This window comes from Ochotona princeps, chromosome 27 (genome assembly GCF_030435755.1).
Source record: "Ochotona princeps isolate mOchPri1 chromosome 27, mOchPri1.hap1, whole genome shotgun sequence".
Lineage (NCBI taxonomy): Eukaryota > Metazoa > Chordata > Mammalia > Lagomorpha > Ochotonidae > Ochotona > Ochotona princeps.
Genome location: NC_080858.1, coordinates 24,173,392 through 24,451,682, shown reverse-complemented (window position 1 = coordinate 24,451,682; position 278,291 = coordinate 24,173,392). Strand labels below are relative to the sequence as shown.

At 45.9% G+C, this 278,291-nt stretch overlaps 3 protein-coding genes across 3 annotated transcripts; 2 read left to right on the top strand and 1 right to left on the bottom strand.

The window, feature by feature from the left end:
- The first annotated feature begins 37,185 nt into the window (after nucleotides 1–37,185).
- Nucleotides 37,186–175,276, top strand: SLC2A13 (solute carrier family 2 member 13). The gene is made up of 10 exons (XM_058655832.1): nucleotides 37,186–37,845; nucleotides 74,743–74,902; nucleotides 87,283–87,491; nucleotides 111,584–111,692; nucleotides 138,037–138,200; nucleotides 142,682–142,802; nucleotides 158,648–158,773; nucleotides 170,926–171,047; nucleotides 171,143–171,295; nucleotides 174,655–175,276. The coding sequence occupies exons 1-10, from the start codon at nucleotides 37,293–37,295 to the stop codon at nucleotides 174,879–174,881; spliced, it is 1,944 nt and encodes a 647-aa protein (XP_058511815.1). The 5' UTR covers nucleotides 37,186–37,292; the 3' UTR covers nucleotides 174,882–175,276.
- A 13,016-nt stretch (nucleotides 175,277–188,292) lies between these two features.
- On the bottom strand, nucleotides 188,293–225,907 carry C27H12orf40 (chromosome 27 C12orf40 homolog). The gene is made up of 13 exons (XM_058655701.1): nucleotides 225,801–225,907; nucleotides 218,584–218,623; nucleotides 215,423–215,558; nucleotides 213,169–213,301; nucleotides 212,753–212,801; nucleotides 211,747–211,938; nucleotides 208,337–208,422; nucleotides 203,976–204,505; nucleotides 203,670–203,739; nucleotides 201,100–201,160; nucleotides 196,319–196,355; nucleotides 194,721–194,797; nucleotides 188,293–188,664 (listed from the first exon to the last, which is right to left on the bottom strand). The coding sequence occupies exons 1-13, from the start codon at nucleotides 225,821–225,823 to the stop codon at nucleotides 188,293–188,295; spliced, it is 1,806 nt and encodes a 601-aa protein (XP_058511684.1). The 5' UTR covers nucleotides 225,824–225,907.
- Nucleotides 225,908–229,270: 3,363 nt separating this feature from the next.
- ABCD2 (ATP binding cassette subfamily D member 2) lies at nucleotides 229,271–266,434 on the top strand. The gene is made up of 10 exons (XM_058655848.1): nucleotides 229,271–230,246; nucleotides 231,881–232,061; nucleotides 237,854–237,975; nucleotides 240,746–240,914; nucleotides 241,681–241,775; nucleotides 243,767–243,912; nucleotides 252,625–252,770; nucleotides 256,658–256,742; nucleotides 261,600–261,725; nucleotides 266,041–266,434. The coding sequence occupies exons 1-10, from the start codon at nucleotides 229,329–229,331 to the stop codon at nucleotides 266,258–266,260; spliced, it is 2,208 nt and encodes a 735-aa protein (XP_058511831.1). The 5' UTR covers nucleotides 229,271–229,328; the 3' UTR covers nucleotides 266,261–266,434.
- Nucleotides 266,435–278,291: the final 11,857 nt, after the last annotated feature.

The following is a 278,291-nucleotide window of genomic DNA, read 5'->3' as shown; positions in this document are numbered from 1 at the left end:
AATGAAGCTGGTATATAAGGTGACATGTCTTGCTATCATTTCCCCTGACAATGTAGCCAATCCTTTGCCATTTCTGTTTGTGAGGATTTTACTTTGAAATCCAGGATACAGATCCCTACAGTGCTCAGAAATCCAGCTTCCTCCTGCTCTGCAGCATCTGGAACTGTAGGCACCAGGGCCCCATAACAGAGCTGAGGCTCTACACTGATGTGCCACAGCGACTGCCACATAGTGTGGTACTCTGAGAGCGAGCTAGGTGGCCTGTCCAAGAGGCTTTCACGGCAAGAGTCCTCCCAGGACAGGATGTCCAAAGTTTGTCCGGGGTTGCTACATAACATGGCAAGTCTTTTATTACAATTATATCAAGGAAGTAGGAGCCATCACACATACTGCCATCTGCTGGGATCCCAGATCAGAATGACGTGGACAAGGTGGCTTCTTGTGTACACACACGGAGCAGGGCTTGGTGCACAGTCACTCGGGCCCTTATTGTGAGGACCAAAGGGAAAAGGGTCTAAAATCCAAACGCTGGAGGACAGTATGTCTCCCATCTTCTTAAGCAGAGAAAAAATATCTTTCATTCTGACAAAGCCCTGAGCTTTTGAACCTCTGGGCAAAGCCAAGGTTTTACAGAAAAGTAAGAGAAAGGGAGACATAGAAATGAACCTTGCTATAGAAATAATCTTGGTTGGGCCCGGCGGCGTGGCCTAGCGGCTAAAGTCCTCGCCTTGAAAGCCCCGGGATCCCATATGGGCGCCGGTTCTAATCCCGGCAGCTCCACTTCCCATCCAGCTCCCTGCTTGTGGCCTGGGAAAGCAGTTGAGGACGGCCCAATGCATTGGGACCCTGCACCCGCGTGGGAGACCCGGAAGAGGTTCCAGGTTCCAGGCTTCGGATCGGCGCGCATCGGCCCGTTGCGGCTCACTTGGGGAGTGAATCATCGGACGGAAGATCTTCCTCTCTGTCTCTCCTCTGTATATATCTGGCTGTAATAAAATGAATAAATCTTTAAAAAAAAAAAAAAAAGAAATAATCTTGGTAGAACATCATTTGCATTTGACTTTTACTGAAAAAGAACTTTTTCCGTGTGCGTGTGTGGCTAGTTCAAATGCGGAACATGCGATTAAACCAAACCTAGGAACATCGCCCGCGGCCTCCACTGTCCTCAGCCCCACCTCAGCTGTCTGAGCAGACAGATGCACCGATGGCCCTGGGACCAGAGAGAGCAGATCCCGGTATGCACACAGATCTAACAGCAGCTTTACAAAACCAGCAAGTCTTAGGACAGAGCCATCAGTCTGTACAGGAAAGTAATAGCAAAAATAAACAGTGAGGCAAGGTGTTAAACCTATATTACTTGACTGAGACATGGAACTTTTTATACCATATTAATGTAAATTATATTTTAGAAGGCCGGCCACGTCAAAAATACATCATATTTGTGGGTGTATGCACTGAAGAGATTTCCTTTTGCTGATTTAGGGTGCTTCTATATGGTTTATCCTAAAAGAAAGTATGTATTGGTTAACTTTGCTTTAGTGGGAATAATGCTTAGGAAACATGGGCATTAAATAAGGTATAATAATTCCCAATCTTGTTATAGGACCCCCTTTAGAAAATATGATCTTAAAAACAAATGTATATAGGGCCCGGCGGCGTGGCCTAGTGGCTAAGGTCCTCGCCTTCAACGCCCTGGGATCCCACATGGGCGCCGGTTCTAATCCCGGCAGCTCCACTTCCCATCCAGCTCCCTGCCTGTGGCCTGGGAAAGCAGTCGAGGACGGCCCAATGCTTTGGGACACTGCACCCACGTGGGAGATCTGGAGGAGGTTCCTGGTTCCTGGCATCAGATCGGCGCGCACTGGCCCGTTGTGGCTCACTTGGGGAGTGAAACATCGGACGGAGGATCTTCCTCTCTGTCTCTCCTCTCTGTATATCTGACTTTGTAATAAAATAAATAAACCTTTAAAAACAAACAAACAAATGTATAACCATGTAAAAATATATGGCTTTTTTAGCAAGGACTGTAATAAAATGATGGAAGCTTACAGAACTTCCCATGCATTTAAAATGTTTGTCGATGGCATGCTCTTGTACATGCACATGTACCTCTCTTTTCTTAGATATTGTGATAGATTCTGCACGCCCAGAAGCAAAATAACAAAACCTCAGAGTCCTGCCCTAAAGGGCTTCGGAATCTGCTGAGTCACATTTGGGGCTGACTTCACTGGTTACTGAAGCTGGCATCTTGCCATGCTCTGGGAAAACCTGGGTAGGGGATAAGACAGATACTCTTAATAACACATTCTAAAAATTTGAAAGAGGTTTCTTACTTGCAACTGAGTTTGTATGAGTCTAGAAAATTTGAGATTTATTACAAAAATACTAGAAAAATACTAGAAATATGAAGATTTTAGCAAAGTGGTGGCCTACAAGCTTTCTGTTTAAAAACTTTGAAATACACAGCTTTGAAGCACAACATTAACAAATACATATGTAGCACATAAATTTAAAGAGCAAAAGGAAAAAATTTTAACCATAAAACCCTGAGGATTTTTCTAGAAGTGTGTATTCTATTAATTGCACATATTTTCATCCACACACATATAAAACCGCATAAATTAATTCATCCCCGAATCACTTTCAAGTTTAATATTCTAATTGCAATACTTTGATTTCTATCTAAAAGTTCACTCACAGGTGCTAGCTTTTGCTAAAACAGGAAAAACGCTAGACAAAAAGGAAATTAAGAGAGATATGTCCTGTAGATACTAACATTTATCTGAAAGCAGAAACAACTGAGTTGATAAGTGTTACAATTTTTTCAGACAATGAAACTGCATTGATAGGTCTAAAGCAGAGCATAAAGGTACTATGTATGAAAATTGGATGATCAGGGAAACATGAATCCATGGGAAGAAATACAGTATATAAACAATTTGAAGAAATTCACCAGATATTGGAGTTTCTAGTTTATTTTTCACGAGACTGAACACACCAATGCATTTCAGGTGAGTTATACAAAAGATAATAAAATGCAGAAGTGCTCCAGGAGCATAAGTTTGTAAAATTTAGCCAATGAAAGAGATTTTTACACTGAATTGAGTAACAAAGTTTAATGCTGTACCTAAAACTACATTAAAAATGTCTTTAGCAATGAACAGAGAGCATTCTTGCGAAACATCGGTGAGTAAAACGTCGGTGTGTTTCTTCACTCTGTTTCTTCCACAAACAGGCACTGTCTGGGCTGACACAGGAAGGGAAGATTCTGTGGTGAAAAGCACAGATTCTTCGCTCCAGGAAAATACCAGCACCTGCTGTCTTAAAAAGTTACCCACGGGAATGTGGAGAAAACAGTGCCTCCCACTGACTGCTGATTTTAAGATTAAAAAGGGTGTGGGTTGAGGGCTCCACTGGCGAGAAAGGTGTCATCCCTGTGTGGGGACAGTCCTCAGCTCGTGGGTCAGTCCAACAGGCCATGGTGTGGGTGAAACAACAACTGTGTAACAATGGGAAGTCAAGCAGAGTAGAGGAAAAGAAACCAGCCTGAGGAGGCCAGGGAGGAAGTGGACTATGAGCAAGATTCGCTAAAGGAGAGGTCTTTGCCAAGGTGATGCCTCATCTGGAGAGAGCTTTTGAAGATGAGAAAAAAGAGAAACAGCCATCACACAATAAAATTAGGCGAAATTCACAGAATACTCACCAAAAATGATAACTTTTTTTTTAAAAAGTGCTTGTTCTTGCAAATAGCCAGAGAATTACAAACTGAACTTGTCCTTTATAAAATTGAAGATACTTGATCACTGGTGTTAATAAACTCAACCCTCGTTAAACTGAATTCACTTTAAACTCCAACATCAAATCATAACAGGAAGAGGAATGCAAAGTTATGCACCAAGGGGCATCCATGATGAATAGAAAACACAAGGTTGTGTGTCCACACAACAGGACATTATTTGTTCAAGAAGGTAAAGCTCCCATCTGTGCTACACTAATGGTGTGTCTTGAAATACCACTCAGAATGTGGAGAGCCAGATGCAAATGACCGTGTGGAGAAGCAGTGGCTTAGGGGTGGAGGGTCAGGGGAGAACAGAACAGATGGGGGAAGGATGGTGACCAAAGGCAACCCAGCTCTTGAATGTATTCTAATACAAACTATGGTGATGGTTGCACGCAGCTGTCACTATGTTCCCAAATGCGCAGATTGTACGGTATGTAACTTTACATGGTAAATCTATTTTAAAAAACGTATGAGTAATACTCTGAGCAAAAAAGACAGAAGGAAGGAAGGAAGGGAGGGAGGGAAGAAAAGAAAAACTCTAGATCCAGAAAGCACAAAATTATTAGCCATTAGCATGATGCTAACCCAAGTAGGGATGGCACATGTGAGGCATGTCCAGCTGTGACTCCAAGGCAGACAGCAGTGTGGGTCCTCTCTATGAGGGTGACACTGATGTGGATGGTCTACTTTTGTATGTTTTATCACTTCTTTATGCTTATTTCTTAAAACTCTTTGCTAACATGGGCATCTAATTGCTACAATGAAAGGAAGTAACACATAGCAAAAACATACTAAAAGAAATTTGTAAAATTATCACAATGCCTAAAACTAAACTTTTAGGAGAAAAGACCTAGAACTTAAACCACACATTGGAACTCAATAATTTGTTGGGCTTCTTTTCTTTTGTTCTAGTGTTCCTATTTATACAGTTAATTTCATGCCCTGCATTTCACATTGTGAGCCACAGGTCATTTCAAACTTGTTATTTTCTCATGTTAGTCATACAGAAAGAAGAGCAAGCAGTCCACAACTGCTGGGCACCTCCAGTAATCCTACTGCCTGCATGCGACTCGAATGTGAAAGCAAGAATGGCAGATGTGGTGTGGACTGGTTGGTGGGTGTGCGCAGGGAAGCGTGGGGAGCTGATTTGCAGGGAAGGAAACCCAAGAATGGCATGTCCTGGGCTGTCCTGGGGCTTTCTGAACGTTTGCAGCTGAATTCCCACTCACTCAAGTCTAAAGTCATTGCAGCTTAGAAGCAGTCTCTCCCCAAATCATCTTTCTTTTCAAAATGGAAAGAACGCATACTAGGCACTCATATGTTAGGGTGCCATTACGTGTCTATTTGGTTTAAGATATTTCAGCAACAGGAAAGAAAAAAGCATGGATCATGTTTTTGATAGTCATTAATTTTGGTTCTTGATATATTTAGTCTTATTGTGTTTTGACAGTTTTAATACAAAGTATTTTTTCAGTAAAAGGATCATCTTAAATTCCTTTCAAATAGCATAAATAAGGGGTATAGAAGTAGCTTACAATCTTAACAACAACAAAAAAAAACCAAGTTGAAGATGTTTCAGTTGTGTGTTGTGACTCCCAATATTGCTGTACTTGCAAAGCTGAGTCGATATTTCATTTGTAAAGTTTGAAAGGGAAAGTTGCAGATGTGGGGTTTAGGGGAAATCAAATTAGAGCTCTTCCATTGTCTGGATCATTGCCCAAACGGCCAGAACAGCTGGAGCTGGGACAGTCAGGAGCCAGGAGCTTCTTCAGGTCTCGCAAGTGCACATATTCGGCCCGTGCTCAGCTGCTTCCCCAGGCCTTTAGCAAGGAGCTGTGTTAGCAGTGGAACAGCCAGAAGTGGAACTGGCGACCGTGTAGGATGCTGGGGTACTGCAGATGGTTGCTTTACCTCGTCTGCCACAATACAGGCCCCTTGAATGGATCTTAAAGTATCCCATGGGCCCAGCATGGTAGCCTAGTGGCTAAAGTCCTCACCTTGCATGTGCCAGGATCCCAGAGGCCCCACTTCCCATCCAGCTCCCTGCTTGTGGGCTGGGAAAGTAGTTGAGGACAGCCCAAAGCCCTGGGACTCTGTACCGGCATGGGAGACCTGGAAGAACCTCCTGGCTCCTGGCTTCTGACCAGCTCAGCTCTGACCATTGCCTCCACTTGGGGAGTGAATCAGTGGACAGAAGATCTTCCTCTCTGTCTCTCCTTGTCTTTGTATATATCTGACTTACCAATAAAAGTAAAATAAATTTTTTTAAAAGTATTCCCAAAGCAATGCAAATAGTAGTCTTTGTCTCTGTCTAGTGTGTGATATTAGAGGAAAACCCTCAGCCGTTTTCTCTGGACTTGAGACTAAGTCCCTGTGTTGTGTTACAGTATATTCCTTTCCAGGGCTTTCTCTGCTTTCCCTGAGATAATTACACAATGTTTATGTTTCATTCTGTTAATGTTCACACCTTGCATCACCTTTGCCATCCACAGACACATCCCACACATTGTATCACCTCTACGTCCTATAGACACATCCTACTTAATCCTGGTGGCTGCTCTTAACATGCTGTTGAATTTGGTGTACAGCTACGTTACCGAGGGCTTTTGCATTTTTGCCCATCAGAGATACTGGTTTGTGACTTGTACCTTATCTTTGAGATCAAGAGAAGGTTGGCCCTGTAAAAGCAGTTTGGGACCTGATGCAAGTTCAGTGCTGGACAGCACTCTTGCTTTGAAGTGACCGGTGAGCACCAATGACCACAAGGAGTGGCAACCTGCACAGGGGAGAGGTTGAATGTGGCCAGGGGGATACTGACAGGTGGTCTGTCAGTCACAGCCTCTTCGTGTTCTCATGTGGAACCTGACATCTCACAGAACCTTAACTTCAGACGAGCCACTCCACAACTGCACAAAGATAGAAACAAGGATGTGCTGTCACCATGCATGAACAAAGACAAAAACGTTATGCAATCCACCCAACACACCAACAGTGCTCTATATTGGCAAATAGAAGTGATCACTGCTTCTTCACCAAGTACACCGTTGGCTGAGTCGACCTTTCTCCTGGATACAGAACAGTTAAACCCAACACAGGAGCACCGCTGCTTCCCGCAAGACATGAGCCACAGCCAGAAGCCTTTGCTCAGGCCCTCCTCCCAGTTGCCCAGCAGAAGGAAAGCTGCTCTGAGTGTTTGCCGACGTCCTTAGTGAAACGCTCCTGGGCTTCCCGGTGCACGCTCTCCCGCTCTGCCGGAAGTGTGGGTCTGAAGAGTCCCATCACGTGCTGGTTCACACCTTCTCTTCCACCCCGATCCGTACACGATTCTGATACACTCCTCCCCCACACAGGGAAACTGTATGCTGCATTTTAACTTGAGGTCACAACTCTTTCTGGATTTCTGCACGCAGAGCGTGGTCTTCTTCTAGGGTATGCATCAAAGCACATTTTAACACCCTAGGTCACAAGTGCAGAGGGAATGACAACAGTGTTTCCTGAGTCCACGTGGTCTGTGTCAACCACCACAAGAAGTCTGAGAAGCACTGGCACACCCTGGCACATCCCGGAACGTTACGCTTTCAAGCAGGGGCAAACTGTGACTGAGACTGCAATCAGATTTTCAAGAAAATGCCTACAAGGAGTGCTGAAAGCTTAGAGTGTTCAACAAATATTTGTTGACTCGATGACTAAGGCCTTGCTTTACGGGAAGATTCTACAACTTCCCGACATGCAGAAAATGTCAGGGACCAGAAGAGAAGGGGAAAAGAGACACTTGATGTTCCCTCTTGCTTACGACAAGCCCACCAAACAAGACAAGGAAACTGTATCGAAAAGTTTTTGGAGAGGTGGTTTTTGATGGATTTATTTTTATAACTTTGCTATATACACAGAAAGCAGCTGAGCTAGATTTCATTTGGCTCCTTTGGCCTGAAGCCCTAGCCTGCCTATCATCAAACAGAATTTCTCAGCCTGGGGAGCAACAATACAAGGAAAGGGACAAATATTCTGGATTCAAACACCCTTGGCCACAAGCTTCCAGTTGCATCAGCCGCCGACGATAAACTGTCTCCCTACCAGAAAACTGCGGCTAATAAGATCCACCGCTTAGGACCGTCGTGAGGATTACCAACAACACATGCAAACTTCCTAATGAGAGAGACGTTAAATAAATGACAGCTACCACCCAAGACCATCTCAAAATGTGAACCTTTTAAATAAACTATGAAATAATCGCTGATTTAAAACAGACTCTGAAAATTAAAATTCTGGATATAAAGCACAACCACAATCTAAAGTGGCCTTAATAACTCCCAACACTATTTTTTCTTTATATTTTAAAAAAATATGTACTGGGGCCAGCATGGCTGCATTACAAGCTAATCTTGTGCCTGCAGTGCCAGCATACCATATGGGTGCTGGTTCTAATCCTGTTTGCTCCACGTATAATCCAGCCCTGTGTCTATGACCTGGAAAAGCAGAGGGGATGGCCCAAAGCCCTGGGTCCTGGTACACATGTGAGCGACCTGGAAGAAGCTCCTGGATTCACACGGGCTCAGCTCTGTCCTTTGTGGTCATTTGAGGAGTGAACTAGTGGGTATCAGACATCTCCCTTGTGCCAGTAACTCTGACTTTCAAGTAAAACAAATATGCCCTTTTCTATTTATATTTTAAATCAACCTTTGGGGCCTGGCGTGGTAGCCTAGAGTCTTACTCGCTTTGCACGTGCCAGGATCCCATAGGCACTGGCTCTAATCCCGGTGGTCCTGCTTCCCATCCAGCTCCCTGTTTGTGGCCTGGGAAAGCAGTTGAGGACAGTCCAACGCCTTGGGACCCTGCACCCACATGGGAGACCCAGAAGAGGATCCTGGCTCCTGGCTCTAGATTGGCTTAGCTCCAGCCGTTGTGGCTTCCTGTGGAGTGAATCGGATGGAAGATCTTCCTCTCTGTCTCTTCTTCTATATATGTATCTGCCTTTCCAATGAAAATAAGTAAATCTTTAAAAAAAAATTAAGCTTTGGTGCTTGCATGTAACCCGGCAATGACTATGTCCATGTCCCTGGGTTGAATCTTGACCCCAGCTTCTTGCTAATGCGCACCCAGGAGGCAACAGTGTTCCATGTAGGTGACCCGCCTTGAGTTCTGGTTCCCTGGGCTGTTGCCCTCAACCCATTGTGATGGATGTGTGAAAATACATTAGTGGTTGGGAGTTCTGCCTCCTCTCAAATGAATAAATACATTTTTATTGAATTTAATTTTATAGGAAAACTGAAGAGTAGTATCATGAAAACTTGTATACCCTTCACCTAGATTCAATAACTGATAACATTCTGTCACATTTGGAATCTTTTTTAAAATATATATATATATATATTTATATATATATATATATATATATGTCTATAGAGACAGATATAAACAATGCATTTCAATAGACTATGGATGAGATGTTTGGGAACGAGTTGAAAATATCGTAACAATTCGTATCTCTCCACTTCACTGTGGCTTCCCCAAGAGACAGCCAGCAAGCTGCCTCAGGTTGACCCACCCACTAGGAATGTCCGATACTGAGTTAATTCTGAGCTGAAAATCTTTGCACTTCTCTCTCTGTCATTCTGTAACTATGTACTTGGGGACCCTGCACTCTGACAGAGGCGTAGGCAAGGCTGATAAAGTACACTTCTTGATACAATGAGCAATTTAAAAATTTTCTATTGGCATAAATTAAAATTTAATCATCAGCAACATTATGAGAATGTGAATTTTAAAAATGTATTTATTGATATTTACTTGAAAGTCAGAGTTACAAGGAGAGGAGACACACACACTGAGATCCTGCAGCCTCTGGTTGACTCCATAAATAGCCACGGTAGCCAGAGCTGGGCTGATCTGAAGCTGGGTGTCAGAAGCTTCTTCCAAGTCTCTCACGTTGGTACAGGGACCTGAGGACTTGGAGCATCCTCCACTGCTTTCCCAGGCCATGAGCAGGGAGCTGCATCAGGAGTTGAGCACCCAGAATTCAGACTGGCACCCATATGGGTTGCTGGTGCTGCAGTTGGAGGATTAGCGTGCTATGCCAACATGCTGGCTCCAAGGACATGTTCTTTAATAGAGGTATGTAATCAGGTCATTGGAGGCACAAATGACAGCTCAGACACATCCGAGATCTGCAGCCTGGCTTTCCATGTAAGCAACGGCCCCTCTTCCCTGCTCTGCAGCACCCGTGGGTCTAACACGCCTGTGTTGGGTGAGGATGGCCACTCAGAACCCTTCTGAATCAAGAAGTGTCTTGCAGGAAGAAGTTTTAACAATGTTCTCCTTCTTCTCAGCCTTATCTCTGCAACCAACCTTTCTTCTACCTTCGTGATGCATGCTCTACTTCATTCCACCTGCAGCAACTTTCTAATAAGTGAAGTCACCTTTAACCACAGTGGCCCATCCCCTGGCCTTCCTCTCTGGCAGCTTTTACCCAACTTACACACACACACACACACACACACACACACACACACATACACACCCCTCAAGCCTTCTATTCAGACTTACATTTCTTTTGCACCTGCTTTTATTTGTGACTAAGAAAATAGTCCCAGTTACATCTGGAAAGCCAGTTGTCTCTGGACAAGGAGCCTAAAGTCTCCGGCGCTCAATTTTCCCTCCTCGTGAGCTGCAACAGAGGAGCACTGTTTCTAGACAGCCCTGAGAATCAGCTGTGCTTTCGGGGACTGCGCAGGCGGGTGCTGGCCTCAGCCCGGGGCACTGCCTGCTTCTCCTTCTCAGCTGGTCGCTCGATGGGTGTGAGTGACTGAGCTGCTCACAACCCGGCTGAAGCTGGTCCATCTGTATGCGTTCTGCCTCATAATGCTGAGTCACACTCGCATCTCACGACACTGCCTATGATTGGAAACTGTAGAAGAACATCTGGCAATGCAGCCACATTCAGAAAATAGACATCCGAAGCTCCGAGGCTGATGTGCACAAGTACCCCTGGATGAACCTCTACGAGCCCTGGGAATGTGGAGGTATCTTCTCAGGTCCACGCCTATCAGTCCACGTTTCCTACTTCCTCCTCATCCTCATAGGAGCAGGCCAACTTTCTTCTACCTGAGCCCTTTGGATGTTTGCAACATCACTTGTGAACCATCCAAAAATTATTCCACTGAAAGATTAGCCTTCTGTAGATGCACTCCAACAACCCACATGACCACCACTTTGTGACCTGGCTGCTCTACTTCTGTTGCGGCTTCCTGCTAATGGCCTGCGAGAGCAGTGTAGGATGGCCCATGTGCCGGGGTCCCCGAACTCATGCGGGAAGTACAGAAAACGCCCCAGGCTTCAGACTGGCCCAGCTCTGGCCATTACAGCCATTCTGAGCGTTAACTAGCGGATGGACATCTCTTTCTGTGTCTGTGTCTCTCTCACTCTGTAACTCTGACTTTCAAGTAAAATCAATTTCTAAAAAAGAACCTACTTGTTATGAAAATGTCTGTTCAGATAAATTTGCTTAATGGGTTTTAAATCTGCCATCCCTGCAACTACCTAATCTTTAATTTTTGTGTGGGCTAAGTGCATGTTGGGGTGTGGTTGGGAATTTACCGCAGCGTGTATTGTTTCTGTCAGATGACACATGGACAGTAACGTGAAGCTCGCGTCAGCTTTCTTTTGGATGTTAGCACCAAGCAACTCCTCATTTCAGAATATGAGCTAAGCAGAGTCGTTCAGCTAACGAAAGCAAAGGCTAAAGAAAACAAAATTTTTACAAAATTTGTAAAAAGTAAAAGAAAATTAGTTATTTTAAAGTTATTTTCTGATAAGGCAGGGACAGGCAGCCAGCACAGAGGAAAGGCAACTCCTTGGTTAAGGGAACATTATCTCAGGTTACCGCTTTGTGTAGGAATTAAGGCCATGAGGTTTTCATCAAGAGGCCAATCAAAACCGGCCACTTCAGGAACTCTGCTGTTACCTTTCTGACACTGATCACTGACCTGGTCAGGTCAGCCTGCGTTGCAGCTTGGTGACTGGGGCAGAAGTGTAAGGGACCTTGTCTGTTGAGGTCTGGTGCCAGGCATTGATACAAAGCAATGTCTTCTCATAGTTATGTAATAGAAGGCTCTGGATTTCATCAAAGCATTGATTTCTAGAAGTTCAAATTAAGACTGTCATACATGTATATTCAGTGAGCACATGTCAAAGACGTGTCTGAAGAATCAAGGCTATTCAATGAGTAGAAGGGAGACTCCCATTCCAGCAATGGGAGAAGGAAGGCTAAAGTCTACTACCATAGCATTTTACAATGGCGGTCAATCACCATCTAAGAAGAGAAATTAACATAAACCAAAGAATAAGATTCTGGGGAGATAGTAAGAAAGTATACAATCTAGTTCTACTTAGCACCTAAAAGAAGGCTGCTTTCTTTTTAAAAACAAAAGTGTAGGGCCCGGCACCGTAGCCTAGCGGCTAAAGTCCTCACCTTGAATGCACCGGGATCCCATATGGGCGCCAGTTGTAATCCCGGTGGCCCTGCTTCCCATCCAGCTCCCTGCTTGTGGCCTAGAAAGGCAGTCAAGGAAGGCTCAAAGCCTTGGGACCCTGCACCCGTTTGGGAGACCCAGAAGAGCTCCTGGCTCCTGGCTTTGGATTGGCACAGCTCCAGCCGTTGCAGTCACTTGGGGAATGAATCATCAGAAAGAAGATCTTCCTCTCTGCCTCTCCTCCTCTCTATATATCTGACTTTGCAATAAAAATAAATAGTTTTAAAAAGTGAATTTTTCCCCTTAAGAATTGAGTTGGATTTTCCATAACCACTTTTTCCAGAAAAAAAAACTGTTTTATGATATAAAATGATAAATTGTACCTCAAGCTCTTTAGAATTTATTGTGTGGGTACTAGATTTGATTTTTATTTCTCCCATTTAACTCCTAACAATAAAACTCAATTTACAGACGCTTGTCTGTTGCAGTGTCACAAATTAACCTCAAACTTAGCATGTCAACATAAGCAATGTTTGCGATTTTCACAGTTTCTTAGGGTCAGTAAATTCGGGAACAGACTGGACAGGCAGGTCCGCCCTGGAATTGCTCATGAGTCTGCAGTCGACTGTGAGGCCGGCACCCACCCTGGGGCGCCCGCTCCGTGCCTTGCTTAGGTTACAGACCCCAGCGTCCCACTAACGCTGATCCTGGGGTGCCACCAACGGTGTTTCTTGAAGGGGCTTGACTGACTGGCTCCTGGCATCAGCCCAGCTTAGTCCGGACACTTACAGGGACAGAAGATGGCGCTCTGTCTCTTTCTCTCTACCTCCCTCTCTTTCTCTCAAATTAATATATCTTAAAAAAAAAAAAAAAAAAGAACTTAATAAAAAGGAAAAAAGAAACAAAAGACGACAGGACATCATCATCTGAACGTCCCCTCTCCAGGGAGCTCTCTCCCGCGGCTGCCAGGGTATTGCTAGACTTGGCTCAGTTTCCTCCTGGCTAAGCTCCTCCCCAAGCTGCTCCAGGCTGCTCCAGGCCCCTGGTGACATGGGAGTGGCAGACTTTCCCAAAGCAGGCAGCGCGGTTACTGACGACCAAGGCTAGGGAGCCACTTGCACCACGTTAGGCCTGGACTCCAAGGAAGCAAACTTGGGTTCCATCATTTGCAGGGAGAGTGTTAAAATGAGTGGACATGGTTTTACACCACCAGAGTAGGCACACTTTACCGCCTACTTGTGATAGAGGGAGCTTAATATAAATCCAAACATCAACTAATGCAAAGAAACTTCAAGACAGTTTGTGAAAAAAAGAATTAAGATACAAGTTAATTTTGGTGCAAAACATTTTGAAATCCTTGCATTAAAGGGGTTTCCCCAAAGTTCATGGAAATTAGTTTTAAAATTAGTTTTGCACCAAAGTAAATTTGTCTTTTAATTCCACTTTCTATAAACTTTTTGAAGTGTGTTCATAAACAATTAATCCTGCTGTTAAATACAATCCTACACTCTTTCAACACACTTACTCAACAACACTGTATCGCCTTAAAATCTTTCTTATAATTGTATTGCTTTTTCATCATACAGTATACAACCGTTTCTTGGCAACACCACACAATAATAGGTAAATATTTGTGTGCCAATATACCAGACTGAGTACAGGCTTTGAGACTTCAGATTTGTTATTCTTGGTAATTTATCTCCATACCCTCACGTTGTGCACTGTAACTGTCCCTCAGCATTCAGCAACTTCAATAAGTAAATGAAACATCTTTACTTCCCTCCTTTATTTGGGATCTTATCCCTAGCATTTGCCATCATACCAATATACTAAAATAAGGAGTTTTACCAAAAAAAAGTTGCATTTTGTGTCCTGATGTTTATAAACAGATGTCAGATAATTTTATAAGAAGATATCCAATATGTGAGAATGCGACAATATGAATATTGAGTAGAAGACACTGATGTATCCATTTGTTGCTACTTATAACACTCAGGAAATTTAAAACCTGAACCAACCCACACACTTGCCTACAGGCCTAACCACACCCAGGCCGGAGCCACATGCACACCAGCGGGAGCTACATTCCAGCAAGGGAGCTCCCAAGTTCCCCCACCAGATCCAGATCTTACATGTGCCAGCAGATGGTAGGCCGTTCCCCAGCATGATCTATCCCTCTGACTCAGCCTTTGTATAAGCTGTGGATGTCACAGCCCGGCCTGTACCGGAGTCTTGGTGTGCCTGGCTTGTGCTGCAGTCTGGACCAGCCAGGCCTGTTCCCAACTCCAGTACCCATAAATGTCAGAGGGTTCCATGGTCATGCCTAGCTCAGCCTGTCACTACCCCCAGCTCTTCAGCAAACCAGCAGAAATTGCAGTTCAATGGAAGTGGGTCCACATTTCCCACCACAGAATCTAACCCCAGACCTGATTCTCTCATCTGCTGGTCAGTGTCACAGCCCTGCCTAACTGCACCTCTCTGACTCTCACTGGCGGGAACTGTGATCTAGCCCTGCCAAGCAGCCCCTGAGCTCTAGTTTTAGTGTGTGCCAGTGAGTGGTGGTCAGTGGTGGTTGATGCTAACTAGCCCAGCTCAGGTCTCATGTGCGCTGGTGCATCAATCTGACCCTTAAAGGACCTCCAACCTCTCCCCTACAAAATGCTTGGTCTCATGCCCTCTCTTACCCACAAGCACAGTGGCCCTGTCAATAGAAGTCCCTCAGAAGTCATTCCTCACCTGCAATATACCCCCTCAGCAGTCTTCCCTCTGACACATTCTCTTACCCCCTTCCCTGGGCAATCCATAGTCCCTGAGTGCCAGCCCAGTCTTCCAATGTTGTAGTGTGCTGACCTAGAGCTCTGCCTACCCACTAGAGTCCCAAGCTCTTTGCCTGTGTGCTGGCCTTGGAAATTATCTCTCTGCCCATTCAAAATCCCCCAAGCCTGATCCATAAGCCTAATGGCCAGCACCTTAACCTAGGAGTCTTCCCCATAGCCCCTTACCCCTCTCAGGACCAAACAAGTGGGGAAATCCCCAGGCTCACTCCAGCAGCCTTACTTGAGTTCCCAGGTCTCCACATGCCCTCCACACTGTTCCCTAAGCCCCATGAAAGCCTGCATCCTGAGGCCCCCACGAGCCTGTGCACCTGCAGTGGGCCCAATAGCCAAAATAAATAAAATATTTTTAAAAGTCTTCAGTATAACTCTTGACAATATCAAATAATTATGCAACTAAGCAATCAAAGCAGAGCTCTAGTAAGGTATATGCACTAAGTGGTGGTTGGGATTGCATAATCAATATAAATAGAGAAATCAAAGATTTTGCTTTAGGAGGCCAGTGCTGTGACACAGCCTGCAACATTGGCATCCAACATGAGTGCTCAGTTCAAGTCCTGCTTGCTCTACTTCCAACCCAACTCCGTCCTAAGACACCAACAGAAAACTGGTGCCAGATGGCCCAGGCCTTTGCCACCCATGTGGGAGACCTGGATAGAGTGCCAGGCTCCCACTTCAGCCTGGTACAGCCTCTGAAGCAGTGGTCAGTTGGGAAGTGGACCAGCAGATAGAAGATCCTCATGCTCTCTCTACTTCTCTCTAACTGCCTTCCAAGTTAGTAAAGAAATCTAAGAAAACTGCTTTTTTTTTTTAGAAAAAAGTATTTATGTGGAGCAGAAGTAGCAATGATGTTATAAGTAATTATTTATAAAGTAGAAATTCAAGTGAGCTAAATTCTCCATATTCGCCATACTTGCAGTGGTATATGCAGTGACAAATTGAAGTAAATGTTTATCGTCAATAGTTCCAATCATGTCCTCTAATAGAAGAAAACAGACTGGGGAGCAGATGCCTATGAGAAATGAGGCAGCCTCAGAGCTGGAAGATGAATGATTAGTATTTATCTTCTGCCCTTTGATGAACTAAAAAAACTAAATTTAAAAAGCTACTATTTCAGGCCCGGCGGCGTGGCCTAGCGGCTAAAAGTCCTCGCCTTGAAAGCCCAGGGATCCCATATGGGCGCCGGTTCTAATCCCGGCAGCTCCACTTCCCATCCAGCTCCCTGCTTGTGGCCTGGGAAAGCAATGGAGGACGGCCCAAAGCTTTGGGACCCTGCACCCGCGTGGGAGACCTGGAAGAGGTTCCTGGTTCCCGGCATTGGATCGGCGCGCACCTGTCCGTTGCGGCTCACTTGGGGAGTGAAACATTGGATGGAAGATCTTCCTCTCTGTCTCTCCTCCTCTCTGTATATCCGGCTTTCTAATAATAATAAAAAAATCTTTAAAAAAAAAAAGCTACTATTTCTGGTTTTTACAAGTGAATTCTAAAGAAGTCTGGAGAGTGGGAGGTCTGGGATGGAGAGGAAGCCACACGATGGATTTCTAATCTGCTTCTCTGTATGTCATTGGATGTAGGTCCTTGTCGGTTCACTTAGATTTATCTGATGTAACATATTTCATCTTACTGAGATAATAATGAGCACACATCAGTATTAGCTTTAAAAAACTAACTAGTGGGCTCCGTGCTGTGGGGCAGCAAACAAAGCCACTGCCCGGGACACCAGCATCCCAAATGGGCACCGGTTCAGGTCCCATTTGCTGCACTTCCAATGCAGCTCCCTGTTAGCGTGCCCAGAAGATGGTCCAAGTTGTTGGGCCCCTGCACCCACTTGGGAGCCACAGAAGAAGCCCCTGGCTGCTGGTTTGGGATCCATTCAGCATTAGTTCATCTGGTGTGTGTGTGTGTGTGTGTGTGTGTGTGTGTGTGTGTGTGCCTTTCCTCCCCTCTCTCTGTAACTCTTTCAAATACATAAATAAATTTTTTTGATTATTCCACAAATGAAGAATTAGAAAAGTTTAAAAAAATTCCGTACTGACCTCAATGTTACTTCTCTTTTCCATAATTACTCTTAGTAGTAGCATGCTAGTTTTCTGAAATAGGGAAGAGAGGAGATAGAGAATGTGAAACGCAGAGGTCAAGGAGAGGTCAGGGGCAGTGAACCTGAGAGTCAAGGGCAAGGTGAGTCAGTGGCCGCGCCCCAGCCACAGAGGGGAAGCATGGAGTCACAGTCCTTTATATCCACCTGAGAGTTACCACTCTCTCAGCATGCACCCATGACAGATCCTGCCGATTAGATGATCCTTCGTTGTGGAAATGAGAAAATAAAGATGCAATGCATGTTTAGAAAACAAAAAGATAAACTAGAATAAAACAGGAAGGTACCGGGGATTTTGAAGAAAGTATCTTAAACTATTTGGTTGACGCATTGGATTTTCCAAAGGAAAGGTTTACCTTTTCAACGAGTGAAGTTTATAAAGTCAGGAAAAAGCAATCAGAATTACTGGTTCAAATTAAACAACTCCAATAAAACTTTGGCTCAATCTTCCTTCAAAACCTGCAAAACATAGAAAAGCAGACAAAACTCACAATACTAAAACCTAAGCCTCCTGCACTGCTTTGTGACAGGATCTTGGAGAAAATACTGCAGGAGAGAAGGGTGAGAGCCAAGGCCTGGGAGCAAATCACACAAGTTTTGCCTCTTATCCAGGATGTAGCTTGTTTAGACACAGAGAACTTCGGCCAAGTTGAATGGCTTCCTACCTGCCCCTCCCTACCTCAGCTCACTTCCCTGCGCTGGGAGAGGGCAAGCTGGCGGGCTCCCCTGCCTCCTTCCCAAGACACAGGGCTGGTGATGGTTCTTCGCCATGACTACAGGAAGAAATGATGCTCAGAGATGGGGAGAGCCCAGAGCTAGAACTTCCTCATTCACCCCATTGGTTCAAAATCTCAGAGGACTAGTGGGCGGAGGGAAGAAAACTGTCTCAGAAGAGTGTGGAAACATTTGGAGAACACTGATGAAAAACTGAAATGAAACAGACAAGGGCATATCGGGGGAGATTCCAACGGTTTACCAAGCATGGCAGCTTACATGCATTCTCCATTCTGTTGACACCAGGGAGATTTATGACTAAATATCTTTGTATGGAAGTCTGCAGAATGCAAAGTTAATGTTAGATCTGGGGAGATAGGTTAAATGTATTCCAAAACAAGATCCTGCAGAGAATTCCAGTGAGCTGGTGTGATCCACAAGTCATGGATTCCATAAGGAGCAGGTCACGGAAAAACGGCACAGACCAAGAAAATGGTACAGCATTAAAGAGAAAAAGTGATAGACATAACCTTGAATGGATTTAAAGGGAGAAATAGACCCCAATGCAATAACACTGGGGGAACACCCCCAGTAACTTAACAGAGCTCTGAGACAGGCACTCAACAAGGAAACAACACAGCTGTCCTAGACAGAACACATGGGCTTGATTGAGAGCTACAGAATCTTTCCTCCGACAGATTCAGATCACACTTTTTTTTCCCATCAGTACATGGAAGCTTCTCCATGAGAAGCCTCAACAAAGTTAAACGTAGAAAAATCATACTGTGCATCTTCTCATGTGGTGAAACTGAAGACCAATAAGTCAAAATACCTAAAAAGATAAGTAATACTTGGAGGCTGAATAATATGTTGCTAAGTGAACAATAGGATATAGAAGAAATCAAAGAGGGGAAAAACTTTTAAATTGCTTGAAATCAATGAAGGCATCAACACAACATATCAAAATTTATGGGACATTATCAGGGCAGTGTTAAGAGGAAAATTCATTTCAACAAATGCTTATGTCAAGAAATTACGAAGCTATCAAGTAAATGTGCTAAACCAAACAACTGAAGGAGCTGGAAAAACAACAGTACATGGTGGGAACTGGGGGAAGCATGCCCTGTGTGCCTGTCTCCTTCTCCCCAGGGTCTTCAGAACTTGGACATCTCCATCTACCACGAGGCTGGCTTGTGGCAGGTGATTGACCAGTGCAGTGGGAGGTTACACGATGGCATCCAGAAACAACCTGTGTGAATTCCCACCCTCTGCCATGGGAGCCCTGCACAGCAGCCAAACGGAGAAGCTCCAGCAAGCCGCATCATCTCACTGCATTAGATGACAACCAGGCAACACCTGGCATCACAACAGGCCCGAGGAGGTCGGCACCACCAAGGAGCTGACTGTCCAAAACACATGTGCACAACGCATAGCACGTTGTGTTGTGTACCACCAAGGGACGAAGGTGACTTGTTACCCACTTCTAGGTCAGTTACAGGTACCTGACACAGCCACCACATCTGCACTGTGAGGCATTCCTCCAAGCAAGCTGATGGGGCAATCACGATGCAACAGTGAGAATGCCAGAAATGACAATGACGAACCTTGAGCAAGAGCTAGGAAGGGACCTGACCGGTGCTCACTGACACACGGCAAAGCCCCCTGAGAAGTCTCAGATACCAGGGGAGCAGTTTGCCGTCACCCAATGCAGCTTGGGGACTCACAAGATCAAACGTGGTTATTGAAAAGAGGAAGGAAGCAGGTGACTGACAAAGCCAAAGGATTCGGAGACTCTGTTAGTGAATTTGTTATTGTGAATCTCTTCATGTTTTAATCCAAAGGGGGAAGAAATACACAAAGTTGAGAGTGTGTCTCTTGTTTCCACACCGATCAGCCGCCAAAGGGCAGGGAAAACTTGTTTTCTCTTCCACAAGCACTGAGTCTGTGGCTTGATGAAATGAATCAGACAAACATGAAATGATGTAGTTGTAATTTCTTTGAGTCTTATCTGAGAAATCTCACCCACAATTCAAAGTCACTTGAAACTGACACAAAAACTCATGTGGATTTGCATACCACACTTTTAACAAGTGCACCTTCATAATCTAATTTCAAGTTGTCTCAAACTTGGTTTCATTGTCTCAGATTCCTGACTGTAAGTACCTGAAAGAGATAAAGAGGAGAAGAGAGGCAAAGGAAGGTGGGCAGCAATGCCACCTTGATGCTAGCAGCAAAGAGGCACAGAGGCACCAGCAGACCTTCAGCCAGAAGTCGAGCTGAGCCTGGCTGTCCCTCTTGTACTGATAGACCTGAGGCAAGTCACTAAATGTCCCTTGATGACTTCATTCAACTACAAAATGGGATCAGTGACTACCCTCCATTGACCTCACTGATAACGGGAAGAAAGGTCTGAGGGGGGCTGAGTGGAAGCTGTGGGCAGAGACTACCTAGCGGTGGGCAGAGGGCTACCCCAGTGTGCCAAACCTCCTCCTTACTGTGGTGGCATCAGATTAGGAACACTCTACCTTCTGCAACCTCGCATTTATCTAGTGCCAACTTAACACTGTTGCATCATTTTGTCCTAATCGAGATAGCATAACACAACCCCTTCCCTGCCCTCTGACCAGCCTCCCAATACATCTATAAGCATCCCCGGGGGACCATGTGACCACATGATCCTTGCATCAGTATACTCTGGCTAAATGACAAGAACTACTTTGAGTAACTTGCATTTGTCTCTGTTCCTTGGATTGCAAAGTAAGTGCCCTATTTAAGTCATCATGAGCATCTAAGCACACAGTAGATGCTGTGAGATACATCGTGCGCCAAGCCACCAGCATGGATCCTCTTGTGAAATCCAGCAACCCCACCAGGAAGGGTCTGCAACTAATCCTGGAATGCTGAAGGACAGGCGTGACGACAGAGCAGCCTTTCTTGGTGTCCACATGGCAAACTTGCTCCTACCCAGAGGTGAAGGTATTGAGTAGCCCACAAGGCTGCGCTTTCTCATTTATGTAACAAGAAGAGTGTTGTGGACTTGACAGAAGTGCAGCAACAATTGGAATAAGCAAGGCTTATTAAATCAGGCTCAAGCATGCGATGCTGTCCTTCCTGAATAGTGTTAGAGCAAGTCCTGGTTCTCGGGGGTAGAGGGGGTTATATGTTCTCTTTCCTTATAGGACAGCTTCTGCCCATCTTACTCCATGATAGCTCCCCTGGGGGCCTTTGTAACTGGTGGTGTCTCTCGTTGATATATGCTCCTATAACACCAGACATTTGACTTTGGACCTGTAGCATAGAAAACACCTGCTGGTGTTCTCTGCACCCACATGTCATTGCCTCCACTACAGCACCTGTTTCCGTACGAGCTTACGCAACTACAGAGGGGTTGCTTAGCAACTGGTGATCAAACATCTTCATCCCACCTTTTAGCCTCCCAATGACTAGTGCAGAAACCTTAGCCAGTAACTGTCTATTATCAGACGGAAGATGAAATTCCAGCTTGCTGACTCAGTTATTTTTTATTCTCTATTTTTATGTGCACCAGGTTGGTGTGAAAAACAGAATCTGAAGTGCTCACAGATGATGTGGCAATCAGCATCTAAACACCATACGCTGAGGTGAGCTGGCGCTGCTGTTCTCCAGAGTTATGCATCTGAGCCCTGACAAGAGCTTCCACCAGAAGCCGAGAAATCCGCAGCCACCTGCTCCTTCTGGGCTGGTGCACTGGTCTACTAGCTCAGCTAAATTGTCAGCTAAAGGTGAATCAGAGCAATCTGTCCACCCCAATGGGAAAACACTGTCACTCAGCAAGAGGATGAACCATTGCCATGAGAAAGGAAGAACACTGGGGAAACAGCATGATCCAAACCCTCACTGTGTAGATCCAGCAATTTTCCCAAAGTCATAAAATAATTACAGAGCACAAAATATTGGGGGGAGGAATCAATCCTTCCCAGGTCGATGAAGGACCCCTCCCGGGGGAAAGGGGACTGACACAGTTTAAGGGCACAGGGCTCGAGTGAGCCTGTCTTGGTTTGTAGCTGAGTCTTCACCTTGCTCACAGTCATTTTAAAGTGGACACTTAGGGTGGTTGTTGTGGTGCAGCACATGATCCATGTCTGTATCCCACGGCAGAGAAACAGGACTCAAGTCCTGATCCGCTTCCCATGGAGCTCCCCGCTCATACATACCCTAGCAGGGAGCGGATGGCTCCCTTCCCTGGTTCCCACAGAAAACTGCACGGAGATCTAGGCTCCCTTCCCTGTCCCCACAGAGAACTGCACGGAGATCCAGGCTCCTGGCTTTAGTCTAGCCCAGCCTTGCCTCTTGCATGCATTTGGGGAATGAAGAAATGGGTGTAAGATTTCTTTCCTCTGTAACTCTGCCTTCCAATTAAATAAACATTAGAAGAAAATAAGAAGTACATGATAAAACCCACATGACCTTCATGTAAGTACGCCTTCTAAAAATTAAAAACAGGGGTAAAATGTCATTAACTGTCTAGAAAACATAAATCTGCTAAGTCCAACTAATTTCTTTATATTTCAATAGGATGAACATTCTGTGTTCAATAATATCATTATGTCAAATAAAGGCAAATTCAAAGCTCCTCTCTGGATCCCCAGTCGTTTGAGTGGCTCGCGAAGATCTCAGTATACTGAGCCGTTTCGGAACAGTAACCGTCACAACACAGTTAAGACCCAAGAGCTTTGACTTCCACCTAAAGCTCTCAGTAGAGCCTTTAAATCCAGATTCTAGCATTTTAGGAGTAAAAAAAACCGGAAACACAGCAAAACAAGAATTTGCCAAGTGTAAAGAAGAAACTCAACCTATGTGGAACCCTGAGCCATGGTTAATCACCACTGATAAGCGAATTTTTCTTCTCTAACAAATCAACAGTGCCCTGGTAACACTTGGAAAGGCTTATTTTTGGGTGGTCTAGTCAACGTAACCAGAATGCAGAAGTGGAAGTATGGCGAAGTTTTAAGTACCTATGTAGCAAAGCCTCCAGAATTATTTTAAATAAAACAAAACAAAACAAACAAGCAGAAATCTAAGGCTGGATTTGTTATTTTTCCCAAATCAACAAACAAAACCATGGCTTCATCTGGGCTTACATCTGGTAGGGATGGTGGTTGGTGGAATTTGGCTCACAAACAATGGTGAGTCAGGAAGTTGAGGGATGGGGATAAACAATTGATAAAGCTAAATCCAAAGGGAGAAACTGATTCAAATGATACAATTGAAATTTGCGCACACACACCCCAAACTCTACAACTTGGTTTTGGCAGCAAAGCAGTGCCCCCTTGTGGTCCTTCTGGATGTGGCAAATACATAACCATGGTGGCTATCCCTGGAAAGCCTTCAGCTCTGATGCACCCTGTGTTTGGTTCTTAAATTCCTTGACATCCTCGTCCGCAAACATGTCCCAAAACACCTCCGAGATCAAAGTCCAAGGGAAGGATTTGTTGCTGTATGTTGGAGAGATTGTTTTCTCTTGATTTCTTGGTTGAAAGAGTCAAAAATGTTCATTTTCTGACAATTTTTACAAGTTGAATTTCAGTGAGTCTTAAGCTGGCTGTTACCTAGAAAATGCATCAGCTGCACCCTGCCCATCCATGACCCTTTTCAACAGGGGAGAAGTAAGCTCCAAGCTAACAGCATCTGATACGTGATGCTCTACAGTCTTAGGTGATATAACCCATAAGGAAGGACTAGAATGGTCTTTTCTTCCCAAGCTAGATGGTCTATGATGGTGATTGTTTGTGATAGTGCTGGTGCAGTGTGTTTATCTTTAGGTGTTGCAAAGCATAGCTCAGTTCCAAGAACTGGTGTACAAAGAGATCAGTGACAGTCTGATTGCCAGGTCTCGGCTAGGACGTGTCAAGATTAGCCCAAAGTTCATCTACACGTACCAAAGAAAGGACTCTTCATGTAGGCCCTATTGTCATGTATAAATGTCACAGGAGACTGATTTTCAGGATGTGACTCAATATCCCAAGAATATAGTCCAAAGATTCTTTTTTTATAAAGATTTGTTTATTTTATTACAAAATCAGATATACATAGAGGAGGAGAGACAGAGAGGAAGATCCTCCGTCCGATGATTCACTCCCCAAGTGAGTCGCAACGGCCGGTACTGTGCCGAGCTGAAGCCAGGAACCAGGAACCTCTTCCGGGTCTCCCACGCGGGTGCAGGGTCCCAAAGCTTTGGGCCGTCCTCGACTGCCTTCCCAGGCCACAAGCAGGGAGCTGGATGGGAAGTGGAGCTGCCGGGATTAGAACCGGCGCCCATATGGGATCCCTGGGCCCCTGGGCATTCAAGGCGAGGACTTTGGCTGCTAGGCCACGCCGCCGGGTCCCAAAGATTCTTAAAGTAACAGGAGCTATGGAGTAAGGAGTGAGCTCAGACCAAGAGAGAATGCATTTTGGAAAACATGTCAAGATTATAAAGTCTTCTGCTTAGTACATTTAATTTTCCAAGTTAATAGTTGATGTGTTCTATGTTGTAGACAATATCCTAGGCATGCAAAAGAATCACATTATCTTGTGACTTTGTGAATAGCAAGTCTTGATATCATAATTTAAAGACGAGGAAATTCCAGTGTACAAGGGCAGGAGTCGTGTGTCTGGGAAGTCCCATCCAACCACAGAATGTCTGACTCCATGATCGAAGCCACCTCCCCCATGACTGAGCTTTTCTCTTGTTGAAAACATGACCTCCTTTCTTACAAAATGGCACTATATGAAGGGATTCCAAAAGCTGGGTAACAATGTCATATTCTTGGGGAAAAACTAAAATATTTTTCTCGCCAGTGGTAGAACTAAATGTCATGAAATTGAAAATTAATAGATTGGTCTAGATTGATACATAGTTTGCATGAATGTATGGCCTTGGGTCATTAAAGATCTTCCAGTTTTTTAATGAAAGCCTAAAATACGGGGCCAGTGTTGTGGTACAATGAGTAAAGCCATTGCTTGTGATGCCAGCATCTCATACAAGTTCCAGTTCAAGTCTGTCTGCTCTACTTTCAACCCAGCTCCTTGCGCCTGAAAAGCAGTGGGAGATGGCCCAAGTGCTTAGATGCCAGCCTCCCATGTGAGAGGCCAGGATGGAGGTCCTGGATCCTGGCACCTGTCCCAAACGCGGATGTTGTGACCATCTGGGAAGTGAGTCAGCAGATGGAAGACTCATCTCTCTCTCCTTGTCTCCTTATACCTCCACCTTCAAATAAATATGTCTTCTTAAAAATAAAAAACTTTTTAAACAAACCATAAAATATGAGACATATTTACTTTGCACAAATTATATACAAGGGTAGTCTTACTACAGGGCTCCTAATTCATTTTTATATGAGAAACATTGCTGTCAAACTGGAAATGGGAGGCCTCTACTACTGTTCTAGCAGGAAAGGAGTCTCAGAGAAGCAAGAATGAGGTCAAAAGCGAAGTGACACAAGGAAGAAAGAAAAGAAAATATGGGTGGTGACTTATTGACCTGCTCCACTTCTAATACAGCTCCAGACTGAGGTGCCATGAGAAGACAGCAGTTGATGGCTCCCATCCAGCAGGAAACTCAGATGGAGTTCCTGAGTTTTGGCCTCTGCCTGGGCACAGCCTCATCTGTTGTGGTCATTTGGGAAGTGACCCAGTGTATGGAAGATATTTCTCTCTGTCTTCTCTCTCTGCTACTCTGGCTTTCAAATAAGTGAATGTTTAGTAAAAACACCACCTACTTAGGTATTCTGTCTTCCTTCAGGAGGGCTCCCTCAGCAAGAAGAAATCCCAATGTCTCCAGCACCTACCTCGATTTGCCACCAGTAGATTCACACAAGATCTAACAAAGAACTTGTGAATGGATACAAAATGATGTCATAGCAACCCATCTCTCCCTTTCCCATGACTCGCTTTCCTTCTTTGTAACCTTTTGCCTGTAGGATTGAAATGTGCTCTGTACAGTCACCTCAACTTACCCACCATCACTAAAACCACTAAAACATTTCACGTGTAATTATAAGACCTTTCTGCTGCTGGTGGGGTTTCCTTTTGTTCGTTACTTAGATCAGCCTCTTACGCAATGGAAAATGCAGCCAAGAAAGTGTTTACAAGCCATGTTAGTCCCTCTAAGGACACCACAGTCACTGCTAATCCTACTTTGTAGGACATTTCTAAATATTCACAAATATTCAGCCCCAAACATCCCATTTCATTAATATTTTAAAACAGTATCTTAAGTACTTCAGCAATTTAGTGAGGTTTGCACTGATTTTCAAAATCTGAGGACAAAATAATTTGTTGGGATTGGGCCAACAGTATATATTTCTCCTGTGGATAAGTAACATTTGCTAAAAATGGAAATGGTTCACACAGATGTTCATCATATAACTGCTAGGAAAAGCACTGGTAGTCACAGAAATGAAATTCAACCCAGGGTTTAGAAATCTCTCCACCACACCCAGGCAGCTTTTGAAGTAGGTGGCTGATTGCTTTCAAGTGATTTTAAAGAGCTTCCTCCATTTCATGTAAAAAACATGATGAAAATCTTGCTTAAACTATTCCCAGAAACACACCTTGGATAAACTTAGAGCAGAATAAAGAAGCAGATGTCAGCTCACTCACCGGTGTGTGCACAGACAGTGCCCTCTGGAGTGCAGTTACGGCTTGCCTCTTGCCCCAGGCAGCCATCGAGTCCTCCTGTAACCTGGGAAAACTCCAGCAGCTCCTGAAATGTGGGATGTTACTCCGCCCCTCCGTGACTTCCCATGTTAGAAGGGTTAATAGGTAATTAACCCTTAGGAAGAGATCCATGGGAATAAGGAACCAAGCCTTCATGATTGTGGTACAGCCTATCATGCGCTGATTAGACAAAAGGCATTACCCCCAAAAATATGAAAAGATGATTAGTTAAGGAATGCAATAGACCCTTACCCATAGGTAACCACATGAGATGCTACTCCTGCCTCATACCAGGACACACCACAGCATGTCTCAAGTGCTTAGCAACTAATTGGGGAGGCATCACCTGCCTTCATTGGTCAGTTCAGCAATATTTCTCAATTATCCCATGCCCAAAATGATTGACATAGTAACTTGTATTAACTGGCCAGGAACAATACACAAAAGACATTAAAAAACACAGACCAGACACTTGATGAATGGAAACTATATAGAAGAGTTGAGCAACTGATATGCAGTCCTCATAGAAGCTTCCAGTACCCAGCTCTTGACATATTCCTTCCTTGGGGATCCCTCGTGGCAAGTAGATGTCTCTATTTCTCAATAAAAACTACTTTCACTTGTTTGGTTCACTCTCCTTTGTTGTCCCAGATATAATTTTTCTTCATCATGAGATGAAGAACCAACTCCGAACACCTGTAACCCCCTCATATCATTCTCTCTTGTGGATGTGTCTCCCCCAAACCTCACTGCGTTATTAACTAGGCAAACACCCAATGGCCCCTTCCAAGGTGACACTCTCTTACTGTTGGCTCTCTCTTGCTCTCCCTGCCCTAGGACATCCTATCATAGTACCCACATACTGTATTTTCTTACGTGCATTTCCTATCAAACATAAGAAATTACAGACAAAATTTTATCCTCACATTTGCATTACTGGAACTTTACAAGATTTATTTTCCCTTCTTTTGTTTCCTGTTTATTTGAGAGAGAGAGAAAGAGATCACCCATCTACTTGCTCACTCTTCAAATGGCTGCAACAATGGAGTTGGACCAGCCCAAAGCCAGAATCCAAGAACTCCATCCTGGTCTCCTATAGTGGTGACAAGAAGCAAAAGCCAATGGGTATCATTCATTACCTGCATTACAAGATGATGGTTTAGTAGCAGGGCAGTCAGCATGTGAGCTGGTGATTGATATAAGACATGGACACTGCAAGTGGAAGCTTAAACTCCTATACAACAACACCTGCCCACATTAGATTTTTGAAGGTGAACTTACTAGGTGTACACTCTGATTGATGTAACTTGATCCTAACAAACAAAATAATCAAAGAATGAACATGTATCTCTCTCTTACTGACTTACTACTTCATTAGAAAAAATACAGACTTCATTCCCTCTATTGTACATGGGATGCATAATCTCTATAAAGTCTAAGGAAATACATTATCATTGATCACAGCACAGTAAAGGCATAACCCAGAACAGCACAGATGGAACTCAAGCAAGATGCTCCAAGCAGTGAACTCCCCACTGAGACCCTAATTTGAAGAACACCAGATCACCTTCACAAGAGCCAAGGGGGCCAGCTGAGAGGCCACAGCACCTGGTTTTAGAATAACATGCGCAGTTCTCCTCTCTCTAAGCCCAGCGACGAGACACAGTAGGCTACAAATGAATGTGAGAGACAAAGCTCATAATGAAAACACGAAGGACGGTCTCATGAAGACAAGATTTATATTCCTAAGAATAGCCTTGTCTGGCAAAGGAGATCATGTCCTTTGATGTTAAAATTCAACGCTCAATGTATTAAAGCTCTCTTCTAAGGTTCAATATTCAAATTCATTCTACTTTAAATTTAGCAGTTTCTGAACAATAGATAGTAAATTTCCAATTATCATTTAAAACAAGATTTAAAAATCTATCCCATTTCCTTAAATAGATGAACCTTATGACTTAAAATCCCTTCAAGTATAAAATTAGTTCTCATAAAAATGAGTTAAACTTTAGAATTATTTGGTTCTGAAGTCCTAGCAAATATTTCAATATCTTCACTTAATATGAGTTTGATTAAAGTTAAAAGTTTAAATAAATCAATTACTTGTTTTAAATTAGAATGAAATGCCTGGCAGCTGGCGGTACAGGCACGGGGCCAGCTTTCTGCTAACGCGCCTGGAAAGGCAGCAGAGTAGGGCCCAGGTTGCTGGGCTTCTGCTCCAGGCTCCTGGCTGTGGACGTTCCAGCTCTGGCCATTGTGGCCATTTGAGGAGTGCATCAGCAGATAAAAGATCCGTCCCTCTCCCTTTTACTGTTTCTGTATTTCCCCTCTCTCTATAACTCTGCCTTTCAACAAACTCAGTAAATCCGTAAAAAAAAAAAATTAAATGCCTGAAGTGTTGTTCCAGAAATTCCATTTTTTCCGTTACCAGGGTTTCCCAACTATGCTCAGATTCCCAGCATAGAAATACTATTGTAATTTGGATATTTTAAAAACATTTCTGTTCACAATTTTAAATTCTCTGGTAGTGCTTACTTAATAAGAAGATAACTATGCCCCTCCCCAGCAAATGTTACCAAGACTTTGGCAACACTTGGGGTTTCACAGCTGGAACTTTTGCTTCAGAGGCTGATCGGAGTCTTTAGGGACTGATGGGACAGGCACAAATCACTGTCTTCCTATTTCAAAGTGCGGGTCACACCGCTGGACTCAGCTTCACACACCTGATTCTTAGTTCTAGGAGGCCCGTAGCGCTACCCTGGGCTCACACAGTTTGGTTTTGTACTTTGTGAAGCATATTGTCTGTACCTTTGATCTGCAAGAAGGCTTAAATTGTTTATTTATTTATTTATTTTAAAGATTTATTTATCTTTATTGGAAAGGCAGATATACAGAAAGGAGGAGAGACAGAGAGGAAGATCTTCCCTCTGCTGGTTCACACCTGAAGTAGCCGCAACAGCTGGAGCTAAGCTGTTCAGAAGCCAGGAGTCAGGAACTTCTTCCGGGTCTCCCATGTGGGTACAGGGTCCCAGAGCTTTGGACCGTCCTCAACTGCTTTCCCAGGCCACAAGCAGGGAGCTAGATGGGAAGCGGGGCCGCTGGGATTAGAACCGGCGCCCATATGGGATCCCAGTGTGTGCAAGACAGGACTTTAGCATCTAAGCTACCGCATTAGGCCCCTGACGTAGTTTTAATACCAAAAAAAAAAAAATTGCACAATGTCATGTCCACAGCTTGGCCAGTTCTGCTGTGTTTATATATTTGTGAAACCACATGCGCTCACCTCTTAGGCCAGGGTTTCCTTCAAATTTCTTTGAGGGTCAATCAAGGCAACCAGTATCTACCTTCTTCTTCTTTTTTTTTTTAAAATCAGATTAAATCAGATTAGTTTTCCTAATCTAAGATAAATGTGTGTTTGCAATATGTGCTGTCTGGCTTGTCTCAATGAGCGTAATTATTCTGAGATCCATCTATGTTGTAACCTGTGGCACTGGCTTGTTACGTTACAGAACTGATTAATTTTCCATGAATGGGTAGGCAGCAGCTCATCTGTCATCTGTTGATGGACACTGGAGTTGTCTTTGTTTTTTTCCCTGCATGTAATAGGTATGCTTTTGACCTTGTAAAGAAAATGCTAAGCTATCTGCAAAATGTTCATGTACTTTTGCATTCACACCTGCAGATGAATGTTCCAGTGCCACCGCATCCTCCCCAACACTTGCTATGATCAATAGGTTTCATTTCAGCTACTGTATTAAGTATGTAGTTATTGCTAGGCATGTTCTCAATTCACATTTCCCTAATGACTAGTGGTGTCAGGCAATAGCTCATAGGAATATTTGTTGCTCAAATAGTCTTTGGTAAAATGTTTTCTCAAGCATATTGCCCAGTTTTTAATTAAGTTGCTTGGTTTTTTTTTTTTTTTGGATTACTGTGTGCCAAGAATTCTTTATACAGTTTGTATATGAGTTCTCCATCCCATACATGATTTGCAAATATCTCCTGCCAGTCTCTGACTTCTCTTTTCATTTTCTAAAAAGTTTCTTTGGATAAAAAAAAATCTACAATGAGTCCTCACATTATATAAGATGCAACAATAAAAATTATGTATACATCTGTACCATGAAAATGTGGATACCAAACTTAAAAGTAGACATTAATACAACTGCTTAGTCAAGATGCAGATACAATAAAACACATACAGAATTCATGGGTCCCAAACTCCAAACTGCAGATGAAAAAATTGCAGGACCCAAATAAAAGGAAAGCTACACATGATCATAGACTTTAACACTCAACATAATTACACAGTAAAGGTGTCAATTCTCCCCAGAGGGACATCTCGAATTAACCAAATTCCTATCACAAATCCCAGGGAGGCTTATGGCAAGTACATATAAGACTGCCCTAAAAACATTTATCAAACTATAAAGAAAATAGAAAAGATATAAAATGGATTTTAAAATCATGAAAAAAAAATAAGATTAAATGGGAAAAAAATCAGTCTATTCCACTTTAAGATCTATTAGCTAATTGCAGTAAATAAGATTATTTGACATTGTCGGGGGGGAATCTATGCAGAAATCAATGAAGGGTAACAGAGAGCTCACAAATAAACCCAACATATTTATATTACGACACATAGGAAACGACAGAATTTTTTGAGTTATTTGAAAGGCAGCATTGCAGAGACAGCGAGAGAGACAGAGATCTTCCATCTGCTGGTTTACTCCTCAAATAGCAACAGCAGCTGGATCTGGACCAGGTGGAAGTGAGGAGTCAGGACTCCATCTGGCGCTCACATGGGGGACAACCACAAATTCTACTGTCACATCAGTGCATGCAAGCCCTCACTGGGACTACTTCTGCCACATGTTCAGCAAGTCGGCCATTCTCAGTAGGACACACTTCATGGAGAGCCTCCCTCTGCTTATGATCCTGTCCCAATCAAAATCTTGAGCAGATAAGTGTGATTGGCTGAGTCTGTATCACGTTCCTGCCCCAACTCCAATGTATCTTGGGAAAGTGAGTTTCTGGCTTCTGCTTTGGTGACACTCATAAATCAGGCCACGCTCCAAACAGAGGAAGCGTGTGCAAGTGTGTGAGGTGATCACAGTGTGATCACTAAGAGGAGTAAAGTTTTAGAAATGCAGTCCTCATGGGGAGCTAAGTGAAGATAAGCTTAAATGGAGAATAAGGGCTTTTTTAAAAAGATTGATTTGTTTGAAAGGCAGAGTGACAGAAAGAGAAAGCGGTGACTCCCATCCAGTTGGCCCTCTCCAGATGGCCACAACGGCCAGGGTTGAGCCAGGCTGAAGCCATAGGAGCCTGGAACTCCATTGGAGTCTTCCAAATAGGTGGCAGGGGACCAAGCACTTGGACCATCTTTCAGGGCTTTCCCAGGCCATGGGCAAGGAGCTGGGTTGGAAGTGAAGCAGTGCCATATGGCATATCTCAAGCAGTGGCTTAGTTTGCTATGATACAGCACCAACTCCAAGATTAAAGTTTTACTTTAAAAGGCTACAAAATCATGACAGAGACACCGAAAGCATCATTTTTCATCTCAGCAAGGGCCTTGAAAAGAAAAGCAGGCTATTTAGTAGTCGACTGTTCTTCCTCTGCCATTCACACTGCCAGGCTCCCAGTTATCAGGATGATGACAGAGCTGGGTCAACTCCCAGCCTGCGGCTCCATGAGAAACAGCTGCGAGTCCCAAGGGCTCCCACATAGGGAAATAGCAGGACAATCCTACAAAGCAAACATCATGCAAAAGACACCGACTTTGAGGCAGGCAGTGTGGTGCAATAGACAGGAATGCAAGTTCAAGTCCTGGGTACACTGCTCCCCATACAGCTTCCTGTGAGTGTGCCCAGACAGGTAGAAGATGATGGGTTAAGTATTCATGGGATGAGTGTTCAAAGTCCCTGGTTCCGGCCTGGCCGGCTCTGGCTATTGCAGTTAAGCGGGGAGTAAATTAGCCATGGGAAGATTTGTCTCTCCCTTTGTTTTTTTTTTTTTTTCTAATAAATATTTTAAAAATTAAATTGACATTGCTTTCCCGCTGGGGCCCTGTGATATATAATTTTTCCCTACCACATCGTTCCCTCATCAGTATGTGAAGTCATCTGCTAGCTCATCCATTGAATTTTCTCTGCTTTGTTCACACATCCTTATAGCAAGTTAATGATTCAGAGGAAACAGTGAAATCAGTTCTTCAGGCCAAATACCATTTTTGCAATGCATTTTGAGGAAACCTCCATACGGAGCTGCCTTTAGCCGCTGATCCTTTTTTTTTTTTTTTTTTTTTTTTTTCTGGTGGGGAGAGGGAGCAGGAAGAGCAATTCAAACAGGTCATCACTTCCTGGCTCCGTTGAGAGTTTAGAGTCATTTTGCAAGATGGCATACCATGGATCGATAAGTATATTGATATAGCATGTGATCCAAAATAGTGAAGATTTTCTTTCCAAAGACTTTCAAGTATTTATTCTTATGTTTCAGGAGTTAAGAGGTTTTTCACTTAGTAGACCATTCTTCTTTGGAAGAACATGTATTGAGTGGGAAGCAGACTGATTACTTGTCTGGTTCACAGTACAAATCTGCAGCTCCTTTGGGTCTTCCATGTCAGTGCAAGCAAGGACACCCCATGGCACTGGCCCCTATATTGTGTGTGTTTTTTTAAAGTTTGTTTATTAGAAAGTCACTGTTACAGAGAGATACAGAAGGAGAAGTCTTCCATCCCCTGGCTTACTCCCCAAACAGCCACAAAGGCCACGGCTGGGCCTGGTGGAAGTTAGAGACCGTGAGCTTCTTCTAGGTCTCCCACATGGGTGCAATGCCCCAGACATCTTCTACTGCTTTTTGGGGCACATTAGAAGGGAAGTAGATCAGAAGTGGTGTAGTCAGGAAACCACTTCTGAGATGCCAGCATCTCCGGTGTGGCTTAACTCACTATGGTACAACACAGGCACCTATATCGTATGCTTCTTACGCAAAAAAAAAAAAAAAAATTATCCCATCTCAATATAAAAAGGTAAATTGTGATTAGTGCCATTACTGTTCTTAAAACAAGTCCTTCACTCTGCTAATCCTAGATTGCTGGAGTCTGCTGAATTAAAGGACTCTGTGAACTGCAAGTTGTGTTTGTTTGCTGAGCTTTTACCATTTGCAAGCATTCCTCTGGGTCCAGACTGAATATTTTGACACTGTACAACCGAAGTTGGAATTGGCTGATGTTGGAATCTCTGTGATCTGGAGATGCTCTCCTTGTATTATTGGGTGCCTTTCACTGTGCTCATGTGAATCACTACCTTGGAACATGTGCCTTTGAGGACGGAAACAATAGATGCACATGAGACCAGAACTACATGTAAGTTTGGCCTAACTCCCACCCTATGTCTTGGTCCTGGTAACTCCTTATGCTCCTTTTTCCTTTAGCATGTTTACCAAGAAACCTTTAGAAAAATGCAGCCTGTGAGGGCAATTTTCACTAATTCACTTTTAATTAAAATTGCTGTCTTAAAAGTCACTGTGAGATAAGAGGTGTCCCAGCACGTGCTTCCCAAGAGGCTGTGACGTGTTGCAGGTTCTGTCAGGTCAGTGTGGGTTGATCTACAACCGCTGCCTCGAGCTTTGCCAGCAGGAGTAGATCTGGACAGGGCACAGTCTGTTGGCACGTGCTGCTCGTCTTCTTTCCCTTCATTTCCACCTCCCTTCTTCCATCTCTTTCCTCCTTCTCTTTATTGTAAGTCAAAGCAGGCAAGACTGCGGACAGTACTACACAACTGAGCACCTGCCATCACATCTCAGAACAGTCATTCTACCCATGTGTTCCCTTTGCAAGTATTCCCATGTTGATTTACTGTCCAGGAGATGGTAAGAGGAGGAGGGGCCAGGTTGTTGGACTGCAACATGACGAGCTTTCCTGATTCCAACATCCTCAAACAGTGGTTGATCCTCACCTATTGCCATTCACTGACATTCTGGGACACAGATTTCATGGTCTCTTGTAAGCTTTCATTTTCTTTAATCTCTGCATCATAGGTTGTCTTAACCAGCCACTTCTTGGAGTGCTTTGCTTGGTCTTTAGACCAGGCTACTTTACTAGTTACTCACAGTAACTCCAGTCTGTTTCTTTGTCACATCAGATTTCTCCTGGGGACAGCCCCTACAATCTCAGTCCCTGTGACTCACTTCCAGTCTCAGCTCAGGATGTGGGTGTTGATTGGCCCTAACCCCATCAGCAACCTGAAGCTCTCAGCCGCAGTAGTTGGGTCAGGATCAAATTAGACACAAGTCTGCCAGGGTTTCAGAGGGAGGCCCTTGTCCACATCTCTTCAGACTAGAGCAGAGTTTGAGAAAGAAGAGGGGCAGCAAGAAGTAGAGAGGCAGGAGGCATGTCTTGGTGTTTCTTCACTTCCAGACAGCTTATTATGGACTTTGCAGATGGCAGCTAACAAATGTTCCCTTTGACCTACTATTTTGGCTCAAACCAGTTCAATTTTGCCTTTTTATTTCTTGCAACCTAACTAACATAGGAACAGACCAAATAACCTCTATATCTTACTGTAAACAACACAAATATGACAGTGCTTTAAAAATTCTCAGGAAAAGTAGTATACAGAGATAAGTTAAATTGCATTGCAATGTAATTTTGAAATCTGCTTTGTTTCATAACATACATTCCTAAGAACTTTTTGAAGGTGCCTTGCAAGCATATAAATACATAGAGAAAGTTCTAGAAAGATACATTTGAATGTGGTAGAGTGATTATCTCTTTATATAGAGACATTTGTTAAGAAAGCTGGCTGGGAGTGGTGACTTGCGTGGTGTGTAAAGCGGCTGCCTGTGATGTTGGCATCCTATATGAGCGCCAGTTGGAGTCCCGGCTGCTCCAGTTCTACTCCAGCTCCCTGCTAATGCTCCTGGAAAAGCAGCAGAAGACGGCCCAGTGCTTAGGCTCCTGATATCCACATGGGAGATCTGGTTCCTGGCTTGAGCCTGACCCAGCCCTGCCTTTTGTGGCCATTTGAGGAATGAACCAGCAGATGGCAGATCCCGGTCTCTGTGTGTTTCAACGCATAAATATCCCTGCCCTCTTAAAATATAAGAGAGGTAACCAGGAGGGGACTTCTGTGTTCTCTTGGTGCCTGCTGCTCACAAGGGTGCATCTGTCATGCAATTGGAAAGAAAGCCTCTTACTCTCCGTTCTGTGGTGAGTACCAAGTGTCTCAGGGGTTGCTAAGGTCTTTGAAAATGGGGCATCTGAAGGCAGCTGGAGAAACAGCCTGACGCTTATTCCCATGCAATAGCAAAGATTTCAAAGGTGACTTATCACGCTTGCAGGGGTGGGAAATTTCCCATCGTCCTGCGACCACCACCACCCCCGCCGCAGCCAGGCATTTCATTCAGTCGACAGCTGGTTAACATTTCAGGCGATCACTCCGTGGGCTCCGCCAGCTTCCACCCGTGCCCCATCAGCTCTGAGGAGGCCCACCCGAGACCCCCGGGGCATGTTCCGCTGAAGCTGAGGGGCTGCGGGGCTCGGCCCCAGCGCGGCCATTTCCCATCACCTGCAGCTGGGGGCCACTGGGGAGACCCAGCACGACACGGCTTTCCAGAGGTGACGCGACCTGTCCTGCAGCCAAGGCACCGGGGGCGCCGGGGGCGCTGCCCTGCCCGGGGGCCAGCCAAGGGCGCCCAAGGCACCGGGGGCACCGGGGGCACTGCCCTGCGCGGGGGCCAGCACGCAGCCTGCCCGGGGGCCAGCCAAGGGCGCCCAAGGCACCGGGGGCACCGGGGGCGCTGCCCTGCCCGGGGGCCAGCCAAGGGCGCCCAAGGCACCGGGGGCACCGGGGGCGCTGCCCTGCCCGGGGGCCAGCACGCAGCCTGCGCGGGGCGAGCGGGGCTGCCCCCAGCAGAGGGTGCAGGGTGCCCGCGGCCAGCGCGGCCCCGGTCTCCGGGCAGTCAGGCCCCCGGAGCTCCTCGGGCCATTGCTCCCCAAGGCTGCGAAGCGAGCGACGGCAGCGCGACGCACGGCGCGACGCACAGCGCACTCGACCGGGGCTTTTCTGATCGGTTCTTACTTTGTTGACTGACAAGGTCAAGTCCTGGACGCTGTCCGGAGCAAAGCTGAGGCAGCAGAGTCGCCGCGGAACGACGATCGTCCAGGAAACGTGTCAGCCCGGGAGAGGAAAAGCCCCGACCACCCAGCGGCCGGCAGGGTCCTGAGGAGACTGACCCTCGGCCGTGAGGCAGGATTCCCGGGGGCACCACGCGGGGACACCACGGCCCTGCTGCAGGGCGCTGACTGGAGGCGCCGAGCGGGCGGACCTGAGCCGCCAAGGACCGCGTGGGGCCGGTGTCCGTGCGGCCCACGCCGGGGGTGCGGCGCCCTCAGGTCGCGCAGGGGCTGCCGCCTCACCCGCGGCCGCCCTCGGCCCCTCAGCCCCTCAGCTCCTCAGGAGTCGACCGCGGCGGCCCCGCCCAGAGGGGCGGGGCGCCCGCACGCCCCACCCACGGAGGGCGGGCACCGCGACGGCCACGCCCCCGAGGGGCGGAGCGCCCTGCCGCACGTGACCGCGGCCCGCCCCCGCCGCTCCGCAGCGCCAGCTCGGCAGAGCGTGGACGCCGCCGCCGCCGCCGCCGGCTGCGAGTTGGTCCCCGGGGCGCGGCGGGCCAGGGACTCGGGGAGCGGGCGCGGCGGCGGCCCCGGCGCGTGCCCCATGTCCCGCGCGGCGAGCCAGAATGTGGAGTACACGCTGCGCAGCCTGAGCAGCCTGATGGGCGAGCGGCGCCGGCGGCAGCCCGAGCCCGGCGCCGCGAGCCCGGCCGGCGAGCGCAGCCTCCTGGCGGCCGCCGAGTCGAGCGCCAGCCTGCAGAGCGCGGGCACCGGCACGGGCGCGGCGGAGCTGGAGCGCGCGGCGCGGCGCCAGTTCCAGCAGGGCGAGACCCCCGCCTTCGTGTACGTGGTGGCCGCCTTCTCGGCGCTCGGCGGCTTCCTGTTCGGCTACGACACGGGCGTGGTGTCCGGGGCCATGCTGCTGCTCAAGCGGCGGCTGCGCCTGGACGCGCTGTGGCAGGAGCTGCTGGTGTCCAGCACGGTCGGGGCGGCCGCCGTCGCGGCGCTGGCCGGCGGGGCGCTCAACGGCGCCTGCGGACGCCGCGCCGCCATCCTGCTGGCCAGCGCGCTCTTCGCCGCGGGCTCGGCCGTGCTGGCCGCCGCCAACAACAAGGAGACGCTGCTGGCCGGCCGCCTGGTCGTGGGCTTCGGCATCGGTGAGTGACGCGCGCCGCCCGGGCCCCGTGCGCCCTGCCCGCCCGCGGGGCGGCCGCGCCCCACACTTGGGGGGTGCAGAGGGACTTCGTAGCCCTGGGGAGTTGCTGGGGGTTCCTCTGCGTTCCTCCCCTCTCCTGGTTCCCCGTCCTGGGCTGGAGCCGTGGGCGCTGGGTGCTACACAGGGTGGCAACTTTCCTCTGTGCCCGGAGAACTCCCGGCTTCCTCCTTTGGACCGCCCGCCCCCGGTTCTGCTCTGCTTTGATGCTTTCGGGGCGGGAACCCGCTTTAGCCTGGAGAGCTGGCCTTTCGCTTCCCTTGGTGCCTTCGGGAGCGGATCCCGCCGTGGACGGGTGTTTGCGCGTTTGCCTGCGTGGCCTTGGCCCCAGACCCAGCGCAGGGCCCGCTGGCGAGGACCCGGCCGACGGAAGATGGCTGGAATGGTGTTAATAGAAAGCAGGGTCGCGGCTGAGAGAGACACGCCGCTGACGCGTCCCGGATGTCTGGTCATCCACTGTTTGGTGCCCCGGAGTTGGCCGCGCTGCGCGGGGTCCGGGAGAGGCTTGGCGCCTTTTCCCGGTGGTTTCCTAGGGGAAGCGCTTGCCGCAGGTGAGAACCCCCGCCCTTCCCACTCAGCTCCCGCAGGGCGCTCCGCTTCACAGCTGAGTTTGCTTGAGTTGTTCTGCTGTGGTGGGAATGAGGCGCTCCAGGGAATGTGAGCTCGGTCCCCACGCTCCAGAAGCAGTCAGGAAGTCAAGCTAAACTTAACCTGCCAACCGCCTGCGTGCCACGGCGCTGGCGTTGGTACCCCGCCTTGAGCTGGGCCAGCTGGTAGCCCTGCCCTGAGCCAGCCAGTTGAGCAGGATCCCTAGCCTTTTCTGGGATATCAGGTTCACTTGTGTAGATTCGAATGTAGGAATAACAACTGAGTAAAGTGGGCTTTTGCTGGTGATTTCGTAATTGATGATGCGCTCTGGAGGTCTCTGAAGGAAGCGTTCTAGCAGTGGATAAAGGTTGGGGAAGGGCTGCATGTTGCTGCGTGTCCCCTTCCAGGTGCTGTGAGCAGGTGGGAGAGGAGGAAGGTGTCTGTTCTCCAGGCAGCGTGCGATGGTGGGGTTTGATGAGGGAGCCGCTGAGGACGCTGGTGTGTGCAAAGGTAGCGGGATCATCCAAGCAGAGGCGAGGCGTTCACCTTGGCTGGAGATGGGGCGTGGACACTCGAGTGGTTGACTTGGAGAGATGACCAAGGGAAGGAATGCAAGCCAGGGGTGAAAGCAGAAAGGGACGCTTAGAATATCTGGAGGAGGGGTGGGCGTGGGGGTGGTTTAGGGTATCTGGAGTTGGCGCAGGGCGTGGGGGTGGCCTAGGGTATCTGGAGTTGGCGCAGGGCGTGGGGGTGGTTTAGGGTATCTGGAGATGGCACAGGGCGTGGGGGTGGTCTAGGGTATCTGGAGTTGGCGCAGGGCGTGGGGGTGGTTTAGGGTATCTGGAGTTGGCGCAGGGCCTGGGGGTGGCCTAGGGTATCTGGAGTTGGCGCAGGGCGTGGGGGTGGTTTAGGGTATCTGGAGAGCAGTGGGGTGTTGGGGGGTGGCGGAACCACAGCCCAGATCAGAAGCAGGAAGGAGCAGTTTCAGGGTGGTGGGCCCCTTCTGTGGGCTCTGGGCTCAGTGGTTTGACATGGTGCCTGGTTTGGGGCATTGCCCTGACTTGGCCTTGGATGGCCCATCTCACCTCTCCTGGAAGAAACACACTGGAAAGAGAAGTTGGGGACAAGTTTCCCAGCAGTTGGCCTTGTTGTAAGGCATTGGGGGCCGCATGGGAAGCGGAGTGTCTGGGGTTCTAGCCATTATAGCCAGATGCAGGATGGGTGCAAGTATTCCAGACGGCTGCTATAGCTGCTGTGCCAGTGCCCACTCCACAGCACCGAGGTGCCCCTCTCTTCCCCGTGACTTTGCTGGGAGATTCTCTTCCGCGGGCATACCTGTGGAAAATGGGAACCCTCGAAGGTTACAGGTTTTTGTTTGTTTACTGATGTAGTCCTGGCACATAGGACAGGCAAGCTGGGTACATGTGTGGGTTGGTGCTGAACAAATACAGTAAAGAAATCCGGATGCTGAAGAGAAATATAAAACATTTTTCTTAAGTTTGAGTTGTTCTTTTAATGGCACCAATATGGTGCATTATCAGAATATGTGAAAGTTTTGGTTGTAATGGTTTAGTGAAATTACCCAATTACCTCTGCAACATGGCTAGTTAAGCTTCTGGGATAAGATAAAAATCCCATCCTGGGGCTGTTCCTTGCCTATTGGGGCAGAAAGACTCAGAGTGGTTGAGTTTGGATGGAGGTTGCATTCCAGTGCCCAGAGAGGACAGTGAGCAGCTGGTGGGGGGCGGGGTGGGGAGTCATTAGGATCCCAGGTGAAGGAAGACGTCACAGGGCCCATATTGAAGCTGAGTTGAGTTCATTGATGTTAGGAGGGGTGGTGTGTGTGTGTGTGTGTTGCCATGAAGTTGGGGGTTGAAGAGTGAGTGAGTACATATTCATTGATGTTAGGAGGGTGTGTGTGTATAGTGGGCATTGAGACTGAGTGGGGCTGCTGTCCCCTTTTGCTGGTTGGAGAGACCATTGATAGTGGTTGATGTCGTTAATACAATGTCGGGTTTGGCCAAAGGCTCTTTGGCCAGTTTGGGAAATTAAGGTGGCATTGTCACAGGAGTGAAGGCATTGGAAATTCAGGGAGAGCAGTGGGTAGGGGTGAGAGCTGAGAAGACTGTGCGCCAGGGGCTTGGCTGAGCAAGGCTTGGTTGGTCTGGTGTGTTCTGGGACAGCTTGTGGGGGATTTTGTTTCTGTTTTTACTTAAGAGGTGCAGAAGCAGAAATGGATAGCCTGACGCAGGTGTCAGTGACTCGCGTGTAGAGCCCCCCAGGGTGCTCCTTGGCAGGGAGCTGGAGTGAGGAGTGGGGCTGGTACACAGGCCGAGCACTCTGCTAAGGGAGGCACGTCTTCACCACCACCCTGTTGGTGGCTTTTAAGGTTCTGGGGTAACAAAGCCTGATGCTTGGCTACCATTATTGAGTCGTTATTTTAGGTATTTTCTTTCGCTGGGAGTTCCTTGGGCTCCTCTTGTTGAGTTTGCTCTTGTACTAAATTCCAGCCTTAAGACCTGACCTGCCATTCTTCCAGCCAGGGCCCTTCCTAACCTTGTAGGGGCAGATTTGTAACAGGTTCAGACTATCTCAGAAGTTACTTACTGTAACAGGGTAACAGGTGTCTTTGTATCACCAGGTTTTAAAGTAGAGTTACAGTTACAGCCGAATGAGGGGATGTAATTTTCTCCAGATTAGCTTGGAGTGCTTTTCTGTGACTGTGTGTATCTCTCCTGCATAGTATACACAAAAACTGTGTGGGAAGGACAGGTTCCAAGAGCATAATACTGCGGATTACTGTTGACATATACACAGTCAGCCAAAAGGTGTGCAGAAATGTTGACATTTGTTTGCTGTCTGTGGTCTCTGCGTTCTGATCCTCGCCAGTATTGACAGGATTGAGCAAGACTCATTGTGCTCACCAACCTGCTGCAGGGCTCCCTCTACTGGAACAAGATCGTAGCTGCTCATTGCAAAACAGTGTTTCCAAGTAACACTTTTAAGACTTTGAATTCCTTGATACAAAGCAAATGTAAACTCTCATTGGGTTAAAAAAAAAACAACACCCTACCCATGTTGTAGATTAACATCAATAAAGACCTCCAAGCAAGGGAAGCAGACAGATGTTTAAACAGCCAGCAAGACCGTGTCATTGTTTGAGTGGGGAATGATCACATTTCTGCCTACAACCTTAACTCCTCCTCTTCATTTCAGATTTTCACATTTTCTAAAATAGGACTGCTTCCTGCTGTAAGAATGGACATGGCATAACACCTGCTTCTTTCCCTTGGTTTAGGGAAGGTTCCTCCCTTTTCTCTCTGGTGACACAGGGCTGTTTGACCTAAGTATGTTTGCTTAGTAACATTGTAACACCCTCTTCAGGAACCTGTTAACTAATGTTAGACATGAGTGAGGTGGAGTTGATCATGTGGCTTCTATAGAAAACACTGCTTTCCCCTGCTCCACATTTCCTTGTCTTTTACAAACTTGGAATAGGAGCATTGATATCTATGGACACCTCTGACAACGGAGCATTTATGACTAAAACTCAGATAGCAAATGGTCTTTCCTCTCTCTTCTTTAGCCGCTAGGCCACGGCACCGGGCCCAGCTCTTTTTTCTTTAAAAAAAAAAAAAAAGTGTTTATTTCATTTGAAAGTCAGAGTGTCAGAGGCAGAGACCTTCCGCCCGCTGCTTCTCTCCCCTCCTTCCTGGAGTGGGCCAAAGCTGTGAGCTCCTCAGAACTCAGCCAGGTCTCAGTGGGAAGTGGGAGCACGCCCTGCACCTGCTGCCTCCTGGGGTGTGCAGAACCAGGGCTCGCACCCAGGCGCTGTAGGATAACAGGTGGGCGTGTCAAGCAGCTATTTGGCCTCTAGGCTGAATGGCTGCCCCAGTGTTTGTCTTCTTTGCCCAAGAATACAAGAGTCAGTTTATTACTTTAGTAAGTGTTAGCACCACAGGCCAGAATGGCCGGATCTGCAGTGTTTCCACAGTATGTGTCCCATGGCACTGCTGGACTGAGCAGCGTGACAGTGGTCGCCCGTGAATGGCGACATCTGTTGGCCCTGGCCATCAGCTGGTTTCGGCATCTCCCCGCCCTACGCTGGCAGCATTCCAGGCAGTCAGTCTTGGCAGAATGTGGACCGCGGGCAGGTTGGCTGCCGACGGACAGCCTGGCTCTGGCAAAGCTGAGAATTTGTTGAATGCTTGCACTTGGAGACACTTTGCAGGTACAGTCTTCGTGATCACTTAGTGGGATAATAAATCATCTTTATTTTCAGGTGAGGACATTTGGGCAGAAAGCATTGCAGGTAGTCTCACACTGCTCACGTGTGCTTGGGGAGGCAGCGTTGGCTCTGCAGGTCTGTGTGGCTGCAGGGGTCTGTCTTGCCAGCTGCCAGGCGATGCTCCCTTCTGCCTGAATGGGGTGCCCGTGATCTTGACAGTGAGAGTCATGGAAGCGTGGCGTTCACTGGTTCCTGGAAAGATGTGTTCTTACTGTGGTGAAATAAGTAGCAAGAACTTCCCGCGGTGAGAACTGTTCAGTCTCAGTTCAGGAGTGTTGTCAGGTCGCTTCATTGTGCACAACATGATTTCTTCTTGGCAAGCCTCAGCTCCGTCCTTGAGACGGTAATATCCACCCATTCCAGCCCTTGGGAACTGCCTGGCTCTACTCTCTCTTTCTCTTCTTTTCCTTCCTTTTACTGTGGAAGCACGCATAGCTCTTTCAGATCCTGTTTTGAATTACTTTGGATATATACCCGAACTAGGTTTGCTTGGCTATATGGTAACTGTGTTTTTAATTTTTGAAAAGATTTATTTATTTTTATTGGAAAGTCAGGTTTACAGAGAGAAGGAGAGACAAAGAAAAAGATCTTCTGTCCACTGACCCACTCCCCAGGTGGTTGTGATGGGTGCAGCTGAGGTGATCCCGAGCCAGGAGCTTCTGTTGGTCTCTCGTGCAGGTGCACGGTCCTAAGGCTTTGGGCCATCCTGCTTTCCCAGCTCACAGGCAGGGAGCTGGATGGGGGGTGGAACAGCAGGACATGAACCAGTGCCCATGTGGGATCGTGGCACGTGCTAGGCAAGGACTTTAGCCACTAGGCTTTTATGCCATTACTCATTTTTTGAGGAAACCTCATACTTTCTTCCCATGATTGTGCCATTTTGTATCTGTATCAACAGCGCCCAAAGGTTCCAGGTTCTTTACACCTTCACATCTTTATCTGCATCTCGCTTGCCGTTTCGTTGTCCCTTGGGGGTTGGCCACCGTGACGGATGCAGAATGACTTCTGTGGTTTTGGTTTACCTTTTTTAAAAATACTTATTGGCTATTGCTATATCTTCTTCGGAAAATTGTCCACTTAAGTTACTCACCTACTTTTTTCTAAGTATTGCTTGTTTATTCAAGTGCCCAGAGCTCCCACTTAGTTTTCTCTTCTAGTGCATGGGAGCTGGGAACTCAGGCTGGGCGGCAGGGCTCAGCGACTGGGGCCATCACTGGTGTTTGCTCGGCTGTGCACTTGCAGATGGCTGGAGTCTGGAATGGAGCCAGGGCAGGGACGTGGGCAGGTTGCCGAGAGCTGCAGCCTCTGAACTGTTACGGCGCACACACTGCCTCTGCTTCTGTTGTGTGCTTGAGTTGTGTGCTGCGTCTGTCTTCCTAACATCAAGCCTCACCAGGTGTGTGACTTGTGGATGTCCACTCTTGGGCAGCTTGGGTTTTGGTTCAGTGTGTCCTGTGCTGTGTACAAGTCCTTAACTTGGTGCCATTCCCCTTGTCCCTCACTCTTGTGTTGCCAAATCATAGGTCTGGAAGCCTTTGCCTTCTGTTTCCTTCCAGGAGTGCTAATGATTGGAGGTCGTGGCTTTAGCTGTTGAATGTGTTCTGAGCTACCTTTAGTGTGTAGTCTGCACAAGACTCTGCTTCGTCCTCTTGTGCGTGGATGTCCGTGTTCCCACACCACTCATCAGACCCTCTTTCCCTGATCATCGTGTCTAAAATGCACACTTTTAAATGTGACAGGTTTCTGGGGGGCATACCCATGGCATTTATCAAGAAATGACAATGGGCACACAATCCTGAGTGGTGCTTTTCCCCCTGGGGCTAGGGAGGATCCCTGTGGTCATGGCTTCTGTCTGCTCAGCCATGGGCCACCTGTCCCCAGGGGATTGTATCTTCAATGTGGCAGGTGACAGATGGCAGACTCTGGACACCACACAGGTCCTGTTGGGGGTGGAGCAGCTAAAATGCAAAATACGCTTTTCCTGCGTGCCCCTGAAGCCCTGTGTTTCCCTGGTTAGACCATGCTCCAGCCCCACCTCATCGTCCGTGTCCTGACTGTCAGATGCCGCAGACACAGAGATGGATAGTCTGCCTGTTCTTGGAAGCCGTGGGCTGGGAGGGAGGAGAGGGCAAGCAGGAGAGCACAGTAAGGCGCTGTGGTCTGTGCTGGAAGTACCTTCTTTGCCACAGCTTTCTTTGCCACATCTGCCCAGTGTGGGACTCTGTCTGGACAATTCACGGGGCATTGGACTACTTGGTCTTTTTGGGCACAGCTCATCTACTATTGGCCAGGTAGGGTGGGGCTATGGGAAAGTGGCTGAGTGTTGACAGTGACACTCTCATTGAATTTTCACCTATACAGTCACATGTGAATAGCAAACTGAAGACTGTACAAGGGAATACCCAGGAGAACATTACTGCACTGGGGTTGAACACCAGAGACTCAGACAGTTGTGGCACAGTTAATTAGGAAAGCAGATTAGCTGTGGGTAAGCCTGCCGGCTTCACCTCTGTGAGGTAAGCTGGGACGCTGTGAACTCTGTGCTCTGGTTCTCTCACCTGCAGGGTGGGCATAGCCGCTGCCTCCTGGGATGGTTACCAGGCATCAGCGAGTTCATCCTGGGGAGAGGGTGGCAGGTGCGTGGGCCAGTGGTCACTCACAGGTGGTCACCCTTGGCCAGGAGCCTTTGCGTGTGAGTCTTCAACCAGGGCATTCACACTGCACTGAAAAGTTGGAATTGTGTGATCATCCCATGGGCTCCATGATTACTGCTCCTGGTTTCTCAGCGTATCCATCCCTGTCATGGCCCCACACCTCTGTGTGATTGACAGCGAGGAAGCTCCTGTTGGGCTTAGTGTGTGTCCCAACAGGAGTCTAGATTCGGTTGCGCAGATGGGGCCCATGTGGGAGGCATGCAGCACCACTTTGCCTGTGTGTGTCACTCTGTCCTCCCACCCTCTGGGCTTACTTCACAGTCAATGACGTGGTGTTAGCCACACCCACTGTGTAGAAGGTTGAAAGCATTGTGGGTCTGAAAACAGCAGTTCGGGTGGTGGTGGAGGGACAGAGAACTGGCCTTCGAAAGCAGTACTTGGCCACAATTGTTGGAGCAGGGGTGGGCCACGTCAGGCTGCAGGACCTACGAGAATATGAGATAACTCTTTCTGCGGGCAGATTGTGTGGGTCCCTTTAGACTCACCTCTGTGGGACTGCAGTGCCCCTTGGTTTAGGAAGACAGCTTGAGTTGGTGATGGGCCAGCCCAGGCTGGACCATAGAACTAGGCTGACAGGAACCCACCTGACACTCATGGGGGCTGGGCCTGGAAGGAGGCTGGGACTGATGGCAGACTGTGCAAGCAGGGCTGTGGCATCTGCTGGTACGTGTGGGATGCAGAGCTGGGAGCAGGCCTGGTAGAGGATCTTGGGGAGCTACCCACTGGGGAGCACAAGAGGCAGGGCTGGGGGTGGGCCAGGCAAGGCAAGGCGGCAGCACTCGTCATTGTTTGCGCGCTGGGTCTGGGGCCAGGCTGGGCTGGACCGGGCTACAGCATCCACTGTACAAATGAGATCCAGGACAGGGTGTGGGCCGCATCTGGCTGGGCTAAGCTGCGGCAAGAGCCGAGACTGCGGGCAGGCTCTGCCAGGCTGGGTGAAGCACCCATCTGCACGTGCAAGACCAGGGCTGAGAAAGGGCCGAGTAGTAGAACCCTGGGAACTTTCCTGCCGGGCTGCAGCCCTCACTGGTGAGTATGAGATAGAGAGAGAAATGGAGCGAGCCAGGGCGGTGGGAGAACTATGCTGGGCAAAGCTGCAACACCCATTGGCATGCATGTGGACTGGTCTGGGGATGAGCCAAACTAGGCTAGGATCCAGCTCCTGCTGGTGCTTGCAAAAACCAGAATGGGTATGAGGCTAGGCTCAGCTGTGGCATCTGCTGGGTCACATGAGAGCTGGGTCAAGGGATGGGCCAGGCGGGGCTAGGCTGTAACACTCATAGGTGAGAGCTGGAATGCGTGCAGGTCTGTCAGGCTAGGCTGCAACATCCGGTGGTGAGTGCCAGGACTGGAGGCTGGCCAGGTCAGCCTGGGCAGCAGCATCCTCCGGCACATGTGAGATCTGTCACTGGGAGTGACTAAAATTACTGAATAAGCAAAAGAAATGTCAGTGAAATGAAGTTTCTTTTCAAAATATAATTGATAAACCACTGTCCAAGTAACAACCCCAAAACACACACATGAAAAAGGCTCCAACTAATTAATAGCCAAATTAATAAAATCAGAGATGAAAAATGAGATGTTGCCATTGGTAACACAGAAATAACCTAATCAGGAGGTACTACAATCAGCTACATTCCATTTTAGTGTTTAAATTACTGACTCATAGAGAGGAAACACTTCATGCATTCCTTATGCAGTTCAGAGCGTAGGGATACTTACTGCCCTACTCTGGGTTTTGTAGCCCTCACCCCCAACACTTCTCCTTGGTTCTTAATCGTAGGGTTCCCATAAACCCTTCCTACCTGGGCATCTATCCTTGCTACCTCCCACAGGATTCATTATGCATTTTGTTTAAGCCATGTGTATCACTGCCCACAGGTGATACCTGTCTGCTGTTGATCAGTACAGTCATGGGCAAACACAGAGGCCCAGGAGGGCAGGGGAGGCTGGTGAGCTGCACCGGGGCTGGCCTGACAGCTGACTTGCACCTGGTCACGGTTCTCACGAGGGCTCGTTGATGAAATACTTCCGTTAAGAGCTTAGTGTAGTTGCTGGTGCATAAGAAGTACTTGATCGCTGCATTTGTGTTTTTGCTTAACCCTGCTCTGTACCACACTGGATAAGCGCAGAAACTAAGTCTTAGGTCCACTGTACTCTTCTTTCAAATCCCCAAGGTCTCGCCCAGTGCCTGATAGTTTGGTTGTGTGAAGTTTATTTCCTGTTTTATCTCCTGTTGGAGATGTCAACACCCATTGAGCTGGTGAACAAAACCAGACCATGCTGAATGAAGTTTTCCTGGCCTGTTAGTAACAGCATCCGGATGTATGACAAAACGTTCTGGTCATGGACTTTGATTTTTAGATTAGATTTTTTCCTTATCTTGTTGAATTGAGTATTTCACAGTAGTGTCAGCGTAATAATTGATAATGGATGTAGTACTGCTCAAGTACGCGCATGTGCCCTGTCCGTTCCCAGCTCCCTGCAGAGGGATTCCTGTGGGAGGTGAACTGGGGGCGCTCATCCAGCACAGTGTCCTTAGGTGCCTTCTAGGGAGATGACCCCCACCAGCTTCCAACACACAAACTTCCTGTGCTTTTTTTTTGGGAGGGGTAAGAAGATAGAAGATATAAGTAGAATGCAGTTTATTGTAATGAATACTTAGGGAAACTGGGAGAATAAGCTGTTTTCTCTTTTCCTAAACAAGCAAACAAAAAGCCTTTATGGGTTGAGTGTTTGGCCTTATCAGAATGAGTTGCTTCCCCCCAGCTGTGCCTCCTGGTTCTGGCTTCCTGCTGAGGCATACCTTGAGAGGTGGTAGGTGAGGATGGCTCAAGGAGTAGAGGTCTGGCCACCCATGTGGGAGAGCCGTGTTGAGTTCGGGCCTCTAGCTTGGACATGGTGCGAGCCTGGCCATCGCGGAGAGAAGCAGTAGGGGAAAAGGCATGCTTGCATTTGATCTCATTCTTCTTAAATTCTTCCAACATGAATTTGATAGTTTATTTAGTACCATCTGTGCAAGAGATCCATATGGTCTAGGTCACTTTATACTAGTTGTACAGTGGCAGAATGGTATTTTTCTAAATATCAAAGCTGTTTTCAACTGTAAATTTGAATTTTTCTGGAGCATCAGAAGCATTAGAACTTGCTGTACAGTGGCTGGTGTTCATTCTCATTTACGTTATCATCTGTCTGACTTAATCCAGCTCTGATTAAAAGAACCCATAGGTGAGTTGAGAACCGCGTCAGTTAAATATTTGTTTTTTTAATTGTGAAGCAGTCACGAAGGTGCAGTCGCTAGAGATGAGCTCTGTGAATGAACAGGGCGTTAGCCTTCCATAGGGAGGGCGTCTTGGCAGTTGCAAGTCAGACAACCTGATGCTGGTTTCCATCGTGATGATGACATGTTGAAGTGAAGGTGGCCAGGCTTGGAGGAAAGGGTAGTGATTCCTGGGAGGTTCTGTAGACTCGCTGGGTGTACACCTGCCTAGTGCCTCCCTCTCGTCTTCCTGGTCTGCAGCGCCTCCCTGGGTAATCACAAATCCCACTGATGATGCATCTGGCGCATTCCCTTCTCCTAAAAGATTGACAGGTTATTTGCTCTGTGCTGGTGAGCAAGATGAGTATCAGCCTTGCGAGGGCCAAGGATCACAAGGAACCTCAAAGCTGGGCAAATCGGAATGATGCAGGTTTAGCTGAACTGAAAGGCAGGCCAGGAGCCAGCCAAGTGGCTGTGAGGCTTGATGACAGATTTAAACGTCGTGGGGTGCTGTGAACAATCTGCAAAGGTGGGAACTTGTGGGAGCTTGCTGGATCAGCTGAGGACGGGTGTGTGGAGTTCTCTGCCTGTGCCATGAGAGCTGGCTAAGACAAGGGCTGTTCTGGTGGAGTTAGTTCTAGGAATCTCTATCTGGACACAATGCTGCCTCTCTGGCAGGTGGAAGGAAGAGCATGCTTCTGGGACTCACCCAGTTTGTTGTTGACCATTAGCAAGGTGGGTTGGTCAGACTCCATTCCTGCTTGGAGCTATTTCCAGACACTCATGTGGTGTTAGGTCAAGGGCCCACCCTGGAATCTGTGCTTGGCTGCAGAGGCAGTACCTAAGCGTGTTACCTCAGTGGGGCGCTGGCACCTGGGAGTGCCTTCATCTTGTTTCTGCTCTTCCTGCTTGCAGGTCACAGACAACAGCGCATCCGCTGTTTCTTTGTACTTTTACCTGATTAGCTCCCAATACTGCAGTGTCTGGAATGCCTTCTGCTCTTGATACAATAAGGGAAAGATGTGGTGTGCTACTTAATAGGGGAATAACAAGTGAAACCCAAGAGTGGGCATGTGTGGCTTCTTGTTTACCGGCCTGCTTTCTTTCTCAACATAGGTTCAGTTCATCCTGGTGTTTGTAACAGCAGGTTGAGACAGAAAGTGACACCAGAGGGAAAGGTGCCATTTTCTTTTATTATGGCCATGAGTGTTTACTTTGTTATGAGATAAAAGAAAAAAAAAAAACCTTCAGATTCACCTGTTGTCCAGAAGGGGAGATTAGGGAGCTGCCGCTGTGGCAGAGCAGGTGAGTCGTCTGTGGCACTGGCATCCTGCATATGGACAGGTTTGTGTCCTGGTTGATCCACTTCTGAACTAACTCCCTGCTAGTGGCCTGGGCAGAACAGTGGAAGATGGCTCAAGTGTGTGGGTCCCGACCCAGTTTGTTGTTGACCTAGAAGAAACTTCTGGTTCCTGGATACAACCTGGCCCAGCCCTGGCCAGTGTTGGTCATCTGAGGAATGAATCAGTGCTTGGAAAATCTCTCTGTAACTCTGGCTTTTAGGGGTGGGGCTTCTCCCTCAATATCCCCCTTTACCTCAGATACATGATGGAAACAATATTGACATAATAGCATTACCCACTTCCCTATCCCCCTGAACCTTTTTTTTCTTTTCTTTTTTTCTTCTTTTTCCTTTAACTGTAATTAACTATGTAAAGATTGTCAACAACAATACAATAAAATAGATTAAAAAAAAAAAACTCTGGCTTTTAGGAATGATTATCACTAGGGCTGATCACCCTGCAAGGCCCCCTGCAGCACAGCTGCCTTTTTCAGCTTCTGCCCTGGCCTGGAAGACAGCGTGGCGAGGCAGGAACGTGTTATGAGAATGATTTTGAGCAGCCACGTAGTGCTTGCTTTCTCTTTGTGAAGTAAGGAAGTGTAATTAAGTTGTGGGAAGCTTTTTCTGATACAAGTGCCTCAGGACCAGGTGCGCGGAAAGAAGAAAAAGCACAGTTGTGTGCCTTGATTTCTGCAGGAGTTATTCCTGGGTTCCCTTGCAAAAGCCAAGGTCCTGCTTACTGAAGTAAAATGATGTATTTGCATACAACCTGCACATGGTCCCAGCCCTCCCTAAGTTACCTTACTCTCTAATGCCAGGCCAGTGCTTTCCTGCAATGGTCAGACAGTAAGAGTGAGGGACACGCAACCTGTGCATGTTTATGCTGAATGTTTTCAATCTTAAGGTAAGCTGTATCTGTGGGGGCAGAAATCATGTTTACTGAGGGGTGGCTGAGCTGTAGTTATGTGTCATCTCTCCAGGCCCCTTCCTCAGTGTGGGCACGGGTGGGCTCAGTAGCCCCCTGACCCATGGAGCTACCCTGCACTGAGCGGATGACGCCCCTTCATCCGTGCACTGCCCCCCCCGGGGATGATTGTGAGTCCCACTTATCCTGACATGCCCTGTGTTTGGACCGATGCCTCAGGTACCTGGTTTAGGGTTAGCATTCCCTTTGTGATGCCCAGAGGAGCCTGGAGGTTCTTACCTGTGCCAGCCTGGTGAGCTGAGTGCCCAGCTGGCCACTCATGTGTTTCTGGTTGTTGAGGATCTCTTGCTGAAGCTCAAGACTGTGCTCTTTGAAACAGCCCCTTTAAGAGAAAACTGATGCATTATAAAGTGGCCGTGTGTTTCCCTGACCACACAGCTCTAAGCCAGAGGACATTGTTTTTCAGTTGTTGCCAGTGGGCAGAACATACAGGGAGAAGTGTTTGTGAACCTCGGATGAGTCATTGGAAGTATTTGTGGCAAGAAGACACTGAAAGCCAGGTCTGGAGCACTGTGATTGCTGTTGGAACCTTAGAGTGGCAGTGCACTTTACTTGGACTTCAGTTGGATGCATTTAGGTACATCAGTGAAGGAGTGTTTGGGCTGTCATGCAAAATCGCCAGCACTTGCTGTTTCACTGATGTTGGCGGAAGGCCTATTACTGCCTCCTGCATCCACGTTTGTGTGTAGCAGTTGGAGGCAGGAGCATTTACGGTGTGGTGAGTGATGGCTGGTGCTGGGCATCTCTGTACTGTGACAGCTCAGATCCCCGCAGTCATGCACAAAGCAGCCGGGCTCTCTGGGAAAGAATCCACAGGGGCTGATTGGGGCAGGGGAGTGAGCATTTGAAGGCCAGCTGGTGTGGCCACTCATTTACAGTCTCTGCTATCTTCCTTCATCTCCTGGCTTTTTCCTGTGGGCTGCTTGAGTCCCAGCACTGCTTGCTGAATTCTGAAAGCAAGAAAGAATAAGAAAAATTAGAACTTGCAGCCAGAGGCCTGCATAAATGGAGCTCAGGATCCCTGGCATGGAGGTGGTCGTCATCTCCCTGTTTCTGTTTGTCCGTTTTGGTCCAGCCTGGAGGCTAACCCAGTTCCCAGCCTGTGTGGCTGCAGTGACACAGCCCCTCTTGAGGCCCCAAAGCCGATACGTGGGTCCCTGTGTCTGGAGCTGGTGTGGGGGTCCCTTCTGGCTGATGTGCTCCAAGGTTGGTTCCAGCATTGCAGGAGAGTTGAGCTCTGAATCAAATGAAAATACAGCTAACATACCAAAATTTTTGGGAGACACAAAAGCAGTGCTTAGAGGAAAGTTTATGGTGTTGAAGCTTATGTTAGAAAAAAGCAACATCTAAATCAATTGTCCAGCCTGTCACCCTGGGAAACTAGGGAGGGGAGAGGAAATTAAGTCCAACGCAAGCAGAAGATAAGAAATAATAAAAACTGAAACTGAAACCAGTAGACTTGCAAATAGCAATCAGAAAAAATTAAGTAAGCAAAAAACTAGTTCTTGCAAAAGGAAAAAATCAGTAGACCTCTAGCAAAGCTAAAATAGAAGCAGAAAGAGGGAACGCAAATTAGTATCAAACATGAAAAAGCTGACAGCTCAACATACCTTTTGGGGATTGACAAAGAGACGTTGTAAAGAAATACCGTGAGCAGCTCCGGGCCTGCAGAGCTGGTAGCTTAAATGACAAAGTGTATCAAAACTCACGCAAGAAACAGGTAGTATGCATAACCCAGTGTATGAGTATGTTAAATAAGCTTCCCAAGTGGAAAACACCAGGCTCAGATGGGCTTACAGGTGAACTGTGGCAATATTTGAGGGAGAGATTGTGTCACGTAGTTTATAATCTGTCTAAAAAGATAGAAGTAGGGGCCAGATTTGTGAAGTTGTGGGTAAAGCCCCTGGCTGTGACCTTGGCATTCCACGTAGGTGCTGGTTAATGGCCCAGCTGCTGCACTTGGCTGCAGCCCCCGCTCAAGGCCAGTGGAAGATGACCTTCACCTTGCTGCACGTCCCCTCGTGTGGAAACCGGGAAGGAGCTGCTGTCTAAGTCTGGCTCAGCTCTGCCTGTTGCAGCCACTTGGGGAGTGAGCCAGTGGTGAGAAGATTAATTTATCTCACCTTCATCTTTGCAGCTCTGAGTTTAAAATAGATAAATAAAATCTTCAAAAAAAAAATAGCAGAGGTAATTTTACCATAGAACTAAACGTAGACAAAGACGAGAAGAGAACTGTGGACCAGTGCTTGGCATGTGCATAGATTAAAAAGATTAGCAACAAAGTATTATCAAAAACTCAGCAGTATACAAACGATTTTATTGCATGACCAAGTAGGATTTATCCCTGGTGTCCAAGGCTGGCCTAGTGCTTGGGAATCACTGTCGTTTGTCTTGGCTGCAGGCTGGAAGTGAGAAATCGCACGGCCATAATAGAGTTGGGGAAAAGAACATTGTTTAGAAGTCCATCTGTTCATGATCACAGCAAAACTGTGGCTTGGTACGGCTCTCTCAGAGAAAACCCATGAAAACAACACAGTAGTCAATTGTGATGAGCTAGTAGCTTTCTTTTACTAAGAGCAGGAAGATAGCAAAGTTATTTCTAGTGACCACTGCTTTTCACAGTTTTAACGTAGTACTGGAACTCTGCCTGCTGTTTTAGGATAGAATAGGAATGACATACTGATGCAGAAGGAAAAGTAAAATTTCATTTTCAGATGACGTGCATGTCTGTATATAGAAATAAAAAACCTGAAATGACAAGGAATTAGAGTGGATACAAGTGATTCACTTTCTAAATTTATTAGCAGTGAATAAGTGGACTTTCAAAGTAAAAATTTTTTTAGTAAAAAAATGCATAATTTCACTTGGTTTGAGAGAGCTGCTGTGTAGCATGTTACCTATACCTAAGGCATAGTGAAAAGTCATTGAGTGGATCTTATATGTTCTTAGGCAGATTAAAAAAAACATAATTATGTGAGGTAATGTGTACATTGCTTAGCTTGGTTTAGCTGCCCTACAGTGTTCTACAATGTCTTGATCATTATACACTGAAAATACATATGATTTTGTCAGTTGAAAAAAATCTGATGTTTACATTAGCATTCCTCCCTAAATGAAATACTTAAATCTAAAAACATGTACAAGTTCTATATGAGGAAAGCCATGAAACTAGTGAAAGTAAGCAAAGAAGAACTACAAGTGGGTGATTCTACCATGTTCATGGGTAGGAAGCCTCAGCATTGCCGTGGTGTCAGTTTGTCACAAGTTGGTCTATAGATTTAGCATAATTCTTTTTAAGATCTCCATCCGCTGCCATGGAGGTGCTGGAAGTCCTTACGAGCTCCAACAGTGCCAGGTGGACATCAGGACTTGGCATCACACCTCAGTAATTGAGGCGGAGTATTACTGCCCAGAAAACAGATACATAGACAGGTGGACCAAACCAGAGAGCCATAAAGTAGAACTTGATGGGATGTTCAGCAGCGCCCCTGGCCGGTTTCACGAAATGCCAGGGGCGAGGTTCCTGCCCCTAGTGGTGACCAGCAGGTAGATGTCTAGGCATTTCCAGCTGTTCCAAGGATGCAGGGAAGATAAAAAGGGTAAAGTGTAAAATCCACTCCTGTTACCCATACCTTGAGTTACCACATGTAACTGTTGGGTCAGCAGTTTCCTTTTATGAAAAGGTCAGTTGTATTGCCTGTGTCCCACTGCCATCCTAGGCATTGCATGAGAAAATGACGCGGAACTGCTTTAGCAAATAGGAGACGTCAAATATGGTTTATTGTTTTATGTTATTTCAAGCAATGAAACTCAGCAGTAAAAAGGTTAGGAAAAATATGTCCAGAGGTGAAGTGGCTCTGATGGTCACAACAGAAGAAAATATGTTTTGAGTAGAGCTGAAAAGAGGGACGTGTATGGAAGGTGGAGAATGCAGTTTGCACGGGATGTTGTTGGGTCACCAGAGTCTCCATTCTGCCTTCAAGTTGTCATGGTTTGGTTTTGTTTCCCCCTGAATTGTGACAGGTTAGGATTGGTTGCCAGTGGCTTAGCCAAAGCAGCAGAAGGAACGTGAGAATGCTGTGAGTTTGGGGTGCTGCTCCCTAGAGCTAGGCTGTGAATTTGCTGTTCACTGCGTTTGCAACAGGGGTCTTGTCCCCCTTGGGGAGTGGTGTTTGTTGAACTCAGAACAAAGAATACAACTGGTGATACGTAACCACCCCTCTGTGTGTTTCCAGGATTACGAGAAATCCACCTCATCAAGTAGATTTTCTCTCTGGTTTGTGGTGGTACTGTAATTTTCCCAAGTCAGACTTTCAACAAACTTTGTTTCAGCTCATGTTCCTACTCTAGGTTTCATACAGACAAATTGGCTTCCTGAAAACAATCTCTTTGCTCAGGCTAATAACAGTTGACTGGTTTGCTACATTATATTCCGCTTGTTCCTTCCTGAGGGAAGGTCATTACTTTTTCATAACTTTGATGTTTGGAAACTCCATTGAACTGTTTGTTTATAAATGACCCCCTAGGGAAAAAACAGCGGCTTTCTTCTAATGATTACAAGTAGCTCTCTCTTAACTGATCAGACACAGGAAGCAATGAGCAGTAAAACAAGTGTAACGCACAGTAGTAATTTCATGGGAAACCTGTTGATGAAGGAGAAATTTTAAGTCACAGTAAATAACCTGTGACTAGTGCGTTATCCGAAAAAGAATTTAAATGAGAGATAATTAGATTTAAAATGTGGGCTTCCACTGGGTAGTCGGACAAGCTGCTGAAAGCAGCCGCTTGCTATCGAAGTCAGGCGCCCGCTGTCCTTTTCTACCCGCATTCCTAGTAAATTCATATATTCTGCATTTCCATGGTAGCGAGCGAGCAGCGTTGGACTGTGGTGTGGGACTTGCTAATGGATTGAAAGACAGGATTGTTTTAGAGAAATGTCAGTTATTACCCTGGAGACCATGGTTAACCGAAACTTTCCTCTTTTTATTTTGTTGTATTGCATGAATATATGCAAGATGAATGTAATTCTTAAGTAATTTTTTTCTAGTAAATGGATATAAAGATAGAACATTATAGAATATCAACAGAAGTTTGTTCAGACACCTGTCTCTCTTCAATGATCTGTGTGAGAGCTGTTCCCTGGCTGGTGTTATTCTGTCCTCACGTTCTGTGTAAGGAATAATTCCATGGCAATGTTTAATTCATGCCCCAAATTCACAAGTTTCAAATACTTTGTTGATTACTGTAAGAATTAGCACTCTTCACCTCTTGTCTGTGGGACTGGAGTGTGAATAAGGAGGAAGAAGAAATGTCAGTAGCAAGATTGTCCCTTGGAATGCATGTTCTTTGAGCAAATAGCGTCAAGAAGAGAGAAGCAGCACACAGCTTTCTGTGCTCTGATGTCATTGTGTTCCCAGCAGTCTGTGGGTGACCTGAGTAGGCACAGGCATCATTAACCCACTATGTATTAGTTGGACGAGGTGGGAAAAACATGAATGAAAACGACTATGTTTTGGGAGGTGGTAGAACAGTGATAAAAATCACCACTGTTTCCAAACTACTGGGGATTTTTTATGTTACTAATACTAGCTGGTTAAGATGTTATTTTGTTATATTTACAGAATTATTGAGGGAGTTACACACAGAGAAGGAGGTGTGTGCACACATGCTGGTTTCCGTCTGGAGCCAGGAGCGTCATCTGGGTCTCACACGTCGTGGCAGGGACCTAAGCTCTGTGACATCTTGTGCCACTTTTCCAGGTGCGTTAGTAGGGACCTGGGTTAGCAGTGGAGCAGCCAGGATTTGAATGGGCACCTATGCCTTGGAGGTCAGCATTTCAGACGGCAGCCTCATCTGTCACAGTGCTGGCTCCATCATTATTAATTTGCTTATGACTAACATTTTTGGAAAGTTAAATCATGTTTATTATATTCAAGTCATGCCTAATTTATTACTAAAGAATAAAATTCTTTCAAAGAATTACTGTTGATTGATATAAAATAATGCAAAGGATCTTTGATTTGGATTCAGTATTTGACTACAGGTAATTTAGATAGGTAGCACTTAATGCTTTCCCCCATACATTATCTAGTTAGTGATATTGCCCTAGCTCACAGATTAGTAACGTGGGACGTGCATACATTTAATAATCTGCCTGTGGTTGTGTGCAGAGTCCTGTGGCAGAACTGCAGCCTGAGTGTTGTCTGTCACTGAAGTCCAAATGGCCTCTCCACGGGCCAGGTGGTACAGGCAGCTGGACTCATTAGTTATCTTAGAGTAATTTTCGTAGGGATTTTAAAACTTTTAAGTCTTATGATTGTAGAAGTAAGCATCTTTTTGTTTCTCAGCTCTCTCAAGTTTCATTCCTGACAGTGGTGTAGCTGTGAAGGCTGTGTAGTGAAGTGTGCCAGTGACCCTCTCGTTGACTTAGCTCCTGTGCAAGCCCACTCTGCCATGAACCTGCCTGGGCAACCCCAGAGCCTGTGCCCATTGCCGAGAGCTCAGGGTGTGTCTTCTGGCCGCGTGGTCAGACCTCGCTCCAGTGCCTTTCCATGGTTGGTGATGTGTCTGACTGCTGCAGGTTTCTTCCATATGTACTTAGAGGTAAAATATGGCCAATATTTCTTGAATGAGTGATGGATTATTATTGCCTGATATGGTTGCACTTGATGGAAAAATACCTACCATGACAAAATAAAAAGGCACAAGAATTTCAAAACTTTTCTTCCCAAGTCTCTTTTTTAGTTCAGCAGGCCTAAAAATGATGTTTGTGGGTTTGGTTTATGGTTGGTTTGGGGGCCACTAAAGTTAGACTAAGCACAGCTTGTCCTTCACCGTGTTGCCATCGCAAGGTGAAAGCCAGAAGTTTTCTGGCCAGACCTTTGCTTGGATGCACTGGTAGATTGTAGGGAATGCAGGTTTTTTTTTTTAATAACTGGCCTCAGATACCTCGATGTAGCTGCATTCAGTGGCAAGCTCCATTTGATACGTGTGCACACACCACCATTCTTTTCAATGAATAAATTTTCTTTTTTTTTTTCTTTTTTGAAATTTTTTTTCTTTCTTTTTTGTAATTCAGATTTACAGAGAGAAAGATCTTCCATCCATTGGTTCACTCCCCTGATGTCTACAACTGCTAGAGCTGGACTGATCTGAATCCAGAAGTTTCTTCTTGTTCTTCCTGCACATGGGTGCAGGGTCCCAAGGCATTGGGCCGTCCTCCACTGCTTTCCCAGTCCACATGCAAGGAGCTGGATGGGAAGCGGAGCAGCTGGGACAGGAATCGATACCTGTATGGGATGCAGTGCTTGGAGGTGGAGGATTAACTAGTTGAGCCATTGTACCAGTCTCTAATGTGTAAATTTCTTAAAAGCCTTTAAAAATGTGCGGATTGTAAATTTTTTCAGAAAACATGAATATTTATTTAAGTTAAACAGTATTGCTTGTTGCCTGCATGACCCTGGATATTGTGCTTAACTCAGCTTTTTAATTTTTCTTTAAAAATTTTAAAAAGTTACTTCAAAGTCAGCAGCCAGAGTCATCTTCTGGGCCACCCATGTGGGTGACAGGGACCCAGGTGCCTAAGCTGTTTTCTGTTGCCTTCCTGGGCTGAAGCAGGGAGCTGGATTGGAAGCAGAGCCAGAACACCACCTGGCACCCATGCGCAGCATGGCTCCAGCTGCTGCTTTCTGATTCTTCGGCTAGTTGTGCGGTGTGTAATTCAAAGTGCTATTGGGAAAACTGGAGACATGTACACCAATTCTAGCTCCATAGTAGACGTTCTAGAAATGATTGTCTCCATTGTGGTTAAGGTTTTGGCAAACGTCACATTAAAAATTCCTGTCCTCTAAAAATAATTCAGGCATGGGTCATTTCAGGTTGCAGTAGAGATGTTGGTATAGAGCCCTTGTAGACAGTGCATTTTAAGGGGAGCAGAGAGAGTTTGGATAAGTTCATGGCCCAGCTGGAACACAAGCATGGTTTATATGAATTTATATGAATGTATCCATCAATCTAGGAAATACTAATCCTGAATTTTGTATAATACTGAATCTTGTATCCCACGTACATGTTGGATATCCCACGAACATATCTATCAGTATTTAAGCATTCTTTGATGTCACAAAACAAAGTTTGATGATTTTTCTTTCAGTCTTTTTAACATTCATTGTGGGAACCTTGTTTTGAGGCATTTTTAAAGTAATGGCTTGTTTAAACTTTGCTTTCTACTTGTTGCTGGTGTATGAATAATAAGCTTTTCCTGTGTTTTTTTTAATTGAGTGACATTGCTCAGTTCTTTTATTGAATTCCAATGTTTTGTGTTTTTGAGGCTTCAAACATGTGGTTATGCTCTCTGGGAAGAACGGTGGTTTCTGTAGCTTACACTCACTGTGCTGCCGTAGCGTGCTAAGGATCAGTACTGTTGAAGGCAGCGAGTGACTCTGTCCTGTTTCCGGGGCTAGAGTTGTTTTCTGTTCGGTATTGTATTACCTTTGTTTCTTTTTATGGTAAGCTCTCTTGGAACAGAGCTATCTTCTGCTTTTTTTTTTTTTTCCTTTTTTAGAAATCATGAACCAATCTTAAATTTATTTGCTATATTTTTTTTATCCTTTGTGCTTATGTAGTATTTCCTCTTGGCTCTCTGAAAAATTCTTTTAATTGATATTGAGAATCTAACATGATGCTAGGACGGCAAACATTTTTGTGTGGAGTGGGTCGATTGATTGATTGTATTTTTCTGGAATTAGTTTCTGCTGCTCATTACTGGGATGGTCTTTGTGCTGGCCTTTTAGGTTTGGACGTGTCAGAAACTGGGAGCCCTCAAACTTCATCTTGTGTGTAAGTTAGCAATCTAACCCGTGGCCGTTTCATGGATTCTGGCAGAAGACAAAGAATCTGGGGTGAGAGATGGACAGATGGTTGTGGAAAGCTGTAGCACTGTGCAGGGTGTATGCCTCTGATCCCGTATGGAGAGAGCTGTGTCAGCCCTCACCCAGTGCTGGCACGCACAAGTGAACTGTGTCACAGCGGGAGCTCACTGGACACCCGTGGGCAGGGAGCGCACCTGTGTCCTGTGCCCAGAGGAGGTGCTGCTCCCTGCTGGGGAGGCTGTGTTTAAGGCTGTGCTTCCCCCCCGGAGTGAGGGAAGCCTTGAGGGTCTCTCAAGGCTGTTCTCTCTCCTTGCATCTTGAGAAGACTGTGGAAGCGATCTCAGCAGCTGCCTGTGTGTCCGACCTGGGCGTGGGGCAGGTGGACCTTGAGGCCGTGTCTCCCAGCTGGGCTCTCAGAGGCTGATGGGAGATGCTGCCTTGTTCTGATGGTGCAGGAGTCTGTGTAAGAATGGAATTACTAGCATCTAGAGTGTTTTGTGAAACTAAGTTAATAATACCATCTAGATTTGAAATTTTCCTTGTGAAAAGCACTTCAAAAATCACTGATCCAGTTCCTTAATGATGGTAGGACGACCCACGTGCTGCTTCTCACATTTCCTTCTCTGTTTTCACACTTTTCACAGTGGAATTGTGCAGGGGGTCCTCTTGCTGCTGCCTCCCGTTTTTGCAGTTAGGCCCTGCAGCATCGCTCTTGATGCTGGTTGTCTGCCGTTGCTTTTTCTTGACCAGCCTCTCCAGGTACTTGGGAGCTTTAACAGCTCTTTTCAAAGAATCCACGAGCGGCTTTTGAATCCTTCTCGTATATGCCTGCCTTCTGTTTCACTAACATCTGCCCTTTCGGCTCTATTTTTATCTGCTTTTAGGGTAACGTTTTCCCCCTTACATTCTCCCAGTGAACATAGCTGATTTATTTTTAGTGCCTCTTCCTTGATAAAATTAAAGACTGAAATTTCTTACAGAAATTCTTTCATTGAATCTCACAATGATTTATGTGTAGTATTCATTATTTTTATTCCTTTCAAAAATGTAAATAATCGCTGTGTTTTCCTTTTTCTGTAGGTTATAGTAATAGATTAGATAGATAGCCAGGTATATATACCTGGCTAAAATACTTGCCTGTTGGTTTGGGTTGATAAACATTTGTTCTCAAAGATAGATTTGTTTACTTGAAAGGCGTAATTACAAGGAGAGAGGTTTCCACCTTCCGGTTCACTCCCTGACGGCTGAGCAGCCAGAGCTGGACAGTCTGAAGCCAGAGCCCAGGGCTTGATCTGAGGCTTGCACGTGGTTGCAGGGGCCCAGGCACATGTATTATTCTCTGCTGCTTTCCCAGACTCATAAGCAAGGAGCTGAGCTAGAGGTGGAGCAGCTGAGACTTGAGATAGCTCCCTTATGGGATGTTGGCGCCACAGGAAGCTGCTTTTATCTGCTACACCACAGTGGCAGATGGAGAATAACATTTGTAAAATTAGGTGTTTTTTGTGTGTGATTGTGTAGAGATGGGAAATCATGATTCATTTTTATCTTAGCCCTTTGCATGTCAGTAGACTTGCAAAAGTTTGTGAAAAAAAGATAGGAATTAAGAGATACTCATTTTGGTGCAACTTTTCCATGAACTGTTTGATGTCTCCTGTCTGGTGAGAACAGCTTTATGGGCCAGTGAATGCTCTATTTTTATAAATGTTACTTTTGTGCTTGAAGAGAAGGCATGTTCGTCGTTTGTTGAATTGTCAGATTGCATAAATTATTTACTGCGCGTTTCTTGAGTGTGTCCATTACTGGCTCCTGCTGTGGTTCTTGCTTCCTCTCTTTCTCCTTGGACTCCCATCACGCTTGTTTCGTGTATTTTGAAACTATGGTGTGTGGCTCTGTGCTGTGTGACTTCTCTGGGTGAACTGTGTGCTCTGTGATGACCGCTGACCCTCTTGGCATGCAGGTAGTAATGGTGTGTGCTTCGAAAGGTGGTCTGGATTCATGTGGCTGTCTTGCTTTTCCTTTATTAGCCTTTATCTTTTTCTGTCCCTTTGCTCTTGGTCTCGTCACTGTCCTGTTAGCCGGTGTCTCCTGAAGAACAGAAAAACATAAACTTCAAATCCAGGCTAATGGTTCTCCTTCTGCTCGGCATGATTCAGTCATCTGTTGAGAATGGCAGCCCAGAAACCTGGCGCTCATAGGGCACTGAGCAGGTTGATCTGTAGGCTCTAAAAGCTGACTCATGGGCTCGTTCACTCTGGCTTCCTCTTGTCTGTGTGAGGGTTGGCCTGCAGAAGGAATGAAATTGCCTTCCGTCCCCACCCTCACGTCTCCTGTGCCAGAAAGGAAGACGCGGAATAGAACCATAGGACTGAAGGGAGTTTCTCCACAGGCTGCGGCTGGCCCCGGGCTCGCTCCCATGGGCCCTGGGACAATCCAAGCACCCCTCATTCCTCCAGTCATCACTTAGAACCCCTCGAATCACATGTGCGCCCCACTCCCCTTTGGGAAAGGGTCTATTGGAGCTGAGCCTTGCAATGCCAGTGAGGAGTTACACTGTGTGACGTGGTGTATGGGTTAGATTTGTGTATCTTTACTCCAGTTCCCCTGGCTCAGAGAACCTTCGGAGGCTGTGGGTGGGCGAAGTCACCTTGGATGGTACGACATGCTAGCTATTGATACAACTGAGTTTGTATCTACCATCTATGTTGCCTTTTCTTTCCCAACTTATATTGCCTTTTCTCTCCATTTTGTGTTTTTGAATTGCCCATTTTTTCTTTTTCCTATTCTTTTTCTAAGATTTTGTATAAGTTTCAGTTATCTTGCACACTGTGTTTTGGTGTACATTTTAAAACATTCATATTATATACGTGGAGATATAAATGTATATCTAGTATTGTGTATATCATGCATATAATGTATATGTGTGTATATAATATTGTGGTCTGAATCTTCATCTTTTACTAAAAACACATGATCTCCTTTTAACTTTCTCCCAGCTTTAGTTCTGTTTTCATTTATCTTGATCTTTTTTCTTGAAATTGCATTTATAAGATACTGCCAATGAATTTTCAATTTATTTTACAAGGTTTTCCTGTGTATTTATCACTTTTTATGCTTTTCTTTTTTGTTATTATCCTCAAAAGTTTATTTTGTGACTTTGTGATGATTCAGTTCCATAGGCTGTGGGGTTTTCCTTCTCCCCTCTCCAAGTCCTCCCTCCCGCTGATTTCCCCTGTATCATTGTAATGGCATAGTCTTTCTTGACGAGTTGTAAGTCCATCATTCTCCTCTTGACGTGTATCTGACTTGTAAGTATGGACAGTGGCAGGGAGTCTTATTTTTGCAGTGTATTTATGATAACTGTCTGGTGAAATACACGTTGAGGATATACTGACTTAGCAGTTTTCCCCATGTGCTTAGAAGAGGTGTTTGGGATTGGACAGGAGACTCAGGCTAGAATTTACTTTTTTCAGTGCACAAAGGTGGCCTGCTCATGTTTTCTGGCTTCGTCGTTGCTGATGAGAGATCAGGTATGACTTTTTTTTTGTCAGTTGTGGTTTAAAACAGAAAATAGCGGTTAGGAGATTAGGAATGGCCCCTTTAGTGGTTGTGTCTTGATTCCTACTTTTGTGTGTGTTTGGTTTTTTTTTTTTTTTTAAAGAAATGTGGAAATTTCCCCTTCTTTTCTGATCTCCGATGCCTGCCTTTGAGTGAGTGTGCCTGTGAGTTTGGGGCATACCTGGAAAATGCAAGTCTGTTAGGGTTTTGCAATCCTTTCCAGGTTTCACAGACAGGTGGAACAACAGGAAGTTTTAAATGCTTTTCCTTTCAAACCCTACTCACTTAGACAGCTGCGTCCAGATGAAGTGGCAGAGGCTCTTTCAGGGTGTAGCTGTCACCTGTCACTCATCGGTTGCTCTTCATCTTCCTTCGAAGTCTGTATGTAGTTTTTCTTTCATGGAAAAACTATTGAAACATCTCATTCCCCTTTCCCCAGTGGTTGGAGATTCATCCAGTAGGGTAAGGCAGTGAGTAGGCATTTTTACAGTTGTATCATTAGGGAAAAGTGTGAGTGGGAGCAGGTGTTGAGATCGCTTCATTCACCCCATCCTTTGTCGAAGGAAATCACAGCTTCTCTTTTGGCCGAATCTGCGTCTCAGGCTGCTGGAGCAGAAGTAAGCGCTAATGCCAGCGTCGACACCTGCTATTTCCAGCTAGAGTTAGATTCTGCCAGCAGAGTCAGAGCTGCCACTAGCTGTGAGAAAGATGCTGGTAAGCCAGGGAGGAGAATGCACTGATTCGTTATAGTCAGCCACCAGAAGAGAGCCTATCCTGGCTCTTCACAGTTGTCTGGCTGGTGCCTCAAGTGTTGGTCCTGTTACTTGGAGTCTTTTTCTAACAAAATTGTGACATCTTGCTTATCACCCTTCACGGCTGTTAGGCCACTGTGTACTCTGTGCCAGCCCTCTGGGCCAAGCTGGAGATAAGTCAGGTGTCTACTGCTGGAGACTCCAGGAAATAGCTGTGAGCTTCAGAGTCCTTGCCTGGGGCTGTGCATCCCATTGGAGGACTTGAACTTGGTTAGGTCTATTAAAGTTTTTCTGCATGGGAGAGAGAACCTAAAGACTCATCTTCTTTCTTTGGGATCAGGCTGCAGACCAGAATTATTCCAAGCTGACTTGTCTCATTTTGGGATCAGCGTTTGCCTGTGTCTTGGGAAGGCAGCAGGTGATGGCCTCGCTTTGGGGTCCCTCCACCCAGCTCTCAGATCCAGGTAGAGTTCCTGGCTCTCGGTTTTGACCTTGACCACTCCCAGTTGTTGTGGCCATTTTGGCAGTGAACTAGCAGATGGATAAGCTCCCTGTCTGTCATTCTGCTTTAGAAGTAACAATGTTTTTTTTAAGTGTCTTAGAAAATTTTCTTTGGAATAAGGTTCATTTGCCTGTGCTCCCACCAAGCACTTCAGAATTTGCTGTAGTGAGGGGTTGGCATTGTGGTGTAGAAGTTAGATAACTACCTGTAATATGGCATCACTGTGGGCATCAGTTCCAGTCCTGGTAGCTCTGCTTGATTCAGCTCCCTGCTAACAGTCTGGAAAAATAAGCAAAGATGGCCCGAGGGCTCGGGCTTCCTGTCCCTGCGTTAGTGCTGCAGATGAAACTCCTGGCTCCTGCCTCTTCTGGCCATTGCACTAGTGAACCAGCAGTGGAAGACCTTGGTCTGTTTCTCCATCTCTAACTCTACCTTTCAGATATATAAATAAGCCTTAAAATATTCACTGTAGTTAGATTCCCACAGTTGCTTGGATTGTCTGATAAGAATATGGGGAAGTCAGTTTCATGTTGTTGACTGAATACCCTAAAACTATTACTTCTCCTCCATGTTTCTTTGGTTAAGATTTTCCTCTGTGTGACTCTAAGGTGTAAGTTTAGGTGCATTTGTCTCCCGCAGATGGAAAGGCAGCATTAGAAAAGGCTGAACCAGATAGCATCTGTTGGTGGGCGGCCCAGACAGTTTTTACTGCTTTACACAGCTCAGACACACAGGAAACCACGGATAGAGATCTTTGGTAATTAAGATGAACGTTATGATGTTCTGTGAACCTGTTTACATAATTATCCATAGTGTTTGAAGCAAGTAAAATGTTTGGCCATTGCTACCACATGCTGGAAGAGAAAACGTAAAGTTGGTTAGATGAAGGAGTAGTTGGATAAGCCAAGAAGTTCTGTCTGCCTAGTTCCGGCATTGATGCTGAGGACTGAGAGAAGAGAGGATCCCTGGCGCGGTGGTGAGGGAGCACTCTGTGGCTTAGTGGTTCAGCTGGATTTCCAAAGTCCAGTGTGAAGGACAGATGCTCCAGACCTTGAGACAAAGTTGTCTGTTGTCAATCTTGCTGGTTGGCGCAGAGGTTGCTCTGAGGATCGTTTATAGCCTGTTGCGGGGGAGTCTTAAATCCACCTGCCAGTGCCTTCCATGTCATCACACCTGAAGGACACCTGGCAGGATACAAGACACATGGATTATCAGCTTCTGAGTTCTGCCTGCTTGTTTGTGACACTGTGGATAAGCTGGCTTTTTTCTTCCTGTCCCAGCCATGAAATATTTTTAAAACCAGTTTTTATTTTCCTCACAAACTGCAGAGTCTTCCAGGACCTTTCTCATGCCTAGCACCTATACTTGGGCCTTTTTATTCCTCTTGTATTGCTTGCTTTTTTCACAGTATCTTTAATTATTTCAATTTCCCCCTTTTTCTTGGCCAGCATCTTGGATTAATGTTCAACACATATGACTCAGATCTCACATGGAAAAATTTCTATTCTCTACATATTCCAGAAAGTTTTTACTCCTTTTACTGTTTATAATTTCTGCTGTTGAATTTTTAGTATTCTGGGGCCCAGCATGGTAGCCTAGTGGCTAAAATCCTCGCTTTGTGCCGGGATCCCATATGTGCACTGGTTCTAATCCCGGCAACCCCGTTTCCCATCCAGTTCCCTGCTTGTGGCCTGGGAAAGCAGTCAAGGATGTCCCAAAGCTTTGGGACCCTGTACCTGTGTGGGAGATCTGGAAGAGGCCCCAGGCTTCTGGCTTCAAATCAGCTCAGCTCTGACCATTGCAGCCACTTGGGGAGTGAATCAGTGGAGGGAAGATGTTTCTGTCTCTCCTCCTCTCTGTATATCTGACTTTGCAATAAAAATAAATCAGTCTTTAAAAAAAGCATAATTGCTTAGTGTTCCTGCACTCCTCCCTTAGCCCTTTTCCTTCTTCAGTGTCATTTGGTTGTCTCTTTATTGAAGCCTCTTGGCTCCCTGATCAGCCTTTTAGAAGAGGTCAGATGTTCTCCTGAAGAACAGCTTAAAGCATCGGAGGGGTTCATCTGGCGTTGATTGAGCAGTGAAGGTGCTGCTGAAGTCTTAGTTTGGAGTGCCTGCACTCAGGTTCCCGCTTCACCACTTCTTCTTCTTTTTTTTTTTAAGATTTATTTATTTTTATTGGAAAGGTGGATATACAGAGAGGAGGAGAGGCAGAGAGGAAGATCTTCCATCTGATGATTCACTCCCCAAGTGACCACAATGGCTGGAGCTAGCTGAGCCAATCCGAAGCCAGGAGCCAGGAATCTCTTCCGGGTCTCCCACGCGGGTGCAGGGTCCCAAGGCTTTGGGCCGTCCTCGACTGCTTTCCCAGGCCACAGGCAGGGAGCTGGATGGGAAGTGGAGCTGCCGGGATTAGAAAACCGGCGCCCATATGGGATCCTGGAGTGTTCAAGGCGAGGACTTTAACTGCTATGTTATTGCGCCAGACCCCCCCCCCCCCACTTCACTTCTGATCCAGTTCTGAAAATGTGCGCTCTAAGAGGCAGGTGATGGGTACATTTATGAGTTCCTGCCACTCATGTGAGAGATGTGCATTGATTTGGCAGCTGCCAGCTTCTGCCTGGCCCAGTCTTGGTTGTTGCAAGTATTTCTGGAATGGCTTGTGCTTGGGAATTCTCTCCCTTCTTCTCTCCCTCCCCCTTCCCTCCCCTCTCTTCCCTCTCCCTCCCAATTTGTGTTTCTCTATTTGTTTCTCAAATAAGTGGAGCAATTTGTTTTCAAATGGGAGCTATGTTCATTTATTATTTTGATACTCTAATATTTCTTTTCATGATGTCCCCTCTGTTTATGTTCACAGCTCTTTGTATCTTTTGCATATGTATTTCTGCAGCTGAATTTGGTTCTGGGGTGCACCTCACTCTCCTTGTGTTCCTGGGGTGTTTCATCTGCACACTGGGATCAGAGTCTGTGTTTAGGAGATTCACAGCCCCCTGGCTTCCCTCGGGTGCACAGGGTAGCTTGTCGTCAGCATCTGCCTCTGCATGTCCCATGGAGTTAAATGTGACAGAGCACCACTTAGCCTCCCACTTGCTGAGTCGGCCGATGCGGAGGAAGCGTATTGATTTCTTACTCACCTTGGGGCCTCACGAAGTCGGCTTAATGGCTTCTGCTGGCTGGCCTCCCACTCTGGCATCTCTAAGGCAGCTTTGGATGGTTCCTGGGTAGGTATTTGCCATCACTTCCATCCTGAGATGCTTTTTCCTTCTTGGTTTGTTCCAGGAACATTCCTTCTCTTTATGGTGCTTTTATTTTTGGGGATGAAGCTCCAAGTTAGTTTTAGTTCCTGCATGTTTTCCCAGAGAGCCCAGGCTTTCTCTGGTTATTTGATAGCTGCAGGCTCCGTGTTTCAATATGTGTGACATATGGTGTGGAGAAGTAAGGCTAGGGTTAGCAATCTGAATATTTGAATGTTCTATTTAAATGATTTTGTATTACAAAGGTTCCAAATAGGTGTCCTGGTGGTTGCATGGGACTGTGTTCGAAGATGTTTTGTTGGGTTCTGTTCCTTGATCTCTGCAGTTGCATTCTAGTTGTTACCAGAAGCAATGTAATACTAATACCATTTTTAAAAAAGATTTGTTTATTTTATTGGAAAGTCAGATATATAGAGGAGGAGAGACAGAGAGGAAGATTGTCCATCCACTGATTCACTCCCCAAGTGGCAGCAGTGGCCGGAGCTGAGCCGAACTGAAGCCAGGAGCCAGGAGCTTGGAACTTCTTCCGGGTATCCCATGCGGGTAAAGGGCGCCAAGGCTTTGGGCCGTCCTTGACTGTGTTCCCAGGCCACAAGCAGGGAGCTGGATGGGAAGTGGGACCACCAGGACATGAACTGGCACCTGTATGGGATCCTGGCACATGCAAGGCAAGGACTTTAGCCACTAGGCTATCACGCCAGATCCTGTAATACTAATATCTTACACTCATTTCCCCTCCTGTGGTTATGGTTTTCCATCCAACTTACAAAACTTGGAGACTGTTTTTTGGAAAAGACTCTGAAAGAAAGGAAGAAATCTTTTGTATTATCACAAAGGAAAGTAATGAGCTTGTGGAATAGAATTGAAAATTGCAAGCAGATCTAAATTGGTTATCTGTAGGTGATCAAAGGTGTACCTCACCTATGTACCTTACTTCTTACCTGTGGTTTACACATTTTCCTAATGAGTACTTATTTTTAGTTGAAGATCCATCAGCTAATCCTGTGTTTTAAAGAATGTACAATTTCAGGCCCGGCGCAGTGGCCTAGCGGCTAGAGTCCTCGCCTTGAAAGCCCCGGGATCCCTTATGGACGCTGGTTCTAATCCTGGCAGCTCCACTTCCCATCCAGCTCCCTGCTTGTGGCCTGGGAAAGCAGTTGAGGACGGCCCAATGCATTGGGACCCTGCACCCGCGTGGGAGACCTGGAAGAGGTTCCTGGTTCCCGGCATCGGATCGGCGCGCACCGGCCCGTTGCCGCTCACTTGGAGTGAATCATCGGATGGAAGATCTTCCTCTCTGTCTCTCCTCCTCTCAGTATATCTGGCTGTAATAAAATGAATAAATCTTTAAAAAAAAAGAATGTACGATTTCTTGGTATATACCACGCAGTACTAGTTGTCCATTGTTGAGTGCTTACAGCATGCCCAGGTGTGGGCTCGACACTTGGGCACCTGGAAGAAGTGAGCTGCAACTGTCGCAGTAACAAGCATGTAGACCCACTTGGAGAAACAAACGCAGTACAGACTTGATGGACAGAAGACACAGCCTGGTGCGCGAATGTCAGTCCCTGGGGGTTGAGAGAGAGGGCTTAGAGCTGCAGCCCTGCCACGCAGGTGCAGGCTGTGTTGGGAGCTCCTGAAGACTGGTGTGTTGCGAGCTGTTCTTGAACTGCCGTCACGTGAAGTGCCCTTATTGGACACTTCAGTGCAGTCTTCTGTGTGTGTTTGGAGCCTGACACTCTTTGAGGTTCCCTGGCATAGTCTATGAGCCGCTTCAGCCATGCTAGACAGAAGGGAAAGCTGAAGTTTACCCTGTCAACAGCTTCATAACTGGCAGCTTGGCTCTATAAAAGAATACCAACATCCACCATGGTCCAGAGAGCCGAACTGAAGCGGCTCCAGCAAGGGACACTGTTTCCTTGGGCTGGTTTTGCTCTTTCTTTTTATTATCATTATTATTATTAAAATTCCTCCTTTAGAGATGATGGAGCATTAATTTACAAAATGAAATTAGGATGTCCTAATCCTTGTTGTTCAAGAAGCATTCTTATTAAAGGGCAGCTCCTTGTGCCTCCAAGAAGCTAATTAGTGGCTGCCTGGCTCATCCTGCAGGGAGGCAGCTGTGACTCACGGTTCTTTATCCATCGCAACAGGGTTTTCTGATGCTGTTTGGTTATGAAATTACTTAGATGTGTGACTCAGGCCTTTAAAACAGCTTCCAGCAGATTTGAAAGCCAGCTTGTGCCCATGGCTCGTTTCCCACTGCTGGACAGTGAGTCAGCTTAGCCACGTGGCAAGATGAGGTATCTGGCTGCTCTGCTCTGGGCTGGTCCTCCTACCGAGTGCGATAATGGGTTCTCATTGATGTAGGTCTTGTTGCTTTGCAAGGAATCAAACTTTTAAACCGTATCAGAGGTCGATGCAACACAGATTGGAAGCCTAGGTGTGCTTCAGTTGTGATCAAGAAGTTGTATCCCTGCTTTCTTCATGTGAATTTCTGGTCATGAGTGTAGGATGGACTATTGAGTGTTTTTCTTTAATAGACATCTGTTTAGTTAATGACAGGAAATCATCAACTCGTTGCTGACTTTGCTAAATCTTGTCTGTCGTCTGTTATCTCCATGTAGTACTTCTGGGAGAATCTCACATCGTCTTCAGGTTACATCATTATAAATGGCAGCCTTGGTGTGTTCCATTTCTTTTCAACAGACATCATGAAAAACAGAATTTCTTGCTTATTTATTTATTTCTGTGGTTGAAAACTAGGGTGGAGTTTTACACGAATGCAGGAATGACCTCGACTTCAGGGTTGAGAGTTTTCGTGTGACTATCCTGTCTAGACACAAAACTGTATTTATTGTTGTGAGCGTTGGACAGAATGGGTTAGCTGCTACTTGCAACACTGGTATTCCACTGGTCGCTGGTTCAAGTCCTCTCTAAGCCAAGAACCAAGAATTTCATCCAGGTCACCATATGGGTGGTGAGTACATGAATCATCTTCCGCTGCCTTCCTAGGCAAACAAGCAGGTGCTGGATTGGAACTAGAGCAGCCAAGGGTCAAACTGGTACATCATTGTAGCATGCGGCATTATAACTGCTAGCTTAACCTACTGTGCCATAGTGCTAATGAAGAACCTAGATGTTTTCTGCTTTTGTAATTCCTGCCTTAATTGCTTGGCTGGGGGCTCTGTGAACTCCAGGCCTGATAGTCTACGTGACACCTGGTAGGACACCTGGCAGGACCCCACACTGGCTGGCACACACTCCTCAGGAAGGAGGTACCTGGTGTTTGATAAGATCTACCATCCTATAGCTCATCAACTTGTACCTTTTAGAAGTTGCTTGCTTCAAACCCACCAATAGAAGCCTGCCAACTTGCTCTTTTTGAAAGTTAACAGTTAAAACTGACCAATCATGACAGTATAATTATATAGAATTGTCCTGAAATGTAGAAGAACCCTGTGCTGTTCAGCCTGGGGGGCTTGCTCTTTCTGCTTCTCTTTTGCCCTCCCTGCTGATCCTGCAGCAGCCTAGGCTGCGGCTGCCCCTCCCCTGCCCAGCCCTGCAGATGTTTCACTTGTTTTGTTCTGTACCTTTTGTGCCCAACGTGAATGATTAGAACTTAGAGAGTAGGCTGCTAAGGTCCAGACTGTCCCTGGGGAGTTAGGGACATTGGTGGTTCTGGCACGGAGTCTTTGGGTAGGGGTAAAGGAAAGTGATTAGGAGCATGTCTGTGTGAGTAGTCTGTGTTCCCAGCAAGCTGAGGAAATAGCTGACTTGTGTCTATATCACCTGTGACTCAATGTTGCTGTGGTTTAACCTGGTTAAAGGTGACCTGTTATCTTCTACCCAAAGTTTATTCTCTTCCAGAACTCCTTATTTCTGCACAAAGCATCCAGCATGCTCCTGGCTGCATATTGCTGATGTCTGATCCCCATCCAAACTTATCTCTTCATTCCTCACATCCAACCCAGATCTGGAACTGCATGCTTCAGCATTGAATCCTGGAGTGCCCCTACCTGGTCCTTACACCTAGTAATCCTGTCATCTGGGGCTGCACCCTGCTCTGAAAGCAGGGCAAATGCCTGTCTCTTCCACGTGTGTCCTGAGGGTTAAATGAAGTGAGGGCCCTGTGTAAAGTATCTAACAGAGTGCAGGCAGTTGTTGCAACAGAGTAGCAGAGCTGGGATTCTTTCCAACTGTGAATCAGGTGGTTTTGTCCACATCTAGTTCTTCCTGTTCCTGTTTCTATTACTTGTCATATACTCTGGTGCTACTTTTAAGTGATGAAGCTTTACAATGGCCTGCAGGCATGTCTGCATTTACTGTTTACTTTGTGGCAAGCGTGCAGTGCTTGAAAGCACCCTCCTGATTTCCCAGTTTGGTCCCACGGGCGAGGTGTTTGCTTTTTGAAAGTTAATTGACCTGTTTTAAAAGTAAAATAGGGAAGAGTATACAATTAAGTTGTCAACATTTGCAACAAATGTCTCTGGAAATTAAATGCGGGACATTTTGTAGTGGTCTGTGCTATTAAATGGCTCAGCAGTCGTATAAAAGTTTTCAGCTATTTAGAGTGATTTAATCGTAAAGAATACATCTAACCTGTCTGTTCTACAAAACTCACACACTTGTAAGCATGTTTTTAGCCTCTGTATATTGACAGGTGCTATCTAACAGTAACGTTGTGTAGCTCTAAACATTTTTTTAGGAGTTTTTATTTAATTGAAAAGCAGAGTGATAGAGCAAGCTTTCATGCACAGTTCACCCCCCAAAGAGTTACTATGAACAAGGCTGGGCTCGCCCAACCAAGACAAGGAATCTGGAACTCCTTTCTGATTTTCCACAGAGGTGGAGGAGCTTGCCACTTGAGGCATCTTCCACTGCTTTTCCAGGTGTGTTAGCAAGGAGACGGACTGAAGTGGAACTGCCAGAACCTGAGCCAGGAGCCACCGTGTGACCCCAGCATAAACTGCCTGCAGTTCCGGGGCTTGATAGTCTGCTTCAAGTGCACATTATGATGCAGTACTACAGCACTTTGTCCTGAAGTAAATATGTTCTCCTTTGATCTGTCTTGTGCAAATACAGAATAAATCAAATAGAGCAAAATACGTATTTCTGAAAGAGAAGGTGTAGATCTTAGGTTGTTGGGAGCAGTTTGGCTAACGAAACAAATGTGAAGTCCCAGACCCTGGGTGGAGAGGCAAGTGTCACCCAGTTAACTGATGTTCTGAGCTTATTGAGGGGTCAACGTCTGATATCTGCAGAGGAAAGACTAAATTCTCCAAGTTACCTGCTAAATAGTTTTTGTTCTGCCGAGATTTCTGGCAAGTATGGATTAGATGCTGACTAACCAGATTTGCCTGGAAGTTGGAAAATCCACAGGGGTGTGAGGAAGTTATGACTAGCAAGGTGGAGTTGAGTAAGGAATCATTGAGTTGGAGAACAGTTCTGTACTGTAGGAAATCAGCTTTTTTTTTTTGTTTAACCATAGTGAGCATCAAGATGTGTGATGAGCACCTGGAGTGTGTTCAGAGGCAGATGCTGAAGACGATTTGGACAAAACCACCTGATAAAGAATTCCTACCCTGTTGTAACAACTGCCTGCACTCTGTCAGATAATGTACGTAGAGTAGTTGCCTCACTTTTGCAGGTTACGGTTTCGTAAATAAAGTGAGGTGAAGGTGTCTTTATTTTTAAGAAGTCACATCAGTGATGGAGGTTGTTGAGCTTGGAGGTGCTGTCATAGGTTGTGCAGCCTTGATTTTAGATGCACAAAAATGGTAAAGCGGTTACAATCAAATATACCATAGTCATGAAGCTGTTGGATGGATAGATCATTTATTTTTAAGACTATAGATTGCCAACTATAGATTGTAACAATGGATTGTAACTTGTTTGTGAAATGTACCCCTAGGTGGTTGAGTGACGTAGTATGTGGATTTTTTAGTAAAGCTTTGCTATAGCTACTGTCTTTGATGAATTCCAATAGTTAATTCTAGGATGATTTTTACCCACCATTGTCTGATTACATGTTCTTATATGCCAAAATATTTCAGTAATTGTGTTCTGTCTGGCACTGGGTACTGGATCGACATGTCACATTGCAGGTGGCAGCTTAATCTGATGTACCACAGGCCAGCTGCACTTTTGTATTTTTCATCCAGAAAAAGTGATCATTCACATTTGAATGCACTCCAGGATCGTGTGTCATCAGAGACATTTGTGTGTCAGGCTTCCGCATGACGATACGGAAAGTGACACCCACAACTCGCTGAGCCCTGTGCGCCTCCACTCGTCTGCAGTAGCCCCAGAGGAGCTCCACGCAAATCTTTAAGTAGGAGTGATCTGTGTTCAGAATACAAAATCAGGCCTGTTTATCTGTGCTTGTGTCTTAATGTAGAAAGTTTTTGTTTTTGTTTTCTTTTGAAAGGCAGAGAGACACAGACCAACCTCCCATCTCCTGCTTTATCTCAAATGCCTGTGGCAGGCTCAGGCTGAAGCCAGGCACTCGGAACTCGGTTTGTCTCCCACATGGATGGCAGGCCTCCACTGCTATCTCCCGGGGTCTGCGCCAAGCAGGAAGCTGCCCGGGAGCAGCAGTGGGCACGCTGGCATGGGGCTCAGGGGTGCACGCAGCATCGTAGCTGCACTCTCAAGCACCTCGGCTGCTGCTAGCAAGAACGGCCGTGGCCTTGAGTAGATGCCTCACTGTTGCTTCTCTGCTTGTTGGCAGGTATTGCGTCGATGACCGTGCCTGTGTACATTGCTGAGGTCTCGCCGCCGCACCTGCGAGGCCGCTTGGTCACCATCAACACGCTCTTCATCACTGGGGGCCAGTTCTTCGCAAGTGTCGTCGATGGAGCCTTCAGCTACCTCCAGAAGGATGGATGGAGGTTTGTGAATAGTCCCTAGGCTTTGTTTCCCAAGTATATCGGAATTTACGAGAATCCCACAGCAAGCTGTGCCTGGGGTATTTTGAATCATAGGTGATTTATAAGTGGGTGACATTCAGCATTCAATATTATTGAAAGTGAATAAAAACTGGTATTTCTTTTAATGATACACAAGGAATCTACCCTTAAGAATTGATATTTATAAGGCATTTTAGCATTTAGATGACATTTCTCACACTGTGTAATCTTTTGCAGTTTGGTTTAAAAATGAATTCAGTAAATACAGAGTTCTTGAATTGTAGCAGTGGCTGGCAAACTGCATATGAATGACAGATGTTGATTGGCACCCTTTGATTCGGGGCGCTCTGAAAGGAGCTTTCTTTGAGGATACAAATTTACTTTCACAAAAAGGTGTTGAATGTGTGTGTTTAATATACACAGATTATCCCTTGATCCTTGTTTTGCTTGTTTTGAATCGAAAGAAATGAGAAAATTAGTACTAAAATTGCTTTAAAATGAATTGAAAGTGGACATTGTTGAGGGCACCTTCATTCTAGGATTCGGGCTAAGGATGAAGAGCGAGGCCTCCTTGCTTGACTGCCGTCTGTGCTGGTGCCCGCTCACATCTGCACCAAGAGCTTTGGTAAAGCCGCCCCGGTGCCCCCACCCTCACTGTAGCTGTGGTTTATTACAACAAATACGGGTTCAGCACCAACTTCTGTATTTGTGTCAGTGACAGAGTATTGAGAGAATATTGAACAAATAAAAAAAAATATCCAGAGTCATAGGAACTAGTTTTATAAAAGAAAATCCCTGACTTTTACATGGAAAAGTTGCTGTCTGCCATCATACTCATCTAGAAATGTGAAGCCTGTGTCAGTGAGATGCCCTTGGAAGTTATGTTTAAAGAGGGGCGTTCTTTCTTTTTTTAAGATTTTAAAATTTTTTATTGGAAAATCAGATATACAGAGAGGAAGAGAGACAAAGAGAAAGATCCTCTGTCTGCTGATTCACTCCCCAAGTGGCCGCAACAGCTGGAGCTGCACAGAACCAAAGCCCAGAGCCAGGAGCTTCTTCCAGGGTCTCCCACACAGGTGCAGGGTCCCAAGGCTTTGGGCCGTCCTCGACTGCTTTCCCAGGCCACAAGCAGGAAGCTGGATGGGAAGTGGGATCACCGGAATACAAATCAGTGCCCACATGGGATCCTGGCATGTGAAAGGTGCGGACTTTAGCCACTGCCATGCCAGGCCCTAGGGGAGTTGTTTCTAAGCAGATTTATGCTGGATAAAGGTTTCTGTAATATAATGCTGATAGATCACTGCTTGAGCTGTGGAATGAGAGGCATTATCTGTCTCCGAAATTGAGCTATGCCATAGCAGTTTGTAGGAAAATGGGTTTAGTTAATACATAAATTAACTGAAGGCTAACAGACACATCATGAACTAATGCTGGAGATAGATGTAGTTATGATGCAGACAGAATTCAAGACCCAGCACTGTTCATCACAAGGATGGTACTGTGCCAGGGGAAGGGTGTGCTCCAGACTTTGACAACATGGGGATTAGTTAGGTAGCCTCACCTGGTTTACCTTCCAGCAATCCTGCTGTAGTATTGTAAGGAGCAAATGACCAATGGCTGTGGCCAGCTCTAAAAACCCTTAAATACTGGTACATATTATTTCTTGTTATTTTTGAAAAGCCTTAGTTCAGTCTCTATATTCCCACATCTATACTAATGGTAAAAAACTGACCTCATCTTACCTGTTTTTTTTCGGCTTCAAGCAAAAATGCTTTGGATATGATGGAATAATTGACCTAAACTAAACTCCCTTGAAAATAACCATTGAAAATTGTTAACAAAATGCAAGAAAACAAGCAAACCTGTTAATGTCCATAACACTGAGGGGCTTTGGGTGGTGAGCCCCTCTGTATGGGGCGTGAGCCCCCTTGGATGGTAGGTGAATACTTCGTTTATGGTACTGTGATTGTAGATCTGCCATTCATCATGCAAGCAAGTGGGCTGCATAGCACTGAATGGGACCCAGATGCTGGGCTGGACTCTGAATGATGGTGACTGTGTTCCCAACAAGGCCCCACTCTGGAGGGGATATTGATGGGGGATGAAGGAGAGTACATGGATGGTGATGAGAGGCAAATGGTATCTCTCTCAGACAGCTTCTCAATTTTAGAATATAGTAGCACAAAAAAGCTGGGGAGGATAAACGAATTTGTGCATTTGTGGAATACTATATTTAGGTGTGCTATAAAGTGAAAGATACATATTTCTTTTAGCCTAGGAATATTGTTGGACTGTCTTACAAAAAATATAGCTAGGAAGTTATTTGGAGAATCAAAATGAGATATTTAGAATATTTGGGTAAGCTGAATAAAGAAGCAATAACCCAGGAGATAAGCGAAGGGACAGTTAGAAAGCTAATGGGCAGGTAGCCCTGTGATAGTAACAGTTCAATAATTATTGCGCACCGAAAATGTGATGCAAATCTGCACTGTATAAAGGTGATATTGTAGTGCTGGAGAGTAGTTGAAAGTGGAAAAATGGGTAAAAACTTACTATGCAGAAAGTGGGATGTTAAGGTAATGTGGCTGGATTAACAATAATCACACAAAGTAGACATGGAGACGAGCAGCATCATTAGATACATAGGGATGATTCATAATGGCAGTCGGTGTATCAGATAGAAGCATGCCAAATGTTTATAGTTTGCCTAGCGAGAGCTCCCAGGGGAACATAGCACGAGTCGGCAGAGTGCGTATCCATCTCAGTACAGTTCGTGCTGCAGGGCTATACCCTTCAAACCAGGGTATTTTGTATTTGTATTTTATCTCAGATTGAAAATCCAGCTGAACTAATGGTTGAAAAACAAGCCATGCCTCACTTTTGAGCATTTTAAGCTGCTCTTTATGGATGACAGAACACCTGGATGAGAAGTAAGCGTGGAGAGACAACGGTGCGCCACTGGCAGGTGCCTTGCCAGAGTCTAGCCAGCCAACACACCACTGCCACAGCACTGCATTCCTTCCAGATCCACAGCAGATGTCCTCCAGCATTTAGAACAATGAAATCCTGTGCTGTGTGTAACCCTTGGTCGTGGCAGGATTGACTTAGAACTTATTAATAGTAAGATAGCCAGAAAACTCTCCATGTTTGAACATAACCGTGCATTTTAGTGACTGATGGGCTTAAGGAGAAACCAGAAAGGAAATCAGAAAATAGTTTTCAACTTGAAGACAAAGTGATGCGTGAAAGTTTTTTGAAATGTGGGACTAGCACTTCTAAAAATACAGTTTAAAAAAGGTTATTATGGAGAAGAGAAGATTTAAAGTCCATGTTGAAGGTTCATGGTAAGCTAGAAAACATAGGCAAATTAAATGCAAAGAAATAAGAACAAATTATCAAGAGCAGGAGTCAGTGCAATAGAAACACAATCAACAAAGTTGGTTATTTGTAAAAGTTAATGCAAGAAGTTACGTATTTAGTAAACTAAGAAAGAAGCACACTTTAGTGCTATCAGGAATGAAAGTGATCATGTCATTCCTGTGGATATTATAAATATGAGGGACACTATGTGTGCCCAGAGATCAACAACCTGAGGTGGACGTGTCACTTGACTGTCAGTTTTTGAAAAACATTACATAGGTTGAAATGTGCAACCTGAAAATCCCTACATTATTAAATAAACCAAATCTTTCTGACTCATCACTGATAAGCTGGGAATAAGCAGCAACAGCTTTGTGAAGACAGAACAGGAAATAACATTACCCAACTGTGTTGGTCCAATATATAATGAATTAGATAAGTGTATGTATTTGAGAGGGAGTAAGCTCTTACCTGTTGATCCACGCTCCAGATGCTAGGTGTGGCTAGAGCGGAAACAGGGTCAAGGTTGGGAGCCAGATCTAGGTTCTGCCACCTAAGGGATGGGCACTAAATTCCATGAGCCCTCACCACTGCCTCCTGCCTAGAGCCTGTGTTGGCAGGCAGCTGGGATCAGGAGTGGGAGCTGGGCAAGGAACCTGGCCCCATGCTGTGGGACATGTGCGTTAACCGCTCAGCCAAACACCTGCCTGCCAGCTGGGTTTCTGAAGCTGGCCAAAGTTCAGCAGCATGGCTTGTGTGATTGCAAGAACAGAGAATTCCACAGCCATATCGTGAATACAGACCGAGGTATACCTAACCAGACATTGGACTGTGCTAATGCAGTGTATGAAGAACATGTCACGACCGGATTCGTTTTCCCAGCAGCATCAGATTGGTTTAGCATGTCACTATACTGAAACTGTTCACGAAAACAGCAAGAGTTTCAGAGATCATAACCGGCCAGTTGTAATTTTGGAGAAATGGCAGGATTTTGTATGAGTTGAAAGCTATGAGGTACAGGTTTTGTTGTGAGCATGAGGTTCAGAAAGCACAGTGATGTTGACTGTGGTGGTGCCATCTCGCACACTCCTAGACGAGCAGGAGAATAACTGACGGGGACCATGGTGTTGGAGAAGCTGTACTGTGTTCTGAGTCAGGACAAGGCTTCACTCCGCAGAATTCAGCTCTTCGGGGGCCTTAAATGCAGTTGTACACAATTTCAGCTGAGTGCAATGCATTGCGCATTGCCTGCAAAGCCCTGGCAGTCTTTGCATTATAGTTTGACTTACAGTTCAAGCCATAGATCATGAAGACTTTCCAGTAGCCTGTTCTTATTGTCTTGGGATATGTGGGGTTGGGAGAGGAGAGAACAGAGAAACAGGAGGTGAGTTCAGTGGAGGCTTAGTCCCTCACTGCCACTCAGTTCCCTCTAGATGGCTTGAGACATGGGGTTCCTTTGAGGAGGAGAGATTGAATAGTACAGCCTGGAGTGAAGCCATGTGAGATCTGTCATGTCTGTTATATCAGATAGTTATTTGAGAAACAGAGACAGGGAGCTGCCTAAATGGCTGGAACAGTTGGGGCTGGGCCACCTGGAAGCCAGGATCTAGAACCGCAGTCTTTGTCTCCCATGGGGGTGACGGGCCCACGACCATTTGAGCCAGCATCAGTTGCTCCAAAGATGAGCAAGGGCTGAAGCAGAGCTGGGATGCGGATCTAGGCACTGGGGTAGGTATGGGCATCTTAATGCCTGGCCAGATACCAGCGGCTGGCAGTTGCTGTAGAGGAAGCAAATCTCTCGAGGCAGAGGTTTCCTTCCATTGGTTTCCCTGTCTACCTATTGTCTGTAGTGTTTTTTTTTTTTTTTCTTTTTCTGTCTTAAAAGTGTATGAAAAGAGAAAGAAAAAAAAACTTGAGTTTGGTAGTATTTAAAGTAAGCAGGACAGGTTTCCCCTTAGAAGTGAGGTGTTAGAACAGTGAGTAAATATTTTCCTGACAATGCTCCTATGGAGTTCTGATTAAGCATAGTGAGGTGCTGAGAGAACAGTAGAATGTTCCATTGGCTGCTGTCTGCTTTGTATTGGTTGATGCCAGCTTTACACTGCTATGTCTCATGCTGTCCTGGCCAAGGCTGGGAGGGAGTGCCCCCAGCCAACCCCACAGTTTGTTATTGCTGCAACATTTCATGGCAGTAATAGAAAAACGAGGAAATATTTTATGAAAAACCCCAGAATCCTCTAAAGAGGAAGTGGAGTCAAGTTAATGTTCCTTTTTATGAGTCCTATAAAAATAACAATCAAGTAATTTTGGAACATTTCGAAGTTGATTTTTTATTATGGGAGCCCATCCGCCTGGATTTTACTCACAGTTCCACTGCATTCTGGCCTTCAGTGTTCTTGGTGCCACAGATCTTTGTCTGTATATGGAAGTGTAATCATGTCAGCACCTCATCTCGTTTATTGTGAAAAGGGAGATTAGCACAACTTGGAGCGATGCTGGAGACTTGGCAGCTGATGCTGCGTAGCTTAGCTGTTGACATGGTGCTGCTGTTGTCATTGTGAAGCAGTTTCACGCTCAGGCTGAGCTCCCTCATGTATTCAGACAGTAATTATTGCCATCCTGGAACTGCTGAAGAAGGGGTAACGTGCTGACTCCTGTGATCAGCAGAGGGGACACTTAACATCTGCAAAACTCTTAAATGGCCAGATGTTACAGGACACTACAGGTGGAGGGTTGGTGGTAATAGTGTAGTGGGTTAAGCCATTACCTGTGATCTGACATCTGTATGGTCTCCAATTCAAGTCCTGGCTGCTTCACTTCAGATCCACATCTCAACTCATGTGTTTAGGAAAGCAGGAGGGGGAGGTCTGAGGGCGTAGGTTTTTACTGTTGGTGTGTGAGTTCTGGAGAAGTGCCTGGCTCCTAGCTGTGGCCTGCACCAGCCTTGGCATTTGTGGGCATTTCAGGAGTGAACCAACAGATTTCCCTATTTTGCTGTAACTCTGTCTTCTGAAATAAATAAAACTTTTAACAATTTAAAGCTATATATTTCAGGCAGAGATAAATGGAGATCGTCCATCCCAATTTTGTTCCAAATGCCTGTAATAGCTAGGAACAGGTTTAAGGTAGGAACCCTGAATTCAGTCCAAGTCTGCCACATGAGTGAAAGAGAAAGCCCAGATGCCTGAGCCGTCATTGGTTGCTCTGCAGGTGTGCCCAGAAGGAAGCTGCTGTCGGGGATGGAGCTGTGATTTGAACCCGCACTCTGCAGTGTGAAGCAGGGGTTCTACACGGGCTCTGCACTGTCAGGCCCACACCCACTGGACACTTGTCTGTTTCTGTGTAAATGAGAGCAAGGCAGACGCTTTAATGAGGATGATGACAGTGACTGTCCTGTTCAGTGGAACGCCTGTCTGGTTGTGGATGAGCTGCTAAGCCATCTGAGGTGGAGCAGCATGGCTGCTCTGCTTAGCTCTGATGGGCAGCTCTAGATTTAGCCATGGGAGATCTTGGCTGCACCCACCTTCCTGCTTTAAACCTGGGAGGGAAGGCTAACCTGGAGGGGAGCTAGGTCGGAGTGTCCCCCCACTGACAGTTGGCCCCACCGTGCCATCTGACTGCTTTGCTCCTTTCTGGGGGACCCCTGCCTAGTGTCCTGGGAAGTAGGTGTGTACTGCTGGTTGTGCAAGGAAATGGCTCGTCTGGTGATTTCAAATGCTACGAGGTGTCTGTTGATGAGGGTCAGCCTGCTAGAAAGTATTCTAAGACATTTCCGGACTCATGACAGCCTGACCTTCATGCCGGAGTCAGCCTGGCTTTCCTGCCTGCCAGCCTCATGTGCTGTCTGCCCGCCAGAAGATGAATGGCCTTTCCCCTAAGCTGCAGACCTTAGGTGCGTGCTCATTTGCCACCCCCTCCCCCGGGGTTTTAAAACATTCAGATCTACGGTTCTCAGCCACTACTGCACATTAGCACCAGCTGGGGAGCTTTTAATAAAATAGAATTTCCCAGGCCCTGAGCCCAGAGCTATTAATCACAACCCGGGGGGCGGGGCAGGTGGAGCTGGGCACTGGTGTATTTTTTTCAGCGTGCTCAGGATATCTGATGGGAGCCAGGGTGCAGCACCCTTGATTCAGCCTGGGATAATCAGTCAGCTCATTAGGGGACTGGCCATTCTACCAGATCATGCCACTCCATGTCTTTCACTTGAGTCCTGGTTGCCTTGGCTTAGCTGCCTGGTGGTTAGGCCTTGGTACAGTGTGGAGCTCCTGCTGTGTTCTGTTGGTGCACCACAGCTATGCTTGCCCTTGTCTATCCTTGCTATCCTTGCTGTTCTGTGGGCTGCACATCCTGGAAGGAATGGTTTTCCCTCGAGAGAGAGAAAGCAGTTCTGGCTGCTGATCACATGGCTGGGAAGGGATGTAAATGGATTGTGTGGTTAGGAGTTCAAGGCAGGGAACCCTCCTTGGCTGGAGAGGCTCCTCCGTTGGGTAGAGCTGAATGATTCTTGGCCATTCCTCCAGTTGCTCCAGGAAGCAGGTGCTGTCGCCTGCGCATGCAGAGGTGGTGTACCTCACTCTGGACTGTGTGTGTGTTGGCCAGAGCCCAGGTGAGGCCCAGATTCTCTGGCTTGGTTCTTTCCATCACAGGTCACTGCCACCTGCTGTGGAGTGCTGGGTTCCTACAAGCCCCCAGGGTTAGTCCTGGTAAAACGTTATGTGTTTGTTTACAGACATAGTAATTTATTGAGTTGTCCAGTCTTTTGAAATTTTAAAAATAATTTTTTAGTTATTCAGTTCATAAATAATCATTCTAAGGATATGGAGCTATTCCTTCCTCCCTTTTTTCCCTGCTTTTGAGATAATGTCTTTTAAATGTAAATTATAATGAAAAAACTTAATGCTTCACCAAGTAAGATGTTTCAAAAGTAAAAACCAAAAAAGACATTAGTTTAGTGGGGCAGACAGTGGCATAAACAGTAATTGTATAAAAAAATGTCCGTTTCATCCAAATATGGTAAATTTTTAAAGTAGTGGCAGATCATTAAAATCATACTAGCAGCAACACTTTGCACCACCAATTTGACAGAATCGTAGAACACTTTCATAAAACCATCGCAACAATACATAGGCATTTCTTCATCTCTTGTTTGTTTTGTTTTGTTGTGTGTATGTTTTTAGTTTTCGCTTTCACTGTACGTAAGATAGAGAACATTTGGTATTTATCTTTATGGGTATAGCTTCTTTAGTTCACTATCATGTCCTCCAGTGTAGTCCATTTGGCTGCACATGGTAGACTTTCATTCTTTCTAGCTGAGCATTATTCCATGGCATATAATTCACCATTTTCTTCTGTCATGCATCTGTTGATGGACACTCTAATTGATTCCAGATGTGGCTTTTGTGAGCATTGCTGCTGTAAATATGGTGGGATGCAGGTGTCTTTTTGATACAATGTCTTTTGGGTATATGGCCAGTATATCTAATAGGCTTTGCTAGATCATGTGGCAAGTCTATTTCTAGTTTTTTTTTTTTTAATCTCTATTTTGGATTCAACTTGTTAGTGTTTAGTTGAGAATCTTTGGACTGATGTTCATGAAGGTTATAGATTTTCATTTCTTGTGCCTTTGTTTGATTTTGTTATCAAAGTGATGGCGGCCTAGTTCTAACCTGTTCAATATTTTGGAGTCGTTGAAAAGTAGCAAAATTATATGCTCTTAGAATGCTTCGTCAAGTTCAGTATTAAAGCCACCAGGTGCTGGCCTGTTCCTTCATGGCGGACTTGGGCTTGCTGCTTTAGCTCTGTTCCTTGTCAGGCCCGGTTGGCCATGTCTTCTGGATGTTGTCTCGGTGGGTGTGTGCACCCACAAGTTTAGTCGTTTCCTTGGGGGTTTTGCAGTTGATCCACATACAGATCTTTGTAGCCCGAAATGACCTGATGGTGGTAAGTTTGGTCACCTTTGGCCTACTTCTCCTTTACTTTCAGGGCATATAATCACTGGATATAATATTCCTGGTTGGAAGATATATTTTTTAAGACCTTGAATATTTCATCCTGCTGTCTTCTTCCCTGTACTATTAAAATATTTTTAGCGTGAAAATAGAAGGTGCTTTGTTTACTTGCAGAGAGAGGTGTTAGGATTTGCACTTTCCTTGTTTGGTTTCTGGAAAGGGGCTTTAGCATCCTGGAGGACTGGGTGTTTTCATTTCTTTTCCTCCTCTTAGTAGAGATCATTGAATTGTAAATGTCAGATCTAACCCCTAGTTTTGAAGACTGAACAGCTGAGGTTGTCTGCTGGGGCTCCCTTAAGAAACGGAGGTCAGTGAGTACATTTCCACTTCTCCCTTTGATTCTTGTTATCTGTTTTTCTTTATTTCCTAAGATGCTGCTTCTGGAATGTAAGAGCTAGCATAAACGTGCAGAGTGTTAACATGAGCATCTCTGGCCTGAGAAGGATTCCATCTCTGTGCTTGAGTGTTGAGTGAAGTGCTTCATCTCTGAACTCTACAAAGGAAGGTTGTGAAAGATGTGGAGAGATGAGACACACAGGCATCCGTCTTCAGCATTCTTCCTGTTTATTTCCCAGTCAGCCGTGTTCAGTGTGCCTTTTCAGGTCACTTTCCTTTGAATGATCAGCAGTATTGGACAACCATGTGTTTCAAATTCTTTAAGAGAAAACACAGCTTGAGGTTTTCTTTGTTTTTTTGTTTACAGCAATAAAGATACGCTGAGTAACTGATTTGGCTGTAGTCGTTTGTATATTCTAAAGAAGAAGTCATGGGTTTGCATTTGTGCCAGTGGGTCTGTCTTGCCCTCTATTGAAGTTTTCCCAAAGAACAGATCTCCTGTCTGGGATAACACATGGCTTGGTTGGAATGACTTGCCATGCAAGGAGTCACTCTAGCTAAGTCTTGCAGAGAAGTATCCATGGAGGAGCCAGCGTTAGGGTCTGACACGGTTATCTCCTGTTGAGCTGACAGTGGAAGCCTTGGTGCCAGTAGAGAGCTGCTTTCGTGTGGCAAAGCACTTGCCAAATGCTGACCATGAGTAAGCTGTATTATTGCATGCTGCTGAGTGGATAGGTGAATAATTGGTTGAAGAAGCAGTGGCATAAAATGAGGCCAAATAAAGAAAAGAATAGTTTAATTAACATGAAAAACTATGTATTGGTAGTCTAGTGACTGAAGTCTTCACTTTGCATAAGCTGGGATCCCATATGGGCGCTGGTTCTAATCCCGGTAGCCCCACTTCCCATCCAGCTCCCTGCTTATGGCCTGGGAAAGCAGTCGAGGACGGCCCAAAGCCTTGGGACCCTGCACCCGCGTGGGAGACCTGGAAGAAGCTCCTGGCTCCAGCTCTGGCTGTTGTGGCCAATTGGGGACAGAGTCAGATCGAAGATCTTCTTCTCTGTCTTTCCATCTCTGAAAATCTGCCTTTCCAATAAAAATGAATAAATAATTAAAAAAAGAAAATCTGTTGGGTGGGTGTGCTGAGGAAGTATCGGGACACTGGTCACGAGCAGGGATTCAGGTGTGAGGCACCTGTCGCTACGATTTCTTGAAGTGCTGGGGGCCAAAGGAGTCCACCGTGTCAGTCGTTCATCACGTGGGTCTGCTTCTAGGTTCGGTGTCTGTACCGTGGCTGGGTCTGTGTTGTCTGTAAAAGGAGGTGGTTCTTAGCACCTGTGTAACAAATATTTTTTGTTTGTTTCTGAAGTTGAGATTGCCTGGAAACTGTAGACTCTTCATAAGCTCCGTGTCTGTTCACCTCTGTACTCTGAATTTCTCATAGCTGTTTGCGTGGTATTGTTTTGAAAAGTACAACAAAATTCTAACCAGCTCATAGAAAATGGAATTAAAGTTGTTTCTTTGCAAAACACTTTGAAATCCATGTGTAAGTGAGTCTTCAAAGAAAGTACTTAGGCAATGTGTGTTACAAATCAATGACATACAGATGTCAATTTTTCTTAGAATGGACATCTTTTATTTCTGCGTTTCATGAACCTTTTGAAGTAGCTGCTTTTATCGATCCGGGGACTTTGATGGACTAACAAAGGTGCCTTGTTCTGTAAGTAGAATTGGGCCTCACTCTGTCGTGGTGAATCTAATGGGAGCTAGGATTAACAGGCATTGCCCAGAGTCCTAAAGGCAAGAAAGTTTTCATTGAAGGTGACCTTAACATCTCAATTAATCCCTTTGGTTAAAACACACAGAGGCCCAGAGGTGTTCTTACACGTGCTGTAGTTTGGAGAGCTCTGCAGTGTTGATGTACCTGTGCTGCTATGCTGGATTTCTGTGTTGTTTCCTCTGAGCGACGGGAAACGCTGTGCTTGTCTGCTGGCTGGAGTTTCAGCAGCCAGGAATAAACCTTGAGAGAAGATGACTGGGGCTGGCTGATCCTAGAGACAGGGTTGTTGTTGCTGGTTTTTTTTGCCTCTGTCATGCCATTTTCTTGAAAGTTGTGGTCCCCTCACATGTCTTTTTCTGCCAGGAGTCTCAACTGCTCGCATACTGAGGGTAAACATGACATTTGCTGACAAAGGTTAAAGCAGTTGTTCACAGAGAAGAAATAACTCTACAGAAAGAAACGAGGGCCTCGTTCATGAAAAGTGGCTGATGGGAGCATTTCTTCTGTGCTGTACTATATGCTGCAAAAAACAGAGTTGTCATTTGTTAGTAGTGAGTAGGAAAATCGCTGTGGTGTTTTGCCCAATGCACTTGAGTCAGATTGTGTACATAATTTTTGTGACTTCTGCCCATTCTTTTCCACTGTAATTTATGTGCAAGATGGGTAAATATCAGATTTTTAGTTTTACTTTTCAATAGTACAGCACAAAACTCTCTGAATGGCACACTCATACCTACTCATTAGCATAAAAATACTTTTTGATTCATATGATTCATTAATATTTGATAGTACTTTGGTCTTCTTAGAAAAGTGTGAGTGCATACCAAGTGGTAGGAAGCCAGAATGTTGCAGTAAATGTGGATTTCTTATTGCAGGTACATGTTGGGGCTTGCAGCAATTCCAGCAGTTTTACAGTTTTTGGGCTTTCTCTTTTTGCCTGAAAGTCCTCGCTGGCTTATTCAGAAAGGACAGACTCAGAAGGCGCGTAGAATCTTATCTCAGATGCGTGGCAGCCAGACCATCGACGAGGAGTATGATAGCATCAGAAACAACATCGAAGAGGAGGAGAAAGAGATGGGCTCAGGTAGGCGGACTTCACGCTGCACAAGTTGTAAAGCTATCTGTCGGTTGCATTTAAAAAGTATCTTCTTGGGGCATTATTTAATACGAAATTGCATGACGGTTTTATTTCTGTGTGTGTATACATATGTGTATAGCTAGATCTATAAATCCATTTAGCCCTTAAGTATAATCTGATAATATTGTGAAAAAATGCAGAGAAACATCTTTGGCAGTGTGCTGTCCTCATGTGATCACTCTTTTTGTATTTCTGCAGTCTGTTACTCTTTTGAAATTAGGTGGATTTGGCACAATTGTTTCACATGTGTTTGTACACCAATACCTCGCATACATAAGTACGTGCACCGTTGACTTTCCATTTTAGAATAAGGGCAATAATGGAATGTTGCCAAAATAAGTAACGTTAGTTTAAAAAGTCAGATGCCTTATTTGCACATCTCACTTTCGTTTCCATACTAAGTTTTGTGAAGCATATGAACAGTTTGGTTTTTACAAATTTTAAAGTAACTGTTTTTATTAAAAATGTTTAGTTAGGTGTCACATTCTGCATTTTGTCATTGGAAAAGCCAGTTAATGAAAGCCTAGAGTTAACTTCTATTTCTCAGGTATCATCTGTAGACTTGATGTCCTCTAGTAAGACAGCCTTGATTGAAAATGCACGCAAGCATAGCAAGGAGAACTCCCTAGGGGCTGGGCCGTGGTCCTCGTGAGCAGTGTGAGGGCCCCAGGACCAGAGAAGCACTGGTGTGTCTCCCAGGTCAGAGTACCAACATGGAGACCGTAGCATAGTCACGGAGTGCCCAGGCCTTCAGCTGACACTCCGAGCAGAAGTCCAGTGTGTTCAGTGCTGTCTGAAGGAGAGGGCAGGGCTCCCTCGTGTGTGCCGAGTCCAGGTTTGCAGCCCACCCGTGATGCCTGCCTGCCCACCAGGAGCTGGTTCTCCCCATGTGGTGCATTCAGCCTCGCGTGCTCACCTCTTCTGTCCCCGCCCGCCCTCCCTCCCTCGGTATATCCCACACACATACTTCTAGTGCAGTGTTGGCCTTTCCCCCTGATGTCTGGGCATTACTTAGTCCGTGGACATTGACTGTGTGAATTAAACCATTGTTCCTGAGGATCTGGGTCAGGAACCTGCGGAGTGCAAGCAGGGCAAGGAGATCCTTTGAGAATGGATTTGCTCAGGTACAATTCGCCTGCCCCATTCGCATTCTTTGAGTTCATCTGTCTGTTTTTCTCTTGGCCTTTCTCTTGCTCTGCATCCGTGGGTAGCTCAGGTAGTGACCCTGCTTTGTGTTTGTCACGTTATTTTTCATGTGGAGACACGATCCTTACCAGCTTTGTCAGTCCACATCACCCGTAAGGGCTGGAGGGTCAGTTCCTTTGCATTCTCCTGGTGTCAGCAGGACCGACCAGGGGCGCCTTCCTGAGATGGCCGAGTGAGCATGAGGTGGAGGGGGGGGATGTTGGCCGTGCGTGACTTCTCCAGCCTCATGTAGGCATCTGTGCGTCAACTAGACTGTGGCCTTCACCTTCCTGCTCAGACCAGAGGCCCTGGGAGCTGGGAGCCCTTTCTCTAGGCAAGGTCATTTTTTGAACATCTTCCTCAGACTTTGCTGTGTTGTCTGGCAGTACCTGCATTTCCATAGACACTGTGCAGAGGTTCAGGAGAATTTTACTTGAACCAAGTAGTCTCCTTCTCCCAGCTCAGCATTGCTAATCTGTGTGGGGAGGGGCTTGACCAGTGCTTCGCAGAGAAGGTTGCAGGAGAAGAGAAGTTCTCTGTCACAGTGGCTTAGCCGCCTCTTAGCTGTGAGCTTGCCTTCAACATGCGTGAGGCATGTGCCTGCCTCAGCCATTCCCAGTGGATCTGTGCCTGGTGGCCGTCGGGATGGTGCTGGCTGTGGGCTTTGTTTGGCCACTTAAACTTGGCTGTCTTGGGGGGGAGCACAAGCATACTGAGCTGTGTTGTGGGCAGTGTTGCTGTTGTTCTGGTTGCATCTGCAGCAGCAGGTACAGGCTGCACTGTGTGACAGGACTGGGCTGTAGGGGCTCTGCTGTCTGCAGCATGGACCAGGAAGGCCCCTGCTCTCTGCACCATGGACCAGGAAGGCCCCTGCTCTCTGCACCATGGACCAGGAAGGCCTCTGCTCTCTGCACCATGGACCAGGAAGGCCCCTGCTCTCTGCACCATGGACCAGGAAGGTCAGCATCCTGCTCAGCACAGCGTGTTCCTGTGATTCCTTCTCCGTGACCGGCACCGCAGCAGCAGTCAGACGGGTTGTGGGAGAAGCAGGACGTACTTGGCGACATGGGTGCTCAGCCCTGTGTTACGCATCCCGTTGGGTTGCTAACATTGGACTTGATAGAGTGGTGGGCAGGGAGATGGGAGACCAGTCCTGGCTGTACCCACCTCAGTGATCCTCAGTGGGTACTGAGATGGAGGCCAAGCCACTGTTTCCTTTTTTGTGTGTACTTGACAGTAGCCCTGTTGTCTGCCATTTTAGGATTTTTGAAAGTGTGCTGGACACCGGGCTTGTCAGAAAACAGTTTACTGCATGTCTGTCCGTAGGCATGGACATGTGCCTCAGATCACCAGAAAACTACAAATTATAGTAATGGCTTCAGTGGAAGTGTGAGAAGGGACTGCGTTGGATGGGATGATTGGGAAAGACCTCTCTAAATAGTGAACTAGAAGGGTGAGGAGAAATTAGCAGTAAAGAGAACTTGAGGGAAGTGCATTCTGGACAGAGGCCAACCAGTGCAGACTCTGATGGTCCATTTAGTGAACCAGGTCGGGTTGTTGGTTGGTTTTGATAATAGCTAATGAATGTCCTACTGAGTTGACAGGCAGTGAGGCAAAAACACTTATCTTGTTAGAATCAGACCCATGAATACCTGGATTCTCTTTTCTTTATATTAATACAAGTTTTTCAAATGTCCCCTGCTACATGTTAGAGGTATTCCCACAGCATCTGACCATACCTCTTTGTCAGATTTCTAAGCCAGAGTTGTGAATTAGCAGAGTCACTGTTAGTACTTGGAGAATCGAAAGCAAATTTGATCACAAGTGTCATTCCCGTCGTTGGTGGCCTCGTACGTTTTGATCTCCTGGTTGACTTCCTGCTGAGTGGATGCATGTCGCATTATGATTTGCTTGCTTATATTCTCTTCCTGTGAGGGGACAGGACAGTGTTACTTGACCCCAAGGAGCACATATGTGCTGGTCTCTGGGTGAACTTGGAACGGATTTTGACACTCCTGTCTCAGCAAGATGACCGTCCATCTTCAGAACGTGAACACAGTGTGTCCGTATCTTTGTGTGATGTCCGGAGATGATTCGGATGACGAGGAGTGCACGGCAGGTACATGCCTCACACGTGATGGACAGGGGTTAAAACAGAAGGCTGAAGGGATGGCTGCACCCATACCCTGCCTTGTGTAAACTGGAGAGCTGTGAAAGCAATGGACTGCTCTTTTGAGCTGGGGAAGAGACATGGCTTCTTAGGCGTGATGACTTATTTAAAGGAGAATCTGTTTTATTCATTGTGACTTGCATTATTGATTTTTCTGAACCCCAGAAGACTTTGGAAGTCTTAAGTGAAATTGGAGTCTTTCCTGGATTTTACACGACAGTGTCCCATTCCAGGTTCTCCTGCTGTGTGGACAGACAGCATAGCAATGAGGAAGGAAGTGGCTTCCAAGCCACCTTCCCTGATTCATACTGGAAATTTCCAGCCTTGGAAGGAGGAAGGCAATACTTGAAGCCTCTGTGTCTGTTTTCTCCCTGAGATGTTCCTAACATCTCCCAGAAACAGAAAGCCTCCGTGCTGCAAGGACTTGGTGGCAAAGATATTTTCCCTCTAGTTCCTTACTTTCTGTTTTCATCGTGCTGTTCCTCAGTGCTCTAAATTTGATGTGATCAGACAGGGTGCAAAGAACCCAGAAAGTAGACATTTCAAAAAGCAAATCCAATTCCTGAGTTGCTGCTTCTGGATAATTCGAGTCTACATTACCATGAAATCCATCATCTGCATAGGCAGACCCTGCTGTATAAGTGAGGGTGGGCCCTGGAGCCCCACACCCACCCATGGGGCATGTTGATCACAACACCAAACTCCCACCCTTTTGTCTTGTATGTTGGATTGAGTCTCTGTTTGAGAGGCAAAGTTGTCAAAAGCCATTAATTTTTTCTTCTCTGAGGTTTTTTGAGCCCTCCAGTCTGTGCACTAAGCAGTATTTTTGGTATCCTTATCATGGGTGCATATTTCAGGTAACTTGTGTCTTAGCATCTGTATCCCTCAAAGTGCCGTAGCCCTCACTGTGGAGGTGACGGAGGGAGAGAAGTACCAGGTTCCTGACTTCAGAGCTGCGCTAAGGAGCAGGTGTCTCACTCTCTCGGCCTCTCTTTTTCTTCTTCCTGAATGCTTTACAATGCCTTCTTGAAAGTGACTGACTGCGCCTGTCTTAGAATCAAATAAACCTTCCAAGTCTTACCGTTTTTGCAGAATTGAGCCCCATGCTGTTCTCTGCTAAAAGGGAGGCAGATCAGCTTTATGTGGAACCCGAGATTTTTCTCTAGTGCATCCTCCCTGTGGGAAACCCGGAAGAAGCTCCTGGCTTCGGATCAACTCAACTCCAGTCACTGAGGCCACTTGGCAAGTAAACCAGTGGATGAAAGATCTTTCTCTCTGTCTCTCCTTTTCTCTAGAAATCTGTCTTTCCAATAAAAAAAAAAATAAATCTTTAACAAAAGGTGAGGGGGGCACCTCTCTATCCTGGAAGTTGCTTGCCAAGCTCCCGCTTGCATGTTATTGCTTAAAGGGGGTGCAGCCAGAGCCAGCGAGCTGTGTGGGGCTTGTGGGCCTCCAGCATGTCCTGGCCAGAGGTTTGCTACACCCCTTCTTGGAGGAGGAAAAGAAGAGACATGAAAGTAAACAACTGGTTCAGAGTCTGATTTCTTGGTTTGTGGATTTATGTCTAGCCCACTGCAAGGTCAGCATGGCGCTCAGCCATGCCCAGACAGTGGTTCTCTGTGTGGGCTGCTCCACTGTGCTGTGCCCGCCATGTTCCTTCCAAAGCAAGCAATACTAGTGACCTCTGGAAATTCCTCAGTTTGTGTTCTCTGTCAGAAAGCCTTATCTTAAGTTCAGTGGTCCTATTGAATCTATTAAGATAATGTGATTTTGTTTGATTTTATAAGGTATACAAGATATCCCCATTTTGATGTCCATTTTAAACAGTACATCTTTTGGTGGCTCAGACTGTGGTCTGTGATAAGCAGGACTTTACCCAGGATGAGAGCCACGCTGCTGCCCACACCTGAAGTTAGCACGCTTGCCGGAAGACAGGAGGACGGCAGGGGATTGATGTGCTGCCAGACATAATGCTGGAGAAAGCAGTGTCTGTTCCTAAGTGGCAGAAGAGCATCGTTAATATCTTTCCTAGCCAAGGCAGACAGATGCTACTTATAAGACATGATAAACTTGTCATGACTGTGTGCAGTAAGGCACAAGTGATTTCATGGTGCTGTAATTCGAATTGCAGTGTCTTACATTTCTGGTGGAAAAAATACAATTTCAAAACGTTGAGACTGTTCATTGCAACCTTTTTTTCCCTCTAAGTATGGAGAATGTTAGCGAAAAATCTGTGAGGAGGAGAAGTTTGGAACCAAGACCGCTGGGCTGCGTAGCGTAGCCCAGCTCCCTACGGGCCTCAGTGGCTTGAAGAGGCCGTGGAGAACTGCAGGTGTGGCTGCTTCCAGGGACCCACTGCATGGGCTGAGACCTCGTAACCCGGCCTGGAGACAGTGTTCCGCTGCCACTGCCTTGACATTGTTTGTTTAGGAATCGATTTCATTGTGCAGTGATGGGGGCGTAGGTGGCAAGTCTTCCACCTGCTGGTCCACTGCCCACATGGCTGCAGTGACCAGCACCTGGCCACACCAAAGTCAGGAGCCTGGAGCTTCTGTGGGTCTGCTACCTGGATGGCAGTGTCCCCGAGTGAAATACCTATGAGAAATAAAATCTTTACCTTGCCCATAAAGTTTACATGTCATCCAGTCTCTCCTTTGGATGCTCTGAAACCCTGGACTTTTGGGTTAAAACAAACACGCATCAGGATCATGGTGCTGGATGCCCCCCCCGACACACACACACACCGACAGCTGCATTCTTAGCTGTGGCTTGGGCTTCGTGGAGGAAGAGTTCACTGATGACTGAGTGTCTGCAGGAGATTTAGGTTGTTGGCTTTGGGGAGAGGGTGTTGGGAGTTTGCTTTTGAGACATCTCAGACGGTGGAATGAAGAAGTGGAATAGCTTCTGGGTGAGCAGCTGTTTGGCATTTGAAGACACTGGATGCCCATGATCTTTATGCTGCTCTCAGTCACAGCGCTGCTTCTCTGCCAGGCTACATTAAGAGCCTGGGACGGGGACTGGATCTCAGTTGACACATCATTAATATTCTGTTGGTGGCACCAGGGGTCTGTTTTCTTTATGGGTGCAAGTTGTTGAGTGACAAAGCAACACACTCTAGCTCAGCAAAAAAGGTACTGAGTGCTTCTCTGTGCCAAGTGCTCCCAACATGGAGGGAGAGGCCGTGTTAAATCCACCAGCAGCAGTGATGCGACCCGCGGGGGAGAGAACAGTGCTCAGGAGATGGCTGTCCAGGTGGAGTCATTACAGAGAAGGTGCAGCCGGGCGGGAGCCAAGACCCTGAGCCCGCGGGCTGGGCCGAGCAGTGGCTGGGTGCAGCTCACTGACTCTGGGTCTCTCCTCTTCGGCTCACAGACACTTCTGCTCAGCAGAATGGCATCGGTGCATCAACCAGGCTTGCATGTGGAAGACTCCCAGCAAAGCAACGTGATGGCACAGGATAAGGCTTGTGACCACTGAGGCTATTTAGAGTGTATGCTGCCGCTGAAGATGATCCCAGCAATTTTCAGGGACATTGTGGGCTGAAAAAACAAACAGTGAAATAATTACGTGCCTTCCACAGCGAGGTGCCTTGGAAGGAGCGTGACATATCTTTCCACAGTGCCCAGTGTTTGTGTAACGAGAACACGAAAAGGCCGTGCCTCTTGCAGAGGGCTCAGCTCACTGTCCTTCAGTCAGGGCAGTGAAGCCTAAGCAGGAAGGAAGGTTGGCTGTGCTTGGTTGCTTGCTGAGTGTCTGGAAGAGATACAGAAACAGTGCTATCTGGGAAGATAGGGGCTTTCGGAGCTTGGAAATGAGACAGTACAGCCTGTCGCTGGCTCTTGCATCTTCTTGGTCCTCGGTTTTCTTGTCTGCCCAGTGTTGTGAATCCTGCAAAGCTGTTAGGGAGCCACAGAGGGTCGTTTCCCAGAGCTCAAAGCCATTTATGCTGAACCCACCAGCTCCTTGTCTTGCTCAGTCCAGTCATTTAGTTTGAAATACATGTGTTAATTTCATGCTTTTTTCTGTGATTCTTTTAACATATTTTTAGGAAAACACTTCAGGGTATTGCAAGAGGCAGCATTGCCAGGGTTAGGGCTATAAAAAGACAACTTGGTTTTTCCATGGGATGCTCTCAATCTTCATCTAGTGATAAGACCAGAGAAGATCCTGGGATGGAAAGTGATTAGGAAGGTGAGAATTTCGGTATTGATAGGTGGAACAAACTTACATGGACAGCAAAAAGATGTTAGGTACAACACTTGACAAGCCAAGGCATTCTGCCTACACAAATGGCATATTTCTGAATAGATTAAAGCATTGTCACAAACAGCAAGCATTGGAAGTGCTGTCTGTGCAGAGATGAAGGTGGCTTGTGAGGGGTCCTGGAACCGAGGGTCAAATTTCCTGTGGGCGCCACTTCAGCTGGAGGACTTCCTTCAGCTCCCTTCCTAAGACACAGATCCACCTGCCAGGCACGTAGGCCATCTGCCGTGGTAGCTGCTGTCTACTGTGTGGTATCTGGGAGCAGGATGTGTGTCTGCAGAGCCTCCCTCAGACACGATGATCAGCTGTGTTCATTGGGACTCACACGGGGCCGTAATCAGAGCTTGGCTCGTAAACTGCTTTCCAGCATGGATTGTGAATGTTGTCTGATGGCCATGCCGTCTGTGAACTTGCTCCCTGAAGTGATTATCTGCAGCAGGAACTGGTGGACGATCCATTTCCAGCCCTTTTAGAAGATGAGAAAGCCGACCCCTGAGCAGAGCGGCACCCTCTGAGGACAACACCACCTCTGCAGTTTGTGTCTGAGTGACATTGTATCGTTGCTTCCGTGTGTGGGTTGTTCATCCTCTCTGGACCCTTGGCTAGGACGGAAGCAGTCTGCTCTTAGCACACAAAACTATTTAGAGTTCCATTTTAAAAAAAGAACCTTGACATTTATTGAAGACTCAAGCCTCGTAAGCAGATACACACTTGAGCATTTACGTCTTTGCCTGTTTTGAGTCACTTTCTGTGATGCTGGTCAGGAGGAAGTGAAATAGAAGGCCTGCATTGGAAGAGCCTCATCCGTTCTGTGCGTGGATCGTTTGAAGATTGGAAAGCTGTTCTGCTCAAATAAATACATCTTCATCCAGACAGGTGCTTAGTTTGATGCCTTTAGCTTATTTTCAGATGCCTTCTGGGAAATCTGAAGTTTGGCTGAAATCTCTCAACTATCTACCAAGGAGATCTGGGAGTGCAAGTTTCAGTTGGCGAAATTTAGAAAAATGTCCAGTACCTTTTAGTACACAATGCAACAAAATGTGGACGCGCTCTCGTTTTGATGCCCAAGATGCAAATAAATTCTTTAAAAAGTTGTAAATTGTTCAAACAACTTGGTGGTTTAGTAATAGGGAACAAACTGTTTTTTTCCAGTTCCCTCCTTGACTATTATTTTCTTTGATGACAGCAAGCAAGAACACGGAAGTGTTAAGTTACATGCCAGGGGATGATTTTCTTTCATCCCCCCCAAGTTTTTTTAACATGGAATTTAGCAGAAGATAGAGTTTGGCCAAGGTGAAATGTGCCTTCCCAGCCTGTCAGTGCCGTGCCGCTCTGCGGGAGCCTGCGGCCCTCGCGGGAGGCTCGGCAGTGTGGGCCTTTGCAGGCTGAGCCAAAGCGTCTGGTCTTGTGCTGCAGAAGGAGGGCAGTGATGTGGATCTCGCTTCCTGCGTGGCAGCGTCAGGTAGGACTGCGCGGGTCACTTGGCACACAAGCAAGTGCTACAACACCAGGTGGGAAATCCAAAACGGGAGATGTTGCCAACAAAAATAAATGTTGCTGCTAAGTTTCCCAAAAAGAAAATGTACAAACTGTGCAGCGATTTTAAGGAGGCAGGGTGCTGATCCCTCAGGACCCAGAGTTCTCCGGGGGTGACAGTCCCTGTGACTGTGTGCGTCCTTTCTCTAGTTATACCAACTGCACGCTTCCTTTTAGTGATGTGAGCACAGCATGTGAGATCCTTGTTTTTCATATGTACATTTACATTTTCAATGAATAAGCCCTTCAAAAATACCAGAAGGTCATACAGGACCTAAGAAAACTTCAGGGAACTCTGTGAAGCTTGTTAAAAGACACATTCCTGTACCTGCCTCTGTCAGAGTTCAGATTAAAGAGGCCGTTCCCCGGGGACTTGAGCCTCATCCAGGTGTGTCCTGCCAACTCGGGCTGTGCCACCATCCTGTTTACCCTGGGAGGATGCCCGTCACAGGCAGTGTGGCTCCTGAAGGCATGGGTTCAGTCAGATGCTGCTCCTGTGGGTGAATCTTCGTCCTGGGATTTCAGGAGAGGTGGGGTCTTGGGGTGGGGACCTCGCCTTAATTCCCACGGTGCTGGTTAGCAGTTCTGCCGTCTCAGGAGATGTTGGAACTAACGCCCGTCCTTGCGTATGCGGTGCAGGGACTAAGGACTGTGTATGAGATGCTGTCAGGGCTCATAGAACACAGTGGGTGCTGAATCAGTACTGGCTATGATGGCAGTGGCAGGTTGGGGTGCGGTGCAGAGCTCCCCTGGGCACATAAGCACCGTCAGCTGCTGAGTCTGTGAGTGTGCGAGTGTGCGTGTGGCCCTCCCACTGTCTCAAATGCAGAAAGTCTGGAGATGTGCCTCAAATCCAAAACAGCTGTACTTTTTGAAGTAGAAAAAAGGCTTTGAGGACATCTGCAAGATGTGGCCCATTCTGGGATGCGGAGACAGGATCAAGGCCCCCACGAATACAGAAGTGAGAGTCTACTGGGGGAGGTAAACCAGAAGTGAAATGTGTCCATCACTTGGCCTCTAGTGTGGCACGTTCAGGCCAGAAGACACTGGCTGTGTGTGTGGACAGATGTGGCTGGCAGCTGTGAGGAAGAGATAGCCCTGGGTGCATGGTGGGAATTCATTTAGGGGTGCAGGATATTCCTCGGCAGGTGCAATGTGAGGCTCTGAGTTATGCTTACATGCAGTTGTTGTGGGGACAGGTTGGGTATGTAGCCATGTAAACTTGGGGAAGTCCTGGGTTTGGAAAGAGACCCGTGGGGTGTGTACCCACAGGGAGAAGTCAGCTGATGTGCAAGAAGGAGGAACCCAATCCTGCAAAGGCTTCAGAGTCACAGATGTAAGCCCAGGAAAAGCAGCTACTGGGAGCCAGGGGCGTGGAGTGGAGCAGAGAGCAGTGTTCGCTGAGTCCTCTTTTACTCGATGCTGGAGGCTTGACTGTTGGGTGTGCGGTGTGGAGATCATGGGAACTTGACCAGAATGTGTTACCTTTAAGCACAGGTGACACTGCCTAGATTTCTCCGCAGGTGAAGGTGACCCGACAGACAGCAGAGACTGACACTGGGACTGTGGGGTGGGTGGTGGTTACGGCAGCAGCAGTCTGCTCAGGCCCTGTGGGGTGGTGTTGACCCCGGAAGTGGGGAGGCTGACCTGTGACAGCCAGGGGAAGAAGCAGGAGGATGGTAGACTTACGGGAAGATGAATTAGTTCTCTGTTGATTGCATCTGTTTTCTCAGCAAAATGAGCAGAGAGGTGGTCATCACGTGCGGTGTGATGAGTGGGTCACAGTGATGACCACCCTCTGCATCAAGGGGCAGGGTGGTTCCCTGTGGCAGGACTCCACACTGTGGGCTGTGCCCTTGCTCTGCTGTGACATCCCTGCTATTCCTGGGACCATAAGATGTCAACAGAAAGTCCCCAGTGAAAGCTAGTGCTGTTCCCGCAGTTGGTCACTGTCAGCACTGGACACTTCACTGTGTCTGATGACACTCTGAGAAGTATAGCTCCCATTTTGGTCCGCACAACGCTTTCATTTCCAGACCCCTAATGTGGATTAGCTTGACTGTTAGAGAGGGGCAGAAGCTGATGAGAAACCATGCTGTGAAGTGCTCCTGGCCTTAAGGAAACCATGGCTTAAACCTTTAATCCACCCAGCATGCTGCCCTGCCCCGGGCCTGTTCTGAAAAACGAGGCACAGAACGTAGGACCAACAAGCGGCATGCACCTTGTGAGAGTGCTGGTAGCATGTCAGATTGTTGATGCCAGAAGAGATGTTCATCAGGAAAGGAAAAGACCATGTTGTTTAATGGAATCCTGAAATGAGTTGTATCTGTAACACACATGTGTGTGTATAACATTAGTCTTCCCTGGTGTGTGTGTGCAATGAGTCAGCTTATCTTCCAGTTCTGATCAGTAATCCTGGAGCTCCTACAGCTGGGCACAAGCAGGGAGCTGGATGGAAAGTGGAGCAGCTAGGACACAAAGCAGCCCCGGTACGGCATTCTGCTGCTTGTAAGGTGAGGATTTAACCATTGAGCCGTTACTCTGGGCCCGGCAAAATAGTTTAATTCAACCGAGTTGTAGTCTTGGTGTTTTAAGGCACCTCAGATGACACAATGTTCTAGATCATCTAAGAGGCAGTCAGCTGGACATTAATTCTGTCTAGTCAGGACTGGGGCCCATCCGGGCATTCCCTGTGAGGCCCACAAAATCATTTCATGTGCCGGTGTCAAGATGATCATTGTGGGTGTGGCTCTATATTCAGTGACTCTGTAGCAGCCTAGATTTTATGTTGCTAATTTTGTGTGACCCATGGATGATGTTACAAATGTCCACACACAGGGTCCTTAGCAGAAACAAGGTTGCATCGGGAATAGAAGGGAGCACATGGGAATGCCATCTGAGTTCTTAGAGTTATATCTGCAAATCACATTGAACCTGCCAAAAACTAACTAAAAATTTAAAAACTGAAGCAAAAGGATGCTTCAAGTAAGTTATGAACAAACTACACAGCAAGATAGTGATCATCTCTGCATCACATCATGGGTATCGTGCTTTACTTTTAAAAGCAGGTTTTATTAATTACACTTTCAATGCAATGGGAAGGTTGAATTTTTAAAAGACTGCATCAGGTTAGGCTTCCAGGAGATGCTGGATCAAAGCATTTCTCAGTAGACACTCTGGTTGCAGCCAGTGTTTTAAATAGACATATCCTGACACCCTTCCACCTGCCGCTGACCATATGGGGAGAGCAGACAGGCCTCAAAATCAAACAGCCATATGCGCTTGTTCAGAGAGTGACCTCTTCCCTGCAGGGCTGTCTTCGTCCAGGACAATATCTGAGAATTACAGTTTGCATCATGTTAGGAGACATGAAGGGTTGACCTAATGAACAGCAAACACATGTTAAAATAAAAAATGCTGAAGAAATAAGGCTAGGCTCTCACTGACGTTTAAAAGCTTGAGTGTCTGGAGCCATGTCTTTGGAAACCTCTTTGCCTGGTCCTGGCAGCACCAGAGGCAGCAGGAGGGTCTGTCTGCACCTCCGCTGCCCTCCCAGTGCCCCAGCACAGAGCTGGCTCAGAAGCACAGGAGCTTGCCACTGACGGTGAGATGGGAGATGTCAGGTGTGTAGGTTGTGGCTTGATCTGTGTGACAGTGCCAGCTCAAGGTCACTGCGCTTGCTGAAGTGATCTTTAACATGTGTGAGCTTGAACTTAGGGCAAGGCACAGCCCCTCACCAATCCATGGTGTTGGATGATACGAATTGATGGAGTTTTTTTGTATTGGAGTTTTATTTCTTGGTGGAAAATGAGAAAACCACTTTATTGGAATCTAGATTTCTATGTAGGTTTTAAAGCTTTTGAGATTTACCAGACTTTCCTACCCTGTTCAAGTTTTCTCATTTTGAACTTTTCCGTTTTGCCAAATGCCCCAAGATGAATCTTTCAACAGAAAAGCTTAGAACTTCATATGCAATGAAAATGATTAATGCTTTATAGAAACCCAGCAACATTTTAACTTAGAACTGTTGTAGCAGCTTCTTGCTGTGCATAAACTTGCCTTTTCAGTATTGATTTCCTAAAGGTATCAATCACATGGGGTGTGATTAGTTAGCAGGATGATCTAAGCCATGCTGGGTTTGGGGGAAAGACAGCCGGAAGGGTGGTGGTTCCGTGCTGCGTTCTGGAAAGAGGCTGTTTCTGTCTGCCCACCGAAGCTTTCCCATTCCCAAGTTCCGTTCAACAAGGAGCTGCAAGAATCAGTATTGTGTCATTTTTTTTTTAATCTGAACATCCTATGGTGTTTTTTTTTTTTTTTTTTTGAGGTGGGGGTGGCTCCCAGAAGTTTGCAGATGAAGACTGCAAGATGAAACAGCCAATTACATGAGGTTGTTTCTCCCCTGTAGAAATACTGGTTTGTATTCTCGCTGTGCAGCTCAGTCTTTACCCTAAGGTCTGCACAGGGGGTTTACATCCTTTGCCCACTAAGAACGGAGGCAACTTCTGCTCAAGGTTTTGATGGGAAGAACTTGAGTGCCTGAGGAAGCCCTGACAAGTGAGGCAGGTTCAATATATGGATATTTGGGGATTGCCACATGGGCAAATTAGATCCCACAACCCAGCATGCGTCCACAACCTCCAGGACCAAAGGGGTGACGCAGCAGTGCTGGCATGCCTTGCAACTTTATTAGCTGTGGGTGCAGCATGGTGGGTGCATGATTGAGGACGTCAGAGCTGAGCCAGTAGACGTTACTGTGGCTGCCATCCTGTTTCCTTCCCAGTGGTGGGTGTACCCAACCCCAAATGTTTATAGGCCTCATAGTCCTTGTTCTCGGAGCTGAGCACTTGTAAATAACTGGTAAGAATACCGGAAGAGCCCACTGGGACACAGTTCTTTACCATAGACCCAATGTCCTGCTTTCTTCCCCTTTTGTGTAGAACTTGCGCTTCTCTTGTCGTAGAGTGTCTTTCTCAATCTTCTTTTCATGACTAACATGGATCAAGTTTTTAGTATGTTGGAGTGAGAATTAGAATGAGCTAGGGCAGGATGCAGACTACTTTGGAAGCGGAGTCTGGTTATAGCTTGATATATTTGGCTTGGTTTGGTATCCAATTCCAGGCATTTCTGGAATAGTTAAGATTTCCTGAGAGTCATGTGACAGAGAAATCTTCTTTGAGATGTTACATTTTAGGGTACCACACATCTGTAATGCGCTCCTGTGTCTAGAATCTGGGACAGTTACTACGCTTTTTCTGTGTTTTACCCCCACCATCAAGTCACAGGCTGTTTGATTTAGGCTGATTGTTCTGTTTTTGATCATTCACCCTTGTTCGAGTTTTATCTTCTCAACAGTACTCATTTGTTGAATATTTAAGTCTAGAAACAGAAGCTAATAGAGTATGATTTAAATATTCATGTGAACAGCAAAGGATGAAATGCTCAGAAGCATAATTCAAGGGCCTGAAGTGTGGTGCGGCAGGCAGAGTCACTGCCTAGGATGCTCGCATCCCGTAAGGCCACCTGTTCAAGTAATGGCTGCACCACTTCTGATCCAGTTCTTCGCTAATAGCCTGTGAAAAGCCGGGGAGGAGAGGCCCAAGTGTTTGGGCCCCTGCCACCACAAGGCGGAACTTGGTGAAACTCCTGACTGGTGGCTTCAGCCTGGCCCCGTGCTGGCCGTCGTTGTCATCTGGGGATGGAACCAGCACAGGAGAGATCTCTGTGGTTTCCTCTCTCTGACTGACTTCTGAAAAAATTAACGAATCTCACAGAAAGTACAATTCATCATCTCAAAGTGTTCTACCAGAGATAATGCAAGTTTTGTATTCTTGGGAGTCTGTGTGCAACCTAAGATAAAGGCAGATAGGCAGGAAAACCATGAAATTGGCAGAAGTTGTATGCAAAGTTGTAAAGATTATACCTTTGATTTTAATACAGTTTTTAGTGTGGGAATTTGCGACATGGGTCTCACTGATTTATCCATAGTGGAGTTATTTCCCCCTACAAGTGGAACTTTTTGTCTCTCTTAAGTCCTAGTTGTACCGATTTCTGGATTGTTTGTCATCCTTCAGTGCCTGTCTCATTCCAGTAGGTTTTCCACAGCTGCTTTCTTCACCATATGGCACTGTGTGCATTTCCCAGCTCAACCCTGGGCTTCCTGAGCAGCTCACTTTTTGTATGAAGTCATCAGGAAGGGGATAAATAGGCCGGTACCTCTTTCCCAGTGTTGTCTGACATCAGCATATCCCCCACTTCCTGCAGGTCAGTTGCACTTTCGGGTCCTGGTTTCCATCATCATCTTGTGGATTTGCTGGTGATGAATGGAGTATTCTGAACAGAGAGAGCAGACAGCTCTGTAGTCATGCTCTGCCACTTGCTGACCATGGAGCACATTGTGTCCTGGATAGGACCCATGATCTGGAAGCCAGGTAGGCAGTTAGTGTCCTGGACATGCTCAAATTGAGTGTGAATTTTCTAGGTGTACCTTCGTTATTCTGCGAATCAGCAGGACACCTCACACAGCCTTTGGGTCCTGAGTCCTGATGGCTTCTATTTTTCCACTGTTTTCGTATGATGCTTTCAAATCACACAACCTTTCTTAGGAAATAGACCAAGCTCTTTCTTCTTGACTCCCTGTCTGCCACATCCCATATAGGTGATCCACCCAGTGGTTTGCTATTGATATGTGAACTATTAAAGAAAAATCTTAATAGCATAGAATGCATTGTGTATACTAGTGTGCTTTTGTATTAATGAAAGTCTGAATTTATTTTGTATAGTCTTCAGAGTGAGGGCTATTTTTATATAGAGCAGGAAAGCACAATTTACTGGTAATTTCTATTTTAAAATGTTCACATTCATCTATGAAAAACTGGAAGAGAACTGATGTGTCAAACAATGGCCTTGGGGTTTGCCTGGTGGTAGCATTGACTCCTTTCAGCATCAAAACACATCTTTCTGTGAAACAGATGTCATCGCATATAAAACATGAGACTCTTGGAGAGGATGAGCTCTGTGCCCGTGGAACAGCTGCTGTGTAGCCAACTTGTGTACAACTCTAGGTTTCTCTGACTCTGAGGAACTGCTCTGTCCTCTGTGCTGATGGCTGTATTGTGGTTGGCAGATGGGAGTCAGTTGAACTCCTAAGAATCACAGTGGGTCATGAAAATTCTGCCAGTGCCATTGGATTGAGAATATCTATCTCTTTATTAAAAATTGCCTTGTCTACAGAAGACAGCCACATGTGCTTCATCTTTGTTAGCGGAAACTGATGCCTCCTTTCTGTGAACTAGTTGCCTGGGACTGTTATCTTTCCTAGCGCTTCTTCCACAGGGCTGCATGCCACACCTGGTAGGACCTCTGGATTTCATTCACTCAGACAGTCAGACTGGAAGGTAATATTTTCTAATTGCTTCCTGTGGGTGTCCACTTGTGAGGAAAAGATTTTAGAGACTAGAAAGAATTTTTGATGGGAAATAGGAAAAGTACTTTGCCGGTGTTAAGCTCTGTCGACATCTGCTTGAAAAGTAGGAAAAGTCCTTACTTTAGCAACCTGGAATAGTAATGACTAGATTAGTTCAGGCATTGCTTGCAGACCCAAATGGACCAGGCTGAGCTCAACAGCACGCACACACAGGCAGCTGGCCTGTCATAGTGTCTTTGCAGATTGATTGCTCTGGAGGGTTTCAGATGTGTTGGCATCGGCACCTGGCTGTGAAGGAATTGTTGGACCCCGGGGGCTGGGTTTGTCAATAGCAGCAGTCTATCTTTGCAAATAGAACACGTGCTGAGCAACCCACGTGCATTCACTGTCACGCTCTGCTGCATGTCCAGGAGCAGAATAGCAGGGGGTGCTCAGGGACTTGAGTGGTCTGTCACCCCTTTGTACAGTAGCTGCCAGCAACTCGGGCCACTGCAGCTCTGTGTTCTTGGTAGCAGTGCTTGTTCAGGTGAGTCCCACTCCTTCATTCCTTCCTCCTCTTTCTCATGTTTATTCAACGTCATCTTCCTTCAATGTCTTCTCCTGTGATCCTGGACTAAGTATAGTGGGAGGGAAGGTGATAAAATGGGGACAAAATCTGAACTGTGTACCTGATATGAGCCAGCATAGAGATCCTAATTTATTGTGGAAGAGCTCAGTACCAATGCACGAAACTCATGATCCAGGAGTGAGTATGGGTGGGGTACAGCCATCCCAAACTGAGAGTCAGCACGTGTTTGGCATGGTGGATAAGATGCCCATTAAGACATATGCTTTAGCTTAATTTTCTATGAAGAACACTGGGAGGCAACAGGCAGGGTGTCCTGTAATGGGATTTCCACCATCCATCTGGGACACTTAGATTTTCTTCATGGCTCCTACCTTTGGTGTGTGCCATGCCCTGGTGTGGACATTTGGCAAGTTCCCATTTTGTAGGAACTTTGTCCCTGCCCATCAGCTAAACAAAATCCTTAAGATGAAAAGACAGACTCCCCAGCATAAGGAACATGAAAAGCTGCAGTGTGGTGCGCAGGCTGAGCCACTGCCTGTAGAGTGGCATCCCACATGAACACCACTTCAAGTCCCAGCTGACCTATCCCAGTCCAGCTCCCTGCTTTGTATGTATCCCGGAAAAGCAGTAGAAGATGGCCCAGGTGACACTGATAGAGTTCCAGGTAACTGCCTTGAAGCTGGCCAGTCACAGTCATTTAGGAAGTGACCCAGTGGATGGGGACTCTGTCTCTCAAACAAATCCTAAAAAGACAAAATAAATTAAAACCTGAGACATTTTTGGATAAATCAGGTTGTTCAAAGATGATATCTGTTGGGCCTAAGTTGTGTGAGGTATATTGTGATTCCTTAGTGGAATCAATGCTGATAGGTTTGCTGTTGAAGCCTTTGGGCAGGAAGTTATTGGCGGGCACCTTGGTAGCAGGGAAAGCAGTGTAGAGGGGCCAGAGAGGACCTGGTGGAGAGTCGGAGGCCTGTGATTGGGTGTGCCTGAACCCATTTCTGAAGCTCCTAGTGCTGTTACTGCAGCCAGTCCATTTTACCAAGGAAGAGCTGGAGGCTTCCGGGAGACTCGATGCCTTCTGGGGGTGGTGCTGCTGTTTCCACCATGGTGCCCTGAGTCACTAGGCAGATGGCTGAGCACTCAGTCCTGGCAGATGTAGAGGTGGGAGACAGAGTAAAATGCAGGTGCAAAACAAGGGAATTCCTTCTGTACGTTGTGGAAAGAAATTGAGCCCATGATACATTAATTCTCACTAGAACTTGTTCTTGTATTAGAAATGCAAAATAAGGGTCCGGCATGGTAGCTCAGGGCCTGAAGTCTTTGCCTTGCGTGCACCAGGATCCCATATGGGCGCCAGTTCTAATCCCATCCAGCTCCCTGCTTGTGGCCTGAGAAAGCAGTAGAGGATGGACCAATGCCTTGGGACTCTGGACCTGCGTAGGAGATCTGGAGGAGTCTCCTGGCTTCTGCCTTTGCAACGGCTCAGCTCTGACCATTGCAGTCAGTTGGGGAGTGAAGCAGTGGATGGAAGCTCTTTCTCTCTGTCCTCTCCTCCTCTCTGTATATAAAACTTTCCAATAAATAATAAATAAATTTTTTAAACAAAATGCAAAGTAAGAAGAGAGGACAGTCTGAAGGTGCAGGTTGTGGGATAGGTAGGCTAGCACTGGACACAGCAGCTTAGATGCTTGGGTTGCCTGCATCCCCTGTCCCAGCTTCCTGCTGCTGTGTGCCCTGGAGAGTGACAGGTGATGGCTCAAGGACTTGGTCACCCACCCTCAAGACCTGGATTGAGTTCCTGACTCCTGGCTTTGCCCTGACTAATAAGGTGATTTGGATGGAAGATCATTCATTTCTCTCTCTCTCCCCTCCCCCTCTTTCTTTGCCTTTATTTAAACAAAATAAAACATTAAAAGTAAACTACTTTTGTTGAGATACTTTGAACCGACATAGCTCAGGCTAAGGAGGATTTGGGAGTAAAAAGTGTTGCCTTCATCTGAGTCCCCTCTGTAACCCTGTAGTGTGAGTGTTGGTGTGGAATCCACAGGGGGACACTGAAGCCATTCCCAGCACATTCGTTCTGACTTCTGTGGGACTGCTGCCAACCCCTGCTGCCCAGGCAGGGTGTTGGGGAGTGGGCAGAGCATGCTTAGGCTCCAGGTCCAAGGACCCTGTGGCTACAGGACCCTCTGCCCCCATGTTACAATGTTTGTTGCAGTGAGTCCTACTTTCTCTTCTCTTGAGAGTGTTGTGAAATCCACAATAAGACATAAACTAGAGCTGGGCGGAACATGCAAACGTGCTGATGCTCCCCAAGTCCTCTGGTTCTTTCCTGGCCATCTCGTTAACAGACATCCTTGGCTGCATTTGGTCAGAAATAATGACCGCTAATGTAATAGATTCTTGCATGCTTATTTAAGTGAGTTTTGTGGTCCGCGGCTTTCTGGCATCCCTCGTTATCCCATTCACTGTGCTAGTCCACTGTGTTGCTGGTGGCCTTTCCTTGCTGCTGTTAAGCCGCTTGATTGGACCGTAATAGCACACTTCTTTCCAGGGTAGTCTCCCCTAATTTTTTGTGAACACCTGAAACTGGCCGTAGTGCGGAGAACACACCGTGATTCCTCCCTGCACTGCAGCCTGTCCTGCCTGTCCCTGTTGAGTTTCCCTCTTTGGTTTTTGGGTTTGGTTATTAGTGTCTTCTCCGTCCTGAGCAAGCTCTGTGTTAATATCCTGTAGTCACCAGAACAAGTTACTGCAGAACATTCAGAACAGTAGGTCAGAATTCTGTCACAGCTCCTCTGGCCTCAAGGTCAGAGTCATCTCCTGGGGCAGGGATCGGGATGTGAGTGTCCTACCCTGCTTCCACAACTCTCAAAGCCCCGCTCCTTGTCCTTCCCAGCCTGGAGGCAGCCAGCCCTGTGTCGGTCATCTGTGTGCCTGTCTGCTCCCATTCCGTCGGATTCCCTCTGCCTCTTCTGTAAGGGTACGGTGATCACGTTTGGGGCCAGCCCAGATGATCCATAGACGCCTTCCCATCTCAGAATCCTTAACACCCTGTAGTAACACTGGCAGGCTTCCGGGATTAAATTGTTTTGAGGGGCTGTTACTCCATCCCTGCATTCTGGCATGAAGGTTATCAATTGTATTATTTTTCCTAAGAACCAGTTTGGGGTGTATTGATTTTTCTCTGTTGTCTTTTTTGCTCTGCATGCATCTCTGTTCTGATCTTTCTTGTTATTTTCTTCTTGGCCCCGTTTTTGGTTTCGTCTGCCCATGTTTTTGTGGTTTCTTAAGGTTAGTGCTAAGATTATTGCTCTCAATTTCCCTTTGTTCTACTCTAGCTCTATACCCCAAATTTTGGGTTCTGATCATTTTCATATTGTTGAGCTTTCATATCCTTTTTAATTCCTATGGTTTCTTTGACCGTTTTAGTTTCCAGTTTAGAGTGACATTTTCTAGCTAGCCTTCAGTCACTGATTGCTCTGTGAATGCTGCTTACATGACCCAACCCTGAATGACCCAGCAGAGCTCAGGACATGATCTCATTTGGGTGCACAACCCTTGGTGTTGGCTTTGAGTTTGTTCTTAGGAACATGTTTCCTAAAGCTACTGTGCCAACTTGTTGATGGTGCCACTAATGCCTTCTGTGGGCTTGCTGATTTTCAAAGAGGTGGTTACTGAAAACGGAGTGAGAAATATCAGAGCATGAATGTGGGTTTTCTTTTTCCCTTTGCAGTTGTGTCTAATCTTGTTTCATATTGTTTGTAATTGTCAGTGAACTTTTTGCCTTACTATGTCCTATCAACAGATTCCTGTGTCATCACCAGGTGGTATTTTCCTGTCATACTTTAAAGCTGGTCGTTGTTTGTTGTATGACTGGCATCATGAATTTCATCACATTTCCAGCTTTGTTCTGGGATGCTGCTCAGCTGCCTGGACCCCTTAGATCGTGATCCCACACAGTTGCTGAGTGCACCATGGCTCAGGCACATCCACTCTGGCTTCCTCGCATTGTACAGTGGGGCCTGGGTAAACTGTTGTTGTAGGTTTCTCCAGGCCTTCTCAGGAGCTAGTCTGCCACCTCATCAGCTTCCTGGGCACGTGTGATGCCTACCTCACTGCCCACAGGCCTTCTGAAGAGCTCCATGGTTCCTGTTCTCTCCATGAGTCTCCTCCCTGTGAGCTCAGTCCCTTGGCACCATACACTGAGGTGCATCTTGTCGGTTCCAGGAATCCCCCCAAGGCCTGCTGGGATCCCCCAGGGCAAGCCAGGATCCCCCAGGACCTGCCAGGATCCATCTGCCTGTGCAGTAGTTGGATGGCACATTGCCTTCCTTTCCAGAACCACAGGTCTCGCTGAGCCTCACTGCCTAGCAGCCACCGTCCTGAGGGCATTCAAGGGTTTCCTGTACCTTGGGGGTGACTTTGTAGTTGTTACATGTAGGAAGATAAAGCTGGTCCCTGTGTTTCCATCACAGCTGGCAAGGGACATCCAGAGCTGGTGTTTTGTACACACCAGGCCTTAGTGTGTTAGAGTGACTGGCTGCCCTGAGAGCTGGACATCTCCAACCCTGCTGGGGCCTCCGTCTTCCTGGGCCTCTGGTGAAAGTCGAATGGGAAGGGAAGACCAGTGGATTTTTTTCGTGTCTTGTGTCCTTTATTCCTGAGCTGTGTTAGCTGGTTAGAGGTTTGTGTTTCATTACGTAGCAATTCAGGTGCTTCAAAGATACGTGTTGGGAAGAAAAATCTCTGTGAAATGTCTGTATATACATGTTATATTCAATGATGGGAGTAAAAGAAACGTCAGTTGTGCTTGACATTTTAAATTTTCGCTTAAGAACGTTCAGCCCACTACTCCATAGTCGTTTTCTTCTGCCGTGCAGCCTCTGTGACGTAGACAAACGATGGCTTTGCTTTGTAGAGTCACTCTTACTGCCCAACGGAGATACGTTTATGATTTTAAAGGAAGGAAGTTCTTTAATTTTCTTCAAGCATAATCAGACGTGCAGCTGCTCTGACCATAATTCAGGCATTAAAACAACCCCAGTCTCATAAAGGAAATGCTGGTGTTTGTTTCAAACAGGAAATACAAGGCAAGAGAAAATATAAAAACCGGGAGTTTTAAAAACTAGAAAATAAATATGTGGTGTTTATATGAACAGTTACATATTGAGGCAAGTCAAACTTGGATGCTAACTTGTGAAAATTTTGTTTGTTTTGGGGGGTACCTCCGAAGTGTAGATTGCCACACTCGTTCATGCAGCAGTGCGGGGATGGCGGGTACAGTGCTCCGGGGCCAGAGCAGGACAGGGTAGTTGCTCACCTAAGAAGGTAACACAATAAAGTGGTTTTGTTTCACTTTATTGCATTGCAGTTGAATTTTTTCTCATGGTAAACAAGGCAGATGATCAAAGTGTTTTTAGGAAGACGTTGACTATGGGGAAGGTGAGCGGTTGCTGTGGTGTAGGCGCCTTGGGCAGCAGTATATGCCTGCGGTACCCGGGTCTACAGTGCCCACCTGTATCTCCAGCAGCTGACTCCAGTCCCTTTCCAAACTGTCACAGCAGCTGTCTCCAGTCAGCCTGGTTCACACAGCCTTTCTGATAGATGCAGTCTGAGTAGAGCTTTGCTTGCCGCTGAGGCAGTTGGGCATTTCTTGCACTGTGCACCTGCTCTGAAGAGTTGCTACTGCACGTAGTGTTGACCGGCTGTCTGTGTCTCTAAGTCCGCTTGTGTGTGCTGTCTTGCATCTTGAGACAAGTGTGAATGGCTCCTTGAGTTTTGTGAATGTGAAGACCCTTGTATGTCTCCTATTGAGTGTTACATGGTTGCTGACCTGACATGCCAGGTTAACTTGCCCAGCCAAGAGCATGGCATGTATTCTCCCATTTCAGATTGCTGTGATAGTCTTCCCTGGATTTTAGCTTGCTTGACTTAGTATGCGGCTCGGGAGCAAAACATAGCCTCCAGGGAATGTCTGGGGTGACTAGTTTCACGCTGGGGATCCCAGGCCATCTCTTCCTGCAGTGGAAATGCCCTGGGAGGCACCTGTGCTGTCATCAAGCCACAGCCCAGGACGCCTCTTAAGGCTCGGGGCATGCCTCTGGGAACAGAAGGGACATTCCCAGTAAGGAAGCAGATGACAGACTTCAGTAAGATGGGTCACCTTTCTTCAGATCCCAGGGCTCAGGTTTCCTGACATGGTCTTGGATTTCGAAGCAAAGAGCAAGGAATCTGCTGTTTTCAAAGCCCTTACCTATTTAGAGATGACCACTGATGGCCCCAAAGGGAGCATCCCATAAATCCTACAAATACTCTTGCATATCTCTCTCTCTCTCCCCATTAAAGTTTTTCTTTTATTACCTTTGGCTTGGTAATATCTCTTGTTGCCATCATCAACACTACTATACCCAAATGCTTTTAGTCAAACAGAATGGAATGAGTTTTGCTCCTCTTTTAATTGTTTTTAATAAGTTCTGTTCTTTTGATTGATGAAAGCAATTTTGCCAGTGACTCTGTAGTAGTCCCACACGGATGCATTTTAAATAATATTTAATTGCCAGGAAAAGGCAAGAGCAGAGAGTGATTAATGAACACAGCTTGTAGGGGTTCAAGGAAGGATGATTTCTGGCTGTCTTGGCTCATCCTGGCACCACAGCTTGTTAGCGATCGCAGTCTCTGCTGTTGCTTTTCCAGCCTGAGCAAAAACATACACTAAGTCTGTTTTGAAAATACTCAGTTGTGCTTGCGTTTTGTAAAACGAGTACGTCCTGTTTGAAAACGCTCAGTCATGTTGATCTCATGGAAATTCAGTATGGTGGGAGCAATGACTGTGAGAGCAAAACGTAATGGCTGTATCCTCTTTCTTCCCTTTTTCTTTTGGAAACAAGCTGGACCGGTGATCTGCAGGATGCTGAGCTACCCACCGACACGCCGGGCTCTGATCGTGGGCTGTGGCCTTCAGATGTTCCAGCAGCTGTCGGGCATTAACACCATCATGTAGGTACTTCTTCGTGGCTGTGGACTCCAAGATTGCTTCTTGGTGACTTGACTTCTATGAACTATAACTCCTTTGTTGAGAAATCAGATTGACATTTTTTAAGTCCTGTAGCTTGTCAGCTTCTTTTGGGTGTAATGTATCTTTGAAGCCATTTAGTACCCCTTACCTGCTGAGCTAGTATTTCATTTTGTAAGATGTTTCTCATGCTGTCAAGCAAGAGAGAAAGCAAATGGAAGACAGCTGGCATTGTCAAAGCTTGGGGGTGCACATGTTCCTGCTTCATTCCTTGGGCAGCGATTCCTTGATGAAGTTTGAAAAAGACATGGGAAGAAATCTGTTTATTACATCCAGGGCACAAAGGGGAAGGCATACAGAGTAGGAGGGCGAGATGGTGAGGCAGCAGAGGGCCTTGGTTTCCAGTGTTCAGAGCCAACACCCACATTTTGTGTGGGGGCAGAGTGGAGCATAGCTGCCCCACTGTGTCTTCTTCCTTCATTCTGTTAAAGCTGTGTCTGCACGTGGCTTTGCGCTGAGTGCACAGCAGCCATGCTCTCTGGCTGTGTTCATACTTGTGTTGGTGGAAGAAGCAGGCGCTGAATAGTCTCAGGTAAGCATGTCTTTTACAGTTTTGGTGAGGGTACACAGGACACCCAAGTTCTCCTCCAGCTGGGCTTTTTAGACCCTAAACGGAAACGGATTATTGAGTGAAAAGATATACAGTCTTACCCCACCTGTTGGGTAAAATGACTCATTAGAGAAAACAAATTGTGTAACTGTCTTTAGGAAACCATTTGTAGTGGACACTCTTGACACTGTCCTTTAAATTTCTGTGGTATTTGCTCAATTGTTTAGTGATGAATGAGAAGATAGGTTAAAATTATTTTCTAAAGATTTATTTATTTGAAAGACAAAGCTACAAATGAGGGGGAGAGAGAGAGATCTTCCATCCACTGGTGCTCTCCCCAAATGGCCTCGCAGCTGGACTGAGCCATGCTGAGGCCAGGAGTCGGAAGCCTTTTCCAGGTCTCCTACATGGGTGCAGGGGCCTAAGCACTTGAGCTGTTCTCCACAGCTTTCCCACCTGCCTTAGTAGGGAAACTGGATTGGAAGTAGAGCAGCCAGGGCTCACATGGCACCCACATGTGCTTGCTCAAATGCAGTGGTAGCTTAACGAATTACATCATAACTCTGACCCCCGAAAATAGCTTCTAAAGTGAATCATCAAGGCCAGGTAACCCATTAGATAAAACGATTTGGTAAAAATGCTCCACCCCCTTAGTGACTTTGACCTTGCTTCTAACTAGCCTGGCTTGGCTGTAGCTTCCTGATGCTAGCTCTGTCCTTGTCCTTCCTGACATGCGGTTCTTGCTCTCTGCTGTATCAACTGCTTTCAGTCTGATGGATGCAGTGGTGCTTTGCACATTCACCTGATCTCCGAGCTGAACTCGGGGTGATTGTTCTGCAGCACGTACACCTCCCCCACCCTGGGTGTGCCTAGGTTGTGAAGTTGCGGCTGTCTGGCACCAGGTTTTCAGACAACGTGGTACTGCAACGGCCATATGTGAATATCCTATTGACCACTCTCTTAATATGTTCCATTCCTGAATGAAGGTTTTGTTTGTTTGATCCTTTTCTGAGTAGTTAAACTTAGCAAGTTGAAAAGCACAGAAAATGCATAGTTTTTTATGTCACTTCTTTGTGTTTGCTGGAGGCTGAAACCATAGCCGTTCTAACTGATAGATGGAAACTAGGGCCAGTGTGTCCCCAGTGGAAGCAGCTCTCATAATCCCTTTGCAGTGTCCAGTATAAATCTTGCCAAGTGAGATTTTCAAGTTGCGGTACGTTTCCAATTTCACTTTTCAGAATCCTCCACCTTGCCACAAAGATCAAATCACCTAGGATTCTGATATTCTCGAAGAGTTTTGAGAATAAATGTGTTCTGCTCCTCACACACTGCATATTATATGGCTAATGTTATCGGTGCTTACATTTGAGTTTTAATCTTGAAACACAGGAAAGATAAAGTGAATGACGGTTGAACTTAGACTGTGTCTGTTGGATGTGGTCAGGTCCCTGAGAAGATGAGAGTGATATTCACAGCCAGAAGGCACAGGCTCGAGTTATTAATGTGTTGCCTCTGAGGGGTAACTGGTCAGTCACAGTGCATCATTCCAGACATTCCAGACATTCGTATACTGAGACAATGAAATTTCCTCTAAGTCAGTGTCGTGTTGATGGACGGCACTGCTGCTGATTATCCAGACGACAGTCGAGACCTGCGGTGGCAGTGCGTTTTCACCTGCCCAGACTTACTTAAAGTCAAGCGCATGTGGACACAGCTTTTCCCGTTATGCCTAAGACTGAATAAATACCACCTTAGTACATTGTGTTCACAATTTAAATTAGAATCTTAATTGGAGACTGAAAACTTATGTGTTGTGGATTTTGGTAAAAGATAGAGTTACATTATGTTCTTCTTTCGGAAGTATTTTTTCCATTCAGAATTCTGCTCTAGTGGATTTTTTTCATTATCTGTAACCCCAAAGTGGTCCTCTCTCCAGCTTGTCCTTTAACTATGAAATTCAGTAGGAAGTGCTCTTTCGTGCCCCGCCCTGCCCTAATCGGGTGCAGAAGCTGGGATCCTTCTTACAGATCCCATCTTGTGTCACAAATGCTGTGTGAACCTCCAGTGTGAGGCATGTTGGATTCTGTTTGCCACCAAGAAGAGTTCATGGAAAAGTCCTGTGGAGGAATAGTGGGCTCATTCCTTCTCAAGTTGATGTATGTAACCTAAATGTGCTGCGTTCTCCTCCTCTTGCTGCCCTTGCATCCTCTCCACCTGTCCAGTGTCTTACCTCCTGCAAGGAAAAATATTTTTTCATCTTCTACTGATGTATTTTGGATTACATAGCTCACATTCGTGTAAAAATTCTTGTTTCTTTGTATCCTAACCCATGTTTTCTCATTCACTGTGTTAAACAGAAGGCTTGAATGTTCTTAAAAAACATTCCTATTTCAGATATTGCATATAGCTTCTAGAAGAGGAATCTTTCTAATATAATTCTAATCACTCTTCATTTGAAGCATGCTGCTGAATAAATTACTTTCCTATGTTCACAGGAGAAAAACAATGAACAGAATACCTGCTTTCCTGGTCTAAGAGGTGTTGATATTATTTCTTGTGTGCAACAGACCAATAAAATACGTCTATTCGTGTCAAAATTGAGGAGAAGCGTGATAGGTGAAGGTAATGATGATTAATATAAAGAAATTCTCACTTTGGTCTGTTCTAAATTCTAGTTACAATTTCAGTGACTTCCCATTTTCTAAGAAATATCACAACTATTAATAAATGGGTCAATCCCACATTATCATCAGTACAATCTAAATATGATGATGTATGTCTGAGGGAATTGTGCCTGTGTCCCTGTGCGTCCATCCGACTGCGGGGGTGGTTGGGTAGATAGATGGATTAATGGATAGACAGATGGGTAGACAGACAGACGGATGGACAGATAAACACAAAGCTCTATGTGATTTTGGCTACATTCTAATGATTTTGAAGAACTTAGAGTGAACTCGGTTTTAGCATATTCTAAGAGGCTAGATATGCCAAAATGTGGGTTATGATTAAATCAACCAGTCTATATATTGGGGAATTAAAGGTATGTTTTTAGCTGAAAAGATCTAACAGTTAAATGACTTACTTTGAGGTTCTACAAAGAGTCAGTAGTACAAGCTGGCATTGTGGTGTAATGGATTAAGCTGCCCTATGCTGCACAGGCATTCCATATGTGTACTGCTTTATGTCCCAGCTGCTCTACTTCCAGTTCCACTCCCTACTAATGGCCTGGGAAGGCAGTGGAAAATGATGGCCCAAGTGCTTGGGTCACTGCTACCCATGTAGGAGACCAGAGGATGCTTCTGGCTTCAACACATCAACTGGCTTCAGTTGTCACCCATTGCAGCCCTTTGGAGAGTGAACCAACTGGTGGAAGATCTCTCTCTCTCCATTTGTACTCTGCCTTCCTAATAAATACGTAATTTTTTTCTTAAGAAGAGGCAACAAAGAGCTAGAACTTCGATATTTTAAACCTTTGAGTCTACTTCGGGTGCAGAGGATTGTGGGGGATGAGCTGCTTTTAGCAGCCCTCTGATTCTCTCACAGCGAAGCTCCCAGCTTCAGCTCTCCACTCTCTTCCATCTGCACCAACGTAGAAGGGTGGGAAAGGGCCAGCATTGTAGCGTGGTCGGTAAGACACCGTCTGCAGTGCTGGCACCCATGTGAGTGTAAATTGATACCATAGCTGCTGCACTGCCAATATAGCTCCCTGCTAATGCTCCCGAGAAAAGCAGAAGGTGGCTCAAGGTTTGGAACCCTGCCACGTGTATGAGCGACCTGGAGGAAGCTTCTGGTTTCTGGAAGTTGCTTGGCACAGCGCTGGCTCTTGCAGTTGTCCGGAGAGTAAGCCAGTCGGTAAAAGAGACTTGTCTCTTTCACATAGATAAGTGATCATTCTGTTTCAGTAGAGTGTGGGGAGCTCTATGGTTAGATCATTCTTACTTCCATAATTGTTATGCCTTGATGTATAAGAAGTCATTCTTGCTGTGCATTAGTGATTCAAAAAACTCATAAGAAAATGGAGTTAACACTGTAAACTTACTCAGGTACGAAATTTTTCCATGGTATGTGTAAAATCCATATTATGAACAGTTATGCATAGATTTCATATGCATAACTGAAATTTTGCGCCAAAATAAGCTCACACATTTAATTGAATTTTAATGAACTTTTAAACAAACTTTTCAAAATAACTTTCATTTACAAGAGATGATGAAGGCTGTTAGAAAGCAGGGTCTTTGATGATACACATAATGAATGCTTTTTAAGCATTAAGTGCCAGCAGATACTTAAAGTGCTACTCCAGCTCTAGAATCAATATTTATAAAAGCAGAATAAACAAGCTAAAGCTCTTTAGAGCTTATTTAATGATATATTTATTATTGTCATGGCAGCGATAGAATTTTTTTCTGCCTTTCATATATATTTCACCATAATTTCATAGAGGGTATTTCAGTTATTTTAACATTCATTTCTTTACTTAAAAGTCAAAGTTACACAGAGGGGAGTGAAAAAGAGAGAGATCTTTCATCTGCTGGCTCACTCTCTCACCAAATGGCCATAGTGGCCGTCCCTGCGTCTGGCTGAAGCCAGGAACCAAGAGCTGTATTTGTGTCATCTACGTGAGTGGCAGGAGCCCAGGCTCCTGGGCCACCTTCTACTGCTTTTCCCAGGCCGTTGGCAGGGAGCTAGATGAGAAGGAAAGCAGCTAGAACTTGAACGGATGCTGATTACAGGCAGATAGCCTTGGTTAACAGAGACACAAAAAATCCTCAACAAAATACTAGCCAGGAGAAACCATCCGTTGCTGCTTTCCCAAGCCACAAACAGGGAGCTGGTCGGGAAGCGGAATAGCTGAGACATTAACGAGTTCTCCTATGTAATCCCAGCACTTGCAAGGTAAGGATGCTGCCATTAGGCCAGCACACGGGTCCCCTCTCTCTCTTTTTAAAAGCTTTATTTATCTTATTTATTTGAAAGGAAGAGAGGCAAGAATTTTTAATCCACTGTTTCAGTCTCCAGTTCCTTCAGCAGGTGGGGGTGGGCCAGGCCCCAGCCAGAGTTGGGAAAACAATCCTGTTTTCCCAAATACTTCAGCCATCATTGAAGTGTTCCAGGGTGTGCTCCACCCAGAAGCTAGAATCCATACTGGAGCTAGGCACCCCGATACGAGATCAGACATTGCAAGAGGTGTCTCACCCACTTTGCCAAGTGTTCATTCCAGTGGCCTCTGTCTTCATCTTCATTAACTTCCTGCCAAACTGATCTGTAGCTAAGGAAGCTAAGGCTTAATGCATTGAGGTATGGGTTCCCCCATGATAGAAGAAATGAGCTTTTGGGCCAGTAGTTAGGAGGCTGGATTAACCGACACAAGAACTCTTAGGTTACCCTTTAATGTTAGGACACATCAGATGCCTGGAGCAGGCTGTGGAAAGCTTGTCTTGTGGCAGTATTTTTATGATCAAAGTGGATGGAATTCATCAGTGTCCAGGGATAAAAACCTAAAATGGCTCTGTGCTGGTAATAAAATTATTAGACCTTTCTCAGAAATCATAAAATCCATCAGATTCTGGAAGTTTCAGGCACTGCAATAGGATGCTGATTTAGAGTTCACGGGCAAGCTAGCCTGATGATTAAATAAGTCATTTGTATTTGTTTATTTAATTAATTTGATTTTATAAGTGCAGTGTTTCTGGATTAGTTGCCTTCCCGTCTCTCAGACTATTGAAAAAAAAAATTGCCGTACACTCAGGAAACATGGTATCAGCACGGTGATACCATGGCTAGATGGTGACAGAAGCATTGAAAAATAAAGGTGACAGGAAATGAGAACGTGAAGAGTGAGGTCGCGTGTCCTCTGATGGGCGGCAAGGGTGGATTTTGTCCTCCGTGCAGGAACCAGTGTCTGCTTCCCTGTAGGGCTCCAGTCCTCATCCACGTGGCAGTGAGTGGTCGCAGTGCTTGCCTGCTTGCAGCATTTCAGACAGATACACCGGAGCCATGTGGCGTGTTCATTAGACAAAGGTTGTTGAGGAAAGGGGAGAATGTGAGGACTCTGGCTTGCTCTCTTGGAAGGTGTTCTTAATGTAGTGGAAGAATATTAACTCAGGCGTCAGGAGAACACTATTCAAAACTTGTCTCTACCATGAGGCACTGGCATGCCAGCTAATTACCTTCTGTTTAATTGTAAAGTGAAATAGATGGCCTTTTAATGTTTCTGTGAGTAAGAAAAAAATAGTTTCAGTAGAAATAGAAGCTAAGCCACTTGCAATGTCTCTCAGCTACGAAGTCATCAGAGTGGAAAGAGTTTTGTTGGACATAGATTCTGGATAACTTATCAAATGTTGACTGAATGCTGGTTGTCGTCCTGGGTGCTTAGCGTCTGCTCTTCTGGGACCACATCTGGGCTCCTGCGTCGTGTCTTTGAAGACAGACATCCTTGGTGCCGTGATTGGCTGTGCTTGTCTAGCCCAGGATTGTGTGTCAGGCATACACCTGCTGCAGTGGGGCTTTCAGTAGGTTCAAGCCCTCTGAACTTCATGGGCCCCCAGCACCAGTGTGCATGGGGTCTATAAGGGGAAACAAGGGTACAGTTCTACCTTTTCGACTCGAAACTGTCTTTGGGGTAGTTGATGATTCGAATGTGCAAAGCATGTATGTGTTGCATACCTGTGTTAGTTTAGATTTTTCTCACTGTGAATGTTAAGACAATGGCTTGGGTGCAGGTGGTAATTTGGGAGTATACTAATTTGAGAGTCAAGGAGTATGAGTATGTGAGTAGGCAAAGTGGGGTAAGCAGGATACTTGAGGAAGCAGCTGGCACTCAGTTCTGCCAAATCCTCTCTGGAAATTGTGCCCCAGAATCATTCCAAGGTATTTATGCTCAGCCTGTGGTCTTTCATGCTGAGGGTTGGCCTCTGCTGGGCCTCCTGAGCAGTCTCTATGTTATCAGATCTCCCAGGCAGAGAAATGAAAACGCAGAGGGCATTGACCTGGCAACTGTCAGGCTCCATCATGTTTCCATGGCGGCTGCAGGTGAATTCAGAGAGTTGGGACAGGGTTCCTGAAAAAGCCTCTGCCTGGAAACATGGGAGATTTCAAAGGCTCATTAATTTTAAAAATGTGTTTTGATGAAGAACATGCAGGGCATCTTCAACAAGTTAATGGAAATGCACCTGATGAACAACTATGCATAGGTTTTGTGAGTCTTCTGCACAAGAATAAGCTTACCTTTTAATCCCAATGTCCCTGATTTTGTTGAAATTCGTTTGTAAGTGGAAAAAGCAAGTTTAGGGCCTGGCACAGTAGCGTAGCCGCTAAAGTCCTCGCCTTGAACGCACCGGGATCCTATACAGCAGCTGGTTCTGGTCCCAGCAGCTCTACTTCCCATCCAGCTCCCTGCTTGTGGCCTGGGAAAGCAGTCAAGCAGAAACTGCTACACCAAGGCTTTTCCTGCCTCATATCTCAGCAGCATCGCCTTGGCCATCACACCTCCATGTGTGGAGTTTCTGAAACAAAATCAAATCCTGTGCTAAATTGACTGAAAGTCCTTTACCAGCTTTCAGAACAGCCTTTGGAAGACTAGAGCCCTTCGTGGCGGGACTTTTCTTGTTGTCTGTGCTGCCCTGTGTCTGCTACTTCCCATGTGGTTTTCTCCTGCTCTGAGGACCCTCTGTTCTAGCAGGGAGCGCACCTTAGTGCATACACGCACATGCCACTCTGGCTGTCTGGAATACCCGGACACCAGCATACTCAGCTCTCACGTCACCTAGAAGCCAGGGCCCAATCCAGATCCTCCGCCCCACCTCCTGCAGTGCTGTGGGTAGGTCGTTGTCTTCATTGTTCTGTAGGGTAACTACACGGTTGCCTGCTTCCACCGGAGTGCACACATGCTGTCAAGCCCCTTAAACCAGCTTCAGTTCCTCCTCACCGTCATTTTTTTCTTTTTTTTTACTTTTTAAAACATTTATTTGCTTACTTGAAGGAGTTATATAGAGAGGAAAAAAAAGAGTGGGAGCTATTCCATCTCTGGCTCACTCTACAGATAGCTGCCATGGCTGGAGCTGGGCAGGCCAAATCCGGAAACTTCTGTGTCTCCCACAGGATAGTAGGGTCTCCCACAGGGTAGCAGGGTCCCAAAACTTGGATCCTCTTTCTTTGCCTTTCCCAGGCCATTAGCAAGGAGTTGGCTTAGAAGTGGAGCAGCCAGGATTAAAACTGTTGCACCTAGGAGATGCCACCATTGCAGGTGGCATCTTTTCCCACTGTCCCACAGGCTGACCCTTCCAGCTTGGTTTTTGTGTGGCATGGTGTTGTGATGGCCTCAGTGACGCTGACCCTGGCCTTGCACATCTGCTTTAACTAGCCTGCTGATAGAAACCTTAGGAAAACAAAAGCCGTAATGCTCAAGGTTTGAGAGAAGAGGTTAGTCTTGCTCATTGACGTGATTAACAGACTATAACAATATTTCCAGTGATTTGTAATACTGAATTGACTCATAAGTTTAGTTTGGGTTTCAATGCAAAAACTTCCATTAAGAAATTCCTTGAGTCAGGTCTCTTAATTCCTCCTTAATGGGGAGATGGAGCAACTAAGCTGGTGCCTCCTGGCCATGGTTGTGACTGTGTTCCCTTCCTGTGGCTGTGGGCCTTCCAGGATGCCAAGCGCCATTAGGCTGGTGCACATGGAGACAGACAGTCTGATGCTATGCCGGCCGGCAGAACGGTGTCTCCTAGCGCGGCAGCTGCATGGCTTATGATCATATTATTTGGGCAGGACAGATTGAAATACCCAGTGCTAAGTATAAGGCACTCATCTTTTCCTACACCCAGTGCCAGGAAAAATAACAATAAGATGGATGATGTTTAAAGCATGCAGTTTTAGCTTTGGTCTCCACACAGCACCAGCTACCTCCCTCTGGATTCTTCTGACCACTCATAGTTGCTTCTCCTAAGTTCCTTTGAGAAATGTAATCATTTATCTAAGACTGTTAGCAGAAGCAGAATTCCACCCCCCCCCCACCATATGCTTCTGTAGAAACTGGGAGGGGGGGGCTTTTGTAAGATATCTCCCTGGCTTCCAGGAGTTTGTGTATGTCCCTGCTGTTCCCCATGGCACCTGGTTGGCTCCAGATTTTAATGTTGTGCCATTTGCCCCAAGGAGTTGACTTTGCTTTAGTGTCTTACTCAGAGCTTTACCCATGCACATACTGTTAGGGGCTGATTTGACATCACAGATCACAACAAGATAGTTCTAGCTTGAGGATAGTTTAATAGTGAAGTGAACTTTGACAGTGAGCTGCACTCTCCCCACCCGCCCGCCTTTCACTTCTGTCTTGCCTTGCCCCTGCTTTGCAGGCACCTCTGTCAGATCAGAGGCAGTCTGCCTGGCTCACCTTGGGATCAGACAATCGCATTGTCAGGACAGACAGTGTGCGAGGAGCACTAATGTGACTAATTGGCTGCAGCCTGCCCTGTGCTTTTGTCTGTGTTATCACTCAGATGCACAGTGACATTGCGCTTTGCTTCCTGCTCAGCTGTGTGACCTCAGTTAACTGCCATGGGGCCCGAGAACATGGCCAGGTTGTGAGCCAGCCCACCGTTCTCGGTGATTCTGCTCATCCTCCCCTCTCCCCAGCTCTGTCACTGGCAAAGCCATCTGTCTTAAAATCCAGGAGCCATATCGAATTCTTCTTTTCTTCTCCTCATATGCAGTTCAGTGAATCTACACTCCTGGCACTACAGCCCAGCACGCTCAGCACGCCCAGTACGCCCAGCACGGGTGAGCTGTGGGATTGGACTGGTACATGGCTGGACCGTGTGTGGTACTGTAGTGTGTAGTGAACAGCACCGCCTGTGGCCTTGGGCCTCACTGAGACACTACGGGCTCCATGAAGCAAGGATATGCAGACATCCCCCAGGACGGGCTGAGTGTCCTTGAGAAACGTGCATACCATCCGAGTGCAGACTGCGCAGCAAGTGCCAGTCCTGGGAAGCCTGCCCACCGCCTCCCACTGATCCATCTCCCCCACAACCCACCCCAGCCAACAGGTTCTCCCATTTGTCTCACACTCTGCATTGTTCCTGAGAGATGTCCGTGCATGTCTTTGTTGCGGCTTTTCCGTGTCCCCTGTGTCTGATGTTAAATGTCGCCACCTCCCGTTGGCCCGGGCCCTTGTTGCAGCAGCCCCCTTTTCTGTCACTGTCACGTCACACGGTGACCTGCTCTTGTAGTGCTTTGTCCACGACCTCAGTGATGCTGTTGGTTGTCTGTGAAGCTCCTGGGACCACAGTCTCGTCTGTGACAGTCACCTTTGAGCTGTGTCCCGCGCATGGCAGGTGCTCGGCGTTGGTTACATGCTCCCCTTTGTCATACTTGGGTGACACCCCTGGTGATCAGATTCCCATTGTTTTGTCTGTTTAAGTCTTAGGGGAATTTGAAGAGGTGGGGTAGTGTGTGTGTGGAACAGGGGAGGTGGTTGTGAGCACTGGATTATTTATTCATAATGCTGTTGTTCAGAGCAGAGATGTAGTTATGTTGTCTTCCAGCTTTCACCTTCTGTAGGCAATGAAGCAGCTGGGTCACCAACTTCTCCTGTGCAGCTCTGTTTACAGTTAGGAAGATGAAAACTCAACACTCAATAGGAAAGAAAAATAGCTTCCTGAGTAATAAAGTGAGGTCTAGATGCAGAGACCTCGATAGCGATGAGATGTTATGGCAGAGTAGTGACACGCAATAAATGTGATGCTGTCGTAAACAGTGCAACGTCCAAATAGATCCACTTGAGTATCTGTAATTGTAGGTGTTCATTTCTGGCGAGTTTTCTTGGTGTTTTTCCCTTGGACTTCACATACTCCATTCTTAACTTTCCAATTGGCTGCTTGCCTCCAAAGATGTACATCGCAGTTGGGTAATGAGGATCATTTTCTAATAGAAATTGCATGCTGTGTTGAGCTAGTCAGAGTTAAATTTAGAGTCTTTAAATTTTATAAATCTGCACCATATAGCATGACATTACATGAAAAGAATGGGAAGGAAACATTTTAACAGGCTCAGATGCTCAAGGCCACGTGATTATGAAGCATGAACTGTAGATTAGGCAAACAGGAGCCACCGTGTTTAAAATGTAGCATCCAGAACTGTCGCTGCCCATCTCAGCGTGAGCTAGCCAACTGTTTTGGTTTCAAAGGTGGGGAGATACTCTTGACGCATCGCCCTGTCAGCTGAACACTTTTGGTGAAGCAGATCACATCAGAACACAGAACACAGGGAAGCATTTAGCAGATCTCCACCTTTGAAGGTGGCTCTCTGGTGTGTGAGAACATCATAGAAGTCTTACCTGTTGCAATGTTGACTTGGCCTGAAGAGACCACGGGGAGGCATGGCCCACATCAGGAAGCTGTTGAACAAGGGCCCCATACATCTCCCCTACTGGGCGCAATGCATGTCTCCACTTCTGTTCTGGTAAAGGTCAGGACCAGGGAGTTCGTTTGAATGGTGTATTTTTCTTCTTCTTCTTTTTCTTTTTTTTAAGTTTGTTAAATGTTCTTGGGAGTTCATGTTACTGCTGATGACTTGAATCCTTCCAAGCCTCTAGATCTAAGATGTTCTTAAAAGCCAATGAAAGGGAGGCGATTCATTCTTTTTTATTTACTTTACTTGAAGGTCATAGTTCCAGAGGAGAGAAGGAAGGAGTGGCAGAGGGAATGAGAGAGCTTCTGTCCACTTGTACCCCCTAAATGGCCACAATAGCCAGAACTGACCCAGTGTGGCTGACAGCCATCAACTTCTTGCAGAGGCCCAAGATCTTGGCCATTTCCACCGCTTTCACTGGGTGAGACATTGGCAAGGATTTGGAATGGAACTGAAGCATCAGAACTGAGATTGGTGCACTGTGGGTTTCCAACACTGCAGGCAGGATTACCGCCAGCCCCACACATTCCAACAGCAGTCATTAGTCACTTTTTCATAGCATATTGATATTTATGAATGGCAAGAAGTATTTATATACAAAGGATCATTGTATTTTGTAGTAATTGAGGAATGATTTATAGCACTTTGAGGAATATTTTCTTTGTCACTGTTTAAATGTTCTACGTGCTATTTGAGTTCTCACCAACAGATTTCAAATAAACAGTGTTATGGATAGTTAGAAAAGTTTTGAAAATCTGTCAAATCGTTGTTCAATAGGGAAAATATGCCTTGTTTCGTTTTGTATTCTGTCCAATTCATGAAGATCTGCTTAGGCTATCATAATAACTAATTTAGAGCCACTAAAGTTAATGTGTGAATAATTTATGCAGAATAGGAAGCATGTTTTTCTTTAATAAACTCTATTAAGAAAGATTGGCAAATACCGATATAATACAATTGGTTTTCAGTGCCTTAAATAGATTTTCCTCACATTTCATTGTGAAGGGAAGAAGTTTATGTTTGATTTTATTGAATTAAGAGATATTTTGTGAGAATAATCCAATAAAACTGCAGATTTTCTGATGTGAATTTTAGTATTTTCACTAAGTAAAAAAAAATTGTCATTTCATAAGCAATTTAAGAATTACCCAAGTGTTAGGGTTATTAGTCAGTATTAATTAGCAAGTTCTTAGAGATACAAAATAATATGCTTATAATGAATGAACTAGGGAATCTTAGGATATAAATAGAAACCATGAAGAGGAGCAAAAGGAACATTTTATAACTAAAATGTACAATGCTAGAATTGAAAACTTCATTAGATGAGCTAAATAGCAGAATGAAAACAATAGATATTATCCAATCTGAAGCAGAAAATGAGGAAAACCTCAGGACATTTGAGACAATTTTAAGAAGTCCTACTCCCATGTAAGTGGAATTTCTCATGGATGGGGTGAGAAGATGTAGCAGAACAGAAAACTGAAGATACAACTGCTGAAACCTCTGTAATTTGGTGAAATACATGCTTGTGTTTATGAGCTGAAAACTCATGTAATCATATTAATGATTATGCAAAATGCCAGTAAAACAAACATCTTGTAAAAAGGTTGTCAGAACATATGTAAAAGCAGGACCAAAGTATATTTTATCTGCCTGAGGTTTTCCGGGTTTTTTTCTGGGTTTTTTTCCGGGTTTATTGGGAAGGCAAATATACAGAGAGAAGGAGAGAAGCATCTTTCGGTTTGCTGGTTCGCTGCCCAAGGAGCCGCAGCAAGTGAAGTCAGCCACATGTTGGAGTTGCCTTTGTACTGAAGGGAAGGGAAGGGAATGGGGTCCAGACAGATACGGGCGTAGAAATACCAGTTGACTGGAAGAAACATTCTAAAACACAGAAAACGTGATGCAAGAGAAGCAGGCACCATTTCTGGGGTGACCCCCGTGGGCAGCAGTGGTCTCACCTGACAGAGGAGCCTGTGGAAGGCTGCTCCGACACAAACGTGTCCGCACATGAAGGCCACCCCAAGTGGGTTATGGTGCCCAAACTCCACCTGCTTCTCTGCCATTCTTTAACGCACAGCAGCTCCAAATGTGGCTGTTTTTGTTGATGTGTGTCTGCTTCCCTAGACCAGAATCAGTAAAGAGTCCAGATTTGGTTTTCCTGCAAGCTGTGCAGCTCAGTTTTTGTTGAATGAATGCATGAGAGTGTGTGTGTGTGCATGTGCGCGCAATAAGGACTGATTTTTTTTAAAAGATTTTATTTATTTTATTACAAAGTCAGATATACAGAGAGGAGGAGAGACAGAGAGGAAGATTTTCCATCCGATGTTTCACTCCCCAAGTGAGCTGCAACGGGCCGGTACGCGCCGATCCGAAGCCGGGAACCTGCTCCCCAAGTGAGCCGCAATGGCCGGTGCTGCGCCGATCTGAAGCCGGGAACCAGGAACCTCCTCCAGGTCTCCCATGCAGGTGCAGGGTCCCAAAGACTTGGGCTGTCCTCGACTGCTTCCCCAGGCCACAAGCAGGGAGCTGGATGGGAAGTGGAGCTGCCGGGATTAGAACCAGCGCCCGTATGGGATCCCAGCATGAACAAGGTGAGGACTTTAGCCGCTAGGCCACGCCGCCAGGCCCAGGACTGATGTTGAATAGGGGAAATTGTGGGTACAGAAGGCAGCTGTGTTCTCCTTGCCCTACACCAGGACGGGGCCAGAGGAACGTGCTGTCCTGGTTTCAGTGAGATTCCTCTTCTTCTAGGACCATGGCTTCTAAATTGGGAAGCAAGTGTTCCTGAGGTGATCAGTTTCCTAAATGCAAACACCGACAAGTCTTGGGGAAGCCAGGTTGTGGCTCTCGATCGATGTTTTTAATATACGATTTCATATCATGTAATGATGGTGTGAGCCGAAGCTGACCCAGCTGCCGACTGAGGTACAGTCTTTCTTCCCAGGGCACACTGATCGAAAATGAGGTTAACTTTGGAACAGTTTTGTGTGAACATGACCAAGGAGCTTAATCAGCTTGTCACTAATGTTCTGCTTAGAGGGTCGGTGTGGGGAGTATGAGAGTACACGGCTGTGTCTTTAGGCTGACAGCTGAGGCTCCACATTCAGAATGATTTCAGCAACAGTAGGGAGATTCATTTAGTCTTTCGTTAGCGGTAAGTAGTGAGGTGGGTATGAACTTACTTTGTAAAGGAAATGCACGCCTCCATTTCCTCCCGATCGCTGAGAGCAGTGGAGGAGTACATCCTGGTCATGACAGGTGTGTGTTAACACTGCATCACGAAATTAAAAGTCACACTGCAGCCTAAACTTCATGTCGTCTCTGCCTGCGTAACAGTTGCCTTAACCATTTATGGATGTGTTGAAGATGTTGATTTAAAATTTTTTAATTTTGATTTTCAACTCCCAAGGCAAATTCTTCTGAATAGTCTCAATGGGAGCATATTTTTTATCCTTTGAAAATGATTAGATGCATGCTTGAAAGCAGGCAGGACTAATGAGCATGTGCAAGTTGTGCTGTGTCTTTGGTTATTTTTTTAGAGGTTTGCAGTGGGTCAGGCAAAGATTTGCCGTGATGGGGACAGACACAGAGCCTTTCAAGTTCACGTATGATCTGTATGCTCTTGAGTTTGACCATGCATTTGCAATGGCTGCGATGCGTGTTGTGCTCATCTCACGTGGCTGTGCAGTGTTATCTGAAGTTGACAGCAGCCTCTTTTGTCACTGCGATAAACCAGATGAGCCTTGGTACACTCCATAGCTTCTTGTCTGCATACACTTGACAATCCTATTTCCTCAAAATATTAAGTTGGCTGTGCAGAGTGGCAGTAGACCTGAAGTCCAACTCCCTGACAAGTTATACACTAGTGTTTCCAAGCTTTCTCTGTCTGTACGCTTTCTTTCCAGAACATTCTGCAGAATTGTGCCTCCTTAGTGATTAGTCCTTGTGAGAGGATCAGGTACGTGGCCTCCCCCAGTGTTTGTGTGACTGACACACGTGGTACTTGTCTGCTGAGGAAAACCTTGCCGCTTCTTGTTGCCGCTTATTCACGTGTCGATATGACGAAGTTTACCACGGATCTCATGGGTCTGATTCTTTCTCTTGTCAGTAAAAAGCACGTAGAGTTTGGGTCTGGGATGTTGTATGTTATTCTTGCCATTGTATGCATGGCCCTTTTCCCGTCATGTTTTTCCCACCTTCTTTGCTGCATTGGGGAGTTGATCTTCACTGTGTTCAATACTAGAGAGCTGTTAGAAAGCAGAGCTAAAAAGAGAACTTATTTGCTGCACAAAAATTTTGAAATCCATTTTTTTTCAGGTACATACTATTAAAATGGGCATGACTTTAAAATTAAAATTATTTGAAAGGGAGACAGAAAAGAGAGGGAGAGGTAGAAAGGGGAGGACGAGAGAGCGCGTGCAGCCATCTGCTGCCTCCCCGTAGGAGCGCCCACCTGGGAGGCAGGGCCTGCTGCGCGAGCCTCTGAGGACGTGTGTGCCCACGAAGCAGACTATAGACTTGATGCCAGGCTCTGCAGCCAGGGATGTGTATCCCAGGTGGCCTTCAAACCACAGCATCAAAACAGTCTTAATCTTTCAGTTTTGATTTTAAAGGACTTTTTGAAAATGAGTGTACATGATCATTTGTCCTAGTATGTGCTTATTTTGGTTAATTGTGTTTTATATTTTCCTGGAAATCTTGTTCACTCCCTTTCCCTTTATATGTTTTTACTTGTCTTCACTACTGTGTGTTATCCTTACCCGTCCTCTTCCTCATGGAGGACCATGTCTGTTTGAGCTCCTTAAAAACCTCCGTGAGACTTTTTCTGCAATTCTGTGTTGTGGAACCTTGGTTGGTATAGCCAGCAGGTTTTTTTTTTTTCTTTCGTAATTTGGATCTTCAGGAAATTCTGTGTTTTCACAGGAGTTCCAAAATCTGTCCGTCTATAACTATGTCTCAGACATTTTGGATTTGTATTTTCTGGAAATGCAAAGACTCCTGTTCCCTGCTGAGAGTCAGCTCTTCCGTCCCCGTCCAGCAGTCTCGCACGTCCTGTGTCATGTCAGAGTGTATACAGACACTGTAGGATTCCAGCTGGGAACCTGATTCTTCCAAAGCTTTAAGGAAATTTTTAAATGTTCTGCAATAACATCACATCAAGTGTTAGATTGATTCTCGGATATTATACCATTTTTCTGGTTATCATTAATTTGACCTGATTTTCTGCACATGCTCAGCTTGTTCATGTTTGGAATAGGGAAGTGATGAACAGCATATGTATGGGCAGGTGGCTTTGAGCAGCAAGTAGGAGACTGCGTGGAGAGGCTCGGTTTCAGTCCCATCTCCACTTCCACTTTCCACATCCTGCCAGTGAGGGAGTAAGAGATGGCCCACATAGTTAGGATCCCACCCCGCACCTGGAGACCAGGGAGTGTTGAGTTCGCAGCTCCTAGCTTCTGCCTGGCCCAGTCACTGTGGCTGTGAGCACTGGAGAAGTGTATCTGCCGGAGTGTCTTCTGTCTTGTGCCTCTGCCTCTCCGCCTTTCAGAGAAGTCAGAAATCAATACATTTTGAAAACTTCAAACATACACATTGGCTTGAGGAGTCGGGATGTGGGCTGGCTAGATGCTAATGAAGAAGCAGGCATCCCTACCCTGGGTATGCTGCTTGCATCGAGAGTTGCTCCAGTAAGTATGAAGGTTGCTAGGGTTTGGAGCTAATCCTTGTGAGCTAGACAGATTCTCTTTGACATCTGGCTTTCCAGATTTTGTTATAATTGGGTGTTTGCTGATGCTCATTTACGAAATTGTTTGTGCCCAAAGATTTTGAGGAAGGGGAGAGAAATGAATAGAGGGTTTTCCATTAGCTGCCCACCGCTCACTCTGCCCCGCGTGGGCACCTGAGGGGCTGTGCTGCCTACCGCTCACTCTGCCCCGCGTGGGCGCCTGAGGGGCCGTGCTGCCCACCGCTCACTCTGCCACGACAGGGTCCTGTAGTCTGTCCGCAGTGTGTCTCGGGGCAGCACGGCGCAGCTGGACATGTGGGCCCCATGGGTTTCCAGCTTCTGTCTCAGGAAAAACATCTTGATTGCCCTCCAGATCGATTTCCAGAACCTTGTCAGTTAGGGATCAGCTTGTAAACTCAGAGAACACATGTTTTCTGTTTATCACTTGAGGAAATCAGCATTAGCAATGTAAATATTCACACCACTTTTGTAACTAATGTGCATACGTGCCCTCTTGTCTTTTCACACGTTGATGGGGTTTCATGAATATGTAAATATTCAGAAGCCAGCAAGAGAAGAACATTTTTTATGTTAAAATTGTGTGCAGTTTGAAGGTTGAAATTCTATGACAAGATCAAAATACTACTGAAAGGCAGCTACGACTCATTAAGCATTATTGATGTACATTGATTTGTAAGTTAATTCACTTAATTTCATCTGAGAAATAACATCCTACATACCAGGGATGAATTCTAGGAGGGAAGAATTGGAACAAGTGATTTTCGTGTTGATGGGCAGCACCGAGCATGTCTGTAGTCTATTTCCCAAAGGATGCTATGGAACAGATTTTGTCTTGCGCGCTTTGCCTTCCCTCTGAAGTGCTTTGCCCATTTTTGTTCTTCATTACAATTGGTGAGAAAATCCATTACTGTAATTATCTGCTCCTTACCAATCTTTAATTTTAAATAATCACAAAAAAACCTACACACCCCCCCACACACACACATTTCACAGCTCTCGCTTTAATAAGAATTTCCGTAATTGATTTAATATGTACTTGGCCGGAGTCATACAACTAAGATTTTTCTGCCTGCATCCCCCTTCTCCTCGTGGTTGCCCGGCAACAAGGAATAGATGAGACCCAGCAATGTGAGAAAATAGGCTGAGCCCTGCGAGGAACTGATGAAATAAAGCCAGTCCTCTGAGGTTCGAGCAGACATTGGCGCAAGCTCCCTGGAGCCGCACCTGTCTGCCATGTGTAGGCAGGCCCGTGTGTGTGTTCCTTGTCCATAGCATGAATGCACACTCACATCCTGCCCACTTGCACATGTCATGGTTTGGTAGGGAACCCAGGTAAGAATTTTCCAGTAGCCTCCATTTCTTTCTTGGAGATAGAAAATGAGAATTGGAGTTAATGACTCCAGGGTTTGGGGATGTGACCAATAAGCCGCCTGAAAGCTGTTATGGAGATCCGTGTGCCGTGGGAATGAGCAAGCAGTTCTTGGTCTGCATGCGTTGGAGTGTACTGAATGCAGCTGAACTTTGTTGCGAGCCTGTCTTGTCTAGAGGGATAAAGTACTGTTTTTAAAATGTCGGATCCTTTACGTATTGTAAGATTCTTCTCTGTCAACTCTCTGATTTCACTTGAGAAGTAAAATCAGAAGTATAGTGTTTATGCCAGATCTAATCGAGCCCAATAGAAATTATTCTTAATCACAGGCAAAGTAATGATTAAAAATTCCCCAGGCTGCCTCATCGGTGGGTTACCCACAGGAATGTGGAGGTTGTGCTCTGTGCATTTTAATCAAGGTCTGGAACCATATCAGCATCCCGATTTGTGGGAGATGCTTCTTGGGGAGAGAAAGAGATGGCTGTTTGCTTCCTGCAGTCGCCCTCACTCTGCGGTGGTGTGGCCTGATTTAGAATGTTAATATGTACACACTTCAGATGTGTGACAGAGGATCATACTGTATTCAGACAGACAGCACCGTGAGACTTGCACTGAGAAAGGCTCACACATGTACTGTTACCATAGCAGATACAAAATGCATTTTCACTTAGAAATCGCGCATGGCATTGAGGAAGAGCCGTGTCGCCGAAGGAAACAAGTCATGTAGAAACTTAATTAAAGCTGCGGTGCCACCCACTACCTGGAGTGAAGTTTTCTTTGCAGGTCATCCCCCGCAGCCGGGTTTGTACAGCGTGGGTGCCAGCCCCGGCCCACGGCCCAGCTTGGATGGGCTGCTTGGCACTGGTGACAGCTGGGGCTTCGGTGGCCAGCCACACAGCCAAGTGCGCCTGCTGGACGCCCTGAATTTCCTAGATAGGTTGTCTGGCCGCTGCTCCTCAGCGTGGTGTTTACAAGTCACTTCTGAAAAAATAACATTCTAGGAGGGGAAAACTGTAACAAGTGATTTTCGTGTTGAGCAGGACCAGGCATGTCTGTAGTTTCTGTCCCAAAGGATGCTACAGAACAGATTTTTGCCACACCACAGCAGCCAACCCCTTGCTCAGAATCCTTTTGCTCTGATAAACAATCATCATGTATTTACAATCTTCTGAACCCCTTGTGATCTGTGAGACCGAAGTTGGGTGGGGACCCCTGGCCAAGGCAGAATCTGGGCGTCAGGCTGACGTATGTGGACAACAGCATCCTATCTGTCATTCTTGAGTCAGAGCATGAGGCTGTGGGAGAGGGCAGCCCGGCTGCATGGCCTTTCCTTCACTTTCGCTGAAAATACAGGGCTCACAGTCACCCCTGCCTCTCCCCACCTCATCCTGTTAGCTTTAAGTGATGGAAACCTTCATATGATGGGAACTCAGTGAAGTGGAAGCTGAACAGTCTGATGCCTGCCTCTCTGGGTTCTTGGCTGCTTGGCTGGTTATGCCCTGCCTTGTTAGTGTAAGACAGCTGGGCATGCTGCACGCCCACATCTTCCCTCCAACACAGAAAAGCCAGGATAGGGCTCTGCAGTCAGAATCAGCATGAGCTTCCCCCACTCCATTCCACAAAAAGAAAAACAAACGCAGGACTGGGATGGCCATGCTGCCTGTGTGGGTTGAAATGATCTTGGGAGCGAGAATTATTGCCTGAGACTCGCCGTCCAACAGGTGTGCTGTATAGCTGGGTCCCCAGTGTCCGGATGCCTTGAGGGAAAGGTCTGGGCTTCCATCACCCATTGCTCATTTTGATTAAGGGCCCCACAACATAAAGGTTAGTGCCCCCTTCTGAAGCCCTGTTGTATATCCCAGTTAAACAGTGCAGCTGCCATATCCAGTCTCAGAATACTATTCAAAACTTCTTGGAAGTCACTGTGGCTCTGCCTAGCAGGCCAGTGTAGGCTTTTGCCTTTCCCATCCAAGTTGGGCTCAAATCAAGGCTACATTCCTGTCACCTTCCCTGATGACTCATCCCCTAAGTGCACTAATTTGACTTTTTCTCCACTTGAGGCAGGGAAATGAGCTGCTTAGGAGGAAGTGTCTGTTAGAGTGTGGGCAGTCTTACATGCTGCTGAGGAGATAGGAGGCCAATGCAGCCAGACCTCAGCCGGGTAATAGAAGGGACAGTTCTTAGGCATCTTTGAGTTTGAATGTGAAGCTGTGTGCCGTTCACCTCACTGTAGCACATGACACATGAAATATGTGTCTCACCCGAACTGGTCACTTAGGCCATTTGGGAAGTGAGCCAGCAGGTGGGAGAGCTCTGACTCTTTTTTCCCTCTCTGTAATTCTGCCTTTCACATAAATAAAAGTAAATCTTTTTTAAAAGAATATGTGAGTAATATGTTCAAATAAAAGGGTAGCAGCTGCACTGCTAATGTTTTTATGGAATTATCTTCATGTTCCACTGCTCATATTCTGTCTTCAGTCTTCAATTTTTTTTTTAAGATTTATTCATTTTATTACAGCCAGATATACACAGAGGAGGAGAGACAGAGAGGAAGATCTTCCATCCGATGATTCACTCCCCAAGTGAGCCGCAACAGGCCGGTGCGCCGATCCGATGCCGGGAACCAGGAACCTGCTCCTGGTCTCCCACGTGGGTGCAGGGTCCCAATGCATTGGGCTGTCCTCGACTGCTTTCCCAGGCCACAAGCAGGGAGCTGGATGGGAAGTGGAGCAGCCGGGATTAGAACCGGCGCCCATATGGGATCCCTGGGCGTTCAAGGCGAGGACTTTAGCCGCTAGGCCACTGCGCCGGGCCCACAGTCTTTCATTTTTGTTTTAGCATCTTATCGTATTTTTAAATTAAAAGCATCCTGCGTTTAATTTTGAAGATTTGTGATAAAGTCAGCAAATTCAGTGGCTTTTAAGTGCTTACTGTGTGCTCTCAACACTGCTAACACTGATGGTAGTGAAAAAGCAGGTAGCCTCTGCAAAAATCCTTAGGAAATGCTGTGTTCACATTGGAACATAATGGATGTATTTCCCAAGGCTTTTGAAGGGCCTGTGCTGTAGAGTCTGGTTCCGGGTTCAGCCTTGGAAGCCGAGAGCCACACAGCGCATGCACAGCAGGCTTGGTCCCTTGTGTTCTTGGACATGAGGGCAGCAGCAACTGAGCGGTCAGCTCAGGGACAGTATGTGGCTGAGCCCACAGATGGCCCAGGCAGTCTTTAGCAAGATCACAGTCTGTCTGACAACTGCTGTCAAGCGGTGTTTGAAGCAAAGATTCCTGCTGAGTGCCTACAGGGAGAGCAAGGCTTGCTCAGCTGGTGGTTCTCCACTGTCTGGATGAGCTCCTAATCCTTGGAAAATCCGAATGGGGCTGCAGCCACAGGATGGCCCTCTCCATGGTGGTTGGCCGACATCATCATTTGTGAATGACCTGAAACTTGCATGTTTTAGTATTAGCTGACTGAATGTTCCTGCATGCATTTCATATTTTGAAACCTTCATTGATGAGTTTTTCTCAGCCCAGCCAGGTCATCGTGTGATCTGTGAACACGCTTGTTCATCGTCTGAGTTTTTCTGCTGCTGTGGCCCCTACGTGGAAGCCCCTCACCCTATCCTTCCTGGCCCTTGGCCTGGCCTCCTTTCTCTGCTGAGCAGGTCCTTGGCCGTAAGAGGCACAATGACTGTCCCTCACCGTGATGTAAGAAAGCAAGTTTGTGTTTTGGTAGCTGTTCACATTGGGGACTATTTGTCATAGCAGTAATAAAAACCCAACCTTTCACTCAAGTTAGAGGAAGGCAAATGCAGAGGAGACTCATAGCCAGCCTCCTAGGAGACAATGCTGTGGGGCTGGAAGTGCAGCCTTGCCAGGAAAGGTGCCAAGGCTGGCAGTGTACTCACTGGGTGCTTTCCATGCAGCTCCTAAGCAGCTGGCAGCTGCCACTGTAGATGAGACACACAGATCCCCAGGTGACGGCCCGCTCCTTGGCTGTGGCGGGGAGCTCTCTTAGATCCGATCCAGTCCTTCTTTCATGGGAGCCACTTCATGAGTCTGCTGGATCCAGGGTGCAATTCAGCATGACCCGTTTAGGCCCCTGCACAGCTGCTTCCGCTGCTGGTGTCGTCAGACTTATGTGTCCTATGTGCCCCGGGGAAATATGGGATGCCTCAGGAAGTCTATGGAAAAAAACACTTAGTGCATTTTTCAGAAATTGTTGGAAGCCCTTATGTGCTTAGGTTCTGGAAACACAGCGTGCTGTCCTGTGCCCTCTCCGTCGCTCCGCTGAGCTCCGCAGCTCACCCAGCTGCTGGCAGGAGTCTGCATGGCTGCACTCACGTGGGAGGCCTGGAATTTCAAGGTGCCTTCCAGAGGAAGGCATGAGCTGCATCGCTTAGACCACAGTGACTTGTGTGTCCTCTCTGAAATGGTGTTGAGAGTCGTGATAGAGCCAATCACGGGGCTTCAGTGCTCGGTACGTCGGTCTAGTAAACAAGCGACTGTTGTCTCACCTGGCCAGCCTCCTCCCCGCATGTGTTAGAGTGCCTGTCTGCGAGGCCTGGGCAGGTGTTTTGATTGCATTCTGCCCCAGAAACTGAAGTTCTGGAAAGGAACTCTCTTCTCCTTATGCAGTTTTTCATCCAAACAACTTCTTTGATACCATTCCCTTTTCTGGTACCTAACTTAGCACTTACAGTTTTGTGATTTTTTTTATTGTATCAAAAATAAAAACATCACATGACCAGTTCAGTGGGTTGGGCCAGCAGCTAAAACACCCGCACACATATTAGCACTGGTTTGTGTTGGTTGTTATACTTTGAATCCAGCTCCCTGCTAAAGAGCTAGGAGGACAACATGGGATGGCGGGTTCCTGCCGCCCACCAGGGGGAGCAGATGTACGCCACTGTGGCTGCCTCAGCTCTGGTCATTACATCTGTTAGGGTAGTGAACCAGCCACTGGAACATCTGTCTCTGTGTGTGCTTCCCCTATGTCTCTCTGGAACTCTGCCTTTTGAATAAAGTCTTAGCAGTGGTTAATGGAGTTTCAAATGCCCACACCTCCACCAGCATAAATAAGGTGCATCTCAGCTCTGCCTCCTGACTTCAGTTTTCCTACCCGAGTACCCCAGTGGGTAGCAGGCCGTGACTCAAGTATTGAGAGACAAATTTAGTTCCTGGTTTCCCACTGCCATCTGGCTCAGCCCTGACTGCTGTGGGTATTTGTGGAGTGAAGCCCTAGATCTCTCTCTTCTCTCCCTTAAATTAAAAAAATCAAGCAACAACATTATATTTTCAATTTTTACCAAGGCTCCTGTTGGAAAAATTGTTAGGAACAGTGTGTCTGTTTGTATCCATAAGGCATTGAGAAGCATCTGCAGTTTTGTTGCATACAAAGAATCAGTGCTTTTAGCTTTAACTGCTACATTGTCTCCAGCATTCCTATTTTCAGCCGTACTTAGGACTCCTGTCAGTAGTTAGCACAGATTACACCTGCACATAACAGTTTCATGAAAATGTCTGCAGTAGAATTTGGAAACTAAAGCACTGTACAGTAGAAGGAGTTGTGTGGGGTTTTTTTTTTTTTTGTAATTTTACAATTTTTTACTTAGCTTGTAGTATGACTGCAAATGACTTTAAATTTTGTGCGATAACAGGAGAAATACCACTGAAAGTTTTTTTTTAACAGTTGTGAGAATTCAGTGTTAAAATGGCTGGAGTAATTTTTGGTATGATCAGTAAGACACATCCTTCATGCCGCATAATTATTTATTAATTTTATTTCTAATATAAACAAGGAAATGCTTTCTTATCAAGATGAATGAATCAGCATTGGTATTAACATTTTGTGTGGGACCCATTATTGGATCCATCATTACTAATTTAAAAACTGGCAGTTAGAACCCATTGATGAATCAATGAGACTTGAACTTATTGAAGACATTTTATTTTTGAAATGTGATGAAAGTGTTGATAAATATCTGACAACTATTGATTTCTATGGAATGATCCAGCTTGATTCCATGTGTTACCTGGAAGCCCACTGCCGGATTTGAATAAAACTATCTAATTAGTTTGCAGTGACTTGGGAGGCTAGGCAAAATTATGGCTGTTGTGATAGAATGTGTTTCAGGATTTGATATGTTAAATTACTTTTTTAATTGTCCATATTCCCTGGAGTACATCACGATCACTTGCTGAGTGTATATAACGTATAGTTGCTACAGGTTGGTCGGCATTTCCCTTTCCCTGTCTATTGACGTGTAGTAATTGTGTTTAGGGAGCGCCTGGTGATATTTCAGTAGATGAATAGCGCACACATGGGTCTAGTCAAGGTGCTGTATAGCTGCGAGTCCTTATCACGCCATCTGTGAACTCTTTGTCCTTAAGGCAGGGCTTAGGGTGAGCGTCATCACACCCGGTGGTGCAGGAACTTAATCCATTTGTCATCTGCAGTGGGTACTTGGAAGCCCAGATCCCTCACTTGGTAAGATCTGACTCCAGTTCTGTTCCTAGTCCTCGGGGATCCTCTGACAGTAGTTGCTCCCAGTATGCTCACTCTGCGCCGCCCGTCTGATATCGCTTGCACCATTTCCAAGAGGAAGCATCCTGTGAGGAGCCTGTCGCTGACTGTGCCTTCCAGGCATGTTGGTAAGCCGGTCCTGAGTGTCTCAGAACTGGTTGCCAGTGAATGCAGTGAGCACATAAGGCTCTGGAACATGTGTTCATGAGAATGGTGCTGGAGGCCGAGTCCCCAAGGAGCAGTCTTTGCCAGGATCACAGCACTGCTCCCATGGACACCAACCTGCACCTGCTGGGCCAGCTGCATCCTGATGAGAATCCGTCCTGTGCTTTCCCCGGATCCTACCCCTACGTAGCACTTACTCTCTCAGCGAGTCACCTTGTTTTTCCAGGGACATTAATTCATGTTGTGTCACAGCTTCTGGCTCATCGCATGACCGACGAGAGTTTGTGTCGGGCCAGCGGCTGCCAGTGACCCTGGCTGTGGAATGTGTTTGATTTGTCTGAACACAGTGTGCACATGCTGGTCTCTGACGCAGCTCGTGTGTGAGGTGATGAGGCCACTGTGGCTGCTGGATCGGGGTTTGGCTTTCAAGGTGGCCCTGTCACTCTGACCTGCCTCTCGGTGACCTGAAACAGCCACCAGCAGCACTTTTTTCGTTCTCTGCCTTGCAGGTACTACAGCGCCACCATCCTGCAGATGTCTGGTGTGGAAGATGACCGGCTCGCCATATGGCTGGCCTCTGTGACAGCCTTTACCAACTTCATTTTCACCCTCGTGGGAGTCTGGCTTGTTGAGAAAGTGGGTCGCAGAAAACTTACCTTCGGTAGCTTAGCAGGTAGGTGACTCAGTGAATGATTCACGTACAGGCTTTGTCCTAAGGAACGAATAAATCTCCCAAACAACACAGACAGCGCCTCTGATGCCAGCTTGCTGGGCAAACAATTAGATTTCTGTGATACAAAATAATTTTACTAATAGTAATGATAATGTTTTGTAACACAAGTTAGAATATGTGACCAGAAGCTAGAATGTAACTGGAAAGGACGTTACTAGAAATGTTAACTAGAAGGTAGATTTGGATCTCCTGAGGATCAGATTTGCCGCTTGCTACTTTGCATTCCGCTGAAGGGAAAGAGTGAAAAGGTCACCATTTTGGTTCTGTGTTTAGCATTGAGAAACTTGCCTTTTTTGTTCATTGGAGAGAGAGGGAAGAAGTGGGGAGAGTCAGTTCATTCCGCTAATGGCTGCAAAGGCCATGGTGACGCCAGGGGCTGGAGACAGTCCAGACTCCCACGGCAATGGCAGACACTGTTTACGTGAGCAGTCACCAGTACCTCCTTACATCTGCGTCGGCAGGAGGCTGGGGCAGGTGAGCTGAAGGGTGGGTGCAGGCCTGTCACCTGCTCTACTGCTATAGGTGGCCTAAGAGTGGGTGCAGGCCTGTCACCTGTTATACCTGCGATTATTCTTGCTATCCATCTTGTAGTACTTTTTTAAGTTTAGAAAAGTTAGCAAATAGATTTGTATCTTTTTTTTTTCCTAAAGCCCTTTCAACAGAGGAATGTTAGAACCATGTAATTTCTTCACAAAATAAGGACAGACTCTTTGTTTCAAAACCAGTTTTAATTCTAGGGTAGATTCCAGTTGATCGGATGTGTTTTCTGTGATAGCTAAAAAGGACAGAAAACCTGTTTTTACCCTCAAGTGCCTTTTGTGTTTAAATTCTGTCCATATTCTTTGAGACGAGGACTGTTCCACAGACACAATAAGAACCCTTGTTGATATTGTTTCCACATGGCACATCATGTAATTGCCCAGTGTTGTTCAGCTCTGCAGGCCTATCCCTGCTTGCCAATTAACTGTTCTCTAATAGCTCCTTTATAAGATTATTTGGAATAAGAATATATTTTCCATTAAAATGTAAATTTTCTAGGGCAGCATTAAATACATTCGATTTTGACCAAATTAGGACCAAACATTGATCTAATAAGACTTTGTTTAGTCACTTGTCCTAGCTTTTTAAAATTTTCATTTGTTTATGATCATTTTTATTTTATTTGGAAGGTGGAGAGACAAAGGCAAAGACAGAGAGGTATCTTACATCTGCTGTTTAACTTCCCAAATTCCCATCGGGCCAGGTCAAAGCCGGGAGCCCAGAATTCACTCTGGGTCTCCAAGGTGAGTGGCAGGGGCCCATGGACCTTAGCTCCTGCCTTCCTGGTTATGCGTCGACAGAAAGCTAGAATCAGTAGGAAAGCTGGGCCCAGCATGCAGCAGCCCCTTTATCACACGTGGGTCTCCCAAGCAGCAACCATGGCATCGAGCTTTGCCCCAGACTGTGGTCAGATACATGCTGCTTTGCAGAGGCAGTGATACTGCCCCTCCGGAAGGCAGAGCAGAAAGCTGCTACCTCCTGTTCTAACCTAAGCAGTGGAAGCCACCAGGCATAATAGGAGCTGAACTGTGTCATGAACTCCAAAGGGAAGCTGGGAGATTGCTTTGATAAGGGATACGAGTGGAGCAGCCCAGGAATATGGGAAATGATGCTATGCGGAAATTACATAAAGATGAATGTCAGCAGAGATTTTTAAAGCCTTGCATGTACGAGCCTGTTGCAGAAGAGAGAACTGGAGTTTAAGTAGGCTGGAAGACCGTATAAGGGAAGCCTAAATGATAGGTTATTCTGGCTGGTAGTAAAAACACAAAACAGCGGTCCTTTTTAAAATTATTATGCTGAGAGGCAGGGAGAGATGTCAACACCAGCATGGACGTGGACCAGGCAAGAAGAAAAGTCCCCTGCACTGGTTCGCTCTGCACATACCCACCGTGGCTGGAACTGGGTTAGGCAGTCAGGAGTTAACACTCAATCCAGGTCTTGGAGGTGAGTACGGGATCCTCGTCTGTGAGCCATCATCATTGCCTCCCAGGGTCTGCGTGAGCAGGAAACTGGAGACAGGTGTTGCGAGCAGGTTCTCCAGTGTGGGTTGTGGCTGTCTTAGTCGGAGCAGTGTGAGCCTGAGTCAGTCCGTCTGCATAGTGCACAGTAGGCTGGGTTATCATCTGACAGGAATTCATCCCGAGTGCTGGAGTTGGGTTTGCTAACCCCTGGCATTTTAGGACAACTTCACTTTGGTGAACAATACCTTTTCTAGGGCAATTGTATCAGAACTCTAAAGCCTTAACGGTACACTTGCCTAAGAGGAATTCTTGTCCTGTGATACAAAGAATGTACCCAAACTGCACTGGACAAAATCTCTTCTTCTGGTGCCTGGACTAGACTCCGACTAATACCAGTTTTGAATATGTAACTTGATAAATAGGAGGAAAAGAGCAAGTCAGGCAGGTTGATATTTTAAGGGCATATGAGCGGATGAGAAGACCAGGTGATCATATCACAAGTTTTCCCACAGTAGAGCGCTTGGGGACACCATCCCTTCACCTCAGGTGTCTTGTCCTGCAGGCTTCAGCCCTGTGTGCACACCCTGATCACCCATGGGTACCTCAGGCCCTCTCCTGGAGTGTGTGCTGCACACACAGGCACACCCTAAGACTGAGTTGCCAGTAGGGAGTTCGGATGGAGAAGCATTGCTTTATGCAACGTGGAAGTTTAAGTGGAGTGTCATCTTGTAAATAGTTCTGTCTGGGGCAGGCGTTTGGTGCTGCAGCTATGATGCAGCTCTGCCTGCATTCCCAGTCAGCTTGCCTGGTTCAAGTCCAGGCTGCACTTGGAATTGCAGCGTCTTGCTAACGCACACCGCAGGCGGCCACACACAACGGCTGTAGCACTTAGTCCCTCTCGCTGAGATGGAGACCAGAACTGAGTTGCTGGCTGCTGAATTCAACCTGGCCCAGCGCAAGATGTTGTGGGCATTTGGGGGAGGAAGCCAGAACGTGGAAGATCTCTCTTACTCTCTGTTTGTCTGCCTTTCAAACAAAAATAGATGAATGAATGAAATTTTAGTATCTTTTCATCAAATCTGGATGTAAAATGCAAATGAACTTGGCTTTAACTTTATTTAGGAAATCTGTTCTTCCGTTCTGGTGTTCTGTCCATATTCTGCAGGTTCTGTTTCTCAAATCAGGGGATTAACACCTTTTCAGAAAAGTAATACCCTAACTCTGCTTGGCATTTTAAGCCCACACAGAGCAAATGAGCTGTTTGCTTTACCGGCTCAGTTGGGCCCTGTCAGCTCTGGTCTTCATTCAGACCTACGTGCTCTTCACGGTTCCTCTGTTTTGATGGGCTGCTGCTGCTGCTAAGGCTCATGTAACAACTAGCACTTGCTAAGATTTTGTAGTTGGACGAAGCTCTTGCACATAACGCTGTGTTTTGAATTTGCTCTAATGCTTTAAGATGTTTCACTGTGTGCAGTGTTACAGAAGGTAAAATTGAACTTGGCAAAGGTCTAACCCAAAATCCGAAAGTCAAGAAATCGCAGCCCCAGGATTTCACCTTCATCTTCTGATTTTGGGAGTGTCCGGTGCCCACAGTGATGCGTGTCCTTCCTCTCAGTGCCCGCCTAAATTCGCGAACTTAAGCATGTTGTTCCATTCAAAGAAATCATGCAAAATAATCGAGTCAGATTCTCTCCACCTTCTCTTCCTCTTTGTTTTCTGGTGTGTCCTCGTGCTGCCTGTCGCTGGAACCTTGGTCGGGAGGCTGAAACTCTCTTCCTGACCATAATATGATTTCTTGGGGACTCAGAAAGGACTTGATCAAGTGTTCACACAGTTCTCATTCTTGCTTCTTAAACTCGGAGACCAGTAGTTCATTCCAAAATATCAACGGGCAGGGAGGAGGGGAGAATACGCACGTTGTATCATCTCTGAAAGCTTCCCCAAACCCTGCTCCACCTTGAATAAAGGTGTTTTTGATCTCCTTTGGAAGTAATCAGTATATGGCTTCTTGCTTCCTGAGGTCTCACACGGGAGAATGTCGTGAGAACTATTTTCTTGGCACCAGAAAGAGCCCTTGGTGTAATTATGCCGTCTCAGATGCCAGGATGCATTAGACACTCAAGAATGGTGGCTGCATTAACTGGTTTTGAGTCTGTCAGCAATCCCAAGTACTTTCTTTTTAATCAGAAAATTGTTATTGTTGTACTGTTTGACCAGCACTTCACTTTCTTCCTTCATGTGTCACAATGAGTACAGGTTTTCCTGAACATTTGGTTACGTGTTAAGATGTTTGTAATCCAGTGCAACTGCTTCAGGCTGTGATGTCCCCAAGTGTGTGTCTCCAGGTGCAGTCTGCTTTGGAAGAAAGTTGTTGGCTGTCCTCTCTGACGGGAACTTTCTCCCTTCTTTCCTTTGTAGGCACCACCATAGCACTTGTTATTCTCGCCTTGGGGTTTCTGCTGTCAGCTCAGGTCTCCCCGCGCGTCACTTTCAAACCGGTGGTTCCATCTGGCCAGAACACCACTTGCACAAGATACAGGTGAGATGCCCTTCTGTTGCCTTTCCTAAACCTCCCTGGCACTTTGGGGTTTTGCCTGGAACTCTTCTGAAATTTGGGAAAGGGCACAGATGCTACCGTGTATGATAGGATCTTTTATTTATGGCTAAAAAATGTCCCATTTTTTCTGTGAGTGGGCGCGGTGTTTTTCGTATTCAGTCATCTGTCAATGGTTGACTCATGTCTTGATTACTGTGGATAATGCATTAGTAAACATGAGAGTAAGGGATGAGGTTAATATACTGATTTAATTTCCATTGCACATATACCCAGTAGTCAGATGGCTGGGTCATACTGTATTTTGACTTGTAGTTTTTTCAGGAACCTCTGTACTGTTTTCCATAATGGCTTTACTGATTTCCTCCCCCTAAGCAGGCTCCCCACCACATACACACACAGGGAACACCGCCTTCTCCACCTGTCTATCAGCATTTGTCTTCTTGCCCATGGCCGTGTGCATAAATGTACCTCTCACCGTGGTCTTGGCTTTCATTTCCATGATGATCCATGATGTTGAATACCTTCGCATTTGATTCTTGGGCGTTTGTAATCTGTTGTGAAGTGTGCATGCAGATCCTTTATTTTTAAAAAGCTTGGTGTTTGTTTTTATGTTGCGAGATCTCTCGAGTTCCTTATGTATTTTGGATGTCAGTCCCTTGCCTAGTGGAGACGCTGCAGTTTGCATATTGTGTCCTCTGTCTGTGGTTATTCCCTGTGCTGTGCAGAACATTTTTGCATGGATGTAATTCCTTTTGCCTACTTCTACTTCTGTTGCTTGTGATGCAGGGAGCTTATCCAAAAAAAGAAAAAATTAATTAATCATTGGCTTAAACCAGTACTTTGTAGTCTTTCCCTGTGATTTCTTCTAGGAGTTCAGGTTTTATATCTAATGTTTTAAAGGTGTATTTTTTTTTTTATTGGAAGGCAGAGTGACTGAGAGAGAGGGAGAGGCACACAGCGAGAAAGCATCTGTCTGCTAGTTTATTTCCCGATGGCCATGGTGGCTGGGACGGGACAGGTAAAGCAAGGAGCCCGTGTTCCATACAGCTCTCCCACATGGGTGGCAGGGGCTCACGCACTTGCACGATCTGCCACTGTTTTCCCAGGCACATTAGTGGGGACTAGATCAGAAACAGACAACATGAACAAGCACTCTGGTCTTGTCCCACCTGCCACAGGGCCAGCCTCTGGTGTGGGGCGCCCGCGGTGCAGCCAGCGCATTGTCCCACCTCGGGAGGCTGCAGCTCCGGATCCAGCGGCCACGGACCATGGCCTTGCAGGAAGCCAGTCTTGGTTGGTGAGGAAGGGTGTTCACATGATGATCTGCACAGCAGAGGCAGCAGTTCAGGCAGCAGAGCCTGAACTGAAATCATCCACCCTCTCGGAAGAAATAACCTCCAGACTTCCCCAGGCTCACCTCCTCACGGCCACGATTAGATTATATCTCTAACTTTAATCCATCAAGCATCAAAATTAAGAGTACTCCCTGTTAACAGTTGCCAAGTCCCACTGAGCTCCCACTACAGGCTGTGGCCACAGGACATCCACAATGAGGCCAAAAATGTAAAGTCTTGGACCCTAGACAGCCGAACTAGAGTTTATGAAAGTCATCGATGAAGGGCTGTGTACTTGTACTAATTTAAACATTAAAGAGCTTAGCACTTTACAAAAAGTATTTATAGATCTTTGTAATCAACATTGTTGAGAATTGTTTTTAGACAGAGAGGAGCAGCAGCCTTACTCCCAGCTGAGGAAGCAGAATGCAAATGAGCAGTGGCAAAGTCCTGGAGTCAAGGCTTGCGGACACAGCAGGGCGTGGCCTGGCGGCGTCCTCTTCTCCTGGGGTCAGGAGAGGACTCACTGGGCTGTGTGCTGTGCAGGTCATCTTCTCTAAGGCTCACTCAGTGGATAGGTCACCTTTATCCCTAAGGCAACACACAGGCCAGGAATTCGTCGGTGTTGGTGGTTCACAGGGGTTTAGTCAGTGTGGTATAATCTGTGTCACTGTGTGTGGCACGTGGGGATTTTAGTCTGACTTGACCATGCCTATGGTCACAGTGTAAGTGGTAGTGTTAGGGAACGTTAATCCCACACAGGGAAATGTGATACAGTCTGCCAGGAAGGTACTGGGGACAGGTTCATTCTCATCTCCCCATCATGTGACTCGGTGTTCCAACAAGACATGATAATGCCTCTGGAGTTACTTTATACAAACGTCCTAACCATTGGTGTGAGGTCTTTGTTAACAGCCTTGTGTGTTAGCCCGATGCACACACTTCCACGTGGCCTTTTCTGATCCACACTCCTGGCTGGAATTGAGAGCAGATCCATGATTTTTTCCCAAAATTACATTGTTCTGGAATGATGGGAACAAACGGTACGTAAAACATTGCTCCACCAGAGCTTGCAATCTGTATTTTTTGCATAACACTAAAGAATGTCATAATGTTTTATCCTCAACACAATGAAATAGACCATCATTTTTGGAAGTCAAACTTTGGAAAACTTTTTTGTTTTCTCAAAGTGCAGAGAGCCAGAACTGGTGCTCACTGGTGTGGTTCCCAGTGGCTGGAGCCGGACCAAGCTGAGGCAGGGGTTAGGAACACCGTCCGCGTTTGCCCCTGACAGGGACAGGAGCCCAGTTTGTTGAGCCATCCCTACTACCTCCCAGACTCAGCTGCAGCTAGGGCTGGAGTGAGGAGCTGGAGCTAGGAGTCACACAGGCACTGCAGCGTGGCAGGTGAGCATCTTACCCTGTTGGCCCAACAGCTGCTCCCGCATGTGAGCTGTGGCTCTGGGGACTTGGAACCTAGCATGTCTTTTTTTTTTTTTTTTTTAGTTTTTTTTTATTAATTATTTTGCATTATGTGACAGTTTCATAGGATCAGGGAATCCCCCCACCCCTCCCCACGCCCCTCCCCCCTGGTGGATTCCTCCACCTTGATGCAGTATTACAGTTCAAATTCAATCAAGATTCTTTCCTTGCAAACATATACCAAGCATAGAGTCCAGCTACTTATTGTCCAGATGGGTTGAACAGTTTCTTGGGGAGACCATTTCTGGTCCAAAGTTAGAGCTGGTAGAATATCATCCCAGTCAATTAAGAGTCCCAATATAACATCAACAGCAATTTGCAATATTATGGAATTGACATGGTTTTGAGTAACCAGTATGTTAAAAAAAAAAAAAGCAAGTTCTTAACCACAACCTCTGATTAGCTCATTGACATTTCAAGTTTAGTTTATATACAGGACCGGCTGCTATATACCTTAAAATGGCTATAAGGTACCATTCAGCTGTCCCGTGTCTATTTCATTTTTGTATTTAGCCATTTGTTGTGTTGAAGTATAATTTTGCTGATCTTGGCAGATTTTAGGATAATCTAGACTGGCTTGTAACTCTAACAAGACATTTGTCGACAATTAAGGTGCAGAACATTTTTTGGGGGGGAGTGTGCAGGGAAATCCTCAACACCATGGTGAGGAGTGACTAATCTTTGCGTCCCACCCAGCGAGGCATGAGCCAATCCACGCCAGCTATTTCCTGTCAGATTTCAAGCTCTACTTTCTGTTGTTTGTCTATTTATTATAGGTTTTTTTTAGTTTGTATGATTGTTTGTTTGCTGTGAGGGGTTTTCGAAGCGATCCCGATGGTCATTGCGAGGGAGGGAGGGCGGGGGTCCAGAGGTGGAGCCAGGCTCGGACCAGAGAAAGCTCTCCTCCCTGATCCCGAAGGACGTTTATTGTTCTTCTGTTTCTGCGGACCGCTCAGGGCTTCTGGTTGTCTTTCCGATGACGTTGGTTTCTGCACGGTAGTGTTTGGACTTCTTCCATCCCCTGCGGAAGCTCCAGTTGGGGGTGGGTGACCTCAGAGTACTCGGCCTCCGAGGGCATCCAATTCCCTGTGGCCTCCTTGGCAGTTGGGATATAGTCCTTGTTGCTCGTATTAATAGTTTGTGGTGAAGGTCTGGGAGTCTTCATGGTTGGGATCCAAGCTTCCTCCTTACCACCTGCTCCACTCTGGAGTGCCCCCCTGCTCCACGCACAGGATCGCACCCGATTCCCCCCTCATAGCATGTCTTTAATCTTCCCTTTTATGGGACAGCTGCCGAGGCAGCGCCGTCCCTCACTGGCCTCCTGCTGCGGGCATGTGGAGAGACTGCTCTGTGTGCTGCTGCGCCCCGTGCCTGGCGTGGGAACCAGAGACCTCCTGGCATTTTAATGTCGGTGATGATTACAGCACTGTGGTGGCAATTTCCTCCTAAAAGAATGGTTTTTTTGAAATGGAATTCTCTGTTAAGGCAGCTTGCAGGGAAATTAGTAAGATCTCTAACCTTTCAACTTACAAAGGGCATGGCTCATTTGTGTAATGTTCAGCCCAATTGAATGTCAGGAGTTAATTTATTTTAAATTTGGTTTATATATTTGAAAGTTAAAGAGAGGAGAGACAGAGAGATCTTCCATCTGCTGGTTCACTCTCCAGACGACAAAAATGGCTGAGACTAGGCCAGGCTATAGTCAGGAGCCAGGAGATTCTCCTGGATCTCCCAGGAGTGAGAGGCCTAATACTTGGACCATCTTCCAGCACCTTCCCTGGTCATTAACAGGGAGCTGGATTGGGATTAGAGTAGTTGGGAACTTGAACCCATGTCCATATGGAATGCCAGTGGTGATTTTACCCACTACACCACAGTGCCAAACCCTGATTTTTTTTTCAATTCTTATTCTGTATTAGTTATTTTTTTTTCTTTTGGAATAGTTTTTGTATCATACGCTTGTGCTGGTTAGTTTAGAATCTTGACCTGTGTAATCAGGATGGCAGGAGGTACATTAACCTTATGTGAGAGTTTTTAAAAGTTCATGAAGATACGTAGAAGGTAAAATGGAGTTAGTTTTCAAACACACAGAAATAAACTTGGAGCTGCATGTTCCATGAGCTTTTGGAAGCCCCCTGAAGTACATTACATGTATGTGTGTGTCGTACCGTGAGTGAACAGAGAGACACATGTCTTCTCACTGGTTAGCAGTTCTGAGGAGGGCAGGGGTGTGTCTGTTGCCTTTGTTTCAGCTTCCGCAGTGTACCCATTTACACGCCTACCTGGGCTTGTTGCATATGATTAAGAAGTCTTCAGCAGTCTAAATATCTTAAATCAATGGTCAGGCTTTGTGTCTTTGGAACTAGAATGAGTACCAAAGTGGTCTTGGGTTATTCGTACTGTGACAACCATAGCTTGGGAGTGAATCCTAAGACCGAGTCTAACTCTGAGTTTATGCATATCTGGAAGCTGTCTTGGTTTTGCTTTATACTTCAGTTTTTAAAAAGGCATCAATACCATGGAGGTGCTTTGTATTTTTAAAAGCCATTCTTCTGATTAGACAGACAACAACTCCCTCTTGGTTCCAGCAGCTTCCTCCTGATAAGCCAGTGACTTGTCAGGTGCATCGGCTGCAGGTTGGAGGCCTGCCACCTAGAGGCAGAGCTGGTCCTCTGCACCGGGCCCACCCAGGGGCCAGAGCAGGAGGACTGGAGTACAATTTGACTTTCATTTCCAAAGTGAAAGGTGTAGAATCCGAGTGGAACTGCAGAGTGAAAAAATAATAGTAACAACAGAAAAATAAAACGCCACCACTGTGAGATAAGATTTCTGTTTTGCTTTGTTTTACATCATCAAAGCCATGAAATCTAGCTGGGAGGGGGGAGTGAGGGTCATGGCCATATAAATCAGGGAGCAGCCTAGGATCAGCATGATCTTTGAAGATTAAAGTATTAAAAGATAAAAAGCAACAGATCGAACAAGTGCCAGCGAAGACTCAGAAATTCACTCCTAAAGGTACTCGGGTAAACGTGGATCTGTCCGGTTCTGCTTCAGACTCGGAACTTATCCTGTGTGAGAGAAACTGGGGGAAGAGGAGTTGAGGCCTGAGAGACCACTCAGAAGCTCCGTGAGGGAAAGACTGAAGACCTGGTGCCGGGGCGGCTCCAAAAAATCTCGCCAAGTGACCTTGGCAAGTCACTGGTGTCTCATCATTCCAAGGCTTAGCTCTAATACAGAGGTAGTCCAGGCCCTGTGGGCTTCACTGCTCTTTGGTAGGCAAGGTGAATGAGGTGAGACCCTGACTTCTTGGAGAGTTTGAGGTCACCTCTTTTGGAATGCAAGTAATTTGAAGGTCCTGCTTGCAGAAGGGTTCCTTCACCACTGGCCGGTGGCTGGGCAGGGTCGACTGTTTTGGCTTTCAGTTCTCTGTCTTTAGAGACCCCTGCCAGGTGACATGCATGTATTTTTGTTTGTCAGAGGCAGGAGAGACCCTGCCTGCTGGTTCACACCCAGATGCCCTCATTGACTGGATCTGAGGGCAGGATACAGAACTCCCACCACGTCTCCCACTTGGGTGGCGGCGACCCATCAACTTGAGCCATCACCCCTGCTTCCCAGGGTCTGCAGTAACGGGGACTGGGGCCAGGAAGCAAACGTAGGCCCTCCAGTGTGGGATGCATCCTTCTACCCACAGGCTTTGTCATCCTGAGCTTTGCATTCAGCACATACATGGTAACTGTGGGCCATGGACTAGGCTAGGTGGAATCTCATTCATTTTACACCCATCCACAAGTCAGGCTCAGAGAGATACTGAAGCTGGTATAGAAGCTGGATTTTCAAAATATGTTTAGAATTGAGCCCATTGGAATAAAATATCTGTTGGGCCCGGCGCCGTGGCCTAGCGGCTAAAGTCCTCGCCTTGAAAGCCCCGGGATCCCATATGGGCGCCGGTTCTTATCCCGGCAGCTCCACTTCCCATCCAGCTCCCTGCTTGTGGCCTGGGAAAGCAGTCGAGGACGGCCCAAAGCTTTGGGACCCTGCACCCACGTGGGAGACCCGGAAGAGGTTCTGGGTTCCTGGCATTGGATCGGCGCGCACCAACCCGTTGCGGCTCACTTGGGGAGTGAATCATCGGACGGAAGATCTTCCTCTCTGTCTCTCCTCCTCTCTGTATATCCGGCTTTCCAATAATAATAATAAAAATCTTAAAAAAAAAAATATCTGTTGGCACTTGGGGTAGCCTTTGGTTAGCAAAGGGATTCACTACAGCGATGGCTTAAGCTGGAATAAAGCTTCTCTCTCACGTCAAATATATTCAGAGGGGGTAGTTGGGACTCAGACTCTAGTGTCATCAGGCATCCAGGCTCTGGTCCTTTCTGCTGTATCATCCCAGCATCCCTTGTGCTCGGCAGGTGGGCCAGGGTATTTGTTAGCAGCGCCTCACAATTAAAACCAGTTCCCCATGGCGTCTACCTGAAATCCACCCAATACTTGGCCCTGGCCAGATGTGGTCTCATGGCCATGTCTAGTTGTCATCGAGACTGGGCAGTGGCTTCTTTTATTGCTCAGTTAGGAGGGGGAAAACAGGCCACAGCGTGCCCTCTTGCACAGAAGGAGAAATACAGGACTGTACAGACCAGCCGCTAGGAACACCTGCTAAGACTAGGGTTGGGGAAGTTGTTTGTTTTGTGGGACTTTTATTGGTGGTGCTGCTGGAAATCAGTGGACCCCCGTGGAAGTCCACGTGCTTCACAGTTCAGCTCACTTTATAGTCTTTGGGAGTCTAAACCAACTTTGCAGGAGACAGGAAGTGTGGCTGCCTTATGTGCTATATCTCCAGCTTTGTAGTGGAGAGACTCCTGTTACTTTCCTTTCCCTGGCCTCTGAAACCGGTGAGTCAGCTGCCATTGTGACGCTCACAGCAGCCCCCTTTGTGACCTCATCAGCCCTGTGCCAGGCACTTTATTGGGAGCCCTTGTAGATCCTTCATCTTCAGCAAGATCGACACACATGCTATTATTTCCAGCATTTTTCTAGTGATGCTGAGGCTTAGGGAAGTTGAATTTAGATCACATGATTGGGTGGACAGTAGAACTGAGAAGGATGGTCCTGTCTTTGTCCAGAACCCAGCTCGAAACTACCTCCTTCCGCACTGTGGAGTTCAGCATTTCTGCAGGCCCCATGCACCTGCTGCCACAAGCCGCTTGGGAAAGAGGCAGTACTTCACTGCTGTCAGAGGCCATAGATCTCAAAATACTCCCGCTACTCTGTGGACATTTGATCAGTGAAGAAGTATTTACTCAGATAGGTTGGAAAGTATAGTACTTTTAACGTCACCTCTTTTCTGTTGCTGTAAAGATAACTAAGGGCAAAGTGATTGCCCATTTATAGAAAATGTAGATAATATATACTCAGATTTTAATTTGTGATATTCCAAGGATTACAGCTAATTAGTTCTGAAAAACAGTGGCTACCATTTCTAAATTTATAACCTAGAAATCATTTCTAACTACTAACCAGGTGTGCTATTTGCATTTTTGTTTTTAATGTTAAAAGTCATGAATTTGCATGAATCCACCTTAGAAGCTAACATCATCTTCAAATCTGCTGCTCTCAGGAGGTGTGTTCCCAGAGCAGATTTTAGGGAAGGCACAATTCCAGCCATGTGGGTAGCAGTAATCAGCTGCTTAATTTAGGAACCGGAGTCTCAATAGCCGTAACTTCTTGAAGCCCGTGAAACGGGGAAAGAGGACAATTGCCAGGATTGGCTTTTCAGATTGCTTGTGTGTTATATGTAAGTAGGTGAGTGCATCCTTTTGGTAAAGTAGCACTCTGTGTTGCTATTTGGCTTTTATTTTTAAGATATGTTTATTTTACTTGGAAAGGCAGTTTCAGAGAGGGAGGGAGGGAGAGAGAGAGATATCTTCATCCGCTGTTTCACTCCTCAAATAGCTGCAGTGGCTGGAGCTATGCCAGTCCAAAGCTGAGAACTAGCAGCTAATTCTGGGCTCAAGAACTTAAGTCATCCTCTGCTGCTTTCCCAGGGCACAGGCAAGGAGCTATGTTAAGAAATAGGGCAGCTGGGACACAATCCGGCACCCATGTGGTATGCCGTTGCCATCAGGCAGAGGAGTAGGCTGCTAGGCTACCACACCATGCCTGACTTATTTTCTAATCGTGAAAGTTTTCATTGCAAAGAAAGGGACAGTGTGCAGTTTGGGTGCCTGTGGATGGGCGGTCCGGGTCATGTTGGCAACAGCACAGTGCTGCTCACTGCAGGGCTTCGTTGAACCATGGCATAACATGCTAAGCATCTGCCTGAAGCTCCCGGCCCCATCTGGGTGCTGCCTCAAGCCCCCGCTACTCTATTTTTGATCTATGTTTACTCATTAGTTGTCACTAGGACCCCAAATTCTGAAGTTGATAAAATTCTATTTACCTTCCCTGTGCCCTGAAATACCGAGCAGTGCTCAGGGAGTGGAAGAGCTAGACTAGGAGAAGTGTGTGGGAACCAGCGCCCCTTGTCAGGTCGACAGAACTCACACTGCATTTGGAAGGGGACAGTGTGTTACCAGCACTCTAGTGATTCTCAAATGTTGACGTCATCACGAAGGTGGGAATCAGGCTTGTGCAAAGTTTTTCAGTGACGCTGTTGAGCCTCTCTGCGCCTGAGAAAGGCTGTGTCTTACATTAGCTTAATTTACTATTTCTTTTTGGGAAATCTCGGTTGCCTACAATGTGGAGTTTGCGTCAACACAGTAAAGGCCAGTGTGTAATGCTTTGATTAGGAAATGCTCACTGACAGTTTCGGATGCGACCATGGTTGTATACACTAGTGCGTGGCCAGTGTGCTACAGTTAAGTTCAGGCACGCAGCAGTTAGGAGGGGGTGGAAGTTATTAACAGAGAGTGACAGAATCTTACTCATTGAAAGTAGCAGTGCAGGCCCAACACGGTTACCTAGCGGCTTAAGTCCTCACTTTTCACGAGCCAGGATCCCATATGGGAGCCGATTCATATCCCAGTGGCCCTGCTTCCCATCCAACTCCCTGCTTGTAGCCTGGGAAAGCAGTCGATGATGGCCCAAAGCCTTGGGACCCTGCACCCACGTGGGAGACCTGGCAAAGGCTCTGGGCTCCTTGCTTCAGATTGGCTCTACTCTGGCCGTTGTGGCCACTTGGGGAGTGAATCAACAGACAAAAGGTCTTCCTCTCTCTCTCCTCCTCTCTGTATATCTGACTTTCCAATAAAAATTTAAAAATAGATCTTTTTTAAAAAAGAAGAAGAAAATAGCAATGCCTGTGCTGTGAGTCCGGGGCTTGAGCAAGGCTTCAGGGCTCCTCCTAGGAGACGAGCAGGGAAGGCAGACTGAGCGCCTGCAGGAAGTACTGTGGCCTCAGCTGTTGCCTCCGCTTGGTTTGTGTCACCACAGCCCATCCGTTGACTCCTTCAACTTCAAGAGGACCGGGACTGTGCACGCTGGAGGCAGGGCGAGCAGGGGGCACAGCAGAACGTCATTTCTGTCTTCCAGGGCCTTGCTACTTTGTAACTTGAGGGACAAGGTTGCCTCTCACTCTTCCTGCAAAAGTCCCTTGAGATTTCTCCATCTGCTGATTGCAAATAATAGCGATGTCATCTTGAAAATCATCTTTGATGATGCCAGTTAATGTGACAAAAGTCTTCACTTGACAGTTTGTACTACTAATTTAGGGGGAAGATGACTATTTTGTACCGTAGCGTTGGTTTTTAAGATCAAATATCAAAAAGTGTGAATGAATCAAGATTGGGTGATTTTTCGAAGTGTTAAACACAGAGTTACCATATGGTCCAGCACTCCTACTCCAGGCGTTGGTCCAAGAGGATCCGAAGCATATGTTCACACAAAATCCTGTCCGTAAAGTCTTGAACATTTGTTCCTAGCAGTATTAGACATAATAGCCAAAATAGTGGAAATAATCCAAACATCCCATCAGCTGATGAGTGCATGGACAGAATGCAGGATGTGCACAATGGATTATTATACAGCTGCTCAGAGGGCCTGATGAGCTTGTACAGGAGACAGTATGCATGCCGCGACGAGCAGGCTAGCTGAGGAACTCTGAGCGTGAAGGGACACACGTGGTGTCACTCCGTCTGTAGGAGATGTCCAGGATAACAAGGGCCAAAGCGCAGAAGTCGGGGACAGTTGCCGGAGGATCGTGGGCGTTGCGGACTAGGGAGGCACAGGATGTTGTAGTGATAAGGATAGTCTGGAATTGGGTAGTGCTGATGCACAGCTCTGCCTACGCTCTAAGTTTATGGAACGGCAAACTTTACAGTTGCTAGAATAGAATTTCTGTGAGTATGGCCAACGAAAAGTATGAGTTTAGAAGGATGTGCCACAACCTCACCACATTGCTACATTAAATGTTGCCCTTTCTGTGTTCGTTTTACTGAGTAGAACCAGCACCTTGTGTGGTGCCTGCAGACGAGATTGCGGGTCCGTCCCAAGTGTGCAACGATAGTCTTTTAAATTATGCTCATCCACTTTTGTTTTTCAGTGGAATACCTTTGAATTTCAGACAAACGCTGTGAGTTCTCGTGCGGGATTTGGAGTCCAAGGGCCCGCACTGAGAGGGGAGTGGGTCTCTGCTTCTCCGAACCTTGCTTTCTCGTCTGTGGAAAGCAAATGCTTGTGCGCAGCTATGGCCTTGTGCACAGCTGTGGAAACTAGAGTCCCTGTGTTCTCTCCAGTTTTAGGTTTAGCTTATTCCCTTCCTATTTCTTATCTCATTTTCCTTTTAATGAACTCCTTATAAAAATTCGCACACTAGAAGTGGCATCCTTGGCTAGCTAGGAATCCCGTTCGGCTACATTTTTTGAGTGTCCTTGCCCTGTAGTTGGCCTCTCTTGGTCACCTGCACCTAGGGGAGCATGAAGCATTGCTCATAAAACCAGCACCCAGGTGAGCAGCCTCTTGGCAAGGTCAGTTCCCTGTACATGCCAACCTTTGTTCTAAATATAAGAGTGCTTCTGTTTCCCTCATTCTCGTAAGAAGTGCCAGGGATTACAAAAGTTAACTCTTGGAGCTGGAGTTGTAGCAGAATGGTTTTAAGCCACTGCCTGCACAGATGGAATCCCATTGGGTTCCGACTTGCTCTGTTTTTGGTCCAGTTCCCTGCTCATGCTCCTGGGAAGGCTGCAGAAGATGGCAAGTGGGGCCCTGCACGCACTTGGGGACACCCATGTGGAGTTGTTGGCTCCTGACTTCCTCCTGTCCATTTGGGGAATCAACCTAGTAGATGCAGGTCTTGCCCCTCTCTCCCTGTGCAACTCAGCCTTTCAGATCAATGGATCAGTCATTTAAAAAAAAATTAAAATGTGGTGCAGGCTATGGCTCTCTGCAGGTGCAGGCGCTTTCCTGCTGCAGCTGCTGTCTTGCTGAGGGCAAAGACTAAAGTATCCCATTTGATTTGTAGATTCAGTGCTTGCAAATAGCATCTTTAGCCCAAAGCAGCTTTAAAACCAGGCTCAGCTCTTAAGTACCTTTGACAGTTAAACCTCCTTTCTTGTCATTTATTTTGAAAATGACTGCTTGCTTCACCTCCATCCACCACCCTGTCACATCCTTTTCCAGAAACCAGCAGAAACAGGTTCCTGGACCCAGAGTGTCATGCTGTATGCAGTAACTGCGGGTCCCCTGAAGGGGACGCTCTGCCTTGCAGTGGGCAGGGCATGGTAGACCTGCCAAGGGCCCCACTCCCCGCTGCACGAACCGGTCGGCCATGGGCGCTGGGAACACTGAGGTCGCTGAGAAAAGTGTCAGGAAGGGTGCCCTGGCCTGCCCCATCAGCCTCGGCAGATGGGCTTGTCTGAGGGTTCAACAGCTTATATCTCAGAGACGAATCCCCATTTTGCTTAATTCATTCAGCAATTCCTTGTATTAATACCTGCTTATCGACTTCCTTTATGACTGTAAAGTTTCAGAAAGCCAAGCACACCTGTTATTTCTTGCCTTGAAATCAGCAATTAAGTCAGTTTTTGTGAGATTGCAGACTGGTCATGTATTTCTGTACTATTAAAGCCTGGATGAGCTTAGCAGCAGGCTGTGTGTATTCCTGGTTTGTTGTTTCATGCAGAGTCTTAAACTGGGCAGGTTCGTGGAGACCGTGTGCCAGGAAGAGGTGGATACCATGTAATCTAGAATTCAGAACTCAGCCCAGTCACTGTGAAAGGGACAAACCAGTCTGATATCTGCTTTCCACGGGCACAGTTTTGATCTTTGCTTAGAATATTATTAGCAGCACCGACTTTGTGCCAGTGTGTGTCTCAAAGATAGACTGACTGATTTGAAAAGGGAAGTGACAGAGATAGAGGGAGATGTTTCATTTGCTGATTTACTACCCCTGTCCATGGTAGGCTGGGCTGGGGAACTCCGTCTGGGTCTCCCACATGAGAGGGACACAAACACGTGGACCTTCCCAAGCTCGGTGAGCAGCAGAGCAGCAGAGCAGCTGGAAGCTGATCCTGCCCTCTGATGTGGGGTGCTGGGGTCCCAAGCAGAGGTTTGTGGTGCTGTGCCACAGTGCAAGCGTCATCTGCCGATACATTTACATTGTTCCCCTTTATATTTAGTAAACATTACGTAAGTCCATCAGCTCAAGTTCAAGAAACTCTTAATGAGAAAATTATGAGTAGAAAGTTCTCCCCCAATAGGAGAAGTCATACCTTTTGTTAAATACCATTAGGTAGAGCTGTGGTTGTGATATTTGCTCTCTAAAAGGTCAATTAGCAGATTGCTGGGATATTTAAGGTTTTGAGTGATTCTCTAAATGTCAGGTGGAAGTTAGGAATTTTGTCATATTTGTGAAAAATTTTTTTGGCATGAGATATTCTGTGAGATAGGAAAGAAACCCAAGTCCATAAGCGGGCCTCGTGGGAAGTTGTGTCTCACTCGGGATGCCTGCGGGCCCTGGTGCAGGTGAGATAGCATTAATGTGTAGAGTTGTAGGTTGCCAGGAGGCTGGGCTAGTGGGGAGCTGTGATCAGAGTCAATCCTTGGTGAATGACAGAGGCCCACTGGGGATAACAGCTCAGGTGTCAGACAACATACAGACACACTGGATGTTGCACGAACTTCCTAACCTGTATCGTTAAGCTTTTGAACTTTACAGGCACTGCCTGCTTCCAGGGAAGGGGAGTGCAGAAGCGTGTTTTTGGATGGGTGAGTTGCCCTATTCCAGATGATTCACTCGAGGCTGCTGGGAGAGTTAGGAGTGTCACAGTCATCCGCAGTGAGGGCAGAAGTGCAGACCTTCCTTCCACGTTAGCCCAGTGGCATTCCCAAGGCGGGAAGCTCAAGCTGTCCCTGCCCATGACTGCTGGCGTTGGGTTTACTGTGCATATGCCTACTGAAGACGGTTCTCTGTGTTGCTGAATCACCTTTCTGAAAGTTGTTGACCTCCAAGGACCCTGTGTTCTGCTTTCTGTTGAGGGCTGTCTCATTCTTAAAACTAGGGATGTTAGATTGCCTAGAGGAAAGTTTATGGCAGGAGATTAAAGTGATCAATAACGCGAATGTTTTCAACAAGCCCGGTATTTTCGCATTGAGTTAAACGAACCCACCTATTTGGATTTTGAGGTTTTGTAAACATTGTGTTTCCTGTCTTGGCTGGGCTGGGCTCCTTGTACATGACAGTTGTCTTTTTGGAGTGACTTGATTCTCCCGTCATGCTCCTCACTGTGGCTTGCATGCAGTAGAAGTTTAATCAGTCTGTGTTGACCCATCTTCAATAATCAAGTAAGCAGTTCCCGGAAATGTGCCTCCCGCCCCTCCCTGCCTGGTGAAGTTCCCTTACAATCTAGTTCAGATATCAGCTCGGAAGGCCAGGGTCTCTCATCCGTTGGGGCAGCAGGGAGGGCAGGCGTGTTTACTGTTTGCTGGTGTCAGGGTGTCACTGGTATTTGCTTCTGCACCTTTCCTACGCCCACCCTCTGTTTCCCATGGGGCAGGGTCCTAGAGTGTTCATCTTTAGTGTCTCTGGTGCTTTGTCATGTCTGCCATTTAGGAAGTGTTCCAGACATGTCCAGCAGGTGCTGGGAACAGCGAGACGACTGCTGTGTGAGCAGGCTGCAGGCTGGGGTTGGCCAGCCATGTCCACACCAGGGAATGTGCAGTACATTGCAGTTCTCTTGCAGTTGGTTCATGACTCTATAATCGAAACAGGAAATGCTGGAGGAAGGCTACCCTTTTTTTCCTATACCTGCTTCTTTTAAATTAAAAACAGAATTAATACTCATTATATGATTGTTAAAGGTACACATGTATACCGAGGTGTTAACGTGGCTATATTTGCATATTAGTGTTTTTAACTTCATTGGTTGGTTGGTTTGTCTTTAACTGATAAGCGGAGACAGGGTGACCGCCCATCCTCAGGTTCATTCCTCCAGAGTCTGTAGTAGCCAGTGCTGGGTCAGGCCAGAGCCAGAAGCTGGGAGCTCCATCACGTCCCCGCTATGGGTAAGATGGAGCCCACTACCTGAGTCGGGAGCCAGGGCTGGGAACTGGATCCAGACTCTGAGACACCAGTATCCTAACTAGTCTCAACTGAAATCAAACAGCTAGCAACACAATTTTTAGAAGAGAAGATATCTAGAAGAGACGATTAGGAAAACATAATGCTTTGATACAGTTTGACAGTCAGGTGAGGAGGTGCCAGTCTAATTTGGAAACAAATGTCAGCAGTTTAGAAAAGCAAACGTTCATCTGCTCTGTGACAGCCGAACACAGCTGTGCCAGGGTCCTCTGGTCACAGCCTGCACTGTCTTCCAGAATTGCTCTAGGGTAAGGGGGAGATGGAGGACTGGTTTGTTGGTCATCTGTGGTCCAGCTTGGCACCTGCCACTTGCCCTGTCCAGGGCCCCAAGCCGAACCACGGAGCAGAGTGGGCGACTCAGGGCTGCACACAGCATCCATTGTGTCGTGGGCACCTGCCATGGCTGTGTGTGTGACCACAAATCTTTGTTGTTCCCAGTTACTGTGATGAATGCATGTTGGATCCAGACTGTGGTTTCTGCTACAAGCTGAACAAATCTGCTGTTGTCGACTCTTCCTGCCTTCCTGTCGATGCGGCGTCTACCAGCGAGGCAGCCTGGGGCAGGTAAGAGACTGGCTGCCAGCTGCGGGAGGGTGTGGCGGGGAGCTACAGTTTGCTTCCTATGTCCTGGGGTGTGGCGCGTGCCGCCACTGCGCACTTCCTACACTCAGGGGCCCAGAGTTCGGCCCAGCTTCCAGAGACCTGCACCCCAAACCAGCGTGGCCTGGTGAGATGCGACAGTCTTCATCCTGCTTTGTGGCCAGTGTCCCCAAAAAGTGCCACGGCAGCTTTTCCTCCCCCACACTGATGGCTTCACAGTGTTGCAATCTGCAGTCCTGGAAGGGAAACCAGAATCGTAAACTCACTGTGTGTTGGTGCCACCTTAAATGTTTGCATGGAGCTGTGTCTTTCCTCCAGAACTTTCCAAGGATCGGTGAAATTAGGCCACGTAAGGAGGCAGGTGGGTGGTCCTTGGTGCAGGCACCCTGGGAGGCGCCAGGCCTGTCTTTGTCGAGCACACGGGCTGTAGGAATCAACACAGATGGAGGCGTGTGCAGATACCTGCACTCTCACACACTTGTGTGAGTGTCCATGGACGAAGAAGGTATGTCGATGTTACATGATGTGGCCTCGGGCTCTTTTTTGTTTCAAATTCACATTAAAAACAGAAATATCCTGTGTCCTTCGCATACATATAAAGGCAATACGACATGTAAGAGAGTATTTATTTTTTAGAGTATCTACTTATTTCTTTGAAAAGCAGGGAAAGAGAAAGGGACCTTCCATCCACCGGTTCGCTCCCCAGATGGCCGTGTCTAGGACCAGGCCAAAACAGAAGCCGGGAATTCCCTCCTGGCTTCCCACATGGGTGGCATTACCCAAGCTTTTGGGGCATCATCTGCTGCCCCCATAGACACATGAACAGAAAGCTGAACTGGAAACAGATCAGCCAGGACTTGAACCAGCTCCTTGCTGTGGGATGCCAGTGTCGCAGGAGATGGAGTGGCTTGCCATGCCAGTACCAGCCCTGTGATAAAGCATTTCAGTCTCCTAGGAGCTGTAAAATACAATATACTAGCATTAGTCGCTTTTCTGGTGGTGGTAATCACTTTATTAAAATGCTACTCCATGGTCTCTAGTAGATGAGTAAAAATAAACCACATTTTAAATACACTAATTACTAAGACATATATTTTTAAATGTAATTGCTGTTGCAGAAACTTATGGGAGCTTCTATTAAAAGCATCTAGTGTATAATTTTCATTAGCCAAGCTTCATTAGTGAGTTAATTGATTAAATATTTCAGGATGTATTATTTGATAGCGTTAAACCATTAGGGATTTGTATTTTTCCACTAGAGTAGGAAAATGAAATTCTGAAAGTTACTAGTTTAGAGTTATGAAGATTTTAAATTTTGCTTAACAATAACTGCACGGGTTTCTGGTCTTTCACAGATCCCGTCTCCAGGCTCACTGGAAATGTCTTCTCAAGGAAGCAGGCATTTTCTCCCCCTCGCCAGAAGGCTGAGAGCCTCACAACAGAGTTTTGAAAATAAATCGTATAGCTTCCCGGGATAAATGCATTTCACTTCCTTTATGTTAAAATTAGTTTACCCATTTCACTCATAGGTTGTTGTGGTAGTTGTGTGCCGTTGTCCCTGGCCTGTGGCTGCTGCAGAGCAGTGAGAGAAAAATACAGAGAACTAAGATGACTTTGATGCTCAGAGAACCTTCTGAGAGGAGCTCAGTGTCTGGGCAGAAACAGAAAAAATATCAGCCAGGCTTTGTTATTCTTCCTCCAAGGTTGGCCTTTGCTGGTTCAGCTAGCAAGAGGGTGTGGGAGGCGGGAAGAGATCTCCATGTTTGTGTGGGTGAGAGGGCGTCCCCTGTGCCTCCGCTGATGGTGTGTTGTGGCTCAGCTGAGTACAGTTACCTGCAATGGAACCCGCCAGGCAACACCTGCCGTGACCTTGGCTTTTCATCTCAGAGACAGCCTTGATGGGAGTTTCAGGGTGAAGTACTGAGGCAGTTTTGCGGTCAGACAGTCTGGTCCGTACTCCTGCACTCTTTCCTGCCAAGATGCAAAGTGAGACAGCCTCAGGAAGATCAGGAATACAGGAAATGGAAAGAGAGAGGAGAGAGAGCAGGAGAGAGAAGTCCAGAGTCACAAAGACAAACAATAGTGGCTGTCAGAGAATTTGCGGAATTTGCAGAACCAACAAACATGGTCAGTGGCAGTGGTGGGGACAGCCTGGCCCCGGTGGGCCAAATTCCACTGCTGTGTTGAGTAAAAGGGCTGCTAGGAAGGTTAAATGAGCGCATACTTGAAGGCCATTAGGAAAGCGCCATGCCCTCTGCAAGGATATCCTGCGCTGGGTTTGTCTTCCTCGTGTTTCTAAGAAATGTCAATAACGAGCTTTCGGGATTGCACTTGGCACTTGCTGAAAGATGAGGCCACGGAATCCTTATAACCCCTCATCTGCCTTCTGGAAGACAGAACCACTAGGCGCTCCCCTGGCAGGCCTGCCGACCACCTTCGGGGATCTTTGCGAATGAGCGTGCTGACTCACTGTGTGTCTCCTGTGAAGTAGCATGCTGGTGCTGTGAGCAGAATGGCTGGAATAGCTTGGTGTACTCCCTGCTCAGCGACGCGTGCTGCTCGTATTTCTTCAGCAGACACGTGGCTGCTGCCCCAGCCTGTTGCCAGTTGGTCTTCTCTCCCCATGCAGACTCAGTCCACCTGCACTCCTCGCTGGAAGACCTGTTAGGAGTCCCTGCCTCCGTGCTTTTGCTTTTGCTGTTGCTGTGCCTGCCGCTGGAGCTGGCCCGCCTTCTGTGTTTCATCTCTGCCGTGATCCTTGTGGTCTTGGTGATGAGCCGTGCCCTCCCCTGCACAGCCCCTCCCTGGTAGACAACAGTGCTGCATGGGCCTTGCTGTGAGCCTCAGATCAGTGACGGGCTGATTCAGAATGCTTTTCAAAATTATTCTGAGAAATGCCCAGCACAATTCCACAAAGCTGCTCCTGGCAGGGCAGGAAGAGCATGTATCTCTGGTGATGGCGTAAGACCAAGTGCGTCAGCAAACTGTACCAGTCAGAGAAAGCAAAGCAAAAGTCATTTTGACCAGCATACAGGTCGAGTGGTGCTGTAGAATGATTTAGTCCGTATTACTTTTCAAAAGGGACTTGACTGTGCGTTCCTCCTGGCAGGACACTCCTGCCCTGAACGGCAGCTGTGCTCCGTGCCTGTCCTCCTCCTTTTTCCAGAAAACACTGCAGGGGCCCTGTGCCTGGGGCTGTCACTGCAGGGGCCCTGTGCCTGGGGCTGTCACTGCAGGGGCCCTGTGCCTGGGGCTGTCACTGCAGGGGCCCTGTGCCTGGGGCTGTTACTTTTCCATGTGCACAACTTGGATGCAACAACCTTCTCTTTGGCAGCATTGATATGCTGTGTGCTACAGAGGATTTCCAATCAGCAAACCAGAACACTTCTTCGTGCTTTCTGCTGCCTGTTCCTTATGGAGTTGTCCAGTGTCTAAGTGGGCATAGCATTCAAATCTAAGAGACATTTTACCAGTTTTAGCCAAGTAGTCACATTGATAATTGCATTTCACTGCCTTTCCCCCCCATATCTTAGCTTTCTAATCAGCTCTTTTGTGCTTTTTATTTCCCCCGTCAGTTCATACTCGCTTTGTAGTCTACGGGTTTTCACTGCAGAAGATTAAAGGAGACCCCAAGGTCCTTGTTGTAAGAAAGAGGTGCGATCACGTGCCCAGGTGTCACACGTAGAGACGAGGCTGTGGGGCAGAGAGCGTGGGAAGAGGGATGGGAAACCACATGCGAGAACAGAGCTGGGTCTGCAGGCGTGGTGGTGAAGCAGGGGGCAGGGATATGTTTTCATAAATGTGGAAATTGTGGGGAGTGAGTTCGTGTGAATCCTAGGCTTGGTAATGACATTGGATCACAAAGCAAGGTAGCGGTCTCTTACTATGAATAAAAAAATCATTTGGTAGCAGCGTGGTTTTATGCTTAGACAAGAAAGGTGCACTAACTGCAGATGACTAACAGTGGCGTAGTTGAGTGTGTGTTGTTTGCAATGTCTGCTGCCACTTGTGGGGAAAGGATCTTATTTCCCTGGTCCATTCTGTCTCATTTATGTGCCTGCCTTGGCCTGGGAAAGGATGTGAAAAACAATTCATATCATTTCTAAGCCAGAGTGTACAGGTTCAGAGTACTAAACTCTGACTTGATGCAGTTGTATTTCTCTGCAATAGAGGATCCCAAATCGAGGCACTGTTAGCTCGGGTCACACAGTAAAGGAGATGTCAAGTAAGAAATCCAGCTGACCTGAGTCAGACACGTGCGGAGGCAGGAAATCGAGCTGGGCATCACAGATCCCTCGGGGTTCTGTGTTGGTTCGCTCCCTCAGTGTCACCTGTTGAAATTCCATTGTTCCTTTTGTCAGAGGAAGCTCATTGCCCCCAGGTGACTCAATAAAGGTACAGTACAGAGACAGGTTCCATAGCCAGTCAAGAAAGAGGTGACCAGACATCCTACTCATGGGGGATCCTGCTGCAGGCAGTAGCATGCCGTTAACCTCAAGTAGGGCCCCGTGTGAATGACTGTAGATTTACAAGAGAAAAGGGAGGGGGCATTCTAATGGATTTTGCTAAGAACAGGTAGAGGCTAAAGCAAAACATTTGGAAATGTGTTAAGGACCATGGATGGGTTGGTGATATGTGCGTTACATGGTCTTAAATAGGATCTGTGCCCCAGAGTACCCACCTTTGATCATGTGAAATGTGCAGACATTCCTTACCCAGTACCAAACAGGTTCCAGAGATGCTGTCAGAACTCAGCATTCTGTCCCCAGGGTGCCCAGGAAAGCTGCCTCTGGATGCCTTTCGCTGGGTCTTCACTGGCTGCAGGACAGTGAGTGATGTCTTAAGGTATGCCCAGAATTAGCCAGTTTTATTTTCCGCTAAGAGGCACATGTGCCCTGAAGCCTTCTAAAAATGAAAAGGTGTGAAATTGTGTCTTGTCTTTGGTTATGGAATGGATGGGTTAAGGGGAAATATGGATACAAAGAAGTTCTGCTAGAATACGCTCAGAGTCCCAGTTCCTTACATTTGACTATTGGCAGGTGCAACTGCAGAATAGCACTTGACGTTTCGCATGGGTGCTGTGCCTGCACCTGGAAATACACAGTGGTGTGTGGTTGTTTTCCTGAAGTTTTATAACATTGAAGTTGGGCACCATGGTCAGTGCCCTTCAGGGAGGGTAAGAGACAGCAGCACTACACAAGTGGACTTATATGTTGGAGAAATGCACAAGCAAGGACAGCGCGTGCTGTGCTCTCGGCTTAGCTCAGGAATGTTGAGGAAAGTGCATGCGTTCACGGGGTGTCTGAGGAACATTTATGGTAGACTCGGGCAAAGTGCTCAGGTACAGGATGTGGCCTTCCAGATATTTACAAAATTGTGTCTTCATGGCTTATTTTTAGGTACTGCTGAATTGCCCTCCGCCCTTTCCGATCTCCCCCCAGGTCTCGGTATCTTGCTTTAACTTTCTCAGCATAAATGAGAATGAAAAAAATCTCCAAACTCTGGGACTATTTATAAATTATTAATTTGCTTTTTGAACTTGGGAAACTCCTGAAAATAGATGGCATGTATTAACCTTGGCTGTCTTTGAAGCGATTCGCTGGAGGGCTGGAAGGGAAGCTGTGTTTCCTGAACGCTCTGACCCTGAACCTGGCCTCTCTCCCGTGGGCTGCAGACGGCTGTCTTCTCCTTGAGCAACACCATCTCCGTGGGTTTTGGGGAAGTGCTTGAGGATGCAGGTCTATGGAGCTTTTCATTCTTTGGCTTGGAAATAAGGCAGCCATGTAGCTAGCCTTGTGGCTCGATGGTTAAGCCACCCCTGGGATGCACATATCTCCCCCTAAGCACTGCTTCAAGTTCTGCCTGTTTCACTTCCAACCCGGCTCCCTGCTGAAGCCTGGGAAAGCAATGGAAGATAGCCCAAGGGTGTGGGAGAACTGAATGAAGCTTCCAGCTGATGCCAGCTCTAGCCACTGTGGCCATTTGGGCAGTGAACCAGCAGTTGGAAGGTATCTTTTCTCTGTGTCTCCCTCTCTGTAATTCTGCCTTTCAGATATGAAATTTTTTAAAAAGATTCATTTACTTTTTTTTGAAAAGGCAAAACAAGGGAGACAGATCTTTCATCTGCTGATTCTTCCGATTTGCCACATCAGCCACAGCTGGACTGGTCCAGAGCCAGGAGCTTCTTCGGGATCTTCCATGCAGGGTCCCAAGGCCCTGGGCCGTCCTCCACTGCTTTTCCAGACCACAAGCAGAGAGCTGGATGGGAAGTGGAGCAGCTGAGACATGAGCCAGTGCCCATCTGGGATGCCAGCACTGCTCGGTGGAGGATCAGCCAATTGAGGCATTGTGCTGGCTCCCAGAAAGAAATCTTAAAAAAAAAAAAGAAAAGAAAAGAAAAAGAAAGAAAGCTAGCAGCCAGAATTTTTGGAAGAACAGGAAGATGCAGGTGAGGAACAGAGCCGAGTGACGCCTCTAAGGCACCTGAAACTCGGAGGGATGTGTGTGAAGCACAGCTCCATCTGGACTGCCTGTTGGACCGTGCACTAAGCAGTGAGATCTTTGCTTAGGGCGTGGCACCAAAGTTTGGTGTCTGGCTGAGCCTGGGCAGGGTATGGGATGGACAGGGTGTGTCTCACCCATTAGACACACCCGAAAAAAATTGCCAAGGGGATCACAGAACAGGTGTGTGGCAGCATCCCAGGAGCCTCCTTTGGTCACCGGAGAGCTAAACAATGTGTCTCCCAATTGAGACGCTAAGGTCTGCACTCCCTCTGTTGCTGTCCTGAGCTGACTTCTCAGTGACAGGGTAACGTTGTAGGAGGCAATTGTTGCATTTATAGAGGCAGAAAATATTCATCTCAGCAGAGAGAGTGCTAACTTGAGTGGGCTGAGCAGAACCAGGAAGATAATGATAGTGTGAGAGAAAAGAGGGCTGGACACACTGCAGGAGGCAGGACAAACTCCAGGGGCGTGGACAAGCTCCAGGGGTGTGGACAATCCCCAGCGGAGTGGACAAGTTCCAAGGTCGTGGACAAGCTCCAGGGGCATGGACAAGCTCCAGGGGCGTGGACAAGCTCCAGGGGCGTGGACAAGCCCCAGGGGCGTGGACAAACCCCAGGGGCGTGGACAAGCCCCAGCGGCGTGGACAAGCCCCAGGGGCGTGGACACTGGTGCACCCCAGTGCGGCTCGCTCCTGCTGCCTGCTCTGGGCAAGGAGCAGCCTCTGACAGCAGCAGCACCTCCACAGTCTACAGGGGCCTGGTGACAGCTGTGGCTGACTAGCTGAGTTGTTTATTTTCAGCATCAAGATACCAGTTTACTTCAAGACCAAAAACATTTCAGAATAACATACCCTTCAAAAATCTCAAACAACATGTCAATAGATAAAACTGTAAATAAACATTCACAATTTGTAAGGCATTAACTTGAAAGTAAGAAAAAGAAAGTTCCTCCCATTTGGTATTTTTGAAGGTGGATTCTAAAACCCGAAATAGATATTTCAGACGCTTTACATTTTTGTTGATACCATTACAAAATATTTATTGTTACTTATTTTGAACAGGAAAGAGTAGTGTTATTCAGGTTCTTAACAGCTTGTAAAGGCAGATTGTTACTACTTTTGGGAAATACTTTTTGGACAGAAAATTCAGCTTAAACTCAGAGCTTAGTATATGGGATATGTTGATGTTGTTGGGCTACAGACTAAGCTACCGTCTGCAGTGCTAGCATCCCATGTTGGAATGCTGGTTCAAGTCCCAGCTTCTGCATTTCCAAGCTATCGCCGTTCTACCTGCCTGCTCATGGGCCAGGAATGGGCAGTGAATGACCCAAGTGTTTGGGTCCCTGCCACCCAAGTGGACTAAGCAGACGGAGTTCCAGTCTCTTGACCTTGGCCTGGCACACATCTGGCTGTTGTGGCCACCGGGCAGTACACCAGCAGACGGGAGGACTCTGTGTGTCTGTCTCCCCCGTCTCTGCGACTCCGCCTTTCAAGTAAGTAAGTAAGTCTTTAAAAAACAACAACTTGGCCTATAGACTGAGGCAGGTGTAATCAGGCAGAAATGGCCATGAGCTCACGTTCTTGCGCCTAGCCCTCCCCGTGCTCGGGCCCCACGGTCAGTCCAGCGCAGCTCAGGAAGGTCATTTCACAGCTTCGGAGACGTGTCTGTGGGTGTGCATGCTTCGTCTCTGGAACCACTTGAATTCCCTGGCCAGTGTCTTGCCTTCATTAAAGCTGTGCTCCTTGAGAACATGGCTGACAATCTGTAAAACCACTGAGAAAAAACAGTTGACTTCCTGCTCAGTTTCTTAGTACAAATATTCTTTCCAAGTTTAAGTTGTAAAGCACATAATGGTTTTTAACTGTTGCTGTAGTTGCCTGGAACGTGACCATGGTGTGGCTGGCACGGTGCAGGAAGGTTCAGTGAAGCCACTGCTACCAGCAGCCTTGGCAGTTACTGCCACTGCAGGCCTGTGGGACGCACAGCCAGGCTCCGATCACGGAAGTGGCTGTCCGCAACCCGGAGCTACTGTCCCGGGCACTGGGGTTTGTTTTCCTTTGTTTCTTGGAGAAGCGGAGCAGCCATTGCTCTGATGCAGTCATTCTTGCTTCCTTAAACGAACATCCTTGAACAGGCAGGCGCTTTAGGGTCTCTTGGTACAGAGCTCCTGCCGTCTTCTTGCCAGGGTTTTGTTAAGGTCAAGGTGGGCTGCACTCACGGGGCAGAGCAGTGGGCGAGATGGCACCTACGCTCCTCCCTGGCCCCGCCTCACCCTGCTCAGCATTCCTGGGCTGCTCAGGCTCTGAGCTGTCTTCCTGTCTTCCCCTGGGTGGCGCTGACACTCTCCTGTCCCAGGAGCTCTGATTTCACACAGCTGGTGAATTCTGGATTCTGCTCCTGCCCCCTCATGCTGCAGATGAGGAAATTGAGTTTCAGCAAGCTTCCGAGTCACAGAGCTCTCCATCACAGCCGCAGGTGGCAACATGAGGTCTGTGCACTCCCCTCCGCTCGCATTGGCACCACAATGCTTTTTTTTTTTTGGCTATACTAATAATTCTTTTTTATTCGTCTCCCTGACTTTTTAGGTCTCAACATGGAGCCTTCCCTTTGTGCCACCAACAGGTGTGGCTGTGAGGTCAGCTCCCCTGCAGGTTGCCCTGATCTCGGGGCCGAACCCCTGTTCTGTCCACAGCCGACTGGCATTGGTGACTGCACTGTGTCTAGCAGCTTCGCCTCTCCTGAGCCCACCCGCCTCCGGAAGCAGCCCTGCCTGTTCTCCCAGCTCACAGCACACGTGGCCTTGACACTGGTGTGGCTCAGGAGAGTCTTAGCTGTACGTTGCTGTTCACCTAGTTTCACTCAAAGCATACCACGCCATTCACCTGTTTACAAAAAGAAGCCAAGGAGTCGAACAGAAATCAGGGCAGGTGCAGAGCTTGCCCTCATGTCGCTTTCCCAAGAGGTCAAGATGGGTCCTGCTAATTCCCACAGCAGCACTGCACACAGGTTTGCCTGCCGGAAGGGCGGGCCGTGGCCCTCGCTGCGGTGGGTGCAGCTGTCAGCAGTGACGGGAGTTGGGGTGCAGTCTTCTCCAGGGATTCAGACGGGCAGACCCCCGTGGCCAGTGGAGTTCTCTCTGGCACCCTGAGCCCAGAGCTCCATGAGTTTCTTCCTCATCCAGCCAGGCCTGCTCTGTCATCAAACCTGAGTGGTGCAAGGTCTGCCCACCATGTCCCAGTTCACACTCCTGTCCGGCCTCCCTCTGCCGGAAGCCCTCGACCCTGCCTTTCACAGGCTGCTGCCCTCACTGTTGCAGTCACGCTGAGCTGGTTTTTATGGTCTTCTTGACCATGTCGTTAGATGAACCTCAGCTATGTGCCTTGCGTGGGGTGTGCTCTGCTGGGTCTCCTGCAGAAGTGCCCCCTCACTGTCATTCTGGAGAGGCCTCGAGGGGGCGCCCGGCCGAGTGTACCGTGGGTGTGTTTAGGGTGGAGAGGAGTGACTGTCCTGGTGTCTGCTGGCAGGCTGGCATGGTGAGGCTGGTAGAGTGGTGATTACCTTCGCTCTGAAAGCAGGGGCTGAACATAGAGTGGGAGAGCCTGTGTGAGTGTTGGCAGAGGCGGGCACCCCTCCCAGGCGAGGCAGGTGTGCTCCGCGGGTCCTCCCGCAGCTCAGGACACAGGCTTGCATTTGGTGTTACCTAGGGCGTCTCAGTTGCTGTCAGTTACGTGCTCAGGTCTATGGAGTCTCCCTGTTGCTCCTGCAGAGCACCTGTTTATAGTAGTCCTCTCTTCTAAGTCATGAATCATAAACAATGCAAACCAGGGGCGGGGACATGCTTGTTGGAACGCAGAAGTAGAGTGATCATCATATCTCAGGAAGTGCACATCAGAGATCGAAAATAAGCTCAGCCTATTGTAAAAATGTCAACCTTTCTTTTTAAAACAAAAGAAAAGATTTATTTATTTTTATAGGAAAGGCAGATTTACAGAGAGAAAGAGAGACAAAGATCCTCCATCAGCTGGCTTACTCCCCAAGTGGCCGCAACGGCCAGAGCTGCACTGATCCAAAGCCAGGAGCCTCCTCCAGGTCTCCCTCGGAGGTGCAGGGTCCCAAGGACTTGGGCCGTCCTCTGCTGCCTTCCCAGGGCGCAAGCTGAGAGCTGGATGGCAGGGCAGCAGCGGGACATGCACCGGAGCCCGTGTGCGATCCTGGCATGGGAGTGAGAGTTCAGCCACTGAGCCGTCACACCGGGGTCAATGTTTGCCTTTCCTTGTTTCAAGATCTATTGTTTTTATTTTGGTTAGAAAGTCAGATATACAGTGAGAAGGATAGACAGAAAGATCTTCCATCCACTAATTAATTCCCCAAGTGGCTGCAACAGCCAGAGCTGTACCAATCTGAAGCCAGGAGCCTCTTCCGAGTCTCCCACGTGGGTGCAGGGTCCCAAGGTTTTGGGCCGTCCTCGACTGCTTTCCCAGGCCACAAGCAGGGAGCTGGATGGGAAGTGGAGCTGCCGGTATTAAAACTGGTGCCCATATGGGATCCCAGTATGTGCAAGGTGAGGACTTTAGCCACTAGGCTACTGCACCAGGCCCAATGTTTGCCTTTCTTAATGCGCATGGAATTAGGTGTATTGCAAACATAACAGTTGCAGGACTTTGGCACAGTTTACATCTCTCCAAGGGAGTGGCCAGGAGCTGCCATGTTTAAGACAGTACTTAGGATGGAGAACGTGGTTCAAGGCTCAGCTCCACTTGTAGCTGCAGCCTCCTGTTCATGCACCCCTGGGAACCACGGTGACAGACAAGTACTTGGGATTGCTGCCACCCACTCACGATGCCCACGTGAGCTCTGGCTGTTGGCTTTCGCCTCTGCTAGCCACAGTTGCCCTGGGCATCCAGGGGGTAGCCAGGAAACAGGAAATCTCTGTTTCTTGCCTTTCAAATAAAATGATTTAAAAAAAAAACAGTTTAAGTAATACATGCTGTTTTTGAAGCACAGTATTTATATCGAGGACAAAATGCGGTATTTCCACTCTGACTGGTGAGAGGGAGCAGCACAATGCTTCCGGAGCTCACAGGCATGCGGCAGACACACGTGAGCTCTGGCCATGGCTGGCACAGCGGGATGCTGGGGCGGATCGGGGCAGACACAGGGGCCTCTGGCCATGGCTGGCACAGCGGGATGCTGGGGCGGATCGGGTCCTGGCCAGAGGCAGAGCGAAGGCGTGCGACCCTCCTAACCTGGAATGCACGCTGACAGTCCCATTTTACAGGTGCACACACTCTGGCTCTGACACCAGAATTGTCCTGGCTGTCCTGCCATCAGGACACCCACACTCCCAGGGTCCCCCCCATGGCAGCAGCATCCGAGAGGAACCACAATTCCTGTTTGACGTGTGGTGGGTAAGGAGCAGGGTACTTGTTTGTGCTGTTCTTTAGCCCTGCAAGTCCTGTGTGCCTTTGCAATCCACCGCGTATGTCCTTAGAGCATTTTGAATCATTTTTTAAGGCATTAAGGTATTTCCAGATCTCACCAACAAAACCACATTGGATTTTTGCAACTGTGCCTGGAGAACCACGTTCATATATTTCTTGAATTGTTTTTCAGGTGTCAAAATGAAACTAAATTCAAAACGGAAGAAGTGTTCTGGGCCTATAATTTCTGCCCCACTCCATACTCGTGGACTGCGCTCCTGGGCCTTGTCTTGTACCTTGTTTTCTTTGCTCCTGGTAAGCAAGCGTGGGACCCCTGTTGTGTGCCAGAATCCCTTTTGCGAGGACACAGCTGCCATTTTTTCAAATTCCTTGTATTTCCCATTTCTCAGGAATGGGGCCCATGCCCTGGACAGTGAACTCTGAGGTGTACCCGCTCTGGGCAAGAAGCACGGGTAACGCGTGCTCGGCTGGAGTGAACTGGACCTTCAACGTTCTGGTCTCGCTGACGTTTCTGCACGTGGCGCAGTACCTCACGTACTACGGTAGGAGGCCATTTTTGCAGCAGCCTTTTATCCTCTGTAGATGCCGTTGGTGATGGACAAACTGCAGGTGTTTTTGCTGTTAGAAGAATCTCCAGGGGTTGGGGGAAGAACAGCTGTTATCCCCCAGAGGCCTCTAAGTGTCCTTGAGGAGTTCAGAGGAATTCTTCTGTCTCAGGAACATTTCCCTCGGCACCGCAGCTGCCACGCACCCACCACGCACCCACTCTCCTCAGCTGGGTGCCTCTCAGCTCCCTCCCCCGTTGTCTGTTTGATCTGCTCAGGTCTAACAGAGAGCAGAGGCAGGCAGCCTCCTCAGCCTCCCCTTTGGGCAGGAGTGTGACCAGCGTGGAGCTCTTCTTCTGACAGCCTTGGGGAGTGGCTGCGTTAGGAATCTGTCTCAAACCCCTTTTTACTGAGGTGCAAAGACTTGCTCTGTGGAAGGAAGGTGACCCCCACTGCCCACTCGACTCCGCAGGCTCTGCTGGGCTTCTGGCCAGAAGGCAGCAGCACAGCTGATCCTGTGTGGTGGGTGTGAGACCCCGAGCACCCCGGTCGACCCTCCCAGCCCCTCCTGGGCCTGGCCGCTCAGCACTGCTCCCCACAGGGCCAGGACTAGACCTCGTCCACTATTGTCTGGCATCCCACTGGCCAGAGGTGCATGCAGAAGGGTGCCTGCGCGATGGGGCAGCAGTTCCCCACAGGCCCGGTGTGTGTCCACTGTGAACCCCCTCCCAGCGGCCAGCGGCGCATGCTGCAGAGGTGGGCTGCACCTTGTACTGGACGCAGGTGTAGCACCTTCAGCCCTGCACCATCTGGCCGGAAGTTTGTGCAGTTCATCAGGTCTTCTTCATGATGTGATTGGCAATGAACACAAGAACTATTTCCTCAGCTTTGCTGATTCTTGTGACCAATTACATACCTAAAGGCCAAAATATGTCCTGTTCGGAAAAAGCATTGTTTGTGGAAGCTGTGGGCTAGGTAACACAAGAGCTCCCGGCCATCCATTTTAATGGCCAAGTGCTCACTCATGAACGCCTTGTGTTGGGCTGGCATCGGTGACCCAAAGGCCCAGGGCCTGGCAGGCCAGCCCTTGCTGTGCGCAGCACTGCCCCGGGCATCACCTACATGGTATTAACTTCCATGACCTGTCTGCTTGGTTAGTGTGCCTCTCAGTTGGGGTGCTTCTTCGGAGAGACTTGGTCTTCTGAGATCTCAGAATCTGAACTGCTTCCTAAGCAGCATAGCTTACACAGGTCAGCTACCCTCCCCTAACCCTCACCACCATTCAGTAAGTCCACTGCCAAGCTATCACCAGCACAGCCCTGTGTAGAGGACGTGTGGCCCAATGTGTGTCCTGGAGAGCTGTCACAGACCTCCTGCCGCAGATGGCCTCTGCCTGCTAATGTGTGTAATCCAGGTACAGGCTGGCTTTTGGTGATTGTTTTCTGATACTGTTTTGTAGGCACTGGGACTCTTCCCTCCCTGTCCCCTGCTCCTTCCCACTGTCCCCCAAATCATCACCATGGGACAGTCCCTTACTTACAGTTGCATTACTAAGTCTCTGCTATTTAAATGTATAGGCAAAGGTAGACAGTCTTGTGTCCTATTGTGTATTTACATGTTTCATTGGGAGGCCTTTTATTTAGGAGTAGAGACACACACGGCAACACATCTTTCCAGTATACTGGTCTGTTTTACAGTTCATCTGTGAGAATTTATGTGTACACCTGATTACAGATAGTCCCGTTTATTTTTGCTTTAACCGCCTGTGCTCTTAATTTCTAAGAAGTCTTCGCTTGCACCTATGTTTTCCTCTAGTAATTCGTTGGTGTAGATTTAGGCCTTTGACCCATTTAGAGCTGATTTTTGTGTAAGATCAAAGGTGGGGTCTTGCTGCTCCCCTGCAGGGTGCTGTCCAACTGTCCCCACAGCATTTGCTGGAGCACTTCCTGCGTTCTGTGTTCTGCCCACGGTCAGTCGGCTGCATGTGTGTAGGTTCACTTCTGAGGGTTCTGCTCTGTTCCACTGACCGTCTGTTTTGTGCCTGTACCGGACTGTTTTGGTAACCACTTGCTCAAGTCTGGTATTCCAGCTCCTCCAGCTTTATTTTTATTGTTTAAGATAGCTTAGACCATTCATGTCTCTTGTGTTTCCTGGTGAATTTTGGCATCATCTTTCTGGCTCTGAGAATGTTGGGCTTTGAGAAAACTTTGTTTTAACCCAGAACCTTATATAAGACTCCGATGAGCTTTACTGCCGAACAGGCTCATGGCAGGTGTTTCTTTGGCCTTCACTCCCTGACTGCACTGTGGCCTGGCTGTCCCACTGCCTTCCCAGGTGTTAGCACAGCACTGGACCAAAGTGGAGCAGCCAGGCACTCCCCATGTGGGGTGCCGCCGTCACAGGCAGTGGCTCGACTCTGTGCACTATGGCGCTGACCCCAGGGGACCCTAAGGGCCGGCCCGGCTCTCCCCACTCCACAGGAGACGGTCTGTTCTTGCGGCCTTCGTAATCGGCCTCATCCCACTTCTTGTACAGAATGGCCTGTACTGAAGGCCTAATTCCCACAGACACTTCATTACTCATAGCTGTTCTCTCCACCTTCAGGATATAGGTCCCAGCATTTTAAAGTTAAGGCCGTCTTAGAAATAGGTGGAGAAGGCCGACACTTCCTGCGTCTCGAGCCCATAGGCGTGTGTGAGGTCACGTGGAGAACACAGCCAGCTGGGAGTTTGTGTGCCTGTGGGGCACTGAGGCACACGACCTCTCAGGAGTACCCAGCACTGACCTCCAGGGCTTCCCTTCCAGTGTGAGCACAGCAGACACATGAGAGAGAGGCACAGGCTGGCACAGGCTGGCACAGGCTGGGTTCGCGGACCCTGAGGCCCCAGAGGAGCGCTGCAACGAGGCCGAGGAGGGACGGCTGTTAGCAGAAAGCAGTGTGTGAAGGCAGGCTCCCCGGGACTGCCCACCCCAGGGTGCTGGCTGAGAGCCGGCGCTGACTCCCAGACCTTGGGCGTGAGAAGCCGGAAGAACACACACTGCACAGAGGCCCTGGTTCCACAGCGCCATCACTGCGCTGGCCTGGAGAGGAGACGGCTGAGGAGTGTGCCCTTGGCTGTTGGTGCGGAGGGGCACAGCCAGGAGGGAGGCGAGCTCCCCAGCACCTGCAGGGCTCCGCACGGGCGGCACTGCCTGCCGAGCTCTGCTGCAGGTGCACACAGGATGGCAACATGCAAAGCAGCCAGGCTGGCGCTCTTTGGGGGAAGGGTGGGGGCGGGGGGGAAATCCGCGAAGGCCTGACGCCAACACGGGCTCCTCCCAGGCCTAGCATCCGTGTGCGTGGCTTCTCGTTGCAGGAGCCTTCTTCCTGTATGCTGGCTTCGCTGCCCTGGGCCTGCTCTTCGTCTACGGCTGTCTTCCAGAAACCAAGGGCAAGAAGCTGGAGGAGATCGAGTCCCTGTTTGACAGCAGGCTGTGTACGTGTGGCGCGTCGGACTCGGACGACGGCAGGTACATCGAGTACATCCGGGTGAAGGGCAGCAACTACCACCTTTCTGACAACGATGCTTCGGACGTGGAGTAACTCGAGCTGGCGTGCCCGTGGTGATGAAAACACACTGGGGGAACTTGCAGCCCTGCTGCTAATCGGGTTCTTGCTGGTCTAGTGTTGAGTGGCTCCAGGCTCTAGAAATCATGATTTTAGGAGGAAGATACAATCATGACATCTCCCCACAAAAATATGTCTAAAAAGGAAAAAGTGCAGATTTTAACCTAACAATTGTTACTCAAGGACGCACACTTCCTCCCCTTAGTTTGGCATGAATGCTGTGCGCAGTGGTTCCAGGGTTTGCACCATTGCTTCCTACGGCCCGATGTAATTATTCGTGACAGTGCAATCGATGCTAACCCAGCCCCATCATATTCTTGTTAGTGAGGAATTCTCAGAGATGCTCCAAACACAACCCACCAGTCCTTGTCCTCCCGAGGAAGAGGGGCTCTCCGTGAGCAGCTGGTACCCAGAAAGGCCGCCTGCAGGGGCCCGGCTGCCTCGTCGGCTTCAGGGTCCAGACACCGCGTTCCCTCTGCAGTTCAGAGAGAGTTTTCTGAGGTGGAGCTAAGCAGGCTGCATAGGGGTTACCATCACAAGCGTTTTCCCATCAGTGATGATGTGCTGCCAAGGCTTAGTGAGCATAGTTTGTTGTCAGGAAGGAAAGACTTGCGGATTCCTAACTGGTTGGTCACTTAGGCATGCACCTGTCTCTGTCATTCCGTGCTCAGCCTTGACCTGTAGCTCTGGGCTGATTTTTGTTCCTGCCAAAATCCTCCCTTGACCCGCTGTCTTCCGAGTTCCGCTCGGTGCCTTCCTTTGGCTGCAGGACGCCGGCAGCGACGGCTGCCCCCTTAGAAAGGAAATCAACCAAGAATCCTATCACTGACATTTCATTGCCAAAGTGGGGCTTGATTCTTCCTTTTCTTAAATCTGATCTAGGGAAGTGTCAGATTTCATTTTAGTACTCAGTTACACTTGCTTACTTTCTCACTTAAAAATAACCTCATTTTCCTTTTCCACAACTTTTTTCATTTTTCTTTGGTGAAGACAAAGATTTGTCTCTGTCTCTCATACTTGGTTCAGATTTTTTTCCCCACTTGTTTAAAAATTGAGATTTTTTTATTGCTCTAAATTAACAATTACTGTATAGGACATGTCGGTAGGAAATGTTGGTTTTCTACATTTCAGCAAGGTTTATGTTGCTATTTCTGCATTCATCAGCAAACTCACGGGGTTTTGCTTCTCTTTTAGAACGATGTGACATGCACAGGCCCCTGCAGGTTGTGAATCTGGCGTGGCCAGTAGGGAGTGTGGCTCTGCGCATCCACCAAGGTACTCTCTAAAATGGCACAATTACTGGCGGCCTCCAAGCTGTTGTCTGCCTTGAAGGTCTGGCCAGTGCTGCTAACAATCACCAGGCTGGGAGTGTAGCAAGAAAGTGCTGTGTCTACCTTACCAGTGATACTTAAACAGTCATGTCGGTGCCCTAACATCCTCTCAGCCGAAAAAGAAACCTTTCTTCCTTTGGTAATTTCATATAATAAACAAACAAATCCAGCATTTTAGAGTGTTTTCCCCTTGAAGTAGGTGCTTTGATATTTGTTTCCAAGGGGATATTAATACTGATTTTTCCCCAGAAATTTTAACAGAAAAAAAAAAATCTCTTGATATTTCTTATCCCTGAAGAAATTTTTTTATCTGTGTAATATTTTATATAGGTAAAGTGAATCACAGAGTGAGCTATTTGTGGCACAATCAGAATATTTTGGGGAGAAAAAAATACTTAGAATAATATGAAGTACTGTCTTTAAAATTTTATTTTTCTGCTTTATCCAAATAATTGCCTCAATTCTTCTCTTTCTTGTCAGTATAGCCTTAACTGTATATTTCTATCCTCAGCCGGGCTGATGCACAGAAACTTTAAGGCAGCAGCTGGACTCTGATCTAAAGCAAGACACAGCCTGTTGTCCCTGACGTAAGAAAGTTAGGCTCTCAGCTTTGTCTTCGCAAAGGCAGGGAACAGAGAAAGCCGGCCACAGTTCTCCTACTCTTTCCTTAAAGTTGTTTCTATATAGTGCTAAAGGTAATACTCCATGTCTTTGAGGTACAGGTGGAGAGGCACAGTCTAAGAATTATTTATAACTTTTTAACAACAAATAATTACTTGAAGAACCTTATACAATTATGTTATAAATGTTCGCCAAAGTCTAAAATAGTATATTTTTTAAAAAAATCAAGATTTTCAAGTTTTTTTATATTGCACATCTTTTAAGTTCTCAGCATCTTGGGCTGCCACCGTCAACCGAAGTCATCAGCAGATAGAGTAGGACACGTCATTGTGGAGTAATGTGACCTACCACGTTAAGCAGCTGGCAGTCTGGGTTTCCTTCTGAACTGGCTGCTGTCACCAGGACAATACAGTGAGGACGGCTGATCTGCAGGGGACTTAACAGGAGATGTAATTTGCATGAAAATATTCCTGATGTTCTTCAATTGCTGCACTTCAGTCATTACCCAAAACATGATTACTTAGGTATTTTTATTATAGTGTAAAATAATCAATAAGAGGTCACATTTCCACTTGAAGTGTTCCCTCCCCTGAGCAGTGGTTCCCTGATAGAACACACTGCAGGATGCCCCTGAACGCTTTCTCAGTACTTGACACTGAACCAGGCTTTAGTACATAAGACTCTAAATTGAGAGATCACTTGAAACAAGAAATTTATATTATGATTTCAGTATCTGTTATACACAGGAAGAATAATCAGGGAAATAATAAGCTTGTAACTTAACCTCTTGCTTACAGATAGCAAAGTAAAACGAACTGTGTGGTAGTCATGCCGTCTCCTCCAGGGGTGATGTTCTAGAAAACACTATCCGCAGGAATAGAAGAATCTCACTGTTCAGTGACACTCAGTTTGTGAACACTGATGCAATGGGAGTTAGAGCATAAGGACAAAATGAGATGTTTTCTTACACTCAAAAATATTTTCCCATTCATCAAATTATATTGAATATTATCTTTCATTACACTGTGATTTCCATTGCCAGATCCACACATTTTCGCTAATTAGAAATGAAATAACTGACATAAGAGGCTGACAGTGAATTCATGCTTTGTGCACGCCTAGAGTTTGGGTGAACTGCACAGCTCCTGCGTGGCTTCTCTAAAAAGACTCACTCACTCTCAGAGGTCATTTCCATGTCCTGTCCCCTGTCACCGTCTGTCAGTCTCCTCGCCTCGCGCAGGGCACTGTGGGCTTCCCGGGTGGAGTGGTCCAGGCCACTGTGGGCTTCCCGGGTGGAGTGGTCCAGGCTGCAGCGTTGTGGAAGTTGCTGAGTTCTTTAAGGCGAGCAACACTGCTGCTGTCTTCTGGAAATAGCACTCACTTCAAAATGCCAAACAGCAAACTGTCTCCCAGAGGGGATCTGTCCCATTCATCAGCAGAGAGGGGTTCTGTGAGAGCGGAACGTTACAAGTACACAAAGGTGTTTTCCTCGCTGGCTCGTGAGTGTAAAACAGTAGAATTCCTGTAAATTTTTTCATTGTATGTACCAAATGTAATATGGTCTATTCTATTCGAGTGGTCTGTTAATTATCTTCATCTAGCAGTGATGGTCAGTCTTGTTTTGGACAGTTAAGCTCATGTGTTTAATTTCCTCATCTATGTGATAAAAGGAAATGGACCATGCAGCTAACCGGTACCTTAAATTAAAATCCTGTACTTCGTAGAGTTTTAAAATCAGCCTATTCAGAATCATTCCATCTCATTTAAAAGCTAAAATATACAAATATGCATTCAGCCAGGTAGACACCAGTCTCCTACGTGTGCCCCAGCAGCATTCGGACTCTGACTCAATGTTATTGCATCTTTTCTTTGTGACAAATACTCAAATTTCTGTTTTGAAGCTCTAATGTACTTCTAGATTAAGTCCAGATGATTTTATGCTTTAAAAATACATGTATTTCAAAGTGCATATTTTCATTTCTGAGTGCATGTTCTGTAGTGTTTAATAGTTCACATGTCCTGGCAAGTTCAGTATAAACACTTGCTTGCACACATGGTATGTGGGACAGCTCTCACACACTCTACGGACCACTGCCATCAAGCTCATCCCTATAGATGCTGTATCAAAAGTAGTGTATATTTTATGGAGATTTAGTGATATACATGTAAATGTTTTTAAGTTATTTTACTGAAATTCAATCTTTACATAAAATTTAAATCTTTTTTTAAAGCAAAGTGTCAGTGACCAAACTGTATATGGAAATAATCAAATAAAAGCTAAAACAATTCAGTACTCATCTCCCTGGTGTTTTTTTATTCCATGGATTCTCTTCCTTGAATATTTGGACCTACTTTACATAGTTACAGTCTGTAAAAACATCACCAAGATGATCTGCCCTTCTGATTACTGCAGTGCTGCTTCTAATGATACCCGCCGCTTCCGAGGGCAGGCAAGCACAGTCACCTCTTGAAAAGTTCAAAGGAACGATTCTCAGCAGATGTAAAACTTTGACAGGCGGTGCCCAGCAGCCCTTTAAGTAGCACATAGTCTGGTTGTCAGCATGAACCAAGGACAGCTGCCTGGATGGCCAGTGATGGTTTCTTTGGGCATCTAGCCGTCTGCCCCTGCAGACTGGCACTGACGGGGCAATCAGGAGACTAGGCTCCATGGTTCAGCGCGTGCCCTGCTAGGTCCACAGCACCAGTGGCCCAGGAGATAGGGAGCCACTACACCCCTACTCCCCCATCATGCAGAGGTTTACAGGGGGTGGGACACCTGCCCAAGGATGCCAGTGTCAGAAGGCCGGCCAGCAGTCCTCCAGTGAGAAGGACCCGGGCACATCCCCTGAGCTGCAAACTGTCCACTCGCTGGATTGTACAAGTCTTCAGCAGCAGTCCAAAAAATCCTCACCTCTGGGCAGATAGGTGCTATCACGTTTCAGCTTGGCTTCCAATCCCAGCTTCCCACACACAGCATGGCCCACGGGGACTGAATTCAGGGGTCCTCACTTTGGCCTGGGCATGCCTTGGCTGTTGCAGGCTTTGGGGGAGTTGAACCTGCAGATGGGAGCTCTGTCTCTCCTGCCTTTCAAATAAAATGAAAACAATCTTTAAAAAGAGGGAAAAAAGGGCCCAGCACAGTAGCCTGGTGGCTAAAGTCCTCGCCTTTCATATGCCAGGATATGGGTGTCGGTTCTAATCCTGGCAGCTCTGCTTCCCATCCAGCTCCTGCTTGTGGCCTGGAAAAGCAGTGTAGGACAGCCCAAAACCTTGGAACCCTGTACCCACATGAGAGACCCGGAAGAGGCTCCTGGCTCCTGGCATTGGATCGGCGCAGCACCAGCCACTGCAGCCACTTGGGGAGCGAGCCAGCACATGGTTTTGCTGTCTTGTCTCTTCTCTACAAATCTGATTTTCCAATAAAAATAAATAAGTCTCCTCCCCCCTTTTTAATCTCTTATTTAACTGTCCAATCTGGTAAACATGGTTGCCTTTCCAAGTGAAGAATTCTCTTCACAACATCTCGGTGAGCAGCCCGAGCTCACTCTTGGGGTCCAAGCCCAAAGCTCACCTCTGTGCTGAGGCCGCTCCAGCAGGCCCTGGAGAGACACTGCAAAGACAGAACGATGGCGTTCGTGCAGCGCAAGGAATGTGCTGAAAACCCATTCCTCATCTTAACCCGAACCACAGGGACACGGCTGAACACTGCAGTCAGGCTCTTAGGGGAAGGCAGTGTAGCACCTGGAGAGGCCAGACAGGCTCGGATCATCTAGGCTTGAATCCCAGCTTTTCCATCTAACATCCAGGACCCTAAATTGTTCACTGCTCACTGTCCACTCACATCTGTTGTTACATCAGTTAGTCATGAAAAGCACAAGGCAGAGTGACACCTAGGAAGGGCCTGGTGACACTCAGCCGTTCTCGGATTCCCCATCCAGGAGCTGCATAAGCTCACAGTGTTCAGATCAGGGCAAGATTTGCTTGTAAATCCCCCTGCTTGGAGCAGGTGCACACGGTCCTCCACGGCTCCTCCCTGCTGGACTCAGCTGGCCTGGTGCACTGGCCCCTGAGCCCCTGCCTTTCTCCACCTCTTCCAGAAACATCCTATCCAAACATGAGCACAGCCTTCTGAGAGGGCCCAGACCAGCAGGGCTACATGCTTCGTTTCTGTTTGGCCCCAGTCAAGAAAGAAAAACAGTTTCAAGAGAATTTCAGTAAGATACCAAAAAAACCTTCCAGTATTTACAAAGTTATTTTGTAAATCTCCAAATGAAAACAGTGCCACTAAATCGTCACTAATTGGCCTCACTGAAATTAAGAACATATTGTTACAGAGACAGGTGCAGCTACACTGCTGGATCATGCAGTGTTGAAGAGAAGATCGCTTCTACCTGCTTTGACCTTGGACACGTTGCTCATTTTCCCACTGTGTCCCAGACACTGCGTTTGGATGGTCAGCACGCAGACCAAGTTCCGTCTTCTCAGCAGGAAGTTGGGGCGCACCGTGCGCAGGCGGATCCTGTGGTCAGCAGAGGCTCCCGAGCCGTATGTCTGCAGGAAGACTCAGTATGAAGTGCTCATCCTCATGGCACCTGCACTGAGATGATGACAAATGCAAACTATTGACCGACTTAGCCAGTCTCTGGGGACACAACTGCATTAATGCTTTAAAGAGTTTGTGCAGAATTTAAAAGCTGGGTTTTCTTTGGTGAAAGTTGAAATCTAAACATACTTTTTTCCTAATAGGTGTTTTGCATAAACTTGCTGCAGAACCCCCCTTTATATGCATGCATCTCGAAACATCTTTTTGCAACACAAACATCCAATTCCTTTCTCTGTAAGCTTGTTGGAACACCTTCATCTTTCCAAGAAATCCCTCCCAAGTAGTTGATAGCTCACAGTAGTTTGGGAAGGTGGAAAAGAACTGGACGTGCAGCTGTAAGTGGTGCACCCACCGGGGCAGCAGCTGTGACCGGCTTGGCACGCAGTCAGCCAGCAGAGGGCAACGGCCCTCATTCCCCCTGCGGCTCGTCGGTCACGTCTCAGCTCAGAAGCCTCTCCTCTCAAGCCTGCCTTCACCAACCACACTCTGTGACCTCAACACACTTTGCCATTCTGTTACAGCCTTCCGTGCGTCCCTGGTAGAAGATGAGCACTCCTCTTACTTCCCGTGTGAGGGCAAGGGACCTGCCGTGGCCCATGCGGCTCCCTGACACCTGCAATGCACGAAGCTTTGGTGGCAAGAACCTGGGAGGGCAATGCACCCAGCATGTCTGGCGTTCCTGTGGCCAGCAAAGGAACAGTGAAGAAAACGTTCCTGGGGTGGGAAGGAAACCCAGCACCTCCAAAAACAGTAGCACAGCAGCAGATGTAGTCTTCAAAAACCATGCTCTGTAAACGACCCCGTGCACGGCTACCGACATCAACAGCAAACACTGTCCAAAACACAAAAGCATGTATTTGCATAAACACATTTAGATAACACTGGATGTCTGATTGTTAAATAGGAGCAATTAGTTTTGAAAAATTAACAGCACATTTGGGTGGAGATGGCATGTTTCATAATTATTCTTTCTACAGTTTTTATAGATTATCCATGATTTTATTCTGTCCTCAAAAACCCTTTGTCACAAAACAGTCGTTCCTGAACTCAAGTCTTGGCCTGTTTGCTGCTCAGCTCAGGTGTTGGGGTGGGAGCTGATGCCCAGACAGCTGCATCTGGCAGGGCTTCCATCCCAGCAAGGACACTGAGGGAGAAAGACGGCATCTAGGGATCCCAGCTGGCAGCCCGAAGACGGGGCAGCTGCTCGGGGTTTGGAAGAGAATGACCAGGACCTGTGTTCCCAGAAGCCTCTCCCATCTGCAGCACCGAGGCAGAAGGCAACAGTGAGGGCTCCAAGGAACACGAGGACCAAGCTTGGAGGAGGGGCCCCTGCGGCCAGTGTGCAGGGCAGCCCAGACCGCCACCACCTCAAGTAAGGACTCTGCACTGCACACTGGGCACTCCACAGAGCACACACGGTGGCCAGGGAGAGGGGAAGGAGTGAAGAGAAATTGACACATTCAGGGTTCACTGATTTTTTTACTTAAATGAGAAATTAATCATGGATAAAATATTCTTTCAACAAATGGTATTGCAGTGACATTAATGCATAAACAAACATAACTTCACACTATAAACACATTAAAATGTTAGCTGGAAATGAGTCATAAATTTAAGGAAGGGGAACAAGTCTCTAGAAAGACAGAGAACATTTTTGTGGCCACAATCAATAATTCAAATACATTTATCTGAAACATCTGACCTTCAAAAGACAGCAATGAGAAAACTGTACACACTGAAGAAACAGTATTTCTGGAATATTTATTTTGAAAAATCCACATTTGTTATTTATCTGATACATTAATGGAACATCCTGAACATGACAAAGATTTCACAACTGATACACAATTTTGTCAAAATGAAACATAAGCAAACACCACAAAAGTTCATGACTAAAGTGAGTAGCAATATAAAAAATGATCACATATACTTTAAATATCTACTACCTTCTGTAGTTCACTGTATTTTTCCTAGGTCACATTTTACAGTTCTTCCATACTCATGAGCCCAGATAAAACAGTTGCATAATTATAATTATTAAATATACTAAACATGCAATTATTCAACACCTCAAGTATGTCTAAGTGTTGTGATTCAAGACCACATCTTGAAAGGAAAACACCACATCTGAAAGGATATGTAAAATGTTAACGAAGCTCAACAACGAGGTGGCCTAGCAGCTAAAGTCCTCACCGTGTTCATGCTGGGATCCCATATGGACGCCGGTTCTAATCCCAGCAGCTCTGCTTCCCATCCAGCTCCCTGCTTGTGGCCTGGGAAAGCAGTCGAGGACGGCCCACGGCCCAGGGCCCATGGCCTTGGGACCCTGCACCTGCTTGGGAGACCCAAAAGAGGTTACTGGCTTCAGATCGGCGCAGCTCCAGCCATTGAGGCCACTTGGGGAGTGAATCATTGGACGGGAGATCTTCCTCTGTCTCTCCTCCTCACTGTGTATCTGACCTTTCAATAAAAATAAATAAATCTTTAAAAAACTCAAAGTAAACTATTTTGAAAGAAGATAACATCTCCTGAGCCACAGAATGAAGGAATATACTTTTTAGACCAACAGAGGCAAAGGGAAAAAATGAAGCAATGTCTGAAGCGAAGACAATTTGAAGGGTTGCAATTATTAAAATAAAGACCCAAATATAAGAAGTGAAGAACAGTAGCTGAGCATATTGTTTCAAGATCAAACCTTTAAAACAAAATGAACAAACAAACCTCTAGCACAAAGAAAAATCACCTTCTATATACAAAAAATAAATGTCACCAAATCCTGCAGAATTGTCCCTTGGCAGCACTAGGGCCTTGCCTTTCTTTCCCTTTCTTTCTTTCTCGCTTTCTTTCTCTCTTTCTCTTCTGGTTCTCTTTCTTTCTTCTTTTTTTTTTGAATTTTGAATGTTATAATTCCACAGCGTCTGGAATCCTCCCGCTAAATTCCCATCCCGATTTTCCCCATATTGTTACAGTAGTATAGTCCTCCATAAGGGGTTATAATTTCATCAGTCTGTTATTTAAGTGTGCCCTGAAACTGCTGGTACAGACAATGTCAGACAGTCCAGCATCCCATTGTCTAGATAGGTCCAACAGTTTTATTGGAGTCCATCTTCGATTTGGAAGTAGAGATGCATACTGCATTTATCTTCACATCTGAACATGGTAGTCTCTATTTACTCCATCATTACGCATTCCAATTTTCATGATGGCTTCCTTATGTTAGAGAGAACATATGTCCAAATTAAAACATCAATGAGGTACCACCTAACGCCAGTAAGACTGGCCCACATGAATAAAAGCACCAACAACACTTGTTGGCGAGGTTGCGGGGAAAAGGGATCCCTACTCCACTGCTGGTGGGGCTGCAGGCTGGTACAGCCTCTATGGAAATCAGTATGGAGAATATTCAAACAACTCAAATTCAACATACCGTATGATCCAGCAATAGCACTCCTAGGAATATATCCAGAACACTTGTTTTATGAGAAACCAACATGCACTCCTATGCTCATAGCAGCACAATCAGTAATTGCAAAAACATGGAAGCAACCAAAATGCCCATCAACAGAGGATTGGATAAGAAAGCTATGGTTCATCTACTCTATGGAATACTACTCGGCTATTAAAAAAAACAAAATGCAGTTCTTTGTGGCCAAATGGGTCAAACTGGAAACCATAATGCTAAGGGAAATGAGCCAATCCCAAAAGGTTAAATACCACATGTTTGCCTTAATTTAAGATGATGTGATGTTATGTATAACATGTTACGTTTTGAATGTTATATGTTGTGTATAAACTAAAATTGAAGTATAGGTGAGGTGGTCACAGAAGGTGACTGGGAACTCGCATTTACTTTTAACATATTGGTTACTCATTACTATGTCAATTAATTCCATAATGATGTAAATTTTTGCTGATGGTATGTTGGAGCTTTTAATTGATCGGGATGATAGTCTGCTGGCTCTGTCTTCAGACCAGAGAGTGTATACCTAAGAAGCCGTTGAACTTGACTGGACAATAAGATGCTGGACTCTATGTTTGGTATACGCTTGCAATGGGGGAATCTCAACTGAACTTGAGCTGTGGTTATGCAACTAGGTGGAGGAATCCACCATGGTGGGGGGGTTTGGGGAGGGGTGGGGAGAACCCAAGTATCTATGTAATTGTGTCACATAATACAATGTAATTACTGAAGTTAAATAATAAGCAATTAAAAAAAAAGAGAGAACATATGGTATTTGTCCTTCTGGGGTTGACTCATTTCACTGAGCATAATGGTCTCCTTACATTAAAGAGAACATATGGTATTTGTCCTTTGGGGATTGACTCATTTCACTGAGCATAATGGTCTCTAGTTGGGATCATCTAGTTGTAAATGGTACAATTTCATTCTTTTTTAATGGCTGAGTAATATTCCATGGAGTAGATGCATAAATGTACCACAGTTTCTTTAACCACTCCTCTTTGGACAGGCATCTGGATTGTTTCCATGTCTTCGCTACTGCAGATTGTGCTTCAGCAGATACAGGATTACAGACCCCCTTCTCACATGCAGTTTCCAGTTCCACTGGGTAGATTCCTAGGAGTGGGATAGCTGGGTTATATGGCAGGTTTATTTGCAATTCTCTAGGCACTCTCCATACCAATTTCCAGAGCGGCTGTACTATCCTACACTCTCACCAGTGGGGAAGGAGGGTACCTTTAACTCTAGACCTCAAGGCATACTACAGAACAGTGGTCATCAAAACAGTCTGGTACTGGTACAGAAACAGAGAAGATCAGTGGATCAGAATAGAAACACCAGAAGGGAGCCCACACATGTATAGTCAACTATCTTTGACAAGAAAACTGAAAACAATCCAGGGAAAAGCCTGGTCTATTCAACAAATGCTTTTTGGACAACTAGATAGCAGACTGCAGAATTAAGAAGCAAGACCCAAACCTGTCACATTATACAAAATCCAACTTTAACTGGTTCAAAGACCTAACTCTATACCCAGACAACATCAAGCTACTAAAGGAAAACTAGCAAGTACTCTCAAAGAAATAGGAACAGGTACTGACTTCTTAGCAGAGACACCAAAAGCACAAGCAAAGACAAACCAATGGAACTACATCAAACTGCAAAGCTTCTGTACAGCAGAGGAGACGACCGACAAAGCTTCTGTACAGCAGAGGAGACGACCGACAAAGTGAGGAAGCAACCAACAGAAAGGGAGAAAACCTTTGCACACTACACAACTGACAGGGGACTAATACCCAGGATTTACAGAGAGCTTCAGAAACCCAGAGACAATAAAAAAATAATAATAATAATAATGAAATAAAATAAAAATAACCCTGTGGGGAAAAAAATGGGCAAAGGAAATGAACATTTTTCAAAAGGACAGATTCAAATGTCTCAGACATATAAAAAGATGCTCAGGCTCCCCAGCCATCAGGGAGATACAAATGAAAACCACACTGATGTACCACCTAACTCCAGTGAGACTGGCCTACCCCCAGAGAGGTGCGTGTGCTGGCCCAAGCAGCCGCTCCTCACGCTGCTGCACCAAAGGCAGCGGAAGACCAGTCATCCCATTCAGCTTCTGTCAGAATTCAAAGCACCCTACCAGGCACTTGGTGATAATCCAAACAAGCATCAACTTTAGAGTACATTCAAAATCTTGACAAAAAATAAATATTCTGTTGAAAACAAAAGCATGTATTTTTAATGATTTTGGAAATAATTTTAGAAGCATTAGAGTTAGAAATACAGGTATTTTTTTTTCTGATTTTTTCTTCAGTCTTAGCGGGACACTTTGTGAATAAGTTCTAAATTATGTTATAAAGTCATGCACCTGTTACTTGACGTGTCCAACTATGGTTTGGTGAAGGGCTTTTCTTTGTTTCTGACATGACCAATCGTTTCTAAGGCTAAGAGCTCTTTCTGCCTCCAGGTCAGTTCCAAATGCAGTATCTGATACCTCTGCATATGCCCTGGCCCCAGTTACTGCACAAAGTGATGGAGGATGGTAGTAAGACTGCCAACTAACAAAATCACAATCACTATAGAACTAGAAAAACATACTTTCAGAAATTCTTAAATTCCAAGAAATCCTTGACAATGGAAGTTTATAGCTTCCAAAAATGTTTCAATAAAATGTGACCAAAAAAATTCTGCCCACAGCTACGACCCCCCGTCCTCCGCCCCCATCCGAGCCCACGGGCCGTACTCCTGGATGCCGCTGCTGGTCCAGCCTCTGCAACATGTCAGTGTGAGGTAGCGGGGACGGTTCTCGCGGTTAGGTTTCCAGCAGCCAACTGGGAGATCTGGTCTCGTGGTCCCAGCCCCATGAGCATCTGAGGAGAGAACAAGTCAGGCCAGCCTGTCTCTCCTTCTGTCAACTAAGAACATTCTTAAAATGAAGGAAAAACTACTTTAAGTGTTATCTGGGTTATTTTATGCCATGCAAATCCTGAAAAAGGAGCATGTTTGCTGAAAATGTAACTCATTAAATTCTAAAATAAGCAACACAATGAAAACAATTAAATATAATTTAATCCAAAAATAACAGATTAACTACAAGAATGATAAAATTATATTTTTAAAAGCTTGATGTTATACTAGATACTACAGACATGGCAATTCTGAGTATTAAATGTGCAAATTGGCACTGACACAAAGCATAGATACAGTCGCTGAAAGCTCCCCTTTCTGCTCTGCTCCCACCTTCCTGTTCCTCTGTGAAAGCCTGCCTGCTGGCTACTGCCTCCCCAGTCAGAGGGCAGGGATCTTGGAGCAGGAGCTGTTCCTTAGGCTGTGCTGCCCTCCAGTGGCTTCTCCTGCCTGTGTTCACTGCGACAACACATCACGTCCACACGGACACTTGGGGAGGATATCACACTGTACCGCAGCATCTGCTTTTGCTTCCCCTGCAGGTGTGCTGTCTGTCTGCACTCCTGCATCGCATCCTGCAATCTGCAACGGGCAGCTACTGTGGGACCTGTTTTGCAATAAAGGTGTGGAATGGCACTGAGACCGAGGAAGCTCCGTGTTTTTCACTGGGAACTGATGAAAGTTCACATTGCATTTCTGAATGTGGGCATTATTTTCAGCAATCTTGTCTCCTTCCGCACCACACCTGCTAATGGCTTCCTTGGCTTTGGTAGGTACTATGTTTGAGTCTTCAGTGTGCTGCGACACCTGGTCCTCCTCTTCAGACAGCTGGAAAAGAGTAATGATTTTACCGTAAATAACACGAAAACTGAAAAGTTCAACTGGTCATTTCAAAGTACACATACATAAGATTCACATAAAACTTTTATAAATACAGAAATTATTTCTGTATTTGCACAGTTTGTAAATGAAAGCAGGTATGTCAAGAAGAATCCTCAAATAATAACTTACCACACCTCACAGGTTGGTATGGATTTTAAAATAAGAAGAATGATAATCCTTGGGCATTTGGTTTATTATCGGTTCTTCCAACCTCGGCTACACCATCCCTACATCCCTAACACAAGGGGAAATGATCACAACACAGACTGGTAAGACTGGAGCAGGGGCGGGCACAGCTGGCATCGCGGTGCAGTCTGTTGAGCCGCCACTTACCAAGCTGGCATCCCATATAGCACCAATTTCAGTCCCAGTCACTCTACTTCTGATCAGCCCCCAGCTAATCTTCCTGGGAAAGCAATGCAAGGCAGCCCAGGTATGTAGGTCCCTGGAACCATGTAGGAGATCTTGATGAAGCTCCTGGCTCCTGGCTTCAGCCTAGTGCAGCTCTGGCCATTGCAGCTGTTTGGGGAGTGAACCAACAGACAGAAATTTGTCTGTCTCTCTCCCTGCTCCTTCCTCCAAGATGATCTTTCAAATAAATTAATTCATGTTAATAAAAAATTTTTTAAAAGAATAGAGAAGTAATAGGTAGTACACATGATTTGTTTCTTATTCTCTCAGAAGCTCACAGAGTAAAAGAAGCTGCAGTGTACCTCTTGTGGGATCTGTTCTGTAATAGCTGCAGCCTGTCTTAGAAATAACACAACTTAGGGGGAGGGCAAGCTAATGCAAAACACAACAGGCAAAAGTTAAGTAACAATAAGTATCTCAACTGTTCTCTAAAAAGCCAAATTTTTAATTTGCAAAAATTAAAGCTTGAACTTCATAATAAAATTCCTCTAATTTCAGAACAAAAATGCTCTTAAAAATATTATAGAAGAAATAATTATGATTCTAGCTAAAAATAAAGCAAAGTTATTTTTTAAAAAAAGCATACAGACATAGCTTACTGGCACTGAAATAGTAGAAGCAAAGAAAACAGCATGGAAATTGGGCTAGCACAAAGCGCAGAAAGCAAGCTCAATGCACTCATTTATAAGAGAAAAATTCACATGGCTTATGCAACATGAAGCGAGATGGTGACCAACCTCTCAGCACACACATCTAAAGAGCATAAACGCCATCAAATGCCACACACATGACTGAGACTCAATGTGAGCCAAGTGCAAAGCACAAGAACTCTGAGGCATTGTCAGTAAGGCACCATATTGAGGTGGACTTTCTGAATAAGTTACTTATTTAAGTAGAAACCTAAAGCCTGACTAAATGCAAGGAAAAGATAAAAATGCCTAAAATTCCTGCAGCAAGTGGAGACTGCAGGGCTATGGGACGGGAGATGTCCGCAGGTCAGAACCAGGGTGAGAGAGACACAAGGAAAACTGCAGACATCAGCCAGGCGTTGGATCTCACAAACTGGCTGTCAGAGACACAGGAGTTGAGGTGCTCAAGGAAGAACAACCACTGGGGGAGGATACTGAGGACTCAGCTAGGATACCACATAGGACGCCTGCGGATTGTAGCACAGAGCCTGGCAGCCCATCTCGCAGCCTGGCGATGTGGGAGGCAGGTGCCGGCTCATTGGCTTGGTTCCCTGCCACTCGTGTAGGAGCCCTAGAGGGAGCATTCCCGATTCCTGGGTTCAGCCTGAACAAAAGTCATCTGAGAAGTGAACAGGAGCATGCAATCCAGCTATCCAGGTAACTGCTCCTGTCAACCTTTCAAATTAAAAAATGAAAATAAAGAATTTTTAAAATTCACTGAGCAGTTACATATCATAACATGCTTCAATTTACTTTTGTGAAGTTGCTAAGCAGAGAAGAAATTAAGGCACAAATGAATGTAGGAGCCACTCAGGAAACAAATGCAACAGTTTAATAAGATAGTAATCCAGACCAGTGCGTCGATGCACAAAGCTGAAAGCTAATAAAGCTGCAATTTGCTACTGCATATCAACTAAAAATGGAAGCAAATTTTAAAGCTTGTAGCTTATTCTGGATGTAGCATATGAACTCGTGGCTGACATGTGATTGAGAACAGTAAAGACAGAGAAAAGGGCAAAGATAACTAAGTTTCTAACAAGAGCACTGGGTGGACAGCAAAAGAGAAATATTAGAAAACCTGGCTTAGGGAGAAGACCAGGAACATTAACATATGAAGAGACAGAGATTTCTGTGAAATTTTCAAGAAAATTATCCCAAAAGAAGCTGGCCATCTAAATACAGATCAGAGAGAGTGACAGAGCTGGAACCCATCATTAGCCAAAAGCCACACAGTCACTGCAGCGTTCTCACTCAGCATCTTCCAGAGCGCACAGTGGTATCAGCAGAGGACTCTGTGTCAGACCCCAAATCGCACTCACTGCATATGCGAGAGACAAGGCAGTGTGCACAGGTGCAAGGCAGCCTTCAGAAACGTATGAAGCAAATCAAGCTGGTGTGCCCTTCACAAAAGCCATCCTTCCTTCCAACTTAGGAGTTCTTAAAGAATGGAAAGTATGGGCCCCTTCAGCCTACATGGGAGACCTGCAAGACCCAGCTCCAGCCACTGCCACTCACCGGGGAGTGAACTAGCTGATCACAGACTTCGCTGCCAGACCTTCAAATAATTCAGTCAGAGAGAGAGAGAGAGAGAGACACATGAAGGCAGGGAGGGAGGGAAGGAAGACAGAGAGAGGGAAGGGAGAAGGAAGAGGGAGGAAGGGAAGCAGGAGAAGAAGGAAATCTTTTTCTAATTTATATTTAAAAATAAAAGGAAGCGGGCCCGGCGGCGTGGCCTAGCAGCTAAAGTCCTCGCCTTGAACGCCCTGGGATCCCATATGGACCCCGGTTCTAATCCCAGCGGCTCCACTTCCCATCCAGCTCCCTGCTTGTGGCCTGGGAAAGCAGTCGAGGACGGCCCAAAGCTTTGGGACCCTGCACCCGCGTGAGACCCGGAAGAGGTTCCTGGTTCCTGGCATCGGATCAGCGCACACCGGCCGTTGAGCTCACTTGGGGAGTGAATCATCGGACGGAAGATCTTCCTCTCTCTCTCCTTATCTCTGTATATCCGACTTTGTAATAAAGTAAATAAATCTTAAACAAAAAACAAGAAACAAGGGGAAGCACCAGGTCTACGCCTCTGAGGGCCCGATGTCCTAGCAAGGGCACAAAGGCAAGGAACAGGACAAACAACTGGCGAACTTCACTTCAATGTGAGTTTTCAGAAACGCAGCGTTCCTATTCAGAGTAACTACAGAGGCTTTCTTTTATTCATTAATTACAGTGTATTACATGACACAATTTCATAGGTACTGGGATTCTCCCCGCTTCACCCCAACCCTCCCCCATGGTGAGTTCCTTCACCTTGATGCATAACCACAGCTCAAGTTCCATTGAGATTCCCTAATTAAAAGTTTACACCATACAGAGTCCAGCATCCCACTTGTCCAGTTCAAGTTCAACGGCCTCTTAGGGAGGCCCTCTCAGGTTTGTAGGCAGAGCCAGCAGAGCGTCACCTCGATCAATTAGAAGCTCCAACATATCATCAGCAACAGTCCAGGTACGATGAGGCTGGTGCAGAGTCCACTGATTGACATAGTCCATCTTAGAGTTTCCCCTTGTCCAGTTTTCCGCTGCAAGCACATAGCTGAGGTGGTTGACTGATCTACTCCATCTTCCATCTTTTCTTGGTTAATGTTTTGATTCCTCCATTTTGTTCAGGGGAATCCCCAAAGAAACTTTGAGGCGTTCCCAGTCCAGGCTCCTACATGTACTACTAGTAAGCACAGTGCCCGCCACAGTCCATCACTCCAATCAGCTGGTGGTTGTAACCCCTGGGTTGGATCTATTCTGAGCCCCGACCTCCATTGGAACCAATGAGTATTGTAGCTCTCCCCGGCTCTGCGCATCACACACTAGTCCCTCACCTAAACCAGTGGGAGGTGTGCTGGTTGGGTGCTGCATTCCCTACTGGTACAGGCCATTTCGCCTTGGCATTTTGTGTTTTGTACTGTTTTTTATCGCAACCAAACCTGGCCAGGCCCCCACACAGTTCCAGCACTCAGACTTGACAGTAGATGACGTGAACTGACTCAGCCTGGTCTGCCCCCAACCCGAGCCAAATGTATGCCAGTGGGTCACTTTCCAAAGCCTCTTCTGGGTTGTTTACCTCCATGCTTCCTGCGTTTATTTGTAGGGTCAGTGTCCTGTCAGAGGAACTGTTCAGATTCCTCCATCCGACCCCTTCCTGATGTCAGGCTTCACGCATACCAGCAGGTCCTTCGGCCAGCACCGTTCTTCAATCCATTCTGGTTCCTGCTGTTGAGAGTTTCAGCCCAGCCACGGCTCGTCCATACCCACATATAGCTCATATATAGCTCAGTTGGGGTTGAAACCTAGCAGAGTCCATCCCACATCTATCCTGGTCCTCCGGAGCACCAAACTGTGTTGCGGTCTAACCCAGCATGGTGCGTCAATTCCGAATCCATATTTGTGCCAAGGGATTACAACTGTGACCCGACCAGAACTCAGCCCCCTTCCAGTTCCTGCGCCCCTTAGTGGTAAGCTCCACCCAGCCAAGGCCTCCCCCAAGCTCCCCAACCAGGCCTGTTCCCAGCCAATGTTAAGTATGCCAGAGGTTGCTCTGGGTCAGCCCAGCGCGCCCCATAGACTGTCATGCCTCCTGCATAGACTCCACCGGCCCTTCTAAACCATCCGGTGGGGTCAGAGTTTCCAGGGGATTGGTCCACACATACCTGACACATTCTAGCCCCGAGTATGGTTCTCGAATGCCAATCAATGTCATAGTCCTGCCTTCTGTGACCCCTCTGCTGATCCTTCATCCTATCAGGTAATGGGGTATCCTGCTGGACAAGCCCGGAATTTTGCCTTTTGAATGAACTGGTGTTGGCAATCTGCACTATGAAGTGACTACAGGTTCTTCAGAGGAAGATTTACTGCCATTGAGAATCTTAAGGACTAATACACATTCTCAGAGAACTGTGGGTTCAGCATGGAGCGACTCATGTAGCATATCAAAGAAACCAAATTCCAGAACTTCCTGGCCGGCGGCCAGCAGGCACAGCCTGGCACCAAATGGCGCACTGGCCGCCCGGGAGCCGCTCATCCCATGTACGTACGTGGTGGTGGTAAGCTTGGCTGTGCTAGGCTGGAATCGTGGTGGGGGACCTGAGCCCTCCGGGCAGCATGGCTGCCCCGGGGTTGAGACGCTCAGGCCCCTACAGAGGCTTTTAAAAGAACCTATTCATGACCATTTGTACAATTTAAAATAGCATGAAATGTTACTGAAGATTAAAATCTTCATATGATCTTTGAGGACTTTCTATTTGAATAATCGAGAACTGTACCCTTGGCTATTCTGTTGTCAATGACTGCCAGTAGATTCTTTTCAAAAGCCTTTTGAAAGAAATAATCATGTATTATACACACAGAGAGACAAAACCATGCTAAGGTGCCTGGGAAAGCAGTGGAATGTGACGCAAGCCCTTGAGCCCCTGCACCTCCGAGGGAGACGCAAATGAAGCTCCCGGCCTCAGCCTGGTCCAGTCCCACCTGCTGCAGCTAGTTGAGAACTGAACCAGTGCATGGAAGATTCTCTATTCTTCCCTAACTCAGCTTTTCAAATAAGTAAAATAAATCTAAATAAGTGTTTTTTTAAAGGAAGCAATGTATTATAACAATAGACTTTGAAATACTTATGCATCAAGAAAAACATTCTGATTACATTCTAATGACTTTTCTGGAGTATCTGTGTATGCTGTATATCCACATCATGTGTATATATACTTACCTCTTATTTTGTACATTGTAAAGCTTTTTTACAATTTTGCTTACATTAATTTATTGACTAGCATTATATGTTCAGCTATTTTTCAAAATAACAATTTAGGAAAGTAATTCTAAATTGGTAAGCATATATTAGTAAGTAAAAATGATGTAACTCACCATGTCTGAACTAGAAGTGAAACAACTCTCTGTGGGTCCTGGAGAGTAACTGGTAGACTGACTTGAAGAATCGCGATCTGAAACAAGGATCTTAGCTCAGGAACAGTGATATTAAACTACAAAACACAGAAAGGCGTAATAAAGCCACTGCTCATGCAAATTCAGTCTTGCACAGCACTTGAAACTGAGTGAATCAGCTGAAGGCATAGAGGTAAGGACAAATTAAAGCGCAGAATTAGATAAAGGCACGAAAGTGAGGAGATGAATCATATAACCTAGGCATGAAGTATTAACGATGCTTAATAAAGCAATCCAGTTGGGATGGGGACAGGGCAAGAGACTCAGGTCAAGAAGCAGCATTTCGCGTTGTGCCAGTGCCCATCAAAGGCATGAGGGGGAACCAGCTGCACGTCCGTCAGCAGTCGCATGGAGACAGGACACAGACACACACACAATGGTATATTGCCGGCCCAGAAATAAAAGGAAAATCTGGTTGTGAAGACTAAAGAGTGATGGATTTTGAGGATATTATGTCACATGAAACAAATCTAGCACAAAAGATTGATTTTCTAAAAGCCCATGAAATAACTATGCATAGAGTTCAAATTATATTTATTGCGCTAAAACAAACACTGCCATTTGCCTGTGAATTTTCAAAGTATGCTTACACTACTCGACTACATTCCAAGAGGGACCTAAAGTGGCGAGACACCAGTGACTGCCAGGAGCTGCTGGAGCGGGGAGCCAGGAGCTGACTGCGTGTAGAGGTAGGATGCGTGCAGGCAGGGCCGGCGGACTGTGGCACAACAATACATGTGTGGTAACAATATTATATTCTACTGGTGGACACTGGGAGGAGGAGGAAATTTACATCACACTCTGCCAGAATAAGGTAAAAATGTGTTGATGAAAATTCATTATCATCCTTATAAAGGCTAAGAAAATATTAGTCCCCAAACTACTGATTACCCAGTATCACCCCCCCCACAAAACCTCTCAAATAATCCAGACACGTGCATCTAAATCCAAAATCCAAAACTAATGCAGAAAAATGAGAAGCATAGTCCTAATAAAGTGTCAACATGAATACATGAAAACATGAATACATAGAGCTTGTTCAAACATATGCAAAGTCCAAAGCCCAGCAGTGGAGAAGCCTGTGTGAGAAGGCAGGGCAAACAGTCCCTCTAGAGGGCAGACCAGGCGAGAGCGGAGGAGCAACTGCAGCCTCGCGGCTCCAGGAGGACCTGGTGATGATACAATGCTGCCTGCACACAGCCACGGCTCATGCTCCTCACGGGGGCGCGCACACACACGCACACACTCACACACACACACTCACACACGTGCACACTCACACACACATGCACACACGCGCACACACGCGCGCGCACACACACACTCACACACACACGCACTCAGGAAAGACTAAAGCAAGTTTAGACAGTCATTAGTAACACGCTGTAATGTACCTATGAAACACATATTTACTGACAAAATTTTTTAAAGGTTAACATGCAACTGATTCCTATGTTTCTTTAGAAGGAATAAGATGAGTTTATAAAACACAGAGAGCATCTCTGTAGATGGTGGCCTACCTTGTAAAGCACATGCTGCTCTTTCTTCTACCAGAATCTGGAAAAAAAATCAAAATTTGAACAATTATCAAGACTATATAATATCTACATACATACATTTTATTAATCCAATTAATTTTACATTTCTTTTACTTTCTATGATTTAACTCAAAGGAAAATTTTAAATTATGAGGAAAAATAATCGGTTAACAACAAAGTAAACTGGTTTAGAAAGAGCATGCAGCAGAACAGTAAGTCCAAGACTCACGGACAAAGGTTCATACAATCATAGCAAACACTGCACAAAGACAGTATCACAATTTGGGGATACATTCTGTTATTTGTGATAACTTCTTATATTCAGATTTTGCAAATATTAAAAGCTCTTTAGAAAACTTATTCAAAACATACTGGTGGTCTTCATTTCTATAACTTAAAAATATTGTAATTTAATTCCTTTTTAACTAATAATCAGCTTCTTAGAGTTGCAGCAAGTGTATCGTTAACTACAACGAAGTGCCCATGAATTCTCATGTCCACATAACGTTCATAGAAAACAGATTCAGTATAGTTCACAGACTGCTTTCATGGTTTTCATTTTTTAAGGATTTAACTTTTTGACTTGAAAAAGCAGATTTTACAAAGAGACACATCTTTCACCTGCTGGTTCACTCTCCAGAAGGTAACGATGACCAGAGCTGAGTCTATCCGAAGCCAGGAGCCAGGAGATTCTTCCAGGTCTCCCAAGTTGGTGCAGGGGGCACCCAAGGACTTAGGTCATACTCCACTGCTTTCCCAAGCCTTAAGCAGGGGAAGGGAAGTGTTTGCAGGCAGAAGATTAACTTGCTACACCCACTGTGCTAACCCCATCTTCATGGTACAAGACATGCACTACTACAGCATCGTAAAACAGAAGTCCCAGATCTGAGTATCCAGGAATCCCTCCCATGAAGAAACTTGCCAAATACACTATTTCCCACCTGTTCTCAGCTGCTGGTTCAGCTGTCAGATGGAGGCCTGGGACAGAGGGGAAAGTATCCAGCGATGCTCCAAGCCTGAGCGCCTTGGCTGCACTGCTGCGTCCCTGGCCTCCCAGTGGTGACTCGGCTCTGCTCCCAGGCTACGGCAATGCGCACAGCCATGCAGCCCGGTTCCCAGCCATTTTCTCCACAGTGCTTTCCTTTGTCTGCTCTCCTACCAAACACTCAGACACCACACACACACGGGATTTGGCAGCTGAAGACCACATTTACAGAATATCTCACCCAACAGCCACAGAATACACCTTCTTCTCATTAGACACCAAAAATCAAGTTCCAGTCAACAGAAAAAGACTGAAATGATGCTATTTGTCTTCTCAGATGAGACAGGAATAAAATATCAACAGCAAGAAAAACTGACCATGTATTTATAAAGATTTATTTTTCTTTAATTGGAAAGTCAGATATACAGAGAGGAGAGACAGAGAGGAAGATCTCCCATCTGATGATTCACTTCCCAAGTGGCCGCAATGGCCAGAGCTGTGCCAATCTGAAGCTACGAGCCTAGAGACTCTTCCAGGCCTAGCAGCTAAAGTCTTCACCTTGCATGAGCCAGGATCCCAGATGGGTTCCAGTTCGTATCCCAGCAGCCCCATTTCCTATCCAGCTCCCTCTTGTGGCCTGGGAAATGAGTGGAGGACAGCCCAAAGCCTTGGGACCCTGCACCCATGTAGGAGCAGAGACAGAGCCACAGATCCCAGACAGAACGGCGAGAACAGGGTGGATTTCACAGCCCAGTCAGCCCCCTAGAGCCGAATTGGAGTGAGGAACAAAAATTACATCATCTTTTCAACAGACATGAAGAATTTACAGACATCTGATAATATTCAATAACCCTTCATGAATTAAAAAAAAAGCCCTCCACAAATCAGATATCGAAAGAACACATCTCTAAATTATAGGGCTTTACATTACAAATGGCCAGCATTATACTGAATGTGAAACATCTGAAAGCATTTCCTTTTAGCTCTGGAAGCAAACATGTCCACTTTTGTCACTCCTACTCAGTTTAGTGCTGAACTATTAGAGCAATTGAGAGGAAAAAGGAATAAAGGCATCAAAGCTGGAAACATGAAATCAAACTCTCCATTTCTAACAGATCACACGATGCTGTACGTAACCATTCAACTAAAAATCCGTGAAATTGATATACCAATTCAGTAGCCCCAAATTACAAAATCAACACAAAACTTAGTATTTATTTTCCAAAAATGAACCCACCAGAAGGAGGAAATTCCATTCAAAATAGCAACAAAAATAAGCAGATATTTAGGACTGAGGTGTGGTAGGCTTAACCTCAGCCTACAGTGCCAGCATGTCTTATGTGCACCGATGTGAGTCCCAGCTGCTCCACTGCTGATTCAGCTCCCTGCTAACAGATCCAGGAGAGCAGCGTGAGATGGCCCAGGACCTCAGGGCCTGCATCCAGGTGGGAGATGCACCAGCGTTTCCAGGGTCCCAGCTTCTGACCAGTCCCACGCTGGTGTTGTGGCCATGTGCCAAGTGAACCAATGGATGGAAGATCTCTCGGGGCTGGCATCGCACCTGAACCCTCTGCCTGTGGTGCAGAAACATCCCTACGGATATGCTTTCAGTCTCAGCTGCTCCACTTCAGATCCAGCTCCAAACTAATGCGTCTGGGAAAGCAGTGAAATATGGACCAAGTCTTTGGGCCCCTGCACCCACATGGGAGACCTAGAAGCAGCTCCAGGCTGCAGAAAGCCCAGCACCAGCCACTGCGGCCATCTGCAGAGTGAACCAGTAAACAGAAGATCTGTCTCTCCTCCTTCTCTGTAAATCTGTCTTTCCAAGAAAAATAAACAAATCTTTAAGAGAAAATTAACCCAAGTGAAAGGTTTCAACAGTGAGCGTTATAAAACACTGATGAAAGAAACCACATAAAAATGGAAACTCCTTGTTCGAAGACTACAAAAACATTAATAAAACATCATTACTATCTAAAGCAATCTACAGATTCACTGTAACCCCTATCAAAATTAACAGTGACATTCTTCACAGAATTAGAAAAAAAAAAGACACTGAAATTTATATGGAATCACCAAAGATGCAGAATAGCCAAATAATCCGGGAGGGAATCGAGCTGAAGGCATCACGGTACGTGATTTCAAAGCATAGTACAAAGCTATATTAATGAAAATAGCAGGGTACTGACATTCAAATTAATACATGTGTCAATAAAATACAACAAATACTTCAGAAATTAACTATAGTGTCCAGGCCACACACTGGAGAACAAAATAGTCTCTCCAATAAATGAAGCTGATAAAACGTAATGTATGTATGTCGAAGAACAAAGCTCGATCACTATTTCTGGACAAGATAAAGCAATTCAATATGGATTCAAGACCGAAACTGAAGAGTTAAGAGTAGAAAGTCAGGAAAAATGTAGGGGAAACACTTCAAGTGCAGGAGACAACTTCCTGAACAAAGCCCAAACCACAAGCAGCAAAAGGCAATACATCGGGTCACCAAACCTAGAAGCTTCTGCACGCAGAGGAGCCAGCAGAGTAAAGGGACGACCACAGAACAGCAGCAAATCTGTGCAGCCTACTACTCCACTAACAGATCAATACCCACAAGATATCGGCAACTCAAAGAGAAAAGCCAAAAAACTGCAACTAATGCTAAGAATTAAGCCAAGAAATGGGCAAAGAGCTGAGCAGACAATTCTCAGAAAACACAAATGGCCAACAAATACACGAAAAAAAATGCTTAGGATCATTAGTCATCTGGGAAATGCAAATGCAGAGCCCAGGGAGGAGTGGCTCAGCGCTGACAGTGCGCCCATCATCGGAGCTCATGACTGGCAGGGAGGACCTGGACAAAGCAACATTCACTGTGGAAGAGTGCGCCAATGGCTCTTCTTGCGGCACCACAGTGCTGGCCCCACCTGAAGTTTCCAACACTACACTCTCTCATATCTCTGTTTCTGCTTCCCTGATTCCCTCGTCCTACTTCACTGATACCATGCTCAAAATTTACCTTCCGGGGCAGGCACGTGGCACGGAGCTGCAGCTGCTGCTTAGGACGCGCAAATCCCACATTCTAGTGCCCACGCTGAAGGCTCACCTCCACTTCCAATCCATCGTCCTGATATGCACCCCTGGATGCAGCAGCTGAGGGACTGGAGAGTCAGTTCCCTGTCCCCCACATAATTCACCCTGGGTTCCTGCTGCACCCCAAACCCACCCCGATGCTGCAGGCATCAGTGAGTAAGATCACTGTTTCTCTTAGCCTGTTGCTTAATGAGACCCAAAAAGATAAAATACAAATATCAATTTCTCTTTGATTTACAGTAGCAAATTATTAGATTACACTCTCTATATATTATAGAGTACAAGCAAAAGCCACAATGTACACATACACAAGACAGACATCCTTTTATGGGATGTGGACATCATTTGCTAGGCCAATGCCTGAATCAAGAATACAGATGTTTCAACAAATCTGCCCAGTAGTTATATACTAAAACCTGAAATACTTTTGTGTTGGAAGAAATCATAGTGTACTTACAGGAAACCACTTAAAATAAACTGATATTGGTTTGTCTCCAATAAAGCATGTAACAGTTGCTGAAAAGATGTGTTATTTGTAGATCTAAGAAAAACCAACAAAAAGAGTTCACGGATGCAAGTATTAAAATGATACAAACCAATCAGCTGGAAGGATCACTTCATCTCTCCTCCTTTATGTAGATCTAACATTCCAATACAAATAAATCTTAAAAAGAACATACTTTACCTGATCACGCTGGAAGTCCCCAGACTGCTCTGAAGGCCATTCTTGCAAAAGGGTCTTACGCCTAAGGATTTAAGAAAGATTTGCTTCTTGCTTATTTGTTTTTGAAGACTTATTTATTTTTACTTGAGCCTTCCCAAATGATAGCAAAGGCTAGAGCTGAACCAGCCCAAAGATGGGAGCCAGGAGCTTCTTCCAGGACCCAAACATGTTTGAAGGGGCCCGAAGTCATGGGCCATTTTCTGCTATAACCCCAGGCCATCAGCTGGACTTGAACTAGTGCCCACACACTACCAGCATGGCAGGAAGACTATCGTGCTAGGCCACTTTGTTGCCTCCAGGCTTTTTTTTTTTTTAAGATTTATTCATCCATTTATTTCTATTGCAAAGCCAAATATACAGAGAGGAGGAGGGACAGAGAGGAAGATCTTTCATCCGATGATTCACTCCCCAAGTGACCGCAATGGCTGGTGCTGTGCCAATCCAAAGCTGGGAGCCAGGAGTTTCTTCCAGGTCTCCCACGTTTCCAGGGTCCCAAGGCTTTGGGCCGACCTCTACTGCTTTCCCAGGCCACAAACAGGGAGCTGGGGGGTAAGCGGGGCTGCCAGGATTAGAACCGGCACCCATATGGGAACCTGGCATGTTCAAGGCGAGGACTTTAGCCACTAGGCCACCATGCCAGGTCCTGGTTTTTTAAAATTATTTTATTTGAAAGGAGTTACATAGAAAAAGGGCGAAAGAAAGGAGAAAGTTATCTTGGAGCTGGTGTATTATTCCCCAAACACCCACAACAGCAAGGGCTGGGGCCAGGATGAAACCAGGAGCCAGCAGCCATATCCAGGCTTCTCAAATGGGTGACAGTGGCTGAAACACTTGGGCCATCTTCTGCTAATTTCCCAGGTGCATCAGCAGGAAGCTGGTTTGGAAGTAGAGCAGCTGGAACTCAAACCTGTGCCCACATGCAATGCTGACACTGCAGGAAGTGCTTTAATACCCTGTGCAGCAGCGTCAGGCACTAGGTAACACAGTTTAAAATATGCTGTCTTCTCTCTGAAAACTATGGTTCTACAACTTTGCTTCACATTATATTTCAGATATGCAAAGAATTTTTTTTAAAGCCAAGATTAATAAGCATCAACCCAAGAAGTCTATTGCTTACAGACTTGTCCTGCAGTTTAAAATCACATGGTCAGGTAGAAATTCACATTAGTGGTTGACATGTCTGTTGGCATGCCCAAGTTCAAGTCCCAATTCCAACTCTACTTCCAGCTTCCTGATAAAGCACAGCCCACTGGGAGCAGGGGATGGCTCAAGCAGTCAGGTCCCCACTTCCTGTGCTTAAGAGCTAATCGAATCTAGGTTCCTGTTTTCAGCCCCAATTGTTGCAAGCTTTTGGAGAACTAAGCCGCAAATGAGATCTGTCAAATTAAAATAGAAATGTCTAGGGTTCAAAGTGATAGCCTAGTAGTGGCTTAAGTCCTCGCTTTGCACTTGCCAGGATCCCATGAGTGCCGGTTCTAATCCAGGCAGTCCCGCTTCCCATCCAGCTCCCCCCTTGGGGCCTGGAAAAGCAGTTGAGGATGGCTCAAAAATTGAGACCCGCACCCACGTGGGTGACACAGAAGAAGCTCCTGGCTCCTGGCTTTGGATAGGCACAGCTCCAGGCATCGCTTGGGAAATGAATCACTGTATAGAATATCTTCCTCTCTGTCTCTCCTCCACTCAGTATGTTTGTCTAATAAAAACAAATCTTTTTTTAAAAAAGAAATTTTTAAAATAAGTATTTAAGTATTTTAAGTATTCTGGATCTGTGGCCAGGATTGGAAACCATGATATAAATTGTTATCAAGGTATGCACTTTGAAATTCAAGGCCTAACATGCTGCTCTCCCTCAAGCTTCTAGATACCTGAAGATTTAACAACAAAAAATCAGTCTGTTTATTTTCTATTCTCTTTTAACTCATTTGTATGTGCCTGGCCATACAAGACCACCAATCTCCTCACTTATGCCTCCAACACTGACATCCACCCTCTCTGCGCCAATTCTGCACTAACCAAGCAACCCAGGCCAACTGCTCTCAGTAGACACAGGACAGCAACGGTAGAAGCAAGCGCGTGTGCCACGCCAGCAATCATTCCTACAGCAGCTAGTTACCACACCCCAACAAGCTGCTGCCGCAGTGGGTATATGTGCTTCTGAGCCCCCAGATCAAGTTCATGTTCAGAGCTGAAGGCATTTGGGGCCAGCCAACTGAGCACTGAAGTACCCACCTGCAGAACACAGCACGCCCAGCTCACGTGCTGTGCTGTAACACAACCTTCAGCAACTGGGAAGCTATTACAGAAAGTTCGCAGAAAACGGAATGAAAAGCCAACCTTTTTTCACTATAAAACGTTTCTGAAATCCATTATTTTAGGAATCTTCAGGGTTTACAGGAAATATTTACTATGAAGAAACTACAAAAGGATTTCAAAAATTTTTGCAGAAAAATAAAGATTTGATTTTTTTTTTAAATAATCTCTTATTAGGCTAGATCGTGGTGTGTACCTCCCAAACACATCCAAAAACTTACACAGAGTTCTCCGCACTTCTCTGCATATTTTTCTGTGGCATCTTCTCTTGGTAATCATTTCTAATCTTTCCTTTAAAAGTAAAAGCACATCTTGTGTTTAAAAAAAGCATGCATGGTCTGCTTTTATCTAACTCAAGGACATGAAACCAAAAAAAATCACTAGGTATAACACTAAGTAATACCAAATTATTCTATTTTCAGCTGCATATTTCTCTTAACACATGAGTACATATAAAAACACACACAAAAAAAACTGAACAAGTTTAAAAAGCATAAATTAATGCACTCCCCATGCGTAACACGAACCCTGTCTTTGAGAGCTGGCTGAGGACCAATCCTCCCCCAAAGACACACGAAGAGCCTTCTGTCCACTGCTGTCATTATTCTTCCAGCAGCATTCACTTGCTGGACATTTTGCTGGGAATCTTGTTTCATTAAAAACAGAATTATTCAAAGCCAACTCTGGGACTGGAAAAATGCTTCCAGTGTATCTATCAGTGGAGTGATCCTGATTAGAACTGGCAACACCACAAAAATCTCCCATACTATTGTAGCCACACTTGTCAATGGTTTCACTCATGCTTTGTGGGTCCATGTTTAATAAATTGATCATATTATGTTTAATCAAAGAATGGTAATTTTCTGACAGCAGAATGGGGGCTGACTTGTTCTTCTCTTTAAGAAAAGGTGAACGCTCTTTTCCATTCTGCCCCCAAATACGCTGCACTGACTGCTCTTCAACAGTTAACTGTGATGGTCTTCTTTCCTTCAGGCTACCACACTCTTCACCCATAATTACAGCTGGTCTTCTAGTGAGAAGATTTCCATTTCCTGGACTGAGACAAATAGAAACACTTAGCAGAAAAAGCACAGACTATCTTCATTAATAAATACTGAAAGTTAAATTCTTAAATACTTAATAGTTCCTAACATATCTAAACTACATTTAATTATTTGGTTCTAATGCAATTGCTTTATCCAAGAAATTATCTAACGTGCCTTTATAATGACTTATCGAGTTAAATAACCAATACTTTTTGCTTCAACTTGAAAGATGAATGTGCGGTTCAACTGCCCTTTTAATAAAACAAACTATTACCAACCTATAGAATATCTTCCATAATAAAATCTAGCAAAAAATAACCTAGGCAACCACCATATGTCACAGCTGCTTCATTTAGTCACAAGGATACATTGAAAACCATGCATGGAAAATTTTCCTCCAATGTTAAAACATCAGAACAAATGGCTGTGATGACATGACATTGTAACTAATACTTCTCAACCTATCAAGTATATAAAAGCAACTATGAGGCTTCCAAGGAGAAATACTAGATCAATATAAATGTTTGGTTAAGTTAAAAAATGCTTACAAAATAACACTCAAGAGAATTGATGCAAAAATTACTAACAAAAGTTTAGAAAATCAATCCCAAGAATATATAACAATTTTAATACATCATGGCCAAGTAGGGTTTATTTCAGGATTTCAAAAATTGGTTTAACATTAAGCTAAAAAGTTTCTGCACACCCAACCAATCAACAATGCAGAAACAAAACAGAGCAAAAACATGTTTTCAACAGGATATACTTTCAGTATTTTCAAGAGAATAACAAAAATATAGAAAAGAACTCAACTCAGTAATTAAAGTAATAACAATCCAATTAATAAAAGGACAATAGATCTAAACAGCTATTTTTCAAAGGATGATAACAAAAATGGGCAACAGGTACAAGAAAAAATGCTCAATATCACTAACCATTAGGGAAGTGCAAGTAAAAAAAAAAAAAGCTGTCACCTCACTCCACTTAGAACGGCTATTCAAGACAAGAGATGACACAGTGAGGATGTGGAGACAAGAGCATTCCTGCTCGTCACTGGTGGGATTGTAAGTTAGGACAGCTAACATGCAAAATAGTAGGCAGCTTCTTCAAAACCCTAAACCACAACTAGCATATGATCCACTGCCGGGTACATAACCAGGGACAGAAATGAGGCTGCCCAAGAGACACCAGCTCGCCCATACATACAGCCCTACCATTCAGAGCAGTCAAGAAATGCAAACAACTGGAGAGCCCTTCAACAGGAAATGTATCAACTAGTGAAGAAAACACGACACATATATACAATGGAATACTACAGCAGGCACAGACAAGGATTCCTGCCACCTGGAATAACATGGATGCCATTAAATCATACGAAATAAGACAAAAAAAAAAAAAAAAGGACAGCTATCACATGATCTTACTCACTGGTAGACTCTAAACAATGGTAATAAGGAAGTCAGGAGTATGATGGTGCCTACTAGGAAGGCATGTGTACCAAATCACAAGAAAAGGAAGCTCAGTTGGCTATCACTCATAGGGTGAAATGACAATGTATCACAACTGTACTTTCTAAAAAGAAGATTCGATGAAGAGTTCCTAAATGCTTCCACCATAAAGAGTTCCTAAATGCTTCCACCACGTGGAAACAGACGTGACTACTCTGATTTCATCAAATACATGCATGGAAACACCTCATGAAACCGTTTAAATAATTACACCTATTATTTCAACTTATTTAACTAGCTAGTTTAGTTGGGAAGAACCTTTGAAATGGTACAGAAAGAATTCTGGTGAAACATTCCTCAAAGGCAAACAAAGTACCATATAAAACATGTAAAATCAATCATTTCAGAATCTGGGACGTGACCAAAGGCATATGGTGCACAGAGAGGCAGCACTTGAAGCAAAATGACTGAAGCTGGGAGGACTGCTGATGTGACCATGGACACCAGGACCTTCTCTTCTCCTCCAGGCCCTCCCAGATCCAGAGCTCCGCCAGGCCCGAGGAGGCTGGGGCAGCAGACGCCTGAGAGGTTAGTGAAAACAATTAGGACTTTGGTGGCAAACCTGAAGGGAAACTTAACATAATGGCTGCCCGAGGCTGTTACCAGCTGAAGTGAGCGAACACGCTGAAATTCCACAGAAAGATATGGAAAACAAATTGCCACAATGGGTTTGAAAAATTCTCAGCATGCCCTGGTGGTCCTGAAGGCTGCACATCATATGCAAAGCTCCACAAGTCAGAGAAAGCCAGAGAAACTTAAGTATGAGCCGTCCCTGGCTTCATGTGCAGTCACACAGAGAAGGCTTGATAGCTCCAGGTACCTAACACAAACTTGGACCAAAACACTGCTGATCTTTTAGAAAAAAATCTATCAAAAGGATAAGCTTACACCTTTAGAAGCCAGAAAAGGATAAACTAAATGAAGACCAAGCAGGAAATAAAAATTAGAAATATTATACACCAGAAAATTACAAGATGGAGAACAGAGCAACACCTGATGAAAGCAGAACTCCGAGCAACGCCAAGTGACACACCTTGAGCCACAGCAGCCAGCCTTCAGAGCACACCTTGAGCCACAGCAGCCAGCCTTCAGAGCACACCTTGAGCCACAGCAGCCAGCCTTCACAGACAGCACACCTTGAGCCACAGCAGCCAGCCTTCAGAGCACACCTTGAGCCACAGCAGCCAGCCTTCAGAGCACACCTTGAGCCACAGCAGCCAGCCTTCAGAGCACACCTTGAGCCACAGCAGCCAGCCTTCACAGACAGCACACCTTGAGCCACAGCAGCCAGCCTTCAGAGCACACCTTGAGCCACAGCAGCCAGCCTTCAGAGCACACCTTGAGCCACAGCAGCCAGCCTTCAGAGCACACCTTGAGCCACAGCAGCCAGCCTTCAGAGCACACCTTGAGCCACAGCAGCCAGCCTTCAGAGCACACCTTGAGCCACAGCAGCCAGCCTTCAGAGCACACCTTGAGCCACAGCAGCCAGCCTTCAGAGCACACCTTGAGCCACAGCAGCCAGCCTTCACAGCACACCTTGAGCCACAGCAGCCAGCCTTCACAGCACACCACACTGACCCAAACTGTGTCGAGAACATACTATACAAGACTTCGTACTATGAATCAAGCAACTTTGAAAATGGACAAATTCCTAAAGATATACACGTGTCTCAAGTGACTGGAAAAAAATTAAAAAACTGAATACAACAGAACAAGACAATGAATTAGTAATTAACATTTTCCCACTGAGAAAAGCTCAGGCACGGACAGCATTCTTAGTGATTTCTGTGAAACATTTAAAATACCAACTCTCTCCAAGTCTTCCACCAAACATCTTCCATCTTCTTCCACAAGGCCAGTAGTGCCTGGTACCAAAGCCAAAACAATACAAGCACAGACATTTTTTAAAAATTAGCTAACAAATTCCAGAAGTATGTGAAGAATGTGACTGAGGAACTTCCATCACAGGAACGCAAGGTGGATCCACTCCTGAGAATAAATCACTATGTATCAATAAAGGATAAAGATGTCATGATGCTTCTCTCGGGGGGATACTAAAAACTAGCTTGGCAAAGCCCATGATAAAATAACTGAGCTAACTATAATCAAAGGAGGAAATTTACCCAACTTATTCAGGGCACCTACAAACAAAATATTTTACAAAGAATTAAATTATTTTAATTAACTGATAACTTTCACTTTTAGGGATTCTTTCCCCTAGAGGTATTTTTAGTATGTTTATACACTTAATTTAAAAAAAGTATTTCCATAAAACAAACTAATAACAGACTAGGATGTTATAGCTTCTTTATTTCCATCAGCATCTTTGCTTACCTGTTTACTGTTTCAAACAGTTTCCCAAATTGCACTGTTTTGTAAGATGGTGTAAGGACGCCTTGACTTCCAGTTAGTTTGAAAAGCTAGGAAACAGAACAGTCAATATTACTGAGCTGAAAAAGACATGAAAGAAACTACCAATGGTCAGTTTACCTACATGAAATTTGAAGTTTTGACCACAAAATACAATTTTTATGAATCATTTCTATATGTATTTTTAGTGGAAATTATTTGTTTCATTACTGAAAACAAATATTTTCTAACAGTGAAATCAATGCTGGTTTTAAGCAGCACAGTTGGATCAATGGGGAACTAACCATTCCAGAGAGTTGCAAGTATCCAGGACACCAGGATGGTAAGTAACAAAAATCCAAGTCTTTCTCAAAGAAACATACAGTTATTTCAATTCCTCCTCTACTGAATAATCTGGGACTAGTACTTTAATTGTTTATGAATGGTAGCATGATCTAGTACCAAGCAGGGATAGAGTGTAACTACTTTAAGAAAGCCTTGTGAAAATCCACTTACTATGTGGAGAGTCTCACCTAAATTTAACTTACTAGACTGGCCCAGCATTAATCCACCAAGTAATAATAATCAGCATCTATAATGTATGCTTTATAATTTCTCAAACATAAGAGCAAGAACAACAAAGACAATGACAGAAATTGGAGGGGAAAAAGCAGCAGCCAAAAGAAACTAGAAGTCTTTGAGAAGGGAGAAAGAAGGTATGAATAGCCACTCCATCTGCAGTAAGAACGCACCTGTTAAGGTTTGTTTCCCACTTACCCTGTCACAGTAATTCAGGATTTTTCCATGTACTTTTTGCCAAACAGGTCATTTTTTTTTTTTTTTGAGGAGTACCTGTTCGGTTCTTCTGTCCACTGTTAAATTTCATTTTTCCTCCTGAGTCATTCGGTTCCTTATAGCATCTTACTCAAAGGGATCATCAGTACATAGAACCATTCTATAGGTTCTCTTTATCCTGCTGTTCCTGTTGGTGTCAATTTCAGAAGTTTCTAGGGTGACATAGTTCCAATTACCCATTTCTGATTTCGTTCCCAATACTTATCCAAAAAAAAAATGCCTACATAGCTTGAAATGTTTTCCTTATGTTTCATTTGGGAGTTTCATAATTTCAGGCTTTTTAAAAAATTCATCTCAAGTTGTTTTTGTACAAAGTGAAAAAGATTAGAGTCTTGAATTTGGTTAACATCTACACAGGATAACATTAAATCTATAGATCACTTTGGTATTATTTTAATAACTAATATCACTATAGTATATATCATCAATGTTTAACAATTTTCATTATAACAACCTTTTACTCCCTTGATAAACTATATTCCTAAGTATTTCATGTTTGGTGTGTGTGGCATGACTACTATGAAAGAAATTACACTGATTTGCTTTTTAGTCAGATCAATTCTGCTACATGAACCTGTTTTGTAACCTGTATCATTACTCCTTTATCAGTTTAAACAGGGTTTTTTTTTTTTGGTGCCATTGTTATAGTTTCTTACATACTATATCTTGTGCAAATTGGAAAAGTCTGATTTATTGCTTCCCAATATGCATGCCTTCTGCTCCTTTCTCCAGGCCCACTGGCCCAGTAAAGACTTCAGTACCACACTAACAATGATCAAAGAGTGGGCACCCAAGCCTTGGGGCCCTGCACCCACATGGGAGACCCAGGAGCTCCTGGTTGTGCCTTCAAATCAGCTCAGCTCCAGCCATTGTGGCTGTTTGGGGAGTGAACCAGCAGACAGAAAATCTTTCTGTCTCTCCTCCTTTCCATAAATCTGATCTGACTTTCCAACAAAAATAAATGTTTAAAAAGATGTGGGCATAATTGTTTACTCAGGTCTTTACTGTGAGTTATAATACGTCATTTTCATAGTACTGAGGTGTGCTCCTTCTCTATCTGTATCACAAAGAAATGCTGAATTTTATTAAATAATTTTTCCGTGTTTACTGGGATAATAGTGTGATTTTATACTCTAATCTACAGATGCAGTATACATGTTATTCACCCTGCATCCCTGAGATAAACCCCATGGGAGCATCTTTGTTGGATTCTCTTTGTTAGTGTTTTCTTGGGAATTTTTGCAGCCTTGTTCACCAACAGTATTAGACTTTGGTTATTTATTTTGAGTACAGATTTTGATTTATTTCAAAAATCAGAGTTTCACAGAGATACCTGTCCACTGGCTCGCTCCCTAGACGGCCAGTGGTCAGCACTGGGCCAGGCTTAAGCCAGGAACCAAGAGTTTTATCTGCATCTTCCAAACAGGTGACAGGGGCCCCAATACATGGACTACCATTTGCTGCTTTTTTCCCCAGGACTGGAAGTGCAGCAGCCAGGAAATGAAACAGAGCCCATATGGGACACAGGCCACGGCTTCACCTACGGGGCCACAATTCTGGTCCTTTGTTTAAAAATTAACTTACACAGGCATTGTAGAATTATTGCGACAACGTTCCCTCCTTTTGAATTTTCTTGGAATAATTTGAACAAGGCCTATTAGACCTTCGTTCAGCATTTTATAAATCTAGTAGTGGACAGCAGGCCCTGGGTTTTTGTTCAGATTTTTTATGACTGACCCAGACTTACAAATCACCGCCTGACTCTTAGGCACTTCATGGTCAACTCTGACAGGTTACACGTGTTCCCAAATTGTCTGTTACACAACAGCCCCTAACGATCCTGTATATTTCTATACTACTAGTTATAATAAATCACTTCACATCCGATTCACTTTGTTGAGTCTTTTTAATTTTTAGATTATTTTATTTCTATAAGGAAAACTAATTTCATATGTTTCCTGTACACAGATTGAGGAGCATAGTGACACTTCCCTCCCATGCTACCATCCTCTCTTCCTTCTTATTTTTAATTTTTTAAACAATGAAATACTTTATTTTATAATCACAGGCCTAATCCTCCAATACAAAAACAATATGTAGAAAAAAACACTGCTCCTCAAGTATATAGCCAAGAGCTACAAACATCCTGAAAACTGGAGGCCAGCGTAGCGGCACAGCCAGCTAATTCCCTGCCCTGAGATGCCTACACTGCATACAGGCACCAGTTTATGGGACCTCACCACTTAGAGTGTTTATCAACAGCAACAGAAGAAACAGCTATTCTTAATTGTAGTGTAAATAATTTTAAAATAATGATAATCTTCAGAATTCTAAAAGGATAACCTGCATTTTGGAAGCTTCTACAACGCAGAGAACTAACTTCTGACGGAAGACCACTTGTTTTTCTTAATTTATCTCCTTACATGGTTATTATGTATAGCACTTCACAACTTAAATTTTTCACATATATTAAAACAGTAGAAAGAACCTTTCCTGAAAACGTGACCAAAAACCTCCAAGAGTCCGTGATTCAAAGCTACCTGCTCAGTCTGCTTTTCTTCATGAGCAGCTTTCCGAGGACTAGGTGCTGTTCCAAGAGTGAACCTCTGCTTTGGAACATGCATACCAGAAGGCAACTCCGCTGAGGACTGTGGCATGAAGCTGCAGTTTTCTGCTCTGTTGCGCTGTGGTTCAAACACACTTGTGCCATATGATCCTATGATTTGTGACAACTGTAGGGAAGAAGATGAAATCATTTCAACAGCTAACATACAAACTAGAGAAGACCACATCTAAACACTACACGAAAGTTGAGTAAAAACAGTAATAGCTCACACAAGAAAAAGTCTTTTAAGTAGAGGCGAGCAATTGACAGTGCTAATTTAGACAAGAGATTATCAACCAAGATTAATTTAAGAGTTCCTTTCCCTCTATCACTACACCTTAGACCTCTTCGCCCCACACACTCCATTTCTGTGCACCACCGAGGAATTACAGGAAAGTGGAGTTTTGTTAACTCACAACTCTGGCAGTATAATTACCAAGGAATTATTGCTATCATTGCCTTCTATCTCAAATCTAATTTAACTCTGGCAATGTGAAAGAAAGCAGATGAGAAATAGTCAATGAGACAGCACTGGGTATCAAACAGAATTCCAAGTTACAGGCACTTTGTGTCTCAGTTAAGATGTTACAGCGGACACTGGAATCCTATGTCAGAATGCGTGGGGTCAAGTTCCTGCTGTTGCTCACCCTGGGAGGCAGCATGTGACACTTCAAGATTTACTCCCTGTCGCACATCTAGAAGACCCCGACCAAGGTCTGGGTTCCTGGCTCCAGCCTGGCCCGGCCCCAGCTGCTGCGCTTATGTGAGAACTAACACTGGGGCTACATCCTGACCCCTCTTCTCCCTCTTTCTATTGCTCCCACAATCCCCTCTCTTCCTTAAACAAAACAAGTAAACAGTTAGAAGAAAAGCAAAGCGCAAGTATGAATCAAGCGTATTTAACATCAATACTGAACTTTGTAGTATTTTTGTAACCTCACCTGAACTGGGTCAACTTCTTCCTTATTCCCCGGTCCTTGACAGTGCACACTAATAACAAGACAATGCTAAGGTCAAAATTATAAACAGCAGCATAAATGCTTATCTTCATATAAATTTAAAATTCAAACTGTTCTACATTAAAAAGCAAATGAAAACTAAACTAAATTATTCCATGGTTTTAGCAGTACTGTTTTATAAAAATTTAGCACTAATTTTGGAGTTAGACATTTTCATAAGTTTTACAAAACACTTAGGTTATTTGACAAAGGTCTAAATGGTTTGATGCAATTCCGCTAAGCTAAGCATAAACTAGAGCTAGATAGTTCAACCCCTTTTATTCTCATTTTTTAATGACTGCAAGTGGTTGTAACATCAGATCCAAACATGAGTGCCATCAATCCCAGCGAAAACCTACTTGTCTTCTGTGTCATCGAGGCAGAGTGCGGAAGGTACGCAGGGAGGTGACCCAGGAAGCTCTAAATCAAGTCTTCTTAGGGGCATTTTTATGTCCCTATTCATATTCACATGGGTTGGTTTTTTCACCGTTTCTATAATGAAAAAAGAAATACCATTATTACTATTTAAAAAATGAAATATTTTGTGACACAATATTTGATATAGGTTCATTGACTAAATTTGCATCTAAGAAATTTTGCCTAAACACATTTTATACTATAAAATGTCATCATAACACAAACTATGACAGATGGACTTAAAGAAGTTTTCTTCATCCCCTTATACCAACAAGAGTAAACTCAGTTCTTCTCTGCTCTTCATCGAACACTTCCCCAGCCCGCATCTGCTGCTGCTGCTGCCAAAGCCCGTCTCCTCTGACTCAGCACTGCACGAGCTTTACTGTACTTGACCAACAGGTCTCCCCTGACCTGAACTGCGTGGGGGCAGCAGCCTTGTCTCTAGAACACGTCACTGCTCGGCCGCTTAGGGCATCATCCGTGTTTGCTGTCTGAGACATGCTTATGACATCACAAAGACGAATATCACATGTTTTCTCTGACATGTGACAGCTAATAAAGAATACAGAAAAAAGTGTAGGAATGAAATGGTTACTTTGAGGTACGCGTTTCATTTTTAGCAGGTATGTACACTATTGCGGAATTGTGGTTTTCCTACTTTGAATTTACTGAGTATTATTAGCAGTAATTTAAGCCCGTGAATATAAGTGCATAAAAATTATGTCTTTGCAAGAATTGATAAAGATGAGGCAGCGGCACTGGCAGGGAGCCAGGGAGTCAGGAAGTGTAGCTGTGAGGAAATGTAGTTGTCCAATGGAGGTGCCCCCATGGAACGTATAGAGTCAGCTGTCCAATGGAGGTGCCCCCATGGAACGTATAGAGTCAACTGTCCAATGGAGGTGCCCCCATGGAACGTATAGAGTCAGTCCAATGGAAATGTGTCCATGGAACGTAGAGTCTCTTTTCCTTATCTTAATAAAAAAAAAATTAAACTTTTCATTATTTGACTTAAACAGTAGCAGGACAATTTTGCTGTGGATAATTCTGTCCTCAACTGTTGCTTGCTAGAAATAGAATAGTCTACCTTTCGAAAATAGATGCAAAAAAAAAAAAAAAAAAAAAACCACATGACTGGGCCCCGCACAAGCATAGTGGTTGAAGTCCTAGCCTTGCACACACTGGGATCCCACATGGGCGCCGGTACTAATCCTGGCAGCTCCACTTCCCATCCAGCCCCCTGCCTGTGGCCTGGGAAAGCAGTCAAGGACGGCCCAAAGCCTTGGGACCCTGCATCCATGTGGGAGACCCGGAATGGCTCCTGCCTCCTGGCTTTGGATTGGCTCAGCTCCAGCCGTTGAGGCCGCTTGGGGAGTGAACCATCAGATGGAAGCTCTTAATCTGCTTTTGTTACTGGGGCTTCATTACTGAAGCCCCAAGAATAATAAGAAAAACTTGTGTTCCCTGCATCATCAGAGGGAATAAGGGAAGATAATAGCACGCAGATTATTCATGGCATTTCCTAAAGTCTCGACGATACAATTACAGTGTATCTATGTTTAATATTTAAGTTGTCATCAATGGAAAGGGAAAGAAAATGAGGAAATAGGAACATTCATCACTATTTCTATCCTTCCTTGATACAGTATCTAACATGTGAGCCCTCTTGCTTGTACTTCCTTTACAAATTAAATATCAGATACAAGGTCCTTTGAGAACGTGGAAAGGCTCTGATTAAATGTTTTATACACTTGGAGACCCAAAGTGCAGGACAAAATGGGCTTGATGTTCAACACACGTACAGTCAATACCCCAGGGAAGGCCAAGGAATAAACTGTGAGACGGAAAAGTAACCAATGAAGCATTTCAAACCAACTCTGAATAGTAACATCACAAAGACACTGATTTCTGGCTCTCTAGATAAATTTTGGTCACGGTGTGTCCACACCTAATAATGTATTACCTACAAACCCAGTATAGTAACTTTAACTAATAAACTAGTTTTACATAATATATACTCAAAAATAAAAATGAATCAAGTGACAAAAGCTTTTAAGCAAATTCTAACTACTAATTAAAAGAAACACATTTGAAAATAAATTTTCCACATGCTTACAGTTCTAAAATTACAAACTGACTAGAAAGCTGAATGTTATTACCACAACAAGACCAAAAGCAAATGCTACCAACAACACTTACCGGGGGCTTTGTTCTTACACGATATCTGATTTACCATGTACAGATTGAGCAGGTCTAAACTGACGGCATTTCTGACAGGCGATGAAACTCCCAGTAACTTCATTTTTGATTTTAACCTGTTCTTTTCAAAATATTCCTAAAGAAAAATAAGTAAATAAAATAATGTAGTAACCATGTAGCTTTAGGCAGAATCATAAATTTAAAAGGCCAATATTGCTATTAAATCATTGGATGATGTTTTTATATCTCTATGATGCAAATCTGTAAGTTTATATAGAAATAAACATCACTTATACTAAGTTCTAAGGAATCAGAAACTTGAAGCCTTTTAAGTCTTGTCTTAAACGTATCTTTATAAAGGAATTTTAAAAGTTATCCTTGAGAACAAAAGATTAAAAAACTATTTTGTGGAAAGCAAAATTTTAAAGACCTGGAAATACACCTGTTACCAAATTTTCTTTACAATCACACATAAACCTAAAATGTCTTAAAAACACTGACAGCTGAGTTACCACGGAACTGAAAAGAGGGAAAATTACAACTAAAGTCATGGATTCGTGTTTGTAATAGCACAGCAACTACCAGGGGGTTATTTTTCAACCAAACCTATATGTAATCATAGTTCCTCAGCCAGTTCTCATTTTCTTCCTGGCTATTTGAATTGTAATTATCATTCCTTATCTTCATTTATTTTCCGCTCACATAACAACCTAACTTGAACAACGCCAAAGGCTTTTACTGGTTAAATGTTTACGGCTCCATACCTAAGAGCTGAGAGTACAACCAACACTCTTCAGACATCTTCCCTCCCATTAAACACCGCGACATGAACCTACAACCGTGACTACCAATGTGAGATGACAGAAGTGCTAAAAATCAGATGGAAAAAATGTCACATGAGGCACAATCCCGAGAGTCACAAATCGTATTTCTAAGAGGTTAAGACACTCTCACATTAACACCTCAGAATATCAAGCAATAAAGAAAATGGCTTCAATAAATAAGACTTTAAAGGTATCTGGGTTGATTATTTTTTTTAAGATTAATTTATTTTTTTTTTGCAAAGTTAGATATTCAGAGAGGAGGAGGGACAGAGAGAAGATCTTCCATCCCTTGACTCACTCCCCAAGTGACCGCAATGGCCGGTGCTGTGCTGATCTGAAGCCAGGAGCCAGGAGCCTCTTCTGGGTCTCCATGTGGATGCAGGGTCCCAAAGCTTTGGACCATCCTCCACTGCTTTCCCAGGCCACAAGCAGGGAGCTGGATGGGAAGTGGAGCTGCCGGGATTAGAACCGGTGCCCATAGGGGATCCCAGTGCTTTCAAGGCTAGGACTTTAGCCACTAGGCTACCGTGCCAGGCCATGGGTTCATATTTCATTTGAGTGCTCTGCAACAATACACTAGATTAGGTATCTTTTCAAGGGTCATATTGTAGTTCCACAATTAAGTAACAGTATTTTCACATTTCAAATTCTTTCACATTGTAAATTCTCTTTAAAATTATGACTATGACAGACCTTATAATTGGTCATGCTTTGGAATTAACAATGTTCTTTCTTTAGTTACTGATAGTCATGACAGATAAAACCACAATGAGATCGATGACACAATTTAGTGTAGTCAGAGATGGCATAATGCCCTCAGGAATGGAAAACCAGCTGTGCCCTGGAACAATCAAGCAAAGGGAGAACAGGGGCATGAGAAGTACCATCCAAAGTGATTCTGCGCGCCCATGTGGTGCCCTGCCAGAACAATGCCAACAGCTCATGTCCCAGCTGCTCCTCTTCCACTCCAGCTTCCTGCTGATGGCCTGGGAAAGCAGCAGAGGACAGCCCAAGGCTCAGGCCCTTGAACCAAAGTGAGAATCAGGAGCCCAGGCTCCTCACTTCCGGCTTCTGGTCTGCTCAGCTCAGGCCATGGCAACCCTCTGGGGAGTCACCAATGGAGGGAAGATCTCTCTGTCTCTCCTCTCTCTAAATCTGCGTTTCAAATTTAATTTTTAAAAATCTTCAGAAAGAAAGGGGGGAAAAACATGATTTCTAAGACAGATGAATGAGTCAGAACGACCTAAAGCAGGCAGGCCTTATGTGGTTCCAGGAACAGAGAACAGCAGAAACCACCGCTTGGAGGCTTGGCCCTTGTACTGCAGCACTGATGTCTACCCTCCACGTCCCTAGAAGGAACAATGTGTGTGATTCATTTACCTGACCACAATACACTCAATTTTTCTGTTAAGTCTCAGCTGGTAAAAACAACTAGAAAGAAACTGATAGAGAATTAAGAAATTTTTCAGAAAATAAAACACCTTGGGGGCTGGCATCATGGCTTAGCAAGCGAATCCTCTGCCTACAGTGCAGGCATCCCATACGGGCACAAGTCCATGTCCTGGCTGCTCCGCTCCTGACCCAGCTCCCTGGTTATGGACTGGGAAAGCAGAAGTTGGCTCAAGCCCTTGGACCCCAGGACTCACCAGGGAGACTCCGAAGAAGCTCCCGGCTGAGCCCAGGCCAGGCCTCACTGTCTCCCAAGCATGCAGCAGTGACCCATTTGGGCAGTATTTTGCTGTTTTCTCAGCTGCGGCATCAGGGAGTCAGACAAGAAGCAGAACAGCAAGGACTCAAACCAGCACCCACTTAAGACGCTGGTGCCCCAGGCAGCAGCAAGGACTCAAACCAGCACCCACTTAAGATGCTGGTGCCCCAGGCAGCAGCTTAACCTACTACACAATAAAGCCAGATCAAGACTTTAAAAAAAAAAAAAAAAGAAAAAAGATGAAGGTAATGATATGTGCAAGATTTTTCTGCTCAATAATAGGCTCACTTATACTGTAATACATTGTTATTAGAAAACTCAGCACAGTGAGACAACACAGGGCATGAGTTATAAGTCCATCACCATACTTCAGCAACAGAGGATGATGTGACTCAGAGTACTTCCAGTACAAGTAGGTCAGGTTGGATATATTTTGAAAGTAAAATGCCAACAAGAATCAACAAGCACCTCAAGTCTATATGAGCAAAGTAGCTGCTTCCTGCAGCTATCCACAAGGACGATCCCTACAGGAAGTGGGCCAGGCCCACAGGTGACATCCCTACTGGGGGGAAAATGCTTAAACCACTGCTATCACAAGGCCAATATAAATAAAAACACATTTTCTTTACCTTTTGTTTTCTTCTTTCCTGCTTGATTAAAACTCTGGTCCTGAAAATACAATGTTAATAAATAATAATCATTAAAGCTGTGGTCTCTAAGATTATTGCCATCTTAGCTGAGGTGCAAGGTTTTTTTAAATGCAATGATAACTATTATTTTTCTAAAGAAATTCCAAACATGCTCAAGCACTTTATTGTGTAAGTTTCACAAAAATATTAGACATAAAATTCAAGACGGAACAGAAAACATACCTATAATGAATAATCTAGCAAAAAATCTAAACTATAAAAGCAAAGAAAAATTAATTCATAGAAAAGGTGTATTACTCAAACACTGTAATCTTAAAGCAACATTCTCAAGTAAACACTTTTAATTTCTTTGCATTTCAACGTTCTACTGAAATACAAAGGAAATAGAAGTAAAAATCTACTTAGACTCTGGTGAAGTTAGATGTGTTGGTAAAGCAACTGGGGATGCAGCAGACAGCAGCTGTGTGCACCATGAACCTCCTGCCTTCTTCCTTACTCCATTCAGATTGTCATAATACCACAAACATGGCACGTGGTGTTAGAGATCGCAAAATGACTCTACAAGCTACGGTGCTTTGGCAGGCTAAGTTTTCTGATCTAAAGGAAAACCGGCCTAGGACCAATTCTCTCAATTTTCTCCTGCCTCCCTCTAACTCAGGTCACAGACACCAAACCTTTTCTTCCCTAAAGCCAGTTATGCAATCTAGACACATGAGTCCCACATCACCAGGCTTTCCATCCTGGCAGACAACGGGAACCTCATTTTAAAAAGCTCTGTCCCTGTACCTAGGGGGATGGCCACTGAGGTCAAACTGCAGGCAACAGTCTGCGAGTGAGCAAAAGACTGGCACCAAAGCCGAAGCCTGGGGATGAGGGTCCACAGCCGGGCAATGGACTACGCACTTATGATCTACTTCAGACAGTCGGGGTCCTGACTTCTGTTCTTGGGCCACACTGTAGGTCCCTGATCATCGAGCACTAGCTTGCTAACATCAATAGGGGCTGTAGCTCTTAAAGTTTCTTCCACATCAATTCCTATAATCTGACTCCCCCAGCAGTTCAATAAAAGATGAAGACAGCAAGCCTAGTGGGTCAACCTCCTCCCCTGAGCAGGGATTCTTCTGGGAGTGCTCTTTTTGTAGTCTTTAGCTTGTGTCTGTCTCAGTTCTCACTTTCTCAATTACACATCACCTCCCTCTCCAACTCTGTTAATGTCACTTTGCCAGCAACTAAGGTCAGGATTTCAACACACAAATTTCAGAGTAAATACAAACGGATCATAACACTATCTTCTAAAAACCTAGATAAGAAATACATGCATAGTGACTAAGATTCTTGTGCTAAATACAGCACTGAATATCAATGATACAATAATACTTGACAGTAATAAAATATTTGTTCTTTTAATAATGCTTTACCACAAAGCATTCATAAGCACGTCCTCAAACTCCGTCTTCAAATGCAAGATTCATACAATAATCGCAAATGTCAGATCCATCCAGATCTGAATTACCAGTGCTAGGCCTGTGCAAGCTACAGGATGCGAGGCAGGAATACTGCATGTATGAGCTCGCTCATCTCCACAGCACGGCAAGAGGCTCACCTTTTCAACAGTAATTACTACACTTTTCTGGAAAACGGATTTTTAAAGAAATAAATTCTAACCATCTCTTTCAATAGTCGTTTCCATTATGGTTATGCAAGAGGTAGCTTGCAATCTCTTCGAAGAATACAGCTCTTCATTCTAAATGGTGGGAACAGATACTGTCTACATATTTCTTTGGTGAAGAAAAAAATTGTGATGTAAACACAGAATGAGGTGGGAAGGGGAGAAGGGAACACCGGGCAGAGCTCACGAAGGGAGGAGACTGGGAGCCATCAGTACAGGAAGAAGGAATACTGAAACGCATCCGGCATGTTAGCCGCTTGCAAGGAAAGGCTTACAGGAAATTGCTAAAAAGAGATCATTTATTTACAGAGAGACACGTAAGCAACGTTTGTCAAAGCAATGTTAACAAGCAACACTAACAGAATGTTTACACGGAGCACACAGGAGATATCGAGACCATATTACAAAGTAAAAACTGCAGGCATCGCAGAACTAGCTTCGGCTCAGCTTAAATTCTGCTTTCTTTCAGTTGGCTTTCCTGATGAAGTGATTCTCTCAGGTGCCACAGCGCCAGATATTAGAAACTAAAAATGTGATTATGTTAAATGTCTTGGGATCAAGTCTGAAAATATATTTTAAAAAATTAACAGAGCAACAATAGGTAAAAAGAAGTGCTTTACAGCTTGTGCCGCACCAAAGTCCATGTAAACCTACCAGAGCAATATTTAAATGCTTGTGCTAATGGACTCATTAAGATTCAGAGCTGTCCCTAGCCTAGAAAAAGTACTTAGACTGGCTCTGCACAAAACTAAAGCAGGTCAACCACACGTGTTATGAATAGTAATGATTACATTAGAATGTCACAGATTTAAACTAATTCTCCTTTTACAAAGTAAGAAAAATGTTTTTACAGCTATATGAGTTACAAAAGGAAAGGGCTTGAGATTAAAATTGTCAAAGAAGTAGAATTCTATCCAATGCCAACATACAGGACCAAGTTAAAGTCCGTTCTTGGAGACTGAACTGTTTCCGGGTTTTGCACAGGAAACATCACTGCACAGCTCCAGGCTGTGACCTGGGGACAGACACTAACGATCACACCGTGGAGGTGCTTCGCAGCGTTACTGAGTCTATTCACACCATCATTACTTCAGGATAAAAAATGCACATATTCACATTTCTATTAGTACTGCTCTTGAAACACTAACCTGTTTTCATCAAATTTATTCAATTCTTAACTGCAGTGTGGCAAATCACCACCGAAAACCTGGTAAATTTTCCACGGAACCACCCCAGTAATCTTGCAGGCAACTAAACACATATTTGAGTTTCAATAAGCAACATTAAAAAGGACAACACCATATATTCTTTCTGCTACAAGGCAACATTCATGCAAAACACAAAAACAACAGATACATAGCTAAACACGCATGTACATATATAGTCATTTAGAGGAACTGTGTAACAAGCTATCATATCCAGATGTGAAGATACAGTGCAGTACACATCTCTACTTCCAGATCAAAGATGGACTCCCAGTGACACTGTTGAACACATCTTGACAATAGGATGCTGGACTCTGCCACTGTTCACACCCACAATACAGCAGAATGATGGATTTAATGACTGTTTTTGAAGGACTATGCTATTTTAATAATATAGGGGAAATCAGTGGGGATGTGCAGGTTTGGGGAGGAGAAAGCAGAGGGCAGAAATCCCAGAGTTTATGAAATTGTTTCATAAAATAAGTAAATAGAGCGGTAGCCTGGCAGCTAAAGTCCTCAGCGTGTATCCACCAGGGTTCCATATGGGAGCCTGTTCTAATCCCAGTGGCACTGCCTCCCATCCAGCTCCCTGCTTATGGCCTGGGAAAGCAGTCTAGGATGGCAGGTCACACCAACATGACAAAACAAAAACATTCCAAATTAATGTATATTAAGCGTTGAACAGCCTTACTGCAGACTCTCTGCCTTCCCCAGAACCCACCAAAAATAATCCCTAAGAAGGCGCAGCCCTTGTTTCCCTGCCTCCTTCGAGGCTTCCTCTAACTTCCTGTTTCTAGGCTATCCAAATCACTACAGCCCTTCAGGTGGGCCACCTTTACAACACACACCTGCTTACACAGCACTAAGCACAGTGAGCTCAAATTCTAAATCTTCATTTACTAGTTGAGTAAGCCTGGGCAAGTCATTTAATGTCCACTATGCCTCAGTTTCCCCATCACTACAAAAGGGATAATATTTGCATCTACCTTACTAGGTTTTGGATTCAATGCAAATCAGTTAATATACCAATAAAAAAAAGTACCTAACGCACTGCTCCTTTCATCTGAAGTATTTAACTATTAGTATACTGATTTACCCAATTCTAATCTCAACATTCTATCACAAGTTGTTTTTTGGGTTTTTTTTTTGTAAAACCAGAATTTTTTCTGCGGTGAATTCTCCTGCATAGCCAAACAATGCCATAAACCGGTGGTCCTGTGACGTGGCATCCCGCGGTGGCCCTGGAGGAGTTCCGAAACTCTTCCCCAGTCATGTCACTTTCTGCATCCCAAGTTATAGTTTTCAAAATGTCTAGCCAAAATACCCTGCTGATGACAGAGAGCAGTAAAAGCATGCTCCATGCGGATGTGGGATAAGCACCAACATTTCTACCCTGTACCAGCTCTTACCAGCAGCCAGTGGTTTCCAGAAACACTGTCTCAGACTGACACCCCAGGTGGCCTCAAGACCAAAATGCCTTAAGCACTCCTCCATCTACTCTCAGAGTGAAAATCAAAGATAATCATTTTTCCAAGATCAATTTAGGACTTCACCCTACAAAGCTCATTCCAAGGAAACTGTATTTAAAAATACACAGAGTATCATTTCTTATACAAGAGTAGTTAACAGTCATTTTCTATTTCACCCTGTAATGTATATACTTCAGTGTATATAAAAAACCTCTTTGCCTGCTGTCATTTAAATTTACATCTACAACCAGAAACCTTTACACTCTTGGAAGAAAATGTTGGAAACATTCTGCAACATATAGGTGTAGGCTCTGACTTCCTAGAAAAATCATCAAAAGCAAAAGGAATCAAGACCAAAATAAACAAATGGGACTACATCAAACTGAGAAACTTCATTATAGCAAAGGAAACAATCAACAAAGTAAAAAAGCAACCCACAGAATGGGAGAAAATCTTTGCACACTACACAGAAGACAAGGGGTTAATCTCCAGAATATATAAAGAACTCCAGAACAACCAAAACGACAAAACAAACCAGTCAAGAAATGGGCACGGGAGATGGGCAGACACTTTATAAAGGAACAAATCCAAATGGCTAACAGGCATATGAAAAAATGCTCAAGCTCCCTGGTAAGGGAAATCCCAATAAAAACATCACTAAGGTACCACCTAACTCCAGCAAGAATGGCTCACATACAGAAAAACACCAACACCACTTGCTGGCGAAGATGTGGGGGAAAAGGAACCCTACTCCACTGCTGGTGGGATAACAGGCTGATGCAGCCTCTATGGAAATCAGTATGGAGAACACTCAGACAACTGAAAATCTGCATACCATATGATCCAGGAATATCACTTCTAGGAATATATCCAAAAGACCTGTTACATGAGAAAGCAACATACAGCACAATTAATCGCAAAAACATGGAAGCAACCGAAATGCCCTTCAACAGAAGACTGGATAAAGAAACTAGGGCCAATCTACTCTGTGGAATACTACTCAGCTAATAAAACAAAGTAAATTTTTTTGTAGCTAAATGGGCCCAACTGGAAACTATTATGCTGAGGGAAATGAGCCAATCCCAGAAGGTTAGACATCATATGTTTGCCTTAATGTAAGATAAAACTATCTCAAATATAAAAATAGTACCTGTAAATTGTAACATTATTACACCCTCAAATTCTCTGTACCACACGCAATAAGATACTGTGATGTAACTTACGAATGAATAATTAATGAGATGTTTTGCATGTGAAATTGTTAATATCCCTCTTATCATTGCTATTACTACTACCCAGGGGTAACAGTGATCTAGTCTGTACTGTACTTCCGTTTGAACCGGGTCATACGTTAGCATTAACTTCTACAGGAAGACAGTGGACATTCTTTTGAGCCACCTTACTGTCACATCGATATCCCTGCTATGAGTCGACAACACCATGGAGAAAAAGGCTATTTCATTTTACTTAATTTTTTCTTTCCCTCATTTTTCCCTCTCAACCTGAGTGGGTCTGTACTCAATGGAAGGTATAACAGAAGTGCAGTGAGAATAAATATGTCCCTAAGTAGAAACACAGAGAAGTATATCCCTGTACTTCCAATACAATGATGGGCTCACAGTGAAACAACAGAGAAGCCCCTGCATTGTTGGGAGCCACCCCATGGCAGTGTGGTGGCCATCTGAGGGCACTGGGAAGACACCCGTGAGAGACTGGAGAGGACAAATGAGGGGGAGGGGAACCCCAATGCCTATAAAACGTGTCATCAAATAAAATTTTAAAAACTACTCTTTGCCCACATTTGTGAGTTAAGAGAAAACTTTCCCAAGTTGACTCTGTGGTTTCTTTTGCCCCTGGTACCTCACGCCCCAGGTGCTGCAGTGCCTCAGTCAGAGACGATGGGATTCCCACACTATCCTATTTAAGCATCCTCCCCAATAACAACCAAAGCACCTCCGAAGCGTCAACAACGCTTGTAACAATGGTGACGCCTATCTTCTAATACCGCTTAAGAAGCAGTAAAAACGACTTAGCATCTTATTCAATACTCATTCTAACAAGGTGGAGCCCAGGGAGCCGGCATTCAGCCGAGGGATTCAGAGACTCACTGCCCACGTCGCAGTGCCCAGCTGCAGTCCCCGGCTGCGGCCTCTGAGTCCACCGGCCAACCCGGGGGCAGCAGGCGGACGGCTCTGGAAGGTTCTTGTCTGCTGCCCACAGGAGAAAACACGTGTGCAGCTCCAACAAGCCCCTCGCTCCCGACCCTTCTGGAGGGTTAGGGGAGTGAAACTACGCATGGCGTGAAAAACACAAACCGTCAAATTCAAAAACAGCAAATTACAATCAGGTGTCGACTAGGTCCTGGGAAGCCTGCCAGTGGCCGCATCTCTCCGAAACACTGCTTCACACACAAGCCAGAAGTGGTCAGGAAGTTGTCTGAAGTAACACAAAACTACCACAGGACAAACGCGCATGCTCAATGTATCATACACAAAGTTCTTGGTGAACACAAAGTCTCTCCTCTCACCCAAGTCTGAATAATTAAAACCTAACGGTCAACGCACCAGGAAGCCTCGCGTGGGGACACGCATCACAAGCCACGAGCACCTGGCCTGCCGTTTTCCCAGGTCCTCCCGTGTCCTCGGGGACACACTGGGCTCCGGGGGGCGCAGGTGTCAGAGCCTGGGTCACCCCGGTCACCCCGGGAGGCAGCGAGCCTCGTCCCTGGCCTCCCCAGTGCGAGGTGGCCGAGCACCCCAAGTGCAGAACGGCCTCCCTGACCCTCCCAGCCAGCCTCCCCAAACGCGCGTCCCCGGCGGGGCGACCCTGTTGGGATTCAGCCTCACAGCTTACCGGGAGCCCCCGACCCAATTCATGCTGCCCCGTCTTTCGACCGAGGGGTCTCTGGAGCTGACCTCGTAGTCCCGCACCACGGCAGCAGCCTGCCCAAGGCCCCTTCCCGACAGCTTCCGCAGCCAGGGTCCTTCTTCCGGCCCCGCGCCTGACGTCAGGGCAGGCTGCTTCCGGTCAGGGCCCACTGCCAGCATGCCCGCGGCCACCTCGGGACCCGAGGCTGCTTCCAAGTGGACCAGGGTCCTGATGAAGCTGCCGCTCCGGCCAGGCAAGCCTGTGCTGACGGTGGTCGCAAGCTTAGAGACTGTGACTGTCTCCACTCCAAGTGGTCACTGCGAACTTAACTGGAAATACCAATGATTGGAGTTGGAGAGCTGCAAAAGCTGCGTGGCCATGTTCGGGGCTCCAGGTTCTCCACTGCCCAGCTCTCCACTTGAAGGTGGAGGATTAGCCAGTAGACCCAGTACGCTAGCCCCTGATTGGGCTGCCAGTGATGGAGGCTTGAAATCCCAGCTGCTCCCTGACCCAGGCATCCCTCTCTGTACCATGTGTCACCTAACGGCACATCCTGCCATCATCATCCACACTTGAGGCTGAATCTGGCTTTCAACCTGTTCTGTCACAATTAACCTTTCTGTAATTAGCTGTCAGGAGTTGTGACATAAGTAGTTAAAATTTACACATGTGGAGTTGGCACTGGGGGATATTACATTAAACTTTTGCCTGCAATGCTGGCATTCCATATGGGCACTGGTTTGAGTCCTGGCTGCTCCTTTCCAATCCAATTCCCTGCTTATGGCCTGGAAAAGCATCAGAGGATGGCCCAAGAGCCTGGTCCTTGCACTCGTGTGGCAGACCTGGAGGAGACACGAGGTACCTGGCCTCAGACCAGCCTAGCTCAGGCCACTGCAGCCATTTGGAGAGTGAAATAACAGATTGAAGCTCTCCCTCTCCTGCTCCCTCGTGTTCCTCCTCATCATCTCCCTCTGTAACTTTGCCTTTCACATAAAAGATACGTTTAAAATTTACAAATGTAGAGGATAGCGTACTGGGTCTACTGGCTAATCCTCCACCTTCAAGTGAGGCATCCAAATGGGTTCTAATCCCGGCGGCCCCTCTTCCCATCCAGCTCCCTGCCTGTGGCCTGGGAAAGCAGTCTAGGACGGCCCAAAGCTTGGGGACCCTGGAAGAGGGAGACCTGGAAGAGGCTCCTGGCTCCTGGCTGTGGATCAGCGCAGCTCCACTGTTGCAGCAATTCAGGCAGCAAACCAGCAGATGGAAAATCTCTCTCTCTCCTTTTCTCTATGAATCTGCTTTTCCAATCAAAATAAATAAAAATCTTAAAAATAATTTACAAATGTCTCTGGGTTGCCTTGTACCTAGGCAAGTATTACACTGCCGTTAGAAAATCAACCAATACTTGGTGGGCATTCTGGGCCCCGTTAATGCCAAATTTTTATTAACTATACCAGTGTGCCAGCATGGTTGCCTATTCTTTTTTTCCTAGGATTTATTTTATTTTATTTTTTTAAAGATATGTGGGGAACTTGGTCCCCATGTGGGAGGTTGAACATTTATCCCACCTTTCCTCCATGCCTCAACCCTCCTCACCCTAATCAGAGGCCCACATGGGCATATATCCCTCTCAACTGTGTAAACAATATAAAAAATAAATATTAAAAAAGGAAAAAATTTACAAATGTGGGGCTGGCTTGGTGGCTCAGCAGGCTGCCTATCTCTATCAACCTGCCTCTCAAATTTAAAAAAAAAATCTTTTAAAAATTTACTAGAGGTGTCTTATTTTGCATAAATCAAAATCAAGAGTTTGGGAATAAACACACCTAACAGCAACCTGTCTGGCCCTATGAACTCGCATACACTCCAAAAATCGACACGATGTGGTGTATACTGCTAACACGGCAGCTCCTAAAAGGCCTGTGTGAATTGGAGATTCAGGCATTAAAAAATCTGCTAAACTGAATTAAACAAATGGAAAGAGATCTATGATGATTTCTTGGAATCAGGTTCATTAGAAAGAAGTTTTGCATGTTTGAGAACCCTGCCACATACAAATGAGAATGGTTCTTTTCCATGCAAATGCAACAGGGATCACTGAACTTGAAGACAGGTTCCTATGTCAGCGACTAGATTTTCACACTTCTCTCAAGGGCTAGTTTCCGTTGCCACGGCTCAGCTCAGCCACTGTGACGTGAAATCAGCCATGGACAAGAAGTGAACAAATGCGTGCAACTGTTCCAATGTCTATGAACATCGAAACAAGAATTGCACATGGTGTCCACATTCTGAGGTATTCTTTTGATATATTTTCTGAACTACTTTAGAATGTAAAAAGATGTTTTTAATTAAAGGTAACATGAAAAGAAGAGTCAGACTAGAGTTGACCCAACCGTTGCAATACTCCGACCCCTGTCTACACTAATGCATATCTTTTCAGGTTTCCAATTGACCAGAAATACATATTTATGTTTGAGGATAGAGAAAAAAATGCCTTTCCCACATCAAAAATACAGTCAGCCTTGCCTAAAGAATCTCATTTGCATTTTTAAAACAGGCAAAATTGTGCTTGGCTGTCAAGCACTACAAATTAGAGATTTCAAATTAGGCATTACAAATCACAAATTAGGGATTTCAAGGATTTAACACTCTTTTTTATCAAACGACAAAAAAGAAAAAAAAAAAAAGAAAAAACAGAAAAAGCGGAAATAGAAAGTGGCCAGTAGGACTCACGCCAAGCAGAACTAACAAGAAGTGCAGATGATTAGAAATTCCTAGTTAGATCGTGGGGGAACTATTTCTGTCACCCAATTCCAGTTTGGCTTCCCAAAGTGTATCAAAACTTACATTTATTTCATTGTCACCTTGTACACATTGTAAACAAGAAAGCGCATGGCTAGGAAATTACGGGGGTTGGAGGTAGGGAAGGCTGGAGGATTTTCATCACATGGATGGAGTAGACAAGGAAGAGAGGCTCCAGGTACGGGATTATGCTGCACCAGGTAGGCCGTCAGTTACCCACGGAACCTCGTGTGGAATCTCGCCGGGCGCTGCGGTGGGCGCTGCGGTGGGCGCTGGGCTGTCTCCAGGGGATGCGCACTGGGGCCCGAGAGGCGCGGGGCATGCTCAGTGGGCCGGGGCGGGCGCCCGGCGGGAACCGACCTCTCCAAAAATAGACGCGTTTAACTCTCGGCTCCCGTGAGTGAGGCGCAAAGCCCCGGCGCTCCCGCTCTCCTCCTCCAGGTTCCGAGCGCAGCGGCCTGTGGTGCCACGGTCCCCGCGGCCCGGCAGCCAATGAGGGGCCGGGGCGGGCGGGGCGCGCGCGGCGCGCGGGGCGCGGCGGGGCCGGCGCCTGCCAGGGGACGCTGCGCGCGGACGGATGCTGCGCAGTGAGCCCGGGCGGCCGGGGCGGCGGGGGGATCTGGGGACCAGTGGTTGCCCGCGGCGTCCCCGCCGGGCACGCTCTCCTGAACGGGGGTTCCGGGCGAAGCCGGTGCAGGTTCCTGAGGGAAGATGACAGCCTTGCTGGGCGCGGCGGCCGAGCGGCTGAGGTGGCCCCGGTCGAGCGCCGTCCGCAGGGCTGCCTGCCTGGCCGCTGCGGCGTATGCCCTGAAGAGGCTCTACCCGGTGCTGGACAGGCGCCTGCGGGCCCCTGGCCCGGGTAGGACGGCGGCAGCCAGGGACACACCGCATTGCACCGTGAGCGGGGGCGGACAGCCGTCACCCGCGGTGAACGCGGATTTCTTCCGACAGCTGCTGGCCCTTCGGAAGATCCTTTTCCCCAAACTTGTGACCGCCGAAACGGGGTGGCTGTGCCTGCACTCGGTAGCCCTGGTCTCCAGGACGTTTCTGTCCATCTACGTGGCCGGGCTGGATGGGCAGATCGTGAAGAGCATCGTGGAAAAGAAGTCCCGCTCTTTTGTCATTAAGTTAGCCAAGTGGCTTATGGTCGCCATCCCTGCCACCTTCGTCAACAGCGCCATCAGGTACCTGGAGTGCAAGCTGGCCCTGGCCTTCAGGACCCGCCTGGTGGAACATGCCCACGAGACCTACTTTGCAGATCACACTTACTACAAGGTGATCCACATGGACGGAAGGCTGGCCAATCCTGACCAGTCCCTGACGGAAGACATCACGATGTTCTCCCAGTCGGTGGCCCACCTGTACTCCAATCTGACCAAGCCCATCCTGGACGTGATGCTCACATCCTACACCCTCATCCGGACAGCCACGTCCAGGGGGGCCAGCCCCATCGGCCCCACCGTGTTGGCGGCACTGGTGGTGTACGCCACAGCCAAGGTGCTAAGAGCCTGCTCGCCCAGGTTTGGCAAACTGGTGGCCGAAGAAGCCCATAGGAAAGGCTACCTGCGGTACGTGCATTCCAGGATTATAGCCAACGGGGAAGAAATTGCCTTTTACAGGGGACACAAGGTAAGGGTGTAAATGAGGCGGCCGTGAAAGTGAGCGCAGGCAGGCAGTCCCGCGTGCCACACTCGCCGTCGGTGGTGCCGAGACCGGAGTCCCCCTCGGTAGCCTCACCAGACCTCTGACTTCCCAAAGGCACCGAAAAGCAGGCTTGCTGACCCCCACCATCACAAGCTGGTAGTGAACGGGAGAGTGCAAACTTCTCTGAAGTTTCCCGAGTAAACGTTTTCACACACACACACACACACACACACACGGTACTTGGATCAAGTGTGTTCACGAAGATCCCAGAAGCGTTTCCCTAAAGTTCAATGCTGGAGGTGGTTGGCATTTGAAGTAGGTTATGGCAGAACAGGGGAGGACAGGGCTGCCCCAAGAAGAGGAGCTCATGGGGGGCTGAGTTGTCTATGGCTAGCCCTGGTTTCTGTGGCTAGCCCTGGTTTCTATGGCTAGCCCTGGTTTCTATGGCTAGCCCTGGTTTCTGTGGCTAGCTCTGGTTTCTGTGGCTAACCCTGGTTTCTATGGCTAGCCCTGGTTTCTATGGCTAGCCCTGGTTTCTGTGGCTAGCCCTGGTTTCTATGGCTAGCCCTGGTTTCTTGGTGGTCCAGGGGATGGAGACACCCAGCTTCCATATCGGAGAATATGTTGACAAGTTTGCACGTCTGACCAACGAGAAAGTACAGCCCAGTGTCTTACCAGCCACCATTTCCAGTACTCACAGTTCATATTTAGTACCATATTGTGACACAAACTTTAAAAGAAATGTTGCCTAGCTTTAAGGAAAAAGCTAAAATGAAAGGAAAAGTTGCCCTGAGAGGAAAGGAAATCCACAGTATTATTTTGAAAAATAATATTAAGGCTTTTCAAGACTAAGCAAGAATTAGCCTAGCTACGTAAACTCACAGTACGTGGCAGTAACTCCAGAATATTGACTGTGATGGACATTCAGGGGGTGCTTCTGAAATCTTGATGCAAATGACTTGACAATGAAACATTGAGTTAACACATCGGGCAGAACTGCTTAATTTTAATGCACAGTTATTCTCATTGGGTGTTTTTTGTTTTGTTTTGAAGAACAGAGCTAGCCTGAAGAAAATTTAGAGCACATTTAGGACTTCCACTTGAAAATTAGTCTCACTGGCTGCTTTAATCCTATTGATTTGTCATTCTAAAACCGCAGAACCCCAGGGAGGTCGTCTAGGGTGTGCTGTAGGCTATTTGCATAAAACACATATTTTAGTAAACTGAAAGAATTCAAAAGTAGAATTTATGCTTCAGGGTGTCCTTTGTCTATTTCCAGATACTTTTGGTGTGATGTGGCTGTGGCTCTAACATTATTGAATCATCTATTATAGAATGTCACTTACTTTTAACATTTTAGGATAATTTGAAATCCTAACTGTGAGTCAGTTAACTTCGTCCTATTATACCTAGCATGTTCACTGAGTATTGTGAGGTTTTTTTCAGATCAGATAGGTATAACCAAAAATAACCAAAAAGGATTAATTCTGATGTTAGTCTGAATCTTGTGATCGTTCCAAGTCATAGATAGCACTGATCAGACGCTCCGGTAAGATCTGCGCATGCAGCCTCTCCTTGCAGGCGTCCGGCGTTGAATCCTTTGCCATCTCCCTCTGCAGGTGGAGATGAGGAAGCTGCAACAGAGCTACCAGGCGCTGGCCGACCAGATGAACCTGATCCTGTCCAAGAGGCTGTGGTACACCATGATCGAGCAGTTCCTCATGAAGTATTTGTGGAGCAGCTGCGGGCTCGTCATGGTGGCTGTGCCCATCATCACGGCGACTGGCTTTGCAGATGGCGGTACGGTCTTTAGAGCGCGTGTGTGCTCGGCACCCGTCCTCTCTCAGGTGTCAGGGCTGGTTCTGTGGGAGTGAAAAGCATGGGTCCTCAAGGTCAGATCCCACGGCCTCCTTTGCCATGGCCAGTAGTACGGAGACAGGAGACAAGTGGCTCCAAAGACCCTTCCATGTCTGAGCTACTTCCTGCTCTCCCATGCAGGGTCTCTGGGGCTGACCTTGAGTGATTTTGGATAGATGGTTCTGTTCACATGACCTCAAAACACATCTCGAGAAACAGTTCGAGCCATGCATGATGGTCAACTTTGGCCCTGCTCCTCCCATTGCTTTGATCTATAAATATTTTGTCACTGGATTTGTCCCAATCTGATTGAAAAGCTGGTTGGCTGCGTGCAGTTTTAGGGAGTGCTCCTAAAACTGCCCACGCAGGGAGGCCTCCCTGACTTTTCGGGTAATGTGGTAATCTCTTGTGGAGCTGGGTGCTTGGGTGTCAGGAGTTGTCAAGCTGTGGGAGTTGAATTCCATCCTGGCACTGCCTCATCAGCGTTTACCAATGTTTTTCATCCTTTCCAATAATGAACAAAGATAAGGGCAAGAGAGGCAAGGCCAAGACGTTGTATAATCCTTGGAGAAGTTAGTTGGCAGGGACAGAGGGAATTCGTTGAGGAAACAGCATTTTCTACCTTTCTCCCAAAAGACACGCCCCTTCCTAAAATATCACAGAGTTGGCCTCAGCGTCCAGGGAGCTGGACCGAAGCATGGGCTCTGCCAGCAGCCTGAGCTCAGCCAGGCTTCGGGCACCGCCTTTCCCTCCCGGATCTGCTGCTCCCATCAGAGAACACTCAGCCTCAGTTTGTGCGTCTGTAAAATGAGGCTGCGGAAGCCGCTGTGAGAGATGCCGGGAGGGCCGCGCAGCAGAAACGCCTCACTGTCCAGGGCATGTTTCCCTGGACATGTGGCAACAGTCTTTACCTAGAAAACAAAGGAGGCACCAGGAATGACACAACAACACTCACACTGCTCTGTGGGTAATTTTGGTGTAGAATTAAAGATGAAGAGTTGTTTGAAGTTAAAGATGAAGAGTTGTTCCTACACACTAGACCATCACAGTAAAATAAGCTACTTTTTCAAAAGAATATTAGAGAAAGCAAACCATGTTAAAAAAAAACCAGTGATTTTAAGCATAGTTTTACGAACAAATTTAACAAAATCACCAGATGTTCGTTCAAAAAGTACCACTCAGTTTAAAGTTTCTTCTTTAACATGTATTATGACAAGATTTTGGTGTTGTTCTGTTAGCAGTGCTTGGCTGCACTGATCTTATAGAAAACCCTGGAGGATTCGGCAGAGAGGAGAGAAAACGAAGCTATTAATGGTGACAAATGAACCCCCTGGTGATCAGGAAGAAGTAAACAATGTAGACCAGTAATCTAACAACCTTGTCGGAGGCAAACTAGCAGGAGCCATAAAAGCAAATCCTAAATATACCATGACTATGCCATGTTACATAACACTAAAACGTGAAGTCACAGCCATAGTTATCACAGAGATGCAACTGAGGCCAAGAATTCCCTAAAGCTTCTTTCCAAAGGAAACTTTAAAACGGAAAACGCAGTGCAAGAATTTCAGAGACAGAACAGTGTAATTTGATTTTGTAAATGTACTTCAAAGTGTTCTGTAATAGCTAAGGTTACTATGGAATGTGTTTCGAATGTTCGTATGTATATACGCAGATAAAGTCTTCCTAAACTTCAGGGAAAACACATAGTAATATTTTTAAATTTTTTTCTTTTTATTATTATCATTTTATGATACAGTTCCATAGATTGTGGGATTTGCCTAATCCCCTCCCCAGTTTCCTCCCCCCTCACACATACTATTAAAAAAAAAAAAGTTTTAAAGGTATTTCAAGATTTTTGGCACCAAAGTCTTTGAAATCCATTTCCACAGATTTTCTAGAGCACTCTCATGCTACATACTGTTTCCTCTCTCCTCCTGCAACAAAGGCAAGTTCCTCTGCCACAGTTCTGTCTTCCATCTCCGTTGAATCCCTGCTCAGGGTTGCCTGTTCACTCCTTTATGCTGCACGGCCAGCAACCAAGGAGCGTCTTGGTACCAAATGTGTGGAAGCTGTTGCTCAGCTTAAAACCAGTTTAACATGCACGTGCTTATGTGTTATGCAAAGCCCCTTTTGTCAGATAGTCATAGACACACACATACACACAATCTCAAATACTTTTTCCGTACTCTATTTTGCACTTTGATCTTATTAACAATATCTAAGAGAAATTCATGATTTAACATGGTACAATGTATGTATTGTGTTCTTTGATTAGTGGTCCTGTGTCCTACTTAAGAAATATTTGATCATAAATATCAAGACGGAAAACTATTCTTATTTAGTTTCCAGAAAATTCAACTGTTTTTGCATTTCACATTCATGTCTTCCATTGTTGAGCACTGATGTTTGTGAACAGTATGGTGGGGTTAGAGCCATAGGCTTTACTGAGATCTGTTAAGATTACAAAGATAACAAAAAGAGAAATGGAGAGAAATAAACTCAGAAAGAGTACAGAGAAATAATGTTAACTTTTAAAAAAATACAAAATTTTTAGAGGATTTTAAGATATTTAGAAGTTCATGCAAGTTTAGCTAAGAGTAGAGAGTGCCTGGATACCCTTCTCTTGGTAGCTTCCTGCATTGTTTACATTTTGTGTTATGAACTGACATTTGTATACACTTAGCTACAGTCCATGATTTACGGTATAATTTACTATTTGCAATGTACAGTTCTAGGACTTTTGGTAAAATATAATGATAACCTTTGTTTTAAAATCCTTTCTCACCTTTCCAGTGAAATAACAAGAGATCTGGTCAATTTTTAATACACACATTAGTATCAAAAATGGCAGTAAATAGGTATGTTGCAAAATCCTTGAGGATAACCTTTTGTCAGAAGAGCTCAGATAATTAGTGATGAAAAAAAAAGAAGTTTTACTCTGTGATACAGAATTGGTGAGTGCTTTAATTTCATGGACTTCTGTGGCTGACAGTAAAGACTGTGGTCTTGTCATGGAGGCTGGGGCATTGGCTACTGTTGGTAATGCTCACACAGTACCTGCCCTAGAACTGCCAGGCGAATAAGTCACATCAAAACTGGTGGGGAGTTGTTTGTGAGCTTACTGCTAAAACATGGGGAAAACCCAATACGGCAATGATCTGCAACATGAAAGAAATGACTGCTTATCAAACAGCAGTCCTTCTGTGCTAATGCTTTTGCTTGTTTGTACAGCCTGTCTGTAAACACAGTTTAAATCCCTTTTAATCCAAATTTATATAAAAAAAAGTGCTTTAGACCATCATTGACATCCTCTGTGAGTGCTGTTACTAATGTTTTCACTGACACAGCAGTTCAGTGTTTCAGTAGTTTGCTGAGGACTGGGAAGTGTGTGTGTGTGTGTGTGTGTGTGTGTGTTACTGTTCTGCCATCACACATCTAAATATGTCTTCAAAAGCATCCACATGCTGATACCAGTCTCTTTGTCTCAACACATCTTTCATCCTTGGGACCAGTACTCGGCAGCCCTTTCTTCCCTTCTCCAAAGGGACTGACTTCAAGAGACCTGGTGGTAGTTCTTTAGACCTGTGATTAACCATGGGACCAGGAGGGGACACGCTGGACTCTGCTTAAAAGGTCCCCGCGAACTCACTGTGGTTTCCCAATGGTTCCAGTAGCGCTTGACACCAACCGGTACCGCAGCGACCAGACAGACTGTTTGCCATCTGAGTGCTGCCACATACTGTTTCCCTTCTGTGAAACTATATGGATTCTTCAAAGCCTCCGGCAAAACCTACTCCTCCAGGGAGCACTTGTCTGTAACAGCAAGAAGCATCTAATGGTATTGATTGTTAGTGTAACCCCCCAACTAGCAGTTTAAGAATTTCTGTTTCTCTTACCAACCTTTACGCTCCAGAAACAAAGAACCTGGTTCCACAGTGTTTGGCCTAGTTTCTTATACATCTAGTGTTTAGTACATATCTATTGGATTCGTTTACCTTTTAGTACTCATGGATCACTTTCAAAATTAGCTGAGCTCTCTGTAAGCAGGTAATGTTAAAAATATATGGTAATAGGGCTCGGCAGCGTGGCCTAGTGGCTAAGGGCCTCGCCTTGATCCCACGTGGCCGCTGGTTCTAATCCCGGCAGCTCCACTTCCTCTCTATCTCTCCTCCTCTCGGTATATCTGACTTTGTAAAGAAAATAAAATAAATCTTTCAAGAAAAAAATATATGGTAATAAATGAATTACATAGTTGTGTTGCTTTGGGAAGAAAGCCTTTGAGATAAATCAGAACAATAAGTATCAAAATGGGCCAATGGCTACTTCTGACATTGCTGATTTGTTAGTTTACAATATCTAATTTGAAAGGAAATGATCTACAGAGGAACCATATAGTGGATTAGATTGATAGAACTTTTAAAATAATGATGGGGGGGCTGATGTGATGGCTCAACTGGCTGATCCTCCTCCTGCATGTGCTGACATCACATGTGGGCGCTGGTTTGAATCCCGGCTGCTGCACTTCTGATCTGGTTCCCGGCTTGTAGCCTGGGCTGTCCCAAAGCCTTGGGACTCATGGGAGACCTAGAGGAAGTTGCTGGATCCTGGTTTAGGGTCGGCTCAGCTCTGGCCATTGCAGCCATTGGGAGAGTCTTTTTCTGTCTCTCCTTATCACTGTAAAATCTGCCTTTCTGGTAAAAATAAATAAATCTTTTTCTATTTATCTAGAAAACATAATTTTGGAGAACATGTCAGAAATTGGGAGGATAAATATCAATAATAAAAAAGAAGATATAGTAGCTAATAAATAGCACTTAATGTGGGCCATGTATTTAGCTAACACTTCAATTATTTTTTGCTTTTAATCCTTCTAACCTAAGGAGAAATAATTGACAGTACTAGTATTTCACTGAATATACAGGTGGAAAAATAGCTGTCGGGAGGATAATCACCTTGCTGATCCTATTGCTTTCCCATTGAGTTGTAGAATCTGGATTCCAGCTTGTTTTCATTCGTGACTCTGAACTGTAATTCTGCAATGTTCATGCATGTCTTCACACAGGCATACATCCACGCAGCCGTCTGTTCAGTTCCTGTTACACAGCGCCGCCTGCTAAACACGGTGCGGTCACCAGGAATAAAGAATAAAACGTACAGTCTTAACCCGCGAGGAAACTGTTGTGTAGTAGAAGGGACAGACAGGAGGCTTCAGGGAAATGTGTGCTGAGGAATTAATTCTTGAAGAAGAGGGACAGAGACGTCACAGGGAGGGGAGTATGTCAAAGTCTGAAGGAACCGCATGTGAGCACTGTGCAGGCGCTGCTGTGTAGCTGGGACCAGGCCTGGAGGCTGCGGGAGGGTTGAGAAAGGCAGACAGGTGCACAGCCTGAGGGCGGCTGACTTAACCCGCGAGAGGCGCACGCCAGGAACGGGTGCTCGCGTCATAGATCGCAGTGCTTTGTTGCCCAGACACAGGTAGGCCAGAGAGTGAGAAGTATAAAAGATTGAAAGAATATTAAATAAAAGCAGCGTCCAGCTCCTGCAGATTTAGTTGTCCTAACTTTCTTTCCAAAACAATGAAAGTTTAATAAAACCTGGTACAAATATTGTGTTTTCCACATTTCTGAAAACTGCTCATACTAATGAAACATTAATATGTGGTTGTTTTAGCTAGAGCGTAGTTTATATAAAATCAGAGAGTTGAAAAAACGGAATACTTTGTGACTTGCTTTTAGATCTCGAAGATGGTCCCAAACAAGCGATGGTCAGCGAACGGACAGAAGCCTTCACCACTGCACGCAACCTGCTGGCCTCTGGCGCCGACGCCATTGAAAGGATAATGTCCTCCTACAAAGAGGTAGCGCGCATTGCTGGCTGCCGCTTTCATTGAAAGAACCTACCATGTGTGTCCTTCTAGCAAAACGCACGTTCCCAGGTGTCCTTGGTAGTGTGCAAGCTTATCTTTATGAGAAGCAGTGCCAAGAGGTGTCATGGTTACCGGCAGCAGCTCCCTGAACACGCTGCTTCTAATCTCCTTTCTTTGCTTTGTTCCTCTTTTTCTGTCTAGAGTGTTACATACTTGTTTTTAAATTTCAAATAACTCCTGGGGAGATTATTTTAAATATTCTCTTAAGGGGGAAGGCAGCTTTGTCAGCATAGCTGCTAAAGCTACTATCTGTCCTTATGGCTTCACTTTCAGTGCAACTTCTTTGTAACAGCCTGGGAGAAGCAGCCCAAGGTGGCCCAAACGCCCCGCCCCCACCTGCCTTTCAGCCAATGGGAGGCCCTGATGACGCTCCCGCTTCAGCCTGGATTAGTACTGGCCACTGTGCAATCCAGGGAGTGAATTAGCAGGTGGAAGATCTCTCTCTCTCTCAGTCTCTCTCTCTCTCTAGCCAAAGGAGTTTCACTTACATTCCTACTCTCATGTTTATATGTCCTTGGTGAGCTTTCCTAACTCATACATAAAACGGAAATGATGGCTGGAGAGAGCATTGACTGTGTCAGGCCACTGAGAAATCAGATGTGTGGAACGCATGTGTACTAGTCCACAGGCTAGCTAGGAGTAGTACATATCTCAAACATTTTACCCATCCCACATTGATGCAGCCTCACCAACTTCATATCAAAACTGTGCCATCTGGCCTTTCATTCTGTGTGGTCACTCTGGGTACCTGTGGGGCTTGGTACAGTCTCTCTCCTGCCCCAGACCATCCTGCAAGCAGGCATTGGTCACACCCATCTTTATGTTCCTAACAGCCCTTTTAATCCTTGGGATATGGTGGGTAGTTAATGAATACTTGTTGAATGAGTAATCATAAGATCTCAGATACAATGTGGCTAAAGTTAAACTCACTGTCTCTCTTTTGGATAGTGTGCAATATTTTTGTCGACACTCATTCTCACTACGAACTACTGTTATGACTTTAATCTCAATATAAACTGCTGGAGCGTCATTATAAATTTAGTTGTTTACTGATCAGCCCTGAGTAAACTGTATAAAAGAATTAGAAATGTCCTGATGTGCTGACAGAACTTTGAAGTCAGTAACCGCTGGTTTATTGAATCAGATGTTTTGTTTGAAAGGAGCAAAACTAGTTGTTCAGGGCCAGGAATCTAAGCAACCCAACTAACTTTCCTTTTTTCCCCAAAAAATAATAGTCCAGATTGTCCAGAGAAACAGTCTTTTAAATTGATTTTCTCATGTAATTAATGACTTAGAAATCAACATGAAATTTTTATCTCACATAAAAGTACTCCGCCCTCTGAGAAGTGTCCTTGCAAGAAGAACATTAGTCCTTTCAGACTGCTTCCTGCTTGGCAGATGACTTGGTTTTGTCTGGATTTGCTTCGAGAGAATTCTTCACTTTTTAAAGCCATGCTCTGCTGTGGAATCCTATGAAAGCACCTGCTCTCCTCGCTGGCTCCAGAGGCCTGGAGGCCCCCGGGCTCCCTGCCTGCTCAGCCTTTGGCAGCGGCTCTCCACTTTTGGTCTTAGGGTTTTGTTTGTTTATTTTGTTTTGTTTCACATTTAATTTTGTTTTTCCACTGTTGCTTTTTTAGACTTATTTATTTGAAAGGTAGAGTGGCAGGGAGAAAGGGAAAGAGAGAGAACCTCTACCCATTGTGTCACTCCCCCATAGCTGTAATATCCGGGGTGGTACCAAGCTGAAGCCAGGAACCTGGAACTCCATCCTGGTCACCTGGTCGTGTGGACCAACACTTGAAGCTTCAGCCTCAGCTCCTCGGCTGCACCAGCAGGACACGGCAGGGAGCACATGAGCTGAGACTCAGATCACAGCTGATCCAGGTTGCCAGCATCTCACGCAGTGGCTGCCTGCTCATACTTCAGTTTGAACCTTGCGTCGAATGATTCGTTTTACATGTGTTTCTCAATTCCCAGCAAACTTGCATTGATATGTTGCTGCATTGTTCTCTTGGTAAGCTTTTTAATGTCTTATGTCGTCAAATAGAATCTTACATATTAAATCCCAAAGCTGATATGGGGGGCTGGTATTGTGGTGTAAGTTAAGTAGGCACCCATGCTGAAGTACCAGCTTGAGTCCTAGCTGCTTCAGTTCCTGTCCGGCTTCCTGCTCATGTGCGTGGGAGGCAGCGGGTGACGCTCAAGCACGTGGGTCTCTACCAGCCACGATGGAGTTCAGGATGCAGTTCCAGATCAAGTGAAAGATTCTCTTTCTGTGTCCCTCCCCCTCTCTCCGATGTTCTTGTCTTTCAAGTAAATAAACCCCTTTCTTGAAATTAAAACATGAGGATGACATATCTATTTGGAAGCCAGAGTTACAGAGAGAGAGCACCGGGCAGTGAGAGATCTGCTTGCTGATTGACTCCCCACACAGCCTGAGTTGGGCCAGGCCAGAACCATGTGGGTCTCCCAAGTGACTGCAGGAGCCCTACCGGTTGGGCCAGCTTCTGCTGATTTCCCCGGGGCCACGCTGGGAGCTGGACTGGTACACAAACCTGTCCCCATGTGGGATGCTCGTGTCTCGCGCAATGCCTTAGGTACACCAACCCCAACAAGTCTTTCTAAGAAAAAAAGTTTATATTCCATGTTATCAAAATGTCTGTCTTGGATATTAATTCTGTTTTATTTCTGTTCATTTTAGATCACTGAATTAGCAGGCTATACTGCTCGAGTGTACAATATGTTTTGGGTCTTTGATGAAGTAAGAAGAGGCATTTATAAGAGGAGTAATACCATTCAAGAGTCTGAAAGTCAGAGTGGGAAAGGGGCTGATGTAAAATTACCCCTCAGCAGCACATTGGCCGTCAGAGGTATTACACTCAAGTGCTTTTATTCCGTTTTTCTATTTTGTGTTTCTCAGCAAAACCAATGTTTGTTTGTTTGTTTTTTAGAAAATAACTTTTAATGGCTATAAGGGACTGATATTTAGATAACCAAAATTACTGAAGCAGCTATTCCTAAAATTAGGATTTCAATTTGATGAGTGGTGACCAGCATTACCATAAAAATCAATGTTATGCTACTTTTATTTAGGACAAAAATTTCCAGAGTTATTTTTGGAAATTGCACATATGGTAGAAGCAAATCTTTGTCTTTAAAATTCAGCTAAAACAATTACTGCTAATGTCATTTTGTTTCTCATTGCCCTGTTTCTAAACTTAAGTGTGGTTATTGTATTTCTGGAAATTGTGTTGTTCAATGTCTTAATTCCCTGTTTGCAGCACTTTTTTTCCTGTGAGAAAGACGAATTTAGAGAAATAACAAGATTATAAAAAGTATCATTGGGTTACATCAGAGTAATTTTAGCTTTGCTATCATAGTTCTGTTGACATTAGATTATTGTAAAATATATTTTTCTTGGAAAGATTTGCCAAGTAGATATGTCCATTGTATACATTTATATTAAACTCTGCTTTAGTTATAGAAGTCTTTATTTAATTTTTGTTTCTATGGCCTATTACTGTGAATTCTCTTTCTAATGAATTTGTCTGTTATGCTTCATTACACTTTAGGTTGTTGTTTCATGAGCAGTAACATTTGGTAGCTTTTGTAACTTTAACTGTTCCTTACTTATAGGAAAAGTTATCGATGTGGATCATGGAATTATTTGTGAAAATGTACCTATAATCACCCCAGCGGGAGAAGTGGTGGCTTCAAGGCTGAACTTCAAAGTAAGATGACATTCAAGCGTCTACCGGTTGTTGCCATCACACTCACACAAGGCAGCTCAGCATTCATGGCCCGTGTGTTAAATGCCTGGAGGAACGTAAGGAAATGAGGGCAGATCAAGGCAGGTATGCACAGTGGTTCAAGTACCGACGCAGTTACTGCCTCAGAAAGCAGAGAAAAAAGAATTTTGATTTCTGCTGCATTGTTGCCAGAGCCTGTACAAGGTAACTTCAAGGAAGAACTGTGTATTTCCTTAGAAATTTGTAGGTGGACACAAATTTTAATTTTTTCCTTATAAGGATTTCTGAAAAAAAAATACAAGCCTATACTATTACATAGTTAGTAAAATTTGAGCATGTAGTTCATTAGTAAGTTTAACTCTGTTAAGACACATTCTCTTCTGTAACTTATATTTTATTTTCTTAGGAGATGTACCTATTTCTTTGAAGTCAAAATTAGAGAGAGAGGGAGAGAAGGAGGAGATGTTTCCCAGCTGCTGGTTCACTCCAGGCTGAGGCCAAGAGTCGGGAGCTTCATCTTGCTGTCTCAAGTTAGTGGCAGGTGTCCTGGTATGTGGGTTGACTTGTACTGCTTTCCCCTGGCCAATAGCAAGATGCTAGATCAGAACAGGAACACGCAAAACATGTCCCACACCCATATAGGATGCCAGCATCACAGGCGGTGGCTTTAGGTGCTATGACACAATGCCACCTCCTGAGCAAGTACATTTACTATTAGGAAAATAACTGGAAGATGCATAATTTAGAATTTACTTTTTAATTCCATGAAGAATGGTTTATTTCATATGACATTCCTTGATTACCAAAGCTAAAGTGTAAAAAAAAAATACATCTCATGAACTTCGGGCCCTGATTTTTTTTTTTAAGATTTATTTATTTTTATTGGAAAGTCAGATATACAGAGAGGAGGAGAGACAGAGGAAGATCTTCCGTCCAATGATTCACTCCCCAAGTGAGCCGCAACGACCGGTGCTGTGCCAATCCGAAGCCAGGAGCCAGGAGCTCTTCCGGGTCTCCCACGTGGTGCAGGGTCCCAAGGCTTTGGGCCGTCCTCTCCTGCTTTCCCAGGCCACAAGCAGGGAGCTGGATGGGAAGTGTAGCAGCTGGGATTGGAACTGGCGCCCATATGGGAACCCGGCGCGTGCAAGGCGAGGACCTCAGCCGCCGGGCCCCACAATACCTTTTAAATTCCCTAGTAAGATAACTGCTTTATCCTGTTGGCTGGGATGGTAACTCAATGCATGTAACTGTTTAAGTGACAAATAAGATGGAGGATAAAGAGAAGCATCCAATAGCTAATCAACACACCACACATGAAACATGTGTTTTATATGTTGACAGTATGCTCTTTGCATGTTACACAGATATGTTTGAACTCATCTCTAGACATAAGGCTAAGCATTGTTCTCCTTCCCTCTGTCTGTGAATAAAGCAGAATTAGTATCATCTTCTGTCTCAGGGGCTTTTGGGATTTCGCTAGCTTGTCCAGCCACTGAAGGACACAATTAGGCAACCCAGCTGACTCTCTGAGGAGCTGTGCCTTGTAGCTAACAACTCCAATTGACTTTTAGCTGTATTTTAATTCAGTATAAATGTGACAAAATATTAATATAGGTAAAATAAATAGAATAAAATGTAACAGATCTTGATTTAAAAATTCTGTTATTTGTTTCATTCCCTTCATGGGGCATTTTACAGGATGTGTGCATATCCAATTACAAGACTGTAATTTGAATGTTGGAAAGCCTGTGCCTATTCTGAGAATGCCTGTTTCCTTTGGAGTTTCTTTGCTATGCTGATAGCTTCAGACGGCAGTCCAAAGCCCAGCTTGAGGTTTTCAACCCGGTTGTGATTCTCTTTGATTTCCTGTCCATCCTAGGTTGCTTGAAAGTTGTGTGTGGCTTTTTGTTTTTATAAATTGTTGTCTGTAAATACTGCCCAATTGCACTTTGTAATTTTGTCTCTTACTCTAGGTACAAGAAGGAATGCACCTTTTGATAACTGGTCCCAACGGTTGTGGCAAAAGCTCTCTCTTCAGAATCTTGAGCGGACTCTGGCCTGTGTACGAAGGGGTCCTCTACAAGCCGCCTCCCCAGCACATGTTCTACATCCCACAGAGGTAGGCCGGGTTTGCACAGTGCAAGAGACTTTGCTATATCACCTTTGAATTGTCCGGGTTCTTCAGACCCTTCCAATTCTACATCTCTTGGGAGGTTTTCATTGAGAGAAGCTGTTAAGGAATGCAAGTCCAGTTATCACCCCTCCGCCCACTATGTGATTCTTTCAGGGTAACCCCACTTTGCTCTCCCAGGTCTTCCTCACTGTGATGAGTATTCCAAGGCAGCCCATGTTGATCTCAGCAATGACAAACTGCACCAAAGAATAATTGGATGGCCTTGGAGGTCAAGTTTTTTTCTTTGCATAGAAAAAAATAGTTCTTGGATAATTTAGAGTTCTTTTCGTTAAGCTTCATACGGTCGTAGTTTTATTATTCATTTGGAGGTGGGGGGAAGAGAGAGACGGAGAGAGAAGGAGAATCCTGCGCAGGAATTCACTGCTCAGATGTCTGTAAAGACTGCAGCCAGGCCGGGTTACCAGAGCTGGGAACTCAAGCTAGGTCTGCCACATGGGCTGCCTGAAACCAACCGGGTGCCATGAAGCCACCTCCTAGAGCTGTCACCCTCTGCCTCCAGGGGTCTGCTAGGAAGGAAGCTGGCATCATGAGCAGGGTGGTGCTGAAACCCAGGTACCCCTGTGTGAGACACAGACATCTTGCATCTGAGCCCTTAAGCCAAACACATAATCTCAAGTGGTGCTTGTGTGTTTAAGAGCCTGTGTGAAACGGTCTGTATTACAGTTACTGGGGATTGAGTGCAGTGTAAGCGTGGGGGTTGCAAGAAACACTGTTTCTCCTGAAGTCTTTGGCCATCTTCACTGGTCACAGAAACGTCTAAACACAAAGTTTGCATACTTATGAAAGTTGAGGGTTTAGTGTAGCGAAGAAAACAATGAAGACTGAACAGGAGACATTCCCCAGTGCTCACCCGATGGGTGCCCTGTGTGGTCGTCACCCTGGCTGGAGGGCAGCACGAGGAGGAGCCTCCCCAGGAGGATGCAGTGAGGAACTGGCCAGGCACCCAGGCCAGGAGGCCTGCGTGGGAGCAAGCAGGAACGCTCACCCCAGTCTCTTCTGCGTCTTTTCCTCACCAGGAAGCACTTCTCCCACCCTGTCCGCTAGCCTGACTTTCAGACCAGTCATCGAGGTTAGGCAGACAGGTCTGTGCGAGACCTTGCATCCTTTCTGGCAGCAGAAGGGCGCTAGCTAGAGGAGGTGAGGGTGCAGAACTCCACTGGCTGAACATGCTGCCCGTGGGCAGTGCCAAGCATGCGCCCATTTAACCCCACGCAGACAGCATCCGTGTAGGGGGCACATCAAAGCCATTTGTTTCTTCACCACTTTTCACAAAACCGAGCGATAATGGTGCACTTTGCAGGCTGAAAAACTTGGATTCCTAAGATATTATTACATCGCCTCCATCTTTTCCACGTTTTAAACAACCTAATATTGCCAAAATATTTTTTAAACAGCTATCTTGGCTAAACTAAGCAAGTTTTACCCTACACCGCCCCGCAGCTTCTCCACATCCAGAGCCCCGAGTTGCTCCCACAGCTCTCACACCTCCCCGCTGCTGACCACGGAAGCTAATTTACCCAGCACAACTGGCCACCTTAAACTTTCTATTTTCTTAAGAGAGCAACAGATATTGAGGACTAAATCATATCGCCGAAAGATTATGTCTCAGACCATAAATTTTTTAAGTAGATTTTTAAAACATTTTTCCTAATGTAGACTAGTTTTGATAGCCTCTAATCATGCGGAAAGTATTCTATCATGAAAGTCTGTTCTCTTAAGGTGAGTTAAAGTTCATAAATACATTGCATATTTTTGCTGTTATTTCATACATGGTGTAAAAGATACACAGTTCAAAGGCAGAGAGTCCAGCGTCCTATTGTCAAGATATCTTTAACAGTGTCATTGGGGGTCCATCTTGATTTGGAAGTAGAAATGTATACTGTATTGCATCTTCACAACTGGATGTGGTGGTCTCTGTCACACAGTTACTATACATCCCCATAAACGAAATGTCAGGATACACTTAACTAGCAGAGTAATGGACATAGATGGCCGACTAAGAGGGACTATACTGTTGTAATGATATAGGGGGCAAACGAGAAGCGGCATGAATGTTTGGTGAGGGGGGAAGAGAAATCCTAGAACCCATGGAACTGCATCCTAAAATAATTAAATTATTAAAAAAATTAAAAATACACAGTTCTTAAATGCAGCTTTGACCTGAATCAGAAAAGACATTTCCAGAGTGTACGCCAGTGAGTACATCTTAGTCGTTGCCCACACAGGGCTGTCTTAGGCAATGGACATAAATCATCGGGAAGCTTTTGACTAGTTGTGAAATTTACTGTTGCCCAAGTCAAGAGGCCAACTACAACCTAGTTCAGGAGAAAAATAAGAAGAGATTGGTTTGCTAAGGCTAAAAATACTTTTTAATAATTACTGTTAAAAGTCATTTTTCCTCGATTATATGGCATCTAGATAGTTACGTTTGCAAATTTTGTAGGACCATTTTCCTGGCCTGAAAAAAAAAAGTCACAATACCTCATAACTTGTGTAACTGTATGTGTAAACCAAGAGTGCAGTATTGATTTCTTAGATTCTAAATGTTACTAGCTTTTTGAGGTTGTAGCAAATTTGAAAATAGGACTGGGTAGCGGTTAGGATGCCCACCTCAGATATCCAGGTACCTGCGTTCAGTGCCAGTCTCTGGCTCCTTGGGAAATGGCTGTGCTGGCTGAGGAACTGGGCTCCCGCCACCAGTGGGACACAAAGGAGCTGACTCCTGTGCCACATCCAACCTCATCCCCACAGACATCTGAACCAAAAAATGAAGCTCTCTCTTTCTCCTCTGGAGCTTTCAGTTGCTTGGGAAATTTGTTCCCCAGAGTTTTGTTCATATTTAACTCTCCTGTGGACTAAGATAGAAAAACAGTTGAGGGAAAGAGCTTCCCTCTTCATCTAAAATTTCTCCTTGTTTTTTGTTTTGAGTCAAATATTATGTTGGCTCTTTATGGAGTTGCAATTTTAGTAGGTTAGATAGCAAGAATTGTACGTGCTAATCTAGCATGAGAGGAAATATGTTTAATATTGACTGCTGAAGGTTGCGTTCTAAACAGCCTGGGAGGCCTTGGGTTCCTCCACTAAGCTTGCTTTATATCACCCGGAAATAAACCTGGTCCCCACTGTAAGAGACTGTGCGCATCTTTGTTTTGGGACCTAGACATCTCTTATCCCAAAGATACACTTTCAGTAAATCTTTTCAGTTGAATCTTTCTTTTTTTCACTGCATAGTTATTTGAAGTGTTAGTAATGAACTATTTATACATTCAGAATTCAAAATGCAACTCTTGCCATGCATGACAGAATTGGATGACGTGACTGGTTCCAACATGTGCCTGTATGTGAATTATTAATAGCTAGATTTGAGAGCTCCCAGAATGCTAACTTGTTGTTATGGTAACACAGCAAGTCTCAGGGTTACATTATTCTTCCGGGTCTCATGTGTTAAGTATTGTTAATACTGCTATGACATTTTTATCAATGTTGTTCCCAATTAGATTTTATAGTCTTTTTAATTTGGGGGTGTGTTTTTTCCTACCTTAGAAGAACCTTTTGTATTATATTTTTAAAGGGTTTGAATGATACTCTGCTTAGATCTTCAGAACTTTCATGATGGCTTCTGTAACTCAAACCCCAGACAGTGTTAACGTCTCTCAGGCTCATTCTTTCCACACGGGGGTGAAACACGAAGTGACAGAGAAGTGTTAACTCTATGCAGCACCAACAGCTCCCACTGCAAGTGTCACGGGCTGTCAGCTGCTCAGGTCCGACTCAGAAAAGGTGATGCAAGCGACCTGAGACGTTCCTTACAGCAGCGACAAGATGGAGAGCTGCGGGCAGGATTTGGTGTCAGATAATTGTCCCACCTTAATTAATAGCTTTGAATACAAGAGCAGAACGCCAGATGTAAAGGAAGACCAACCGTAATTGTTTGCATAAAATGCGTGTAGCGAGGTACCCGTGAAGTAACTGCAGATACACTGCTGATGACATAGAGGTGGTTCTGGGCTATACCGAGAGAAAACAAATTCCGCATCGTTAGTGCCTCTATTTGATGACTGCTCACCGTAGGCGCTTCAGCTGCTTCCCTGCTCACTTTATCACGCATCGCACACTCCCCTTTCTGACAGGCCCGGCAGGCAATTCAGCACCACTCCGACGGAGTAACTGATCTGCCCCAACTTTTTCTGAGCGGGTCTTTACCCAGAAAGGAGAGTTTACTAAAGGGTATTTTAAGTGCTTATCAATTATGGATTACTTTGCAAGGACCAGCGAAACTTGAGCTGTCGCAAAATGCTAATAAATGTAGGCCTTCTGAGACGGAGAGAGAATTACATGCAAATACTCACATAGGGGGTTGCTTGCAAGGAATCCCACGAAGAACCCCTTGAGAATAATGACTCAGGAAGTAGATGGCCTCACCCAGGAGTAACCACTGGATACAGTCCCGTGCAGTGTCACACAAGCTTTATTTGGTGCCCCAAACAAGTGAAATAAAAGCAACTCACCCGCAAGCGAGGTGTCTCCAGCTCAGGTGAGCCCGGGTTTCCATCCCAGAGTCCTCTCTCCAAAGCCATGGTTGCAGCCACGATTCTTGCTGTTTTTATTTTAAAAATGACTTAGTTGCTACTTGGCCTTTTTGGTTAATATTAAGCATTTAAAAACAAAGATTCATTTGTTTGACAGGCAGAGTACCAGAGATAGACAGAGAGTGAGAAAGGCTGCGATGTTTCGGCTGAGCCGGGCTGAAGCCAGAAACCTGGAACCCCACCGGCGTCCCCACGTAGGGGCAGGGAGCCACGCGCTGAGACCGTGTGCTGCTGCTCGTCCATGCACACAAGCAGGGACCTCTCTTGGAAGCGGGGCAGCTGGACTCAAACTGGCACTCACAGGGGGTGCCAGCCTGGAGGGTGGTGGTTAACCTCTGCGTCCCATTGCCAATCCCTGTACTGTCATTTTCAAAGATGTACATATAAAACATCTTAGCAAATATTTCCAGTTCCTATAGTTCTCCAGTGGCTTCCTGTGGAAGCGCTGTAGAATGCTCTCCCAGTGCCTCAGACCGTCCGCTGCCTCCTGGCTGCTCTTGCGTCTCAGATCTGGGTTTATAGGAAGGATGGCTGCGCTTCTTGTTGGAATTCAGGCAGAACTGGCAGCCTCTTGGAAGAGGGAAGAGAGGCTTTTTCTTGAAGTTTCTCTGTATCCCTTGTGAGGTCTCAGAGGGCTACTGGAAAACTGCGCACTTCTTGGCGAAGCCTGGTGACCAATTCCTGTTTTAGACCATAAGTATCATGAGATAATAACATAAGATAATGTTATAGTAACAGAGAAACAGCTGTTGACCCTAACTCTGGTTTTTGAAAACACTGCTATCTTGGAGAGCAAATAACAGACGTGAGGGCAGGAGGGGAAGGCACAGAGCTAGCAGAAGTGTGTGCACATTTAGAAATTCAGTGTGGCCACTTCTCAGAGAGAGAATACCTCAGGGCGTTCAGCAAAGATGCAATTAAAGGGTACATTCAGAAGTTTCTGTTCTGGGGTAGTGGGCAAGGCTGCCGCCTGTAAAGCTGGCATTTCGAATGGGCACCAGTTCTAGTCCCAGCTGTTCCATTCCACTCCCTATGAATCTCCTGGGAAAAGCAACCGAGGATCGCTCGAGTGCCTGGCCCCTGCCCCCCATGAAGGAGAGCCGGCTGCAGCTCCTGGCTCCTGGCTTCAACGCGGCGCAGCCCCGGGCGTTGCAGCCTTTCAGGAAGGAAGTTCACCGAGGGTGGTTGTGCCATTCTCTCTCCCTGTCTCTGTCTTTCCCTGTCTTTCTGCAACTTTTCAAATCTTTTAAAAAATAAAAGAATAAAAGGGTAAGTTTATTTTAGTACAAAATATTTGAAATTCTTGCATACAAGGCGTCTTCAAAAATTCATGGAAAAATGTCTGTTATGAAGCAACTATGCATGAATTTCAGAATTCCTTTCCACCAAAGTAATCTTTAAATTCTATTTTCACACGAAGTTTGGAAGTCCCCGTTATGCACCAGCAATTCCTTTTATTGTTTCATACACATTTTTTCATGACACAAACAGGACCGAGTGAATTTCGCCCATCGCCCAGTGACAGTTGACTAAATGTGGCACATCCACGTGTGCCGAACGTCTTTCCTGAAGACAGTGTGCTCACGCGTGGGGGCCCCGCGCGGGGTGACTTCACGCATCTGAAACGCCTGTGACAGACAAGTGGGCAGAGCCTGCGCAGTGACCTTCTGAAGCTGGCAGAAGGTGGCAGAGGGAGAGAGCTTCTGCTGGGCACGAGAGCTCCTTTTGGGGCGAATGTATATAAATATTCTGAAATTAGGACTGAAACTGTGGGGGTTTTTTATATGTGAATTCTATATAAAATTTTTAAAAGCTTTGAAGATCTCATTGAAAAAATCTTCCATAAATGTGTGAGTGTAGCGGGAATGTAATCATAGTTAAAGATCTTTGTGCGGTTTATCCTCCAACTAGATGGCTCGCGTACTATGGGGAAATATTTCATCTGCGAAAGACAAGTTGTATTTAACCCTGCACTGTCTCAGTAAGTGTGTGCGCATGCCCCCCCCACACACACACACACGTTGCAGTAATCACAAAACTTTACCGGGGATGTTGTCTAACAGTCACACTACAGACCTCAGGTCTGGGAAAGTCAACGGCAGCGCGACACTGACATCTAGTGTCCGCATTCAGAGCTTGCTAGTGGTCAGAACTGCGTTAGGGCGACTTGTCCCAAATCCAGGGTCGTCTGCGTACCGTGGCCCTGTTTGCATCCAACTCAGTTCCTTTTCATTTCTTTCTTTCTTCTTTCAAGACATCCATGTTGTTAGAGTGCAAAACTACTCCCCAGTTAGAGCTTTGCTGAGAGTATTTCTCATCATGGGATTCAGGTTTTTTTTTTGTTTTTTTTTTTTTTGCAGTATTTATACCATGTTTCAAGAGTACTATTTTAAAAATTGGGAAAATGTGGGAAGCTGAAACAACAGACTTTGATGTTCTCACATTCTTAGAGGCCGGAAGTCAAGCCAGCAGCACGCCCAGGCCCACCGCAGGCTCCCGGGGGCAGGATCCTCCCTGGCTCTTCCAGCTCTTGGTGCCAGCACGCCTTGGCTTATGGAAACATCACTCTCCACCCTGCCTTTTTCCCTGCCCTAAGTTAATTCTTTTTTTTAAGAAAAGGCATTTGTCAGGTTTAGGGCCCAGATTATTAATCCAAGACTCTTAACGCAATCACAGATGCAAAGACCCCTCTGTCTAAATGAGGTTGCAGTTACCGTGGTGGGTGTGTGGGTTACAAACACACCTCAACCAACTCTGTTACCTAAGTGTTCCCAGAGGGTTTTATCAGGATGTTCCACATGTAGGCAGAACTAGACAGGTTTTTTCTTAAGAAAGTTCTAGATTCATATTGATATTCTATTTCAAGTTAATTTTTCCTTGCTTCCTTGCATCTCTTGCCTGTAGCTTTCTTCTTGTACAGTGAGACTTTTCGTGTTTAATGTTACCAAGGTATTTATTTATTTGATCAACATTTTAGCATATATATAGTTTCAAAATCGCTTCACTTACACCATTACCCTAAATGAACGCCCAAATCCAGTTAGAAACTTCTCTGTGGTTCCTCGTGTCTTCCAAAAGTTACTCAGATTGATGCACCAGCCAGCTCCCAGTACCAACCCCTGCGGTTCTGTTTCCTGCCCCGTACCCTGTGTGTCGCCTCTCCAGGGAGTGCTACTGACATCTAGTGGACAGAGGCCAGCTCTGCAGCTGCACATCCCAAAACACCTACTCAACCCTGGGTGTGCTGTTGGGTGATAAATCCTGCGGTGCGTCTCACTGTGCCGCTGACTCAGCACCCGAACCTTGTGTCCAGGAACTGCTGTCCATTAGCTGGCACAGATCTTCCTCGACTTTTTTTCATAGTTGCACCGTGAAGACATTATAATCTACTCTCCTTTGTAGAAGCATTTAAAATGGTTTTTAAACATTTACTGTTATAGATACCCTCTATTATTGTATAACCTTTTGCATGTTTGGTATTTCTGGAAGCGCATCTTCAGACTAAATTCCCAGAAGTGGGTCAAGGATAGTTAACGACTGTCTTCAAGTCCCACCCCCACCAAAAACAAAACAAAAAAGTTGTGTATTTTGCGTTTTCGTTGTAATAGGAGAGCCTGACTCCTCACAGAGGCCCGCTTGTGATGCATTGCTTATGCATCTGATATGTAACTCCATGTCACTTTAATTGTCATTCTTCTTGCTATGAATAGCATTCTTTCTAGTTTTGTTTGTTCACATTGCTGCATTAACCCCAGATCTTATCATATTTGGCCCAAACAATTTTAGATTAAGTACAGAAGAAATAACCAAATATAGTGAAACAAACTGTAAGTTTCTCTGCTGCAAACGTTTGCTGGTTGCTCGGAGACGCTCCTCCCGGGTCTGGGTCCAGAGGAGTGTTTTACATACACGTCACGGCTGTTGTAGTTCTGAGCACCGCCCAGGAACAGTGCGACAGGTCGGCTCTGCTGCTGCGGCGTCCCCAGGACCCCACAGGTGCGCCCCGGTGCCCCTCCCCTGAGGACCCTGTGTGCTTGGTGTTTTTCAGGCCGTACATGTCTCTAGGAAGTCTTCGAGACCAAGTCATCTATCCGGATTCAGTGGACGACATGCTGGATAAGGGCTACACGGACCACGATCTGGACTGCATTCTTCAGAGCGTCCACCTCTCTCACCTGGTCCAGAGGGAAGGAGGTAGGCCCGTCCCTTCCACTGCATCTCGTCTCTTAAACAAACGCTGGGCTGTATGTTTAGTGTGTGGTTTAACTGGCATCTGTGCAGGATCGGGACACAGACGGACACATGGAGAGATGTCTGCTTGCCTGTGGTTCATCCACGGCTCCCTCCGCTGTGCCCTGTGTAGCCACGCATCCCTACTTCTCCAGCCCACATGTCACAGCAGCTACCAATGAAAGCAGTTTTGTTCTGTTCCACTCAGATGTACAAGTGTCCCCGAGGCTACTGCGGTTCTGCATTGTAGTAAAGTCTGAGAGAAACATTCGCCTGTCACACGCTTTGTTTGCAATAAATTTAACAATTCGACATGCGGGTATCAAGGAAGTTCCCATTTTCAGAGCCGCGGTCTTACAGATTTATTTTTTCCTCTCTCAACTGGCACACACAGAAAATACAGAAATACCCATATTCTGTTTCTTCAGGACAAGAGGCCTTTCAAAGAGTAGGAATAACAGTTATGCACATGAAGTTAAGAGAATTGTTTTCTCATAGTCAAACTTTCAAATAATTTGGTAACATAAAATTTGAGAGCCCAAAAGCAACTAAAATGCCAGCCAGTGTTCCTGGTTTACTCCTCTGAGGATCTGATGTTCTGAGCTCGTGGGCTCCACCCGTAACACTGCTTTCTGCGTCTTCAGTAGTGGAATTACAGAAAGGCAAATGAATGCCCAGGAATTAGCTGCTACTGATGATACTGGTCATTATGATACTGATAATAGGGTATTTTGTCTTGATATATTTTGTAAGGTTTATTTATTTTTATTGGAAAGTCAGATTTACAGAGAGGAAAGACAAAAAAAAAATCTTCTGTCCGATGATTCACTCCCCAAGTGGTTGCAATGGCCAGAGTTGAGCCGTTCTGAAGCCAGGAGCCAGGAACTTCTAGGTCTCCCGCACAGGTGCAGGGTCCCAAGGCTTTGGGCTATCCTCGACTGCTTTCCCAGGCCACAAGCAGGGAGCTGGAAGGGAAGTGGTGCAGCCTGGACATGAACCGGCGCCCATGTGGGATTCCGGCGCATGCAAGGCGAGAACTTTAGCCGCTAAGCTACCACGCTGGACCCGGTACTTGATATTTTACATAACAGTTTCATGCATAGTATTCCACTTGACCCATCCAATACACAAATAAGACAAACAAGAGAGGTAGCATTGCATTGATTTTCATAGCATTTGCAATGTTCTATTCAAAGGAGGCTGGCTGTCTTTCTGCATTGTGTGACTAACCAGTCACCTTGGCAGTCATTTTTAAAATTAGCTTGAAATCCAGTAATCCAGTAGAAATTTATAAGAAACATGGAATATTCTATTTTTAAGAGTCATCAAGAATTTCTAAAACTGTTTTTAAGAATATTCTAACCTTAATAATGTATTAGTAATGGGTATGTTGTATTGAGTTCTTATTTGTTGCATTCCATGCTGAGTGATTTATCCATATTACTTTATTTAAAAGTCACAATAGGTCAGGGATGCAGACCTCACTGTCCTATTTTAGGTAAAATTTAGAAGACTGGTAACTCGTCCCATAGCAAGTAGCAGGACAAGGATTCCAACCTAGATCTGACCTGAAAGACCTTGTTGGAGGCGAGGCAGGGCTCTTGTGCTGTGCTGCCCTCCAGCGGCTCTGCACGGATAACAACTGCTGTGTCCTACGTATTAAAAAAAAAAACAAAAAAGTTTTAAAAAATACGTTTTACTTGCTTAGTCCGCAAACATGGAGCGTTTAACAAATCGGGAGAACACTTGGCTTACGAGTACGTCACTTCCTACTGACGTTTTATTTACACTAGCTGAAGATGGGCAAGAGGGGGTCGTGCGTCTCCGGGAAGCTGGAGAAGCCCCCTCCTCCTAGCTGGCTTGCTCGCGGTGAGCCGACGGTGGTACTGTGACTTGGGGCTCTGATTTGGCGGTTCTAGGACCATGCACAGTTGCCTACAAAGCACTTTGGGTTTGGCAGAACAAAGATCACATTGCACGAAAATGTATAAAAGTTGATGTTTCTTCCGACCCGCGTACTTTCCCCTTGTCCCTTGCTCTCAGTGGGCAGGGACACGTCACCACTCGGGAGCCAGAACATTTCTCCCATGTGGCAATCCGGGTGTATCTGTCAAGTCACCACTTGTGTTTCCCAAGTGTTATAAAATTCAGTCACAAGGCAGCAGCTTTCCCCAGGCTTGTGGGTTTTCAATCAGATGGTATTTTGAGATTTTTTTTCCCTCTAATATAAAATTATAAGAATATGTGTTTAAGCAGTTTGTAGATGAAAACCAATAAAATGAGCAGCAGTTCCGTTTGGAGAGTAGAATCAAGGTGTGAATGACAAATTGAAATGATAAGGGATAAGCAGTAAAGTCTCCTTTGCTTGGATAGTCTCAAGTACATTGTTTTTATGGCATTTCTGTTTCCTTCACTTTTACCGTTGGTCCCACTTGTGCAAATGCCAAACAGTGAGCGTGTTTCAGAAAGCTACTGTGGGGGAGCATTTGGCCTCTGAGAAGAGTTCTCCAAGTCCCTGTTTCCTCGCATCCAGCTGTCAGCTACCCCTTCCGAAGTCATCACTATTTAGTTTCCTCATTTGTAGGCTTTGGATTTTCTTTTATTAAGTGTGATAGTATTTTGTAATCATTTGGAAAGGGGAAAGAGGTTCAGGAACATAACGCTGCACTCGGCGAGTCCCAGGTCGCGAAGGCTGGAGAACATCTCTGCTCCTCCGCCCAGGGACGGTCGCAGTCTCCTTTCCCTTAGAACAAGAGGATTCACAAGTTTTGACGGTGGGAAAAATTCAGCAGAGGAGAAAGGACGGGGGCGTCAGGAGCCTGCGTTTTTCCCCAGTCCTGTCCTGAGCCCCAAGGATGTGCGGCTGTCTTTCGCTTCTTGGGAAGACAGGCTCTTTGGTCACTGCAACTGGGGGGGGGGGGCTTTTTTTTTCTAACAATAAAATTAAAATAGGTTTCTCATGTATTGCATATCAACATAGAAATGTGTAACTTCGAAAATAAAAGTCACTTAATTCCATTCCTAGACACGTGCGCATGCGTGTGTGCGTATGTACAGAAATATAAACATTTTATGCAACATCTGTACATGAAGGGGTTTCAGAAAAATCAAGGAAACAATTAAATAAGCTTATTTTGGTGACAACATTTGTGAAATACATGCATAGCGTGTCATGATAGGCATTTTCCACAAACTTTGTGAGGTTCCCTTATACACTCCTTCAACTTAGTTTCTATGAAAAAGTGTCGTCATCATTTTCATGTGCGTGTATAACATTTTCCATGTTAGGATGCATTGATCCTATTTTTTTTTTAATTTAGAGCTTAGTTTTGAATACACAATAAATAGAAGCCAACAGCTCGGATCTTGTGGAAGTATCAGGCTGTATGCTGTAGATGGGCCCGAAAGAAATGGGCGTATGTCTTGGTTCTGATACCTCACTGTGTGTATTCTTAGAAAATACTCTGCTCCTTGTTAAATGCAAATAAAAACATCTGTGTAGTAGGGCGATGAGCGAGCGCACACCCCGTGCCAGGCACGCCAAAGCCACCCCACCCAGTTCCTCTCCCACAGATCGGCCCCTCCGCCCTCGCAGTGGAATCCACCCCCTTCAAAATAAGCATGAGCCTACCAACTCCGAGTGAAGTGTTTAGAATTTTTAGAAGGCAATTTGTCAATGTAAGAAGTGGCCATCAGTAAAGAATTGACAAGTCTACACCGGAATGCTTCTTCAAGAGGTTCTGTAGTTTAGCCAACGGGCAAGTTCTGTTAACAGTCTGAGCTTGTGCCAGGATAGAGACGGTAGACGCCTAACAGCTGGCTTTGTAACGTGCCTGTCTTTGTGTTTGCAGGCTGGGACGCCGTGCTGGACTGGAAGGATGTCCTGTCTGGAGGGGAGAAGCAGCGGATAGGCATGGCCCGCATGTTCTACCACAAGTAAGCTCGCCACGTCCACGGCCGGGACGCGCCTGACGCTCTGGGGCCTGGAGCTCACGGTTTTTAAATTTCTGAACTTTTTTTTTTCACATAAAAGAATCTCCAGTTGCTTTGTTTTTCTCTATTTCCTTGACGTTGAGTAACCTTAGAGGAGATAATGGCCCCAGGACTAAATTATAAGTTTCTGTATCCCCAATTTCAAGGTAGGATTAGTGCTGATTTTACAACAGGAAGAATGCCTGGCCCTAATTTTGCCGGCAGCCCAGGTCTCCGGCGGCGAGGATCGGCGCTGTGCAGGGAAGGGGCCCCTGGGGAGCTGGGGGGAGGTGGTGAGCAGGAATGGGGGCCCAGAGGAGCTGCGGAGGAAGCTGGGCCACTTGGCAGAGGAAGGACAGCAGGCATGCCTTCTGGAACGCTGGGCAACTGGGGGGGAGGGGAACAAACTTTGATTATGAGGGAAAAAAATCAAAACTTCCTAAAAGACAGTATAAGGCGAGCTCCGGAGTCCCGGCCTCCTGACTGGACACGTTTAACACTTGGCCTCCCGGGTTTATCTGCTCTAACTCCCAAGGTGCTCGGAGCAAATCCACCCCTCGGTGCTCTGGCATCACTCCATGAGATAGCAGTATGTTTTCTTACATAACATCAGAATCATAGCTAATTAAACCGGCAATTATGTAATCTTCTAGTGCCTAGTTCATGTTCATGTCCTTCTCTACTTGGCTTACTCACACCAAAATCTAGCCAAGTTTCACACTCTGCCTTTTTTTTTGTTTGTTTGTTTTATTGTATCCCTTAATTCTTTTCAACCAGGAGGAGTCCGCTCTTGCTTCTGGTCCCCAGGCACCTTCTACGTCCTGGGCGTGTGCCCGACGCAGGGTCAGCAGTCGTGTCGAGCGGGGCCCGTCGGACACGGGTCTGCTTGCCCCCTCAGGGGCTCCTTTGCGTCCCTCTGTCTTCCATTTGTTCTAGCAAACTGGAAATTCGAGTGAAAGCTCAGTCAAGTTTAGGTTCAGCCTTTAAAAGAAGTATGTAATGTTTATCATGAAAAGCATGATTGAAGCCGTTTCATCAGTGTAGGATTATATTGATATTTTATGCAAGTAGAGAAAGTAGACTAAAAAGGAGGAAAACTGCTTATCTCATTAGCAATAAAAACACTATCCCCCGTCTGGTTGGCAGACCAAAGTTGGTTCACCTTTTGACTGCCTTAATGTAACTATTTTCACCAAGTATGTTGCAGTTCATGTATATTGTTTTCCTGGGCTTATGTGCTTCTCTGTGCTATGACATAATAGCCAACCAGGGTTTATCATCATTATTACAAAATTTATGTTCCAAATCCAAAAAAAGTAGGAACATAATTCAATGACTTTTGATGAAGGTACGCTGTGTAACCGACATGCTCATCAAGAAGTGTGTGTCTGTCTCCCCAAGAGTTCACCTCGAGCCCTTTTCCAAATCAGTCGTCCCAGGGCTCAGTCCCCATTACCATCATCATAAATTAGTTTTACTTGTTCTAGAACTTCATGTAAATGAAATCGTGCATTATATATTGTTTTTGTGCCTAGCTGGAAGTGTTTAGTGAGGAGGAAAAGATACCATTTGGTTTAAGGACGTTTTACTTATAACAGTGTACATGGTTGGTTTCAGAAAATGAAACGTAGGAACCAGCATTTTGCAAACTCAGAATGCTTGGCAAAGTATATTTGGAACACTGTGTTCTTAGATGAGGGTAAACTCCACGGCCTGACATTTGTGACCAGCTGGGAACCACTGTTACCCCAAATCCAGTTGGATTTTGGCCACAAGTATTTAGTAACATGACCAACAGAATAGTGGGTGAAATGTAATATGTTAGGAAGCAGAATGTGGGCACCAATTTGCATCACGTAAGAACGTTAATAAAATTAGCCTTGTCGTGCAGAGCAACAGGTCGTAACAATATACATTAGGCCAAGCAGATCCTGAGCACCTGTATCAAATAGTTGGCATTTGTACATCCGGCACATCTCAGATATGGTGTGATAAGGAGTGAAGATGAAATCACAGGTGCTTCATGGTCCCAAAGCCAGACGACCAAATAGCTGAAAAGCAGATCCTTTTGAGAAAAGACGAAAGGAATTAGGAAATAAGACCAGTGAACCAAACATGTAATTATGAGAAGCACTCCCTCTTACTGTCCATTCTTTGTCAAGTTTAGCTGTAACGTGGAGGACCTGAGCTAGCTTGTTGTAGGGTGCGAGCGAGGTCATGCCAGACATGTCTAGGTGTGTTAAGGAGTCTTTAGTAACCAAGCTTGGTGATGACAGGGCCCACTAGAAATAGCAAATCACAAGTCCATATGGCAAACCAGTCAATTGCAACCCCAAGAGGAACAAATGGTCATTACCCTCAAGTCCATCCATTAAGCTGAAGACCTATCTCCCAGCTTCCCCAACAATGTGAGTCATCCTAAGAGACACACAATGAATAACCTGGACACACTTCCAAAGCTGCAGACATTCACCTTTCCCTGGCTTCTCTGCACACATCATTCCACTACTGCTAGGCCTCGCCTCTCCTGGGACTCCTGACAGCACACAAACCAGAAATACAAAGCATCTTAGCATTGCTATCTTTGTTGTCCTGCCCGAGCAGTGAACAGAGGGTGAGGCATACAGACACACAGGGGCCATTGCTCAGGGGTACCTGTCCTCAGAGGTGTTGTGGAGGCCAAGAGTCAGAGTGCCAGAGCTGTGGGAGTACAGGACCAAGAGAGAGCCCCTCCCTCTCCTGGGCCTTTATAGGGGCTTGTGAGGGGAGTGGTTACACAACCTGCAATACCGTCCCCTCTCAGGTGATAGTGAGAGTCACAGGTGGGCAGGAGGGAACACCTAGATGGTGGGTGGGTGGTGACTTCCAAGCTCTTGACCCTGAACTAGCTGTCTGCCTCAGCACAGCTAAGCCTGGTGTAGCACCAGCCTCCTCTTTGTGAGAGGAGTTTAAATCGAGTGTTTCGGGAGTGATTGGAAGCGTCCTGTAATGAAGGAGAGTGTATCAGGCCCGTCTCAGGAAGCACTCTGAAATCCAAGGGAAAGGGCGCCAGGTAACGGGTACCAGAGGCACGCTGCATTGCGTGTCTTAGAGGCCACATGCATGCTTGCACGCCACACACACACACACACGTCCTACCAGCAACACTAAAGTGCAGCGGGATCTGCCTTCCATCTGCTAGGTGAGGGGTTGCCATGACAACAGAGTCTAAGATGAATACTAATTTTTTCTATTTCTGAAATAGCATTTTTTTTTTGCTTCGTTTCACTGAGAGCACTCCGAAATGTTAAGATTCGCAACAAAATAGCCACTAGAAACTAGATCTTTCACAAAGAGAAAATTTCAGCCTAATGTATTTCTGACTTCCTGTGCATCTTCTCCTTTGAAGTTAAATCAAGTCATCCACAAAAGAGGAATTACACTTGAGAGCAGGAAGCAATGCTGGAAGGTTAAAGCCCAGCACTGGCCAGAAGCCCTCCAGCAGCTGCCCTGGACGCTGCGCAAGGACGCGCTGGGAGCTTCTTGTTCTCCGTGGGGAGGGAGCTTTTGGATTCAAGGGGTGTCAGCCTTTGACATTTGCACCTACTTGCCTTAGCTGTCCCCCTGGGTTAAGCGACAGGATCCTAGCAATACAGGCAGTGATGCTGCTAAATGATTATTTATGCCAAATGGTAAATTAGCATCTATTTCTTTTTCTTTGCCATTTATTTTTAAATCAAGTTATCTTCATGAAGGAAATTACCCCAGTAAGTACTTGAAACGGATGTTCAGCGCCCCGCTGGATGGGGAATGTCCGTGTAGTGGTTCCCTTAGTTCAGTTCTGTCTCCCTCACTGAGGGAAACTTGCAGAATACCAACTGTGATGGCGCCTCGCAAAGTTTATGGCAAATGCCTGTTGTGAACAACTCCAGGCACAGATTTCAAAACATGTTTCCACCAAAATAGACATATCTTTTAATTTCACTTTCCACAAACATTTTGAAGTATCCTTGGATCGACCCAAAGGTTAGAGAAGCTTTTAAGAAAAGAAAAGACAAAAAAAAAAAAGTGAGAGTTGATGGTGGGGTGAAACCAAAGACTGGATGAACAGCCTCAGCCAGAGGAAAATTCCTGTCACAAACACACTGCTCACCAACATCAAAACTGAGCTTGAAAAAAAAAGAGAGAGAATCACCCTGTTCAAGAAGGCGTTGTGAGCAGGACGGGCCGTGTGACACTGAGCCTTGCTGCACAATGCTGCGGATGCTGCTGCCTTCTGCGGGACGCGCCCTCGGGGACCCACAGCCCTCAAGCCTGTGCTCTTGGGTGGGACACTCATCTGCGGGACAAGGAGGCACTTTGCCTCGGGAGCAAGGATCAGAGGAGCCTCCTGCCCCAAACTCTGCAGGAGGGTGACCCGGAATCAAAGGATGGACAACCTATTTCTGTCAGTTATGACCTTCAGTAAGGCCATGTTCAAGGCCAGGGTTTAACCTAGCAGCTTAGGTACCCTGACCACAGGGCTCCATGCCCTCTGCTGCTGCAGAAGCTGGGAGGCAGCACTGGGTCCCTAGCACCCACAGGAGAGACCTGGGGTGGGTGCCAGCTGAGGGCGTGGCCCAGCTCTGTTCTGGCAGGTGCACGTCTTTGGGGCATGAGGCATCAGATGAGAAATTTTTCTCTAGTTGTGTCTGTCTCTGTCTCTCAGTTTTGTTAAATTGTCGAATTGTCTGCCGCTCCTTTGAAGTTGTTAGCGTCACAATTTAACAACGTCCAAAGAAAATATCGTAATTCAAAGAGGAAAAAAATGCTAATTTATTGGTGTCTATGTTTTTTTTAAAGACCAAAATATGCATTGCTGGACGAATGCACGAGTGCCGTCAGCATCGATGTGGAAGGGATGATATTCCAGGCTGCCAAAGGGGCTGGGATCTCCTTGTTGTCGATAACGCACAGGCCTTCTCTTTGGTGAGTGTCTCCACGGCTACCTGACTTACAGCACATGATTGCTGCCTCTGTGTCTTAAGTAATAACTTTACTATCCACTATGGAGGACAAGGTGTATTGCTTGCTTTCTATGTGTTAAGTTCAACACTGCTAGTTGAGATACCTCCCCCCCCCCCCGTCCCAGCCTAGTACCAACTATAGCCTTACTGCTGTTTTATTTGGGATGTATTGTAACTTCCAAATAATTCTTTAAAAATTGTGAAAGAGGGGGCCGATGCAGTTGGGTAGTGGGTTAAGTCTCTTCCTGTAATGCAGGCATCCAATATGGGTGCTGGCTCAGATCCTAGCTGCTACACTTCTGGTCAACTGCCAGATAATGCGCCTGGGGAAACGGCAAGTGAGACAAGTTCTTGGGCTCCTGCTCCCACTTGGGAGACTCAGAAGTAGCTGTGGGCTCCTGGCTTCAGCCTGGCGCCACCCCAACCATTGTAGCCACTTAGGACGTGAACAAGAGGATGAAGATCTCTCCTCTGTAACTGCCTTTCAAGTAAAGAAGTAAATCTTTATATTAAAAAAGTGGTTTATTTGAATTGGAAATACTGGTAACCTTACAGCATGTTACAGGACAAGTGGGAGGTAGAAAAGCAAGACCAAAAGCTTCTGTGGGTCAGACAACCCTGCCAGGCAGCGCACACTCGGTGATTGTGGGATTCCGAGGTCCCTCAGTACCTGGAGTCACCTCTCCACCTTCTGTGGGTCCTGACACTGAGCTAACCGTGGGTGTTACTCCTCTGTTACTCAGCCCTCGCTCCAGCAGACTAGCGCGGCCCGGGAAGCATGCCAGCCACGGTTTTCTCCACTGCAGAAAATCATAAAACCCATATTGCTATGGCCTTTCGTGGTAAAAAAAACATACCTTTAATCATAACTATCAATAGCACAATTCTCTGTGAAACTAAACCTCATGTTAGTTCCACTATGAGAATGAGTTTAGCCAATGCAAGTCTGACTATCCTTTCTCCTGGGGAAAATGAAATTCTTATTTTCTCTGAAAAGATTTTGGAGGTGGGAAAAGATGTGCTCTATTCTTCTGCATAATAAGTGAGTGACTTTTTTATTGCAAAGATCAGAAGGATGGCAGTCATTTGGCGTAACATTCAGACGTCCTGGTCTGAGGCACTGTGACGCAGCTGTTGCCTGCAGCGCCGGCATCATTTAGCGGTGTGCGTGGGGTCCCCGCTGTCCCGTGTGGATCCAGCTCTCTGCTAATGCACCCGGGGCGCAGTAGAGCATGCCCAAATGCCCCAGCCGCCCACATGGCAGACCCGGATGGGGTTTCCGGTTCCTGGTTGCCAGCTGGCCCGGACCTGGCCCTCGCAGTCACTTGGAGAGTGGAGAGCAGGTGGAAGTCCTTGCTTGTGCCCTGTCACACGTTCCCTTCCCGTCTCGTTCTCTCCCTGCCTTTCCAGAAGTGTTTCTCAGAGCTGTGCTAGTCTGTCTGTGACTGATTCTCAAGTGAAAAAAAAAAATACCAAAGAGGCAAAGAGGCAAAACACACAGAGAGAATCTCCCATTTGCTGCTTCACTCTCTAAATACTATCAACAGCCAGGCCTGGGGCAGGCCAAAGCCAGGAGCCCCAAAGTCCACCCAGGTCACCCACATGTGTCACATGTTAAAAACCACACCCAAACAGCGGGGCTACCAAGACCAGAGTGATGGCACAGCCAGGGTTTATTGAGATCTGCTCCGGGCGAGGTTCATCGGTATTCGGGGTAGCTGGCCGCACAAGTCGCGTCCAGACTGGGCTGTACATTCCTTAAGTAGTGGTGATGACGGGCTTCTGATTGGCTGGCTCCATTTGAGAGTCCTAGGCGGCTCTTCTCGGCTGGAACTTTCGGCGCCAAGTTAGGGCTTTCCGCCTGCGCAGGGCTCCGTGATTTGGGATGTGGGTGTCCGGCTGGCCTGTGTTCTCCCACGTTTAGCTCTCCTGAGAAGTGTCTTCAAGAGATTCTTCGAAAATTGTGTGTTTTTTGGGGAAAATAAACAAACACACAAACGAAAACCCACCATGCCTGGACAACAAATGGTTGGAGAATAAAATAAAATTTTCGGCTTAATTCAACTTCCCAAGAACTTTCTGGTGACAACGATTTAACCTGGGTTAGATTTCCTTTTTTTATAGCATGTTAAAATCCAATATATAGTAGGTAGACAGCAAGTCTCCCTGAACTAACTGGTGAATAGACAGAACATTCAAGACCATCCAAGGCTGTTTTATTTAGTCATCAGAACAAAGGAAGTGCCAAAAGGGCCATACAGGACTGAGCCTTCAGATGCTTCCCGGAAGGGGAGGAGGCCAGTCAACAAAGGCCACATATGGAGTGACTAGGTTCATAAACGGAGGAGCCCAGCAGTGCTCGGGGCGGATGGTTGAGGAGATGGAGAAGCACCTCTTACGGACACAGGGTTTCTCTGGACGAGGGTGGGAGGCCAAGAAAATGCCCTGGAATTAAGTCGTGGTGACAGGTGCACAAGCTTACGGCTGTGCTGAAAGCCAGTGGATTTTCTGTGTTGAAGAATGCAGTTAGTATCAGCTGCATCATCTCGACTTTTAAGAAAGGAGGTGGAAACTGCTTGAAAAGGCTTCATTGACCATAGGAAAGGACGGTGGATAAAAACTCCAAAAGGATCAAGAAGTGAGAGAAGTGTTAAGACTATAACCTTGCCTTCCTTTCCTACTTTATGTATGTTGGCTTCTTTATCCCATGGAGGGTTAAACCTGCGACTAGAAAGTCAACTCAAAGTATACAGTCACAAAAATTAGAAAACAAAAAAGGGGGGAAGAGGGAAGAAGTGAAGAGCAACATCATTATGGGCTAAAAATAGTGTAAATGAGATACACGAGATCTTTTCTTTTTATGTCACTGTTTAGAAAGTACGTAAGGTCTTACATGGTCCATTTCAGCAGGTGACGCAGTGCAGGCGGCTCATCCTTGGTTGGCCCGCCCCTGCGCTGCAGCCCTCGTCTCCCCACACAGAGCCTGCCACGGCTCGAACACAGGACAGTTCTGTCTTCCTGCAGGAGGACTTGGACCTCCTCCTGGGGCATCAGTTTCTCTGTAGCTCATAGAAGCTCCCACTTAAGAAACAGAGCCTAGGGAAGAATGAGAATGTGATATAAAGATGTGGAAATATGGGGCCCGGCGGCGTGGCCGAGCGGCTGAAGTCCTCGCCCTGAACGCACCGGGATCCCATACGGGCGCTGGTTCTAATCCCGGCAGCTCCACTTCCCATCCAGCTCCCTGCTTGTGGCCTGGGAAAGCAGTCGAGCACAGCCCAAAGCTTTGGGACCCTGCACCCGCGTGGGAGACCTGGAGGGGATCTTGGCTCCCAGCTTCGCATCGGCACAGCACCGGCCCATTGTGGTCACTTGGGGAGTGAATCATCGGATGAAAGATCTTCCTCTCTATCTCTCCTCCTCTGACTTTCCAATAAAAATAATAAATAAATCTTTTTTTAAAAGATATGGAAATATCTTTGACAGATTACTTTCAAAGCTTTTATTTGAAAACAGAAACAAAACGCTTTGCCACTGTAATTATCCAGGCGGCACGCTGAGTATGAAGATGAACACGTCCAACAGCAAGATTTCCTTTGTAACCCATGCCCAGTCAGAACATGAAATAATGACTTAATAGGAATTTCCTCAAGAGTAGAGTAATGACTTTTGGGTTAAAAAAAAAAACATAATATTTAGTGCTAGTATTGTAGCACAACACAATTAAGCTACTGCTTGCTTTGGCAGTACTTCCCCCCCCCCCCATTTTTTTTAAAGATTTATTTTATTTTATCAGAAAGTAAGATTAGCAGAGAGGAGAGACACTCCCCAAGTGGCTGCAGAGGTTGGAGCTAAGCCAGTGCAAAGCTGGAAGCCAGGAACTTCTTCTGGGTCTCCCACGTGGGTGCAGGGTTGCAAGACTCTGGGCTGTCCGGCACTGCTTTCCCAGGCCGCAAGCAGAAAGCTGGAAAGGAAGTAGAGCAGCCGGGACACAAGCCAGTGTCCACATGGGATCCTGGGCACATGCAAGGTAAGGACTTTAGCCACTAGGCTACCGTAGTAGGGCACCCTTTTCAAAGCAACAGTTCGAAGCCTTGCTTCACCGCTTCCCATCCAATGTACTCTTTCTCCCCTCATACCGCTTATTCCAAATCAATAAAGTAAATAAGTCTTTGAATTAAAAGGTTTTTTTGGGTGTCAGTTAGAATTATGAACCAACAACTCAAATGGCTTTTCACGTGTATGGCTAATGATATGACTCCATTTCACCTGTGCAGGAAGTACCACACTCACTTACTACAGTTTGACGGTGAAGGAGGGTGGCACTTTGAAGAGCTGGACACTGCAGTCCGCTTGACGCTGAGTGAAGAAAAACAAAGGCTCAGCTCTCAGCTGGTGGGGGTTTCCAAAATGCAGCGGAGGCTCAATGAACTCTGCCAAATTCTGGGAGAAGACTCGGTGCTGAAGACGGTCCTGTGTGAGGAGGAAAACTCCTAATTGGTTTTGGCACTTTTGAAAAAGCACGTTTTAGGTAAAGGCTCCGAGAGCCAGCAGCAGGACGTGACGTGTGATAAGAAAAGCAGCGAGAAGTACCTGCCATGACCTTACAGAAGAAAATAAACAAATCCATTATGGAAGAGTAGTTACAGCTTACGCTGATTCCGAATGAAAACTGAGTTCACCTGGGAAACAGGATTTTCTAGGCGGATTCAGGATGAATACCAGATTTACTGCGCATCATTGATGAGCGGGCAGCACTTAACCAGTGTGGGAGCCATCTGAGAAATAAAACAGCAGCTTCCTAATAGATCTCACTATGTGCATTCAATAACTCTGCCAATAAATGAGCATGTTTAATGTTTAAAGACAACACAAAACCCAAGCATGCAGCTCAATGTGTTATGGTTTAGTCACCCAGGTTAGGACCTAGGGCTTCTTCAGCCATCTAGGAGCCCACTTACACCACCTGCCAGTCCCCATTCGGCCTATCTCTACTGGTAGTATTCCACTGTCCTAACTTCTAACATGACATAGGATTGAGCAGTATGTAGCTTTCAGTGTCCGAATTCTCCCGTTTGACATTATGTGCATGAAATCCACCCATGTTGTAATGTGATAGAGTGTAACAGATCCATGCTCCTTTTTACCAATAAATCCGTCAGATGCCTGCTCCGCCCTGTTCATTGTATCAGGTGCGCGTCTCTGTACATTCCAACATACGCCACTGGCTGCACTCATGCGCACTTCCCTCTTGAGCCTTGCAGGCTAGTCCGTGCAGCCAGCATAGCCGTTTTCCAATGGATATCTGATCCTGTGATTCTTCTCTCAACAATTTTTGATTCTCATTCATTTGAAATACAAAGTGACAGAGAAGGAGAGACAAAGAAAGAAAGATCTTGCCACTACAAAGTACATAGCTGTAACTGATTCCGAAGCCGCAGCCCCCACAATGTCATGTAACTAGTGATGTTGGGAACACTGGAGATACTAAATCAGTTGGAATGAACTTGTCTTCCGTACCTAGCAGGGGTGCAGCCTCCTGTTGGCTCAGCAACTGAACTGGACTAGCAGGGGCATGATGGATGTGACAGGGCCACCACCCTCCTGCACACCTCTCCACCTACTTGGGTTCTTGTGGAACTGGAAGGGGAGGGTGGAGTCACTAGTGAGTCCTGTGTGTAGCTTCTGTCCTAGTTGTTCGCCCCAATGGGTGGAGGGATAAAGAGCTGCTGTGTTTCTATAGCGAGACAATTGGTACCGAAGGAGTGGTTTCTATACTCCAGATTCTAAAAAGCACCATTCACATGCAGCCATTTCTCATCAGCTCGGGTTAAGAAGTACAATAGCCTTCAACTCGCCCACAGGCCTGCTGCCTTTTATTTTTCTTTTGGGGCTTTCAAGGCCTGTAATACTGTATCTGTTACCACAGGCTAGGGCTGGGTTTGTCTTAGTAAAGTGTTACTCTGGTTCCAGGCAATATTTAGAGACACTGTGAATAGTTTTAAAGATTCTCAGGCAATGAAACAAGACATATGTCAGACAATGCCTGTTAACTTTTAAATACTGCCCACCAATATTTATGAAATGCAGACCAGCTCTGTGGAAAGTTATTTTTCAAACAAGGTTGGGATGAGTCCCAAACGTATGCAGAAGAAACTTTCCTGAGAGGTTGATATTGGTGGAGTCAAACCTTTACATAAGCATTTGAAAGACAATTTAAGCAATTTTCTTTTCTTTTTTAAAGATTTTTTAAAATAAAAGTCAGATATACAGACAGGAGGAGAATGAGAGAGGAGGAAGACCTTCCATCCGCTGGTTCACTCCCCAAGTGGCCACAACAGCTGGAGCTGAACTGATCTGAAGCCAGGAGCCAGGAGCTTCTTCCTGGTCTCCCATGTGCGTACAGGGTAGCAAGGCTTTGGGCCGTCCTCGACTGCTGTCCCAGGCCACAGGCAGGGGACTGGATGGGAAGTGAGGCCACCAGGATATGAACTTGGTATGTGCAAGGCGAGGATTTGAGTTACTAGGCTCCTGAGCCAGGCCCAGTAATTTGATTCTCTCTCTCTCTTTTTTTTATTTTTTATTATATTTCTGACAATCTTTACATAGTTAATTAGGGTAAAAAGGTTCAAGGGCTATAGGAAAGTGGGTAAGACTATCATTTCCATATTGTTTCCTTCATGTATCTGAGGTAAAGGGGGATATTTAGGGAGAAGCCCACCCAGTTTCCCACCCACCCCAGGTCCTGGATGTGGGGCATGCTCTGAGATACTTGCTCAAGTGGTTTTGATAGCTCACCAGTTATGAATCGCTGCCAATCTCATCACTCCAAGCACGATGAGGTCGTTGAAGAATCCACTGATTGACATAGCCCATCATATAGTCTCCATTTGCCCAGTATTTCGCTACCAACATATAGCTGAGGTGGTTGATTGACTTGTTCTGTCTTCTGTCTTTTCTTGATTAGGGTTCTGAGTCTGGCAGTTCTGTTTCTCTTAAAAATAGCGTTAGATGAGAGAAAACTTCTTGGGACTCTTTGCTCGGACCGGAGAAGGTTTTCATCCCTTTCACAGTTCAGTAATTGTCCTGCCTCTTAACCCCACTTACCTGCTTATCCTTTAGAAGATTGTGCTGTTTCTGCCTGAGGAAAACCATGATAGTTTTACTCTTTAATGGTAAAAGTAGCCTCACTTAGCCCATTTTGAAAGTCAGAATGTAGAAAAATGCACTCATAATTTCTCTTCAATTCTATTCTTCCGTATCTGTCTCCATCCTCTCACCCACACACACCGGGATTCCCTTTGTGTCTAGTCCGCATGTGAATATGTAACTTCAAAGAATGCTGACTTCATGTATACTAGTTCTTTTCACTTAAAACATGCTCATTTTAAACTGGTTGATTTTAGGAGGAGGGCAGCGGTCCTCGCTGTGGGTGCATTTTCCCACTGTGAAGTGGAGAGTAGTTGTTTCTGGGTTTTGAACTATCAGCAGTGCAGGGCGTTGAACACATGGCTCCCATTCCAGCACTGACGCACCTGCAGGGGAGGCAGAAGAACCAGCATACATCACCCAAAACAGCAGAGCAACCCCTCAGCAATGCTTGCGTCTCTATTAACTGCCATCATCACCAGTGTTGATGGGCCCATGGGGAAAAAGCAGTGCCCACTTACTGTTAATCGGCATCTCCCTGTCCTCTGGGGGCTCCTGGACACCTTTCAGATATCATTTCACTTTCCACTCCGTGATCAAATCTAACTTCTCTTTAACCTCCAGTACTGCCATCAGTCTAGATAACTTCTATGTAAGTGAGTCATTCAGCAGCATGGTTTATTCTGTCCTTGACCACTTCACGCCTCAGGATGTCCCACTCTGTCCACACGTGCGTCCCACTCCCAAGGCCACCACGGTGCTTTGTCTCCATCTAGAATCACTTGCCTTCTTCCTACTCGTCTGCTTCTCTCTGTCCCACAGATACTTCTATAATACCTGCTAAGCCACCTAAGTGAGGTATCCATTGGTGTTTGTTCTCTGTGAGGAGATCAGCTTATGCACAAGAAACAATCTTCCAGAAACAAGGCCACCAAAACTTTGGGGGAAAATGCTTTTCACTCCTCTTTGGCATTAGGCGCTACACAATGATTTTTAACCTGAGTAGACATTTGGGAACACAGAGATTGTTGCCTCCCAGTTAAGGACAGGCTTCCAAGGATACTGCATTTCCCTCAGGTCTGGGATAACTTGTCACAAAGCGGCATTTTTCCCACCCAAAATACCAGGGTGATTTTATTTGAGAAACATCCAACCCCCCCTAAATACTATGACCAAAGCAAGAAATGAAGAAGTACTCACAATTTATGGAGCAACCCTCAGCACCTCTGTTGGCCTGTGGGCATGACCCACCGGGCCCACTGCACAGGTTCACTCTTGTTCACCCCTTCCCAGCACCAGCGATCACCAGTCTCTGTGAGTTCAACAACTCTTCGTCTTTCATATAATTATAAAATACTCATTTTTTATGACTGGTTGATACTATGTCACCTTATGTCCTTAAGTTGTATCTACATTGTACTGTGAGTTTCTTTCATTTAAAGATTGAGTAACTGCTGTGGTTGGGATGTGGTTGCACATGTTCCCTAAAGGTTCATGTGTCAGAAACTTGATCTCCAGGATGGTGATGTTAGGAAGTGATGACACCTTTAAGAGCTGGAGCCTGGTGGGTGATGGTGAGGTCATTGTGGGTGTGAAGGGATTAACAGTGCTTTTCCTGAAATGCTGGTCTATTCCTTATAAACCCTCTTCCCACAGTGCTACCTGCCATGCTGTGATGTAACCATGGGTCTTCCAGCAGATCTTGTGCTATAACCATTTGAACTAGAAGCCCTCACAACCCTGAGTTAGTAAACCTCTTTTCTGTGTAAGTAACCAGCCTCAGGTATTTCATTACAGCAATTCAATAACACCACCTCGTATCAAGTCTATGTGTTATGCATAAGCATGTAGCGGGTGAACTCTTGGGTTCACTCTAGCACTCAGGTGGACGTGAGTAAAGTTATGCCTGACCGGTGGGAAGGCGGGCAAAGCAATCTTATTGATCAGATAGATGTAGACCCTGGTGGGAGGTTCTTAGGTCGTTGTTATCTAGTAGACATGGTATCTCACTGTAGTTTTCATTTGTATTTCTGCAATAATTGGCAACATTGAGCCCATTTCGTGTGCTCATTGCTCATTTACATTATGGAATTTTTGGAAGCAAAGATGTCTGTCCAAGCACTTTTCTCATGTTGAAATTGAATTGTTTTAAGTTGTTGACTTTCATGACTTCTTCAAATACTTTTAGTTTAAGTCCCTCATCAAATAAATAATTTTCAAATGTTTGTTCCCATTCAGGGGATTGCCATTTTTAACATGCTGGTAATGCTGTTGGATGAAAAAAAAAAATCAACATATAGATAATTTCAGGGAGTCCAGTGTGCCTGACTTTTTTCTTTGCCTGTGCCTTTGCTGTCTTAGGCAAGAAATCTCTGCTAAATCCAATAGCATGAACTTTTTTATCATATTTTTCATCACTAAATTGTATAGCTCTAATTTGTAATTTAGGTCTTGGATACACTTTGAGTTAATTTTTGTGTGTGGTGTTGGGTTAGGGGCCAGCTTCATTATTTTTGCTTATACATGTTCCAGCATCCCCATACCCTTTGTTGAAGACTGTGCTTCCCACCGCATGCTCATGGCAGCCTGACCATCACTTGACCATATGGTCCAGGGTTGATTTGGGCTGACTCGCTGGTGTGTGACTTTGTCTTCATTGATAGTACCACACTCTTTGATGACAGCGTTGTGGAGAGATTTTTTTTTTTTAGTTTAATTTTTTAGACATTTATTTTATTTTATTTTTGGGTGGGAAGCGGGGCTGCTGAGATTAGAACTGGTGCCCCCACATAGGGGGATCTTCTTCATGAACTGCATTCAGCATTCCACGGAAGGTAACACACAGTATTGGGCCATTTTCTGCCCTTTGGTCTTCCTCCGTGTAAGAACAGACGTGCTGTGTACAGAGTGCAGCCAGAGGGCAGCACTGTGGCATTGGGAGAGCAGGCTACACCACAGGGCTGCCGGTGCCCTGATCCTGACCAGCAGGCTTACCCAGACTGTGGAAGTTGCCAAGAACAGCACAAACAGAGCAAGACAGATGCCCAAGCACCTCGGCTATATACAATTCCCTGGAGTACAACTGCTCAGAGCTTTCTCCTAAAATCTAAAAAGAGAGGAGGTGGGGGCACTGGAAATGCTCTGAGGGGCGATAATGGGTTCAGGATAGAATCTGAAGTGGGGGTGGAATGTGTCCATGGTGTTGGCACTTGTTGGAGCGTGGGTTCCATCTGTGCCAAAGCAGTGGAGTTGGGAAGGTGTTCAAAGCTTGGGGAGAAGCCCAAGGAACTTCTTTCAAATCCCAGTTCCATGACTTACAGCTGTGTGACCTCAGGCCCCACTTTTGTCACCCATAAAACCAGCCAAGTCAGCATATTGACTTCCCAAAAAAACGATTGTGAAAATCTAGACGCTAAATACACAGTCATTGCCCACACCTGGCCCCCTGCCACCGGCTGAGTGCTCGCCATCGCTGCCTCTGTACAGCTTGACATCTCTCATTACTTGAAACATCAAAGGAGAGGGAGCGCCAGCCCATGCTGCGGGTCTTCCTCGCGCGGACCGGACTGCGGACAGGGGTGAGGCCGGGTGAACAGCAAGTGCATCGCCGGCATTGTGCTGCTTGGGGCTTCAAACAGGGCGTCACAGATTTTTAAAAATTAGGTAAAACAGTTTATATCCTGCGTCTAGAAAACATGCCTTGCTCCCAGGGACAGATATAGTCTGACTAAACAACATTCAAGTTTCATGGAAATAGTCGCACTTGCTCATCTCAGAACCAACAGACGCTTCGGTGCTGACTTATCCATTTCTGACCTGCTTCCACAACCCGGACTTACCCTGTTGCAACTCACCCGTCCTTCCTGCAGGCACCCATCTGCCCACCCACCCACACATGCAGGCTTAGAGAGTCCCTGCCTGTTACCTGCTTGCCCCTCGTGCCTTGTGACCGGGTGAGAAGGTAACTACCACCAAGAGGAAGCACAGAGGTTCTGAGACAGGCAGCTGGCCCTTTCCGCTCTGTCAGAGCATGTGACAGAACATGAAGTTTAGAGAAGGGGCTGGTACTGCAGTGTGGTGGGTCAGGCTGCCATCTGAGACACTGGCGCCACCTATGGGCTGGGTGGAGTCCAGAAGACAGCCCGGTGCTTGGACACTTGCTGCCCACACCGGAGCCTGGGAAGAAGCCCTGACCTCAGCCCGGACCAGTCCTGGCTGTTGCAGCCACTTGGGGAGCGCACAGCACATGAAGAGTAGCAGATCTCCTACTCGCGCTATCCCCCTCATCCTTCCTCTCCTTTTCCTTCTCTCTTTCCATTAAGTTTTCTCTCTTTCTAACTCCTATTCTTAGTCTAAGCTATGTAAGTACTGAAAAAATATGTTTCGGAGGCTGCCATGCAGTGCATCGGGTGCAGTCACTGGCTGCAAGGATCGCATGTAGGTGCCAGTTTGGGCCTTGTTTGTTCCAGTTTGAACCCAGTTCTCTTGTGACGCCAGGGAGGGTAGCCCAAGTGCTTGGATCTGCTGAACCCATGTAGGAGACCTGGCAGAAGCTCCTGGCTCCTGGCGTCAGCCTGCCCTGGCCACTGTGGCCATCTGGGGAGTGAACCCATGGATGGAAGACCTCTCTTCCTTTCTGTCTGTAACTTTGAGTTTCAAATAAACAAATATACCTTTTCCAATAAAGATACTAGGAAGTGTAACTAAAACTTATTTACTGTGGTGCAACATTTTTTTCTAAATTCATGCATTTTTTTCAAAGATTTTTTTTAAAATTATTTTTATTGGAAAGGCAGATTTACAAAGAGCAGGAGAGACAGAAAAATCTGTCTGTTGGTTCACTCCCCAAGTGGCCACAATGGCCAGAGCTGAGCCGATCCGGAGACAGAAATGAGGAGCTTCTTCCAGATCTCCGTTCGGGTTCAGGGTCCCAAGGCTTTGGGCTTTCCTCGACTGCCTTCCCAGGCTACAAGGAAGGAGCTGGGAGGGAAGTGGAGCAGTTGGGATACGAACCAGCGCCCATATGGGATCCTGGAGGTTGCAAGGTGAGGATTTAGCCACTGGGCTATTGCACAGGGCCCTGCATTTTTTTTTTTTATAATATAACTCTCATTTTCATGAACTTCTGAAATACCCATCATATATCACTAAAAATCTCATGCGAGGGTTTTTAGCTGGACATGCGTGGTGGTGGTTCCGAACCTACCTCATCTCACACTCGAGAAAAAGGAGGGGTTAGGGGTTTCTCCAAAGTTTCATATTGAACTTGGCTTTGAATATCCCTGGTTCTTCGACTGTGAAACCAGCAGTTTTCAAATGGGCAATGTGCCTTGCGTGGTTAACTACCATTATCAGAGAGCTTTCTGGAGGTGACGGCCTACATCACCAAGGAGGGAAACTGAGGTCGTTTTCTGTGGCGTCTGGATCAGGCTAAGGTGCCCGCTGGTCTTTGCCTGGTTTATTTCCACAGTTTTGTGTGCCTTCATTCAAGACCTTCTCAGTGGTCAGTGGAGACAGGCACGTGGCCATTTTGGAGTTCCGGGGTTCCGGTGAAGTCCTTCTCAGTGGTCAGTGGAGACAGGCACGTGGCCATTTTGGAGTCCCGGGTTCCGGTGAAGTCCTTCTCAGTGGTCAGTGGAGACAGGCACGTGGCCATTTTGGAGTCCCGGGGTTCCGGTGAAGTCCTTCTCAGTGGTCAGTGGAGACAGGCACGTGGCCATTTTGGAGTCCCGGGGTTCCGGTGAAGTCCTTCTCAGTGGTCAGTGGAGACAGGCACGTGGCCATTTTGGAGTCCCGGGGTTCCGGTGAAGTCCTTCTCAGTGGTCAGTGGAGACAGGCACGTGGCCATTTTGGAGTCCCGGGGTTCCGGTGCCCAGCTCTACCGCCTGACTTCAGCTTCTTATTAAAGCAGATCCTTTAGAGAAACAGTGTTGATGGCTCAACGAAGTGGCTTCCCCACCCACGTGGGACACCGGAAGCGTGTTCCCTGCCCTGTTCTTTGGCCTGACCCACCTTAGGCTCCGGGGCATCTGGGGGTGAACTGTCCTCCTACATGCCTGTGTACCTCTTAACCTCGCTTTTACATCTTAAATATTTTATGGCTATTTGCACATTCAGAGTGACTGCTAGGTTATCTAGCAATGCATCCACATGTGTTTGACAGCTCACAGTCATGAGTGAGTGAACACATCACATACTCATATGCACAGTTCCAATAAAAAAGCTCATTGTATCCTCGTATCTTCTCTATTCCCCTTCATGCAATTTCTCCATATTGCCACAAAGAGCAACATGCCCAGAACATGACGGAGAGTCCAGAGAACGCCTACCAAGTTCTGTCATTCAGCCAGAATATGACGGAGAGTCCAGAGAACGCCTACCAAGTTCTGTCATTCAGCCAGAACAAATACAATAGGCTAGTGTGATGGAATGGAAAGGTGGAATCGGGAATGATAAGAGCCATGAGCCACGAGTGACAGTGTCTTGGCATACGTGCCAGGGAGAGGCGCAGCAAGTCCCAGGCGCAGCAACATCATAGCTGGGAGCGGATCCCAGCTCCCTGTGACTCACCGTGTGACTCGGGGCATTTCGCGGCACTAGTTGGCTGTGGCTGTGTCTCCTTCAAGGGGAAGTGAGGACTAGGGGACCCAGCCTGTCTTCTAGGGAAGGTGTTTGTCTAATTAGTGACTGTGGAGTGCTATTAAAACGCATTGTATAATGATTACAGGACCTGCATCTCATGCTATGTAACTTAAAGGGAATTGAATTATTACCCCTTTAATCATGGCTAACAATTTTACACAGAGTTTCCCATTTCTTCTGTTCCTTGTGACAGGAGCTTTAAAATGTGATCTTTCTGTCAACTCAGTCACTGATACTTTTTCAAACCAGCTCCAGAGGAGTGGTTGCTGAAGCTGGTAACTAAAGCTTCGATGTGGGCACTGAGAAGTGTTATAGCAACAGCTGTGTGACATCCTAGAGTCCAGAGTTTGACTCCTCACTCTGCTTTGCAATCCAGCTTCCTGCTAATGAGGAGGCATCACTGTAGGAGGCACCGGATGGCAGTCCACATTGGTGGGTTCCTGCCACCCACGTGGGAGACCTGGTTCCCCGCTCTCACTTTAACCCTGACCCAGTTGTAACGGTTGCTAGCATTTGTCAAATGAACCAAAATATGGGAGATCATTGTCTATATGCCTCTGCTTACTTTTTGAATAAAATAAGAATTTTTTTCTTTTTTTTAAAGATTGATTTTATTTTTATTACAAAGTCAGATATACAGAGAGGAGGAGAGACAGAGAGGAAGATCTTCCGTCCAAAACGGCCAGTTCTGCGCCGATCCGAAGCCAGGAACCTGGAACCTCTTCCAGGTCTCCCACGCGGGTGCAGGGTCCCAAGGCATTGGGCCGTCCTCAACTGCTTTCCCAGGCCACAAGCAGGGAGCTGGATGGGAAGTGGAGCTGCCAGGATTAGAACCAGTGCCCATATGGGATCCCGGTGCGCTCAAGGCAAGGACTTTAGCCGCTAGGCCATGTCGCCGGGCCCATAAAATAAGAATTTTTAAAAGGAAGCTGTTTGACCTGTAAAACAACTCTCACCCTTTGTTTTAGGATCAATAATAAGAGTTGCAATGAGAGGCCACCACTGTGACTAGTGTCCCACACCACAGTACAAGTTCAAGTCCTGGCTGCTCTGCTTCCAGTTCAGCTTCCTGCTAATGTAGCTAAGAAAGCAGAAGATGACCCAGGTCCCTGGGCTCCTGCCCACCCACACGAGAGACCACGATGGAGTCCGTGGTTTCAGGCTTTGATCTGGCCTCGTTGGGCGATTATGATGTTTTGGGGAGAGAACCAATAGATGGAAATTCTCATTTTCTGTTTCTCTCTGCCACGTTACTCTCAAATAAACAAGGACCATAATTTAAAAAGGTGATGCTTTCCTGCACATTTATTGTGGCCAGCTCTCCTTCTCTGGTGTGAATGCTAGAGCAGCAGTCACAGACGCTGGTTACTGAGAGCAGCGTGGGACCAGGATTGTTTCTGCGCCCATCTGAGGGAGCAGTTTCTCCATATTGCTCCTTTCTCTTTTTAAATTTAAAACAACTAAGTATTGATTCTTTTTTAAATTTTTTTTTGAAGATTTATTATTTTTTATTACAAAGTCAGATATACAGAGAGGAGGAGAGACAGAGAGGAAGATCTTCCGTCCAATGATTCACTCCCCAAGTGAGCCGCACCGGGCCGATGCGCGCCGATCCAATGCCAGGAACCAGGAACCTCTTCCGGGTCTCCCACGCGGGTGCAGGGTCCCAAAGCTTTGGGCCATCCTCATCTGCTTTCCCAGGCCACAAGCAGGGAGCTGGATGGGAAGTGGAGCTACCGGGATTAGAACCGGCGCCCATATGGGATCCCGGGGCTTTCAAGGCGAGGACTTTAGCCGCTAGGCCACGCCGCTGGGCCCTAAGTATTGATTCTTAAAACTCAAACATCCATGACATTTGCAAAGTCTTCTCTAAACTGTAAAGTATAGCCTGAAGTCTATGTTATTTATTTATTTTTTTCCCCCGTTTTCATTGATGCACCCTTGAAATCTGCTGCTGGTGCCTTATGGTCTAGTGCCCTCTGTCTCCCGGGGCCCCAGCGAATCACCTTAGATTCTAAGAAACCTTTTCTGAGTGGTAAGCTGCAGAGTCACAGCAGGTGACACGCCAGAACAGAAAATGAGGCGCATCTTAGCAAATGTGTTTGACTTTAGTCCAGAGAACTCAAATGATTTCCAAAGTACCTAAAACCAACACATGTCCCACATTTCAGGAAGGCGGACAAACGCATGGGCTTCAGGAAATCTCATTTCTTACACAGCAGCACTTCCACTTACTCTCTCTGCTTTGCAAGCCAGTTAGCTCTCGTCGCTGGCTCAGCGCATAGCCTCCACCCCTTAAGGAGGCAGAGAACATGTCTGAGTCAATTTTCCTTGCCTCGATGGGAAGCCCTCGGGCTCAGGAAGAGGCTGGTGGTCCCTTGCCAGGGTCTGGCTTGCTTGAACGGGAGTAGGTGGTGTTCATGGGAAGAGTCAAGCCAACAGGTACCCACAGAGGTTAGAGATGCTGTTTATGGATCAACACAGGCGTATTTATATGCTTTCTCAATGTGTTTATGGATTTCTAGAGAATGCTGATGTCTGTTTGTGCTTCCATCCACTGGATGGCTGCTGCAGCCATTTGGGGGACGAATCAGTAGGTGAAAAAGGACTCTCTCTGCAGTTCTGCCTTTCAAATAAATAAACCCTTGTTGAAGAAGTGCAGTTGGCCGTCTCTTCCTGTCTCCTGCCTTCCTAGGCCTTTCACCCTCTGCCATGGGGTGGCGCCTCACCAGATGCA

Coding starts and splice junctions, on each gene's coding strand:
- ABCD2 (XM_058655848.1), top strand. CDS start 229,329: ATGACAGCCTTGCTGGGCGCGGCGGCCGAGCGGCTGAGGTGGCCCCGG. Junction 241,776..243,766: donor CTTCAAGGCTGAACTTCAAA/GTAAGATGACAT, acceptor CTCTTACTCTAG/GTACAAGAAGGAATGCACCT. Junction 243,913..252,624: donor ATGTTCTACATCCCACAGAG/GTAGGCCGGGTT, acceptor GGTGTTTTTCAG/GCCGTACATGTCTCTAGGAA.
- SLC2A13 (XM_058655832.1), top strand. CDS start 37,293: ATGTCCCGCGCGGCGAGCCAGAATGTGGAGTACACGCTGCGCAGCCTG. Junction 37,846..74,742: donor GGTCGTGGGCTTCGGCATCG/GTGAGTGACGCG, acceptor GCTTGTTGGCAG/GTATTGCGTCGATGACCGTG. Junction 74,903..87,282: donor CTCCAGAAGGATGGATGGAG/GTTTGTGAATAG, acceptor TTCTTATTGCAG/GTACATGTTGGGGCTTGCAG.
- C27H12orf40 (XM_058655701.1), bottom strand. CDS start 225,823: ATGAATTGGGTCGGGGGCTCCCG. Junction 204,506..208,336: donor CTGTTTGAAACAGTAAACAG/GTAAGCAAAGAT, acceptor TATTTGTCTCAG/TCCAGGAAATGGAAATCTTC. Junction 194,798..196,318: donor AGCAGCATGTGCTTTACAAG/GTAGGCCACCAT, acceptor TCCTTGTTTCAG/ATCGCGATTCTTCAAGTCAG.